At 40.6% G+C, this 239,995-nt stretch overlaps 11 protein-coding genes and 1 long non-coding RNA gene across 29 annotated transcripts; 7 read left to right on the top strand and 5 right to left on the bottom strand.

Moving 5' to 3' along the window:
* Window positions 1–19,692: 19,692 nt before the first annotated feature.
* tbxas1 (thromboxane A synthase 1 (platelet)) lies at window positions 19,693–30,253 on the top strand. 4 transcript variants are annotated; one of them, XM_068312723.1, is made up of 14 exons: window positions 19,693–19,711; window positions 20,068–20,228; window positions 20,610–20,703; window positions 21,712–21,764; window positions 21,909–22,005; window positions 22,097–22,213; window positions 25,189–25,277; window positions 25,373–25,521; window positions 25,726–25,856; window positions 25,943–26,293; window positions 27,100–27,188; window positions 27,336–27,473; window positions 28,452–28,614; window positions 29,769–30,253. In XM_068312723.1, exons 2-14 carry the CDS (start codon window positions 20,128–20,130, stop codon window positions 29,880–29,882), a joined length of 1,686 nt encoding a protein of 561 aa, XP_068168824.1. In that variant the 5' UTR covers window positions 19,693–19,711; window positions 20,068–20,127; the 3' UTR covers window positions 29,883–30,253. The 4 variants fall into 4 exon arrangements, with proteins under 4 accessions (XP_068168824.1, XP_068168822.1, XP_068168823.1 ...); XM_068312721.1 differs by lacking the exon at window positions 19,693–19,711 and adding an exon at window positions 19,746–19,857; XM_068312722.1 differs by lacking the exon at window positions 19,693–19,711 and adding an exon at window positions 19,754–19,951.
* A 5,313-nt stretch (window positions 30,254–35,566) lies between these two features.
* LOC137594584 (thromboxane-A synthase-like) lies at window positions 35,567–46,191 on the top strand. Its single transcript, XM_068314177.1, has 15 exons — window positions 35,567–35,676; window positions 37,027–37,171; window positions 37,560–37,653; window positions 38,664–38,716; window positions 38,845–38,941; window positions 39,028–39,144; window positions 39,933–40,021; window positions 40,108–40,256; window positions 40,961–41,091; window positions 41,191–41,472; window positions 41,744–41,832; window positions 42,037–42,174; window positions 44,134–44,296; window positions 44,412–44,531; window positions 46,111–46,191. The coding sequence occupies exons 2-14, from the start codon at window positions 37,077–37,079 to the stop codon at window positions 44,523–44,525; spliced, it is 1,611 nt and encodes a 536-aa protein (XP_068170278.1). The 5' UTR covers window positions 35,567–35,676; window positions 37,027–37,076; the 3' UTR covers window positions 44,526–44,531; window positions 46,111–46,191.
* parp12a (poly (ADP-ribose) polymerase family, member 12a) lies at window positions 46,133–50,532 on the bottom strand. The gene is made up of 11 exons (XM_068314176.1): window positions 50,106–50,532; window positions 49,652–49,787; window positions 49,252–49,516; window positions 49,055–49,159; window positions 48,815–48,950; window positions 48,505–48,679; window positions 48,105–48,337; window positions 47,929–48,016; window positions 47,704–47,834; window positions 47,178–47,329; window positions 46,133–46,873 (listed from the first exon to the last, which is right to left on the bottom strand). The coding sequence occupies exons 1-11, from the start codon at window positions 50,417–50,419 to the stop codon at window positions 46,617–46,619; spliced, it is 1,992 nt and encodes a 663-aa protein (XP_068170277.1). The 5' UTR covers window positions 50,420–50,532; the 3' UTR covers window positions 46,133–46,616.
* Window positions 50,275–54,300, top strand: LOC137594585 (cilia- and flagella-associated protein 263-like). Of its 5 annotated transcripts, none has more exons than XM_068314182.1 (9): window positions 50,275–50,409; window positions 51,296–51,416; window positions 51,661–51,822; window positions 51,910–52,059; window positions 52,415–52,525; window positions 52,688–52,786; window positions 52,906–53,031; window positions 53,223–53,378; window positions 53,540–54,300. In XM_068314182.1, exons 2-9 carry the CDS (start codon window positions 51,330–51,332, stop codon window positions 53,675–53,677), a joined length of 1,029 nt encoding a protein of 342 aa, XP_068170283.1. In that variant the 5' UTR covers window positions 50,275–50,409; window positions 51,296–51,329; the 3' UTR covers window positions 53,678–54,300. The 5 variants fall into 5 exon arrangements, with proteins under 5 accessions (XP_068170283.1, XP_068170281.1, XP_068170280.1 ...); XM_068314180.1 differs by lacking the exon at window positions 50,275–50,409 and adding an exon at window positions 50,702–50,858 and having other exon boundaries at window positions 51,715–51,822; XM_068314179.1 differs by lacking the exon at window positions 50,275–50,409 and adding an exon at window positions 50,702–50,858 and having other exon boundaries at window positions 52,924–53,031.
* A 110-nt stretch (window positions 54,301–54,410) lies between these two features.
* Window positions 54,411–126,550, bottom strand: srgap1a (SLIT-ROBO Rho GTPase activating protein 1a). 5 transcript variants are annotated; one of them, XM_068314170.1, is made up of 22 exons: window positions 125,951–126,550; window positions 102,222–102,417; window positions 94,315–94,477; window positions 87,968–88,030; window positions 84,492–84,671; window positions 83,773–83,901; window positions 81,905–82,126; window positions 81,354–81,455; window positions 75,813–76,010; window positions 75,233–75,317; window positions 73,992–74,019; window positions 72,735–72,828; window positions 71,037–71,097; window positions 70,266–70,343; window positions 69,920–70,054; window positions 67,951–68,056; window positions 67,578–67,802; window positions 66,924–67,003; window positions 62,923–63,103; window positions 61,441–61,578; window positions 57,707–58,076; window positions 54,411–57,028 (listed from the first exon to the last, which is right to left on the bottom strand). In XM_068314170.1, exons 1-22 carry the CDS (start codon window positions 126,012–126,014, stop codon window positions 56,624–56,626), a joined length of 3,303 nt encoding a protein of 1,100 aa, XP_068170271.1. In that variant the 5' UTR covers window positions 126,015–126,550; the 3' UTR covers window positions 54,411–56,623. The 5 variants fall into 5 exon arrangements, with proteins under 5 accessions (XP_068170271.1, XP_068170273.1, XP_068170274.1 ...); XM_068314172.1 differs by having other exon boundaries at window positions 57,707–58,073; XM_068314173.1 differs by lacking the exon at window positions 72,735–72,828 and adding an exon at window positions 72,058–72,091.
* LOC137594587 (uncharacterized) lies at window positions 71,119–84,655 on the top strand. Its single transcript, XR_011035271.1, has 4 exons — window positions 71,119–72,504; window positions 81,375–81,477; window positions 81,922–82,075; window positions 84,524–84,655. It is a non-coding gene; the product is annotated as an uncharacterized lncRNA (long non-coding RNA).
* Window positions 126,551–127,033: 483 nt separating the features above from the next.
* On the bottom strand, window positions 127,034–132,774 carry rxylt1 (ribitol xylosyltransferase 1). 2 transcript variants are annotated; one of them, XM_068313584.1, is made up of 6 exons: window positions 132,442–132,774; window positions 132,101–132,286; window positions 131,137–131,239; window positions 130,238–130,552; window positions 128,684–128,854; window positions 127,034–128,472 (listed from the first exon to the last, which is right to left on the bottom strand). In XM_068313584.1, exons 1-6 carry the CDS (start codon window positions 132,587–132,589, stop codon window positions 128,070–128,072), a joined length of 1,326 nt encoding a protein of 441 aa, XP_068169685.1. In that variant the 5' UTR covers window positions 132,590–132,774; the 3' UTR covers window positions 127,034–128,069. The 2 variants fall into 2 exon arrangements, with proteins under 2 accessions (XP_068169685.1, XP_068169686.1); XM_068313585.1 differs by lacking the exons at window positions 132,101–132,286; window positions 132,442–132,774 and adding an exon at window positions 131,396–131,424.
* A 596-nt stretch (window positions 132,775–133,370) lies between these two features.
* Window positions 133,371–134,448, top strand: LOC137593693 (cytochrome b-c1 complex subunit Rieske, mitochondrial-like). Its single transcript, XM_068312630.1, has 2 exons — window positions 133,371–133,377; window positions 133,746–134,448. Exons 1-2 carry the CDS (start codon window positions 133,371–133,373, stop codon window positions 134,351–134,353), a joined length of 615 nt encoding a protein of 204 aa, XP_068168731.1. The 3' UTR covers window positions 134,354–134,448.
* Window positions 134,449–134,946: 498 nt separating this feature from the next.
* On the bottom strand, window positions 134,947–139,616 carry zgc:112052 (protein C19orf12 homolog). Of its 5 annotated transcripts, XM_068313590.1 has the most exons (4): window positions 138,443–138,528; window positions 138,318–138,344; window positions 137,190–137,350; window positions 134,947–136,458 (listed from the first exon to the last, which is right to left on the bottom strand). In XM_068313590.1, exons 3-4 carry the CDS (start codon window positions 137,347–137,349, stop codon window positions 136,193–136,195), a joined length of 426 nt encoding a protein of 141 aa, XP_068169691.1. In that variant the 5' UTR covers window position 137,350; window positions 138,318–138,344; window positions 138,443–138,528; the 3' UTR covers window positions 134,947–136,192. The 5 variants fall into 5 exon arrangements, with proteins under 5 accessions (XP_068169691.1, XP_068169688.1, XP_068169687.1 ...); XM_068313587.1 differs by lacking the exons at window positions 138,318–138,344; window positions 138,443–138,528 and adding an exon at window positions 137,477–138,284; XM_068313589.1 differs by lacking the exon at window positions 138,318–138,344 and having other exon boundaries at window positions 134,949–136,458; window positions 138,443–138,596.
* Window positions 139,617–144,089: 4,473 nt separating this feature from the next.
* uri1 (URI1 prefoldin like chaperone) lies at window positions 144,090–151,520 on the top strand. The gene is made up of 11 exons (XM_068313779.1): window positions 144,090–144,449; window positions 145,121–145,155; window positions 146,933–147,011; window positions 147,251–147,386; window positions 148,413–148,504; window positions 148,592–148,652; window positions 148,814–149,006; window positions 149,091–149,328; window positions 149,428–149,579; window positions 150,467–150,707; window positions 150,811–151,520. Exons 1-11 carry the CDS (start codon window positions 144,378–144,380, stop codon window positions 150,997–150,999), a joined length of 1,488 nt encoding a protein of 495 aa, XP_068169880.1. The 5' UTR covers window positions 144,090–144,377; the 3' UTR covers window positions 151,000–151,520.
* A 4,052-nt stretch (window positions 151,521–155,572) lies between these two features.
* Window positions 155,573–179,598, top strand: LOC137594092 (zinc finger protein 536-like). Of its 2 annotated transcripts, none has more exons than XM_068313339.1 (4): window positions 155,573–155,751; window positions 166,384–168,188; window positions 173,183–174,022; window positions 179,216–179,598. In XM_068313339.1, exons 2-4 carry the CDS (start codon window positions 166,583–166,585, stop codon window positions 179,446–179,448), a joined length of 2,679 nt encoding a protein of 892 aa, XP_068169440.1. In that variant the 5' UTR covers window positions 155,573–155,751; window positions 166,384–166,582; the 3' UTR covers window positions 179,449–179,598. The 2 variants fall into 2 exon arrangements, with proteins under 2 accessions (XP_068169440.1, XP_068169441.1); XM_068313340.1 differs by having other exon boundaries at window positions 155,573–155,802.
* Window positions 179,599–204,955: 25,357 nt separating this feature from the next.
* Window positions 204,956–222,447, bottom strand: LOC137594526 (teashirt homolog 3-like). Its single transcript, XM_068314066.1, has 2 exons — window positions 222,055–222,447; window positions 204,956–209,610 (listed from the first exon to the last, which is right to left on the bottom strand). The coding sequence occupies exons 1-2, from the start codon at window positions 222,092–222,094 to the stop codon at window positions 206,300–206,302; spliced, it is 3,351 nt and encodes a 1,116-aa protein (XP_068170167.1). The 5' UTR covers window positions 222,095–222,447; the 3' UTR covers window positions 204,956–206,299.
* Window positions 222,448–239,995: the final 17,548 nt, after the last annotated feature.

Below are 239,995 nucleotides of genomic sequence, written 5' to 3'. Positions count from 1 at the left end.
TACATGGGCATCAAGCCAATCGGGAACACCAAATGCATAATGTGTGTATTTATTCTTGGAGGGTGTTATGTTAACTTTGTGATTAATATAAATAAACAGCTCGTCTGACTTGCAAATTGAATACTGGATGAGCTTTACTTGGGAAAAAGATACTGGCAAGGTGTAGCTATGGTGACTAAAATGAGCATGTGAGCAGAGACACGCTGCATTTAACTTTGGGCCCTTAGAGACTGGCTCCCTGACAGAAAAAAAAATGCACCTGCTACCTTGGCTAAACTTAAACATAAGCTTTGTTAGCGGCTGCTGTAGTCTGGGTAAAATCTTCATTTGAAGATCTTGTGCCTCGTGTCAGTCGAGATTCTGTTCAGCAGTTGCACATCTGAAGCAAGATCAAAATTGATCAAAATGCAGGCTCACTTTTTTCCCCATCTTCTAACACACTATCATCTCATAACATGAACAGGGATGCCATAATTGTCCGTTAGTTAGTTATTCCACCAAATATCTTCACAACCGTTGCCGATAGTAAGATGAAACCAGAAGCACATTACTCAGGCAGCCAAGGGGATGAAAATGAGATGATGACCTTGACCTTGAGAAAAGTAGGTCAAGCTCAAATTTCAACTTTTGTACACTCAGGAACTGGATAAGATAAAATTTTGAATTCAGGGGTGTCGTGGGATGTTGCAGTCTCTGACTGCCTTGGTTGTTGTTCATCTCTGTTTCTGTGCAACTGCAAGCACATGCATGAATGTATGCATATTTCTTATTGTATATACAAGGAAACCTTGGTTTTCGAACGCTTTAGACATAGAACAAATCGTAATTTGACCAAAAATTCGGAATTTTTGGGTCTTACAAGTCGAACAAAATTTGGAAGTCAAACGCGAAACAAGCGCAGTAACATCCTGTGTTTCCTGTGTTTGCTTCTTTTTTTTACATTTCTTTGATATGTTTCAGGCGGCACGGTGACACAGTGGTTAGCACTGCCGCCTCACAACACGGCGGACGGGTTTGAGTCCCGCTCTGTGCAGAGTTCGCATGCTCTCCCCGTGTCTGCGTGGGTTCTCTCTGGGTTCTCCGGCTTCCTCCCACCTCTAAAAGCATGCACTTCAGGTTGATTGGCCGGTCCAAATTGCCCGTAGGAATGAGTGTGTGTGTGTGTGCATGGTTGTATGTCTTTGTGTGGCTCCGCGGTGCAATGGTATCATGCCCGCCTCACGCCCTGTACTGCCGAGATAGGCTCCGGCTCCCCGTGACCCACTGCGGCGGATGCAGCGGTGGCAATCTGAAAATGACTGACTGACTGACTGATATGTTTCATTACTATACAGTTTGATATATAAATGACATTATGAAATAACATTTAGTATGTGGAGACAGAAGCAGAAAATGGATGGATATTATGTCGAAAAAAGGTAGTTTCCTAGCCTCTTGGAATGGATTAAGACCATTTACATTATTTGTAATGGGAAAATGTATTTGGAATTTGAACAAATCGGTATCCGAACAGCCTTCAGGAACGAATTGTGGTCGGAAACCGGGGTTTGCCTGTACATGTTTGACCAACATTTGTCTCTCCAGAGGCTTCCTGACTTATGGATTTTCATTGGGGACACTCCGCACTGCAGAGGACAACTCTGTCCCATTCAATCATCTCCGCTGTTCTTCTACGTTTAACCCCTCTCACCTTCCACCCCCCACCCCTGGCGGTAGCCAATGACCTGGTTTTAACTTTCCACACTCCTGCACCAAACCTTGACATCCCGGCCTGAGTTTGACTCAAATTCTACTTGATGTCAAGACACATTATACTCTGATATGTCAGTGATTAAATTGACTCTGGCAAGGACATGACTGTGACCCGTATGGACTTGTGCAGGTTAACATCTTGTCTTTCTTTTGATCCAAACATTTTCATTACTAAGAAGTGTAGTGAGCAAAGTGGAGAAAAAACCCTTCTTAAATCAAGCAAATCATGCTGAGGGTAGACGAGGATGTGATGCCTAAATATCTCAATCTTCATTTCAAGAAACACATGCAAACAGGAAAAATCAAGTACATGACAGCATATGCAAACTCTCTTATTCTCTGTTCTGCTTCTTCCTTTATATTTTTCTCTCCGTTTTGCCCACCAAGTATCAACACCCCCCCCCCTCCACTGGCTTCGCATCTCCAGGCTCAGGAAGCGACATACAGTAGCATGTATCTGCCATTTCCTTGGTCTCTGGCCCCCGAGCCATTTCAGAAGGGATCAATGCCTGCTCTCTAATCACAGCTCTACTGGCGGAAGAGAAGCAGAGAAACAATCTGTAATGCTCCTCCTTTCTGTACCTCTCTTGGACTTTATTGTTAGCTCTTAGTTTTCTGTGCAACCAGCCTGACATCTAGTGTGTGTGAGTCGTGTTTGGGAATACAGCTGAAGGCAGATATTTTACCAACGTAAAATATCCATGCATTTTATCCGTCTCTGAAAAATGTCAATTTGGCAATACGTTCCGTTTAATACTGTGCCAACATTTCTCCTTGATATCTTCTGTGTCATGTTTTGATGTTTCTGCTGGGTTGCTTGCGCATTCACTGTCTGACTTCCCTTCTGTTTTCATTATTTTTCACTAACCACGCTTGCATGAGAGCTGCTCATTAATGAATAAATGAATTGATTATATCTTGTTTGATTCACCATCATCATTAGGTGTCTCTCTCCCTTGGTAACGACCTCAATAATGGTGCTGACTTTAATGGAATTTTAATTGATTTAGTTCTTTTTCTGTAGTGCATGTAGCTCACACCCCTCAGAAGGAGGTGAGTGGAGGAGCTGATACTTAACCGCGCAAAACATTTCCTGGCTGGGGATGTTTTCTTTTTGGAAAGTGGTTGTACATTGTGAAACATCAAACTGAATCAAATCAAACAAACCACTTCATATTGGACTGTTTGGGTAAAATGATGAGAGTAATTCTGATATGATTGAATGATCAAGCAGTTGACTGAAAAATATATATGTCTTGGCTTATTTGAAACTGTTCATACATGCAGCAGCGATGCCCTTGGGTCCTCTCACTGGCTCCTCCAGATGGGAAGACAAAATACACTAAACCAGGATCATACTAGGCCTTTATAAAGGTCAGCGTTACAGAAGTGGAGGGGTCATCAGATATTTATTCAGGCGTTGACTGACTGATTGGAAACCAACAGCAAGATATGCATGACTGATTTTAACATTTAAATTTTTATTTATCCATCCATCCATCCATCCATCCATCCATCCATCCATCCACTTCCGCCTATCCAGGGTCGGGTCGCGAGGGCAGCAGCTTAAGCAAGGAAGCCCAGACTTCTCTCTCCCTAGCCACTTCGTCAAGATCCTCTGGGAGAATCCCAAGGCAGTCCCAGGCCCGCCGGGAGACATAGTCTGTCCAGTGTGTCCTGGGCCTCCTCCCGTTAGGACGTGCCCGGAACACCTCACCAGGGAGGCGTCCAGGAGGCATCCTAACTAGATGCCCGAGCCACCTCATCTGGCTCCTCTCGATGCGGAGGAGCAACGGCTCGACTCTGAGTTCCTCCCGGATGACCGAACTTCTCACCCTATCTCTAAGGGGGAGCCCGGACACCCTGCGGAGGAAACTCATTTCGGCCGCTTGTATCCGGGATCTCGTTCTCTCGTTTTTAGATCGACTGGTAAATTGAGAGCTTTGCCTTTCGGCTCAGCTCCTTGTTCACCACGACGGAGTGATACAGAGTCCACATCACTGCAGACGCTCCACCGATCCGCCTGCCAATCTCCCGTTCCATCGTACCCTCACTCGTGAAGGAGACCCCGAGATACTTGAACTCCTCCACTTGGGGCAGGATCTCATCCCCACCCAGAGAAGTCCAATAACTGAACACCATTCGGGTTCTGATCAAGGGGTCCGTTCCTCCCAATCACGCCCTTCCAAGTCTCACTGTCATTGCCCACGTGAGCATTGAAGTCCCCCAGCAGAATGATGGAGTCCCCAGTGGGAGCGCTCTCCAGCACCCCCTCCAAGGACTCCAAAAATGGTGGGTACCCTGAACTGCTGTTTGGTGCATAAGCACAAACAACAGTCAGGACCCGTCTCCCCACCCGAAGGCGGAAGGAGGCTACCCTCTCGTCCACCGGGGTGAACCCCAATGTACAGGCACCAAGCCGGGGGGCTATAAGTATACCCACACCTGCTCGGCGTCTCTCACCATGGGCAACTCCAGAGTGGAAGAGAGTCCAACCCCTCTCGAGAGGACTCGTACCAGAGCCCAAGCTGTGTGTGGAGGTGAGCCCGACTATATCTAGTCAGAACTTCTCGACCTCACACACCAGCTCAGGCTCCTTCCCTGCCAGAGAGGTGGCATTCCACGTCCCAAGAGCCAGCTTCTGTAGCCGGGGATCGGATCGCCAAGGTGCCCGCCTTTGGCCACTGCCCAGCTCACAATGCACCCGACCCCTATGGCCCCTCCCACAGGTGGTGAGCCCACGGGAAGGGGAACCCACGTTGTCCTTTCGGGCTGCGCCCGACCAGGCCCCATGGGTGCAGGCCCGGCCACCAGGCGTTCGCCTTTGACCCCCACCTCTAGACCTGGCTCCAGAGGGGGGCCCCGGTGGCCCGAGTCCGGGCAAGGGAAAACGTGGTCCATTGTTTTTATTCATCATGAGGGGTCTGTGAGTCGTCCTTTGTCTGTTTGTTTGTTTTTATTTATATATACAGTGTATATACGTACATGTACTGTATATATACAGTATATATACACACACACACTATATATATATATATATATATATATATATATATATATAGTATATATATATGTATATATGGATGATTAGGTGTCTCTAATGATATATATAGATCATTATTCTTTGTTTGTCTGAGATGAGAACATCTATGAGCCTCTCAAAGTTTTAAAGAAGGAATTCATTTGTGAATAAGTCCTACATGAGTAACAAACTGATCATGGCTGAGTTGTATGAGTTGCTTTATACCATTTTAAAATTTGAGGTGGCAGAGATTTTAGACAATTGATCAGGAAACATCTCTACAATTTCCCTAACCTAACCTTATCTGTTTGAAAACGGTTACTGCAAACAGAACATTTAAATTAATTCAATATTACTCATATGTTGAACCAATAACGCTCTTTGCAGTGCATTATGGAATTAAAATGTGTGATTTTAGTGAGAATGGAGTGGAAAAGCACTATTGACACATTTTTCCACTATGAGCAACAGTCATTGCAGGGAAACTATTTGGCAAGAAAGGTCATTATCCAGTGCTTATTTAAAGATTTTTTAATATGTTGTCACATACTGAATTGTGTCTTAGTACATGTACTTTACTGAATTGTATCAACAATTTCTGTTGATGTGCTTAATACAAAATAGTGCTGCTGGCATGGATAAGCACTCATATTTACCTGGAACAGAAGCTTCCATTCGTCATTACACTCCCTCTTTTTCCCTTATAATTGCCTGTGACAGTTGTGCGGTTGTTGTCTGTGTGTCATTAGTCCAAGCGCCTCTGCTGATAAGCTTCTGAGTGCAGGTAGCTGGTGATGTTCCAGTGCCTGTCATAAATAAAATGCATAATCACTTCAGCTGCACTGTAATAACCTCTTCACTGCTGTACTCCCCTGCTCTCATCACCACACTTGCCATGGGGTGAAGTGGGTTACACAGTTTTGTGTGTGTTTGTCTTCTTATTAGAATTCATTTTGTATGAATAGGAAGTTAAAGAAGAAGAAGGAAGTTTAAAAAATTGGACATTGTTCTATTTCTAGGTGGTTCTGTCAGCTAGGGCTGACATTCTCAGTATATATCTTGTTGTCCTTTAAATTGGTGTTCAGATGATTTGTTAAATGCTGGTTAAAAGTGGCAGTTGATTATATTTTTCTAGAAATGGTTCAAAACTTATAGTATGCTGTGTACTTCACTGAAACCCTCACATGCTTTTATTTAAGTTAATGATGCACAGCATTTGTTCCTTAAGGGCCTGGGATGTAGATGTAATGTAAGATCCGGGGGCATAAATGGAATATATCTATAATTAATGTTATCCTGACATAAGTGTACCCACACGTCTCTTTGTTATCTTAGAATTATGAAATTCAATCAATGCATCATTCATTAGTCATGTGATGCAGCTGGGTTCTTTTGGGAAGAAGTCGTATTAAAACCACAAGTGATGCAAACTACCTAGACAGTTATATGATCTGCATTACCGTTTGAATTGATGACAAAAATTCACAAAATACATCAGTACCCTGAGTTGTTGTGTTTATAAATAATTTCAGGTCAGTATCAAGGCTTGAATTTCATCAGATACTCAGAAATCATGAAGAGCTACAGAAAAGTCTTAAAGCTATCAACAGAAAAGACAATCCTGGATGACAACGGAGGTCATGTGCAGTGGAGCTAATTTTCTATTAGGCTTCACATGTGTCATGTAGTTTCTCACCAAAAACGAGTTGAAGACATATTTTTTCAGAATCCTAAACCTATTAAGTCAATCCAGTGCAGATTATTCAATCTTTCATTCATTTTCCCTAACCGCTTCATCCACTTGCGCGGGTCGCGGGGAGCTGGAGCCTATACCAGCTGACTAAGGGCGTGAAGCGGGGAAAACTCCAGGCGCGGCGGCAGTGCACTGCGGAGCTCAGTGCACATCATTGTAGATCAATACAGATTTAATGCGCTTGTTTTATCATAAATCTACAGAGGAATCTATATTCATGCAGTTTATTCAATGTTAAAAATCATATCTTGTCATCCCCTTACGGTGGAACAAGGAACAGCACTCTGTCATTCAGACTTTTTGTGTGTGTGTGTGTATGTGTGTGTCTGTGTGTGTGTGTGTGTGTGTGTGTGTGTCTAGGTGTGTGTGTTTCTAGGTGTGCGTGTACACAAATGATTATTATTCTGAAATTTATTTGCAAAGTTTACATTAAGCTTGATGTGGATTATTTGATATTTGGAACAACGACCATCACACTGTCCTGAATCTTCTAAAAACAGCTAAAGCAATTTATTTCTTGTTTTGTTGTGGACTATTTGAGGCCATTGTGTTCATACAAAAATGGTCATTTTGGATGTATACCTAAGATGAAAGTTGTATTCATATTCTAATTATACTGTTAAATTTAATAATTACATTATTATATTGTTTGGTCTTTAGGACACACTGAGCGTATCATCTAGTGCCCACTGGCCTAAGCCTTTGTGTATCTGAGTGATGGTGTGTTTGTGCATGCTTGTGCACCTTTGGGGAGATGTTAGTGGCTTATGAAAGCCATTCTGTCCTTCCCGCCATCCTAATGCCCCACCATGGCCCTGGCTCTCTGCGCTGTTCTCGGGCAGCCAGCCGACCAGAATACAGGATCAAACGCAGTAGGAGGAGATCTCAGTGGCTTCAGTCGGATGCTCTTTCATCTCTCCTCTGCCATGGCAGCACATACTCTAATGCTTTATTTTCAGCTCACACAGGGAAGGGCCTCACAACAAAGAGAGCTTTCTGAGTGAACTCTTCTATGTCTGTCTAGCTTTTTCAATTCGACTTTAACTGACTCTTCCTTGATAGAAATGCAGATCAAGATAGATATAGATATGCATGGCAATTTTACATGCATTTCTTCTCCCTGATGGCAGACAGGGTAAATGTGTGTTTATTTCTCACAATTCCCCTCAAAAGGTTCCAGAGCAATGAATAGATTTGTTTAAAATGATATTTCCTTTGCGAGGAAATGATGCTGGTAGGCATTTCCTCTTCTTCTTAAGAGCAATATTTTCAATGAGTGGTTTCAGTTTCTGAGTTTCTATGAGTTTGTCATTTTTTGCTTCCATGACAGAGACTCTTTTTATGGGAATGGATTGTTGACCCCAAGCCAAACCCCCAACCTGGAGACCTAGTTATTGCCTTTTGTTTGACCTCTAAACCAGAACCTGTCCGGCATGGTTGAAGCTGCTGGGGGAGTTAAAGCCCCAACCAGATATAAATGACAGAGTCCATTTGGAATTCAAATCCCCCCACCATGATAAGGTAGCAGCACATGCGCTAAATGTAGGGACTGACACTGAGGGCAAATAACAAAATTGTCATTTGAACAGGATGGGATCAATTACAAATTAATCGGAATTGATTAAGTGCGTTAGTATTGAATCGATTTCCTAATTAGCTAATAACTAACTAAAGATAGGTGAGTTTCACTGTTGTGAAGGTTGTCTTCCAAGTAACCTCCTCCAGTGAGCTAGACAGACAGACAGAGAGATAAACAGAGAGACAGACAGATAGATTTGATCAATAATAATTCATAGTTTCAATTACGCTGAATTAGCTTAGATGTCCAAAACATCAAACAGGGATAGCCTCTTTCAGGAAGAGAACATTTCCAAGGGAATAAAAGAACAAGTGTAAAGAGGTTATCTAGGGACTGGCATTATTCTAAGACAACAAAATTGTCACACATCTGATGTTCTCTGTCTAAATTGTAAATTCAACTTGTGTTCTGAACTTGACTGGTTTGAGCAGAGGGCAGGCTCACAACTATAAATGATAACTCTCTAACCCAAACAGGACACAGCTGTTTTTTCCTGATGAAATTTAATAAGCTTCCAGTGTGTCTGGCAGGGTATAAAGCACCTCTCTGCTCTCTCATCAACCTGTGACTTGTAACTTTACTCTGAGTTTAAATAGATGCTTCTTTTAGAATTTATTCATGGCATTGACAAAGACATCATGAAAAATAATAATGTGTTATTGTGTGTTTTATTGTGTTGATGGAATAGAATACTGGGAAAAATATAGAAACAGACAAATAGACACATATAAACAATAGACAGAAGAAATAACACTGGCCGGTCCCAAATTAACCATAGGTGTGAGTGTGTGCTTGTATGTTTGTCTCTGTATATGTGTGGCTCAGCGGTGCACTGGCGTTACGCCTGGAGTGTCCCCTGCTTCACACCCCCAGTCGGCTGGGATAGGCTCCAGCATCCTGCAACCTACAACAGCGGAAGAAGCATATTTATAAATACTGTACATGCATGCCTTACCTCTGCAGTCACATTTCAGTGAGTGGCCTGTCCTTTCTGCTCCCTAGTGTTCACAGATGCCTGTCACGTCACCATGAAAAGAGAAGAGGGAGGAGAGCCTGACAGAGTCTCAACGGCCCCCGATGGAGAGACAGTCGGATTGAGAGGTGTTGCTGATGCCTGAGAAGCAGGGCTTAATATCCCCTCTATATCCTCTCTTCGTGCCGTCTGGCACCACAAGGCCCAGTGCTGACGTCAGTGTTATTTCTGTCCATCTCTTGGTCAGGGAGGGGTCATTATTTCTAATGCATTATTCACACAAGCAGCATCCACCTCAACAGACTTATCTCTACAGGGCAAATCGACAGTCACCCCCGCCTCAGCAGCTTAATAAAAACACAAAACACAGAATGGCTGTGGCGTCACCCTTTGTGCTTAATGCTGGGTGTTTAAATGTTTGTACTTGCAAGTTATTATTTCAGTAGTTGTATATCGTAATTTCTCTCTGTCACAAAATAGACTAGTTTGTTTTTTTATAGGCTTTTGTATTTATTTTGTCCTTCTCTCTGATCAGACAGTAGACAAAAGAGTGAAAGACAATGATTCGTTCTTGCTGAAATGGTTCTAAACATGAATTTTTTCGGCCACTGGATTTATGAAGTTGAATAATCCACACATACACCTATTGCATAAATAAACTCTCCCTGACATTAATACTCATCTGGGGCTTTATAAAGGCAGGAGACTCTTCACGTTTCATTTAGTATTTTTGAATTATTCCACCTGTAAAGCAAACAGAGGCGAGGCTTTTACATTCCACTCTGCCTGCCCAGCGATAGCATCCTGCTGTCTTCCACTGCATGTCTGTGTTGTCAGTTCACCACATTGAACAGCCTGCTTGGAGGCTACTCCCATTATACCCATAATTCAGTTGTGTTGCTGATACTATATAAGTGCCCTCAGGAAGGAAATACATCCATCCATTTTCTTGTAAAGGAGAGGATCACAGGCATCTCATTTACGGGTCATGGGTGTTTCTGGAGCCAATCCCCGCTGGCTACGGATGAGAGGCGGGGCACACCCCAGGTGACACGCCAGCTCATTGCGGGGCCATACGAAAGAAAAAAAACCACTCCCCCTCATAGACAATTTGGGGTCATCAGTCCATCTAAATTACATGTGGGAGGAGCCAGAGAACCCTGAGAGAACCCACACAGACATGGGGAGAACATACAAACACCACACAGAAAGGTATCAAACCCGGAACCTTCTCTCTGTGAGGCAACAGTGCTGCCTGTAGTAAATTTTATTTATGTAGTTTATTTTTTTTCAGACATGTTAATATAACCGACTTCACACCTTCATCACATTTACAACATCAACAACAACATCCTTAAAAAAAGGGCTGACAGGTAGAAGCCAATGAGCTTGTGAAATTCCTTCCCCCAGAATCAACAACATCTCTCTCATTTCAATAAATTTGATAGAGTTGAGTAATCTTCTTTCATGACCATTTTATTATTCTTAATTACCTATGAATAGTTCACTCAGTTCAGTTTCCCTAATTATTATCCATCTGCACTGACAACATGCAAAAAAGACTGATTTATTAAGGGGAAAAGATTCACAATGGAAAGTTCACCTAATTCATACTCACTGGGGAGATATGGAAGGAATAACAACTTGTTCAGTGAACACAGTGTGACTATTACAAATACAGAAAAAATATAGAGTGGTATGTTATGACATAGCTGAGAATGCTGACAGGTTGCACCCTCTCCAAAATAAAAACTGTGTTTATATACAGCTATAGTTTTGGGAGACGTGACTAAACAGATCTAGTAATCAAATGATCCACCTCATCTCGCAAGACTAGAAAAACAGACTAAAAAAAAAAAGCTAGAGATTTTTTCTTGTGGCTTGAGCAGTTGGAAGACAAACATTTAAAACATGTTTATAGACGACATCTTACAGTCTGAGCAACATAAGGCAAACGTCAGTGTTTTGGCAGCATCTACCAGTCTTTGTCTGTACACTTCTTTAGTAAGACAATTCAAATGCATCTTATTAACACAGACACTACTGTAGCATCCTGAGTTTACTTCGTGCAACAAAATTGTATTACAACTGTTTCAATCAAACTGACAGCAACAGGGTTCTAGGTTTGAATCCCAACCTAAGGTTCTTATATGCGGCACTTTTATGTTCTCATTGTGTCTGTGTGTATCCAAATGGTGAACTGTAACTTCCTCCTGCAGTCTCCACTGCTGAATTTGTAGCCATGGGTGTGAGTGGTTGTCTAAATCTTGGCCTTGTGATGAACGGGCGATCTGTCCAGAGTGTATTCCACCTCTGCCCCATTGTCAGCAGGGATAGGCTCCAGCGGCCCACTCAAGGATAAGACATTATGTATGATGGATGCATTAGGATTACCTCAGTCAACATGTTGAACCTGGATCCGCTGAAGGTGATACAAGAAGCACTGGAAAGACGTATGGCCAGCAGGTTGTAAACAGTTACTTCGCAATTTACATGTCAAGTTGGACCAAAGTACCACTGGCGTTCATTTGGAGCGAAATTTGGATCAATGTCAGTCCAATATGCACCCTCCTCTTATGGCTTTGTTGTCCCACTTACTCCTTGGGGAAATATATAACTCTTGATCAGTTTAATGCTTTAGTATTTACATCAGCTCCTGTCTTACTTATCTGTTAAGTTGTTTTGGCAGTGTACCATGTCTTCTCTGCAATACCAAGAGTTTTTGTCAAAATTTTAAAACCAGTTCATTGGTGTTGTATGATTTTCCAGCCACCTGCATGTGTACTGCTCACTGCAAGACCCCCCATTAGTATCCGTTCATAGATGTTTCCCTTCATAAAATCAACTATTTGACGTACGTTTCTGATGATTATATGGAAATGCACCCTATATGATCTGTTATAACACAGCAGCAGTGCCACAGTTATCAAATTGCCATGCCTTATGCAGGCATTAAGCAAGACTGAATTTTTTTGTCTGTACCTCAATAAGTCGGACAGACACACAATATTTATTCATTAGAGATATAATGTCTCCCTTCCTATTCTCAGGATACTGAATATTTAAGACTGAGAGGAAAGGAAGCTGATGGACATACATCACAGTCACCAGCTGCCTTCCCTAATATGGTAATTGATATGGTAATTTTCAGATACAGGATGATGACCTGTGCTCAAGCAGAAATCCCAGGCTTTATTGGATAATGAACAGACAGAAACCAGTCCCACCAAAACTCATAAGGGGATTCACAATTCACTCTGATAATGTGATGTATTTGATGATATTGTGTGAACTGCATATGCTCTATGTCAGCATGACTTTATTTCTGTGTCTTCCCCTCTCCTCTTCTCTCCATTATCCCTCTTTTCATTCTACATCATACTGGCTGTGATATGCTAATACATCTGCCTTCAGCAGCTCTTACCAATTTTACCTTTGTGAGGACAATGTGTGGGTGCTCTGTCGCTGTGACTGTTTGTTTTCTTTAATCAATTTATTTTCCCACAGGCGCTTCACTTCCCTCTGCTTCGGTTTGGCACAAGGCCTGACAGGCAAATGTAGTGTAATTTGTACTGTATTCCAGGCAGGTAGCTTTGTGTGTTTTTGACATTCAAATCATTATCTTAATTGCTTTGCCTTTCTTTGATGGCTTAAGGGTGACTAGCCAGTGAACTTGAACACGCAGCTCGTAGTGACTGACCCTTTTGTCAGCTCTCACAACACACACGCACTTGAAGCAATTACTCAGACTAATTAACAATGAGGCCACTGAAATAATTACCTTTAGTAAAGTAGAGTAGAGTGACACACTGAAGTGCTATGTTCTGTTCTTATTTGTGCTTGTGTGCTTGTAAATGACTTCCATTTGATCAGTAAATCGAGGCAGATGTAACCTCCACATGGAAGGTCCTCTTTCTCTTCATTAAACCTTCTGACAATCCAGGAAGTGGCATCCAAAGATAACAGTTGTAGACTCTTGCACCTTCTCTCCTATCATCCTGACATTAATGCCTCTCACACAAGCTCAGTCTTAATTGTTGATGACAGTCAATTGTGACGTCAGCTGTTCACATCAGCTATTCACAGTAATCTATGAGCACTGGGACACCTTTAGTTTTGACATGTCTAGGTGATGTCGATTTTTTGAAAATAACTCTCTGTATTTCCTGTTCCTTCATGGTACTGTTATGCCCGCCCTTTGGGGCAGCAGTAGCTCAGTCGGTAGAGCGGGTCGTCCAATGATCCAAGATTGGCGGCTGGATTCCCGCTCCTGACCATTCACTCTTTGAGTGTGAGCTCGCAGTGGGGGGTGCCAACTCACCTCTTGAGCACTGTCGAGGTGTCCTTGAGCAAGGAGCCGTCCCCTCACAAGCTGCTCATTCAGGGTGTTCTAAAGATGGGGCTGCCCATTACTCGGCCTCCCTGTATTCACTGCATGCCTACAGGCCCCTTGTGTGTGTGCTTGGTTGTTTCAGGGGCCTGTACAAAAAAAATGTATGCATGATTACTAACAGACTAACCACGACTGACAACTTCTTCCTCTTCTTCTTCTTCCCAGAGGTCCACATCAGTCCCCTGTTTGGAGAGCTGGAGATTCCTCTCCTCGGAGATGATCGAGAAATCAGCCTGCACAAAGCCAACAAAAAATACTGTACAAATACTGTGTAAAAGTAAACCTTAAAGGACTGTGTGACATAGCGCCCACTGCCTGGGCCAGCAGGATGACGGGAAATGGACCTGACCCACAATGGAGACTTGTGGGTCAGGTCCAAACCTCCCCTCAAGAGAAAAAACAGCAGACCTCCAGTGGAGAATTTTACATGGTGCCATCGGTTCCAATGCTTTATCTGATTTTAACTCTGCTGTGTCCAGCCAGTGTCCCTTCTGTCCCCTTCGTGAGACAGTCTTTTTTATTATTGGTTTTTAGTGTTTTTGAAGCACTTTAATACTTTCATCTAATGAAAAATTGTAAAATGTTTGAATGTGATTAAAGTGTTTTTCAAAAATAAAACTAAAAACTCGCTACTTGCCAATCATCATCCAGTCTTTTCACCCTTTACATCAGCCTCAGCATCCACCACCACCACCACCACCAGTGTTTTGACTACATGAGGGATTTATTTTACTGCTGTTGCTCAGATCCAATGTTCAACATCAATTTCCCTGAAGAGTCCAAGAATCAAAGACTTTCTGACAAATTGATCACATTAATTCAGTTTCTTAATTAATTTATTGTGTTTGGGATTACTGGGGGGGCTGGACTTTGGGTGTGAGATGGGGTATACCCTAGACAAGTTACCAGTTTTTTGAAAACCCACATGAAAACAAATGATCGATCACACTCCCGTTCATGCCTATGGGCAACTTAGAGTCACCATTTCACCTCTATATCACATGTCTATAGTGATGTGAAGCAGCAGCACCCTGATTATCACATAATTTGCCATAGCGCATCATATGTGTTAATTACTGCATGTCACATTAACAACTATCTTCACTTCACTCATCTGTCAGGAATAAATGGAGCCTGTATATTTCTTATTTGATTCCCACGGATCTGAAATCTGACCCATGTATTTGCTTTGGATTTTTTTTTTTTTTACAATTGATGCTTCTTGGAATTTGCACCACATAAACATAAGGCAGATCATCAATTAAATTAATTGCATTTAACTTATTTCTCAAAGCTCTCCACTTTTTCAAAATATGCACATTTTATTCATTTCTTTAACTCATTCATTCATTTATCTTCTATACCCTCTATTGTCCACTGTCGCACGTCGCGGGGTCCTGGAGCCTATCCAAGCCGACAGGGGGCATGAGGCATGGGACACTCCGGGCATGACGCCAGTGCACCGCGAAGCCACATACAGAAACAGACAAACACACACGTACACACTCACACCTGCAGACAATTTCATACCAGCAAGTTCACCTAAATTGTATGTTTTTCAGAGGTGGAATTAAGCTGGAGAACCAGGAGAGAACCCACGCAGACACAGGGAGAACATGCAAACTCTGCTCAGAACTCCGCACAGAGCGGGACTCGAACTGGGAACTGCCTTGTTGTACTGCGACAGCGCTACCCACTGCGTCACAGTGCTGCCTGTACATTTTAATCAATAATCACAATATATGGTTTCTATGGTGACCATGCCCCTGTCTCTGCTCATATCATCTTTTAAATATCTGCATAATAACTCTTTTTATTTTTATCACCTTCCAGAGGCCAACACCAGCATAGGAAGACTGCTTAAAGCTTTCTCACGACAATCACGTTCTATCCCTGTAAGTTTGTGTTTTTCATTACAGAAATATTTAAGGGATTTCTGTAAATTTTAATACAACAATTCATTTGTGAAATGACTTTATTAGATAGAATTTGACACGTCATTCATTGGTTCATGTTTATGTTTTGGTAATTACTTCTGGGGGCTAGGGTGATGGAGATTTCATTAGTTTCCTTGCTCCTGTCTCAGCAAACAATTTACCTGGACTCATTAAGTATCAGACATGACACATCAGACAAACCTTTCTGCCAGTATCCAAGATGCCAAAGTCTGGCTTCACTGAAAAGCTGCTACATCCCCTAAAAATTCCTCACATCCCCTAAAGATTTATTCAGGTTTTTGGTAGTGAACACATGTTTTAAACTGAACGTTAAATAAAAAAAAAAAAGCTGCTCTTCCTGCTTTTTGCAAGCCTATGCAGTGAACTCATAGAGCGGAAATGTATGTATCTCTCAAGAGTGTATTTCAAATCTATTAAGAATCCCTTCATGGCTTTTTATTTTGGATTTTCCATCTTAAAATATAATTTAAATGTATTATTTTTGATTAACTCCAAATACAATATTTTTTGTGAGATTTGTGTGTGCTCGGACTCACAAATATTTTCTTTGATGTTTTGTTCAACTGTGGAATGTCTTTTTTTTACTTCTGCCTCATTTCCCTTAATGAACTATTAGCTGTGTTCAGAGGGAACTTTGACATGTGTTGTCTGAGTTTCTAATAGCTGACATTTTCTTTTCTTTTTACCAATAAAAGCCTGGAGTGATTTAACAGCATGTTATAAATCTTTGTAAGATGGAAGCCTTCCTGCAGGTGCTTTGCCCTTTTAGACTGTCCCATATTGATGTCCGCAAAGGTTTTAAATGATTTAAACGATTCTGAGGTCTCTGGAAAGGTCCACATTTTCAGTGAGTTTTGATAAAAGAAATGTCGTTGAAAAAAAAGTCAGAACCAACACATGCTGAAAAAGAAATATAACAGGATATTGCCTTCTTGCCTATGAGTCCATTTGCACTGATAACTGGGCATCATCTCAGTAATATTTCAGAGTACATTCAGCCATATGTCAAATTTTGACATCTAGTGGCTTCAGGCAGTCTCGGTGGTTAAGGGCACAGGAGGGGATTTCGTTTTTGGCTTCCAGTGTCCTCTGGTGGACATCAGTGGAGTAGCCTGTGCCCAAGTTCCTTCTCCCTCAGCTTGTGTCACTATTAATAGCTTAGTGATTCTCCAGCTCACGTTATTATCCCTGCCTGGCTGCATGCTGTGCAAGGAACATCACATCTTTAACAGAGCAGAAAAATTGTGTGTCTTTACTTAGAGACAATGAACTTCGAAAGAAAGCGTCATCTGCACCTTGATCTTCTCCATTTTCCCTAACTTTCCTAATCTTGATCTCTTTGACCTTTTCAAAGACTCTTGGATTGTCATGCTTAAATAGGTATACCTTTGTTTTGCACATGTCAACAGATGGCAGTGATTTGGTAACACAAGTAGTGTGCGTTAGTGCTGGAGCCTTTGGAAGCATCAATAGTCTGTATTAGCTTTTACTTTTCATTTTATATACCTGTACAGTATGGTCCAATCAAACTGTCTACTACAAATAATATTAAAAATGAATGATTAATCTCTAATAAATGTTGAGAGAGAAAAGCATAATGAACCTTTTCAGCTTTTTTGATACTAGCTCACAGATATCCGCAATCTCCCTACGTCATCTCCAAAGAAAACATAGATTAATTACATTTTAATCAAACTGGAAATGTTGAGCTTAATCAGGACAAAAGTTATTATTTCATCATTTAAATCCATTTGCAGCAATTATATCATATTCATACTCGTAGCTCCAGTTTGGTTCTAAATATGAAAATTATCATAAACGCTTCTAAGGAATATTAAGTCATGCTGGCCAGAAGTGGCGTCGCACCCACTCTCCATTTAGACCAGCTCTCCATTCTAACCTTGCAATTTCAATGTACTATGTATGACGACAATCAAGCTTCTTAATCTTAAATCATTATTAACTAGAATTGAAAGAACAAAATTAAATAATGCATGGTGATTGGAGTTTTGTGCTTGTATTCAGAGTGGTAGTAGGACACTTTGCGTATTTTGGACAAAAAAGTTCCTTCTCTTCTTATTCCAGTTTCTCTCCATGTTGTGCTTCTGCTCTAACACTTGGTCAATATCACTCCAAATGTCCACAGTAACACCTTATCTCTGTGGGTTAGCTTGGGACTTCGTGGTTTCATTTTGTGGGACCCCTTGAACTGTTTAGGGAAATGAGCACATCCCAGCTGACTTTGACCAAGAAGCGGAATACACTCTGGACAGGTAAAGTTCATTGCAAGGTCATACGCAGAAAAGACCCTCATTCAGGTGGAGCTGGAGGACCTTCCTTCTGTGAATCAACAAGTGTTACCCACTCACCACCATGATTTTGCTATCATGTTTATGCTGTTTTGTGGGAATTTTGGCAAATGTATTGGGAACACAGGAGGTTCTTGTGACACTGCAAAGTTTACCTTTGAACTCTTGTCACTGCTGTCCTTGTAAAGGAAACAGCTATGGCAAGCACAGTTCCAAAGAAACTATAACCTTCCATTGCCTTTTGGCTCAATGGACAGGACATTGTAGTTCTTGTGTTCTCGTTTCCGTTGTTTGTTTTTTTAAAGAAAAGTTGGCAACTTTCAGCCTCAAAGAATGACATTAAAGGTACTTTATGTGAGCTGAATATCAAACACATCAAATCTGACCTTGGCTCAGACTCAGCGACTGCAACTATGCACATCCTGTAGTTGGTGACGTGTCCCTTTATCAAGAATGTTTTGATTGATTGATTGATTGATTGATTGATTGATTGATTGATTGATTGATTGATTGATTGATTGATTGATTGATTGATTGATCAAGTTACATGCCGGCACATGTCAAAAACAATCTGCTGAAATTAATGACCTACATTTACTACATTTAAATAAATATAATACTAAACTATCGTATTGATAAAAGGTGTATTTATCCTATACTGAATTGTATGGGTCTTCATGCAGCTATTACATAAAATGGTTAAAGAAGTCATAGGCTATGTTTACAATTGGTTAATCATATTAATGAATAACAGGCAGTGTCATTGGGCTAAAGTAATTTTTAAAAAATGGTGATGCAAGCATATGTGTTAACTTAAATAGTTTACTATGACAATAGTCGTGTTGGTCGGTTTTGCCTGCATAAATAAAGCCTGGAATTTAAGTATGAATAAAACTGAGCTAGATAATGAATCAGGAGGAAATGTTCACAATACCGTCAAAATAATAAATGATATACCTCATGACCAGTATTTATTCAGATTTAGGTTTCATGTTTACTGGAATAAAGAGTCCAGTGCAAACAGCATGTCTGATGCTGATATGGTTATCCATGACTGTCAACGAGCGAGACTACAATATGGTGTGTGAGTGCCCTCCATAGGCAACTGTGGGAACTGCATCCAGCAACCAAATGGTTCTAGTACAGTAAACAAAAATCATCTCCAAATGTCACTGGATTAAAAAAAAGACAAAAGACATAAATCATGGATCTGAACGTGGGTGGATTTCTACCTCAAATCTAATCAAGTCTACCAAATTCACAGCGAGAAGGCCCTGGGTTTAAATCCAGTTTGCCTTTTCTCCCAGTCTGCCACCTGTCTCCACCAAATATGTAATATTAAATTAACCATAAGCACAAATGTCAGTGTGATTATAGTTTGTCTTTCTGTGGTGTCCTTGTTAATGTATACCACCTCATGTCGACAAGCAGCCTAGACAGGCTCCAGCCACATGTTTAACGGGGCTATGACCTGTAACTGAACAGGCTTTTTAAGTGATAACATCATGTCTCATAACGTAATGCAGACACGTGTTATCATACATTTTTCCAAATAATTTTTTCAATTTTTGGTGAGGTGATATCCTATATTCAGCTGACACTTTTTTACCAGTACAGTACAAGCAGCACCAGTGTCACAGTTATTTATCTGTGGTAGTAATAATGTGTTAGCAAGGCAACTTCACATGGTTGAATTCATGCACATTGCATATCTGCAATGATTTCATCATAAAATGTGACTTGTGTAACGGGGACTTGTTCCTCAGCAGAGCTTTGCCTTAGGGCAGTTCTCCTAGTATCATGTCACAGCCTAGCAAAGGGGGCCTTACCGGCCACCAGCCTTCAGCCGATGCAGCGTGCTATACTCTCCTGTCCACTAGGGGCGGTAAACACAACAGCGTTCTGTTGGCTTGTATAAATTTATCAACACGAAGAGCGCAGTTGGATCATAGAGGAGCGTGGAGAGTGTCAGGTGACTGTCATGTCTCTTCTTCCCACTGTTTCAATTAAACGAGGCGAGTGTTTGTCAGAGATGACGGGCGGAAAAGAGAAGAATTAGTAACGCGGTCGCCTCACAAGTTAGCGATGACGTCCTGAAGGATCCGATAGCGTCATGAGGTTGACATTCCGCCTGAATGTATGAAATGTATGATAGAAACAAGTAGAGAAACGTTCAAGTAAAGTGACATAATCAAATTGTGCTGCGCCCTAGGTATGAATAGTGATGATTACTCAGAAGCAGGGGGATCTGTCTTGAAATTGTAGTTGAATAATTATACAGATGACCAAAGTAGTTTTTATACTGATCTAATTCTCTATTTTTTTCAGGTTGCTGAAAAAAAATATACAAGTGGCTGTGAAGAACCGAGCATAGTTTTGTTTATTATTATGGAGGCTTTGATTGACATTAGAAATCTGCTCCACATCAAAGAAAGTAGATTATCTGTGACACTTGGTCTCTTTCTCATCTTTCTTGGTCTCCTCTACTGGTGCGTAAACACTTTGAAATATTCTGTCTGTAATTCTACAGCTGCTGTCAGATATGTAATGTAAAAATGACACACAGTACAAACTTTCTGGAAAATCAAGAGACCCCTTCGTATTAGTTGATAACGGGATCAGACGATGCACATAGGGAGTTTTGATGGCATTTTGATAACATGCCATGGGAAACTGTTGAAGTGTGTTTTAAACCATTAAATGAACAAACTCATGGATAGTTATGGTTTTATGTGTGCTTCAGTGAAACATTCACCAGCAGGCAAGATTTGTGAAGCTGGTCTTGCAAGAGACATTAATAATTAATCAGTAAGGTGAATATTTTGAGAAATGTTGAAGGTCCATTTCCCCCCGGTTTTTTTTTTTTTTAGGTACTCAATCTACCCTTTTGCTGTGCTTTCTCGATGCGGCATAAAACACCCAAAGCCAACACCTTTCTTTGGTAACATATTCATGTTTCGTCAGGTAAGACATTGCTCCATTCGACTGGGGCACCCCAAAACATTCTTTAACACATCTCCTTCCATCAATGCTCGAAACAGTTTGTACTGCAACTAATTTTTATTCAGTTTAAGTACGATAAAGCAGAAAAATAAAATTACCTAAGGTTTTATCATGGTGGGTTTTATTGTATATAGTCATGATATTATGAAAAGAATGAGAGAATCTACAGAAACATCTGTTATCCAGGGACAAGGCCAAAGTCATTTCACAGATGGAGCTAATCTGCAGGCCCACAGATTGCCCTGCATTAAAAACAGATTCAAGATGTAGTGGAGCTCACCACATGGAATCAGGAACACTTCCAAAAGCCATTGTCTATCAACACAGTTTGTCACTGCATCTAGTTGGGACACGGCTATGCAAAGTGGAAACTGTATATAAACACATGAACCTTATAGTTCAATTGATCACCCCAAATTGTCTGTCGGTGTGAACGTAAGTGATTGTTTCTCGTTTACAAGAGGATGGAGGGATTGATGGATGGATGGATGGAGGGAGAGAGGGAGGTAGACAGAGGGACCCTGAGGTTATCAACACAGTTCCGAAGCCATTATCCATGATAGTATTAGGGTGAATTAGGGCATGTATAATGAGTAACCTTCATATTTGTGAAGGCACCATTAATGCCGAGTTACTTGCTGTTTGCTATAAAGGCCTTGTTTTTTTCAACAAGACAATACCGAATTACATTCTGTACATATCACAACAGCATGGCTCCATTGCAAAAGAGTCTGGGGGGCCAAAATGACCGGCCTGCTTTCCCAACAACGCATTGAAATTCTTTGTGCATAAGGAAATGTTAAGACATAGCTCTAAAAAGCAGTTACAAGGCTTGTGTTTTATAATGACTATACAACTTTCAAAGTATTAATCAGTCTCTAGTATTGCATGTCGTCCCAAAGATGAGCGTCTCCAGTTCCTTTGCACTATTGTGTGTTGCTGTTTTAGTCTGTTTTGATGTTCTTTCAGGGTTTCTTCTACCCTTTGACTGACCTCATAAAGAAATATGGCAGAGTTTGTGGGTAAGGAGCTGAAAAACTTTCTATAGCAGCATTTAATAAGAAAACCTGAATATGCTTCTTTGACACTGAAAATTTATGTTAGTAGTTCTGTGCTAATAATTGTAGTTTGATGTGACTGAGACTACTGTAGTTTGTTCATTTCAGGTATTATATAGGTCGCAGACCGGTGGTGCTGGTAGCAGATCCTGACATGCTGAGACAAATGATGGTCAAGGACTTCAATATGTTCCCAAACAGAGTGGTGCGGACATTAACCAAAGCAACTATAGGTCAAACATGTGCCTGTAACATAAACTTGGATGATACAATTTTATTCTTCTGTCTCCCTGAAGGTTCTTCGCACTTTCACCAAGCCCATGTGTGACTGTTTGATCATGTTGAGGAATGAACGGTGGAGGAGAGTGCGGAGCATCTTGACGCCATCGTTCAGCGCTGCAAAGATGAAGGAGGTGAGATACGAATGTGAGCTTGATTCAGCATCAGTTAAAACAGACAGTTTGTAGTCTGCTGGTGCAATTCTGAATTGTCTTTTGTTAAAAGTCAGCGTGGACTATTGAAGGATCTGTAATGATCTTTTCCTTATTTTACACGAGGGACACTGGTTTACCTCAGAATTAGGGTTTTTTTGACTGTTCCCATTTAATCTTCTTTATGTCAACAACTTCATGTACACATTATAAATTGTTTATTTTTAAATCCCTTGTTAGTTAGGCATAACTCGTGCCCGGATGTCCCCCCGCCTCACGCCCTATGCCAGCTGGAATAGGCTCCAGCTTCCCGTGACCCGCTGCGGCAGATAAAGCGGAAGAAAATGAATAAATGAATATTATCTCCATATGTTTTACAGTGTGTTTTTCTAGTGCTCACAGGAACCACTAGATACAAACTTCATGGCCTGTTTTGTAAATATTACCTGTACTTCTGCCGGGGTTTTAAACCTTTATTTAACAAGGCTAGCAATTAAGAACAGGTTCTTATTCACAAATGCTGCCTGAGCTAAGAGCAGTGGCTCTTAGAGGTGTGGGGATGGGGAGGAAGTCTAAAATAAACACAAAGACATACACTATACAGAAAAATATAAGAAAAATAAATACAAGACAAGAGAACGAGACCGAGAAAGAGAGAGAGAAAGAGAGAGAGACACTCAACAAGTGCAGCTGTCAGCTACAATTTCATGTAGGTTTTGTTTAAAAGCAGTGAGTGATATGGGGACAGTGAGTTTGAGGCAGTTTTGAAAATTGTTCCAATCATTAGCTGCAGCGAATCGAAAGGCACTGCGACCAAAGACAGTACGGGCTTTAGGGATGGACAGTTTGATGAGCTTGCTGGACCTAAGATTGCGGGCAGGACGGAAGTGGTGTAGAAGGGAGGAGAGGTAGGGAGGTGTTTTTCCTAGTATGGATTTGTAAATGAGGTGAAGCCAGTGGTGGAGCCGTCTGGTGTGGAGGGATGTCCAGTCTACCAGGTTGTACAGGTCACAGTGGTGAGTTCTGAATGGAGCTCCTGTGGCAAAACGGATGGCAGAGTGGTGGAGAGTGTCCAGTTTACTAAGAGTAGATTGGGAAGCCATCCTATAGATGGTGTCACCATAATCGAATATGGGCAGGATGGTCATTTTCACAAGCGTGCGTTTGGCTGGTGTCTGTTTCTTTGTTTGTTGATTAGTTTGTCTGCAAGATTAACAGAACAGTTAAAGACTGATAGATTATAGATAAACCAATAACAAATCATTAGAGAAAAGTATAAAATAAAGGATTCAGAGTGCATCATAAATTGTCCTAACCAGTCATCAGGATTAACACAGAGTAACCACAATACCAGATACCAAGACCACAATATTTTATTGAAATAAAAGGAACTGCATGAAACTGCTTTAAGTCCTATTTTTCTGATTAATCTGTGTGTGTACATGGTAACAATGAATCCTCCTCCTGAGTCCTTGCCTCACTTCTTTGTAGGGGGGAACACCCTTGTACAAAGAAGTGAGGCAAAGGCATGAAAACAAGCTCACCGTCTGTCAACTCCCCCACAGGTCTTTGAGGATACAAAAGAGCTTTGTGTCTGACTCGTGCTTTTCACTTTATTACGTCCTGCTTCAAAGCGGTGATGTATTGTAATCGTCAGTGTTCGTCCGTTTGTTTGTTCGTTCGTCAGTCCGTTAGTATGTCCACCGAAAATCTTCGCAACCGTTGCAGATAGAAAGATGAAACAAAAAGCACATTACTCGGGCGGCGAAGGAGATGGAAATTACATCTTGACCTTGAGAGAACTAGGTCAAGGTCAAAATTCAACTTTTGTACACTCAGGGATAGGATAGAAAGACGAGGGAGGAGGCCAGTGTGAATAAGACCATAGATCAAACCTAGTGCTTTGATCAATGTTAGGTTAGAGCACTAGCTTTGATCTTTGACCTGTGCAAGTAGGTCAGGGTAAAACTTTGAAAATCATGTTGCAGTCTCTGACTGCATTGGTTCTAGTTGTCTTTTGATTTTGCACATACGTAGTAGTAGTGGTAGTAGTAGTACTTTATTGATCCCTTAAGGTGGTTCCGTCAGGGAAATTGACATCTCCGTCGCAGTACACAAAGCCCAGTGACCACACAAAAGCGCACAGAAAGAAGTATCGACATCTAGAAAGAGTAAAAATTTCACACCATGAAATATACAAATAAAAAGGCACACGAGTTTGTGTTTATAGTGCTTGCAGTGTTTATGGTGTATTATGCGTGTCATCCCTCAGCTCTTGTGTGGACCCTCTTCCTTTCTCCCCCAGTGAGGAATTGAGCAGTTTGATGGCTCGGGGGATGAAGGAGTTTTTCAGTCTAGTCCTGCATGTTGGGAGGCGCAGCTTCTGGCTGGTCATTCTGGTCAGGTTTCTCAGAATTCTCTGGTTGTTTGCTACGGTGTGCAGAGGATGGCTGACATCGTCCATGATGTCCAGCAAAGTTCTCTGCCACCGTTGCCAGGGGTGTCATGGGATGTTGCAGTCCCTGACTGCTTTGTTTATTATATTTCATTTGCCTTTAAGTTAGTGAAAATCTTTTTAACTTCTCATCCATGGTAAATCTAGTTCACTATTTTTGAAATTCATTCTGGCTGATAAAGTATTTTTAAGCTTTGCTTTTTTTCTTTTTTTTTTTGCTAGTTGAAATTATGGCTCTTGTAATTTGTTGCTGTGAAAATTAAACTGACTTCATACGGCAGAATAGTTAGGATTGTTTGTGCTTGATGGACATATCTCATCTATTGCCATCTTATTTCTTTTCTTCATCTCCAGAGGCTTATTCAATTTAACAGTGTAAGTTTTTTGTTTGTTTGTCAGCTTTAGTGTCTTCATTGCAGTGGTTTACAGGACAGGTTAATGTCTTCCCTTTCTGAGAAGGTGTAACTTGCAAGTGTCAATGTCTCTTCATATTTTCCTGCAGATGGTTCCACTCATCAACACAGCTGTCAATGTCCTAATGAACAACTTGGGTGTTTACGCTGATTCACAAGAGGCCTTTAACATCCACAAGTAATCATACATGATTCAAAACACATGATCATGGTGTGTGTGTTTTTTTTTATCTCAGCCCTCACCATTTTGTTTGTGTGTGCATGTTTCTGTAGGTGTTTCGGCTGCTTCACCATGGATGTTATTGCTAGTGTGGCATTTGGAACGCAGCTGGACTCGCAGAACAACCCAGATGATCCATTTGTCTGCTATTCACAGATGTTCTTCTCTTTTTCTTTCTTCAGGCCCATCATCCTGTTTCTCCGTCAGTCCATATGTTGTGTATTGGTGTTTATGTATATGAATGATTAAAGTAGACATTTCAAGGAATGCAGTTAAAGCAAAGCCTAAAGTATTGATAAGGCATAGATCAAAAACTACTACAATGTGTGATTGCACAGAGAAGTGTTTCCATGTTAAGTTTGCACATAGAGCCACGCCAACACATTTGGTTTGTTTGTGTGTCCAGTTGCGTTTCCATTCATTGCGACCATCCTGGAGAGACTCATCCCCAACAAAAAACGAGAAGAAATGAATCAATTCTTCATTAACAGCATTCAAGAGATCATCAGGCAGAGAGAGGAGCAGCCTCCTGAGGAGGTTAATCTCTTGGACATTAACTTACATACAGAGCTGCTTAGAGTTTCAGAAAAATAATTCTTTAAATGAGTTTAATATTTTTTTAGCGGCGTCGAGACTTCCTTCAGCTGATGTTGGATGCTCGAACCAGTGGGGAGTGTGAACCAATGGAATACTTTGATGCAGTGAACCTTGCTGATGAGTTTGATCACAAGAACCAGCAGACACAACCGTTAGCCTCAGAGGAGGAGAACCGACTTCACCCACAGCAGCAGCATACCAGACGTCCACAGAAAAAAATCACTGATGATGAAATAGTGGGTCAGGCTTTTGTCTTCCTGCTAGCAGGCTACGAGACCAGCAGCAGTACGCTAGCCTTCACCTGCTACCTCTTGGCCATCCACCCAGAATGTCAAAGTAAAGTACAAGAAGAAGTGGATGACTTCTTCACCAGACATGTGAGTGTGTTATACGTCATTCGTTAGGCGGTGGCGGTTCAGCCTTTTTACCTAGTGGCACGGTGGTGAAGTAGGTAGTGCTGTTGCTGCACAGCAAGGCAGTTCCCGGTTCGAGTCCTGCTCTGTGTGGAGTTTGCATGTTCTCCCCGTGTCTGCGTGGGTTCTCTCCAGGCTCTCCGGTTTCCTCCCACCTCCAAAAACAGACGCTTCAGGTTAATTGGCCGTTCCAAATTGTCCATAGTGTGTGAATGTGAGCGCGCATGGTTGTCTGTCTCTGTGTGGCTCCACAGCGCACTCGTGTCATACCTGGAGTTTCCCCCGCCTCACGAGGCCCTAAGACAGCTGGGGTAGGCTCCAGCTTCCCGTGACCCGTTACGGTAGATAAAGCAATTCGGAAGATGAATGAAATGAAAGGACTCAGACTTTTAATTCTCATGCTGTCAACAAACACTCTTCAGTCAGGTACATGAAAATTAAAGTCTGGATGAATGATGGTAGATTCTCCCCCATCCATCTGTAAGAGGTGCGATTCCTTTTTCCCCTCAAAAACCACTGAACAGAATTCAATGGAATTTCACAAGTGCCTGCTGGAGTCTTCATAATTGGTATCTCTAATTAATTTACGTAATATTATGGTGCTATCCTCAGTTGAACTTTAGTGATGCTTCTATTAATTTACTTTGATACAGGTAATACTTGAGCACAAATTATGTTTTTGTTGTTTCTTGGGCACACATTTTCTCGTAATCCTGACACATTTTTTTCTAAAATTTTCTGAATTAATCTTGCATTTTCTTTTTTTGTAGGAGTCACCAGATTATTCAAATGTACACGATCTTAAGTATTTAGACATGGTCATAAGTGAGAGTTTGCGCCTCTACCCCCCAGGATTCAGGTAAATTGCACACACATACACACAATTTCACAATTAAACAGTTCATTTATTTATGTATGTGCATTAAGCAGAGTTGAATCAAAATCATAAATCAAGGAAAATTAAAATCATTGGAGGTGTCTGTTGATGTCACTCTGGTCCACAAAGGTTTGGTCGACACATTGACCATGACTGTGTTGTGAACGGCCAGTTCCTCCCTAAAGGAGTGTCGCTGGAGATCCCAGTAAGCTTCCTTCACTATGACCCAGAGCACTGGCCTGAGCCAGAGAGATTCATCCCTGAGCGGTAGGAGGCTGTTCTTAAACTAAATAAGATTAACAATGCTGCCTGCATCTTGTATTTTGATATCATTTCAATGGAGAAATTGCTGACTGTTTTGTGAAGGTGACCGTAAACTAAACTGTGTGGCACAACACTCACTGACATGGTGATAAAATGCAGTTTTACGAACTGAACAAGGACTTTCTTAATGCTGACTTAATGGTGACTCTTTACCTTCTGGAACTGTACTGCTGATAAAAAAACAAAGCATGTGTTTGTGAATCAACACAGTGCTAAGGATGTGAGTAAGGATGACACATAAAAATTGCTGGTATCTTGACCTGGTTTTGATTTGAGAAAGGTTGCAGCACTGTAGAGGGGAATATTGAACAAGCGAATGAACTAAACAGCTTTTTCAATCGGTTCAGCTCCCCCACCACTCGCGGCTCCTCGTCCCGGCCCTCTCCCGGCCCTGCAGACCGCTCCACTGATGTTCCCTCCTGCTGTGCTTCCTCTCCTTCCACCCCTGCCACTTCTCCCCAGCCCACTCCAAGAACTGCGAAGCTCTACGGCCCCACCTCAACCACTGTACTTCCAATCTCGCCACGTCCTCCTGTTCCCACCACGACTCATTTTTTAGTTCTGTGGCATCTCTGTTCATCACAAAAACAAGTAGATAGCGGTCCAGGAGATAGCTGAGTTGATGCCATTCTACAGGCCAGTCCAGCCCTTGTGAACTGGCACCTCTTCATATAGTACACACTCCACATTTTTTATCCGCGCTGGTCTTGAACTGGCCACCCTCTGGTTCCCAAGCCAAAATCTAGTGGACGGAGCTACAGTACTAACATGTTAGGTAGAAAGCATATTTTCTTCTGTCAGATCTAACAATACTATAAAAAGGTTGCAAAATCCTGGAATTGAGTTGTATTGAAACTAAATACTGACTGACTTCACTACTGCTTTCAATGCAGACAAAAATTAAACTGTTTGAATCACCAGATTTACACCAGAAGCCAAAGCCAGTCGACATCCGTTTGTATACCTGCCATTTGGAGCCGGTCCCCGTATGTGCATTGGGATAAGACTGGCCCAGCTGGAGATCAAGATGACTCTGGTGCGTCTGTTCCAGCGATTCACCCTTGTGGCCTGCTCTGAGACCGAGGTGGGAGGAACACTCTGAACACAAAGACAAAAATCAATCAAAACTATTTGAATACTTTTATAAATCCAAAAAGTAGATGTCAATTCTCAAGGATAGAAAGATTGTACAATAAATGTTGTCAGATTGATGCAGTCATTGGCCATTGTGTTATGACAGATATAAAAAGCCCACCATCTAAAAATCCAGGTTTTAGTGTGTTCAAAATCACACTTACATGGCAGCAATAAATCCAAATCTGTTGGACAACTTTTTTTATTTTCTGGCTTTCTCAGGAGATTTTAGCCTCCCTCATAAAACACATCCCATATCAGCCCAACGATGATGCTGCCATAGCTGCTAAATTTGACGATGTTTTTCCTCCCTATAGATCTCACTGGTTAGTTTGAAGTGTTTTTTGGACCCACAGCAATGTTGTGCTTTGGGGCTTTTCAGGATTTCCCAGCATCCTTTTCGAAATGTGGAATTTCAGGTGCTGTCCTAGCCTCCCTTCACTTTGCTGAAGGGGTCTGATTTGATATTTGTAACTTGGTAGAGCTGTGTCTGCTTGTAGACTCAGGTCATACACACTGATGTCACAGTGTTTTTCATTACAAGGAAACACCCCCCGGATAGAAATGTTTCTGTTACAGCGTCCACACGACCACACAGACCCGGCGTTTTCAAAAAACTTCACTTTGGCCAGGGTTTCCTTCCTGGATATCTGCGTTATCGTGTGGATGAAAGGCGTAACTGCAACAAAAAGCCTCGCTGCCCGATCCCTTACGCCATATTGCTCCCATGATTCCTTCTGGCAGATGCGCCATGGTTGGTTGGGTGCTTGATTAACAGGTAGTGGGTGGAGTTAAAGTGTGACAGCGTGAGGTTTTCAAGTGAGCTTATTCAAATGGGCAGATTCTAAATATTCTATTATATAATAATATATATATATACACTGTATATGTGTGATATATATATATATATATATATATATATATATATATGTGTGTGTGTGTGTGTGTGTATATGTATATACATATATATATATATGTGTGTATATATATATATATAAAATATACTGTATATTTACAGTATATGTGTAATTTATTTTTTACTTCACAAACAGACTTTGTGTTTATGCGTGATTGTTAAATTAATATAAACTTTTTCTATGTCAGGTTCCTCTGGAGTTGAAAGCAACAACCACTCTAGGCCCAAAGAATGGCATTTATGTGAAAATTCACAGAAGAAACTTGGAACAAGATCCTGCCAAGTCTTCAACAGATTATTAGACACAAATCACCTTTTTGGAGAGTAGAAACATTCTCTTACCATTTGAAAATCTTACTGCAGCTCCATGTTGTCACAGTGACACTTGGCATATCTGGATTGGTTTCCTTACATGAAAAATGTATCTTTAGCTATTCTAAATATGAGTGTTACAACACAATGTATAATGTTTTCTGAACTCAAGCTGTGTATTGAAGTGATTTTTACCTCACTGAGCTGAAAAAGTCACACCAATATTTCCCATGTTGAGATACTTGAATTGCATCAATGCATAAATTTAAGTTCTGCATATATTCTGTGAGAGGGATTTACTGATGATTATTTCAAATGTCAAACATGAATGTTCCAGCATATATGACCAGATGTGATTAAAGGTCTGTACCTATTTGAAATGTGTCTCTGATATGTAAATACACACATAATTATTTTTTTTCATATTGTCAAGCTATTTGGTTATTACATAACCATATCAAATATAGTGATACCTCAACTTACGAATGTCTCTACTTACGAAATTTTCTACTTACGAAATTTCTCAGCAGGAAAATATTACCTCTACTTACGAAAGAAATTTCGATTTACGTAATGTAAAAACACAGTATTGGCTGATACTGGAATAAAAACAAAGTATCGGCAGATAGTCAAATCTCCCACAGGAAATCCCACTTTTGTACCCTGTTTAATTCAAATAGAGTTAAGGTTACTTCACTCCCAACGTTCTTTAGGTTATCCCTAAAGCTGCCTTCACTTCATTTTTGTCATTAGTGATGAGTTGAAGTAAAGAGGAAAAATCGCTCCACTGAAAAATCCCTGAAGCACTGAGTGGTATCAACAGAGTAACCTGAAATGAGCCAAATTCTGCTGGCTCATTTCTGCTGGAATCCTAACTTGAACCATGTTCTGCTGGCTCTGGTCACTTGCTGCTCAAGGCTGATTGGCTACCGTAATTCTATGTGATTACAGGTGCTGCTCAGGTGGGATGGAGCGCCTGTAGTCAGCTGTTGAAAGTATTAGCATCCAAACGCAGCTCCTGGAAAAGTCTTGTAGCTTCTACTACTGTTACCTGAGCTTAAGACACATGCATGAAACAGCATAGCAAGAGGGGATCTCTGCAGCATCACGATTGGAAGGGAGTTCATACTTGAAACAGAAATGGACGTCAAACGATGGCTCAGACTTCTGTCGACATTTATAACAACTTCTAATTATTTCCCGCCAAGTGCAAATAATGAAGAGCAAATAGCAGAAAGGCAATTTGCAATATTATTCCTATAATAGTAAACACAACATTCAAAGATGACATTACCTCCAAAACAAAGCTTTCATTTCTGTTCTAAACTCTTAACTATGTATATCTCATTTCATTATACAGTACAGCATTGTTTTGTTCACACCAGTTTATGATTCACTAAATATGAAAATTAATGTTTATGTCGTCAGTCAAAGCTATAAAGCCAATAAAGATCTGAAATGCAAATGAACTATGGAAATGTGCATGGCTTTTGAACTTATACTATGGTTTGCTTTTGTGGTTATATTTGACATCCTGAACCTCGCCTGCCTACCGACCAGGCAGTCTTTTTGTAACCCATTTCTTTATTTAACTAAAGTGCAGTGAAGATTATACTAAATGATATATCTATACAATTTCCTCCGGGAATAATAAACTATCTATCTATCTATCTATCTATCTATCTATCTATCTATCTATCTATCTATCTATCTATCTATCTATCTATCTATCTATCTATCTATCTATCTATCTATCTATCTATCTATCTATCTAATACTGGTGGTTACTTGAACAATTACTGTATTAAGTATTCATATGCAGGAGAAAATGTACTCAGTTATGTATCATTCATTACATGCCTGTAAGTCAGCTTGGACAGACTTCAGCAACTCCCATGAGCCACAATATTGAAAGAAGCGGATTAGAACCTGAATTTCCCTTGGGATCATTAAAGTATCTATCTATCTATCTATCTATCTATCTATCTATCTATCTATCTATCTATCTATCTATCTATCTATCTATCTATCTATCCATCCATCCATCCATCCATCCATCCATCCATCCATCCATCCATCCATCCATCCATCCATCCATCCATCCATCCATCCATCCATCCATCCATCCATCCATCTATCTAGAAGATGAATGAATGAAAATGGGGAGAGATAGTGGGGCAGGGTCATGGTGTGGCAAAGAGCTACGAGAATCACGTTTGTGGCCACCATGCAAGGATTGAGGCCTCTACATTTGACCCCTTACACATTGTGTTTGATCAGAATTTAGCTTTTTAGTTTAGCTTGCAATGTTAAAATGAGTGTGCGGTTTTTATGTAAAACCAGTCACGTTAACAGCCTTTAATTTACCTCCAAACCATTTCTTGGAGGTTCCAGGCATCTTAAACTGCTTTTGGTATTTATAAAAGAATACAAGCTTACTGCACTTCATTTGAATACTTAAACAATTCACTCATCAGTAATGACGCTAAGTCATTCCTCATCAGTAATGATGAGTGGGGCTTGTAGGCATGTTAGTAATGGGAAGGTAGAGCAGGAGGCAGCTACTTCTTGGTTCACCTGCTTCCCAGCCTAAGACCTAGGGGACTGAGCTACTGCCACCCCAAATGAAGGTTTACAAAAAAAAGGTCTACAAGTATTTGTTCATGTTCAGTGTTTCAAATTGTTTTTGATTTTCATGAAAATGATTTTTCTGTCATTTCTGTAGCTCATTGATAGGGCACCAAAAGATATATTCTGGAAAATGGGGAACAAGGTGTAGCGCGCTGGAGCAGTGCGTAGCGCTGTTGCCTCAGAGGTAGAAGGTTCCAGTTCTGAGTCCTTTCTGTGTGGAGTATAAATGTTCTCCCCATGTCTGCGTAGGTTCTTTTCGGGTTCTCCGGCTTAGTCCCAACCCCAAAATCATACACTTCAGGTGACATGATTGTTCCAAATTTCCCGTAAGTGTGAGTGTGTGCGTGAGCGGTTGTTTGTCTTCCGGCTCTGCAGGAAGACAAACCGAAAACAGGTGCACTCACATATAATGCTAAGGGAGTAGTGAATATTTACCACAACAGCTAAACAGGCAGCTGAAGCTCATTTAAAGTTCTGTAAAACCAAGGACAGCTGATGTAACAGACTTTTCTAGAGGATCATCACACACATTATTATCACACACATTTAACTGTAAGAGGTCTATGATTTACCACTGAAAGACTAGATTTGCTGTCTTGGTAGATTACAGATAATCTAGTAGCAAATCATTAGTGAGAAGTATGAAGTACAGAATTTAAAGTTATCATTATCATATTAGATCCTATTACTGCATTTAACACCAGACTAACACTGTTTTTACTCCTATATACAGTATATGTGTGTATATATATATATACACGTATATATATATATAGATAGATAGATAGATAGATAGATAGATTTTTAATTTTTGCTTAATCCGCTAACGCAGGTCGCGGGGGAGCCGGTGCTTATCCCGGCAGTCTCAGGGCGTGAGGCGGGGGACACTCCGGGCACGACGCCAGAGTACCACGGAGCCACATAGAGACAAACAATCAGTCACACACACACTCACTCCTACGGTCAATTTGGGACCAGCCAATCAGCCTAAAGCACATGCTTTAGGAGGTGGGAGGAAGCCGGAGAACCCGGAGAGAACCCACGCAGACACGGGGAGAGCATGCGAACTCCGCACAGAGAGGGACTCGAACCCAGGTCCGCCGTGTTGTGAGATGGCAGCGCTAACCACTGCGCCACCGTGCCGACATACATACATATATATATATATATATATATATATATATATATATATATATATATATATATATATATATATATACTGTATATAGATAGATAGATAGATAGATAGATAGATAGATAGATAGATAGATAGATAGATAGATAGATAGATAGATAGATAGATAGATAGATAGATAGATATATTTATATATCTATACACACACACACACACACACACACTCACACACACACACACACACACACACACACACACACACACACACATATATATACACTAGCTGGAACCCGTGGAAATTCCACGCTAAGGCAATAATATCAGATTCATGGTATTATAAACCAAGCGCACCCAACATGGTCCAAATTCAAGTGGATATAAAAATAAGTGACACAAACTGTATATAGTCATGTTAGAAGCCTAAGGCAAACTTTTTGAGTTCAAAACAAGATCCATGAGCATGTTTCTATGTGCCATAAAATAAAATATTTCCAATTTCAAATTTGACTGTGTCTATTTTGGCCCAATATTCAATGTAGTAAGTTATACGGAAATAATAACTATCTACAGTGGTACCTCTACTTACGAAATTAATTGGTTCCGGAAGAAATTACGAAAGTAGAAAATTACGTAAGTAGAGACGCGTTTTCCATGCAAATGCCCTAATCCGTTCCAAACCCACAAAAATTCTGACATAAATGTTTTATAAAGCATAAAAATGCATCAAAACATGTAACAAATACATGTTACGATTAGATTATTGCACAATAAATGAGAGTTGTGCATAACTTAAAATAAGAATAGAGTAAAGAATAATAATGACGGTCATTTACCTTTTAACTGCTGTCCCCATTGTTTTTTGCCCTCTTTGGTTCATGCGCTCTTATCTCACGACGCCGAACAACAGAGTGAATTCCAGTCCTCCTTTTGAACTTCTCCAACCACCCACGCAATGCCTGAAACTCCTTAAACTTCCTTTTGTTTTAGTAACGTGGCGATTGTAGATGCATTACGGCCATATTCTTTGGCGAGATCAACCAAACGCATCCCTTTTTCATGCTTTTCTATGATCTCCTGCTTTGTATGGACAAAAAAACTATTTTCTTCGTCTTTTCTTTTCCTCTTTTCTCCATCAGTTTCTTGGGGTCCATAGCGAATATCTACTCAAAAAGTTATTGTATTTGCGCAACTATCAGAACACATCACGAGTCGAGGGCCGAAAGCCGAAGACACTCCATAAGCACCGATCTAGCTCCACACAGAGATGGAGTGGCATCCCTCTTAGCCAATGGGATTCCAGGAAGATACGTAATAGGTAATAGCCAATGGCAGAGCAGCTATGAGAATGTTGCATTCAGTAACCTGTGGGAGATTCGAGTATCAGCCGATACTGTGTTTTTACATTACGTAAGTCGAAATATCTTTCCTAAGTAGAGGCAATATTTTCCTGCTGAGAAATTTCGTAAGTAGAAAATTTCGTAAGTAGAGACATTCGTAAGTAGAGGTACCAAGGTATTCATGTAGCTGAAGTTGTGCTGAAGATAACAAGCATGTGTATGTTAAATCATCATTTGTAGTATATAGAAACAAATATGAAAGGTACCAAAAAACGGCCACAATAGGTCAGGGATTTAACAGTTAATACTCTTCTATTTATTCTGTATTTTATTCTATTTTTTCGACATTTGTGTTTTTTCTTTTATTCTGATATTTTCTCTCTTTTCCTAATATACTGTATTTGTACAACTGTTCAAATCGAAATTCTCCCACTGGGGATTATTAAAGCATTCTGATTCTAATTCTGAGTTTAACTGTCATCCTGTTTTGCGAAGCTTCATTTATCTAGGCTACTCCTCCCCTTCTCTTATGTCGACTCAACCCAACTTACTGGTCTTGCAGATATTTGAACAGACTTTATCCCCTCAGCCTCTGACAGATCAACCTGGTTGCCTAGTTGAGTTTTTCTTTTGTGGTTATATTTGACATCTTGGACCTTGCCTGCCTACCGACCAGTCTTTGTAAGCCATTTCTTTATTTGACTAACATACAGTGAAGATTATACTAAATAGATAAATGTAATGCTGGTAATTACTTAAAGAATTCATGTATCAAGTATTATTATGCATGATAAAATGTGCTTAGGTATGTATCATTCCTTAAAACTATGCTACATATTTATGGACACGTTCACAAACATGTCAGAATATACATTATGTTAAATAAGCTGAAATCTTGAGGATCCCCATGTTGGTCTTGATCTGCCTCACAATCTAATCAACTCTTCATTAGTCCTAATTATCCCTACTTAAAATATCCTTTACATTAGCGGATTTTTTTTCTCTGTCTTATGGCACTGACTACCTCTCTCTCTCTCTCTCTCTCTCTCTCTCTCTCTCTCCCTCTCTCTCTCTCTCTCTCTCTCTCTCTCTCTGAATTGAATTGAAGTCAGTTATTCTTTTGTGCTCACAGACAGTGAGAAAGACAAATATGGGCGATCATTTGACTTGGCAGAGGCAATAACAAGTCATCCTGCTGCCTCCCATTTCAGCAGCATGATGACTCCTATTACCTTAAACTATTGTTATTATCATTATCCTGTTTTCAGTCATGAGACACAGCATTTCAAGTTAAACCAAGAACTTCTAAAACTGTATTTGAAATATTCCATTCAGGTGATGCTGACATTTCTTTTGCACCAACCACATGGGTTTTGCTGCTACCAACCTCCACCAACGTTACCTGAATTATATGATTTTAAAAAATATGGCAGAAAGAAAAGGGAAGGGAAACGAAAAAGAAAGGGGTCAGCACAAGTGAAGAAGGGTTGTGAAGGGAAAAACAGATGTTATTCAGCCCCTGCAAAGGATGAAATTTCTCCATTTATTTTTTCCAAGAATCAGTGGAAGACGACGAAAATGACTCCGGTCTCACAATGATCTGAATATGAAGGATTCAACAAACAATGAAACTCAAATTTAAGAATTGATGAAATAAACACAAATATGCCTCCCAATAAATATGGTAGGTGAAAACAGATCTCAGGACCAAGCTGTGAGGAGAGCATTGAAGCACTTGATTATGGTCTCTACAAAACGTCCACCTGTAGCAAAGTTTTCCTACCAATTTCTCAAAACAAAGAAAGTTAAAGTGCGCCTCTGAACCACGTACACTGTGTGAAGGAACTGATAATGTAATGCAAATACAGGCACATATGTCGAAATTATGTGCCTATATTAAGTCTTACATTCCATCACTTTGTTCTAAGTCGTGCCTCTAGTAGTGAGCAAAAATGTAAACTTTTAATTGAAAAAAATTTAATACTTTGCAACTATTACAATGACCCAATTATATGTTGTCTTTTTTTCCAGGTTGCTGATCTAAAGTTGGCAGTGAAGAACTGAGCATAGTTTTCCACATTATGGAGGCTGTTTATAACATTATAAATCTGTTCCACTTCAAGGAAATTGAAATGTCTGTGACACTTTTCCTCATCTTTCTTGGTCTCCTTTACTGGTGTGTAAAAGGTTTGAAATATTCTGTCTGTGATGCTACAGCTGCTACCAGATAAATAATGTAAAAACTGACATACAATACACACTTTCTGGAAATTCAAGAGACTCATTCAGATCACGATTTCGTTATCAGATCAGATGTTTGCAGCTCTACACATTGAGAGTTCTACATTCTGATAATATATCATTGGGAAAATGTTGGATAATTCAATATATTAAATATGAATACAACATTCAATGAACAAAATCACAGAAAGATAGTCTTTTTTGTGCTCTTCAGTGAAAATTAATTAAGACATGCAACAGTAAAGATTAGCTTGCTGAAAACTATTTAACTTAGTATAGACACTCAGTATAGACACTTCACTGTGTTTTTTTCCTTTTTTCAGGTATTCAGTTCACCCTTTCTCTTATCTTTCTCGATGTGGCATAAAACATCCAAAAACACTACCTTTCTTGGGCAACATATTCATGTTTCGTCAGGTAAGCTATTGCTCTCTGACAGTGATCTTGTTAACGTGCGTCCTTATGTCTTTGATGCACATTTTTTGACAGGGATGCACGATCATCAGACAACATGTGTCCCTGGGACACAAACGTTAAATACATACTATAAAAAAATTGATGCTACCTTTTTCTACAATGTAATACAGTGCACCCTCGTTCTTTTGGTGCACTGGAACTACATGCGATAAACAAATTCCGCAATCGAGCAACAAACTATTTATCTTATTATTTACGGTAATTTAAACCTTTATGACCTTTCCCACACTTTTATCACACTTTTGTGTCTCACCAAAAATCTGAGCGTCACGGAACTGAACGCGCTTCCGGATGCTGTCAGCCAATGGAATGCACATACAGTATCAAGTGACTGCCTACCAAAAATATGCGATGAGGCGGAGTTGCAAGGGCGCACTGTATTGGGAAAAAATGCACTTTCATTCGACAACAATATTCACAACTCTTCTTTTCTCCACTTAAATTTCGCACACGGAAATTGCTATTGTGTTTTGATCTTGCACGTTTCCCATTTGAGTTTCTCGTCACGAGACTCACCTGCATGATTCTGCCTTATTAAAATCGACCAAACAGCGACATATCTGCTCATTTCCCATGATATGCTCTGCTCTGTTATCATGATATGTACACACATACGAAGGAATAAACAAACAACCCATGGGCAATTTTATAGAAACATGCTTTGTGAAGGATTTTTAAGTTAATTTTTTAATTCCCCTCATCGTGGTTTTTTGCTATGATCAGGGATGCCAGGTGGCTTTCAGGGCCGAACCATGACTGTTACTGTCATTTACAGCATGTAGCTTCCACAGAGTAACACAGATCAGAAGACATCATATTGTTCTCAGCTCCACCTAACATAACAATAAATATAACTCAGTCAATATGTAGTTGTGGCATTTCTAAGAAAAGCATCTCCAGTTTCTTTATAATTTGTCATCCGGTTTTAGTCTGTCTTGATGTTCTTTCAGAGTTTCTTCTACCCTTTGACTGATCTCATAAAGAAATATGGAAGAGTTTGTGGGTAAGGAGATAAAACCTTTGTGAACATGTTTTTTTTAAATTTTTATACATTATGTTTTTCCATCAGAAAAAAAGCTGTTAGCAGATTTAAGATTGTCAATTTATTAGACTGAGACAAATTCATTTCAGGTATTATATAGGTCGCACACCAGTGGTGGTAATAGCGGACCCTGATATGCTGAGACAAGTGATGGTCAAGGACTTCAATATGTTCCCAAACAGAAAGGTGACTACGTTAACCGGAGCATGCAATATGTTTCTAACTGCGATGTAAAGATAACATATATCTTTTATTATCTAAACTCCCTCAAGGTTATTCGTAAGTACAACAAGCCTTTGTGTAACAGTTTAATGATTTTGAAAAATCAAGAGTGGAAGAGGGTGCGGAGTGTGCTAACCCCAACATTCAGTTCTACGAAGATGAAGGAGGTGAGATTTTGTGTTCATTTATTCAGCAAAAGTTACAATTAACATATAAGACTTCTTATACTTCTATAAGACTTCTATAAGACTTTTTTGAATATCAACACATTTGAAAAGGTCTGTCCAACATGGAAGTGAGAAGCTTAGAAAACAAAAATTCCAACAAAATCTTCTAAAATACTCAGAATAATTAAATGAAAATCCATTTCTATTTTTGGCAGTATTATTTCAGAAAATATCTGGGGGGAATATGCACACAACATACAATTGTACTCATCAATGAGGCAATATAAATTAACTAATGTAGAGGTACTGTATATAAGTACATAAATGGATGACCTAAAACTCAGGCATCCTATCCCAGGTCTCTTTAGCTCTGTATTCCCTACTTATAGATGAGCAGGAAAACATTGACAAGACAACTTGCACCAACTTGAAGGTGAGCAGGTCTCTCCATTGTACATCAGCTGGAGGTGTATCTAGCCACACTGCTCAGTGTGCTTCCCCGTAGTACAGAGACATTGAAGAGACACCACCTTGTGGTCCTACTTAGTAACTACAGCTATTAAAAGTTGCAGCCTTCTTCCTAACAATTATATTGTTAATGTTATTTTTAAATCAATGGAAGCCTTTAAAATTTTGTAGTGTTGACTGTGTTTTTATGTTTTTGCAACAAATTGCAGCTTAAAAATATTTTGATGACAGTGTTTACAGGATAGGTTGATGTGTATCTTCCCTTGTTCAGAAGGTCTGTGCAGATATAAGTTTCAATGTCTCTTCATATTTTCCTGCAGATGAGTCCACTCATTAACACAGCCGTCGATGTCTTATTGAACAACTTGAGTGTTTACGCTGACTCACAAGAGGCCTTCAACATCCACAAGTAATCAGTCATGATTCAAAATACACGATCATGGTGTCTCTTTTCTCAGCCCTCACCATTTTGTTTGTGTGTGCATGTTTCTACAGGTGTTTCAGCTGCTTCACCATGGATGTTATTGCTAGTGTGGCATTTGGAACGCAGCTGGACTCGCAGAACAACCCAGATGATCCATTTGTTCGCAATTCGAAGATGTTCTTCTCCTTTTCTTTCTTCAGGCCCTTCGTCCTATTAAGCCGTCAGTCCAGATGTTGTGTATTGATGTTTATATACAGTACATGTATATGAATGATTAAAGTAGATATTTCAAGGAATGCAGTTAAAGCAACGAATAAAGTATTGATAAGGCATTGATCAAAAACTGGAGATTTTACAATTTTGTTACTTACAAATCCAGAATAACTCGAAATTATATGGGCTTCCCAAATAATTTTTTATTGAAGAGTAAAATTGAATGAATATATGCTGAAAGGATGTTTATATATTTTAAACATAAAACATTTTTACAGGGTGGCGCAGTGGGTAGCACTGTCACCACACAAAAAGGTGGTTCCGGGTTCGAGTCCCGCTCTGTGGGGAGTTTGCATGTTCTCCCCGTGTCTGCGTGGATTCTCTCCGGGTCCTCCGGCTTCCTCCCACCTCCAAAAACATGCGCTTCAGGTTAATTGGCCGGTCCCAAATTGACCGTAGGTATGAGTGTGTGCATGCTTGTTTGTCTGTATCTTTGTGTGGCTCTGCCTTGCACTGGCGTCGCACGCGCACGCCTCATGCCCTCAGTCAGCTGGGATAGGCTCCAGCTCCCCGCGACCCGCAAAGCAAGCAGTTAGAAGATGAAGATGAATGAACATTTTTACATTGTATGATTGTACAGAGATGTGTTCCCCTTTTGTAGTTTGTAATATCGGGTTACTCCAAGGCATTTGTGTTTGTTTGTGTGTCCAGTTGCGTTTCCATTCATCGCGACCATCCTGGAGCGATTCATCCCCAATAAAAAAGAAGACCAAACAAACCAGTTCTTCATCAACTGCATTCAGGAGATCATCAGGCAGAGAGAGGAGCAGGCTCCAGAGAAGGTTCATCTCTTGGACATTAACTTAAATACAGAGCTGCTTAGAGTTTCTGTGCGGTGTTTATATACTCATTTTTAAAAAATTTTATTATTATTTTTGTAGAGGCGTCGGGATTTCCTTCAGCTGATGTTGGATGCTCGAACCAGTGGGGAGTATGTGTCTGTGGAAGATCAGGAGAACCAACTTCACCCACAGGAGCAACCTACCAGACGTCCACAGAAAAATATGACTGATGATGAAATAGTGGGTCAGTCTCATTTCTTCCTGCTAGCAGGCTACGAGACCAGCAGCAGTACGCTAGCCTTCACCTGCTACCTCTTGGCCATCCACCCAGAATGTCAAAGTAAAGTACAAGAAGAGGTGGATGACTTCTTCACCAGACATGTGAGTGTGTTATTCACCTATTTTATATTAAGCTGTTGCACATTCAGATTTAACTTAATGGCCGTTGAGGATTTATAACTAGACACAGCCATAGGACAGTGTTTCATTTTCATGAACCCTGAAAAAAAGAATGACTGACTTCTTCCTCTGTAACTGAATAACATACTTGGAGGCATGGTCTACTCACAGCCTCTGCAAAATCCACTGGACAATTTTTTTTGACAATTTGCATTTTATCTTGTAATTTATATTGCACTTATTTTTTTTGTAGGAGTCGCCGGATTACACAAATATCCAAGAGCTTAAGTATTTAGATATGGTTGTAAGTGAGAGTTTGCGCCTCTACCCCCCAGCATTCAGGTAAATGAAGAGCATTAAATGAGGAAGTTTTTACTACACTTATTACTTTATTGCTCTTTTTATTATTACAGTTACCCTTTCTTGTACAAACACACAACAGATTTTGAGAAATGTTACTATTAATCAAAATGATAATCGCGAAGCAAGTAAGGAAAATGAAAATTGGATCAGGTGTCTAAAGACATGTCATTTTGTGCCACAAAGGTTTGGACGAGACATTGACCATGACTGTATTGTGAATGGCCAGTTCCTCCCTAAAGGAGTGCTGCTGCACATCCCAGCAAGCTTCCTTCACTATGACCCAGAGCACTGGCCTGAGCCAGAGAGATTCATCCCTGAGCGGTAGGAGGCTGTTCTTGAACTAAATAAGCAAAAACATGTCTGTGGCATTTAAATGGAGTACATGCAGTAGTACCTTGAGATATGAGTTTAATTACTGTACATCCTGCGAAGCGGTGATATGTTGTGATTGTCAAGGATTGTGTGTTTGTATGTCCGTCCACCAAATATCTTCACAACCGTTGTAGATAGAAATATGAAACAACAAGAACATTACGCGGGCGGCAAAGGGATGAAAATGAGGTAAAACAGATTGAAGGTGGTTTAGGGTTTAGGGTTGGGGTTAAGTTAGGGTTAGGTTTAGGGTTGGGTTTAGGGTTAGGGTTAAGTTAGGGTTAGGTTCAGGGTTTAGGGTTGGGGTTATGGTTTAGGGTTAGGGTTAAGATTAGGGTTAAGGGTTAGGATTTAGGGTTAGGGTTAAGGGTTAGGGTTTAGGGTTAGAGTTTAGGGTTCGGGTTTAGGGTTAGGTTTTTAGGGTTAGGTTTAAGGTTTAGGTTAAGTTTAGGGTTGGGTTTAGGGTTAGGGTTTGGGGTTGGGGTCAAGTTAGGGTTAGGTTCAGGGTTTAGGGTTGGGATTTGGGTTATGGTTTAGGGTTAGGGTAAGGGTTAGGGGTTCGGATTTAGGATTAGGGTTTAGGGATAGGGTTAAATTAGGGCTAGGGCTAGGGGTTAGGGTAGGGTTAGGGTTAGGGTAGGGTTAGGGTTAGGGTTAGGGTTTAGGGTTAGGATTAAGGTTAGGGTTAGGGTTAGGGTAGGGTTTGGGTTAGGTTGGGGTTTGGGTTATGGTTTGGATTATGGTTAGGGGATAGGGTTAGGGTAGGGTTAGGGTTAGGGTAAGGGTTAGGGTTTAGGGTTAGGGTTGGTTTAGGGTATGGTTAGGGTTAGGGTTAGGATTAAGGTTAGGGTTAGGGTATGGGTAGGGTTAGGGTTAGGGTTAGGGTTTGGTTAGGATCAGGGTTTGGATTAGGGTTAGGGTTAGGGTTAGGGTTAAGGTAGGGTTAGGGTTTGGGGTTAGGGTAGGGCTGGGTTAGGGTTAGGATTTAGGGTTAGGGAAAGGGTTAGGGGTTAGGGTTGGGTTAGGGTAAGGGTTAGGATTAGGGTTACGGTTACGGTTAGGGTTAGGATTAGGGGTTCAGGGTTAGGCCTTAGGGTTAGGGTTTAGGGTTAGAGATAAGGTTTAAGGTTTAGGGTTAGGTTTAGGGTTATGGTTTAGGGTTAGGGTTTAGGGTTAGGGTTAAGTTAGGGTTAGGTTCAGGGTTTAGGGTTGGGGTTTAGGGTTAGGATTTAGGGTTAGGATTAGTGTTAGGATTAGGGTTAGGGCTTCAAAAAACTGTCGAGTCACTCGTATGTTAACATACTACTGTAACTGTATTTTCTGACTAATTTTAATATAATAATTTTAATAATATGACCTAAAACTGAATGCCAACTAAGGTGTGGACATGCTTTGACAAAATCCTAAGGAGTATATTATTCAAAGGAACTCAAAATGTTTTAGAAAACCAACACTATGATTGAAACAAAAGGACATTCTTCCACAGAAGGTTGCTTAATATGTGCCAGGAGAAAAAGCACAGGTATGAATATTTAACAGGACAAGGCCATTATTAATATAACCAGTGAAAGATGTGAAGAAGTGAAAAAGGTCTGGGGGTTTTTGTTGGTCAACAACATTTATTAATGATAACTACATACTGGTAAATTTTTTAGCTATTATTGACATGAACTCTAGAAAAATCAGTGTTTTTGCCATACATCGTTACTTTTGTCTATTAAGTCATCTGGCATTTATTTGCAGTTGTATTTATCATTAACATGAATGTAACACGGTGAATCTTCTGTCATATACAGTATACATATATCTAATACAACTACTCAAAGTTGTAAAATATTTGCGTTAAAACTAAATGAAATACACCTATGGTTAATGCAGCCAAATATTGAATTCTAAATGAATCACCAGATTCACACCAGAAGCCAAAGCCAGTCGACATCCGTTTGTATACCTGCCCTTTGGAGCCGGTCCCCGTATGTGTATCGGAATAAAACTGGCCCAGCTGTTGATCGGGATGGCTCTGGCACGTCTGTTCCAGAGGTTCACCCTTGTGGCCTGCTCTGAGACCGAGGTGGGTCGAACACTTAACTCAAGGACAAACATCTTTTCAAAACTATTTCATTCTACTGAAAGCAACAAACATGGATAATGTTTTTTTTTACTTGTGCAATTCTTTTTATGAGCAGATTCCTCTGGAGTTGAGTGGAACAATCACTATAGAACCAAAAAATGGCATTTTCCTGAAAATTCAAAGAAGAGACTTGGAACAAGGTCCCGGAAGATCCTCACCAGACTGTTAGACGCTGGTAATCATTTTTGGTGGTAGAAAAAAATCTCAATCTGTAGGTCGATGTTGTCACATTATACACTGTACATGAGCAACATTTTAGGCTGGTTGCTTTGTGTGAAAACTTTTTTTATGGGTTAACATTCTATGATAAGATCGCACCTCACTGCATACTTTCATTATGAAATGGGTCAAGTGTGTTTGCAGTTGAACTGAGAAGTGAAGGCGTCAAACGGCACTGCAAAGATCTGTTAATAGTCTAAATTATCCGCAATTAATTTAATGAGCAGATGGAAAAGCATAAATTCAAACTTGTAGACTGAATAATTAAATCAAATTATATGTAACCCAACTCAGTGACAGCAAGATAACGAAAAACCCAAGCCTCTCACTACTTCTATGTCTTATTTTTAGTGCTGTCAGGCAATTAAAAAAATGAATCTAATTAATTACAGGATTTGTAATTAATCACATTTTAATCCCATACCTGCTAAAGGTCCCCACATAAAGAATTTGAATTCTAGGACATTACAAAATTATAGTGCATGACAAATCAATACCAAGAAGATCAGATTTGAAATCCACATTTTTATTTGGTTAAGTGTGGTTTAGAAATGAAATTCAAAGGAGAATTCAAAAATTCAAAAAAGGCCAAGCTCATCAGCAAACCAATTAGACCAGGTGCATTTCTCAAAAATGCAATACAAATACAGTTAAATAAAATAAATTCATTCAGAAATAAAATAAGGCTGAGTCTCAAATAGGCACATAAGCAGACTCTCAATCAAAATGAATACTAAGGCTGACTCAATACAGCAATTCCAAATGAATAGTATAACATGCCTCTAAATAAGGCAACTAAATAGCAAGATGCCAACAGGCTTTTCCCTAAAAGGGTAAGCTAACGTTCAACTCGGTGTCCTTGATGTTTTGCATTTAAATGATGTTAGGCTGGAACTGCGTCGGTGATATGAAGATTCTCTTCTTCAAAAGGTACAAATAATAATAATGGATTATATTTATATAGCGCTTTTCTGGACACTCAAAGACGCTTTACATCGGACCCATTATTCATTCACTCCTCATTCATACTTAAACTCCTTGTGTATCCACAGCTGCCCTGGGGCAGACTGACGGAGGCGTCTACAGCGCAGAATCACTGCGTTTTTGTTGATTGTCCCGTCTTTGTTCTTTTTATGGATAAACTTTCCGCCCAAATGTCCGAAATTGCCTGCCTCGCTCTCCTGTGTCGCCTCCATCTCTGTTGTCAGTCACTCTACTTTTGACTAGTGGCGCAGGTAGGAAGTGACGTCACTGCAGCCTACGGGTCCGTCAATGGGCCAAATTTAAAATGCTTGCGCATTGACTTGCCACTCGCGATTAATTGCGTTAATTTTTATAGCGCGTTAATTTGCAGGGTAATTAATTAATCTAACGCGTTAAAGTTACAGCCCTACTTATTTTATGTAGAATACATGCTGAGGGGGAAAGACCACTATGGGACCTGTAGTCTTGGTTTGGAGGTCATTGATTTCCTTGACCATATAATGAAGAATTTGTTTCTTGATTCTTAATATAGCTTGTATTTGTCTTTTCAGATAGTCCAATGAAAGCTACTACTTCAAGTACAACAGTGTTTTTATTAACAAGGCAACGGAATAAAAGCACTTTCATCCCTTCTCTCTGGATTAAGTCATTTTTAAAGAGCACATTTATCTCATTGAACTGAAAATCCAATTCTTATGTAAAAAAAAAAAGTGAATCACAACAAGTTTTTCAAAGTTTGGGTAAGGGTTAGCAATGGTGATCAGAGTAAATGCATGCACATGTGCACACATACACACACTGCAAGCAATGAAAGTATGCTGTACCATTTATTATTTGCTAATGAACTGGCAGACCAAAGACATTTTCTGTTTTTCGTCCGCTTTCTTGTTTTAAATGTCAGACACAGATCCCTCCATTCAAGAGTCAGATAGATTAATGTAAAGACACAAAACAAAAAGCATTTCAACCAAGTAATTTTCAACTGCAGTGTGGATGTACACATGTAATTCCATAATATTCAACCCTGAAAAAGATCCTTTAGAAAAGTTAATATGACTTATGAATAGTTGATAAGATACTCTGGGTAAATCTGCTGTTTATCATAGACAACATGGATGCTGGGGTCAGTCTCAGAGTCAACACAGCTGTCGTAGTAGGTGCTGCCATCCACTTTAGGGGGCGGCCGGACAAAGCTGCTGTTTCCCACAGTGTAGTCTCCCACCAGGACCAGAGCCACAAACATGAACTTGTTTTGACTGTTGTTACTGCTGGAATATCTGTCAGCACAGGATGCATCTCTGGCAAAGTAGCTCCCTTAAAAAAATTAAAAAAGACAGTATTGCTACAAATTCATGTTTAGAATATGAAATTCCACAAGTATGACTTATTATCTGCTCTCTGATGAATCATTGTAACTTTACTGTTCCCTGACCATAACTCAGCATAGTTGTATTCATTTGTGGCTCCATGCTGTCATTCTTTTATACAACCCCAGATCATTTGTAAATTGATGCATACTGTTTTTATTTACATTTTATATAGCATCTGAACGGTTTTGAGAAAGGGTTTGTGCATTCATCATATAACTGGATTGGCAGCTGAAGATGGTTCTTACTACCTTTGCCATATTGCATGCCGTAACCACCACAGATCCTCCAGTCAAAGTTGTGCTCACAGATTGCCTCAATGAGAGGCTCATTGGACCCGTGGAACAGATGCAACTGATTCACTTCCTTCCCCCCTTTCCTCTTCATCATATGCTCTTTCTGCCTGGAAACACAATATTGAAAACACAGATGTACTAAAGTGCAACAAAAGCCTTGCTTTCACTTATGATTTATGTTATTATTTTTCTTACGTAACTTCATCTGAAATGTCCGTTTTTGGTTCATAACAATTCCTGAGAAAATGACAGCTTAAAGCTCCTTGGCATTGACAAAAAGTGGTTTTAGCCCTTTTCTACTGAAAACAGCTGGTGTCACATTTAATGCTAAGGGTGTAGTGAATATTAACCACAACAGGGAGCTGAAGCTCATTTAAAGTTCTGTAAAACCAAGGAGAGCTGATGTAACTAAGACTTTTCTGGAGGATCACCACACACCTTATTACAACACAAATTTAACTGTAAGAGGTTTATAATTTACCACTGAAAGACTTCCCACAGAGAGGGGTTCTGGATCCTCTGGATGTTGTTAATTCTACTTCGGGACATGGTGTGTTTGAACAACACCTCAATCATATTGTATTCGTTTCCAGATTTTGAGAGAGGAACAAGCTGAAAGACAACCGTACAGTACAGAAACACATGAAGGACCAAAACACAGTAAGAAGCTGAATATTAAGCACTTTGACCGACACTGCAAAAATACCTTATATCCGATATTTGGCAGAGAATTTTTGTCCCAGTGGGATGGGAAAATCTCAGATGTGGAGGAGCTGGAACTGTGTGATGATGCACTGCAGATGCAATCAATAAAACTAGTGTCACTTGATCACACTATGTTGGATGGGTAATTCAAAATCTCTCAAAAGGAAATGAAAATACCTCTTAAGCACCAACTCTACATATTGAGCAGACACGAAGCAAGGCCTCCTCCTGATATCTCTCCTTGTATTGTTGTTCACATTAAGTTGATACATCTGGGCTGTCAGCGAATCTGTGAATCGGAAAATACACTGCTGACTGCCGACACCAACTTCAACCTCGTCTTCTCTGTCTAACGAGTACATCTTCTCCAGGGTTTCAGATGTGACAGAGGCCGGCGTGTCATCAGCATTCTAAAGAGGCAAAATCAGAGTTAACAAACTATGATATTTTGTCAGTGATGAAACAGGAAAAATTATGAATAATAAAGGAGGGAAATCGGGAGATTGAAATGCACATGTTTTTTTCAACTGAGGACCAGAAAGAAGAGAAATAGCAACTTGTTACAAGTTTGACTGACCTTTCCAAACTCCAGCCATGTACCACTGTTGTCTTTCCAGTACCAACACCACTTTGTTGTAAGAATAAAGTGGGCAGGCTTTGTGACAGAAGAGGGAGTTGACAGACGACGAACTGGAGACTCTCCATATGTCATTGTCATGAAGTTAACTGATTGCATAACAGAGGATGGGGAGCTGAAAATAAGTAGGGTGAGTCAATCAGCGATTTCTTTAAATAGAAAAAATGCTGAATGTGAATCTCAAGTGTATATGACTTGATCTATTTGATGTTACACATAGAATATCGTGTAGTTTTCAGTGATTTCTCACCTGTGAACATCCTTTTGTGGATCACAGAAGGCCTTCTCTATGTCCTCCATATTTGGTAGGTCAACCCAGGTCACAAAATCACAATTTAAAATCTGCCATCTGTAAGGCAGGGGCCAGTGTACGTAATTACACCTCTCTGTTAAAAAGCAATTAAAATACACAAAACAGTGTTAGACATCTGGATATCATCTGATCGCACAAATCTATGCATGAGAAGTCACAAAGTAATTTCTGTGTTACCTTTATTGCAATTTTTGCGAATGAAGTACAGGCAGATTTCTCCCTTGTTAGCATCATCTGTGAGGAGTCCTGGGATGCAGCTGGAGAACTGTTGAGTGGCGGGGTCTCATTGCAGAAAACACAGAATGTTTAAATATACTGTACAGACCTAAACTATCTATAGATAATAATCATAAAACTGTGTCTTTCTTCCTTACCAAAATCCCCAGCGACCCGGGCCCCCTGTTGTGCCATGATGATGAGTTTATTTCTGTAACTCTTGAAAAGGTTTTCAATATTTTCTTGACTGAACCCTTGGAAGATCTTCATGTCTTGGCCATCGAAATGATGAGTTCTCTTACAGGAAGAGCCAAAACTGCAGTCGCCCTGGAGGTAGTGCTGGCAAACATGAAGTTTGGTGCAGTAGGTTTTGAACCTGCATGAACCATGCAAACCATCGCCTTTGTTGTAATGTGGGCAAACCTGGAGGGGTTAACAAAAAAAAAAGACATTTTACAAAAAATAACATCAGTTCATTCAGAAAAAGGAAGCATTCTCCACACAGCAAAGACTCTCCAATTCCCATCTCTGTGTTAAAGTATTTCCAGGTGAACTTACCTCAGGAAGAATATAAGGATCATTCTGCAGTAAGAGCTGGAACAGCTGATTCTCGGTCAGATACTGAAGGTCATATCTGCTCAACAGCTCTTCATTGTGTGGAGAAGTCAGGCTATGGGGATTTTTACATCTGGTTCTGAAAATAATTAAACCGAATTAAAAATTTCAGTCTAGACTTACAGTATGTGCTTACTCATGGGTTACAGTGTGTACAGGTACAAAACTGGGCACAGAGGTTATCTGCTCTAGGGTCAAATGGGGTCATTTAATACAGTTCCTGTCTTTACATCAGATCAGGTTGAGTGAGGGTCCTGACACAACACTAGAACCCATCTGTGGAGCGAATGGTTTTAGATTATACTAACAGTAATAATCGTCTGTATAAATGAAAGTGCTGCTGGTTTAAATACGCTTCACACAGCCTGTACACGTAGCACAGTAGGAGGCTACTTACCCAAACGTGCAGCCTCCACAGACCAAATACCTGCACAGGTGCAGCTTGTCGCAGCGCAGACAGCCTTTCTGCTGGCAGAGCCGCAGGCTCGTCTTCGCCACAACCACACTGTCCGGTCTGATGGTTCTACCGGGGAGAGCCTCCTGTGTGCCCTCCTGGATAGCTACCCACCCGCTCTCTGAGTAGAAGCGCTGCAGTAGCTGTTCCGCAACAGTGAAACTCTTCGATAACTCTTCATCCAGACGCCTGTAGTCCAGACTCCCCTGGTTGTCAGACAAAAGCTTGATGATGAATCTAGAAATATGTGAGACCATCTTGAAGCGGCTTCAGCTGCGCTGCGGAGACCGTTCCTTCTGCGCTAGCTCCCGACGGAATCAGGCGGTGACGTCGCTTAAAATGAAAGTGAAACCGACGACGCGAAGTTACAACAGCGTTTCCGTTGAGCGCCAATAAAGCCAATTGAGTTTCGATTAAAATCAAATCAAAAAACACGACGTTAATGTAAAAAGTAATGATTAAGGATCGAAAGTATGTGGAAAATATGAATCGCGGGCTCTTTTGTTCTTCCGGAAAAGTTTATAGTTGACACATTTCCGTACGCTCTTGAACGCAACACGGGCCGTAGCAACCACGACACGGGGTTCGGCGTACCTTAGCAACCATGGAGGATGGGCTAACAGTGACGGAAGAAACATTCAAGGAGGCCGCACAAGAGCAAAAAGAACTATTCTATAACCAAGTCGAAGAGCTTAAGTAATAAAAATTGATATTCGGTAATACGAGTTTATGCGAGAATAGCTCCACTGTGATTTTATTTTACGATAAAATAAGTCTATTGCCATCTTGTGCCACTTGCTAGCGTTGACCGGTGGACGCCATGCTAGTTCTGTTGTTTCGCTTTATGGCGAAAATAATGAGCTAATTAACAAACCCTAGAGTGTCCGGAAACAAGTGTCTCTAAGCAATTAGTCAAGATTTGTAGAGGTGTAGGAGAAGTGTCACGTAATTATATGTCATTTTACGACTAATATCATTCAAGTTAAAATCTTCTATTTATGAGGATAATTTTGGAGACTATATTTTGGATCCATAATGTTGCAAACGCTTTAAAGTCTTTTTATACAATTAGGATTTCTTTTCCTTGTCTTTAGTAAATTTAATCTATTTTTGATGTTGATTTCCCCCCCAAGACGCTCCAATGCAGCTCTACGGGCAGAGAATGACATGTTTGAGCGCTTCATTGGTCGCATCGTGGCCCCTGCAGGAGGAGGTGGTCTGGGGGCAGCAGGAGCCTTCGAGCAGGAGGCTGTGGTGAGTAATTATGGACTGACTGTAACAAGCTGACAGTTCAGTCTGACCAGAGACACCTCTTCACTATAAATACTAAACCAGAAACACTAGGGAGAACCATGCTGACTGTGTACACAGGGAAACGTATTGTGTAGGCTTACATTACTGAGATTGGCTGAAGGAGGGACAAAATGAATTGCCATAAGCTTTTAAACACTCCCACACATTCCTACATCCTGCTGTATATGCTTGTGTGATTTGTCAGGGTCATGAAACAATGTGGATATCTCGGTCCAACATATCAAACCTCCTTCACCAGCTGACCTTGGAACAAAAACTCTTCGTGGCACAGAAAGAAGTAACAGAGACAAAACAAGACCAAGAAAAACTCAAGCAAACATATGAGCAAATTCAGGACAACTACAAGGTTACAATACACTCCTACACAGAGAAATAAGAAATAGAAAAAGACAACAATTCCAAGAAAATATACACGTATACTTTGTTTTTCCAGATTTCAATGAAAGTGGCAGAAATACGTCTTGCTGAAATAAAGAAGGCAAAAAGTGAGTTTGAACGCAGGCTCCTCAAACCAATAAGTTATGGCGGGTTGAAAATGAAGGAGTCTGAGAAGGTGCTCCAGTTCATTGGAGACAAGTCAAAGGTAAACCTGGGTTCAGTATAGTGACGTCAATCTGTGCAAAGTGGTAGAAAATTAGATTAAGGTTCAGCATTTTTGTCATTCAATACAGGTTTGCAAAATGAATTGCATTTTTCTTATGTAACCATAACATACAATTTTATTGATTCCAAGTAATTTCTATTAACTGAATAATTTGCACACTCTGCACACATTTAGAGATTTGGTAGGACTTTCAAAGGAAATTTGGCAGGACACTTATCACATATCATTTTTTTGTCCTTCAATTTGATCTGATATATCTGGTTAAATTATACAAAAAGCTGTCAGATTATATAATTTATTATTGTTCTCCCCCTTTCCATGTAAATTAAATCAGTTCACCCATTTGGAGAAACTTAATATGAAGAACCAGGAACTGAAGGCCCATGAGAAGAAGCTCCAGCAGCAGCTTCTACAGAAGAAAGAAACAGGAAAGGCTGAGTACGAGGTAGTGTAGGGGTACATCCATGGAGGTTAAGACAGCTGAAATGAAAGATCATTTTCTCTGCTGATTGTGTCATGATTGAGTTTGACTATTGCAGGGGATGCAACTTCTTATTTTCTCTGGTTAGTAAATGGATCAATTTACAGGACTGTGTGTTGCCCTTAGGAATTTTTCCAGGAGCACAGTGAGCAGAGGGTTGAAAAAAACTTGGACGAACTTCAAGTGAACAATCTGAAAATACAACGTGTCCTCAGTTCACACAAGGTGACTCATCAAAAATGTGTGGGAAGAGAGAGAATTTTGTTCAGTAATTGCCTGTACATGTATGAAACCACATTTACAGGCTTGTGTATATTGTGTATATTGTGATTGTGTATATCCAGGTCTGTTTGCGTCACCAGGAGAAGCTGGAGACTGTAACATTGGAGTCCGCGCAGTTGAGCCATGACATCAACAACAGGAAGCTGATGCTGGAAAAAATGGAGAAGGAAATACAGTATGCTGAGATGGTTTGTCACTGGAATTTTTTACTACAAATGAGGTCCTTTAAATATGATTATGTTTACTGATCTAGTGTAAGAACTCATGAAATTAGAATCAAATCAAATCATATGAATCAGTTCCTTTTTTATTACCCCTTTTTTCTTTGTTAAACTTCCATTTTTAACTATTTCACATCTATTTGATTTTCTCTCTTAAGGAGCGATTGAAGGCAGAAGCTCTAAACCAACACCTGCGCCGCCAGATGAGGGATTATCAGGCTCCAAACATTACTGATTACATGCATATCAAGGACAAGCACAAGAAGCTGCAGCAGAGGATTCACACTTGGGAGAGGAAAATTGCAGTTGCTCAGGTAAACAAGTCTTAAATTCTTTTCTGGATTCCTTGTCTTTCTTGTAAAAATATTTTGCTCAAGTTGTATCATATTCCCACTGAGATCTAATCTCTCTGAAGACTGTTTCATGACTACAGTATATCCAAAACAGCTGACTCTCATTTTTCTGTTTATGCCAGATGGTTTGGAAGATGCATGATAAAGCCGGGAAACAGCAAATCACTGTTACTCCTGCATACAGTGCTGAGGCCGGAGTTAGACCTGCAAGACACCCAGTCCCAGTAAAGCTCCCCTACATAAGAGAACACAGCACATAAAGAATCAACCCCCCCCCCCCCCCCGGATCCAATTCAAAAGTTGGAAAATGTAGAAAGAAAGTAATACACCATTATGTAGACAATACGAGATGTTCTGTAAACATATAACCTTTTATCTCTATTTATTATCCTTAATCAATTTTGTAACCTTAGCATCCCTCTGTACTAGTCTGGACGCTCTTAGTGACCAGGCAACCATTCAAATATACCACATTCTGGTAGTCATTTCATTCAGTTCTTTAAAATGTTATTACAGCTATCAATGGATTTCTTCAGGTGTGTGTTTACTCCCTCTGTAGTATGAGGTGTCTCCCTAAGATGATGTCATGCTGTCGTCAAGTACAAGTACTTCAGACCTGTACTGTCATGAAATTTAAAATAATTCTGCTGTATTAATGTGGACTGTAGACTTTTTGTTTGAATTTAGACAACTATTTTACTCCATTTATCTGACAGCTACAGTTCCTAGTTAGTGTACATACAGTTAGTGGTCATCTAATGACATACAGTATTAAGAATTGTTTAAATACCCAAAAGTAGCTTCATGTTAAATACTGTATATAGCACTTTGTGGGTGAAAACAGTAGCTCTGTGACCTCATAGTTTTAAATACACAGCTTTTACTGAATGCAGTCATCTACTTCTATTTAAATGATCTTGACAATATTTCCACCAATAATTACAGATTGATTGATTCAGTTTAAAAAGAAGCACAGGAAGAAAATACACCTCGGACTTGACAAACTATGTCCTTTATTAGAAAGAAATCCTTGGAGGTATTAGCCCTCAAAGAATTCTAAATGTTATGATGTTACATGCCATATATACAGTTATATACATAAAAGTGCAATGTCACAATGGTTAAGCTGTAACTGTAAAATGGCAGCATTTCTAACTCTTTCGCTGCATTTTCAAACACGGCATCGGACATGAAAATGCAACGGTACAGAATGTCAGAAGTTCCTCGAAACATTTCAAAGGCACTTTCACAAGTACATACTAGAGATGTACGTAACACCACAGGGTAGCTTAAAGCCTACGGATGCCATGATGGAGTCCTACGGTTGATGATGTTAACATGACAATAGCACACTTTTCACAACTAGCTTCATAACGTAGCTGGGACACCGGAATCACTGGATTTAATCTACACATATTGTTGTAAATCATTTCTACCCAGAAACATAAAACAATATAAAAATAACAAAAGTAAGTAATCCAGAAAATCTTCTTTCTTTTGATTATTATTATTATTATACATATAATATCTGTCAAGTCAAAGTCGTGTAAACCTGCTGAGAGCATTACTTATTAATTACAACCCTAGTATTTTCTCTGTGTTATCATGCTAACTAATTTCTTGAGGACATGCGCCCACTTGTTATTTTTACAGTACAGAGGTTATTTTGAAGAACACATACAAGCGTGTAGTCACACAGGTGGAGCTCTGGCACGTACAGCATTACGGGGCTATTGCATTGAAATCATTACTTGACCTGGATGCGAATGATCTGACAAACATCATCTTTAACTGCAGGCAGTCCACACTGCCAATCACAAAACACATCACTGACATTCTCTCAACACAAAACTGACTAGAGGGACAGAAAAAGCAAGCTTCAGTTTTAAGTGACGTAGTCCAAGAGAAGCATAGGAATCAGGATGAGGCTTTTAACAGTCATTAGGTCCATGGCTACTGGCAGCACTTCCACAGGGTGCTGCCGTCTATATACACACACACACACACACACACACACACACACACACACACACACACACACACACACACACACACACACACACACACACAATATAAAGAATACTTACATCATATATGGAGGGTCACCATGCTTTAACTTGTACAATCGTGTCTTTGGAAAAATAGAGCCAAGTAAGGCATTAAAAGAAGCTATGGCATGTGTTCCACAATATGATACCACACGTGTTGAAAATAATTTAAATGGGGGATGATATATCATCAGACTTTTTCCACAATGTTCCACTTAGCATTTGACGATGCAAAGGCATAAATTATTAAACATATTTAATCCCTGTATCATAACTTATTTACCAGGAATTCAAAAATATATTTGAAATGTTAAAACAAAATTCATTATGAAGTAGTGGTTTTATCCATTATTCATGTTATTCCAGGCATTGTGGAAATATGTTCAAATAAATTTGAGTCAATCCAGCACAGAGGTGATCTTTGTATATTTCTGAGACACAACAGATGGTATTATCCTTTCCAAGAAAAGCTGCAGAGTTACCACACAAGCAAACAACAGCCTAATGCTATCAGTTAACAAAGTACCGTAAGTTTAAAGGGCTCCTCGGGCCCGTAATCAGTTTAATCTTCAAAGCATTCATCGCCAGCAGCACCTTTATAATATTTGACATTTGAAATCAAACAGTCAGCAAGGCTGAACCAGTTTGTGACCCCTTCAAATAGGCTTCTCAGGTAAGAGCACAATCTAGATGTGAGGATGCCACCCAGTTCCCACCCAACTCCAGGTTTACCAGTGAACAGCAGCTACTGAACACGCAGCATGTTTTCTTCAAATATACACAGTTCATGAAGATTAACTAAACTAAAAGTCAACTAAACTAACTAGTGAACATTTTCTAGGAGGAAGCCTTTGTGATTTGTTGTTACACTTTTTTTTAAAGGCATTTGTTAGATAATATTCTCCTAAACATATTAACACATAACTGTGTACATGAAATTGAGACAGCATTTCTCCCTACAGATGATAGTGTAAATCCTGCATTCATTTTTCTGTCCTCTATATTCACCACAAGGAGGGATCCTAATCCTCTCCACACCCATGTATTTCACACTCTTACACATTACTTTCCATCTATAAAGTGTACACACTGGTAACACTTTGCAGCCAAGCTGACTGGAGAGTTTTCATTTGACATCTCTGGCCCTTGACCCAGAGGTTACATGGTGCATGACTTGTCCAAAGGGTCCTGAGGAGCTGGGGGTTGGGGTGCCTGGCTCGACTTGGGCAGGACCATGGGCTTGGGCCTCAAAGCTGGGGGTTTGAGCTGCATGCCCATGCGAGGTGCCACCAAAGGCTTGAAGGTGCTCATGGTATCACTAGACGAGCTGGTGCTGCGACGGATGGGAGGCTCAGTGTTGGCGGTGGATCTCAGCATAACGCCATGGATTGGGCTGAGGGACTCGCTGGGGCAAGCCAGCGCGGGACCCCCACCGCTGCTGTTACCGGAGGTCTGCCGCTGCTCCAGGGTGTCCAGCACCACATCAGGGGCGTGCTTGGCTGAGCTCTGCCGTTCCAGCTCACGCAGCTCGTTCAGAGCAGTGTTCATGGTTTCTTCTATGTCCTGTAGAAGACAAAAAGAGACAAACTGAGTGGTACAGAGAGTAGTGGCAATGTGAAATGATGATAATAATGCAGATGAGGACAAAGACAATCAGGACAGTTGGGGTTGAAAATGAGAGAGGAAATAAAAAAAATAAAAATGACGTCATATGAATAGCACAGTAACGTAATAAAAGGGAGAAGACATAGAGTGTTACTCTCCACCACCACTTCTCCTCTGCATACTAACTTTGATAGCAGGGAGATGCAGAGACGGAGGGATGAGTTCACCTGAGCATGCTCCCCTTAGGCAGACAGACAGCCCCGCCCAGTTTTTAACAGTTCTGCGTTACCTCTGCTTACGATCTGCAAGTATGTGACGCCTTCCCATCGGCAGAGCTAAGAACATGGACGCTTTAACGCACATAAATTCAGCGTATTTTACACTAACTGTTCAAGTTTCCATTTTATGCATGGTTACTGTAATACTACACAAATATCTAGAAATGAGTCCCAGTGTGGAGCTGTGCTCCCTGCTGTCTGCTGCCTGTGAAGATAGTCTTTTGCGTGTATTTAGCACACAGACACATTTGCAGCCAGAGGAACCAGAAGACAGGGACTGACTATGTTTTTACAGCGCAGGGCAGGGCTTTGATGGTGGAGGGAGCTGCGGTTGGTTCGCCGCTCGTCCCGCGCTGACCTGTGCGATGGTCTCCGGGTCCAGAGCCTTGCCCCCGTGGTGGCGGTGAGCATCAGCAAAGCTCGTGTACTGGCCCGAAGAGGTAGAGCGGCGGATCGGGGGACTCTCCATTTTCTTGAGCGATTCGTGACGGCTGATATTGGTCAGGCTGCCGTGGCCAGTGCGACGCCGACGTTCAGGGCTGTCCATAGGCATGTGGTTGTGACTCCGCAGTATATCCCGTGGGCTGAAATGGCCAAGAACAGGGGAGCCCATCTCTGGAGTGCAATGTCCCCCGTGACTATGCTGTGAGGGATGCACCATGCAGTGAATATCGCTGGGACGGGCTGGAGGACGACGAGACGGGGGCTCGGATCTTTTCTTGTGCCTGCTAAGAGAGAAGAGAGGAAACAACGTAGGAAAGTAATTATTTATGGCACTACAGTGTTCACTTTCAACATTAAATACAGACATCTCTTCTGAACATTGCATCTCTATTCAGAGTTGTCTCTCATTTATTTATGGGCCTGCCTTGGAGCTCACTCTGAAAATAAAGTAATCCTTCTGACACTTAATCCAAATCGGTTTCACAAGGTTTTTCATATCCCCATATCTGGAAGGCCATGCTGCATCATCAAACATCAGTACTGTCAGAGGAACCCTGAAGTTAGTGTCAAACAGCTCATTTGGAGAGTGGGCAGGAGGGACCTGGAGATCTGCCAGTGGAGGGAGGCCTGTGGTTTGTCAGAGCAACAAAACATCCTCACTGGGAATAGCATCAGTACAGCTATCCTCTATCTGAACCTGGACCAGCACGGGACCATACACACAATCTGACACAAACATTAAAAACATGAAGACAAAGCTGAGTATAAATGCATGCTCTGGTCGGACTCATACATGTTGAGTTATGCATGATGTTTGTTGCACAGGAACATCATCTCCTTTGAAGCCATTCTATTGCTCCATTAAAGGCCAACAGAGCAGCACATCCTCCTCACGGCGGCTCTAATAGGCTGTGCTCTGCATATTTATGAGAACCAGCACTACAGGAGCAGCAGATAACCCGCGTCAAGAGCTGTTATGTTTTATCAAATCAACTTTCATCACTTTCTGTCTGGAAGCTAGACGAATGAAATAATGATTAAGTTACTTGATATTTACTACATGACACATGAAGAATTCAGATGAAAAGAACTGAACATGAAAACGAAATTTAAGAAACCACTGGCGTATTACAGTTTTTCAGTTGGTATGAAGAAGCGATAATTACCCAACAGATTAACTATTTTAACTGCTTTTCTGTCTGTATTATTGGTTCCCTGTGATGATAAACAAGCAGCAAATTTCATCCCCTCATCACTTCACCGAGGCAAATGGATACATTTGAGTTTAAGCCCAGCTAATGAATATGGTCTCGGTCATTATCACTAAGATTTAGAGGCAGCTTCAAATGGAGGACTATGACACTTCTGTTTGGCATCTATTGCATCATTTATCAGAGATTACCTCTCTTCTATGGGAACTACAGTCTCAGGTTGATCCCAGAAATATTTGCTTATGTAAGACTCTGAAACTCATACCTAATGCCAAACACTGAACAAAATGTGGTGTGATTTAATGTGGAAAAAATACTCTAATGACTACTGATGGTATTTAAGACAAAAACAGAAAATAAAGATGGATGTCGAGGTGCTGGATGTCTGGTGAGAGAAAACATTTTCTGACTACAATGACAAATCCACCAGAGTAAACAACTGCAGGAACCACGGAGAACCAGCAGAGAGAGCAGTCTGCATTCTCACCACTCGTCACCCTCAGTCACGAAAGGTACTGCAAGTTGTCATTGGCCACCCCACCATTTGTTCGCTGTGTCTTGTCAAGTAATAAGGAGAACTAGAAACCAGTCAGCCAATAACTCCACCGATGAAAATGTTCTCCTGGCTATGTTAAATAAAATAGCACAAGGAAGTAAGAATGTACATTTCCTTGGTTATTATTATATTAAAGAGATTTTTTCATGCATGTGTACTTTTAGTATGTATCTTTCTGGCAATATTTTTACCTTTCAATTTTGAAAGAAATATCCACAGTTACCCCTCTTCACATTAAAAAAAACAACCTGATAATAAATAAATAAGGCACATTAATTATTTTGCATCACTCTGCATTTCCCAAAGACTGATTTGAACCTAAATGGAAATGAAAATTAACATAGAAATAAAGATGATGGATGAAACAAGATGACAGAAGTTAAAAATGTAAGTGGAAGAAACAGGCAAGAAACTCAAACATGGAACAGCACAGTGCTATTCCATAAGGCGTGATGTCAAAACCTTCCTGTCCACTTTGATATTCTCTGCAGGTGTTCTGTTGGATGCAGTGACACCTCTCCATCTCTCCCCACTATTGTAATCATAATGTTCACCTCCAAACGTAAACTTTAATACCCTAGAATTGATGACTCTTCCTGTTCTCAAGATCTACCCCAGAAACAAATAAAAAATGAACGTCCTTCTCTCCAAAACAAACCAAATGTCACAGCCATCCTGTTTAACTGGATTGCCATAATGAAGCCAAACTACCAGAAGTCTGTTGAGTGTGTTGTTGATCAGAATACCAAGGCAAGAAAAATATCTAAATAAAGCTCAGTATATAAATAATTCAACACTCATGAATGGAGGGCAGAAACGTGAGGGGGGGAAATGATAGGCAGAAGAAACGCAAGTGGTGGAGGTCAGCTGGGAGCTGGTGAAAGCTGGACTGTGTTGAGACTGACTTTGGGAGTTACAAGAACTTCATTACGGGTGATGTGAAAAAGATGACTCATTCAGATAAATTCTCCATGTGCATAAACCTGCAGCTGCTGCTAATGTTGCCTCTAGGATGAATCATCATTCAGCAGTGAAGCAGGGGCTGCGAGTGTGTCTCTGAGTAGGATAGCATTTGTTCATGTGTCTGACACGAGTCAGTTTCAAGGTCACTTACGACACCACGTGAAATGCAGCAACAAAGAGAGGAGAAACACATTCTGCCAACAGGCCGTACCAAAACTGCAGAGGTGTGACTGAATATGTGTGTGTCTGCTCTCTGCGTGCCATTACTCCCTCTGCATGTGCTTGTCCAGTCCTCTCCAGTGGATGTAGCCGATGACTCGCCACCACTGTGAAATATGTCATAATACTCATCCTTCTCGAACAGAACTGCCTGGTTACTGGGAATATTATTCCTCATACAACAATTTAAGTGCAAAGGATGATGCAACAGGGAGGTTTATTGCAGACACACTGCTGCCAGACTGACATTGGACTGCTCATCTGATTCAGTGTATTGGTTCATCTCTCCATCTATACATTTTCTTGAAGATGAGATGACTAGAATCGTCTCGTCGTCAGCCACTTTACCATCGTGCGGGTCACAGCTTGCTACGGACATACAAACTCCATTCAGACAGGGATCAAACCCAGATCCTTCTTGCTGTGAGGCGAGAGCACTACCCACTGTATAATTATTCTATCATGCTACAGGAGCTTAACAAAAATCTTTGCTCCTTGTCATGTACTGCAATATCTTAATTTATTTATTTTGAAATTTTGGGTCATTTAGTGTGAGTTCCTGCTGATGGAATCTCTAACATTGCCTTTCTAAAACAAATCACTGCTGCTCCTGTACAAACAAATACAGCTCATCGTTTTGACACATCAGTTGTCTCATTCAGTCAAATTTGCCAAAAAACCAAACCAATGTAAACCAACCTGGAAATGTAGGCCTCAGAGATCCTTGTGTCAGAAGTTGAGCCGACGTCTTTTCCTGAGCATTTATCCTCTCCAGCGTGGCCGCTGCTGGCCTCGCTGTCGGCCTTCTGACTCAGAGTGTCTGAGAAGTTGTCATCTCTGAAACAAAGAGACAAAGTGACATTGAAGTGAAAAAAAGAGGAAGAGACAAATCAGCAATTGTACAATCTATCGTATTTGCACCATTCTTTAAAGACAGTATTTGATATCCTTTTCCTGCTAGTCAGCACGTCTCCCTCTCTCCCCAAAGGAATGGAAAGTCAGATGAGTCATATCCCCAGACTTCAGTATTCTGCTGGTGCAATGGTGACTGGCACACTCAAGCTAACTGTATGGGATTCCGTGAAGTATGCGACTGGATGCTGGGCATCTGTCAGAGAGCAGTTTTCACAGTGACAGAGCTGCACTGCTGTGTATTAGCTGATGTAAAATAAAACCAATTTTTCTGTATATAAACATAACTGTACACCAACATAGACAGACCAAGGGCAAACCAAATTTACAGACAAGAGAAAAATTTTAAGCACCCAGTCGAGTCTTGAGAGGGACGTCCTGTGCTGAAGCAATTCTCTCAGAAGTCTCTCTGGATGTTTTATTTTGGGCTCTTTTATTGGGCAGATGAAGAACACAACCTTGTGTGCTCTTAAGCCAGCTCTGCTTAAGTAGAGAGCAGGATGTTACTAAGCTTGGGAATGACCCATAGAGCTGTAAATTTCCCTGCTCTTTCATTAAATAAGAGGGCACCGCACGAACAGTAACCCTCCTGGTGAATTATTGATTGAGGTACTACTGACAGGACAGCAGCAGAAGAAAGAGGATTGTCAGGGAGAAAAAGCCTTCTAAATGGCCATTTTATCGGTCAGCTACTAAAAGACTAGAATGATTCTCTTCAGTGGATCCAGTCCATTAGTCACCAACAGTACTCATGTCAGAGTGTATGCATGTTAGCACTGAGAGCTGGACAGAATGACAGAGGGGCTGGTAGAGGATGTGCAGGTGTTTGGGATGAGATGGATGTGCTCTAAGTCAGCGGAGCAGGAATGACTGCGCAGGAGAAGAAAGACAGGATTCTGAATATGTGGCCCTACGGTTAAGTGATGGCTCATAGCCTCTTTTGGAGAAATGTCAACACGGATAAGTGTGTTGCTTTACCCATCGGGACATCATTAGAGAGCGCTGGAAGATTCTCGAGTGGCTCTGATGGTAGTTTATAAGTAGAAAGTGTCATTTCCTGACTGTAACTCCTGCAGTATTTTTTAATTATGTATAACAGGAGTCTTTCGTCATGCTAACGGCTGTGCTTTGAGCTAAATACTACAGTTTGCATGCTACCATGGTCATCGTTCCAACAACGTTAAGCAGGTCTAATGTTTATCATGTGTTAATTAAAACCAAACCAAACAGATGTGAGAATTGATGCATTACTCAGTTGAAATGACTCACATGTCTTGGACCACTATGTACTGGTGCGGCACCAGGCCATCGATGCCGTTGTGGCGTCCCTCCCACCAGTCCTCCGACGCCCGTTGATACAGCAGCAGGGAGGCACCTTTCTTGAAGGATAACTCTCGGGAAGAGCGGCCAACATAGTCAAACTTGGCAATGGCTTCAATGGGTTCACCCTCTGTCAATGGGGGAAGGATTAAACAGGTCAGGTGTGTCAGGACACACACATGAGGTACAGACAGCTATTGTCAAATATGGAAACATCTGCAATGATCGATGAAGGTGTCTTAATAAATAAAAGTCCTGATGCACATGGAAACATAGGCAGCACCGCAGCTCTGGTAGTCGTATCAGGTGGAGCATTGGAGAATCTAGTAGGTCTGATGCTGACATGTTTGTGTTCTGTTGTGTTCATGTGTGCTGAGCCGATTAGTTATTTTAGGTGTAGTCAATAGTAACCAGGCTCTACAACATCAGACCAGGGCCACAACAGGCCCAGAGGTGCTTTAGAAGGATAATTATAGAAACTGGTGAGAGAAGATCTATATGACTCTAGGGCATGTCAGTCACTTAATGGGTCATTAGATTGGGCTGACACAGTATGTGCTCTATGAGTATGCATGTAGTGCCCTGGATCAGCATCTTTATCTAATCTTTCTCATGTTTATTCAATTTTTTTGTTTTACTATATGCTGACCAGTCATGAATTACATCATAACAATATTACATGCCCATTTTATTTGCACTGACTGCTCTCTTCAAGGCCATTGTTATTAAATAACAAATTTCTCAGGTGAAGCATGTAGATCATTCGATTCTCCCATTTTGAATGCATGTCTCTCCAAGCATAAGCATTCACTACAGCAACACAGGTCTAAAAATAGCTTTATTTCTTCCTCACTCCTACCTCTGCCTACCTACCATCTCACTATCTCACTTCATGACATGCAGGGTTCCCTGGACGAGCATAGCCTCACCTTAACACAGTCTCTCTAAAGTGGGAACAGAGTAAATGGCAGAAACTTGTATTGGCTATAAAAACCCATCATGAAATGTCTTTCACAGGTGTTTGAAAGCAATTCCCAGATGAACAGAGAGGTCACATGAAAGGAAATATGGGTATTATTCAGAGCACAGAGGAGAAGTCTTACTCATTTGCGTTTATTTCTACCTCTTCGTTATTTGACATGGCTCCAAATAAATGTGAGAAGTAGGAATTTATTGCCTGGATTAATTGGGCAACACTGCTGCAGACAGGACCATTAATAACAGTCTGACAGAGACCTTATTGGTGCAGGGGGTTTTCTCTTCCAATCTCTTCAACCTATCCATCCATCTTTCTGTTAATGTTTATCCAATGCACACACACACTCACACCCACAGTGCAGTGAGGTGGCTGCGGCTAAAACCAGCAACCCATAAACTCAAATCTCAGTGCTGTAAAGAATTTTCTGTCAAGTTATGCAATTATAATGGAGAATGGCTCCAGATCCAACCAACGGAGGTCGTGCACGCACATACACAGACGATGCAACTGGAGTTTTTTTGGGTTTTTTAAAATTGCACCCTGAGAGCTGGAGGCCTGTGGCGTGAGAGATACAAACTGTCAGATTTCCTACACAAGCCAGTGAAGCGGACTCAGTGGGGTGTTGCTCTACATTCATGCCCATACACAGAAGGAGAGGGGCAGGAGCCTGGTGTGAGATACTGTTGAGATCAATATAATAAGAGAGAGAGAAAAAAACGTGTTTTCTCTTCTATTCACCTTCTTCTCATTTGACTTGAAGACACTTGCTGCTACAAACACAGCAGGATGGTTCAGGCTGAACAGATGCAATGGCTTGTGCAGGAAAAAGATAACCCTTCGTGTAAAATAAAATTGACTTAAAACGCCCTTTACCATGCATAATCCAATAAACAGTATGCCTACTGAGGCAGTTGACAACAAGGACATTGTACTACACTTCCGCAGAGTGATATATACCCAACGTGTCGGTTAGATCACATTTGACCCTGTAGTGAATTTACCAGCAGATAAGATCAATGTATTGATGGTGTGCAAGCGCCACACTAAAAACAGACAGTTAATCTCCTGGCATGACAGCAGCATGTGTGTCACATCGAGTGAGTCAGCTCTGAGTTTTCTATGCTGAGGGACATTCCAGAAAGTGAAAATATCGAAATAACAAGAATTCTCAGTCATATTCAGGTGAAACGGAATCAGAACACGTTACGTATGATACGTATGCTCTACAAGTAGTTAGCTGCCTTGAGGTAAATGTCCTACCCAACACCACACCTTTAATGCAGCAATCAACAATCATCTCTAGACATGTCCTGCTGATTTCCTTTCCCACACTACAACCTGATCACAGCGAAGAGCACTTAGTCTGCCCAATCTGGATCTATCTGAGCTAATAAACTCTAACAAACTCCCAGGGAACAAGTGGATTTCTGGATATTTCTTAGACCCACATGTGGAATGACTTTGATTTCTCTCTCTTTTCCTCTTGTATTTTTGTTCACTTGCTTTGAGTACCAACACATTTTGAGACCAGAATAAACATTTAATTTTTTTCAGCCTGCAACGTAAAGTAATTACTGGAGTCCGAACGGAAACAAGGGTTTTCTTTTGTGTCTGAAATTCAGATGTGGTCACGGAAGTTTAAAAATAACTGATGACAATGACTTGACCGCATCTCAAGACTTTGCAGGGAGGGAATCAACTCAGTGAGAACATCCTCCCTGCCAAAAGAAGCTTTTGGAAGAAAACCATGGTAGCAAGGGATTTTTGGTAAACAACCTTCTATTAACTGCTCAAAAAGTTGATAGCTGTCCTCTGTGTGTAACATTTGGAATCCCTACACATGGAAGTTTCCCTCTCTAATCACATATTCTTTTCAGTGATGAAAGACATCCAGATGTTGACTTTTATTTAGAAACAGAGTGATTAACAGCTGATCTTAACAGAAGAAATCCACCCTAATTCTTAACTCCTGTCTATGGAGCATGATGGTAGATGACAACAGTGAGACCCTAAAAATCATCAACAGGTGTGAATAACAGACATTGTTGGAGCTGCTGTCATCACCATAAAATCACTGTAAGTCCATTCTGTTTTTCATTCACCTCATCTACATGTGGGTAGCACAGATTTTTCTCACTTTTTAATGAGCTTCAAGTTTTATTGTCAGATGTGAACAGTCACATCTGACCCCATCTGATGTTGTGGTTTGAACTACTCACTATTTGGTTTGGATGAGACTAACGGGTATCAATTTTACTTTGATAAAAAATGTAAAGTGTATGTTCACATAGATTTAGCATATCCCACCACGTCTCCGAGAAATCGGCCATATATCCAGTGTCTATATGAGCTGTGTTATTTTAAAGTTGCTCATCTTTCTTTTGGATATAACACATGGAAATAATTAAACGCAGCATGGTAAAACGGTTCATATAATTTTTGAAAAGCTCTTCAAGCCTGACATATATTTCCTTTATTTTATGCTCTGACAAATCAATATTTTCGAAACGCATTTAAAAAAAACGGTTTAAAATTTTAAGCCATAGAAAAACGATTTCTCTTTTCCCAGGCCGCCAGTAGGTGCCTATGAAAAAGTGGGATATGGAAGTGTCCCGGGGGACCCAAGGGAGAAGCCCAATTGGAATAAGAATAACCGTTCATCATTGTGAGCCCAGGCCCTTCAAGGTTACTGCATTAAAAGGCTGTAAGAATTAGATGCAGAGAACTCAGTTAAAACTGTTTGCAGCAGAACAGACATGAGGGTAAGCTTTTATTTGGACAACCAGTATGGATGGGTTAGCATATACAGTGAGTTATTACATGTCAGTGTATGTGAAATTCAATGAAGCGTGTGGCTTAAAAGCCAGTTCTGTGCACTATCATGAGGAACCAAATGTACAACAAAGAGGACAATCTTATAAGTGCAGTTGTTATTTAATACACATATGCCACCACTTATCCCATCACTCACCGTCCTCGCTGGTGTGTGTTTCTGTGCCTCCTTCATTCTCTACCTCTTCCAGGGTCCCATGCTCGCTGTAAGGGCTCTCACTGTGGAGGAAAATAAACAGTTTCGGACATGGCCGAGGAAGGATCGGGGCCCAGCTTTATTGCTGTCTGAAGTCTTTTAGGTAGTTGAAGCAGTTTTAGGGCATTTAATTGAATTCAATGAGGTTCCAACAGAAGTCTTTTCCTTGTAATAGGTTTGTCAATAAATAAGAAGTACAGAAATTGAGAAGTTTGACTCAAGCTCTTTATCTAAATGGCCCTCTTCTGGTATCATGCCGAGAGAACTCACAGGAACTGAAACAACTCCTCATGTAAACATGTCACAAGCTGCCTCTGACAATAAAATTCCCCAGGACTTCATGAGCCAGGGGGACGCAGACATCTTGACGAGCTGGAAAAGGTTTGGTCAGATTTGATCTGTTGAAATACGTGCCGTATCTAATCCCTGCCAGGTGAACTCTCTTTCCTTGAGCAGTCATTCTGGTAATTAAGGTGATTGTTTCAGCCTGTCTCACCTAGAAAGAGTCCACCATGTAGAGTCAAAGCTACAACCCGCTTCCAGATGCCTAACTATATTGGGCATCTAGACATTCCAGCTAAATGCATCATTGCTCACCAATAGTCTCCTCCAGCCATACACTTTTCATAGATGGGCCCGTCCAGCTCTTTGGCATCAGGAAATATGGTCTCGTGGTGGATGATGATAGTCTTTATGATTTCGTTGACATGGGCCTGACAGGAGACCTGATCCTGACAATCCGGAGTGGGCATTAGCGTGGGACCAAAGCATATGGCCAGATTGTACGGGTCCATCATGTTCTCGTCGCTATACTGGGAAAGGCTAGAAATAAGAGGGAGGAAGAAAAGAGGTAAAAAAGAGAGATGGGACAGTGACCGAGAAAGGATTAAATTAGAAAAGGACACATTACTAGAGACAACAGCCTTCAGCCTGTTCAGGCTTGTGAACTGGCTTATGTCTGTGAACTTACTGGTTGAGGAAGGCAAAAAGGTATCGCATGACAATGAGGACTGATCTTGGAATGGTCAGGAGGATCTTACGGATGTACAGCGCTCTCTCATACAGGTTGTCTATCCCTAAAGCAGCAAAAAAAGGAAATAATATGATGTTGAAGAGGTAAAATGATGTGCGCAAGGAAAGAAGCACTGTCACACTTGGATTGCTCTTCTTTTCAGCACTGCTGTACATTATATTGAGCATCTTGAAAAGATATATTTATGCTCATTTATGTAATGATGTCAAAATATTGATTATCACCACACCAAGAGCCAGTATACAAATACAGGAACATACCAAAGCTGAACCAATTACTTATCAGCATTGCCTTTAGTCTCTGGAGGACGAGCAAATGAAGCGAAACATAAAGTGTGTGTGTGTGTGTGTGTGTTTGCGTGTGTGTGTTAATTTATTACATGTGGCGGTGACCTTCTCCTCAGCCTGTGTCCCTCCTCTGACACCATAGAGGAGGGGGAGGAGGAAGAGGTCAGCACTCTTTGATTACACATAAATAAAAATGATGCCAAGTAAATTTCCCCGCTCTAAATCAATAATTACATGTTTCCAAAACCCTTTTATCAAGTTCTTCATTTTACACTGTTTTTTTCCGCCTTGCAGAATACCTTAACATTTTCCAATAATATATATATATAAATTTTACATCACATCTGGTAAAAAACAAAACATTTAAATATCTAATATTGTGCCCCTGTACCATCTCGACAGCTTTACGTTTTCCATTGCTATCTTCTATCGCACTTAATGCAGCTGACTTGGCTGAAACGGGATGCTTCTGCCTGCTAAAAATAACTCTGTCACCCGCAAGCCACTGTGTGCCATCTGGGATTTAGGCTTCTGGGATTTTTGTGATGTATTTAATTTTTCATGAATACCTAACAAGGATTCTGCAAGGGTTCTCCTGAGCACTGCAGGAGTCGCTATTTTAAGACTTACTCCCGTGTACATACACTTATACATTATCTACAAATGCACGTGGCAGCATGGCCAAGGCAAGACAGCACTGCTATTGAAATTAAAGCCACCAGTAGCTGAAGTCTTCTATTGTAGCTGGTCTCTGTTTGGAATAAGCATGAGGAATTCAAAATGGAGTCTGCTGTGCTTTCAGCCCACAGTGGAATCACTAGCGTGTTGCACTGGGGAACGTAAACAGGGAATCCCCATTAGTCCACGCAAATGAGTGTCAGTACACCAAGACAACACACACAGATACACTTTCAAGTATGTTGATGCCCGGGAGAAAATAAAAACACTGTAGACATAGAAAACACCAAGCTCCACAAAGAATCATAACACATGTTGCATCCAAGTGACTCCAGTGAACATTCAACTTCTCTTTAACAGAGACACCAAGTTCCCCATGCATGTCTGAGAAGATCAGAACAAGTCACATAAAGAGCTAACTGATAAGAGAAATGACTCACAGGAAAAAGACAAATGACTGAGTCTATTCTTATGTACAGTACAGACTCAAATCTCCACTCAGAGCTGTAGATATGTAACATTCCACCAGAGAGCTGGGGCTAGCTTTATGCTACATATGGTAGATGATCCTTATCAGTACTTAAAATACCACAGAGGAGCATTAACACACGGTCAAAAAACGCAAGTTCGGAGACATTGTGCTGATGAAACACTACAGATCGATAAAAAAAACAAACCCTCACCTGAGGATTGGATTAAATGGAAATCGAAAGTTTGTCACACTACAATATATACAATCCAGTTAAGAGGCATCAACCATGTAAAAAATGCATTATGCATAAGCATATAGAATCATATTAAGCCTTTCATCTGAGTTAAATAATATGTCTTTTGACATAAAAAAAAATATAAGTGTTAAAACAACTAGCAATTATTCCATGATGAAAAATAAGATACTCTCAGAATTAAAGTCATGAAGAGGGAAATGTGTGTGCTCTTACTGATGCAGGCCAGAAGTTCATTGAACCTCTCTTTGGGGAAAAGAGGGTTCTCCAGACCTCTGAAGTAAAGTTTGAGAACGCCAGCCACAGAATTAATGTCATGATTATTCTCATCATCCGTCAGAGGATCATTTCCTAAAATACAGAGAAGTGAGCAAGTCAGTTTATTTCAACATGCACATGAAAATAAAAAAAAACAAAACACCCACCATTTTACTATGTTCAATATAATGTATAACTTATTTTTTCATAACTACACCAAATTTTTGGATGTTAAAACAATGCAAAAAAGGCACCATTTATTGATTCACATGAAAATGTGTAGAAAAAGAGTTTTAACAGCCACCTCTTTCAAAAGAGTTCTTGATATCATTGACTTCCAGCTGTGATCCAGATATACGAAATATTCCTTGATGTTGGAGGCCTGTGCCAAAATAGAAGTAACAGGGTAAGGAAGAAGGAGGAGCGCAAGGTAAAATAAGCATGACAAACATAACTTGCACATGAATCCACTGATGGTCCAAAAAAAATCCTTGACACATAAACCCTATGTCATTAGGACTTAAAAGACACATCCTGTTTGTTAAACCCCTTCACTTTTCTAATTAAGAATAATTAATGAGTCTGGGACACTGTAATCAAGCTTAGCTAAAGTGTCTTCCAGCTGGGATTAGGACGTAATAAGACAAGAGTTCAAGGATCAGAAAGAAGCTTAATCTTCAGTCGAGTCTGCGGCTTGTACAAAACAGATGCAGTGGACAAGCATGCAAATCTGAGATATGTCACTACAGTTGCAACTTAAATGATTAAGAGTTTAAATTCTTTCAGCTCTTTTTTTAAAAAAATTATCTGACTCAAAACCAAATGCAGCTAATAATTTATGTATGACTAAGCTTTGTCCTACAGTTTGATTGTTAAGTTATGTGAAAAAGTTGGCACTGTCCCATGCCTGAGGAACACGCTGAAACCTCTAGACGAAGGAAGCTGTACACACCAAACAGTTTGTATCTTTTAAGTGTCACAGTTTACAAAAGTCAGACTTGGAAATCAAGCAGCAGTTTGATGTCTAACCAAAGTAAAAAAAATATCTATACAAAGTAAACAGCAACCAACTTACCATACAAATTGATGAATCGAATACAGCTTTCCACCACACGTGGTATAGCTTGACCGGAGTCCTAAAAAACATCCAAATTTCAGAACATATATAATTTCCTTGTTTTCCTTACATCAACTTGAGTTAGAGGCCAGCAGATTCTGCAATTTGGAAATCTGAATCAATATCAGCATTTACACACACACAAACTGGTTTATTGTATTATTAACACAGAACACTGTGTTCTGTGTTAATATCTGATCTGTCATATGTGCCGGCCTCTATCACAAATTTGCTGCTATATTAGAATATATCGTGCATGCACATTCAGTGTAAGTGAAGATAGAAAATTTAGTTCAAGGGCTTACTGTGAGAGACTGACAAAAATCACAGAGAACTATAATAACTTGCAAGTACAAATCATCTATCCTTCAGCACATTTTAAAGGACCTTCAGTGGTGATAAATATACTCATAATACACTAAATATACAACTTGTTTTGCCGGCAATCAAGTGCACCATGTGTGTAAATCAACTAATCAACCTTATCCAAAGAGCCAAACACTTAGCGTGGAGCTGAGGGCAAAAGTGGTGAGGCGAGAGAAGCAGCATCATGTGAGAAAACACATTTCACTTTCTCTCAGACTGCACCCTCTATGTCAGCTGCTCCTGTGGCTCAATGGAGGACAGGGACTCAATACATGCTTTTAATGATACAGTGGATCTGTTTACAGTTCTCTGGGGTAGACACAAGGTCTGAACACCATGATCATGCCAAAATCAACTGTCCCCGGAATGAAGATGTGAGAGCTGCAGCACAAGGCTGATGCAGCAGGATTATGTAATACTATCCTCTTGAATATATGAAACTTGAGCTTTTCTTTTTTTTAAGGAATGGACCTTCACTCAGTCTGTCTCAGTTGCCTTGTAGATGTCAGGTAGGAACACAAGATAAAGAAAAACACGTTTCCAAGGACAGTTAAAGTGATGAAAATTAGCAAAAGTAAGCAGAACGGGCCCAAAAGATGCTTCATGGTGCTACCTGATGTCGAGCGTGTGAATTCCTTCGTCCACGGCTACAAAGAAGTGTCGCAAGAGCCACAGATGGACACAGAAACAGAAAGAGAGAGAAAAGGCAAGACCCAGATTAGGACCACAGCAGCTGCCCATCAAAGCTTTTACCAGGAGCGAATACTTTCACCAGTAAACTAGGGAACTGAACACAGTGAGGCAGGAATGGACACAGCCACCAGTGAGAGGCAGTGAGGAGGCCCGCAGGAGGGAGGCAGCAACACTTAATCAGTTTGGCATCTGCTACCTGATTGCCATTCACACTGCTGTTTCTCACTGCTCTCTACTCTGGCTCTGGTAGAGGAGGAGAAATATTTATGCCAGAGCAGCTCAATGATGCCAGGTCAGCAGTGATCAAGGGAGCTGACGGATATTTCTACCTCTGCCGGCCACTCTCCTCCTACAGCCCTCCAAATCTGTAAGTACCATCCCTTGCATCTCACATACAGGCCGTCAGAGCTTGCTGACTCATGAGGAAGGTTACCAGAAACCATCTTAGCACAAATTTATTAATTTTTGGGAGGGGTAATAGACAAATTAAAGCTAAGATGCTTTTGAGAGAACCCACCAAAATGTCCAGAAAGCCAAAGCAAGATAGAAATTGGATAGAAGAAAGTGCAATGTTAGTGGGGACCTGGTAATGAGTACCTTGATAAATGACTCCAAATTGCCATTAAATAATCTAACATTAAAAACAGAGCGGGGTCTAGCCCGCCGGGTGCCAGTATGGGTTTTGTGATGCCTAGAATACAAAGAATGTGTCATAGTAAGTACATAGTGCAATTTTCAGAGAGGTTTATCTACTCTCCAATAACTTTAATGACCTTCAAAAACTGTAAAATTGAAATGGAGTGAATAATATTTAATTTGCACCGAAGCTTTGGACAAACCTTTTCTTTCAAATCAGGCGCATTAAATATCCAATTGAGCTGGGAAATTTAAGTTTTACAAACTCTAAAATACAACAGAGAGAATGATTTTGTTGTGACAATGAAGAGATTGGAAGAAGACAACTTTGGGGATCTTTGAACTATTGATTCTATATCAAAATGCTATTTGTCTGTATTTAACCACATCATTTAATCCATCAACTAATTCAGCTCTGGTCAAAATTGACTATTTTAAAGTGAACAAAAATATTTTAGTTGGTTTTCAGAAACCATTATATTTCCAGTGTAGTTGTATCTTTAATCACAAAGCACAAAAACATCAAGTTACTAAATTTTACCATGAAAGTTAAATTGTATCAAATGTGATTTTGTAATTTTTGCAAAATGTAAATGAGACACATGGCAGTGATAAAATGTGTGAACATAAATAAGCCAAATTAAATCATAGTATATTTTTTCAATCAAATTCAATTCCATAACACAGATTTTTGTCATAAAAAAGGAAAAGTAGTAAATATCAATTATTGTAATATAGTATTCTATATATTAACAATAGCATCAATAATAATAATAATAATAATAATAATAATAATAATAATAATAATAATAATAATAATAATAATAATAATAATAATAATAATAATAATAATAAAGCAGTTAAAATGACATTTCAAACTAATGCCTTCTATTTTTTTTTATGGCACAAACGTTCATCAGTTTGTCACCCCCATTGTCTTCAAAGGTCTGACAAACAACAGTTGGAAAGGAGAAGTTCAGTAAACATTTAGAAAATATGGAGACCATCAGATCCAATCAATACTCTCCAGGGACAGTTATTGGACTGTCTAGATAAAGCCTCTTCTGTTTGCTGGATCACAGGGGACTTCACAAGAGGACTTCCTCATGTGAAATTCCATGCCTTCATGAGCAGCATCACACCACTCACTGTCCTGTCACTGTCAAAAGACTGAATGTGCATCTTGAATAGCTCCTAAAGTATGGGAGTGTACTTTACCTTGTGGTCATGTAGTCAGCTTTGTGGCCTACGGGCAAAGACAGCAAAGAAGAGACATGTGAGGGGAAGATGTGTGGACATGATAGGACTTGACTTTGAGGTCTCTGTGGTCCTTTTAACAAAGGCCTGGTGAAGCACTGGAACCTTGACATCTATCTGAAACTGCTGTTTTTTCTTCTTCTTTTTTTTAAATTTCAGTCTAGCTGTACTTAACTAGAACATCTATTTTACAAGAGAGACCTGGCCAAGGTAGCAGCAAATGGTATTTGTTCTGAATAAAAAATGAACAATTCATGTAAAGATGCCCTTCAAGTGAAAACATTTCTCCATCACCACATTCTACATAAGGCCTTTGAAATTGTCAGTTAATACAAGTGAATCTTATTCCAAGTTGTTCTAAGCTAGTGATGCTCAGTAGGAGAATCCAATTTTTCCCAAAATTTGTCAAAACTGGGAGAACAGACATACAGGCAAAACAAAAACTAAATTTTTACTACAAAGACAATTTTGGATGAAATTGGCAGGAATATTAAGATTAAGCACAAAATACATTCCAAGAGGGCTTTGAGTACAACAGCAGACTCAGATGTGTGCACCTATTCTCACAAACATGAGCTGACCTGTCTGTGTGTCTGAGTGAACCATACTATGTAACAGCTTGTTGACAACAATGTGATCAAGGAGCACATGGAAGACGTTAATAGGTTTTTCTCTTTCTTGTTAGCACAAGGCTTCATTACCCGTACTCAGATTGAGTGAGACCACCAGGACTGTTGGTAAGAACTGGCCAACACTCCAGAATGGCGGTATATTAGCTGTGGCCTTGAGGGGATCCCACCAATGCTTAACGATGGTAATGACTGCCTACACTGTAGTCCATCAGGTTTGCAACAAATCAGTCCTCAAGATGGACAATGACACAATCTCCCTTAGGTCTTGCGTGCCTCACTAAAACTCAAAATTACCATTTATGAGCTTTGACATGGAAAAAGCAGGCAACTCTGAAAAGTTTACCAAATAATTGGGCAAATTATTTTAAAAGGACCACAGAAAATGAAAAGCCAAAATTGGAAAAATAATTAAATATTTGTAATTATGTTTGGCTTGCTAAAATATGTCATATTGCCTGGAGAAAGGAGAGGATTTGACATTAAGAGTATGGAATCCAGTATGGAATTACATCACAGTGTAACAGAGACAGTGCACATCAGTGCATGAAATCAAAGGGATGGTGACTGTACCTTCACCCAGTGTCCTCTTCAGTAAATCATGTTTGGCCTGAAGTTTGGAGATGAGATTACTTCCCTCCAGAAACTCCCTGAATTTCTGTGGAGAATTGAGACTAATTACACGTTGGCCATGAGTGCCAGTCACTGTTTAGATGACAAACTGTGATAAGAAAGCCAAGGGCAAAGGAGACACTGAATCTTTCTAAAGAAGATATCAGAGTACATCTATCTTCAGACTGAAACAAGATAGCAATTAGTCTTACAAAATGGTAATTGTTCCAGCAGAGCTGGCCATCTGACAATTTCAAACATTTTGTATTTCAAACATTGCTGTATGATGAAAGTTTTGAAATTTGCATGAATAGATTAAAGCATGGTGAAGTCCAGATTACAGCTTTGAGGTTCATATTCTTAGTGATTTTTGAAGTCAGCTGTTGAATGGAATCAGACAAGAAATTTCCACTTCTTTTAAAACATCTAACACTAGAAGGATGAAGGCAAAAACAAGAAATCTGTCTACTTTAATACAGTGACATCTATCATGTATTTTCCCTTCTGTTTGTTCATTCATTCTCTTTTTCTAAACCCTCACCATGAAGTAGAACTGCTCGGTCTCCTGTTGGTTGGCTCTCCTCTTAGCGATGCTGGGTTTGCTGAGGTATGTTTCCGAAACAGTGGACTTGACCGACTCGGTGGATCGACTGTGGTGGAAACACTCAGATACATCATAATCCTCAATAGTCACCATGTCCTGGATGGTGGTCAAGGTAGCCTCTGAAGTCTTTTTGATCTGGAGCCACAAGGGATGAGAGGAAAAAAAGATAGAATCTCTTCACTAGTGCAATGTTATTATAATTATTATAACATATACTCAGGCTTGTGTCATCACACTCTCACACACCCCGTCACTATTCCATGACTATGAAAAATGACCTTTTTTTTCTGATAAGACGCACATTTCTAAAAATCCATTGGCCCTCGAACGCCTCCCAGCAAAAGTAATCAATTTGCATGCATTCTCGGAGAGATGAATGCTGTCTGCTCAGATGTTTCACTCAATTGCAAGCTTTTAAGCTTCATTGCCATAACTGTGTGCTTCCTGTCAACATATACTGTATGGGACCGTCTGCTTATAAAATGATGGACGTTGGTTGAACATGCCCAACCGTTATGACTCTATAGAGTATGATAATAGAGAATGTGACAAACAAAAACGGTCGAATTAATTTGTAAGTAATGGAAAATTTGAGAGATATGCTTCAGGGAAGGTGACCACCAACAGGTCCACCTTAAAAATCATGATTCCATGGAAGCCACAAAGCTGAATACTGCCAAAAATTAAAAACATCAAAAGGCAAAACTATATACCATGTTGACAGTATGGGTTAAGTTTGGTGTATGTGATATGTGGTCCACAGAAAGAAAGAAAAAAACCCACAAAGCAAACTGCTACCAAGATGGAAGAATTGAGAAACTGTTGTGTGTGAGGATGAACCACTGCTGTGAAAAAGTCACAGAAATAAATATCTTTATTTCTAAAGAGATTTAAAAACATTGTCTACCTCTCAGGAAAATTTTAGCCAAATGCCTCTTTCAGACACATAAGAAGTGAAGTTTTTTGATCATCTTGTCCTGATTGCGTGCTATTTTATCCTAAATCAACGGGTGAGTGAGCCACAGCTGGGATTCTTAATGGTCTGATACTCAAAGGCAGTGATCCCTTAGTTATTAAGTGAGCCTGACCTTTGCACAAATGAAAAAATAATATGGATTTGTGGTGTAGTTGTTCCACACAGAGACAACGGATTAGAGAAGGTTGTTAAAACAGCTTGACCTGTGATTCATTTTACCTTCAAACATGAAATGCCAACTCACAAAGCAAGGTGGACATCTCTTTCATGTGCTACACTGATAGATCACACTGCTGAAATACATGCTTGGGGCATGCAATGTAAACACAGTCACAGCGTCATCCATATCATTATGAAGCAAAAACATCCTGCAGGTTGTAACAAGGTTAATTACAGGGTAGAAAAGGAAGCAAAGATTCTGCCATCATAAAACTTTACAAAAACATCATTCTGTCCTGTAGTTGTCATTATTTGGTGATCAAAGGAGTGAGTTGATTTATGAGTCAGAAAAGGGACCAGCTTTCTTCAATAGACACATAGAGTATAGAGTACCTACAAAGAGTACCTGAAGAAATCTCAAAGTAGATCTCCCACTCTATGTCCCTGTGTGTCAGAGGGCCTTAGCCATGCTAACCCCAGTAGGGTTGAGGGGCACCAACTGTCATCATGAGGCCCAGATGCAAGCACGACAGAGAAAAACTCTGTTGAGTTTATCCATTATTTAGCAGATTCACTGCTAGGTTTGATTACAATGGGCTGTTAGTCAGGTTTGGAGGGAGGATATTAGTCCCTGCAGCTGCACAACAGACCAGAAGCGAAGTCTCTGCAATGGACGTGAGCCATTTTAAACTTCATACAGAACATACCTGGTATATCCTAACCTTGTCATACAGGTCTAGTGATTCCTGGAGCTCAGCCTCAGTCCAACTAATTTAAAGACTTTCACCTGATGGAAAAAGTTTGAAGTCCAAAAATTATTCCATCAGTTATTTCAACATGTGTCCTCAAGTCTAAAAGACTGACTGCTGCCCTCAGCTATCAAGAGACCACGTAGTAAGTGAGTAATCTGCTGATTATTCTGCTGGGACACACACACTGAGATGTCCCCTTCCAATTTATTTGAGACAAAAACAAATGATAACTGTAAAAGTAGAATTAAGGACATAGTGTGAAATAGCTTGTGAGTGCCAAGGATAGCAGATGTGTTAAATCAGTCTGTGTGAGCTACATACAAGAGTGAATAGGATCTAATAGTGTTAAATTTGTAAATATGAACCTCACTGATTAAGGAACTGTTCTTGAACAGCAGAAATTCAGATGTAAAAAACAAACCACAAAATCTATCTTTGCAGTATGGCACCCATCAGGATATGTTCAACCAATCCCTACACTGAACTGAGCTTTTTCCCCACACCTCATCCCATCCCAGATGCAGGGTAAATTATTCAGCAATGTTTTCTTTTAACGTTTCATGGGAGTCAAAGAGGTTTGAGGAAACATCTGTGCTTCTTTTAAGCGCTGCCCTGCAGCCTTTCCGGGCCACATAAAGACAGACTCGCTTTTCTCTCTCCTACATTTGACAGTTGTGCTGTAGGTCATTCACTGTGCTTTGTAAGTTTGTTTTCAAGGATGCGTCAGACACGCTGGGCCCTAAAAGAGGCCATCTGCTGATCCTAACATAAGGCAGCAGTACCCTCCTCTTCTGACCCACCAGGACATCCGCTTCACCAAGCAGGCGGAAAAGGACATGGGGGGACCAGGGCTTGTCTCACACCGGGAGGGATGGAGGATGGGGGGTTGCATGTAGATTTGTCAGGTTGTTGAAATATTGTATCAGCCGCAAGTAATGTGAACTGTGATGACATCAGCAGGACCCTGACCAGGATACTCAGGTTAAAACAAGTCTTATAGAAAATCTGTATTTTAGATTATATCAATATTTAATATTCTGATTGTACAGTATATCCATCTGAGAAGAACCAACACATTTTTGGCCCCTTTGGCTATACCGATCATCAAAATACAGTCTACTTGTTTTACATTTCAGTTATGATCAAAACACAGGGGAACATCACCAAATACATCGGACCTACTCTTTATTGTTAATTTTATTGGATGGCTTTCCAGGTGATTTCAAGTACTATCAAAAGTATTCAAAAGTGTTAAATGATGTATAGCAGAATTAGAGACAAAAAGAGAACCTCAGCATCTTCATCTCTGCTACCTCCAGCTCTGTCTCCTGTCTTTTCCTCAGTGACACTGTCTCTAGACCAAACAACATCGCTGGTCTCACCACAGTTTTGTACACCGTTCCTTTCATTTTAGCTGAAACTCTTCTATCACACATCACACCTGACACTTTCCTCCACCCGTTCCATCCTGCCTGTACACACTTCTTCACCTCTTTTCCAGACTCTCCACTGCTCTGGACTGTTGACCCTAAGTACTTAAAATCCTCCACATTCTTGATCTCTTCTCCCTGTAACCTCACTATTCCACTTGGGTCCCTCTCATTCACACACATGTACTCTGTCTTACTGCGGCTAACCTTCATTCCTCTCCTTTCCAGGACAAACCTCCACCTCTCTAGCTTCTCCTCCACCTTTTCCCTGCTCTCACTGCAGATCACAATGTCATCTGCAAACATCAAAATCCATGGAGATTCCTGTCTAACCTCGTCTGTCAGCCTGTCCATCACCATAGCGAACAAGAAGGGGCTCAGAGCTGATCCCTGATGCAGTCCCACCTCCACCTTGAACTCCTCTGTCACACCTACAGCACACCTCACCACTGTCTTACAGTCCTCATACATGTCCTGCACCGCTCTAACATACTTCTCTGCCACTCCAGACTTCCTCATACAATACCACAGTTCCTCTCTGGGCACCCTGTCGTAAGCTTTCTTCAGATCTACAAAAACACAATGCAGCTCTGTTTGGCCTTCTCTGTACTTCTCTATCAACATCCTCGAAGCAAATACTACATCTGTAGTACTCTTTTTTGGCCAGAAACCATACTGCTGCTCACAAATGCTTACTTCTGCCCTCAGTCTAGCTTCATACCCTTCCCAATAACTTCATTGTATGGCTCATCAGCTTTATTCCTCTGTAGTTGCCACAACTCTGCACATCTCGCTTGTTCTGAAAAATAGGCACCAGCACACTCCTCCTCCATTCCTCAAGCATCTTCTCACTATCTAAGACACTGTTGAACAACCCAGTCAGAAAATTTACTGCCACCTCTCCCAGACACTTCCATACCTCCACAGGTACAGTATATCATCAGGACCGACTGCCTTTCCACTCTTCATCCTCTTCAGTGCCCTCCTCACTTTCTCCTGACTAATCTTTGCTACTTCCTGGTCCACAACAGCCACCTCTTCTAGTCTTTGTTCTCTCTCATTTTCCACGTTCATCAACTCTTCAAAGTACTCTTTCCATCTTCACATCACCCTTTAGGTGAACAGCACTGATGGTACCATTGTTAACTCGGGCCTCGACCAATCCGGTGCGGAAGTCAAATTTGATTTGCGTGTTTGATTTGGCAAAAGTTTCATGTCAGATGCCCTTCCTGACACAACCCTCTGTATTTTTCCAGGCTTGGGACCGGCACAATAGACACTGGCTTATGCCCTCTTGCGGCTACATTAAAAAATAAAAAAAACTATATTGTTATGAAATAGCTGGTAAATTTATTAATTTACTTAAGGTTGTCTTTCAATAAATTGCCTTTCAATAGCACCCTAATTAATATAATTTGTAAAATTCGTGTTTAATTAACAGCAAAATGGCAGTCGTGAAAAGGTCTACCAGAGTTCAAAGAAAAGAGTCTGGCAGAAAGTTCTAGCAGTTCTTCTTGTGTTGGTTTTGGGTTTTTAGAAAATGTTGACTCAAGCATGAGGCAGACAGATTAAAACGATATAGCCTGAGAAGCAGGGATGCACCTTCAGTCTCAAGCAGTGCAGGATGGGTTTGTGAAAATAAAAGCAAGACAGAGAATTCTACGAGTGGGAGCAGAAATAGATGCTTCACAGACAGGGTTTGATGGCTACCTACAGGGCATGAGAGAGAGGAAAATACAGAGAGAGGGAGTGTGTGTGTGTGTGTGTGTGTGTGTGTGTGTGTGTGTGTGTGTGTGTGTGTGTGTGTGTGTGTGTGTGTGTGTGTGTGTGTGTGTGTGTGTGTGTGTGTGTGTGTGTGTGTGTGTGTGTGTGTGATGTGATGTGTATATGCAATAAAAACTGATGCTTCACAGATCATCAGCAACTATTCTGTCTCACCTCGGATGACTTATGGCTAAAGTTAACTTTCTTTGGTAGCTTTAAAGATTTGCACCTGTCAGCATCCTGCAACCAAGAAACAGCAGCACAACTTAACTCCTCCATCTCCGCCAGATGACACAACTGGAGCAGCAGAGCATTTTTTTTAACATGTCTGACATGTCTAAACCCCACACACCACAACTACCTGTCTAATGAGTTGAGTTTCATTTCACCATTTTACCTCTTCGTTCTCGATCTTCAGTGTGGTCAGGCGAGACTGAAGTTGCTGGAACCTTAGGATAAGCTCTCCATTAACGGGTGGCTGCACTGAAATCTGGCACACCTGAGGAAAATAATTATGAAATGTGAGTGATAAACATCCTGAAATTACAACCTACTGAAATGTTTCTTCGATTGCACAACAAACCACAATGACTTTGGCAGAAAAAATGCAGGACTAAAAAACTCCAGTTGGTAAACATCATACGGTATCAGCACTGACAGCGTCAGCCAAACATTCTGAACACATGTGGATACATGACTGCAGACAATAACACACAAGCTGTCAAAATCATACGCTCGATAAAACTGATTTGGCAGCCCAAAATTCTGCAGATACACCATTGGATTTTTTTTTAGAAATTTCAAATACTTTTTGATGTTGTTCAGTGTTTGGAAGACTCTTACAATTTGTTATATATTTATGTTGTACTGTTGCAGTTATTTTTCCATTTATAGATACTGCAAATGTACATCATGTTCCAAAATGATCACACATGTTGGTCTGCATACCTCGTCTCCCATATGAGGTTGGAACTCAAATTTTGTTGGTGGACAGAAGGCTGAAGGATACATCTCCATGAATCTCTGCCGGTCGCTCCGAGGATCCAGGCTGTCCACTGCATTCTCTATGATGTCCAGACCCTCATGGCGTGACGTCTCGAGGTTGTACTCGGCTGACAGGTAAGTCCGCAGGGCTCTGTTCAGACTGGCATGGTATCCCAAATCACAGCACTGGGGGAGAGAGTAGCATATTGGACTTATGGAAACTAAGGGAGATGAGTTGTCATAATTTATACTGTACATCTATTTAAAGCAAGCAGAATCCATCATTTTCCATTTGGGGAAAAAGTGTCATTTGTCAATAAAAAAAAAGTATGAGAGTCTACTATGACAAAACCACAAACGCTGATATGGGTCCAATAAAAAAACAAGCACCTGACTAGTTTATGTATGTTTCATTTTCCCAATAGCAATTAAATCAAAAATGAGTGTCTGTTATAATTTCCAAAACACAGTCTTGATAAACTTGAATAGCTTATCAAAACTGTTTTGTTTGACCATCTGTCCAAAACCCCAAACCATTTGCCCTAAAAACAGGAAAAAATCACTTGAGAAACTGGAAATGGATATTTTGGGGGATTTTTATATATATAAAAAAACCTGACAGAAATCTTTATCAAAACAGTAACCCATTTATCAAATACCAATCATCATCTCATTTATCAGGTTTATTGGAGTCATTGTTGTATCCTGTTGCCATTTATAACTCTGATATTTGTAATCATTACAAATACGCCAATTTACAAAAATGATAAAGTCCTGTAAGCCATATTTTTCAAAATTAGGTCAAAGTGTTTAAATATATGTGCAATATAGCCCTGTGAGTCTACACAGAAGATGTATGAGTAAACAATCCTGCAATGTCTGAGCCAGCAGGGTTGCCTCAATGTTACATAATGGTACCTTCAGGATCTAATGCTGATTTTAATAACTGCAACCTTGGCCAAGGTCTTTCCTAGGAAGACACACAAGGACCGGGCACACACGTACGCATGCATGTGTGCGCACACACTCACACATACACACACGCACACACACGCACAAACCCCCAGTGATGAGAAAACACGACCAATACCAAACAGCTTGAACACATTGTTTTCCATTACAAAAAAAGTCCTTCTTCAATAAACAAATGCATGCAACTCAGTCACAGTGCATCTCAAACACAGTCACAAATGTACGCACACATACACACACACACACCCTGGTGAGAAGTGAATACTTGTGAGCAAAGCATGGAGAGGGGTAATTTTAAGGCACAGCTTGCCTTTGAACAGAGGGTTTGTTTCTGCTCTCTTTCATTCTTGTGTAGAATATTAAACTGAAGAAATTTTCTCTATAACTTTCACAAAAAACACATTGACTAGCGCAGTGGATTTATTTCTCCAGCTAAATAGAACCCAGGTGAGCTGATCACACTGTAAATAAATTATGTTTGCAAGGAGGGCAGAGACACGTGAGTGCTGTAAAGGATAAAGCGATAACTCAGAGACAATCTGCATGACATTTCATAAGGAAATTTATTATTAGTAACATTTTTGAGGAAATAGTTTCCAGCACAGAAGTTAAACTGCCTTAATACTGGCCTGCTCTGTAATTTTCCTCCCAGTCTTGTGCCTTCAATCAGATTTGGCTGCTAAAGTCATCAATCTTTCCTCTGATGGTGATTATAAAGTTCTGTGAAGTTAAATCTCGATAACAATGGGTCTTCTACACGAGGAGTGCAAAGAGGGTTAAAGACTAGCTTGGAGATGCAGAAAAATAACTGCAAGGTTTGTGCTCAGTGCTGACAACGGTACATGCTTTTATACACTTACATCAATTAGGTCCGACAAATCATGGATGTAGTACTTGAAAACAGAGGAGTTTGAGGCTTCCAGTGTCAGGAGGTACTCGTTCCGTGCTTTGATTGACTTCAGCTTGTTCTCTGAGTACTTTGCTTGGCGCTGATGAGAGAATTAGAGGTGAGAATAAAAAACTGAAACCCAAATGAATGAAGGATGATGACTTTGAGTCGAGGATTGCATTTTTGAAGACTGGAGAGACATTGGAGGTAGACAAGACCTCAGCTTCAATAACAGTGTGAGGGGAAATAAGTCAAATTCAGTTGAAGATGGAAAAAAAGGGAAGAAGAGTGACCTAAACTAAAAGCTACCCGTTATGTACTTAAAAAAGGCTACCTCAGTCTCAGACATCTGTCTTTTTCTGACAGTTCCTCTCTAACAAGCCAACGCATGGCTGACAGTCACCATCCTCAAGCCTATGACCTGTGGCTCTGACTCACACACACAAATCATTTGCATTGTAACACTTCCCATAAGCATTAAAGGAAGAGTTGTGCAAAAAAGGACAGTTCTGTGAATAGCCTCATGGTGCAGTGTCTTTTGTTCAGGCTTAGAAAGATCTCTAGGAAAAAGCTGGGCAGCAGCCCTTAAAGTAATAAAAGAAAAGGACTTATGGAAAACTGAATGGTTTAAGTACAGATGTTGCAATTATAGAGTGAATTTGCCGAAGCATGCGAACCCTGAAACTGTACCTTCTCTTTCATCTTCTCAATCTTCTTCACAGAGCTGCGCCTCTGGTGTTTATCCTCCATTCGGATACTGAAAACTGGATCTCCCCTGCCGATCTGCTTCTCCTCTTGCTTCTCAGCCTCCTTCAGCTTGCTCTCTGCACTGATGCTCTCAGAGTGGTACATGTGGTAGGTCTTCATCACCTGGAGTTAAGCAGATGTTTCAATAGGCTGAAAAGAAATAAACTTTAATACACATTTTTGATGGCATATCCATTGATGAAATCTAAACTGTTCTGTGTTATACAACTGAGGTCAGTTTCATTAGGTCAAAGACTCAACTTTTGTTAATCATAAGTAAGAATTCCATCCTTTGATCCACTCATTCACTATAAATCGATTTTACCATAACAAAATGTTGCGGCAGACGGTTTTTATAAACCACAAACCAAAGACAGATTCTCTCAAGCCTTTTTCATGACAACCTCACATTACCACAACAACTTCAATCACTGCAGCTAAATCTAACACAATGTCACACTTTCAGTGCTACATTTGCAAAATAAGAGAAAATAGATTTGGATTGGTCATCCAATTGTGATATCAGGTTAAAAAGAGTGAGGTTTACTGTTTTAAGTTTTACTCATGTGATATTAAAGGTTTGTCTTCAGTCTTATGGGGTCCATGACACAAGAAAGATTTTCTAAGATTCAAGGGTTTGTTTTTGTTTGTGCTAGTTTAGCGTTTAACAAATACTTCTTAAGTTTTTTTGAATGCAATGATGAAGGCAATTACAATAGCCTTCCTTCCTTCATTCCTTGCTCATTCATTCACTACAAATCCATTAAGAGTTTACTAAATCTTCAGGTATCAGGTAAAACCACATAAAAACAAACAAACAAACAAACAAAAAAAACCCCACAAGCACTAGCTCTTACAAGAGAAATCATGTATTATAAAAGTCTTCTCAATACTCAGTGAAATTGCTGGGATTAGAGAGAACAGACATACATCTGCACTGAGGATATGAACAGATGAAGAGCAGACGACTCTCTGGCTGTAGCAAAAACACACACTGAAATCTATGGTGCTAACATGGAGTCACAGGCAAAAGAACTCAATGGCTGTCACAGATGCATGATCATCACCAATAAGAATTTACAGTATTGTCACGGTTATTTATTGGAAATATTTACATGAATGTGACAGCCTCTAATCCCAGTGTAAATTCCACTTCAGTTTCTCAAACTAAAGGAGGTACACTACCAACATTGCACCCAACGTGTTTAACGTTTCCGCCATGAAATATAATCTCATAAAGATATTAAAGAGGTAACAGACTATGTGAGGTCAGACATGGGAGAGGAAAGTAGATTAAAGGTAAGACGAAAGGTAAGCAAAAGAAATGAAAGAGGAGGAGAGGAAATGAGGCGGAAGGAGAAGAGAGCAAAGGCGACCAGGGTAAATGAAAGGAGAGTTACTGCAGACAGGAGCTGCAACAGAAAAATAAAGGATGGTGTGTTTACAGCCATTTTTTTGGTTTATTTGCAACGTAACCACTGGGATATTAAGTCTTATTTTATCTTTATTTTATTTTTACAACATGCACCTTCCCACCAGTGGCACGCTTTTTGCGTGTATCAATACATCCATCACCCATTCCAACTAAAGTACAGTACTCAAAAAAGACAAAAAGGATAGGGATTAAAAAGGAAAGGAGTTTAAAAATGAATCTTTCTTCAAACCTTTCTATACAATCAACACAACATTCAACAGGCATGTTGCAAATGTCAAAAACACAATCGTACAAAAGATAAATTGTGATTCCCTTATTATTATGTCTTAAATTTAATCAAACTTTGAATCTGTATGGGTTTATGACAGCTAGCTAAATGTACTGAAACAGAGAACAAAGACCATACATTCAAACCCCAGTGGTTTAACCTGGACCGAAGCACCTCCTGCAAATTACAGCTCCACAACCTGTGCAAGAAATACACTGAAATACACTTAGATGTAAAAAACCACAAGTGAAGTACAGAGAGATTCACCCATCTCTAAATCCAAACATCCTTCCCCCAAAAGGAGCTATTTCTGTACAAGTGGAAAACACAGCAAAGTCTGATGTGTCTGGAACTCTCTGCTTTCAGTGGGGTTTGACCTAACTGGAACCAGTTTAGAGATGGGTGACTGACCTTGGGCCCTGTACTCCTTACTTACTGGTCTGGAGTCTGCCACTACTGTGTTTACTTTGGTGTTTCTTTTAGAAAGACATATTTTGGGATGGAGCAGACCTGTTATTTAATTGGCAGAGGCAGACATCTGCCCTGTGGCCGACTGATGCAATAACTGCTGCGTGCTTGCATGCGCGTGTGTGTGGGTATGAGACCAAAGGCGAACTGAAGGCATGGACTGTGGTGAGAGTGACACACATTTAGTTGGGAGTAACACTTTGTAGTGTTTGGCGCAGCACTGCCATGGACTGGAAGTGTAACCACTGAAATCCCAATAGTGAGTAACTGGAAACTGTTTAAGCAAACTGAACTGTTCTTCATGTCATCTCATGGAAAGCAAGGACTAATAACTTACATCCCCATCCAGCGTTACTGCGCTGGTCCAGTTTAACATCAAATTGATGTAGTCATTTTGCTTTAGTGGCCTGTCATCATGACATCCTACTGATCAGTTTTGGTTGTTGCCTGGAAATGATGTGGTGTAGCTCATATGACAAAGCAAACAGCATGACAGAACGTGGCTGATGGTGTCAGCTATATACAATAAAAATCACATATTTCATCCTGTCTGAGACTATACCAGCATCTATTTAACCACTATGGAATTAGAAATCTTAAATTAAACTAGTAAATCATGGAAGGTTGATGATAACATATGGAAATGGAATTAGCTACTATTAGTACTCTCCATCCAGATCAGAACTTAAAACATAAAATATCAGCAATAAAAACCACTAGACAGCAGAAAAATAGAAAACAGACTGCAGAAACAGCTTTGATGCTAAAGTTTATCAGTCTGTTAGATCTAGATTAAAAATGATGGATTTCTGCTGTTAAAATATAGAAGGCAGGTATCTTAATTCAGAGGCCCATGGTACATAAAATGAAATTTTCAATTCACTTCTGACTGGACCACCTTTGTTGGATGCAATCTTTCTCAATCCTTTCCCAGGCTTCACATCTGTCTCTGCAATCATGTACTGAATAAAGGTTAACTACATCAAAAAAAAATTATTGTCATTCCAATCGTTTGTTTTGAAGATATAGCTGTAAAGAGTCATTAAAAGCAAATTAACTTTGTTGATTCAATCAAACAAAGTTAATACTTCTCAAAATCAGTTCAGAAGATAAAGAGAAATCATCTGTCAAGATTTTGCACTGCAAAATTAATTTGACCATTTCTCTACTTGAACAATTGGCTAGGTGACAGCTAAAAACCGATGCCAGCTTTGAGAATAACAAGAGAGGATGGTCATTGCTACTTACTGTGTACAGCTCATTTAGGACCTTCATTAAGTCCTCCTGGAGCTGAAAGGCTATTTCCTTGCTCTGAAATGAAAGAAAGAAATTTACATCATTAGTGCAACTACATTTTTTGCAAAAACAAACAATTTTTTTGAACCAGGTTCAAATTCTTGTTCTTCTTCACTTGCCTTGCTTGGAATAAAGGTGCATTTTGTAATAAACGTCGAAAATGTCATAAGTTATAACATGATACGGCAAAATTTATTACAAAATGCATTGGGCCAGTTTATTACAAAATGCGGTAATTTATCACAAAATGCGGCTTTATTAGAAAATGAAATGAAAAAGTTATTTCATTTTGGACTATTTATTACAAAAATGCACCGTTATTACAAAATGCGCCTCAACATGCCTGGAGGATCACAAATGGATTTGACTTAAGTAAATTCTAACTTGACCCTATAATTGCTTATTTTGCAACATCATTATTCCTGTTTAATCTTGTCTGCCATGCTCTCAAAATCATGTGACAAGACAGACAATAGATTAAAAAAACCGCCGTAATTTAATCCCTTTCCTTGCTCGAGTAAATTTCCACTAATGTTGTGGATCTTCAATTTTTTATCCCATCATCTTTGCATTTATCCAACTCTCAACAGAGATGAAGAGATAAAGTCTCATTAGAAAGGTACTTCCCTCAGTCATATCAGATTTCTCTTTTGCCTGATTCCTAGATTTATTAGCTTGAGATAGTATTAAAGGGGATTTTCACACTAGAAAGTCAAAACCAAGATCTGAACCAGGGTTTAGATTTTTATACATCATATACATTTGAAGCTATTGACACCTGCAAGTTTGTTCAGGATTAAACTGGAAAGTGTGAAAGCAGTCTTATTTACCAAGGGCAGCTGTGAGTGTGAGCAGTGATGCTGAAACACGTTTGTGTCATTTTGTCAATTCTGTCTGACAAAAATTAAGCTTAATCATAAACACTGCACAAAGTACATTTAATGAAGTAAAATACGACAATTCACATTGTTTATTGTATTTTTATGTGAAAAGAGACAATGACAAGACACGAGTCATTGTTTGAACAGCAAAAACAGTGTATTTTATACTAGTATTAGAGAAACTTAAAAACACAGAGTTCCTGTGAGAAACTGGTGTCAAAATGGCTTTTCCACACAAACGGTCGAAGCTTGAGTTTCATAATACATATGCTAAACACATTATCTGACTTCTATGCTTTAATGTGAAAATAAAACTCAAAACCAAATATGTTAACTCGATCTACCATGACACCAGGCTTATTCTCCTATCATACACTCGAACGCATTAATGCATATCACAGTTGTGTAAAGCAGTTTAACAATGATGTCTCGATAGGGTAAAAGGGGATTATCCACATTCCCTTCACACTGACTCGTATTTTATATCATTTATGTGATTAGAAGTCATGACAATCACTTTATGGTCTCCCCACTACAATTGACCACATGTTGCTACCCGGATGATGTTACAACTTTGGCTGACAAGCCAGCTCGTTCTTCAGTCCAATATCTCTCAGAGAAATCTCACTCTGGAACCTGTTTGCACTAAGAAGCTGTAAAAAGGTTCTGACTCTGATAGGCTATTGATCCACCGAGTACCGTATATTGGGATCGGGTGGTGACGTACCTCTGATCATGAATACACAGAAGATTTTATGACAAAGTTAAACGGGGTTGAAAATAAATTAAAAACTAAACCTTCAACTGTAATCAGTTATTATTAAAGTGTATGAAATTGTATTTTAATGCATGGCAGTTTTCTTACCATTGTACAGGCCTAATGATCCTTAAGGCCAAATATTAAATTATTTACAATTAATTATTAACAGTTGGATTTGTAAAAAGCATTCCGCTATGTATGCACCCACCTCCACCAAACCACTAAAAACTGTCATATTGGCTTTTTTTAGGGGCAATCTGTATGAATGCTGCAGTGTGATGTGACGATTTCTTGGACCAAAGAAATTAATCTTTATATTTAAGAAATTACTGAACCAAGACATTTTAAAAACCAGAGCTTGGGAACAGGGTGCAAGGAGATTGCCAAAAAGCCTGCATGAAAAATCCAACGCATGGGCCTCCAGTTGGAAAATATCCAGCCAATCAATAGCAGCAATAAGTCAGGTACAATGTGTTCACAATGTACCAAGAATACTTTTATAGCAAATTAATATATTATTTACTGTCTATGCCGAAAATTACATTTTAATTTTCAATAATATTACTGAGGGATACATACATACTGTACATACATACCTAAATGTATATACAGTATATACATATAGGTGTGTACACACACACACACACACACACACACACACACACACAATTTATATATATATATATATATATATATATATATATATATATATATACTATTTATACTATACTGTATAGATAGGCAGACAGACAGATAGACAGATAGACACATAGATAGACAGACAGACAGACAGACAGACAGACAGACAGACAGACAGACAGACAGACAGACAGACAGACAGACAGACAGACAGACAGACAGACAGACAGATAGATAGATAGATAGATCGATAGACAGATCTATCACTGTATATACAGTAAATACAGTAGATTTAGCAGAAATTCAATTCATGGCAAGTAAAGATTCTCACTACTGCATCTAAACTCGCTTTAGACCATACATGTACAATGTGGTGAGCTGATATCAGTCGGTTAACACCAGGATAAAATAAAAACAAACTGAAAGTACACATTTGAGCTCTTTTAGAAACCATTACCAGCTAATCGATTTTCAGACTTGCATTTAGATGAGTCATATATACCCCATTATCTTGCACACAACTGGCCTCATGTATAAAACTATTTTTCTTCTCACACACACAATTAAACCAATTATTTTCTGTAAAAGGACAGATCTGTTCCCATGCAGCAGACCACGACACATGGAATTTACGTGAAAGCTTGCATGCAAAAACACAAATCCTCGCACTTCTTCACAAGTCACACACAGGTGAAGCTGCATGAAGTCAAAACATGTGAATAGACAGCAAAGAGGATTACACACTTGGATAACAGCCTGTCGAGGTGATGACAGGAGTGCCATGCTGGGTGGCCTGGTTGATTGGTAGCACCTTAACTAACACTACCTTGTCTTTCAGGTCTGTGATTTGTAGCTCTTATATAATCACATGACAAGCAGTGTCTAATCCTGGATAACCAGAGCTCTAGAAGCACCAAGCGTGGAAAAAGTCCAACCTAAATGTGTTTGGGAATTAAGAGTGGATAAGGGAGCAATAAAAAGATATTGAGGTTCAACAGTATCTCACTGAATGCTGTGGAGTTCAGACTAGATCTAACTGTCATACAAAAGGCAACCATACCAAAGTCCAAACAAACTACCTTTACATTGTGGATTCTTATTCTCAAATTAGAAAGATCATGAAAAAGCAGGATTTTTCTAATCTTATAGATTAAAAGGCTAAACCATTGACTACTCAACACTCATCAGCTTTTCTCCATTGAGAAGACTACGAAGTGATCCAGAGCTCAATGTAAAGCCTTCTCTGGGATCAGAGAGGTGTGATGAGAGTGTGTGCAGAGGTAAAGACTGAGATGAAAGGAAATAGGACTTGAATTCAAGACAGAGTTTTTCCACTAGAAAACTCACACGTAGTCAGCTGGGACAGGCTGCAGCACTGCCCGTCGCCGGCAAGATGGGAAAGTGGCCGAAAACGAGACAATTATGGCCATCATGTCTTCAAGAAAACGGATGAATAGATGGGGTTTCTGTCTCTACCACAAAATGGAAAAATATTTCTGCAACAATGTATGTAAAATAAGCACTAACCCACAATTGTCTTGCCTTTGGAAAAATTCAAAATTGCCCGAAGCTTGGGAAATTCACCTCATGGCTGTAGCCACAGAACGTAACTTCCATAAATAAAACAGGGCAGAATAAAACAAAAAGCCAGTTGTATGAATAATGAAAAGTGGATAAGATCTGTTCAAGCATAAAGAAACAAAGAGAAAGGTCCAATACTTGACTCATCTATTCAAACAAAAAAGCCAAAGTGGAGTGTTTTCTAAAAGTTCTGGCTGTTGCTGTTTGAAAAAGTGGTCACAATCTGGCAGTGAAAAAATAAATGTGCATGTCATACAACAAACAGGTCAGCCGGAGGATGGGACTACTTCTGGGTCCTCCTCTGCTGTCCCACCTCACAGCAGGAGACCTGAACAAACCAGGAAATGAAAACATGGCTTTGATCTGCTGGAAGGATGACAACAGCACAGCTGTCTCATTGAAGCAGAGAGGGAACCTACAAAACGTCTCTGTGGGGGACGTCTCTGTTGTTGGTGTCTCGTTGCTGAACCTCTGCTGAGATGAAAGGCGCAGGGGAGCCTTAATTAAAGGGAAAACAGTGTCTCAGGTCACCTGTGAACCAGGACCTCCCACCACATTGTGGTTTGTCAGCACGTCACCTTATTTATTATAAAACTCCACTCTATCAGAAGGCTGGTTGTTCAAGACCCAATTCCACCAGTTGATATGCAGATGTATCCTTGACCAAGATACTTAACCCCAACTTGCTGTTCGTATGCTTTAAGGGATGCTCCTTAGGAATGGTTCAAATGCAGAGAGAACTTCTCAAATGGAGGGGAGATGGTCTCCACGGTGGAAATTTTAGAAAATGTCTCCCTGCTATTGTGCCATAGATGACCTGATTGCAACTTCTTCGAATGACCAGAACAACAGATACTGATTCTCAAACTGTGTGGATTTGCTCCACCATGACTGTGATCTTCTTCTGTAGTGTGGGTTTTGAAAAATTACACCACCACGCCCTTGCAAACATTCGGCATTTTTTGTTTATTTTTTTGGTGTATATAAACTGTTTAAAAAAATGATAATCAGAATGCAAAACATCTTCAAAAAACAAAAGAAAGTATTTTAGCTTTCAGAATTCAACAGTCAAACTGTGTTGGATAGCGTGGAAGCAACAAGAAAAGCATCTGAAGAACAACTGCTTCACATCTAGCTAAATTAGTGGAACCATGAGCTTTTAAACACTACAAAAAGGAAATAAATGATGTTTCCTGCTTGTGTGTTGGGGGTCTGGTTGAGTATTTAAGGAACAAACCCCCACACAGTCTGATGAAACCACAGTGATCAAGAGTAGATGATTACTCTAAGTAAGAATAAAGACTTGCACTCTGTTTAAATAATCAGGGTTTGTAGTAAAGTAGAGCAAAAACACAGCGCAGAATCAAGATAGGCAAACTGACACAAAGGCACTCCCCTGAAGAAAAGCCACTTTGTAATTTAGACCTGCGGTGACTTCACATGTCTCCTACAGCTCATAATCTTCTAGGGAGTTGTCGTCTTTGTGGTGAAAAAGGCAGCACAGGCCTGGCTACAGCCATGAAGCCACAGTCTTTCAAATGGAAGAGTGAAACTGTGGTGACCAAGGTTACTCTATTATAATTCATAAAATTAAGCACAGGAGCCCGAGAGTACATATCTTGACTATCATGCAACTAAATACACTTCACTGTCAAATGAAAGGGTTAACTGAAAATGAAATTGTTTGTGCAATATGAGTGGCTGGAGACACTGCTTCCCAATATAACCACAATGAAAAATCTGGATTACATTAGTGGTGAGCTAAGATTTTTGTTTTAGAAGTAAGGTCACATCTGACCTCTTTAAGTAGAGGTCAAACATTAGCACAGGAGAAAAACAAAAAGCCTGAAATGGTAGAGAAAAAAAAAGATTTTAGAGGTTTAGTGTGAGGCTGAAAAAATAAGTGACTTTCCAAGTCTTTGTCAAACTATACTCCCAAACAAAATTAATACCAGTGTGTGTTTGATGTTTCACGTTCATGTATACCTTCTTGTTACCCAGGCCTGAGCAATTAACTGAAAAGTTATAAAAACCCACATAACACTCCCGAAAACATGATCTTTATCTTGTTACTAAATTTGATTAACACCATCCCCGGTGAGTGCTCATGAACGCTGCTTTAACCAAAGTGATCAGTTCTGATCAATAAGTCTTATTTAATCACCACCATGTCCAACTGATCTTAGACAACACTGACTTAAAATGAAGGGCTTGCAAAGTGACATGCATATGACACAAGCACAAACACTGAACCAACAAAAAGGCCCCAACCAGAGGAACTTATGCCCAAAAGGATTGCTGTTTCATGGCTACTGTATATTTAGGCTTCTGTGAAGATGATTTAAAAAAACCAAACATCTAGCCAGTCCTATAAGGGTTACACAGCAGTTCTCTTTAGCTTTCTGTTATCAAATCTTCAATGTCTTTTCCATCCTCACCTTCTTGAGTAGTCGCGTGGAGTCCTCACTGATTTGCATGAACCTCATGATGACGTTGTTCAGATAGATGTCACTTAGTGTGGCGTGGTCCTTGCTTTCTCTCCTCACCTGGTTCAACAGCAGGTACCAACAGTTGACTGGGGACAGCAGATTCTGGTCTTTCCTAAATAGGTCAGGGGAACAAGCGGGGGTCAGTGCATTTTGACTTTGTTATTGGTGATTTTGGTCTAATTTCTTGAGGCAGTCTCATTTTTTTAGAATGTGGCAGTTTACAAGTAGAAAAATGTCTACAAACACCTCAAGTGCAGCACAGCTTTTTAAGGAAGACAACCGGAGATGCGTCATCGGCCTCCCTTGGTGTTAAATGTCCTATATACTGCCTGCTCCAGATGCAAAACCCTCTCAATATATTACATGTACTCTTTTTAGTGGAAATACTTTGTACCATTGACGTATCTGGGGCAAAGCCTTCGCAATGCTCTGATCCAAGCTTATTCGCTACAACCTGGGAAGAGTATGCTACAAGCTTTAAATAGATTTACTGGAATAAAGTCACAGAAAGCATGGTTGCATTTTAAGTTAAAACGTAGAATTACATAGGAACTGCGACAGCAGGGCAGAGACATGAGACGAAAACGAGATCGAAACAAGGAGGAAAGATAGATACTTGAGTGCAAAAAAATAAGAAAATTATTGGAACCTGGACTTGCTTTCTGCAATGTTTGATGACTGTTTCAAAGCAAACTGTATGGAAATCATGCAGGCTATAGTGAACTGTGGCCCACAGCATGGGCTTGCAGGCTGACTTTCTCTGAGATCATTTTTAACATTCCTATTGTCTGCTAAGAGCAGCACAGAATGTGGTTGTATGTTGAGGAGAGGTTTCATGGTTGGGTCTGGGGTCAAATCTTGCAGGAACCATATGGAGACTCGCCTCTGCTCTCTCTTCACAAAGCTAGTTTACACTGACAAGCAGAACTTGTCATCACAACAAGTTAAATGCTGCGAGTGACACAGCCCTGAACTAGCCCTGAGCCAGCACTGCCTCTGCTGCAAGAGCCAAAGCTGAACATGAAAAGGAAAGGAAGGACAGATACAAGCAGTTCAACCAGCCTGCATAACAGGAAGCAAACAACATTTGACAAAACATTGGCAAAAACACCAAAAAAAAGAAAACATCTGAGAGCACTGGAGATCACATTCATGTTTCATAGACAAAATAAAAAAAGGAGAATGATGGACTGGTTTAGGAGCATTACTGTCTGTAATAAACTAAAATTCAGGTGCGAGAAAGTTAGGCAAAAAAGACTAAAAATAATCCTGTTTATGTACATATTATGTAAATTCAAAACTCTCTCTACACACACAGGCACGCACGCACGCATGCACACACACACACACACACACACACACACACACACACACACACACACACACACAGACACACACACACCATATCCATATACAGTATGTATATACAGATAGATAGACAGACAGACAGACAGACAGACAGACAGACAGACAGACAGACAGACAGACAGACAGACAGACAGACAGATACATACACACATAAAAATGTATATGTATTCAGGATGCATGGGTGTACCTATGCATCCATTATTGACCCTAATGGCTAATGCCAAAGGGACTGGTCAAAGTGCTTATTGGTGTATGTACTGAGAAGAGATGAGATTGTGGCTGAATGTACTCCTCATCCTCACCAGCTCAGGGGTTCTTAAGGATAGTCCAGCTTTCATCTCATCCTCTTCTCAACAACCACTGTCAGATTGTCCAGTTCAGTAGTAAAAATAGCTATCACTCACTACAACCTTGTTAAGCCTGATAGCACCCCTGACGTTGTTGTTCCCTCCCGACACAAAATAGAGGACAATGGAAAAACCAGCAAAATATATGCAACAAATTTTTGTTGCATATATTTTGGATCTCTCCAGGGAAACCAGTCTGCTATCTCCCCTCCTGCAGAAGACCTCAGTGTTGCCCAATGTATTGCTTATGTATTTCAGTCAGGACTAGAATAGCTCTGGTTTTGCTTCATACCACTCAAAAACTCGACAGGACTCACAGTGACAAGTATGAGCAGGACTTCTAAAAAGTGCAACATGACACACAATAGATGGTTAACAAATGGCAAAAATCCTTCACAGAAATCTCTTAAAATGACAGGCTGCTTTAAACATGGGAGTCACCCATAATTTGTTAAAAATGTGACAAAGATTTAATAATAATGATCAGTCCTTTTAATGATCCCCATTATATATACACGCACGCCTTCACACACACACACACACACACACACACACACACACACACACACACACACACACACACAAGCAAGCACACACACACACGCACGCACACACGCACGCACGCACACACACACACACACACACACACATAAACACACACGCACACAGGGATCTGCACGCATGCAGATAATAGGAGGTAGAGTGGCGGCCAGCTGTCATGTGGGTTGCACCATGGGCAACTTGTTAGGGAATGGTGCCTTGCTCAAGGGCACCTTAGTAGTGCTCAGGAGATAGACTAGCACCTCCAACTGCCAGTTCACACACCAAACTTTTGGGTCCACATGGGTCTTGAACCGGCCACCCTCCAATCCCCAGCTACTTTAAATTAAGTAAAATTTTGTCGTATGGTGGAGCTGGAAAGAACACCAGAGGAAATCACTGATATACCCAAGAGTTTTCACAAACACCTCAAATCTCCTTGAACTACCTTGTGTGTTTGATAATTAACTGATTCACTAGATCATTTCTGAGACTGTGATTAGAAAAAAAGGAGAGAAAAAAAGAAAAGGGGCAATGGTAATGACATAAACTCAGTGATTTGCTTACCCTACATAATGGCAGGAAAATATTTCAATGTCATCATTTCCCCCACAGTCAAGGCAGGACATGGGTCAGACAGAACAACAGAAGGAAAAATGGGACCCCAGGGCCTAAAACACATGTATGTAGGGGAAACTACTCAAAGACACAGGAAGGGGCTGAGCAAAAAATGAACACAATAGCAACTTACTGACTCCTGCCAATGTGCCAGTGAGTGTATATGTGTTCTATCCACTAATGTTTCATAAATACTGGAGCCAGAGAGTTAGCATCAACATGATTGGAAGGTGACTGATAACCATAAGAGTCAGCACCACTTCAATATGAGAATGTGCATGAGGAGCTCCCAGGGTGTAAGATAGGGTGCAAGAACCTTCAGTGTTTAGACTCCTCTCCTGTGGAACCATCATGGAGTGTGGTTCTGGGTTGGTTATACCTGCTCTACATGTAGGAAAACTTCAAACTCTTTTATGCCTCAAACCACAGTGACTACAGCAAATTGGACCAAGTACGCTTACAGTCATTCATTCATTAATTCATTTATTTTCTGTACCACTTCCTCTGCTGTTGCGGGTCACAGGAGCCTATCCCAGTGGACCTACCGGCCTGAAGCAGGGAGACACTCAGGACACGTTGGTTGCAAATCCTAATAAATAGATGAGTATAATACAAATGCTGTCTTCTTTAACACTTATGCCGAATGAATAAAAATGCCTAACAGCCTTTTTCAGATGTTACCCAGGTGAGCCTTTGCTATTAAAAATAATTACTGTGGTCCTGTGTTAACTCTACGTCCCTCCCTGAACAAACCTTGCATAACAATATCTGTTTTGTGCCTGTGTGTATGAGTATGAATGTGTGTTTTGTCCATATTTGTTCAATGGTGTGTGTCTGCATGTGTGCGTCTCTTCTACTAACAGCTGCTTGGTTACAAATGGACGGTTCAGAGAAGACTTTGCTTTCCCACAAACTGCGGTTGTCAGTCGGATATGGAAATTCTAGATAATTTTTTGCATGAAAGAATAATAATTACTCTTGTCTATGGATTGCTACAATGGGGTGCGCATTCCTAGAGGGTTAGAATGAGGGGTGCTGATATGCAATCATAACCTTGAATGGTTGTGTGTAATTTTTTTTTTTTCTACTTGACACAGAGAATAATGCAGTACACTGTAGGGGAAGAATCCTCTTGCTTTGGTTCACATACTCTCACTGTCTTTTCATTCTGTCTTTCTATCAGCAGTTTCTTTCCTGCACACTTGGTGCTAGATGTTACTCCAAGTCTGTGACATATGTACTATATAAACATTGGGAAGTGGCCCCAGAAAGCAGGCATCTTTATTTAGTTAATTGAAATGGGAAATTATACACACAAGACTAAGGCAAGGTTTATTTGGTGTTTGATTTTTGTTGATGCTGCTGATTTGCAAGCACTGTGAGGTGTTATTGGGGCTTAGGGAACTCAGGAAGATGCACAGTCAATGGGGCCAACGTGCAAGTAGAATTGAACTTCTATAAACAGGGTCCAAAACTAACACCCTCCAAGTGCCAATGGCGTGTAAAAGTTCTTCTGGTTGAGTAAATCACTGTGGTTATCTGTCATAGTGGCGAATACAAGATACATAAAATTGCATTTTAGACGCTTGTGCCTTTGACACACACACCCACATATACAATACATATACAGTAGATATAGTTGCCCTCACTTTTCTTCTCTGTACAGTATCTGATTGGCTCTGACCCTGACACATTAGTCTCACAACAACCATTAGCCAATCAGAGGAATAGTAGTAGTATGTAGTGGTGACTGAATGGAGTGAAAATGAAGCAAAGAGAAAGATGAAGGAGGAGACAAAACTTGAAGGAGGAAGTTTTGCAAGTCATGGAGGTTCAGTGATAAGGGAGTGCAAAGAGACCGGTTCCAGTATGACACAGAGTCACGCTTGGTGTGTGCATGACAAGGACAACCATCAACCCAACATGTTGATCATTAGATATAATACCACGAAACTGGAACACATAATAAATAATACAGCTTTCAGTCAGGTTTTTTTTTTTATACTGCATTCACTCCTGATTGTCTCGAGGAAGAAAAACAAAACAAATAGCTCTATTCATATGCAGTAATGGAACAAAAGTGTGTGTTTGATCTAAGAGCAAGATTAGTTAATGTAGTGTTACACTGAATCAAGCCAGCAAAAAAAAAAAAATTAGATTCATACATGGATGTTAAGAAGGATGGCCTGTATTTGTAAAGGAAACAGAAAGCTTTTCCAGTCGCACAGAAATTATGCTAACTAGTGAAGACAAGATGCAGGACTGACTCTGGTCTGTTTAGAGTGGTCATATAATCACAGACAATAATGCTGCCTCTCATGTAATAATGAGATACTGTGCTTATGGAAATAACTGCTGATCATGAATTCATTAAACTGTGGTGGAGCCACACTTCAGAAAGAAAGCACTACTTTCATGATTGAAAATAAGATGTTCTGAGCATAATATGACTTTAAACAATACTTAAATCTTAAAATCAATTTTTTTTATTAGACCTGTTATGTTGATGCTTATGCTCATTTTACCACCTTTGTTTAAACTGAGCTCAGCCAAATGCTAGACAGTGCAGAAGCACATGATGAACACTTATCAGGATTTTATAAAAAATACTTTTTAGTGCAGGCATTGGGAAAATAATCAGTTCAATTAATCTACATGAGCAAATTAGGTCTATGAAAGAAAATTCTCAGTTAATTTAAATATGCTTGTTAATCTCCTTTTTATTTCTCCCTTTAAAAGGGTAAACAAAAAATAAAAATTAGAATATGAGTTTACAAATAAAGCCTTAGTAGTTGTTCTCATGTTAAAAGTGTTGTAGTCCTAATCTTAAAGCATTATGTCTGTGTGTCTTTCATCTGACTCTGGCTAAATTGAACTCATTTTCATTACTGGCCCTGAAAATACAATAAAAGCACTTGGACTTCTTAGCTCACCCAACCAGAACTTCAGCCTTTATCTAGGACAGTGGCTAAATGGAATTTTTTTCTTGTCACTGACAAAAAAAGTAATGAATCATTGTGGGACGGTGGTTAACGTTTCTCAAAGGGAACAGAGATTACAACGTTTCTCCAGAGGCACTTGAACATCCAATAGAAGATTGTCAATGCCACTGACTCAACCTCAACAAGTATTGTGTTTGCATTCCACATAACACACCAGGTGCGCTCGAACCGTGAAACCAGGTACCACTACAACACTGGCTGTAAGACTGTACCTACAGCTCGGTGATGAATACCAATTAACACAAATGGTTGAGTTTGCAGCTTGGTGGGAAGTGTGTTTTCGTTCCTGTGGAGACTCAATGACAACATGGCCAGTAGCTGTAAGATCACTGACAGCATCAGTCACAATCTGTTTCAACTTCTTCATAAAGATTGTCAGTGGCAACATAAATAAATCATCTAAATGTATGAGATAGAGGTGTGTGATTGCTGAGAAAATGAGCTGATCCCTGCACATTAGGAAGAAAAGGGGCAAAAATATCTTGCCAACAGAATGTGTTTTTAACACATCCTTAACTGCTAGAAAAAAATCTTGACAGCTTGTGTCAACATCAGTTATGTGGAACCATAAATGCAGCTCCAGACAGGTAAAGTAGTAACACACGCACGCACGCACGCACACACACACACACACACACACCAACCAGCAGTAGGCCACTTATTTAGCTATTCATTCCAATGCAACATAAGAATTTTGTGACTGCCAAGCTAACCTGTCATATGAATAGAAGCTTGGGGCATGAGAGAGAACAAAAACAAACTTCTTCACACCAATGTCGAGGTTGTCCAATGAAAACAACCCAGAGGATATGGTGCCTCACTGAACGTGTGTTGTTTATGTGAATATAAAAATAAAAGCCACATCATTAAAAACCCACAGGAATTTTTTTAATGATATTCAGGCATCTCAAGAAATATGCTCCAAGACACTTGCCAAATGGTCGACCTGTGAATAAAGCGACTGGGCGGCTTCATGCAAGGTAACCCACAGAGCGCCACAGCAGAGTCCCTTTGCTAGCTTTACACACGGACTCACACAGCTGCAGCAGCCATCTGAGATCCAGACTCAGTGCTAGGGCTATTTGCGTACACATGAGTTCAAACAGTGTACTAATGTCTATTTTATTCCATGAGCAGACTTCCACAGTATAATGAGGGCAAACAAATCTGGCCCGCTTTGTCATGCTGTGATGCCACAATCCATGAAACAAATGCATCAAATACTGCATATTTGTTGAATATCTGTCTTTTACAAATTTGTCAAATGCTCATTCAAATTTGAAAACTTGTTTTCAAATTTGAAAACTAAAAATCCAGCTCTTATTTTAGATTGCTGTAGCTCGAGTTGTAAAGAGAGTTCAAAGAATGAGATTTACTGTCTTGGCAGTCTGAAAAGTTGTTTTGGCATCTGTGTTGAAATGTATCTTGGGGTTTCAATATTGATCCTCATATCTGTCTTTCACCTGTTTAGCTGTGCATTATCAAACGCATGTGAGTAAGGCCAGCAGATTTCAGACCACACACTGTGTGCCAAAAAGGCAAAGAAAGACTGACTCAGGAAAATCCATTCACCATCCACTGTCAACAAATAGCAATTCAAGACGGCTTATTCATGGAGCTCCTCTGCAGCATTTGCATGGTGGGCTAAGACAGGCATGAATGTAAACATCCTGGCATATACAAAGACATTTTGTACAGGCAAATATATAGTAGGACTAAGAAGATGATTGAGACTAAAAAAACAAAATAAAAGAAATGAAAATAATTACACACCCATGCAAATAAAATGTACATGAAACAAAAACTGATGCAGCAAACCAGTACGGCAACGGCCTTTTCATGCTATTGTGAAATCCATTAAGCCTTTCAGTAACAAAAATAACTTTTACTATAAACAATAAGTCTTACTCTGATTCTCAGAGTTGTCTCTATCCCATAAATGACCCCCAAATGAAACCATAAAATGGGGACGAGTTCCTACTTGTACTGCTGATGGTCTTTGGTGCTGCGAGTCTTTGCCATGAAACGCTCTGCCAGTTTCTCCAGGTTCCTCGAGTATTCCATCTCAATCTCAGCCTTCTTCCGAAAGAAGTCCTGGAGGTCCTGCAATAGCTGGACCCTCATCTCTGTCTGCTGGTCAAGACATTTCTGCTGTTCCACCAGCTGGGCCCGAATCTCTGAGGAGACAAAAAGACAAGAGACAGATAAGTATGGAAGATAATCTGGAGGTGCAGGGTATACATTCTAAACATGTAGAACATCAGCATTACACAGTTACAGTTCTGTGTTTATATGATAGAGCGTTTTGTCTATTTTGAATAGACTCTTTGTCACAGGTAAAGATACCAGCATGCAAACAAGTAGACAAAGATCAAGACTTCCATGTTTTAGCATGGCCAACTCATGGAGATCAAGGAACTACAGCTGATTACATTTAAATTTTATCATCTGGTATATTTACAAAAGTAACTGATGTTTAAAAAATGGGCACATACTGGTAAATATATCCAGTGTTTGTTTTTAAAGTGATCAAACGGTAGGCATTGATGCACTTGTGCACATCACTTTTAAAAAAGCAGCCAGTAATGCTCATTATCCTCTAGTTACAGGTCTTCTGAACGGTCATGGAAAAATTGGTCTCAGGTGTTTCATTAAGGCTGAAAATAACCCCAAGACAAATAGAACAAGATTCCCCTCACACCCATAGTTACTGCGCAGAGTAGGCCACACACAAACAACAACGCATACTCAAGCGCACACACACCCACGCACACGCATACATACACACAAACACAAGACAGACAAACAACAGTGCCAGTGAAAGAAAGCAGAGAAGCAGGGGGTGATGGTCTGGCTTAAACAATCTGTACATGCCGGTGAATTACCCTCTGAGGATCTAAAGATTTATATCTGTCAGAGCACCTCTCATTTAAATTTTTGAAGAATATGAATTGTAATCTCACACAGCCACACAGAAATACAGTACATGTAGACACACATAATTTGTTGTATCTCATGACATCTATGGCCAGGGCCTTGTATAATGGATTTCTCCTAATGGACAGTAGCCTGGCCAGACATCTTCAGCAAAGGAACCAGATTAATGAGGTGATTTAGTATTGTGCTGACATCAGTAGAGGGAGCATGGAGTGACCTCTTATATTAAAAGGAAACACCAAGACTGCAAACTGTCACAAACTGTTTGTGTAATGCACAGGACTGTATGTCAATAAGGAGTGCAGGAAAATCTATTATTATTTTTTTCTTAGCTCAGCATCCAATTAAGTAAAATGAGTAATCCATTCAAAGAGACAAAGATAATTGTTTCACAGTGAACTTCAAGGTGCTTTGCCCTCATTTGCAACACACAAATACATTAACATCAAGTAAACAACGGCAATTAAATAACATCAAACAGTAGATGTGTGCACATTGTGCCACAGAGATACAGAACACTGCAGACTCAATTAATTATAAATGTCAGGCAGATCACAACTGTCTGGAGTATTAGTTCATCAGCCAACATGATCTCCACAGCCAGGTGTGTAGTATTGTCTTTACTTTCCATGAAACGCCTGCCTTTTTCAATTTGTCTTGCTGTTTTATTTATAAATGTGGGAATGGAAATGTGAGGGGAGGGTTTGTGGTGCCACTGCCTGAGAGGGGTGGATTTTGACATATGTGAACATAGTGTGGTGCAAAGTGAAACTCAGTTTTTAGGCATTTGCCTCAAAAAATATATATATATTCCTGAATTCAACGACAACCGAGCAGAACTGTGAGGCAGTTGAAAGTGTATGCTTTGAATATGGCCAAATTGTGATTTAATGAATAAAGCCACAAGCTGACCATCCATCCATCCATCCATTCTCTTCCGCTTATCCGGGGTCGGGTCGCGGGGGCAGCAGCTTAAGCAGGGAAGCCCAGACTTCCCTCTCCCTAGCCACTTCGTCCAGCTCCTCCAGGAGAATCCCAAGGCGTTCCCAGGCCAGCCGGGAGACATAGTCTCTCCAGCGTGTCCTGGGTCGTCCCCGGGGCCTCCTCCCGGTAGGACGTGCCCGGAACACCTCACCAGGGAGGCGTCCAGGAGGCATCCTAACCAGATGCCCGAGCCACCTCATATGGCTCCTCTCGATGCGGAGGAGCAGCGGCTCGACTCTGAGTCCCTCCCGGATGACCGAACTTCTCACCCTATCTCTAAGGGAGAGCCCGGACACCCTGCGGAGGACCAATAAAGCTGACCAATAAAGTGAAACTAATGCTGACTAAAACTAAGGTCAGTAGCTGATGAGACAGCAACAAAATCAAAAATCAAAAAAATAATGACCTTAAGAGGCTTCATGGCATACCATTAATAGTTCAGCATATCAGATTAATGGTCAATCAACCCCTGACTCAATTAGAAAGGTTTCAGTCAAAGAGTCATAAGAGCAACATTGTGTGTGTGCATGTGTGTGTGTGTGTGTGTGTGTGTGTGTGTGTGTGTGTGTGTGTGTGTGTGTGTGTGTGTGTGTATACCTGTCCTTAATGCAGTAATTAAATTATCAAAAGCTAATTGTGAGAACTGAATCTTGATGAATTAACAATTCATATCAGATCTACCAGGAACAGCAGACTAATTTTTCCATTTCCGAGCAGCAACGTCTTCCTTCTGGCACACACTTGGAAATTAAACCATTTAAATAGACAGACAAGACAGAAAAGAGGCAATTCAGTAATACTTTAACATCAGTTACTACACACCATTGAATATTGAACATCTTTAACAGGGCCAATGGGATCTCCACAACAAAGCCATGGACTTAAGATTTTGAGTTTTACAGCAGATACTTTAAACCTTCATTGAACACTGGGATAATGGTTGGTTTTAAATGTCCACTGTATCAATTTACACCATGCCCTTTTGAATAACAGGTAAGGCCTGCATTACTCCCATCTCCTGAGGATGTAGGGATTACAACAAAGATATCAGCGACCCAAAGGAGTGTACTGAATGGTTTTATACAACTTAAATCATGACTGCACCCAAAACTCAAAACTCAAACGTTAAATGGTGATGCCACTGTAACAAGCTGTCATTGTTTTATATATACAGTACATAAATTAAATAAATCGGTAAAGATAGATGATATGAAAATCAATAACCTTCAGAGTCAACTTAATCAGCTTTCGGATTGTGGTGTCATATCCGTGACGCGAGAGCAAGGCGCCAGAAGGAAGAGTGTCTTACATTACAGAGTGGTAAAAAGTGGAAGAAGAAGTTGACAGTGTCTGGTGTCTGCGAAATTTTCTCCAGCTCTATCAGACAGTGATACCGCCAATACACTAAGGTAACAAAACTTCATGTTCGTCATCATTGTTGTTGTTGCCGCCGTCGCAATTACATGACCTAAGACACGTGCTGAACGACACCTCTGCCCCGACGCCATTGTCACGGCAACCTGTCAGATCAGTCAGTAATGTGACCCAATCTGAACAGAACCCGAACGCATTTGGACACTTGCTAAAAAAAGTGTGAACAGTCAGCCCAGGAAATCAGACATGGATCCCATGTGCCTAAGAACACAGCTTAAGTTTGTCACAGCTAGAATAATTTATCAAATACAATCCAGACAAAATGCCATTCAGTGAGACCTAAAACCAACTGTTTCCATGGAAACCACACAGAATAAAAATAGTAGTGAAATTGACATCAGCAAAACATCATAACTACATATTGTTGTAATATATCTGAAAAGTTTGTCAAACCTAGTATGTATAGTTTGTGAGATGTGCTCCAAAGGACAAATACTAATGACTGCATCCCTGCCATTTTTATGTTTTATTTTATGAGTAGATAAGAATCCTAAAAAAAAGCCTCTGTGGACACATTAATATTATAAGTCACTGACTTTAGCATCAAGACAGCCAAAAGGCTTCTTTAAATCAAAGGATTTTGCTTCATCTGAATCCCCTTCAGGCAACGTTGGCTGTCTGAATGTTTTTTAGTGATCCTAGAAATTTTGTGGGACTCCTACAAATCCAATCACAACCACTCAAAGTTTTCTGAATGCATTTTTTTACTAAAGATTTTTGGACCCATCTAAAAGTCCACATTCTTCTGTTAATATACGGTACATTCCTGCCATTCTGAGGGCATCTGCATAGTAACCATGTGTGGAAGCCTCTGCTGGGGGATTTAGGTGTGGGAAGAAAAGTGTATCTGTTTTTGACCTCATGATCCTTTTCAAACTATGGAGTTGAACTGAGGGTAGCTGAGACACAGAAATAACTGTGTAATGTTCCACAGTGACATCAACTGAATGTCACTACTTCTCCCTCTAAACCTAACAAGTTTCCAAGCAAACCATCCACTGAAGCACCACAGGATTTTAACCACATTATATGTAATCATATTCAGGTGCAGTTTGACACGAATATACAGTTTCTTGCTGATTAAAATCAGGCCAATAAAATTGTTACCAACAATTCCTGCTGAGTGAGACATATCATCAGTGAGGCCCTGAATGGACATGATGGCGATACAAACAATGAGGGAGCACTGTTCTATCTTTGTGGGGATCAGCCTAAACTAAAGCCCTTTTGTTTCTGGACTGGATTTTATCCAAGTGCTCCTTTGGAGGCCACATCACATACTTCCCATTAAGACCATTCATGCCAAATATGTCCAAAGTTGCAATTCAGACTCGCTTCTGATTTGCCAGATAGGCTGGTTCTATTGTCAAAGAAACTGCCTTGTAAGCAGGATGGGTACTGACCCACATTGTTGACCTACAGAGAGAGAAACCAGGCTTCAAAAACAAATCAGCTGCTGTCAGAGAGCCACAGAGGTTTTCTTCCTCTCCTGAACCCAACAGCATTCTCTCTACAATACGCTCTGCCCGCCCCAATGTGCTCATAAGTAACTTTGTTATGAATCAATATGTCTAAAAAGCATCTGTTATTTTTGCTGAGTGCAGCAACATATTCCTCTCTCGTTATTATAAAGGACCAAGTTCCTGCAGTTTGTCCTAGTTGATTACAGTCTCCACCAACAGCTAAATTATCTGGGACATGTCAGACCACATCATTCCCAGGACTGTGTTCGCACTCGGAGAGTAATTCCTCAGTGCCACCTGAAACAGCAGCTGGGGCCTGAGAGGAGAGGTACAGAAGGCTGCCCTGCCCCACCACCTAAATCAGACATAGGGTGTGGGACTGATTAATTTGTCTAAAACCTTTGTGAATGATATGGGTTGTGATGAATACCGTCGAATGCAACAATAACAAGACAGTCAGAAACTGCAACATCCTGCGAAGGGTAGGTCTGGGTACCCTGAAAGTAGTACCTGACAAGTGCATAGTTTTGACCTTTCAGGATAGGTCAAAGCTATGCACTAGCTTAGCTCATCGATCTAAGCTAGTGCATAGGTAAATCAAAGCACTAGCTTTTCAAAGCGCTTTAATGGAGAAACCCAACAGAACCCTCCATGAAGGAGGAATTGTCCTGTCAACAATGTCAGTGCCATCAAGCCGGCCCCATGTCCATCTCAAACAGCAGGACTAACAACATTTTGGCCCTAAACATTTCCTACAATATACCAGTAGGTTCAAGAACAATGTCTGCAGAGAACTGCTTCCATCTGTTAAATTCCCATTCCTTTCTATAGTCAAATGGTCATTTCTACAATTTTAAACAAACTATTAAAAACATGATATGAAAAAAATTCACTCAAACACACCACTGAGTGGAAACCCCACAGATAATGGGGGGTTCAGTAAGCTGTAATCATTTTAACACCAACCTGGCAGGGCTAGGCTTACTGGGTATATATGAAGTTGACTCAAAAACGCTCCCTTCCTCTATAGATGGGAGATGTTTCCACATTTGACATCTCAAATCACTGAAGCCACCGGTTCATGAGCGGTGACAAAAACTCACTTGTGACACACATGACTCAGGCTACTGACATCACACACTGTCCTTGTGAAACAGGACTTCCAGTATGTAGTGACTTCATCGTGTTATTGGGACCAGTAAGAAGTCTATAATAGGCTTGTACATCAGCCATTGTTGGAACCAAGCACTCCAGTACTTTCCATCTGAGCAGGGCTGTTGGGAGATGTAAGATTTTTGTAAAATGTTATGTAAAGACGCATCACTGCTGCAATTAATGTAGTGAGATTCAAGTCTTTTATCAACTTGCCTCACATCTATTGTTCAAAATCCCAATTTTGGGTTTTCAGGGACACAGTGAGGACTTAAAGAATCATCAAATACGTCTAAAGTAATATAAACAAGGCTGAACAGATTCTCTCCAATCATTTTAAGTGCAGCCAAGCTACACACAATATGCTGCCAAGCTATACTAAAGCATTTTATCTCAAAATATTACAGAAGTGGAAATGCGGGCTTTGTTACAACATTTGACTGACATGTTAGCGGCTTCCAAAACCACACAGATTTCCAGTGAAAGTACTGTAGACTACTGTGGGCCAGAGAATGACTGTTAAAACAGTGAAAAAGAATCTGGCATGTTATTTTTTCCCTTTTTCAAACATCATGAGATGCATCAATGTCTTTTGGGATATGTCTTTTGGGATACTTTATGGCCGGAGCTACTTCCATGAAGTGACTTACAAGAGATATGCATTACACCAAATCTGTGCCGGCAGTTTTGTTGGTCACTGCTGCCAAATCCATTCAGCTTCGGAGAAACAAGTAAATCGTGGTGTTAACTCGTCCAAACTGTGACTTCCTGTAGTGCGCCTGAATGCTCATTCATATGGACACATCCACACACAAATCAAAATTTTGGACATTTGGTTGAAAACTCAATCCAGGTATCATGGGATTGCAACAGGCAAACTAACAACAACAATGTTGTTCATGTTTTCAAAACAGAATACTCGATTTTAAAAATAAAATCACACAACTGATCTATAAAATTCAGTGATCTGTTAATTTGATATATTGGATATACTGTATTTTAAAGACTCCCCAGAAATGCACCATACAGTATACAGTACACAATCTCACTGCATATTTGGCTAACTTTTAGGTAACAAAAAATGTAATCATAACATAATTGACCACTTCTAGCATGAGAAAAGATTTTTCCAATGGCTCGATTTGTTTAATATTTAGGTTTAAGATTCCTCCAGTATCCATCATTCACAAGGCTTTAATTTATTATCCAACAAGCTATGGGGCTCAGTTCCTCCACAAATTAGTGTAAATAGTAATTCAAATAAAGTATTCTTCATTCATTCAAATTACGTTCAGCTCTGTTAAATGACATATGCACCATAAAACCAATGTTGCTTTGGAAACCTCCCCATACACAAGGTTAGCAGCAAGCCGAAAGGTGATCAATCACCTCTGACATTACAGTGGCCTCTGAGAGCCATGGGTTTGATCCAAACAGAATAAGAAAGAGAGAGAGGAGCTGAATTTGGGAAAAGAAAGCACACTTTAGACACAGGGCTGATTATTCAGCTGCTGGTTAATATCTATACATTCTATTTGATCTGGCCACCAGTATTATGTGTGTTTGTTTCATCAGACAGACCAGCTGTGATTTTTGTAGCTGGATGAGTATGTTTGGATCAACATGTTGATGAATTGACGCATGTTTTAGGATTTATACTATAATGAGTGCATCACCTGCATACTTCCAGGATGGCTCTATAAAGCTTGCAATCTCCTTGTCCAACGGGGAAAAAAGTGGTTGATTTTGATTCACAGGTGTACCAACAAATTGCATAATTAAACTGGAGTCCTGATAGAACAGAATGTCCACCGAATCTTCTATTACAGTACTCCTTAAGTATAATCTACGTCACAGCTTTTAATGCAGGTGTTAACTACATTCCCAACACTGAATTTCTCCACAACACAAATATACTGTATATGGCCCCCTTGGCCCCCAGAATTAAGTGAAAGGTAATGTACTGTGTGATTTATTAACTATTAAGGTGTCTGTGGATCAATGACAGGACACTAGATCGGGGTTGTTGACAGCACAAAGTGTCAACAACAAAGCAGCCCCTTCGTGGTTTCCCCCAATGAGAAACTTGTACGAGGACAGTGCCTTGCTCATGGGCAACTTGGCAGTGCTCAGGAGGTGAACTGGCACCTATCCACTGCCAGTTCACACACCAAAGTTTTTGGTCCACATGTGCCTTGAACCAAACACCCTCCAGTTCCCAGCCTAAGACCTCGTGGACTGAGCTACTGCTCAGTCCACTGCTCAGTCCCCCAATCCACCTCTGGGGGATCAACAGAACACTTAACAATAAACAATTAAATATTAACTTTAAAAAATAATGTCAAAAAATTGTGACTCCAACCTTCTTCCATTTTAGACTAAAAGTTTGTATGAAAAATCACTAAAGCTCAACTTAACAAAAAATATTCTGTGCACAAGCACATGGTTTCCAAAGTTTTTTTACAGACAATCTGTTGATATTTTGCTGTAACTTTCAGTTTTCAATGGAATCCTACTTGCCAAGTATTAAACAGATTAAAGCTATGGACCTTGGCTAAAAAGTAAGCTGCAACATTGCAATGAATTTTCGGATCTGCTGGGAGCAAAAATTTGATACTTCAAAATAAACTTTGAGGGGAGTGTTCCAATCAGAAGAAAGCTCAAAAATATTGACATTGCTTCACTTTCACGCTTCATGCTGCGAGAGAATGTCTGAAAAACTATGCTTACAACAGGAAGTGGTTACATCTTCGCGGCTCAATATCAGAGAAAAGAAGATCTGTGAAAAATATGTTCAATCTCTTGGCCAGACCACTTATCCACTTTTCTCACGCATCTCTAAAACAGACCCAGCTGCTCTGCCCTTAAGGGTCCAGGTGGGGATGCATGTGTGTGAAATAAAGGGAAAAAAACTTAGTTAATCTTTATCCTGAGAACCAGTCCAGACAAAGGTCCTCAGCTTGTTCTGATAAAGACCTGTCTCTACTATGTATTTCAGAGAATCACACTATGTATAGTGTCTGAACATCAGATGCGCTGATTTTTTTTTCTGTTTTATCCCAATGAAAAACAACACCTTCCCCTTGCATCTGGCCTGTCTTTGTCCCTTTGTTTGGGAATATTAGTGATGGGGGAGATAAAGGAGCTAAAGCTCATATGTCGAGGCAGTGAGAGGCAGCCAGTCATCTTTTCATTCCCAACAAAGCTAACCTCGGGCAAAAGACTTGGCTGGGCAGGCCTATAGTTCTTACAGTTGGGATGTTTGTGGAGTAATAATACTATAATGAAGATTCTGCGGTCAGACAGATGCAGACATAAATGCCTTTAGAATTGGTGTCAACCAAAAAACATCTGGAATGGAGGCACACAGGCTTTCATCAACAGGAGTATTTACTCTTCCCCACAGTAAATAAAAGGCAAATGAAGCACAATGGGAGAGAATTGAATAATACAAACTATGAACGATAAACCTAAAGAATGGTAAAGCAGTTATGTGGTCTGCAGTGCTTGTAGGGTGGGGGTGGATTTTGAGAGAATGTTGAGAAAGGAAAGAGTTTATAAATTACAGCCTCACAATGTGGCTTCTCACCTGCAAATATGCATGCACTTTGAACACAAACACATACATACACACAAAACCATAACAGGTATGAGGGTTGACTACATTAAAGTGTAGGCTTGAAGACAGCACAAGAAATTGTAATTTCAGTTCTTGTTATGGCTTTCTGAATGAGTGTTAAGTTTTCGTGGTGTCAGCTGGCAGCTTCATAGCTTCCACCTCATAGAAAACATCAAGGGCCACAGCAAAGTGTGGCTTTACTTTGCCCTGAAAAAGCTGAGTGAGCAAAGACTTATTTTGTGCAAGGGAAGATTAGCGACAAATATAACTCAACAAATAACTAGTAACCTAATAAGCCTAATGTGTTTGAATATCTGATGATTGGAATTCAAGTGATCCCTTGATGTGACACTCTCAATAAAGGGAAAGAATGTCAGTTGAACAAGTTGAAGAGTCACATGGAAGAGAGACAGGCTGTATCCTTTCTCAGTATCTTTCCTGCAATGACAAATCAATCCATATTTCATTTTTTAATCAACACTATGTAGGATTATTGTCATTAGTGGTATGTCCCGGACTGTGTGATATTTCTTGTTATATTCCAATCTGTTTATTTAACTGCTTATATGCACTCATCAGTTCTTCAGTCTGCCCAAAGCAGCGTGAAGACACCTGAGCTGAGCATGGACACAAGGTTCCACAGCCTGGGGGGAGCAGCTTAACTGTCAGGTTAGGCTGAAGACGCATTCCCGAGGTTGGGACCACTGTGGCACCGCTGGGCTTATAGCTGAGGTGTCATGACCAAAGGTGTGATGAGTCTATACTAATATACTACTATACCTACCACACTGTACTGAAAAAAATTAGTTGCTTGACGAATAACTTGTCTGAGTAACTTCTAAACTAAGATATATTCGAAGTGACTTGAAGTACATTTATTTTAAATGTGAAAAAACACTTTCTTCTCAAATCCTGGAATTGAAAAAAAGGTTTCTTCAAAACCTGACAGCATGATTGGATGAAAAAAAGACTTGATGATGCCATGACCTGAATTATTTTCCTTTCTTCTAAATGTTTTGTGATGTTTTATAGACCAAATATTTGATTGTTGAATTAAGGAAAACAAATTTAATAGACTCAAGTCTGATGGGGATGTCACCAGAGGTTTTTAATTAAAGTAATTAACCATTTAAAATCAGCAGGCAAAGCGTGACTTTGGTTTGTGCCAAAAGCAGTGATAATCCAACCCAAAGCAAAAACGTCAATCTGGCTGTGTCTAGAGGTCACAAATTAATAGGGATTCAACATAGGGGCACAATGGATGTAAGTGACAAATGTCAAAGCAATTCGCATCATCAAGTATTTTTTGTGGCGGTAGAACAAGCTGAGAAATCAAACTTCCGTGCAAATGGAGTAAGAGCTCTCCACTGACATCCTATTTTAATTGGTTTAATGTTTGAGTTCAAGTTCAAGACAGTGAATACCCAGCCACTGCGTTCTAGAGATGAAAAAGCAACAAAAGTAACACTAATGTGTACACCTTAAAAAGAGTGCATTTCAGCTAAAATCAGAGAGGTTCAAAAATACCCTTAATTTAGAGCAGAAACCTACACAGGAAACATCAACGAGTCCTTCACAATTTGTACTGTATCCATTGAACAGCAAAGGAAAACATCAACCTTTGCTGGTGTTTTTTCCCTCCTTTTACTGACCACTCCTCACTCTACCCCCCCTCCCCCTCACATTGCCACAAAAAACAGCACCTCACAGGATGTGTGGTTTTGTGGGCTTTTGATAGGGCTAAGCCAGAAAAACTGGTGGTGGGACTGAAGAGAAACAACCCAACTATTCAAGACTGAGCCTCTAATTCCTGAGGCAAAGACATGCTACAGGGCCAGTGGGGAGGAACCAGAGACTAGAGGCAAAAAAGGTACAAGAACAGTTATTATTTGAAAAGTGTTGGGGGAAACATTTTTTAATGGACAGTCAAGTAAAGTCTCAGGTGTGTAGAAGCTGCAGACTTTATTCATTGTTCTGGAAAAGAAAACATTAGAAAGTGACTCTAGGGGACTTTCTTCAAAAGTTATTTTACAAAACTTACCAACAAAACCTAGATCTATTCATTTAAATTGCTGTTGGTGCACAAACAAATATAAAGATAATACAAACACAATAAAGCATACACATTGGTGTGCAAAACACACAAAGATACGAGCAAATTCAATTTAGTCTATGCATTTTTCAAAACAAAACACAAATATAGATTGCATGAAAATTTTCAAGATTTATTATCGGCTCCAGTATCTTATTCAAATTGTCAAGGGGACAGGTTTAAATAGACAAAGCTACTTTCAAGGTCAAAGGAAGAAGAATAAGGCCTTATTTGCAAAGCAGCAGTTGGCAGACACATCACACCTGTAAATTTGCACACATCACACACAGCCATCAAACAAAGAAAAATAACGTCAAACCTAATTGTGTGCACACACAAGAAGGATTGATTGATACTAAGGGAATGCCTTTAAATGAAACTTCAAGAAGCACACAGTACCATTGTGTGGCTGCCCTGTGAGTGTTAATAGAATGGATGAATATTTGTTTGGTGATGCACACTGTCAGCATGCCGTTTGACAGTCTTCCTCTCTGTCTGTATTCCATTCAATTCAACCTCTTGACTGAAGAATTTACAGGTAATGTGGGAAATACTATAGCAGTGGAGATTCAATAGTGCAGTTTATTCCATCAATCTGTTTTAAATAAAATGAAATGCATAATGAATGAGAAGAAATAAATCTGGAAATATCGTTTAATGGCATCAACCAACTCTAGGAAAACAGTTCATGAAATTAAGGCATGGACAGCAGCCAAATTTAAGGAAACTGTTTGCCTTGCAAAGGTTGGAGCATAAAGGCTATTATAAAAAGATGGCATAAAGACAAAACAGTTATCAACTGGCTCTGGTAGCTATAACTAGCAACAACGACAAGGGGGATAAACCCTCAAGCACTTGCAACTAAGGCATTTATCTTAAAGTTTTCTGTATTGTGGATTTGCTGAAAACTTTGCACACAAAACTTCCCCCAACTCCTTGGTTCAACTTTGCACATGGTGCTCAGAGTTGTGACAGCTGAAATAACCCACTCATGGAGTCAACTTGAGCCTCGTATAAACATATTCATTTGGGGAATGCAGAGTCTGATCTCTGGCAGGAAGGGTCGGGTTGAGTGATACAAGAGCTGTCCTTCAACTGTAAAGAAAATACATGGTCTTCATTAAACTGACGTGGGTAAAGATAGCTGAGTTACAGTTCATCTCATTCCTGTGATTAGAATGAAGCAAACTATTCCAGAACAATATCAATGCACATTTAACATCAACAGATGTATCAAACTAAACTGAATTACAAGTTAATAAAGTCTCAGGGTCAGCACCTTTCTGTCTACAGTGCTGGATAAGACACTGGACACCAAGCCCCATTTGCTAGGTGTTGTAAAATACCTGGGCAAAGACACAAACACTTGCCTAATATACAGGGGCATTAAAAACATTGGATCCTTGTAAAGTTACTGAAGTCAAGGTAATGTTATCATCTCTATGAACATCAGTGGGACTTGAGGATGAGAGGAGAGGAAGGCTGAATATTATCTGGATGCTTGCCGGCTCACGAGGAAATTGAGAATGCTGGAGTTTATTAGCCCCACAGGGTTATGTACAGATCAACACCTTGGTAATGCTAATCCAAGCACTACCTTGTGCACAGATATATTAGCAGTGCTTATGAGTAGGTTATACTGTATTGGCAATACTTTATGCAGCAATCCATGTCCATACATCAGCATAGATGTAGCACAGATCAACACAGATTGATTTCAGGACATCTCAAGAAATATAAAGGGCAGCTGCTTCGTCCCATACATTGCCGATCACAAACTGACAGACAGATCTACATTCTGATCCTATACTCATAAAGAAAATCAAAATGAGTTATATCTGGTTGGTCAAACTAGCTATAAAAGAGACAGGTTGGGAATTTAATTAAGGTATTGCATGGATGAGTGAACAGATTTTATGCAATAATTATCAGAGTTGGACCTGACATCAAATTAAAGCAAAGGAAATTCATAAAAATATATATTTAGGCGGATGGAATGAGCATGGAGGGTTTAACCTTCAGCCACAGAAAAACAACACTGAGATCTTCTCATCTCGCCAAAGATCAAAGCAAAGGCATAACCTAAAATCATAGAGGCATAATTATACAAACAGGATAGACTTCTTCCTGTGGCTGCAACCAAAAAGGCCCATATGCATTTTAATGGCTGTTTAAGGACTGAACAAGTCACCAGAGACCAAGAAAGAGGGAGCATTTTAAGTTAATTCATCAGCATTTCATTGCCATGCGAGTTTAACCCAAGACTGGAACCACATCGTTTTTCAGCTGCATATAACCAAGGTGACAGCTCAAAGCAAAATCAGAGAGCGAGGGAACTCAACAATCTAAAGGAGGATTCCGTTTCTTAAATATTTGCTCAACATTCCTCATCTGAAATCTTAAAATAAACCTGAGAGATCACCTGACAAAGGACTCTTAGGGAGAGTGGTAAGTAGAAACAAACAATTATAGGATGATGTCGAACTGAGGACAAATACGTGTGCCAACATCTCAGTGTCACAATTTCCCTGTGTTGTAAGAAGGGCAGGTCTTTTTTAGCCATAATGGTGGCATGTGTCTGTAAATGGCAACATTGCTGTTCTTTGACTCTTAACTCTTGTGCTACAATGAGAAGATTTTAATGGGATAGCACTTTTTAATCATTTGTGCTATCACTGGGTCTAAGCTTTGTTGTTCAAAACCAAATACATTTCATAAGCCCAATTTCTATATTATTCTTACTGTCAATCAGCTAATATTAGCATGTAAACTTTAAATGTGATTTTTATACCTGCTAAATAAATGCAGGCTCTGCTGCTCATGCAGCTTTTTTTCTGGGATGCAAGAAAAAGGCTTTGTCATGGTTTCAAAAACCACCCTGCTCTGCATTTTCTATCCCTGACAAATGATAAAAGTCTGACATCTTAAAAATTTAATTCTAATATTAAGAGATTTTTTACATGCACACCAAATCTAAAAACCTACAGGGATTTTTGTTTTAGTTTAGCAGTTCTCTTCAATATCTTTGTAAGCATAATCCATGCAGTTTGATCACAATCAGGTCCTTGCTCTGTGCCGGAAAAAGACATAGCTGACTGTGGTTTAATCACATCACAATTTCTCCCCTCTCTCAGGTTTCAGACTGAGTACCCTCACGCTGTCCTGCACTCCAGCCTGAACCCCAATCAGCCGCCTGGTAACAGCAGAATCACTGCAAGCAGAGGTTGATTTCTTGTAAAACATGAGGAATGAACACACACACACACACACACGCATGAATGCGCACACTCCAAATGAGAACATGAGCGAATGAAAAGGCTTTAGAAGGACCTCATTTCTCAATAATTATAGTGGAAGCCAATATTGAGGAAGTGACAGGGAGTTACATTCTGTTATCTGCTTTTTGGATTACACAGGAGACCTGAGAATGTGACCAACCTCAGGGCAGCTGCTCTGAACGCAAGAGTGAGGAACAAAGAGCAAGAAAGAACAGACAGATCAGCTTTCACTGCTCTTTGTTTCTACTCACAGTAGAGAGCAAGTCTCAAGCTTTCTATTTTCTGTCTCCCACAGAGTGGGATGATAGAGGCCATCCTTTCGTGTGTGTGACCACAGTCCGGTCACACAAGTACCGCACACCAGCCAGGTTGCCATGCATCACACTTCCATGACACGGCATTAACCAGGACAAATTACAGCACTGTGGGAGAGCGCTTCTTCCACAATGCCTGATTAAGAAGTAAGATACTGTATATGTATGTGGCCACAGTGTCTATGCAGGATAACATGATTGGGCAAGTGTATCTCAAATGTTCATAATTTTATTCAATCAGCATTGATGATCACAGATATCTTTATTAAAGATACAAGAGAAGATAAAAATGAAATGAGAAAGTGGGCAAGCCTGTTCTATTTCCACACCAGTGTGATCTAAAAAACAACTTTCCTTTGCCATTAACATCAGTATTATTAAATCAGAATAAAATGGGCTGTTTGTAGTTTGAGTGGACATCAGACAACAGCATGTTCTACTTCATCCTAACATTGAAAAAAAAAGTCACAGAAAAAGGTAGCAGCTATCTACATTAGTACAGGGCAGCACAGGATTTCCTCTTGTAGACATAAGTATAAAACAATTAGTAGATGGAAATGTACAAAAATCAGTGAAGGAAATCCCAACACATCAATCTTTCACCATCAATACCAGGACATGGGGCAAACTTGACTCTCGATGATGTAAACAAAAGTTACTTGTCTTAAGAGAAAGTGAGTGTATGTTAGAGCAGCATAAAAGACAAGGAAAAGATGAAAGTTGCAGAGTAGGAAATAAGAAACAACTGAGTGTGCTCATTATTTCAATTTATTTTTAGCCCAAATATCAGAATTGTTCCACAATACATATAAAGAAACCCTAAGTGAGCAGAAAAAAAGAACATGCGTTGCTCTAATTTAAATAATAATTAATGAGAACTTCCAGAAATACTTTTGCCAGTTATAATTGTAGTTACTTTGAGTTGAGTTGCACAGATGGACATCAATTTGCAATTGGAAATCTGAAATTGACTTCTTTGTCTAATCATCCTCAATCCCCAACATCTGCAAGACAGTCACAGCTATCTACCCAAATCATGCTAGCAAAGCTGTGATGCAGGAATTCGAGTCATGGAGCAGAAATCAGTAGTTTGGCAACTAGAGGATCAAGTTCTCCTGGACAGAGAGCCGCCAGCAGAGGGTCAGAGAGAGGACGCGGAATATCACATAAGCGAGATGACGACAGTCAAGTTTCATTCATAATTAGGTCATTTGTGGTGCATGTTATAGAGATCGCGAGGCAGTGGAAATCAGTGTGGAAATGAGGCTATAGTCTAATGTGAGTACAAAATATTAGAATTGCTAGAAGAAGTGCTAGAATATTAGGAGTGCTAGAAATAGTCAGTGACTCAGTAAGATTCATTTCCCTAAAGCAACTGAAAACCATAAGCAAGAAGACTATAGAAAAATCTATCAGCTATTTCATCTATTGTATAATAGCCACATGACATGAGGCCTCATGACAACAAATGGTGCCATTTATGTGTAATCTGATGAACAATTTCAGAGTTGCTAGGAGTTTATGGAATGTAAAGCCTTTAAAAATGCTTCAAAAGATAAGCAAACTACTGTATATTTGGAGAAAGCCATTGTATATTTATCTACTTGTTAAACATTGGCTGTTAGCCGTGAAGAGTCTTGACAACTGAAAAAAAGATCCGAAGATGCAGCCAAAAGGAGTGTGACTACAACACGTGGAAAGACGCCAGGATAAGTAGGAGAACATTTCCAACATATATTAATCCATAAATGACTCATCTTATTTCAAAAACCTCACATTTCCATTACTGCAATTGCAACTACAGTATGGCTCCAGTTTTCATCTGGGGAGATTGTAGAGGAGAGTTGGTTCATAACACGTAAGACCTGCCCTGCAGCTGCTCAGACACCAGCCTAGGCTAGACAGTCGGCTCAAGCCTCCTCCTGTTGCAACCCACAATGAACCTTAATCGAGAAGCCAATAAGGTAAGAGCAGAGACCACAGGAAACTAAGTCCTCTGCACTACTAAAAACAGACTGTCTATTACAAGAGACAGGGTGACCACAGAAAACACAAGAGACACTTTAGAGCCATGCCTTGTATTTTAAAATTAAAGATTGGTGGGTTTCTTGTTTTAAGCTATAATTAGAAAATCTTACAAATGCTAAGGGGATTGACATTCATAACCAATAGCACAGATGGTCGTTCATTTACTAATAGTAACTAATATAATTGAGCTTTGTTGGGATCACCTGATCAGTGTTTTCATACCTGTTATAATAATAAGAGATCTATCTTACATGGTTTTGACACTCCTCTATGACTCCATGAGTAGTTCATATGACCTAATGGCCTCTTAGTTGACATGAAATTAAAGGCCGTTGCAACGAATGACAGCTTCATTATGTAACCAAGAGCTGTTGCATATAGACTGGGGGGAACATATTTAACATAATCAGGCTTCAATGACTTAGGCTTGGATTTAAAACTGTATGCAGGTCAGTTTGAGATCCCAGAGGCTTCGTGAGGCTAGGGAACCTGAGCCAAGCAGCAGAACAGTTTGAGAACAGATTGTCATGGTCAGTTGAGTTTTGACAGAGAAAAGAGAAAGCCAAAGTGGCAGATGTCACATTGTTTAAGGGAATGCAGGAAGTAAGAACCAACAGAGACTTCAGTAAGAGTAGGCTGGCACTCATCTTGAAAAGCCTTCATCAACGCTTAACACCTAAACGGCTTAATTTGGAAGATGAATCAGCTGAACGTACGTGCACAGACACACACACACAGACAGACACACACACACACATACACACACAGAGATTAGAACAAGTCAACCAAAGCAGACCTCGCGGCCTCTGCCTTCACTTATTCCTGTACTGACCTCAAACTCTTCCTTCCCATCCCCCAATCTCCTTTCCTCTAATCCAGTCCTGCTGGGTGGCAGACAGCAGTATGGCCTTATGATCAAACAGTGTCTGTCTACCTTCCTGTCTTTCCATCTGCTGTGCTCCAACAGTGGTTCAAAGGAATTAAAATTGTCTAGAAAGTTGCCAAAATTTCTCCAAATCCTCCTGTTCTTTCACTTTTACACCTAAGATTTAATTCTTCTTTCTCTCATGACCTTGCGCCTTGTCCTCTTTGTTTTCTAATGCAGCACAGCTATAGAATAAATCACAATCCCTTTCACGGGTAAAGTCATCCCACACCAAAATGTCTTCACAACACCCAAGCAGCAGAATATGCTTCGTGTTGTGTATTTAACATGATTTGAATTGCTCGCTTTTAATATTTTATCTGCTTTAGGGATGCTGGAGCATGAATAGGGGTTGCTTAGAATTTCAAGGGGGGTGTCAGGGGTGAGGGGTGGCTACCCTAATGTCCTGGTGGTCTTTGTGACAGTATTGAAAAGCACAGCAGGGAAAGTCATGCATTACTTGCTCAGCAGAGTTTATTAAAACTGCAAAAAGGATGAGCAGCCACAGATGGTGCAGTCAATAACTGTTGACTTCATCAGCCTATGCAATTGCAAGCTCATGCACAAAACACACGCCAATACCCCACCCCATGCCACACCACTGAGTGGACACACATATATAAAAAACAAAAAACAAAAAAGGGGGTGGGGGTAAAAACAGATAGTAAGTGGGTGGCTAGATGTGTGATGCTGCGGAAAAGTGCTCCAGGGGGCGATTCCATTAGTCTTTCAACCTCTGATCTCCATCAACACCTTTGAGAAGCTGTTAAGATGGAGCATCACAGATCCAAAAATATTCACTGGGGATTACTAGCATTAATTTATCCACTGTAACAAGTGTGCAATCGTTTGTTTATGTGCTGAAAATGGTGACGTTAGATCATACAAAGAACATAACACTGCTTGGACGTCAAGTCAACTTATTTTTATAGCACATTTAAATTACAACACAGTGTTGCTCAGTACAATACATAAAAGATGACAACAAAAACTGAAAAGCAAATTAAAACAAATAAAAACTGATATGCTGTAAAAAAAAAAAAACCTAAGAAGACATGCCCTTTCCACAAGGCTCCAGCACAGTGTTAATAGAATATAATCAAACCGTCACAAAAACTCTGGCTACAGCGACAGCTGGTCTCAGAGCTGCTCATACTGCCATACATGTATTGTAGTATTATATATTAACTAATCGATAATAGATTGAGGGCAAAGGTTACAAAAGGGCAATATTGGGCTGACATAAGGACAAAAGGGCTTTAATTGTTGTTATAGTTTCCTTATTCACTGAAAAAAAGGTCACATTTTCTGATTCAATTTCTTGAAAAGTGCTTTCAAGGGCTTTTTTAGTTAAAATTTTGAAAAGACTATTAGATTAAATACAAAATATATAGTGCATCTACATTAAAATGTCTGAATATGTCAAGGACGTCATCTACACATTTTATTGAGAAGCATATTTGCATTATCCAGAATGGTTAAAATGCATAGTTAATAGCACTCCAAAGCTTTCTAGTGTTTTAGAATAAAGCATTATTTTTCAGCATAATGAGCCTGGTGGGCTTTTCTAAAGTTGTACTCATCTCCACTTCACATTGAGCACTTTTCTGTAGGTCATTTTCCATTACAGGGCAGTGAGCTATTGAGATAGGCCGACCCTATGAAAAACTACCATTGCACTCATCAATGTGACACACACCTCTCACAATTTTCCCATCAGCTGTTTAAAACAGGAACATTTGCAAACCTTAATATACTGGCTACAACAATAATATAAAAAACCAAACAAACACCAAGAGGTCTGCACAGTAGCGCAGTGGGCAGCGCTGTTGCCACACAGCAAGGCGGTTCTGGGCTCGTGTATGCATGCTCTCCCCGCGTTTGCGTGGGTTCTCTCCGGGTTCCTCCCATCTCCAAAAACATGCGCTTCAGGTTAATTGGCCGGTCCCAAATTGACCGTAGGTATAAGTGTGTGCGTGCGTGTCTGTGGGGCTCCTCGGCGCACTGGCGTCGCGCCCAGAGTTTCCTCTGCCTCACACCCTAAGCCAGATGGGATAGGCTACAGCTCCATCTCTCTGCATGCGAACATAGGGAACATGCAGAAGGGTAAGGGTCAAAGGGAGCGGTCCTTATGATGCTCTGGGAGAGGACCTCTGACAAAAGCTCAATGGTTCCTGCCACTGGCCACAAGCAGTAAGCCTAGTCTAACATCAGACCAACACCATGGCTTACTGAAAACATTGTGTTGATACTGAGTGTCTATTCCAGTGTGCACAACAATAATGGGGATAGCAAAGTTATATTATAACAGTATAATATTCCATTTCTAACAATATTTCAAACACGGTTCAGGGTAAAAACTATTAAACAGATATTTTTTGTACGTACTCATGGAAAACAGAACTTTCCTTTTTGTATCAAGCAGCAAATACAGTTTAGCGTGACATGTTTAAGTGCATTTGCTTTGCCTGACATTGTCTGTTCTACAACATGACTAGTGCATATGGTCACATTGTAAAGCTGATTTTGAAATTACACACTGTGGTCCTACACACAACCATTCCTTAGCCTGCTTGAAATCACTAAAACAGCCGATGTACATTATAAAGCACAAACGTACTCCATTGTCTAAATCTAATCTTGTTAATGGTTCTATTTTCCAGAACAAGCAGAGTCTTGATGTAGATGACGATTTTAGCAGTTAACAAAAATTAAATCCCCATGCTACACAGCTTTTTCAATAAAAGGCTAATTTCCTTAGATGGGAAAAATGGTTCCATTTACATTTCATGTGTGGGTTAGGACAAACAAGGCCTGTTGGAGGATACTTCAGAAGTGAATGACAGGGGAATGACAAATCATGTTTGAGAACGGTAGTATCAGCCTTCATAGAAATGCTTTCAGACAGAAAGTCACCATGGAAGATTAGATTAAATATCCCACATTATTAAATAATAATGACACTTTGCACACATGAAAAACAGTGAAAATAGTTAATCTAAAAATAACATTAGAAGGGAATTGCGGTAAATATACATGACTAATAGAGAACTAGATAACACATTCACATCTCATTTCTCATAATCTATTTCAGGGTCAATGTAGTTACAAAAGATGTGGCAAAACTGTCCATGTTAAACTACAGACTAAACAAAGACTGAAACCTTTTTCAAAGTGTGACACAGAGATGATATAGACCAAAGCTCAAACACCAGAACCAAATGTTTTTGAAATTCCTTGTTGTTTTGTTCATCAAAACATAAAAATCTGCCCCTGGCCACCACAGCTACACTACAGATGTGATCCCACTCATTATCACTGCAAACTCTAAACTTGTAAAACCTTTCACAGCTGCAAACAGAGAGCCAACGCTGACTCAGAATAGTTAAGGTTTACTGAATGCGTTTTCATCTCTACCAACCACTCATATCAATGCGTGGCAACTATTATTCCAAAGCAAACAGAAGGATATGCTTTCTAAGAGTCAGCTGACCTACTGAAGACTCTTATTGTTACAATATCAACAAGACAGTCATCCCGCGACACCCCTGAATTCAACATTTTACCCTGACCTACACATTGTTGTGCCTCTGGCTTTCTGAAAATGTTGCTTTTTGTTTTGTGATTGTATCTCATCAGGTTTCAGAGATGTGTACCTAAAACGGTATACAGTGTGCTGTCTTTCCTCACAGTTAATGCGTTCCAGGAACCACCCGCGATTAACTAATTCCGTGACAGATTGACAAACTATTCATCTTATTATTTATGGTAATTTAAACGTTTGTGAATCCTCCTCATACTGATATTAAACCACCTATTATCTGTATTACCTTTTCCCACACTCTGATAGACTGTTTGAAAGCATTTTTGTGTCTCACGGAAGTCCGAGACTCACAGAACGTAGTGCACTTCCAGATGCCGTCAGCCACTAGAATACGCGTACGGTGTCACAAGATTGCCTTCCAAAATACCGCAATGAGTACAAAAGTTAAAATTTGAGCTTGACCTAGTTTTCTCAAGGTTATCATCTAATTTTCGCCCCTTTGCCGCCAGAGTAATGTGCTTTTTCTTTCATCTTTCTATCTGCAACGGTTGTGAATATATTTGGTGGACGGACAAGACTAACGGACGAACACACATACACTGACAATCACAATACATCATCGCTTCACAGGATGTAACAAGAGCAAACACCTGGGATTTGTCGATTTGACACAGTAAGACATAAAAAAAGACCTTTAAGAATCTACTCCCTCCTCTCTGAACAAAGACAGAATTGAATAATAACACCAAAGTCACAATTGAAAATACTTCCAAGGTATTTGCAGTGCAAAGAGGAAAAAGTACAATGATTCATGCAGGCTTATACTCATATGATTCCAATGACACCATATGTCAGTGCAATACAGTAATTGAATCTTCATCCAAACACTTTAATGTTAATAACATCTCTGCATGCATTCTTTTTTACCCAGCTGGATTCTGCATGACAAATTGAAGAAGCTTTGTCATCTCTTGCTCAGCATCCCCTTTGACCACTTTTCATCATTTATAAGAGACCGAAAGCCCTTAGTCATACTCACAGAGAGAGAATAAAGGGTGCTGAGCATTCCTTGAAAATGAGGACTTACGCCCAACCTCATAAAACCTTGTCAATTCCTCAAACAGCATTGGGTCTTTCAGTTCTTTGCCCCCTTTAAAGCCCACTGACCCCCAGTTACTCTGGATTTAAAGTTGGATACTGGGACATGAATCCTGTAGGTGGTATTTCAGCATGCTAGCAACACTTAGCTGGCTGGGATCCCAATCTCCTTGGTTACCTTGGACCAACAACTTCGTCTTTCCTGTTCTGTCTACGTTTGTTAAATAAATCAGGTTAAATCCTTGAAGTGTTTACCACACACTACTGAATCAATTCACTTATCCAGGGGGAAAAAAATGCAGGAAACCTGGGGAGACATAGTAAAGCAAATAAAGGACCTAAATGCAGCTGTTCTAATGTGTCCATGAGCAACAGTGAATGGAAAATACCGGTGTGATGCCTGGACTTTAGCTTTTCTTGTTTTGTGAGTCTGAATGATTAAAAAAATTAAAAAATCATGTCATGTATGTGAATAGAATGTTATTGATATATAATAACTCACTGAACGTGTCTCAGCATCGTTTTACCGGTGAGACGTTCACAGCCGGTGGGGAATCTGATGAGCACTAACTAACAAAAGATTAACACCTCCAGAACTCAATTACAATCGTTTTCATTTTGCACCATAGACTGGACATTTTCATTTCACGTTCATGCAAATGTATCCTGGCATAAAGAGAAGAAGAAAAAAACACATCAACTTTTTTCATTCGCCATACCACATCACTGGTTGTGACTCATGTACAGGTTGGGATAAACTAACATTAGCCTGGTCCGAACCAGTCCTCTAGCGGCTCCTACAAGAACATTATCCCAGCTAAACACCCCCCCCACCCCCATACCTTTAACTTGACTCTCGTACTCCGCGATGATTTCTTTATCCTTTTTGAACCTCGGCGCGGACATTTTCCACCTTCTTGAGCCACAAGCTTGTTGTAAACTTCTTGTACCAAAAAAACTGTTTGTCAACAAACGGGTTTCTAACGCAGCCAACGCATCCCTCACAGGAGCGGAAAAAATAACGAGAGGCAGAAAAAAGACCCCCAAAAAACAATTTGATTAACTCAAGGACAAGGAACGAATAGAGCTTCAAGGATCCCCTTCCACCGGATAAGCTGTGAAGACACGGCAGAGCAAATGCGCAATCCTGCTCCAACCAATGATTCCCCTCAAATATCAGAGGGGTCCGCGCGGTGCAACGGAGCCGCCGCCACCACAGAAGAAGAAGAGGGGGGGGAAAAAAACACGCAAGTTTCAGCGTCCCTGTGGCTGTTTCAGAGATCACTGTAAACTAGTGTCGGTAATGCGCCGGGATGGCGTCAAAGTCCGCCTGAATCGCTGGTGTCTGTGTTATAGTAGTGGTTTCCAGTTTGGGACCCACACGTACTTCCCCCCCCTGGCCGCTCTACCCTCGACGACTTCCCACTCCAACTCCCAGCAGGCGCAGAGGCAGACGAGGCAGGCCGACTGCAGCACGCAGCAGCTGAAGCAGGACAGGGGAGGGAGGGGTCTGCACACATGCAGCTAGGGGACACCGGTGGAGTGACACTCCCAAGGCAGGGTTTTTTTTTTTTGGTCTGTAGTAGTGAACTACTGTTATACACAAGACATGGATTTACCTCAAGAATGTCATGTCCTGTTATTTTCTGTCAGTTATAAAAGTCAATCCAGAAGGGAGTTACACAAATTAGCATTCATGAAATAACATGATTATTGTTTCCATGACTGGGATGAATCGAAATGTACATAAACCAGGTCGATCTCTCCTCAAATCGTTCCGGACCTCAATATGACGTGATCTATGCTGTTTTAGTGAAGTTTTTTTCTTCTCCCAGCACATTTTCCTCACGTTTCGCCGTATTCACGGACGAGGAACCAGTTCACAGCGCCACCTGTAGGTTAAATAAAAGCACAAGACATGCATGTCCACAGACTTCTCGTGGCATTTTATTACACTTCTTAAAAAAAAAAAAATACATGCAGCACGATACTTAAAATAATAGACCAAAAAAAAATAAAATAAATTGGTTGATCAGAAAAGCAATTCATGCCACAGCAACAACATCCATTTTCAGGTTGCCCACAATAAAGAGTTCAATATACTGTAGTGCCATTATCACACAGGGCCTGTTTGTCTCGAGTCACACCTTTAGGGTTTCCTACAAATCTTCATATTAAATACATGTGCAGATACAAAAATACAAAAATAAATTATAACTGAATTTCAAAAATGTGGAGACACTGTAAATAAAACAGAAATATTTTGCTAATAAACCGTTTCAAGCCAGATTTTACCAGAACCCACAGAGTGAGATATGTCAAGCACGCAGAGAATGCCTTTTGGTACTCAGTCATGAAACTGTCACCTATGTTGACAACAAATGTCTACCTGTGTGATGAATTAATCTGATGTTTTTGAGTATTCCACAACCTTTATAGCTGCTCTTGTCCCAGTTTTGTTTTTAAAAAAAAAATTCTAACTGAATAAGAATATATGTATAAGTACAATAACAACATATTTGATAAGGTAATAAATTAAATATCTTCTCTTACAGGTTTCAACTGTGTAAATGCCCACAAGAATTACGAAAATATCACAATCATTTTATGTTTTATACAGCATCCCAACATTTTTGGTGTTGTAAGTTTATGACTTTAAAATACAGTGGCAGTTTATCTTTTAGTCATTCTAAAACTCCTGGACATTCCACCATTGTAAACATTAGGATGATAAATGTTTTAATACCACAGGGCCCTTTACTGACTGGTAATGGCATATTCAACACATTACAACACAAGCACAGTAAATGGTTCCATAATTAACTACAAAGAAAATATTCCACTGAACATATCAAGTTCTAAAAACAGTAGTATGACACGTTTCTCCACAAACACAACTACAACATAAATGTTGAACACCTATCCTTGATCATCTGGTCATCAATAAATTGACCACCATATTCAGCCACTTTTAAAAATAGTTTCTTCTATGACCTCAGTGAACCTCTCCTTCATCTGCTGACGAAAGCTGGCATACCACTCCAATAGCCTCCTCCTCCTATCCACTCTCTGCTCCTGGTTCATCCCTCTCTCCCTCTCCAAGATGGCTGGTAACTCTTTCCAGTTATTGATGAAGATGAAGGGTGCTCCTGCAGCTTTGAGCAGTCGTAACGGGGAGCTGGGTCCAGCTGCACAGGTGCCAGGTGTTAGTACATCTTCCACTACGGGCACTGAGCCGTAAGAGCAGGCCTCGTAGATGCGGTAGCACTCTGTGTTGATCCCCACTGGGCATAGTGTGAGCTCACTCTGGGCCAAAGCTGTTTGATATTGTTTCAGACTGTCTGCTGTCTCCTGAGGGAGCCACCTGAAACAAGGAGGAAGGAAATACTCTAGATATTCAAGATAATTTGAATGAGACAATTTATGTCAATGATGTCTCACTCTAACCCAAAATTATCCTTAATTTTGTTAAAATCCTAAAAAATACACATTTGAAATGGGCAAACACAAAAGGTACTGATAATGCTGGTAATATTATTATTCTGAAAAAGAATCAACTGAAATTGACAACTTACTTCTCCCTGGCACCAGTGATGCATTCCTTTTCTAGTCCAGATTGTTTCAGCACCTGGATGAGATGTTCTCTGGAGGAATTTTTGTAAATGGTTCCTAAGAAATTGCAGAGGTATGGTCTGCTTGATGTGATCAGTTGAGCATTGGGCCTGATCATAGGAAACTGCCTGTAACTACAGAGACAGTCATGTCAGAACATGTTGGAGAGTACTGTATTTTTCTTTTACACACATGGACAAGATTGTTGGTACCCCATTCTTAATGATAGAAAAACCCACAATAGTCACGGAAACAACTTGAAACTAACAAAAATAATAATTATTACAAATTTTCTGAAATTTTGACTACTAAAAATCAGACATTGCTTTTAATTGTGGTTCAAAAGAATAATTAAAAAAATAATGAAAAAGGCCCGAACAAAAATGATTGTTCAACTACAAAAGATTGAAAATAATTTGAACATCAGGACATGATAAACTAAGATGTGTCCTCTAATTAGTCTTCAAACTTGTATTCAGTCAGTCTGCCGATTTAAAGGGTGACAAATAGTCACTGTGCTGTTTAATGACATGGCGAGATTGAACATGGACCACAGGAAGGGAAGGAGAGTTGTCTCAGGAGAATAGATTGGACAATTAAAGACAAGTATGTTAAAGGTAGAGGCTATAAGACCGTTTCCTAGCAGCTTGATGTTCCTTTGACTACAATTGCACACATTATTCAGAATTTTAAGGTCCACAGGACTCTAACCTGACCATAAAAGAAAAAATGATGACAGATTGAAGAGACGGATAATACAAATGGTAACCAGAGCACAGAGCAACCTCCACAGAAATTAGTGTGTTCGATCACATAATATGTCATTGTTTAAGCCAAAGTGGGCTCATGGGAGACAAGCAAGGAGGACACCACTGTTGAAAGTACATCACAAGAAGGCAAGAGTGGAATTTGCCACAATGCCTACTGCCAACCCACAAAGCTTCTGGGGGAATGTCCTTTGGACAAATGAGACAAAAGTGGAACTTTTTGGCAAAACAAATCAGCTCTATGTTTCAATACACAAAAGTGTACTAAGAAAAGAACACTTTCCTTACTGTGAAACATGGAGGCTCAGTTATGTTCTTGGGCTGCTTTGCTGAATGTGGCGCAGAGTGTCTTGAATCTTTCTAGGATCAAGGAAATCTTAAGACTATCCAGGCATTCTGGAGAGAAATGTGTTGCATATCAGAAAACTCATGCAACAAAATACCTGTACTAAGTTGAAGGTACCATCATTTTTGTTCGGGCCTGTTTCATTAGTTTGCTTTTCTGAAATTATCCTATTGAACCATAATTCAAAAGCAATGTCTAATTTTCATTGGTTAATCTTCAGTAAATTTTTATTTTTTATTACTTTTCTCAGTTTCAAGTTGAGTCAGTGACCATTGTGGGTTTTTCTTTCATTAAGAGAAGGGTACTACCAATTTTGTCCATGTGTGCAATGAACAACCTGCTAAGAATTTGATATATTAATCAATATTGATGCACACATGAAGGTCTACTACAAAGAGACATACGTGGCAACACCAAGAGGCCACTGGAAGACATCCTTGTCATTGACCCAGGGGCTGTCATACACCAGAAACAGCAGCTCCACAAAGCCACCATTTCTCTTTAAGTAGGGGCCAATCCACTCGTTGTCACAATGCTCATTGCCAAGAAGGACTACAGCCACATGGGATATTGTGTGGGACTGCACCATAGACTGGACATGTTCCAGCCACCGTGTGGAATAAGAAACTTTCTGCTGCTCACGACCATTCAGTATCAGAACCAGGGTGTTCATATCCATAGGAACATGACCCTGGACTACAGCTGGTCCTGTGTAAAAACTTAAGAGGGAAAGGAAACAAGGGATTGAAGAGAGACAGTAAATTAGTGCTCTTACTGGGTAGGTATCGCTGGTAGTTATTACAGTAAATTCTCACATACGAGCCGCTACTTTTTTCACACACTTTGAACCCTGCAGCTTAAACAATGATGTGGCTAAGCTATAGATTTTTCTGGGCTCCAGGGAACACCCTAGCAAGAAGCGCAAGAGCGAGACAGACACGCAGAAGAGATAATGCTCAGAAGAAGACACTACCATGATATTGAACAGACATTTTGCACATTATGCACACCCCATGACATCAATGAATTCATGACAAGATGTTTTTTACTGCTGTATTAGGGGCACTATTCAGAAAAAAACAGCCATTAATTTTAAAAACATTTCTGTGTTAATATCTCATCATACAACGATTGGACATCTACACCTACAGTTTATAGACAGTCCAGCCTATATATGTACTGTACAATGTTTTTTTCTTTTAAAATGTAATTGGTGTGGCTTATATTCAGGTGCGCTCAATTGTCAGGAATTTACAGCATATAACGGGAGTTATATTTAACCCATCAAAAGCAAACTTGTTACCTGAAATCAATCTTTCCTGATTGCAGCTCCCCTTCTCTCCATTGTGCTACCTTGTCAGTAGGGTTGAGAGGTCCCTCTAAAATATGCTCCCAAAGGTAAAGGCCTGAAGAGAAAATGAGTGTGTAATACTGATGATGAAGGAAATAGAAGTATGTAAAATATTAACCAAGCAGAAACGAAGAGTTAAAAATAAATAAAAATAAATAATGATAATAATAATAACAATAATAATAATTGCAGCTGACTAACAGGCACTTACATATGAAGCTGTCTTTATTCTCACAGGAACCATCAAAATATACTGCAATCTTAATTCAATAAAAAATAAATTATGAGTCAAAGAGATTCTCTAAAGCCGATCAAAATTATGATTGAGGTTCAGTTTAATTTAGTATTTGGCATTTTAAAAGTTGATCTTTTTATCTTGCTCACTTAATTTATTTACATGTTGAGTTTAAGACAAATATTGACGCGGTGCATAAAGATGCTCTTGTTCATTAATGATTACATACATATTATATATACGTGTATATATATAATATGCATTTATAGTATATATACTGTATACACATGTATACAGTGTCTATATATATATATATACCTGTATATACATGTGTGTGTGTGTGTGTGTGTGTGTGTGTGTGTGTGTGTGTGTGTGTGTGTGTGTGTGTGTGTGTGTGAGGGTGTAAAAATTGGGAAATTAGGAAATTAATACATTTAAAAATAAATTTTTGGTTTTAGTGTATATTTCTAATATTAAGTCCACTCGTAGTGGATAACAAAGCATTTTGAAAGTACTCTTACTTTATGTATTGGATTATAAAGCCATTAAAAGAAAGCACGTGAGTATGAATGCACACAAGCCTATAGAGACCGTCACAATGACGGACTGTATTGTCAAGGCCCAATCACAGCACAGCCTGCAGGCTGCAACAGGTACACATCCCGTAATGCAGTAACTTACCAATAGCAGCTTTCCCCCAGATTTGGACTTTGTGTCTTTTAGGTTTATTAATGTCAATTAAAGCCAAATGCTGTTTAAAGGCGTCTCTCCTTTTGTTGAGGGCAGAATTGTACTCAACCTGCTCATCCTCCCATGGGTTCCATTCGTCATTAACAAATGGAGCAGCACCGCCATCCCTGACACCACCTACAAACAAAACACACGGTTCCCATTTACAAAATAAGCACAGATTTGTTTCATTCATGTAGGATATAACAATAAACGAATGTTTATTCTATTCGTCAACATCTTAACCGTGTATCCGCGGTACATGAGATAACGGTTGTGTTACGGGAATTTACCTGAGGGCGCGCCGTTTTCTTTCTTCACTACCCTGTGAACGCGAGAGATTACTTTGGCACTGAAGAAAACATTATATGCAGCATAGAGAGAAAATGCCACATAAGCAAAAATAATTAAAAGGAATAGCTTTCTTTTCGGTATTTTCATTTTATCGCTTTCGTTTTCTCTCAGGTTACCATTGTGTAGTTCGTCTCCATATTTTGTGCCAGGACCCTTGTTTACATCACGAGGACCCCTCGATAGAACTCAATGTCACATGCCTGTACTAAATTATCCGCGATTATTTAAAAGTGCAGTTGTGTATGTTTTTTTTTTCTGAGTTGGGTGCGTCAACTAATACCACGTCAACACCAAAACAACACCTGTAATTTTTGTAAGAGCCGTAGACTGCATAACCACGCCTTAACGTAGGGCGGAACTGAGTATAAGTAGAGAAGGTTCCCAGTAAGGCACAACAGAAAGGTGCACAACACATTTCTAAACTCAGCAAGATCGTTCCCGCACCTGCGGGGGGGATACTTTTAATGCGGTAAAGAAAGTGCTTTTTGGAGGTAAGGACTTAGCGTGTATTGCTGGCAAGGTCGACGGATGACATGGGGTTATAATCAACCCGAGGTATTCGTGGTGTTCAGTCCCAGTGACATTTTACGAATTCTTACAAATGTCGATGTGTTGGTACTATGTAAATTTTCGAATATGTTCAGTTGTCCCACTCGTCTGAAAATCACAGCGTTTAGCATCTTCCAGGAACTGGTGTATGTAAAAACATCTATGTAAACTGAAGTATTAGTATTATAATTTTAGTCGCGCTTTCCCCTCACATCAAGAAAATGCCAGGTTCGAGTTTTTTCTGTGGAGTTTGTATGTTCTCCCTTTGTCTACCAAAGGGGTTCTCCAGGTTCTCTTGCTTCCTCCCACCACAAAAATCATGCAACGTAGGTGAATTGATCAGTCCAAATTGTCCATAGGTGTGATTGTATGACATGTACGACTGTTTGTCTACGTGTGGTTTTGCGATGCACTGGCGACGTGTCCAGGGTGTACCCCGCCTCTCACCCATAGCCAGCTGGGACAGCCTCCAACAAAACCTGAGACTCGAAAGGTGGAAAAGACGAGACAGATGCAACAAACATCATCTTCAAGAAAATGGATGGAGGGATTCCAACATTGTTAAATATATTACTGAATATGAAGCTATAACATAATAGAATTACATTCATCGATTTTTCTAAGGGTCTGCATTGTTCACCTGTTTTCTCATCAACTGCCTTTTATAAAAGTGCATTATGTCTCTCATCTGTAGCTCCTGGAGGAGTTCGACTTGCCCACTCAGATGTCAAGATCCCTGACTTTGCAGACTACCGAAGGCATGAAGTTAATGATCCAAACAAGTCCTCCCAGGAAAGCAGTGAGGGGAGAAGGGTGTTCTCCTACCTTGTCACAGGAGCCACTGCTGCGGTTGGTGTCTATGCCAAGACGTTGGTCTCCCAGTTTGTCTCCTCAATGAGTGCATCAGCAGATGTCCTGGCCTTATTCAAGATTGAGATAAAGCTTTGTGACATCCCTGAAGGCAAAAACATGACCTTCAAGTGGAGAGGGAAGCCCCTGTTTGTCCGCCATCGCACAGATAAAGATATTGCCACAGAGGAGGCTGTGAATATTGTGGAGCTTCGTGACCCCCAGCACGACAAGGATAGAGTGATTAACCCTCGCTGGGTCATCGTCCTTGGTGTGTGCACCCATCTCGGGTGTGTGCACATTGCCAATGCTGGAGAATTTGGAGGATACCATTGTCCTTGCCATGGTTTGCACTACGATGCTTCAGGAAGAATACGAAAGGGCCCTGCTCCTCTTAACCTGGAGGTTCCCTACTATGAATTTCCTGATGATGATACTGTCATGGTGGGATAAATAATGGAGCTGTCTTATTTTCTCTGTATATAATTTTAAATGGCTTTATCTAGGGGTGATATTAAATCTATTTATTTAAAAACCAAATTTTATGTTATTGCATCTTTAAACTAGAAAATCAGTTTTAATGGTTTGATTTGTGTAGTTTTCCCACTGTCAGCTATTTCAGTAGATCATTTCACACAACTTGCAGAATTTAGACTTGTGAAGGTCGACCTCTGACAACCTTATACATTATGTGTAATCCAATATAGTATATTGGTAATACATCTGTTTCTTCTGCGGTGAACTGGCATCACGCTCGGAGTTTCCCCTGCCTCATGCCCTAAGCCAGCTGGGATGGGCTCCAGATCCCCGCGACAACTACTGAATCAGTTCAGAAGATGGATGCACATCTGTTACTTTCAATGAAAGAAATGTATTTCTCAGGACTCAAGTCAAGCAGACAATCATTAGCAATGACAGCAGTAAGATAGCTATTGCTACAGATATAGCAATATCTCTAATAGGTTCAGAGAAATAAACGGAAACTAACATTTTTCTGATGAAATCATTAAATAAAGTGATTCAATAAACAATATACATACAGTAGCAGTGTACAGTAGCAGTGCATACTAGTTCGCCATGAAAGAAAGTCAAGTGTGCCGTGAGAAATGATCCACTTTCTCCTAACTGGTCAAAAAATGCAATTGTCGCCTGGATTTTAGTGGCAGAGTAAAGTAATACTTTAACATAACACTAGGTGGCAGCATGTAGGTGGTAGCAGGTAGCCAATTTCCCTGTCATTTTTACAAAATGTTTTTGAAGAAGTCCCTCACTGGCAGCGCGGTGAATTCCCACTGCCTGCAAATCTTTGGAATTGAGATGCTTGGCCCTTAAGCAGTCAAACAAATGACCAAAGTACTTCAGATAGCACAATTACCAGATGTATTCATGAGTTTTTGGACAAGATATGGATCAGTGAGGAATTTACATTGCAACTTAACAAATCCACAGATATTGGACACGCTCAACTCTTGTCCAATGTGAGTTTCTTACGGATTAAGACGTCATCTGAGAAAACTTCCTATTTTGCAAGGTATTACCGGAAAAATTAACAGGAGAGAAGTTTTTTTGGTCACATTAGAACAGGAAGAATTCTGTGGGAAAAACTACACGAGTGTCTTTGCTGATGGAGCCACAGCAGTGGTCGTTCTGTTATATTACAGATTATAAACAGGCCCAGGTTTCACACTGAATTAGTGTAAATATAGTTGAGAGACTACATATATATTCTTTTTGGCTCCGAAGTGTGATTTTGTAAGATTTTTGTTTGGTGGTGTGCCTCGTGACTTTTACTTCAGTGAAAAAAGTGCTGTGGCTCAAAAAAGGTTTAAATACACTTACAGTAAATGATGTTCAAATCCTGCTCTAACTGAAGACATTTTTACAAAAATGTTTTTTATGCAAACAATTGGATCTCATCCTTTGTATTTAAATGTCAAAAATTGCTTTATTTTACCTTAGCACTCAATCGCTAATTCACAGCAACTTTTAAAGTCATACATGATTATCGGCCGTTTAGGAGTTCCGTATCAGTGTGGCAGTTACTCCTTCAAGTGCACCTTCAACAATAAACTATTCCACTTATGCACCGGTTTTAATACACAATAATGTTCTAAGCTCTGTACCAGTGTAACCTGTCACCATGGAGATGGCGTTTGACTCAATTCCAGTCTGCAATTTCACATTTAAAGAAACTCCAAATTCATAATCAGTTCGCAATCTTCTTCAAGAAAAAAAACAAATTTTCTGAGCATAAAAAACCCCAAAATCGGGTCACGCCAGGATTCCCAGACACTAATCCACATAGTGCACCTCCGCCTGGAGTTCCTTGGTGATATAACCAAGGAGGGCGCCAGTTAGCTGCTGTTTTAACGCTGCATTTCCCATCACTAGTCCAGTAAGCTGAACCAAATCTGTCCACTGAATGTCTCCAAGGATAGCCATAAGATCACCATAAAGCTTCTGCTGCTGCTGAGGACTGAGTTCCATTATAATCTGAGGTAGTGGTTTGAATTGTCCACTTGTCAGCCAGCAGCCCAGGAGGCCTCCAACAGCACCACCTGCAGAAAAGCAGGGTTTCAGACATACTGTAGACAAGTACAGTACACGGTTGTCAAGATATGAGCATTCATAGATACCACGTCCCACCATGTACGACTACTGTAGTTCCCCTTCCTGCTACAATCCACACCGAGCAGCATAACATAGATTAACACCCCACAGATTAAGATTTCACACGTCATGTTAAAATAACTCAGCACATATAAGACAAGGTGAACAGTTTGCTCTGATGTCAGACTTCATGTGGTTTTCCCGTCGACGCGTCATGTACAGAGTTTCGTCCTTCTTTTACCCACATCCCTGCGAACGTCTGAGCAGGAAACGAATGCAAAGTGTTTTATGTGCACAGGGACGTTCGCAACCATCAGCAACGGCACCAATTCGGGGCATGTTGAAAGTTAGAACCAGCAATGTAGACTACAGTACATGCTTCATGTAAAAAATATGTAACCTGCTTGTTATTTCCTTTTTTTTAAAATTATTGTCCCCATGTAGGAGCTAAATGATGTAGGAGCCAATGTTGGCTGGGTTAGGTTTCTACCTGGAAGCATTAAGGCTGAACTCTGAATTTTTTGCTGTTTGCTGTTAACTATTGATCAAGTAAACTTTTAATCACCAGGAACATTTAATAAATAATGACATACGAAAAATTAATCTTAGAACTACCTCACGGAACCAATTGTGCTGATGTACACCAGTAGTGAGTTTGCCATTGCATTGTATCACTTACCTACTGCAATACCTAGAGGACCCCCAACCAGCCCTCCAGCAAATGCCAGCCCCCCAGCTGCTGCTGCTCCTTTGCCCGAGCCTTTCACTGTGGTCTGGATTTGGTGATTGGTAGATAACTCGCAACACAGCTTCATGACATCATCAATCCGATGACTCATGCTGTGAATCACATTCGTAGATTTAGCATAATCAGTATAATCAAGATTATAAACAGCAATTGAACCATAACATAAATTCAATAAAATGTTTTTCTTCCAAACAGTGGTCATATTTTCCCAGAATCACCTCCCTTTTCCTGCCATATCTCCATCGGTACAAAGCTTACTATACTTTTGCGGGGCCTGCTGTGATACTACAGGTCCTTGCTGCTAGGGCACGGGACTCTTCCGGAGATTATGATGGTATGTACACTTTCTTCATCAGAAGTATCTGTCACCAGGCTCTTTTTTGGTTTCTTATTTATGTCCACACGGAGTTCTTCTTCAGAATGTGTTTTTTTTTGCAGATTTCTATATCCAGGAACTTGCGACCTCTCTCAGGCTGTACTTTACAGACTTGTCTATTTCCCACTCTTTCCACCTGACGATGTGCTATTTTCTCCCAGTAGGAACACCCTTTCCCTTGACACCATCTCTCTGAGAGATTTTTCACTAGTGCCGCATCACCTGGCTGAAGAGAAACACCTGTCATCCACTAGTGTACAGTTTCTTTCCTTTAAAGGAGGACTTATGACTATCAGCAGCAATTCCATAAGCGACGTGTATACAATCCACCAACTGCTGTGCAAAGGTTTGAAGGTTGCAAGTCTCAAAGAGGAAATAAATCGGTAAAGGGCAAATCAATCAGTCAATATGTTGCTTCGCGCAGTTTTACAGTAGGTGTGCATAATAAGAAGCAAATGTGAACAGTCAGAAATCCTCAGCTAAAGGCAAGAAATAATACACTAGGCGAGTGAGAGGTGTAACTCATCAACCAGGTGACAGGGTACTAGTGAAAACTAGAACAGGGTAAGTGCAGGAAACTGTGAGAAAGTATTACATTGTGAGGTGGAAAGAGTGAGAGATAGACCAGTCTGTGAAGCTTGAGAGAGGTGCAAAGTTCTTGAGTGTACTTCATAGAAACTTACAAAAATGGCCTATCTCCTGAAGAACTCCTTGTAAAAGAAAAGAACAGACAGAAAAACAGACACAACCTAAAAAAGGCATTGATAGCCTGAGGACAGATGGTTCTGATGAAGGAGAGTATACTTACCATCATAATCTCTGAAACAGAATCCCATGCTATAGACTCGCAAGGCCCCAGCAGCGAGGATCTACCACATAGTACCACAGCAGGCCCCGCAAAAATAGTCTAAGTGTTGAGCAACAGCCAGACGTCTGTCCCTGTCAGACAGGAAGCTGAGAGAGATCAGGACAGGGAGGAGGCGCAGGAGGAGCCTGAGTTTTGTTGTGCAAGGGCCTGAATCAGTGTAAGAGATAGATGATGGAGGTACAGGAGAAAGAGAAGAACTGAAAAGATCACAGCAGTCTTGGAAAGCAGGTGTGATCCCACTCTCATCTACGATTTCCTTATATTTTCAACTGTTTCTAACCCTCTACATTCACACTGAATTCTAATATATCCTCTCTTCAGTGGTGATGCTAACTAACAGTGTTTTTGTTGTAAGTTTTATATATATATATATATATATATATATATATATATATATATATATATATATATATATATTTGTATTCAATCTAGTTTAAACGTTTTATGATAGTGTTTTTTGGCAGCTACTGCCGTTCAGACATCTACAAAATAGTACTAAGTGATTAATAACATTATTATGCTACATAAAAATAATAGTAAAAATTGTAATTGCTTACTTACATTCATCTAGATTGCAAAAAATAATATACTGTGATGTCATTTTTCCCCAATACTGTGCATTGATAAATTTAGGTAGATATGAACCTTTTATAGACAATAATATAAATCACATTTTTTTTGTTCCTAATTATTCTGAAATCAACAATTTGGCCGCTGCCACACATTACAGTATAAAATAAGGGAATGCTGAGAAGGCCCAGAAAAGATTTAATACTGATGTAATCTGTGGCTATCAGCAGTCTGATGAAACTGACGGCATCAGGAAACATCATGAGGCGACAGCAGACGGTTCACGTCCCGACAGAAGCCGGTAAAAAGGAATTAACCATTCAACGAAAAACTCCTCTGTTTAATCATATAAGTAAAATACAATTAAAAATAAAATTACAGTCAGTACCTGACGATGTTCAGAAATCCTCATCAGTAGTTGCTGACAGCGCACCCACTCAGCTGCTACCCTGCAGATCAGTCCCGATTCCTGCACTGTCGTGATTCTAGCCGAAAAGCCTGATGGTAGCTAAAGTAAATGCTGCGTTCAAGAGCAGTCGTCTAATCGGAACCTACCCTTCCTGTCCAGAAAATAAACACACGGAAGTTTATATTTATCTTCTGTTCGTCATGAGGTAAGACGTCACCAAAAATATCACGTGATCGTATGATTTTTTTCGCATGATTTTTATTTTTTTTTAATTTTCTTGATCGCATGCATTTTTTTAATGCATTAAAAAGTTTTTTTTTTTCGTTACATAACTAGTAGAAACGAATTAAATCTGTAGCTAAAAAGGTTATTTTTTAAATGTGGTTTGTTATTTGGTTTGTTTTCTTTTTTTTGGGAGGGGGGCATCATAACTAATACAATTTCCTCTTGAAACAATATTACCTCGCACTATGACAGATGCTGGTTATTTGTCAAACTATTTTAAACTCATGCTTTGTAATTATTTATGTTTGTAACATGAAAAACTCAGTGCAGTCAAAAGTACCAAGACACAGTTGTACTAAATATCCCAGGAAACAGACAATGTACTGGCTATTCCCTCAAAATCCATGTACAGTATTACTCTGTCTTATTCTGTCTGCATATATACTGTACATACATGCATACAAACATGTATTTACAGCCATACCCACATGTATGGCTCCAAATACACCAACACAATTATAGATTCACGAGTAAAACATTGGTTTTTTGGTTATGTTTTAATTAACTAATTCTAATTATGAAAGCAGGTATTATTTAGAAGAAGAACTACAGTACTTTAGTAATCTCTCAGTGCATTGAGAAATTCTTTTTTTTTTTTTTTTTTTTTGCTCAACTATTTTTGCACGCATACAGGTTGAAACAAACACACACATAAGCCAGCTGGGATGGGCTCTAGATCCCAGGGACCCGTGACAGCGGATGATGCAGTTCAGAAGATGGATGGATGCACATCTGTTACTTTCAGTGAAAGAAATGTTTTTCTCAGGAAGTCAAGCAGACGATCATCAGTAATGACAGCAGCAAGATAAATATTGCTACAGATATACTCTCCTCATCTCCTCCTTCGACCAACAGTAGTCCAATTTTCACCGGCGCCCTGTAGGTCAACAGCACCGATGGTGGTTGTTGTTAACTCGGGCCTCAACCGATCCAGTATGGAAGTCATTGGTTTGATTCGCATGTTTGATTTGGCAAAATTTTTACACCGGTAGCCAATTTCCCTGTCCTTTTTACATTTAAAAAAAAAAAAAGTCCCTCACTGTGGCAGCGCCGTGTATGCCGCCTACCTGCAAATCTATTGTAAATGAGATGCTTGGCCCTTAAGCAGTCAGAGAAATGACCAAAGTACTTCAGATAGTACAATTACCAGATGTATTCATATGTTTTTGGACAAGATACGGATTAGTGAGGAATTTACATTGCAACTTAACAAATCCACAGATATTAAACGTGCTCAACTCTTGTCCAATGTGAGTTTTGTGGATGAATACACCATCTGAGAAAATTTCCTTTTTTGCAAGGTATTACCAGAAAAATTAACAGGAGAGAAGTTTTTTTGGTCACATTAGAACAGGAAGAATTCTGTGGGAAAAACTACACGAGTGTCTTTGCTGATGGAGCCACAGCAGTGGTCGTTCTATTATATTGCAGATTATAAACAGGCCCAGGTTTCACACTGAATTAGTGTAAATATAGTTGAGAGACTACATATATATTGTATTTGGCTCCCAAGTGTGATTTTGTAAGATTTTAGTTTGGTGGTGTGCCTCGTGATTTTTACTTCAGTGAAAAAAGTGCTGTGGCTCAAAAAAGGTTTAAATACACTTACAGTAAATGATGTTCAAATCCTGCTCTAACTGAAGACATTTTTACAAAAATGTTTTTCATGCAAACAATTGGATCTCATATCATCCTTTGTATTTAAATGTCAAAAATGGCTTTATTTTACCTTAGCACTCAATCGCTAATTCACAGCAACTTTTAAAGTCATACATGATTACCACCCCCCCCCCACACACACACACACACACACACTCATAAAAGGCAAAGTCTGACTGAACTACTGCAGCCCTATTGTAGATTTGTGGACACTAAACAAATTTGCGAGTGAATTTTCAATACTTACTCAATGCTGAATTGAAAAAAAATTATCTCAGTGGTTGTGTGAAGGTTCGTTGCTAAATTTAAAACATGACCTCTGTCATACACAGTGAAAATACAGTACAGTACTGTACTGTGTAACCATACTGTACATTAAAACTCATAGTACCAATAGTGGCCTCTAGTGGTGACATTTACAAATTCATTGGATTACGTCTCATGTGCCACTGATTAACATGACCTACCAGGAAATTATTATGATCGACTCAAATTCTAAGCAGATATTTGAATTAAATAAATAACAAAAAAGACATTTAATTTGATGAATGATTGTTCCCTTTCATTTTGCAAGAAAAATGACTTATTTATTGGAATGATGTACTAGCATTATCAAATTATGAATTGAGGAAAAAAATAGATAGACGGCTGTTCACGAGCAAAAGAAAGAAAGAAAGAAAGAAGAACCCTCGTCATCCCTTGATCTTTGCCATGAATTTTCGATATTTCCAACAGTCTTTAAACGCATCAGACTCCAACACCTCTGGAGAGGGGAGGGTGAAGCGGTCGATTGAATACAGCATACAGTAATTGTGTTTAAAATCATCGTCGACGCATTGTTTGAGTGATAAATTACCTACAGATGACTGGTCTACCTTTATTAAATGGGCTACTTTACGGACATAATGAATGCATCAATAAATTGTCTCATGAGAATGAGACGCACATCCACAGGAGGTTGTGCGTGTCATCCGGGGATGACATGTCATGTTGTGGTTTTAACGAAACAAACGGAAATTGTCACGATTTTCATTGTGTTACTGTGCAGGATTTTGGCTTCTTCCAGTTTGGCAAGTGTAAACAGAAGTGTAAGTGTTCGCATTTACCCAGAGTGCACCACGGTACACTCGGGAACGCCGTCAAGTGTCTTCAATGTGGTGGATAAACGGAGGAAACTGTACGATACCATCAAAATAAGAGCATGAACCCAGGCTGAAGAAGGACAGTACAAATAACATTCACAGACCTCGTTTATGTTTTTATCTCATGTTGAATACAAAATACTTCAACAACATTAGAGCAAACGGGAAAATGTGATCATATTTTAACGCATGCTAAATTGTTATTTGCCACCAAAGGATTTAGATAGGAATTAACTACAAATAACTACCTTGGTTTAATAACTACTTTGGTTTAAAATTATTTTTATTAGAATGTCCGGTTGCTATTACACACATATGTCACATAAATAGAATATAAAACCATATCAACAGTAAGATGATATACTTACGCTATAAGTTTTCTTCCTACTCCTTTTCAGGCAGAATTGTATGTGCTTTGCTTATTTAGTTGCTTTTTTTTTCCTTCCTCGCCTTGCCTGAAATAAATGAAGAAAATGAAAAAAAAGAGGCCTTAGAAGTTTCTTTATCATGATTCTTCTGTGATAAAGAGAAGAAGGTGTTAGTTCAACTCTCATCATTTTGAATACCCTCAAAGATATGACCGAACTGTATTTCACCACACTTCTGAATTGACACTTGACTTGAGCCATCATTTCCATCATCTGAGACGGTACTGAGCTGCGCCATCATCTCATGTGTGTCCAGTTCCTGAGGACCGCGCCATCACAATTAAAAACCCGATGGGTTGGTTGAGTGAATGGGGAACATTACATCCTGAGCATTCTCCACAAATGTCCTTGAAGAGTCTGCTCTGGATATATTTATAATTTTATATTTTCTACAGTATTTTAATATATTTATTACCTCACTGTACATACCTGTATATATCTGTTTATTGTGTATTGGTTTTGTGTATCGGTTTTGTGTATTAGTATTGGGTTTGTGTGTTTGAGTCTTTGGTTTTGTTCTTTTGCATCATGCATTTCTATGTTTTGCACCAACCTTGACCAAAGCTAGTGCTTTGATCTATGGTCTGAGATATTTTCTATCCTGAGATATTTTTGCACATATCTCAGGAACCAAATAAGATAGAAAGACGAAACAAAATGCATTATATTCAGGGAGGCGAGGGGATGAAAAGTAGGTCATAATCTTGACCTTGAAAAACTAGGTCAAGGTCACATTTCACTTTTATACTTTTTTAGGTACACATCTCTGAAACTTCATGACAAATAGAATGCACCAGTTACATGTTGGATCATGGGTCTTTATGATAAAATTTTGAATTAAGGGGTGTCATTCTCGCAGTCTCTGACTGCCTAGTTTTATTACTGCTTTAATTAAGATTAATTCTTAAAGCTAATAAGAAGCACATAATAATTGTTATTTTCAAAGCACATAGAGTACCAAAGCAAATTTGCTGGCAAAAGTATGCATTTCAAGATTGAAAAAAACACAAAAAACAAAACACGGACTAAAAAGTGTTTTATTCTGACACGTCAGAACGGAAGTTCCGGTGTAAATCCTGTTGTTTTGACGTCACACTGACGTGCAGGTCGATGCGAGACAACTGGGGGACTATTTGCCAACCTTGGGAATATCGAAACCGTGAATATTTTTGGAAATCATGCAGAAATCCTGAAATGAGCGTGTGAGATGGTATCACTGGGGACAGGGAGGATCACTAGCACTGTCTCCTTGATGAAGACGACCGGAACGGGCCTCAGGAACAGCTACTGCTGCGTTCATAAACACTTCTTTAGGACTCACAACAAACCCTGAGCTCAGCTTCTGGGCCACACAACATACTCCTGTTGTCACTGAGTTAACAATGGAGGAGGACGGAATCACGAACAGAGACCGTCTCCACGGGGTTGCCAGGCTCCGAGAGGAACACGAGAAGGTAATGAATCGATCTGATAGCGAACACTTTGTCCGGCGATCGACCGTTAGCCAAAAGGCATCCAGCGGCTGACCGAAGTAACGGATCCGGAACCCGAGTGGATCCACCGAACCCCCCCCCGGTGTACAGTCACCCCCACCTCCGATCGCTGTAACGAACACCTCGCATCGGCGCGTCTCTCCGAGAAGCGTCTGTCCTCCGTGGCTGAACAACTTGTAGCTGTTGTTCAGGACATTTTTTCTTTTCTTTCTGGAGGTGTGTTTAGTTTCCTTGTGCTCATGTCTGCTGCTGGTTTCAGGCAGATCTACACCCACCCCCCCACGCCCCCCCACGTTAATTTAAGAATCAGTGGCGTTTAAAAAAATTGAAATCAAACTAGTTTTTCTTGATGGTGCACAACTCATAATGTCGTCCTGCTAGTATTTGTGACAGATGTCCATAACCGTGGCCGTAGCCCCACCACGTGGTGGCCGTCCTCTCCTACTTCCGCTGCTAGGAGGTCATGTCCGTTCCTGCTTGTCCCGATTGTCGATTGATTTGAACAGAAAGACTAATGTGCACTGGGGGAGATCAAAAAGTCACCGAAGTTAGTTACACCCTCATCACAAGATTGTGTAACTTGTACAAATGTCTGCACGATTCATAATGAAACAATTTGTCCTTTGAAACAGGTGGTGAAAGACTGTGATAGTCGGATTCAGCACTGGTAAGCATGAGGAGTCCCCTGAGCTGTGTCAGTAGTGATGGAGAACATTTTCTGTACTTGTTGTTTGTTTTTGAGTACTTTAGCAAATATGATGTCACTCAAAGCAACACCAGCTTCATTTAATGTGTGTGTGTGTGTGTGTGTGTGTGTGTGTGTGTGTGTGTGTGTTTATTTACACATGTCAAGTCCAAGTTTGCTCTGATAGTTTACTTTGTTTTCTGCACAACCTTTGCAAGCTGTGTTTTTTTTTTAAATCTTATCTTTTAAAGCTCTGCTTGACTCTGAGTGATACTTTTATAAATACAATTAATTGTGGAAATAACATTAAATGAATTGTCATTATTATCCACTCCTATTTATTCTATTAAATTTTTATGTGCAGGTTCTTGTCAAAAACGACAAGTTAGACACTTGCTGACCATTCAGTGGTGTTTGTTTCGAGCGTGCCATAATTAGCCTGTTTTCCAAGTACAAAATTTCAGCAGAACAAAGGAGAATTTTCAGGAGACAGAACACCTGAAGAATCTCTCTTTTTCACTTTGTCTCATTTGTTCTGCTCAGTCCGTAAGGTCTTTGCTCAAGTTTTAGTTGGAAGAGAGCGATGATGGGAATTGGGTGACGTCAGCTTTTGTGTACCAACAAGCTTTTTTTTTTTTTCCCACAGCAGGCATTTTGACATGTCACTCCAGAAAAACAAAGTACCGTACGTGTGCTATTAGTAACTTGAATGGTGGTTGTGTTCTCCACAAGCATCCTACTGAGGGCGCAGGGTATGTGCTAAATTAGAAGGTCATACCAGACAATTCTTCCCATAGAATGCAACTTTGCTGCGCTTCAATGTGTGATTTTGGCAGTAGGAGTTGCCATGGTCACACGATTTATCAGTCATGCGTTGCAGCGGAGTTCCTTTGGAGGCCGAAAGCAATGTTAAAAGGCCGAGGCTGAGTTCGCTGTGTTCTACCCTCCCATTTAAATTGATGACAGAAACTCACCAGATCTGGCGCCACCCTGTGTTATTGATGGGTGTCAGTCATTTCAAAGCAGGTCGTAAAATCCATCAGATACTAGAAAACCATGAATGAAAAAACAGACGAGGTTTCAAGCCTCCAACAGAAAAGGCTTGGATCCCAGATGATAACGGAGATCATATGTTCAAGGTTTGAAATGCAATCCGCAGAATTTTTCTTTCTAAATAAATTTGGAGCCAGAAACATCTGCTGAATCAAATGTAGATCTGTTCTGCTTTGAATTATTGTAGTGATTCTTGTAAATCCACATTGAAATATGTATTTTTTTCTGTGATCCTGTCCACAGAGGCTTAGTCATGTATTTGAACTCTTGTTTGCTGTTTACTCGACAGCTTATCTTTATTTATTATGCAATGGTATTGGTCGTGTGTTGCTTTTGTAAAGACACAGCAGTTCTTTTAGTCAGAGCACCAGACTTGTTATAGACTCTAAAGTGACATGAAGCCATCATCTTCAGTACCGAGATCCTGAAACTGTGTGAACTGATTGGAATCTAGCCATCGGTTTTATCTTGTATATTTTTTTTGTTGTGACATATCAAAATGTCTGCCTTGAACTAGTTCACTTTGAAGGTTGAGTGTGAATTCAGCCAAACTGATGCAACAAATCTAATAAACAGTGTACACACTGGAGAAAGTAGTAATCTGACATTAATTAAAACACGCAAAAAAAAAAAAAATCTGAAACTGAAACTTCAAATGAGAAGAAGTTGTTAGCTGGAGATAACAGTGTAATAAACGCTGTCATAGGATGAAGGTGTCAGGTGACTACGAAGCCCTGAACGAACGCCTTCAAACTCTCCCAGACCAACTCTCCTATGATATCATGGTGAGTGCGACTATAATACCCCATATAGTACTCTGTAATTAACATATAATAGCTCAAAAGTTTATAATTTAATGTATCTTAAAAAATATTCTTTATATAACAGATTCCGACCCTAAATATGTATGTCTTTATAACTCACTGACTTTTATTTTTTATTTTTTGCCTTCATATCCACTTCCTGTAAACTTTAACCTGCCTCTTCTTGTTTCTGCCCTTTCCCCCCGCTGTACTCTGAACAGGTGCCGGTCGGCTCTTTGGCCTTCATGCCTGGGAAATTGGTTCACACCAACGAGGTCACAGCGCTGCTTGGTGACAATTGGTTTACTAAGTGCTCTGCCAAGCAGGCTCAGAAAATTGTCGAACGCAGGATGAAATGTAAGCCCATGTTCTGACCCCTCGGAATGGAAGGATTTTGTCATTTTTTAATGCAGTCTTGCAGCGCTATGCCCCCAGTGTCCAGCAGAGGGGGCGGCTGCATCAGGTCTCAATAGCTGCATGAACACCGAGGAATAACTGAAGTGTGGAAAACATTCAGTCCATTTCAGGGATATGCTTAATGAACTGAGGGGTAGTTTATGTCACTTAAAGCAGCAAAGCACCTTTGCACCACTCATTTGCTGTTGCATTTAGATGTTACATGGAACTGGAACATATTGCCACCGCTTTTGAAAATACACTATTATAATAACATTTTATACTTTTTCATCTGTGGTCAGATGAGGTCCTTTAAATGCAATCAAACTGTCCGAGTTTAAAATCAAATGAAGTCTGTATTCTAACATGGGTTATGCATAAATCTGCATGTGTAGACATTCTTACAGCACTGTATTTGCCTTGTTCCTCATTTAACATCTGAAAATCTCAAATGTGCCCAAGTAATGATCTCTGATGTGAACATTATTAGAGTGTTTAGTGAAGCAGAAATGTGCCCCCCCACCCCACCCCCAGACCCTGCCCACCCTGCTATTACAGAGTTAAGTGCTGTAATACAAACATAGCTAGCTGAAATGTGTCAGACAGCGGCTGAGTTGTCAGGCCTTCTGTGTTTGACCTTTCTTCACTTCCAGTTGATGCACTGACTGGAGGGGCTCCCAATTGCCATGGAAACAAGGGCCCTCTGCTGCTATTAGTAAAAGGGCTTAATTGTTGTCAAGATGTAATGATCCGGAGTGGTATTCAGGGCAGAAGATATTATGAACTGTTTGTGTCATCATTTTTCAATTTTTTCCTCCCAACTTGTTCACGATTTTAACTCCTCAGCAGCTGGTTGTCATTGTCATGTTAAATGTTTTGTTTAAATCTCTGTCAGCCTGCAGACATCTTATTTCTTGCCCGCTGAGTTCTGAAGTCAGCTTCCAACTCTCTAAATGTAACTTTTGGATGATAATTTCTTGTCTGCAGATGTAAAGGGGGAACTGGACGATCTGTCAAAGACGATGAAAAACTTTGAAACCAGAGTTGGTTTTGTGAAGAATTTGGAAACCATGTCAGCCGTATGTTACTTCTCTAGCAGTTATCTAATAGATTTTGTGTAAGACACATAAATGGGGACACATGAATTGACTCTGTTTCTTCTTTAGAGTGAAGGAGACTATGTTGACATTAGAGAAAATGTCGAAAACGGCGGCACTCTCACCAAAGGTAACTCTATCTGCCTTGTTTTTCTGTCTTTTTTAAAAAAAATATTATTTTGACCTATCAAAAGGAAAAAAAAAATCTTTTAAGCAATACTTTTAATGTGTGCTACGCTCACAGTGACTTTCTGAAGGTTGGGGAATTTTCATTCTTTTTTTCTTTTCCAGGAAAGCAAAGAATTGCCCACAAGCCGAATACGAAGCCCAAGTCTGATGCTACGTTGGATCTAAAAGAGGATGAGGAGGAGAAGGAAGAGGGCGGAGATGGGCCGAACAGAAAAGGCATCATGTCTGAGGAGGAGCTGTGGGCTCGGTTGGATGAACTTGAGAAGCTGGAGAAGCTACAGGATGAGCAGGACAGGTAGATGCACATAAACACTGGGGCGGTTTTCTTATTCACATCACTAATTGCACATTTTATGATTTTTACATGTTTGGCCTCCAGGTTGGGTGAAGATGCAGACATGAACGGTGCAGACACATCTTCACTTTCCTCCGAAGAGGAGAAGGAGGGAGATGCTGAACCTCCTGTCAGCGAAGTGAGCCTGAAGCCCAGCTGGGCCTCCGCTCCTCATAGTAAATCATCACCTGATGCAGACAGGAAAGAGGAGGAAGAAGATGACGAAGAAGAAGCCAGCTGTTTGCCTACCATCTTTTTCTCTCACACAGTCGAACCCAAAAAGGTCAGCGTGACTTTAATGAACATTTGTTGCATGTGTCACATCTTTGTATAATGCTTTAGTGAGTTTTCCCTCATCCTTCATTTCTCTTTTCATCTCCAGGTGAGGATAAACACAGGAAAAAACACAACGTTGAAGTTTAGCGAAAGGAAAGAGCAGAAGGAGCACTCGAAGAGGAAAAAGAAAAATGGCCACAGCAATGGACACTCCCATCACGAGCTTCACAAAATCACCACGCCAGCAGATATTTACAGGTACAAACTACGCAGGAAGATGTATTGAATTAGAGAAATCATGAGCTGTAATGTTCACGGCCGTGAACGGCACTGTTGTGTAAGTGACAGGTAAATGGAAAAAAAAAAAAAACACTCCAGAGGAAGTAGAAATAAACTGTTTGTTAGTCAGTAGAGAAGGAGCTCAGAATTTTCTCATAACTATTTTACTTTATGAACCCTGTGTGTGTGTGTGTGTGTGTGTGTGTGTGTGTGTGTGTACACATGTGTATGCGTGTGACCTTTTGGAAGTACAGAAGAATACAAAACATTAATTACATCAGATTAATTGCATGAAATTAAGCGGCTGGGCCTTGCACAGAAACACAACGTCCCTCTCACTGGGTATACTCTTAATGTTTTTTTCTGCTAGGGGATTGCTACATTTAATGTAATTAATATTTTGCTCATTAAAGATATATTATTTCACCCACCCGCATCCCATCCACTATTAATCATCATAATAAATCTTTATGATCTGGCCCACCCGATCCACAGCCTGCAAGCCATTTATCACTATTTCACACAGGGATGTGCACCAGCCTCTACCTCCTCAGTTCAATATCAGTGGATTTGCTCGTGTGGACTCAAAAGCGATGTCGTGGATGGCACAGATGCCATGGAGGCACAGGGTCTGTTGTAAGAGGAGTGCTGCTCTTTAAATAGCCTTGCACCATGTGCAGGTACACCTGCTTTTTAAAGGAATGGGTGATGATTTTATTCACCTTCCACCCAAAACACACGCCACGATTAATCAACATACTAAATATAACCTCCTTGCATCTTGTGCCTTACTTTGTGCCCAGACTAGCAAAGGGAACTTTGTACAAAAAGAGATTGCAGTTGTGAAGCTTGTTGCTTTTTTTCAGGTTGTTTGTGGACGTGAGGAACGGGGAACCCATCCCTAGGAAGTCCATCCTGAAGTCGCGCAGTCGAGAAAACAGCGTGTGCAGCGACACGAGCGAGAGTAGCGCCGCCGATTTCGAAGAGCGCCGGATGATCGGCCGCAGCTTCAGCCACGATGAGGCCATGCACAGCGACACCAGTGATGGCATCGTGGAGGAGGACAGTCCCACCGCGCTCCCGCAGCACCCCGCCAGTAGATTTGAGGTAAACTATAAGTTTTTAACCCTTTTCTGGGAATATGTGTCAGTTCTGAGACGCGGATTGTTTTAAGCCCAGTTACTTACCTGTTCCCCCTCCCTGTCCCCAGGCTTTTTCAGGTACGGTGATAGAAAAAGACCCGATGCCTTTTACTGTCCCCCATCTGACCATCTCTCCCCCAGCTCTTCCCACCATACTGGAGAGGAAACAGGACGAGGTGGCACCTGAAGTGCCCCTGTCCCAGCAACCCCCCAAAAGGGTGTCAAAGTTTAAAGCTGCCAGATTACAGCAGACATGATTGTAATGAACAAATACACATGGCTTTTATTTTCGTTTTGTTTTGTTTTCTTTTTTCTGGATGAAAAACAGGATAAAACACAGACCATTCTGTTCTCTGCTTCTTTCATCCAACTTGCACTTCTAACCATGTCGGGTTTTTGTTGTTAAGTAGGACTGATCTGTGAGGAAACTAGCAACATAAATAAACTGGCTTTGTGTGTAACTGCTTTTTCATGAGATCACTACACTTGTGCTTATCTTCTCCGCCCCCACACTGACAGTTGTCTATCTTTCTGAGAGGTCTGTTCCAGCTCATTTCTGGTTAGGTGACCCTCTAACCTCTAACCTTGACCACTTGTGATGAGTTACCTTCTTCTGATTCTTGTTCTTTCCTTTTCCCAGCATTTATCATTAGACCTGACCAGGTGCCTGCTAGCTCTCATACTACCTTTGCTTGACCTGCCTAATGAATGTAAATTTTCCTTTGTAATGGGATTTATGTAAAGTTGAGAACAAAAAAATAAACAGTTTTGACTACAACTCTTGTTTCTTTTTGTCTCTCGAAGTACAGTATTCCCTCGCTTATTCGCACTTCAAGATGCTTGATTTTTAGAATTATAATATGTATTTAATCAACATGAATATATTTTACATAAATATATTAAAGACTGATTTCTATTTCTCATTTTGGCAGGTCTACATGTGATCGCTATGTGTTATAACATTTCAGTCCTCTAAACTTTTAAATTTTAAATCACTAGAAACAGATCTTTCTTGTTTTTTACAAATTATTGCTCCGTGACGGTTTCCTGTCGTGCTTTAAGGATCTAATGAAGCTCAATCTCATCTTCTAGCAGCCAAGCTGTCACAGATCCACAACGTCTCATGAAATCTAAAAAAAAACTGAAAACAAAAAGCCTTTTCCTGTTAGCATATAATCAAACTGCAGCCTTAATGAGAGAGCAAATTTCCAAAGCAAGAACCCACAAATCAGGCCAGAAATCCAAATTTAGCTTCTGAGGACCAGAATAATGATTAGAGATCTGCACTAAATGGTTGCCAGTGGCATAGGATATAAAACCACAATGATTCAACATGACGGGGAAGCGAAAATAGGTGGGAAACCACCTGATGATTTAATCTTTAAATAACATAGCACCAAATAGATAAGTGTGAAGCAAAACTTTGGGAGAAGGGTGAAGAAATGCTTAGATTCTTGGTTTGGGTACAAGAAATTCCATATTTATTATTCCATGATGTAAAAACTCTGCATCCATATTCCTTTTTGGGTGTCTATTTATACATCTATATATCTATACATTTCAAATTAAAATATAAAATGAGTTTGTGTGATTTTAATTCAGTGCTTCCCAACCATAGATTAATGTACCCATTACAGGGTCACAAGAGGATTAATGGGAAAGAAAGAATATGCACACATTTACATTTCACACTCTGGACAAGTTCTTAAATTTTGAAGAATCGCACATCTTTGTACATCAATCAATCAATCGACCTTTATTTATATAGCGCTTAATCACATCTGAAGACATTTCAAAGCGCTTCACAGAATACATCAGTGAAAAGGGACTTAAATTTGAAACATGTTTAAAAAAAATCTGTTCAGGATTTTTGTCATCTCAGTCCTAACAAGTGTGGAAAGTTTTGTTGCCACCAGGTTCAAAATACATTAACAAAAACTAATAAAGACTATGAGTTAAACTTTTATGCATTTTCTGTTTGTTTCATGGATTAAAAAACCAAAGGGAATCATCAAACTACCATATTCTGTTTTAACTGAAGTTATTTACCTTCTGGAATCTCATGGAGTAAAAGTCCATGACCATAGATGTAAAGTTTAGCTTGATCTTACCACAGATATCTAAAATATTTTCTGGCCATTAACAGTTTAATCTGTAATTCATGGAGGTCCCCAATAAACATTTTATTCTGCCAGATTAAAATGTTAAAAGTGAGGAGGAAATGTTTGCGTCTTCTTTAACAGGGTCCCTGGAGGAGGACAGTCCCTCTGGACAGAGCAGCATTGTTGAATGTAGTTTACATTTTTAGAGGGGGACTCATACTCACAACCCAGTACTTCATCTCCGCCACAAGCAGCTTTAACAAGGCAGTCAGAGATTATAACATCCCACGATTTACCCTGACGTACAGATCAATGCTAGTGCATAGGTAGATCAAAGCACTAGCCTTGATCTATGGTCTTCCTCACACTGGCCTTCTCTCTCGTCTTTCCATTTGACCTCAACCTAATTTTCTCAGGGACAAGGGCATCATCTCACTTTCATCCCCTCTGCCGCCCGAGTAATGTGCTTTTTGTTTCATCTTTCTGTCTGTAACGGTTGCGAAGATATTTGGTGGACTAACGAACGAACGGACGGACACGCGAACACAATTACAATACATCACCGCTTTGAAGCAGGATGTAATTAAAGTTGCAGCTTGTGAGTTGAAAGGCTATCACTCCCCTTTTAGTTAAATGGTGGGAGTGCAGGTCTCTGGTAAGAAGCTTTTAAACAGGTCCTGAGGTGACTCTCTCCCCCACACCCCCTCCTCTTCATCAGGATTATTCCTCCAATATGAAAATCCAGGTACCACGAGACAGATTAAGCATCGCTTAACATGCTAGCGTTGTGTCGGTGAGACATGGATCAATGGATTTATGTAGGTTAAGCTGTGAAGGTATATTCTGGAACACAGCATACCTTTACAAAGAGTTGAAACCTACAAACTGCGTAACGGGACGGAACGGACACAAGATCTACATTTCAGGGATTAAGAGGGATTGGGAGAGTTGTGTGATGAAGGATTCAAGCAGGTATTGTTTTCCAGACAGGTGTCCGGGCCTGAGAGGGGAGAGGAAGAGTTGCACTTAGCTCCAACTCTTAGAGGAACGGATTAAACAGCAAGCATCTCAGCATTTCTTCCACACTTCTATTTGAACACTCAAAAGTTGAAGAGTCAGTCACGAAAGTGTCTTCTACCTGCATCATTTACACACATGGTCTATTAGCGAACTGTTTTGTCATTCTGTTCATCCTACTAATGAATATCAGGTGGAATTCACAGGAGGGAAACAAATACTCAGGTGATTGAGAGTGATGTAGCAACTCTGCAGCTTCATGACACTCTGATCCTCACACTGCTGGTTCCCTTCTAAATTTACTCACATCAAACTAAATCTAAATAACACTTAAATTTCTTTTTCTCTTTTATATTCAGCTTTTCCTAACCAACAGTGATTTTAAAAAAAATCTTTTAGATGTGATAAAAATAATATAGCCATTAGAAGACCTTAAATTATTAGATTATTAGATTAGATGAGGTTGTCAGGGGTGAGTTTGCTGTCTTTAGTTGTCTTAGAGTCATGTCTCTATTTTTCACAGCTGATAATTTGCAGACTCTTATACAGTACTGAATACACACCTACGATTTAACAGAGTCTCCCGTTAACTTGTTTGAGGAAACCGACGCAGACAGGTGAGAGGGTGTGGATGTGGAGGGTGTGGATGTGGAGGGTGTGGATGTGGAGGGTGTGGATGCACACACACTCCTTTCTGATTGGAACGTGAGAACCGCTGTCCGGTGGTAATTTGAATTTTTTTTTTTTTCAGATATTGGTCAGACAAAATCCGTGACTCTGAAATATATGAATTGGCTTCATTACCCTGTATTTTGAACATTTAATGAAAATTTCATGCAGCTTCAGCATAAACCATATGTGGATTATCCATGAAAATAGGTATACTACTCTAAAACCCTACTGGTACGTGAACCTGTCATGAGTAAATATAACATGACATGACGCATATAAAAGCACTTTTCCCAATATGTTAATATAAGTAAATTTTCACCGCACATTCAGATTGAAGGACCTGCGGCTGCTTTGGTATCTTTTGTGATGTTTTATCCTTCAAAATATGATTATGTCTTAGTGTTTATCCGAGTAAAAAATTTGCGATGCATTCACTTATTATAAGCAATCAAGGTCTTCCACACTTTCTCGGAGGAAAATCTACAGAGTGAAGGTCAGAATGGTTGTAAAAATGTTATAGACGGTCAAATCCAGCTCCATGGAGACATTTACTGTCTGAAATTCGGAATCATTGGCATCTTCTCAGCCCTCACATAATATACCAGCGCATAAAACAAGAAGCGTAGGGGAGAACACAATATGTTGAAAAAGTATTCACTCCCCCCCCCCCCGCGTTTGAAAAATCAAGATAAGAATCAATCTTGCGCCAACATAAGTTGTCAAAGGATATTAAAGCACGACTCTTTTAGATAATCACCCAACCAAATCTGACATGTATAACAGCCCATTATACTTCCAAATGCAAGGATTTCGATGGAGGTGGTGGTGTTGGTGGTGGTGGGGTAGATGGGGTTGGAGTCTCGGCAGTGCACATTTTACGCACGGCGTACACACCAGTGGCCAGATGAGGGAGACATGCTTCGGGACATGTCGAAGTATCCCGAGTAATAATTAAAAAAAAAAAAGAAAAAAAAAGAGATTTTATTATCTCTTTCCTCAACTGGAAATACAGAGAAAAGCTCACTGCCGCTGATCCGCAGATGCAGGTGGTGAAACGGCAGCACAAGAGGAAAATGTGGGTCCGACTGTGCGCAATGGGCGTCTGTTGAAAACGTGCGGAGCGAACGATCCGTCAGTCAGCGGTCCGTCATCCAGCAGAGCATCACTCTGTGCTGTCACCTCCTGTCCGACGCAGCGCCACGGATCGGCTTCGTCCAGGTAAGAGACATCCCTGCCTCACCTGAAGATCACTCCAGTCAGTTGTAAGAAGTGAGTTTAAGTTTCTAACGAGTCGGGTTCTGTTTCACAGCCGCAACTGTTGGATTTTCTTTTCTCCGGGAGTTAAAAAAAAAAGAAAAGAAAGAAGAAGTAATGGCTGAAAGGGCTGACAGATGAGGACTTCATTTTGGCAAAAAAGTCCCTCAGATGAATAGACGACAGGGATTGTGTGTGTTTTTGCTGGGTCTTTATTTCTGCTTGTGACATGTATGCGTGTGATAATTTTTTCAAAGCGATCTTCTACAGTAGCTCATCGCAATATATTAATCTCTTAAATTTGCCTTTTTATTCTTCATTAATGTATCGTTACATTCATAAACAAAACGGAAAGTACCACAAACATCAGGCACAATTAGAGCTAATGAAGTTGTGTGCTTGTGTGTGACAGTGATTGAAGGTGTTCCCGCATGTTTTAAATACACTGACTGACCTAACATCAGTTGCATCGTGCGTAAAGGCTGGAAGTCGCACCTTTAATGTCTCTATGAGTTTCTTCAGAAACTACAGAATTACTGTGTTTTTACTGTTACCTGTACAGAGTGGCACAGCCACTTTCAAAACCACCCTACCCTCTGCCCCCCCCCTCCCCCCTCCTGTTTCCAAATGCTCTCCTTTGAAGCGATGATGCCCCATCTGTCATGTGTGAGCAAAGAGAGACCATGATCTGCTCTTCTCAATTACTGAATTCTCCTCATGCCAGCTCCGGTGGGACAGGAGGAGGAGCAGGTGGGTGGCAGTCAGTGCGATCAATCAACATGAAATATTCAGCTTTGAATATACACATCATTTACTGATGCTGCTGTTGTCCTTGTATGAAACACCCCAAAAAGAGTTAGTGTGCTTGTTTGAGGGTTTTTTGTGTGTTTTTTTTTTTTTGTGTGTGTAATGCACACTGTGACACAGTTCCTGATGAAAAATTAGGGCAGGTGCATTCTGGTGACACTATCTTTCTTAAATGTAAGAGTCAATGTTTTTTTGGACCCTGGAGGGATATTTGAAATATCATGATTAATTAGAATAGCACTCAGTAGAACGCATTCCTCCACCAAGGCCCGACAGTCGCCTTTGAATCCGTCAAACCATCCAAAATCAAACTCACCGTCCTGCAACCACAGTTAAAGGCTACTGAATTTATAACAGTCAAACATTAAAATACAATAGATCCAGATATTTATTTAGATCTGCACTATGTCACTCACAATCTTAGATACCAATCCCCAACGAGCCCACGCTTCATTTCTAGAGAAATTAAAGGGAATGTCGAGGGACCTATCCTAAAATCAAGTTTCATGGTAAAATCATCCTTTAGGTTTTGTGTAATCCTGTTGACAAGCCAGAAACAAAAGGACACAGGTGAAAACATAATCTTTTCAGTGGAGTTAACAACTGCGTGGAAATTAACGTGGAGGGACAGTGGGTGGATGAAACTGTATTTAGTGTGGCACCGCAGACATTTTTTCATTATGTTGCTGTAAAGTCATGCAGCTTACACAATAAAGCTCTGCTTGGCAACTTTCTCCCCTGATAGAGGCACTTGTTTGAACACCAGGCACATGATTTGAATATCAGTAATCCACACTGAAATCAACAGGCCAGATGAATTTTTTGGCACCCTCTCATCCATCGTATTGTGTAGGAGCTCTTTCCCATTCCCAACCTCACAACAAAGCCCATAAGCTAACCTAGATTTACGCCTAAAGGGGGCTTACTAGAAAAAGAATCAAATTCAAGCAAAAGTTATTTATCTTTCACATGCTGACCACAGGAAATCCTAGAACTTTCAAATGTCAACGGAGAAAATCTGAACCTGTGCAACTCTTCAGGAAACTTTTAAAAACTCCTAAAGTGTCTGCTTTGTGATAATAATATCTCACTGATGTTGCCTCGTGAAATTTGCCCAAGTACCATGGCCCTAAGTATTTGAGCTATGAGGCAATACAGTGAAAAGCATAACCCCCTCATATGAGAACACAACAGTGAATAATTAATAACCTTGCTCCCAATTCCAGGAAAACAATAGCATATTGTCGGAACACTGCACTAATTTAACTAGAGGAAGAAAAAAAACAGTCGACAACTTCGACAAAATGTGGAATGTGTTTCCATTGTTATAAAGCATGTCTGCAAAAGTTCTAGTGCCATTTCTGTACCCACTGTGGGTTTGCACTCTTTGTGTACTGTTCTGCTCTTTGGGTATATTCTACGCCATTGCATGCTGCATGATATTGAGTGTAATGTTGTTTGCTTTTGCGATTAATCAGAACCCGTTAAATACCCCGCTCTCACCTGCTGGCAGTATGTGGGGTGGAAGTGCACATGCAGGAAGCTATTTTCCACAGGCCTCCTCTCCTGGCTGTCAGCTCCCATTAAGGAGGAAGGTGTCATATCTGTAGCACAGCTGAGTGCAGATGGCAGAGTGGAGGGGATGGCTCACCGATTTAAACAATGATTAATGAACAGAGATGGAAAACAAATTACATTGGACTATTGGAGGCAGGGAATTGTTTTTATGAAAATGTTAATTGTGTCTGCCAGGCTGATACCAGGAATGGGGGAAGGGTGGAGTGAGGGCAAAGCAGCGAGGCAACCATGGCGCTACTGATAGGATGTCTACTACTCCCCTGGCTCAGCTTATTGGTGTGTCTTAGCATCCAATGTTTAGTATTGCACCTTGGCTTTAAGACCTCCAACGTGCCATAACTTTCAAGGTTTGGCTTTTTATGATGAACTCCATGAAGTATTGTCGCCTACCGCTGCACCAATTAGCGTTACCGTTAATAATAAGTGGTTGTAAGTGACGAGAGAAGGCGCCCTGTTCTAGTTGTAATTATTGCAGGCGGGTGCAGCTGCACTACTTAGGGAGATGATGATAATTATTTTTCTTTTTTTTTCATTGTGGGTTGATTATTTAAGAGCATCATACACTCATCAGAGTAATCAGGAGAGAGTGATTAGTGAAAATCCACGAGGCTAACAGCTGCCACATTAAACACTTGCCTCTGTTGCCAACACACAGAGTCAGAGCCCTTCCACAGGACAGAGATGAACGAAAGCACTTCACCTTCAAACTCCGGGACCACATGTGTTTGTTAGAAAATCAAGGCTCAGTGCGCAAAAAGAATCAAAGTAAACAGAGTGTCCCATGAAAAGACATGTTGTTGTGCATCAAGGTCAATCTTCAATGCTTCAATTCACAAGTACAGAAGCTGCTCTGAAGGGGAGTCAAAGTTTGATATGGCATTTTTGGAGGCGTGGGAAATGGAGATGCTTTACTGCGCAGTGACCTTGCACTCCTCCTGAATTGTGTCCTTTTGTGTTGAAGCAAGTGAGCATTGAATATTTTGTTGCACAAGGGCTGCTTGATAGGGGACTCAATCTGATATGCACAACCCAATCCGGCCTCAGCGAGAGCCGTGCACAACCTTGTCCGGCGTTCATGCTGCGCTACTTGCCACTGTGGAAGGCCTGTTAAACTAAGGGCTAATTCTCTTAGCCCAGATGTTGCCTGAGCAAAGTCCTGGGATCCAACTGGGTTGATGAGCTCAATCAGTGAAATGATGAAAAGATGATTTTGTCCCTGTAATTACAGTGTGTAAACTACTTAACTAGGATTGCAAAGGAAGTCATTTTCTAATTACGTTGGTACCCTGTTGTCTAATGGTGGATGTTTTGTTGTTTTAGAGAGCGCAGGAGATGGATAGATGGAGATAGTGAGGGATAGAGAGGAAGAATATGTGTGAGTGTGTCTGTGTGTGAGAGAGAGAGAAAGAGAGAGATAGAAAGAGAGGAACTTCATGAGGAGTCTGTGTTCTGCTGCTGTTGAAGAAAAAAAAAGACCAACACAAGGGCAAGATGGCTGCCAAATGAGAGTTCATTGAATTATCAGCCCAGTTAATGTGCTTTGGATTATGCTCTTTGTTTGTCAATTTTTTCCTGAAGATGCCATTGCTTAATGAGATACTGTAAGTGGCATTACCAGCCTCCTGCTGTGATTTTGTGATGACTTGTTTAATGACTTTTGTTTTAGTGCCTGTAAGTGCTTTATTTTTCTCTCTCTATCTCTGCAGTTTTGCAGATATTAAGCAACAAGGAAGAAAAATATGATGTTAAATCAAAAGATTTCCCTTCTTTCTTTCTTTCTTTTAATCATATAGTGAGTTTAAGCCAGCAGTCCTGCTGTCCTTCCACCAACGGAAGTTGTATTTTTGAAGTAAGCGAAACACACCAATATGCTTCTCGCTGAAGAATCTCCATTCTTTGAGATCTGTGTGAGTTATGTTGGAGCTGGCTGCCATCCTGCAGGGCCCAACCATCTGATTCAGCCTACACCATGTGGATAGGCTTCTCTCGTGCAAGGCATCCCCTATGCACACCACACTGTTCCCACAACCCGTCATACGCCAAAGCTTTGTTTGTGTCCAAAAAGAACAGGTGGTCTGTGCAAACAAGAGCAACTGTTTACACATTAGTGATTTAAAATACCTCCTAATGCACGTGTGTGTGTGTGTGTGTGTGTGTGTGAGTGCGTGAGTGTGTGTGTGTGTGTGTGTGTGTGTGTGTGTGTGTGTGTGTGTGTGTGTGTGTGTGTGTGTGTGTGTGTGGGTGTGTGTGTGTGGGAGTGGGTGTCTCTGCATGTGCATGATGAAGATGAGTTGAGACGACAGTGTTCTGTGCACTCTTCTATGTGTGTGTGTGTGTGTGTGTGTGTGTGTGTGTGTGTGTGTGTGTCACTGAAACCATCAGAAGCTCATGAATACAAAGTTTAAATATGTCACACACAGTGGGTCGAGGTGATAACTTACTGCATGTTTCCTACAGATCATTTGTGACTAGAGTATGATTTGAATGAGTTGTTTTCCACTGACTCACATAGAACCAAACACAGTGGGTCACTACCAACAAAACCAAGGATTAACAGTGTGACTAGAACCTGTAGCAATAAGTAGGTTGCCGGAAGAATGGCTGCTTTCAATGCCACTAATATGCAACACTGAGAGAGCAAAATAAAATGAACATTGAGTGAAAACGTGGAATAACATCACTACTGTGCTGCATGCACTGCATATTTATTTTACAGGGCACAAGCCAGATTTTTGATAGCTGTGAAAGGAGTGGGATAGATTTACTGCATTCATAACAAATGTGTATGTATTCCTTTATGACTTCTTTAGCTATTACTCACAAGGAGCTAGTTTGTCAGTGCTGTGTGTGCTCTTTCTGTGCTCTGTGCTCCTGCAGTAATGAATGGAGCTGGTTAGACTATTCTGTCTCCGTCAGGCTTTTGGGGGGCCTACAAAGAAGCTCCTATAGGGTTCAATTAATCTGACTGTCAGAGAGTACATAGCTGCTATCTTCTGTACAGGTCATGGTGGGCAGCTGTGTTACCACTGGACTCGTTCTTGTACTGCCCCCCCATCCTCTGACAGGGCAGTCCACTGGCTGGTTGGTAGGCTGATTTAGTGTGTGGGCACATGGGTAAAGTGAGATCCAGGGGGAGGGGGGTATAATGCATTCCATTGGGCTTTACTGTTGGCACATAAGCCTACCCTGCATTGAAGAATAAAACTGTTGTCATCTGCAAACCCTGGAATTCCAGGAATTTTCAAAGTCATGATCTCATATGATGTGAATTTGAAGAGGGTAGAAATACATCGCTATCCACATCTGGGACATTATCATACGTGTAAAGTATCCCATTGCATCATTTGTTTGTATGAGCTATCAGGTTTCATGTAGTCTATTAGCTAGCAGAGAATATCCGTTAGCTCTGAGAGGATCGCAACTAATTCTTGCAGAGAGGCGACACTTGGAATGGGGAAGAAGGCATTCGATTTTGAGGTGGATCTGAGTTAAGGTGCGGATCCAGATTGTTTTCTGCAGCATGAGCCCTTTAAGTTGAGTTTGTGTTTCATGACAATATAATCAAGGCTGTGACGGAATGAATGAATGGATGAATGAATGAATGAACAAATGACACTTTGTTAGTGTCTGTACCCACCTAATATCTACTCCCACTCTCCACAAAGACAGTGGTGAGACCTCTCAGTCAGTGTCAGCTGTGATAGGCTGCAGCTGCGACCCTGCATGGATAAGCTGTTACAGAGGATGGATTGATTGATGTGTGGATGGATGGCTTATATTAAATGTGTTACTGTAACTGCTTTGGTTGGAGGCTTGTATAGATGTTTGTGGTGCATTCATTGTAGCCTTCAGCTCAAATATCCACATAAATTATTAATGCTTTTTATCTGCTGTTAAAAAGAAATATGAAAATGCTCTTCTGATCTATAAATTGCAGTCGTGCGTTTCATTCCAGTGTCACCTCACTATGGATTTACAATATTGTCCATCCGTCCTAGCTGACAGAATGCCACAACCACAAAATAAAAAGATTGCACTTCCACCTTCTTCTAGATTAGATACTGCAGAGTTCTTACACGGAATGTAGTAAAAATAAATGTGGCAATGCTTAATGGTGTCAGATCAAAAATCATCCAGAATGCGCAGCCTTGATGGCTAGTTTAATTTTTTTTGCTCTTTTAGTGCCTGTGATAAATCACACCTGCTCCTTGTTCATCTCCATGCAGCCACACCTAAGAGGCACGGACTAAGACAAGATTCTTAATAACAATCAAGCTCTCTCTCAATCTGCACCCAAACACTCTAATCCGCAGTGACAGAAAGAAGACGGGGTGGCTTTGAGTCCTGCTTCAATCTCTGTCTTTTCCTAAATTCCAGCTCATCACAACACACACAACACGCACAGTTAAAGGTTGTTGATATGCTTATTTAATCAGAGAAATACCACTTCCAATATGAAGTGGAGTCTTGTGTATGCTAATATCATTCCCTCACTCTGTCAGATGTGATTAGCTGAGCTCTGTATCCTGACATCGATCTCAGCTCACACCAGCATGGCTACTGACTTACCAGGCATGCGTGTGTGTTTTTGTGTGCAAAATGAGCAGGTATGGACTTTAGGAAGCAGCAAGAGCAGCAGGTGGGTCTGACTCCATGTCAGACATTTTATTGTCCCCGCCACAAACGTGTGAAGGAGTTCTGTCCATAATTGTGTCTGTAACATTATGTTCTTTGGAGCATCATTCGAAAACTGCTTCATATTTTTTCATAAATCTTTCAACACACAACAATCAGGTTCTAAAATGGTGCCCTTTGCTATTTGGGGATATTTGGTCTTTCATTCTGCTGGTAGGTTTTGTTTTCAGGAAAAGATCCCAGCTACTATTCACATTTTTAACACTTTTAAAAATGTAACAGCCAATTACTGGCCCCTTTTTTGTGTTTGTTTTGGGTCATAACTAAAAAAGTAGTTTTTTTCTCTCAAAGATTTATGTACAGTACACATCTTCCATGCATTGGGGAGATGCCTTTTGATATAAAGGGAATTTGGGCACTATATTTTGAAAATAAGCCTTTTTTTGCCAAGAATTTTAATGATTATCATTATTAAATTATTATTAAAAGAAACAAGTTCAATCACTTTTGTGTTTTTTTTCACCCATGGCAGGAGATCCTGAATATTTCATGATTGTTCATGATGCATTTAGTCACATTATTTCAGATAATGCTAAATTTAATTTTCTCTCTTATTACATGTCTCTCTCATGCATCATGAGAACGTGTGCATTCCTGTATAAGACAGGAATACACACGTTCATTTTTCAGTAAAAAAAATCCAAAGCAGTTGACTAAAATGCAGTAGACACACACACATGTAAAGTTTAGGATGATCAATCATTCGTAATTGTGGGCAGACACACATATTCACTATATCACACACCTAAGGCTACACTGACAACACAGGCAAATGCAATAATAGTTTAAGTGACCGTAATACTTGAAAGTTTTGACTCTGCTGGTGAGGAATACTAATTTCAGCATGCTACTTTTTCTTGTCAGATATGATCAGCAACACATAGTCACACATTGATTGATGTGCTACTGAGAGCAGGCTCACCAGCCACTGTTGCCTCTCTTCAACTATGTGTTTTTGTGTACATCATTTTCCTGACTGACTGTGTTGCAGCCCAGGATGATGTAAGCCTGTGTTAATTCAGTGTGGACAGTGCAGGCTTTGTTCTGTGCCCTTTGGTGCTGCGTGGCTCGCCTATGTGACCTCTACCAGTGCAGCATGATGTGAATTTGAAGCTTTGTTTTGCTGCTACATTTGATTCAAAAAAGGGGGAGCTGGACAGGGGAGAAGTAATGTAGCTGCAAGAGGGCACAAGCCAGTGTCTTATGGTGCCGGTCTCAAGCCCGGATAAATACAGAGGGTTGTGTCAGGAAGGGCATCTGATGTAAAACTTTTGCCAAATCAAACATGCGAATCAAATCTAAGACTTCCATATCGGATCGGTCGAAGTCCGGGTTAACAATGACCACCAATGGTACTGTTCACCTACAGGGTGCCAGTGGAAATTGGATTACTGTTGGTCGAAGAAGGAAAGGAGGAAAATGTGTTTGTAGGAAGAGAGAAGAGGTACCCCAAGAGTATTGGACTGAGAGTAGGGACGTTGAATGTTGGAACTATGACAGGAAGAGGTAGAGAGGTAGTTGACATGATGCAGGAAGGTAGACATACTGTGTGTCCAGGAGATCAGGTGGAAAGGTAGCAAGGCTAGAAGTTAAGGACCAGGGTTCAAGTTGTTCTATCATGGTGTTGATAGGAAGAGAAATGGAGTAAGAGTTATCTGGAAGGAGGAGTTTGTTAGGAATGTCCTGGAGGTAAAAAGAGTGTCAGATAGAGTGATGAGTCTGAAGCTAGAAATCGAAGGTGATGTTCAATGTTGTTAGTGGGTATGCTCCACAGGTAGGATGTGAGCTGGAGGAGAAGGAGAAATTCTGGTTGGACTTTGATGAAGTGAAGCAGAGCATACCTAAAATTGAGAGGGTTGTCATTGGTGCAGACTTCAATGAACATGTTGGTGCAGGAAACAGAAGTGATGCCTCTTTCTTCCACAAGAGGCAGGAACATATGGTGACCTATAAGAGTGGCGGTAGGAGCACACAGGTAGACTACATCTTGTGTAGATGGTGTAATCTGAAGGAGATCAGTGACTGCAAAGTAGTGGCAGGTGAGAGTGTAGCCAAACAGCACAGGATGGTGGTGTGTAGGATGACTCTGGTGGTGAGGAAGATGAAGAGGACAAAGGCAGAGCAGAGGACAAAATGGTGGAAGCTGAAAAAGGAAGAGTGTTGCATGACTTTCAGGAAGGAGTTAAGACAGGCTCTGGGTGGTCAGGAGGTGCTTCCAGAGGACTGGACAACTACAGCTAATGTGATCAAGGAGACAGGTAAGAGAGTACTTGGTGTGTCATCTGGAAGGAAAGTAGATAAGGAGACTTGGTGGTGGAATGAGGAGGTACAGGAGTGTATACAGAGAAAGAGGTTAGCTAAGAAGAAGTGGGACACTGAGAGGACTGAGGAGAGTAGACAGGAGTACAGGGAGATGCAGCATAAGGTGAAGGTAGAGGTAGCAAAGGCCAAACAAGGGGCTTATGATGACTTGTATGCTAGGTTGGACAGTAAGGAGGGAGAGACTGATCTATACAGGTTGGCAAGACAGAGAGACAGAGATGGGAAGGACATGCAACAGGTTAGGGTGATTAAGGATAGGGATGGAAGTCTATTGACAGGTGCCAGTAGTGTGATGGGAAGATGGAATGAGTACTTTGAAGATTTGATGAACGTGGAAAATGAGAGAGAACAAAGACTAGAAGAGGTGACTGTTGTGGACCAGGAAGTATCAAAAATTAGTCCGGATGAAGTGAGGAAGGCATTGAAGACGATGAAGGAGGCCTAAAGGAAGACCAAAGAGGTTTATGGATGTAGTAAAAGAGGACATGAAGGTAGTTAGTGTGAGAGAAGAGGATGCAGAAGACAGGGTTAGATCGAGGCACCCCTGAAGGGAAATGCTGAAAGGAGAAGAAGAGGACAGAGGAGAAGTGAAGGATATTCTTTCTTTAACTTCACTTTGCATTTTTTGCATAATCAAGTTGTTTATTTTTCTGAGTACTCCTGTGACATAATTATCCTGCTAAAGGTTTTATTCAAATATGCAACAGACCTGCTGAAAAAGCTTAACTCTTTTACTTTAATCTTTTTTTTTAAGTGGTTTAAGATTTGTGAAATGCAAAGGAAGGTGAAGTAGAAGCAGTCAGTCTTTGATGTTTGTGCTGCCATAGTGTTGTGTGTCAGTGCAAAATGAGACCAAGACAAAGATTTTCACCTCACTCTTTTAGTAAAGTTATTTTTTGAGGAAGCCTTTGTGGTTACACTTAATCAGCATTTTTATAGTTTCCAACAATAATGTAAAACCACAGGCACATTGAACACAGGATGAGGAGAGTCAGAACCTACTTTGCTCTATTTCCTGACCTATTTGTGGTACATCTCAGGTATTGTACAGCTGTTGCAAAACTACAGGTTTACTTCATTGACAGCTCATGACCACACTGACATTTTACTAACCTTTTCTTAGCTTTCCGGGAATAATTTACTTGTTTTTGACAAAATTTGAATTCTTTTAATGTTCCCCTTTTTTCTCTTTAGGCCTGAGCTACAACAAAAAGACGTTTCATCTGAAGAGCATGAATCCACATCCTGTTTTGAGTGAAAAAGTACAAACAGGCAGCGCACAGTAAACTGATAACCTTCGAACTGTCCCGCAAAGACACCCCCTGGCCATTGTACTGTGACATCATCCAGTTCCTGAAAGGACAGCTTCATTACCCCTTTCATTAGGATCCAGATGGCGCTTCTGGCCAATCAAATAATGGATGCAAGGATACTCAGTAGTATGAATGGTCGAGCAGAGCTCTCTCAGTTCTTGAGAGTCACCAATCAAAGCATCGTCTCCCAAGTTAATTCCAACCAGGATGATAACCGCAAGAACAGGAAGTACCCCTGCCCATTGTGCGGAAAGCGTTTCCGTTTCAACAGCATCCTTTCTCTTCACATGCGCACACACACTGGCGAGAAGCCCTTTAAGTGCCCATACTGTGACCACAGGGCCGCCCAGAAGGGCAACCTGAAGATTCATCTCCGCACTCACAAACAAGGCATCCTGGGTAAAGGTCGTGGGCGGATTAGAGAAGAGAATAAGTTGCTTCATGAACTTGAGGAGAGGGCTATACTAAGGGACAGGCAGACACGAGCTGGTCATCTTAGCCAACCACAATCATCCAATACAAACCATCTTCGAAAGCCACAGCTCTCACAGATTGTCCCGACACAAACAAACGTATCCAACTGTGGTTCTGCAGAGATCCAGCCTCATACATCCACATCACCTAAGATGACTCTGATCACCGACGAGCCCCTTCAGCCTCAGCCCACCGGCTTCCGCTGCTCATTCTGCAAGGGAAAGTTCAGAAAGCAGCAGGAGCTTGAGCGTCACATCAGGATCCTGCACAAACCCTATAAATGCACACTGTGTGAATTTGCTGCTTCACAAGAGGAGGATCTTATTGGCCATGTTGAGACAATACATATAACTGCTGATTTGGGAGCAGGGCAGAAAACTGCAGTGGGGTCCGGTGACAAGAGGAAGCCCACTGGCGAATTCCCCTGCGAGGTGTGTGGTCAGACCTTTAGTCAGGCCTGGTTCCTGAAGGGTCACATGAGGAAACACAAAGATTCTTTTGAACACTGCTGTCAAATCTGTGGTCGTCGATTCAAAGAGCCCTGGTTCCTCAAGAACCACATGAAGGTCCACCTCAATAAGCTGGCAGGTAAACGTAACCTTCCTCGGGAGCATGATTCCTCTGAAAATATGAATAATCCAACACAAAACCATCAGAGCAACCTCTGCTCGCAGTACATCTCCCGTGTTCCCAACAGGTTTCTCACAGCGGAGAAAACCGATTATCAAGATTACAACCAGATACTTGCCACGGCAGGCCTGGACATGAAGGTTCGGGAGATGCTGGGGAGAATGGTTTCGTCAAACGCTTTGACAGAAGCAGAAAGCTCACCTTTGTTGGGCTTAAATCATCTCCACCCTTCGCTAAGCTCCACCAGCATGGAATACCTGCAGAAAGTGTCCTCAAACAGAGATGCAGTTAACAGCAGCAGCTACCCAGGATGGCAGATCATGACACCGGGGATCCCTGTTGAACAACAAATGTTCAGTTCTAAAGACCAGCAGCAGAGCTCCTCCTACCTGTCTGACAGATGCCTCCCAGTGGATGATGGGAAAGCTTGTCTTGGTGATTCGGACAGCAAGGCCATCAGCAGACCTGTTAGCCCGAGCAGAATGAGTCATCATGGGCCAACGGAGATCACCACAGAGATGGGGAGCTCTCACTCTGGTGGTTCCCTCGAGTCTCGACCACAGTCGTCTTCTCCGGCCACAGGTAACTGGGTCATCAGTCAAGTTCATTTTGGATGGCACAAGCTGGAAAATGAAAGTAAAAGCAATTTGCAAAAAAAGAAAGATTTTTTTTTAACATTTAGCATTTGCTTTTAATTTTACAGAAGACTAGTTCACTGGAGAGATGTGATAGAGATTGAAATGACATGTAATTAATGGCATTACATGAATTCAAATACATAATCTCTATCTGGCTGAAAACAGCTTAGAATATCACAACAAAAGGATTCAGTTCGTGCATCTCATAATATTTTCTCTAAGTTTCCTTCTTTCGTGCGACAGCTGTGTCCTCTATCTTCCTACTTATTCCTACTAGTGTAGGTGGACATGAAGTGCAGGGTCAGCAACAACACCACAGATATTACCGTCATGCGTGAGGACTTTGTCTTCTTTTTAAAGATAATGGCATCATGTTGAATTGTAGGGATAATTAGTACCCTCTATTTTTTTATCCGTCACATCCCCACCCCTTGCCTACGGGGGCACAAGATGTTAATGCATGCCATCTGGTGTTTTTAATGATTTGATATATACCACCCAGTGATTTTTATGATTTGATCTACCACCTGGTATTTTTATTGATAGTCTTCTGTTCCACCTGGTGATTTGGATGATTCGGCTCTCTGGGTAAATGCCTTTCTTGTCATGGCATCCTGCTAACATGTTATCATGAGCCTAAATTACTGCTATAACAATATTGGTAAGAGAAGAGAAATAAATCCAGACTTATGTTCTGCTTCTTTGTAGCTCATGACTATGGTAATCATCAGTTCTGCTGTTCTGTACATGTCAGTCTAATGCTCTCTTGTGGGATTTGAGCTGGCATCCTCTTAAATGTTGGCCGTATAGCAGAGATAAATGGATCGGGTCTAATCTCATTAGATTGTTTGTTTCCATATTGTACCACATACTGGTATCTGCATATTTACATGTAAATGTTGGCAGTTTATGGCCAATCCCCATTCCGGTTGCTCTTTAAGAATCATATTCGAGCTCTATTGTTTTTACTTTCCCTCTCCTCCCCTATCACTCAGACCATACGGTGTCACTCCCAGAAACATTTATGATAGCCGGCTAGCTGAGGATTTGAGTGCCCGCAGTTCTGGGATGGCACATTCAGTATCAGACTCTAATTTCAGTCAATATTAAGCACGGAAACTAATTCATTGTAAAGGTCAGGCGTCATTGCTTTAGTCAATGATGGATCCGGCAGGCTCTCTCTCCCTCTCTCCTCTCCTCCTCTCCTCTCTGTTCTTGGTCTTGTGTAATGGTAGACTCACTCTGGGGGCTTAGCACCGCATTGTTTAGCTCTGACAATATATCCCAGAGACCTCTGCAGCTGCTCCCTGTGCTCACAATGACAGATTAATTAACACAATCACACGCTGCTGGCCATGGCTCAACACACAGGTCTGCTGCGGGACAGATAGGTAAATCCTACACATATGGAGAACACGCACCACTTGATGAGGGTTTAATAACGGGGATAAGTTTTTTCGGAGGTGGGGGGGATATAACTGATCAAGTCTGTCGGTCTCGATGGCTGGACGTGGAATGAGAGAGGGAGAGACTGAGTGTTTTCTAATTCAGGAGAGTGGAGATGCTGAGGAAGAATTACCACTGCCAGATGTTCAGCTTGAGGAACATTGATTAGTCCAGAATTACTGGCTGCATTATTCATACTCAGCCTATGGTGGTCATGAAGTTATTGATGCTCTCAATATGGATAGCAAATATAGTACAGTCATGGCTGTCAGAGTGAGAGACGGCGTCTTTGGTTGATGTGTCCACATACATTCCCGGTTTTAGATTTTTAACTGCAAATATCCAACAGCTATGATTTCAATAGAAAGCATGTGCTACAAATTACTTCTCCCGCTATCTCATCAGGACACATTTGAAAATGCACTTTAACCATGAACACAGATTAAAAATAACAGCTCTTCTTGAAATGATGAACTAATGAAGGGATGTAAGCTTTGGGCCCCTGACCTACATGGGGCCGGATAGATCCCAGCTCAGAATGAAAACATGCCGAACACACATAAAATGCTCTGACAGTTATTAATTAGTCCCATTCAATACTCTTAACCTCAAGGTCAATGAGCAGACACCATGTAATGATGTCTTCACATGTGCTTTTCTCCCTTATTCCCTCTTTTTACTCTTCTTTTACCAAACTGAAAAACTGAAATCCCGAGCTGGTAAAACTGTGAATGTTCACACAAACAGATCCAGACACGGAGGGCTTTTGTACTTAGCTGATGTGGTCACATTAGCCTCTTCTGGTCGGCTGTAGTGAAAATACTGTATCTTTTAAATAAAACCTTATCTGTCTTGGTCCTGTGTAGTGCTTAAACAAATTCAGCTCTTTCTGAGAGATCAGTCTGACTGGTTTGTTAGCAGTGATTACCTGTTGGCTTTTCCATCTCCTTTTCACTTCTGCCTTTTAATCCTCTTTTTAATTATTATTGCAGATATGAGGCTCAAATTAAGCTCAAAATGCTTGTTTTCCTAGCATGCAGATAAAATGATTTACCCAGGGAGTTCTGAACACCTGCCTTGAAATATTGTTCCACCGTCTCCTGAATGCCATTTGGCTTAATTGACTTGGAAACATCCCAAATGCGTCATTGACTATGTGGTCTAATTAATATTAATAATATATGCTATTATAAACATCAAAGAACATCTGGTGCCCCTGTTTTCCTCACTAGTCCTGTGTGTAACTCTCTCTCTTCCTTTCTCTCTCTCTCTCTCTCTGTTTCATCTTAAACTGAACCATCCACCACAAATCTCTGTTTTGCATTTCAGGTGCTTGATTGCATGTATAGAAAGAGCCAAATGCCCACGGTATACAGAGTTTGAAATCTACAATATAAATGCCAAAGGCCTATGTAAGCATAATGTGCGATTGCGTTGACAGTGATGTATGGTTGTAAATTTTACAGCCTATTTCCATATGAAATGAATCACTTGTCCAAACCCAGCTGCATGCCTTTTCCATAGACACAGCTCACTCGGGGTATTTTTTTAAATATTTATTTACCTTTTCTATCCGCTGTGCACATCCAGTAAGGGGTGGATAACTCATATGCATCACTTCATTAGATGTTTTGTGTTAGGTGAGAGAGGCTGGGGTTTGTAATGATGCAGTAATTGGAGTTTTGGTTGATAAATCTAAGCTCTAAAATTACTCCCCTCACATAATGTGAGCCTCAGCAGTGTAAGTAAATCTTAAACTGATTAAGTTAGCATGAACCAGGCAATCACAAAGATGGCACTCGTCCAAAGGAGGAGAAAAAAAAAGCAGCCTTCAGTCTTTGTGTTGCTTTACCGCTCTCATATAGGCTGTCAAATAGGTTGAAGAAGGTCCACACTGAAGGATGAGGTCGGATGTGTGTGTTGTCTTTATTAGAAGCTGGCCGGTAATATCGTCATAATTTAAATCATGGAATAATTGAGATATATGGCCTGTTTGAAAGACTTCCATTAAGCTCTTTGGATTTTTTTTTTTTTTTACTGTTACTGGAGAGTGGGGTGTGGCACTGTTGAAGTGTCTTTCCCGCTCTTTCACGCCCATACACGTTGACATACACATTCACTGCAGAGATGGAATCAAACGTACTGAATACGGTGTACACGCAAAAAACACATGCAGCACAAGTCAGGATGACATCCATTCAGATCAAGGACATGGATGTGCTATTCCATCAATAATTTTTCAACTTTGTTAGGTTCTCCTCTATTTGTTTGATGTATAGATGCAATTTTACAGTTCTGTACTTTTGAAATGGTAAAAAAGAGCCATCTTTTTGCAACCATTCAGAACGCAGAAATGATTTTTCTATTAAAGTTGGAAACAAAGTAAAGTAACAACTACAGATCATTAGATGTAGATTTACCTCTGAGAATTTCCTCAGGGTCAGATATTGAGGTGTATGAAATTGATATTTCTCTGGCAGGGATGAATCTCTGTTGTAACTCAGATATTAGTCCATTAAAGAAGAACAATAAGGCATCAATATGCATAGAATTAAATTAATGGTGGTGGGTTTATCTCTCTATCCCAGACGCATCCCTAAAAGACACAGTATAATGTATGAACTGACCTTCAAATGCCAGGAGAGTGTTGGGCAATAAACTGCCAATATTTGTGGCTTAATGGCGCCGGATGACTTTTACTGTAATTGGAATGGCAGAGAAACAGCTGGGCTGTTTAAAGACAGCGCAAGGCTGAGGTCTCAGACAATCACTAACTCAAAATGGTCACAGTGAGTGTGTTTAACCCTGGAGGGATCTTCTGTGATGGCTATTAGGATTAAACTGTAGGTAAACAGAAGGAAGAAGGCATTTAAATTACCTTTAATTAAAAGTTATGGTGAGTGGGATCTAAACTCGTTTCTAGAGGGACATTTTTCACTGGCTAAAAGGAGAAAGATTACCCTCTGTCATTTTCCACAATAATACACTTTCTACTTTTTGAATAATGGTTCCAGCACGCCATTTTTTAAATAGTAAAAAAAAATAAAAAAAATTACTATGCATGGGAGTGTTAATCAGAACAGCTTACATGTTGGACTTATTTTTGACTGGGAAACCCACTTACTGGTTTTGATGGAATGAGGTTCTTGTCTGCGACATCTGCCTGATTCTAGTTGTTTTAAATTTCCCTGTTTATTATTTCTGGTAGAATCTTGTTTGGTTTCAACATCTTTGGGTGTATTTATTGCTCGTGGTGGTGGCGTCCATACTGTAAAATGATGGATCACTGGAGCTGAAAGCTGATTACAAGCTTGATTTACTGCAGGGCAGTGCTTAAATCATTCAACTCAGCCTGATGTGGGATTGCAACATTTTTCATGTTTAGACAACAGCGGTTTTGCTCATACTTGTCTTAGAAAACAAATGCACAATATGTCTCATATACGCAGTTTCCTAATTTGATTTGGGTTTATTATGTTTTTGCTGTGTTAGGTGAGAATTTCTACAGGTGTCCACTCTCCAGTGAGTACTCCGCTGCGCAGACGGCCTCCCTCGGCTTCCATCTGGATCGCTACCACTTCCCCCACTGGCAAAGCAACAGGGAGCTTTCTTCTCCACTGCAGCCCACCAGCAGCAGCCTCAGCCCAAACCCAAACCCCAAACTCAGACCCAAATCAAGGGAAGACTGGACCGGTCACCTCTTTGGTCTGGAAACCTGCTCTGAAAATGCACTGCTCTTAAACAAGCAGTCAGAGCTTACTGATGAGGATGCAGGTGTAGATGGCTCTTCATCTTCTCAAACCAGGAAGTCTCAGTATGAGCCTTTAGATTTGTCTGTCAGACCAGAGTCCGTCATGTCTCAGTCGGACAATTCTGCTGCTGTACTGGTACAGATGTCTGGTATTTTTAACGGATTGTCATCCTCCATTACCCTACAAAGTTACTCTAATGCAGCATCTGAACTTAGTATAACGCATGCATATCAGTGTGACCTTTTGGAGCAGGGAACAAAAGATGACATGTCCACACAGAATGCAGGCTCCTCGGGGCACGATGGTGTCCTCAAGCCAGATGAGCTGGTTCAGTCTGACACTGACTTCCAGGATCCTGGTGAGAAGAAGCAGGGCAAAGCCAAACCTTGGGGCAGAGCTGTGGCCGAATCTCCCATTTCTTCCTTGGAGAACTTGACTCCAGGACAGTCTGATCAGTTCCAGCATCAAAGCAGCCTGCTCTCCTTTCTCAGATCTAAGGGGAACCTGAGTGGCGCACCTGGCGGGGTACACAAAGCCAGTGTGGATGGCGGCGGGGACATGGAGAAAGATGCTGCATCAGGTGAGCCTCCACTTATTTATCATAAATGCTATACAGTATGTGGCTGCCACACATATGCAAGTATCTACTGCCACCTAGTGGTCAAGTGCTGTATTTTTTATTTATTAAAACCACTGCTGTTACCAAGAAGCTGGAGGATACATACTGTTCATGACAATGTCACTCTCAAGGATGCAGCCATACAAAAAAAAAATCTTAACCTCCTCAGCTCCTACCTTTGTACAGAATACGTCAAGAACATACGAATACATCACAGCTCTCACAATCAACACATTCCACTTATACTTATTGCACTTTAGTTTTTTTCATCTTGCCAGATCCCATCTCTGATCTCAAATAAAGGCCTAAAGAAGACACAGGTGTTTGGCACTGATTACCTACACTTTAAGAGATGATATAATCTCCTTGTGTGATAGGTTACAAATCACCCGAGCCAGTGGAGCCCACTGATGGAGAGGCTTAAGCTCTTGTGCTGGTGTGATGTGCTTGCTAAGTGCAGATTTAATAATGCTGTCTCTCATGAGAGGGAATCCAACAGCTGGGGTTTTTGATATGCATGTATTATGAGTGCAACATGATACACCTTCTCTCTGATCCCCCTCTTATTCAGAAACTCAATATGTTCATGTGAAAGACAGGAAAGTGCCTGTCAACTTCATTAGAGATTAACATCTGTTCTCTTTCTTTATGATTTGAACGGCAAGACGCTGTTTTCTATTTGACTGTACAGATGGTTATTATAATATGGCAAAAAAAAGCAACCTCTACCTCGACTTCTGTCTGTTATCAAACCGTTCTTGCTTGCTTTCATTGGGCATAATTTAGTTTGAATTTTATTAAAAAGAGCGTTTTGGAGAGAAGCTGTTGTCTGTGATGGAACATGATGTTTGCTGAAAGGACAGTTTCACCTTAGATATTGTCTGCGTGATGTTATTCTAAGCTGTTTTACCGTAGTTTTTTTTTTCCAGAGCTTTGATGAATTTTTTGTTTGATTCAAAACTGATTCCATTTTAATTTGGTAGACGTCAAAGACACAACAAATTCCCCGCCAATCAAACTGGACATTGAGATGGGCAGCCGACATTGAGATTCCACTGGGCGTCCTCTAACGCTGAACCAAGCAGGTGGCCCGGCAGGCTGTCCTGTCTGCAAGTACTGACCAGGTGGCTTTGTCATGGGGCTGTCTCCTGTTGCCCCCATCCTCTCCATACTGTATGGCACGTCGTGTGGCATGGTGACATATTGCTGGGCAGTTTGGACATGAAGTGATGTGTTTGTGATGACAGTTCAGGTCGGCTCCAATGTGCCAGCAGTGGTAATTGGCCAGATGGTGACCTATGGTTGAACCTGTCTGCATCCTCATTAGTCTCACTGAGTCCTCCCTGGCGTTGAAGGCATCAACTCTTGTCCCTGTGATGTTCTCATTATTCCACTAGATGGCGACATCTACCATTCGAACAGTTGGACTTTTCAGTAAAGCTTCTAAACGTTTTTCTGCAAGGGCAAACTCATATTTCACATCTTTAAGACTGCTTTTATTTCACTCATGTACTGCTATGGAAGCCTGGAGGCCTATTCCATTATCCAGCTTTCAACCAGATAACTAAACCGGCACATTCATCTGTGACTTCAGATCAGGCCTCTCAGATACATGAGAACTGGTGAATATAAGATCAATAAAGAAAAGATTAGGAATGAAAGAGCAGCAGAGGACCTTAACGAAAAGAAAAAAAAAAAGAAATAGCAACATGATTTGAAAGGGTGAAAGGGTTGAGTCATTATCTCATTCTCTGACCTCTGTATACCCTCTGCAGAGAGGGTGACAGAAAGTGAGAGAAAAAGGAGAGAGAAAAGGAGCGAGAAAGATCACCATAGATGGAGATAGATGGAGCGACAGGGAGGTGAAAGAGGAGCGGTAGTGTGGCTGTCTCCGTGAGCAGATGTCGTTTGAGGGCAGCGAGAGGGCAGCGCGGCCTGCCTTTGTGCCTCGCTTCTCCCCATAGAGATAATGAAGGGTGGAGCACCAGGAAGGATGTGCAGTCATCACTCACTGTCTGTGAGCCATCAGAGCTCAGCCCTGTGTCATCAGTCACCATTCAGCTTCTCTGGCCCCCATCGGCCCCGCCACTGTCATCATGGTCATTATCTCAGCCTGTGACACACAACACACTCACCACACTCAAAAACACACACACACAAACATGCATGTAGGTGTAAACATACATGAACACAGTTTAAACCTTTATTTCCCATTTAAAAAAAGGAAAATTTCGAAATATTGAACACCAAAAAACATATCACACAAACTTTTTCGGCATAAACAAAACTCTGACTATTTATTTATTATTATTTCTTTTTATTTCTGTATATATTTGTTCAAAGAATACAGAAAGAATAGGACAAACCTGGTACTTCATTTTCAGCAGCGGGTGGTTTGGTCAATATTACAATAAATATACTGAGGTCAGCCATAGCACTAGATGGCAAGAGTACACAGTTATAATTAAAAAGGGGTCAGCATTTTGGGAAATTACTCTATTTATGCCTTTCTGCAAGAAATCTACAGCAGGAAAAGGTTAACTTAAGAACTGTAAGCAAGCCTTCTGTCTGGAAGATGAAAACCCTCAACCTTCCCACCCACTATTCATACTCCCAAGTAAATGGTTTATTAAATATATACATAAATACACAAGTTCCAAACAATTTTTTCCAGACATAATCAGATTCATTCACTCATTTATGTTATCAGATTGACAATGTAATCACTGTCCTTGTAAAAACAAGTCACACAGTTTATGGATTGATTTCCTGGTCCAGCTTTGACCTATCCCAGCAGATATGGTTGTGAGCATATTTTAGACATTCCGGCTAAACTGTTAGCTCGTCCTCGACTTTCCGGCCGTCTGTGAGTCGTTGTAGTCACATTTTTGGTTCCGACATCTTAGTTGTCCCTTTAATGAACGCACCTTTATCATGACAGATGGAAATAAAGGTCATAATTGCATAAGATAAGAGTTTTAATAAACCGGAGTTGTCCTTTAATACATTCCAGTGTCAGTATTATACAGTCACTAATCACTCATCCTGATTTTTTTTTTCCTCAAGTCTTTCTCTCTCCACCCCACCATCCCACCCCTCTCATTTCCTGTCCGGTCTGTTGCTGCGACCGTGTGTGTGCATGCATAGAAAGTGTATGAATGTGGATGGGTGTGTGCATGTATACATTTCTGTGAGAGTGTATAGCTAATCTGAAGCTGTGGCTGGAGCTACCTATGAATGGAGGATCATGTGGTGAAGAGATGGATGGCTCAGAGCCCACTGCTGTCTCCTCTAATTGTAAAATATTAGTTACATTAGACTCTGGCTTGTGATTAATGGAACTTATTTGGAGGTTGCTCTCTCTTGGACCTCCCCTCTCCTCTGGCGGGAGGGAAGAACGAACAGCAGACTGAGGGAGTCGAGGAGCGACTGGAAGAAAAGCGACTAATGGGGACGCGAGGTCTGTTGACTTATTGTTAACCGCCTTTATGAAAGTGTAATAGGATCCTGGGTTCGCTCACATGGTGTCTGAGTGAATTTAAAAGATTTTCACAAGATTGAGTAAAATATGCTCAGTTTCTCGAGTCACATTGGATATGTAGAATCTGGTAACATCCTAAAACCTGGATGTATCATAGTACCCCACCACCACCACACAGCCTCTGTGCCATCCTGATGAGATTCAGACGTGACAGGCCTTACCCCCTCTCTCACCACTGTGTGAATATTGATGTGTGTCCTTTACGGCCATCAGGTTATTATACACCAACAGATGGAGCATTACCTTTTATTGCTCATACCTTCTGTGAGTTTTCTCGCTTTCCCTCCCCAAAAAAACCCCACCTTTTTATGTAGATGTGAAAGTGAGTGTTCAGCTGCCTACAGCTGTCTCGGCTCTGATGAGGAGCAAACAGAGAGGAAGAGGCGAGGGTGGGGTGAAAAGGCTTAAGCAGCCTTCGGTTTTTGGGAAGTGATGTCAAATGACATCAGCACTCAATGGTTTACTGTAACCATGAATCACAGAGAAACACATTGAAGTGTTAGACAGAGAGGAAAAGAGAAAGTCATTATATGAGGTAATACCTCAAAAATAGCTCACGTCTGTAGGTGTGCAGGTAAATGAGTCAAGCGGTACAGCTTTTGTTTTGATCGCTGTGACGCCCTCAGGCTTTGGTCACACGGATTATAACTGAGATCAGACAAACATCTGGAAGACGTTAAGCACATGCTTTGTTGTTTGTATCTTAACGTTACACTATGTGCTCTGTCAGGTTCACATTATTTGATTGGAGTTATGAGGCATCCGCGAAAAAGAGGACAGAGAGGAAGTTTTGGCATGCCTCGTCACCCAGCTGGAGAAGTGTGTGTGTGTGTGTGTGTGTGTGTGTGTGTGTGTGTGTGTGTGTGTGTGTGTGTGCGTGCGTGCGTGCGTGCGTGCGTGCGTGCATGTGTGTTTCTTTCTCATAAAAACCCACAATGTGTCACAGTGTTTTTGGTAAAGTTGATGCATCAGAAAGTGTCATTTGTTCTGATGAGGTCACACCGGTGTCACATTTTATCCTATTTTTCTGCAAAGGAAATTAAACTTTCAAGGCTACAGGAATCTTGTTAAAACCCAACTAAAAAGTCAATCTATGTCAAAATAAAACTTTTCATAAGATGCTATCTGGTCTAGAATACTGATATACATTCTATGTAATGTCAGAGATTACAAACATACATTTCGGTGTGGATTTTGCGTGTTCTCTGAGTTGGCTCCCTCCAGGTGCTGCAGCTTTTTGCCACAGTCAAATAAAAATGCTGAGGGTGAATTGATGAGTCTAAATTGCCCGTGGGTGTGAATGTGAGCACCATCGGTGGTTTATCTTTTTGTGTGTTGGCCCTGTGATGAAATGGTGTGCTGTTCTGGTTCGTAACCCACCTCTGATGGGACAGGCTCCATCGCCCCCCCCATGATGTTTAAAGATGTTTACAGATGATGAATTGATGAGTTATTTAGTGTAGTAACTATTTCAAAAATCAGAGTTGAGTTTCATTGATTTATGATTTGAAAACTAAGTTAATTCAAAGCAAAGCTTGAAGAACTTCAAATTCCAAATCTGTACTGAGTCTGTTTTTTTCTGCTTTCTTCTTCTTCTTTTTCTTCTTTCCAAGCTCGTAAGCCATTCCAGTGTCGCTATTGCCCCTATAGCGCCTCCCAGAAGGGGAACCTGAAGACCCACGTCCTCTGCGTCCACCGAAAGCCCTTTGACAACAGCCTCTACCCCGACCGCCGCCTCCGACGTTCACACACGCCGCAGAGGCCCTCCAGACGGCCTCAGAGCATCACAGGAGATAATATGTCAGGGACAGACCAGATCGGCATGACATCACTCTGCGGGACTTGATGTTGTCATGGCAACAGTAGACACAGACTTATTATTGTTTTAGCTTCATGTCAAAGCGATTAGAATGACTGAAATTGTTTAAAAAAAAAAAAAAGCCAACCTTGATGTACATTCCAGTGTTTACTTGAAGAGCCACAGTACGTATTTATCTGGAGCAAAGAAGCTGCATTAAATTATAATAATAAAGTCCAGTGTGATGTGAAAGTGAAAGCTTTTTTTTTCTTTGGTTGTTTTCATTTTGTCGAATATGTACAAATGATTTTCTTGTGTTTACATGCATCTATCAGCTCAACACTCATCTGATGAGGAGAATGCATCGTGCCGGCCCAAAGCGTGTGTTCTTTCATCCAGTAAATACTCTGTGTTACATTTTTGTAAATATCGCTCAATTTCCCTTCCAGTCCAGAAGTCTTGTCTATCTGTCAGGATGTGGTGCCAGATGTTCGTGCTTTAATCGCAGCAGATGTAATGAAGTAGAATGTTGCACACCAGAGCTTCCATTTGTTCTGGATCCCACTCCAGGGAGAAAGCCTCTCTCACATATAATTATTGCCCATTAACTCCTATGCTTCATGCCCCTCGTGCTGGAACAATGCTCAATTAAGGGGAACCAAGGAAATGGAAAAAACTGCAGAGAGTCATTGATAGTAGACTCAAATCCCCTTCTCTAAAATTTTTCTGAAAATTGAGTGAATCCTCCAATGTGTGTAGGTATCAGATCTGCCCAGTATAGTATAAAATAGGCCCAATCAACTTGGCTGTTGTGTAATTCTACTGTCATATACGGTAATCTCAGCATGATCTCAACCTCGACCTCCCGTGCCAAAAGTCTGCCTGTACAACCCAGAGATCACCTTGGGCAGCTGTGTGCCTGTTCATCCAGGGCCTCGTGGCCACAGTGATGTGACTTTGACTGACAGTCGACTTGACAACTCCATTCATGCGCCACCTGCTAGCTGTCAATCAGAACGGCCATCCTGGGGCTATTGATGGAGCTGTCGGCCTGTGTGAGATGTGTCTGTCAAAGCCCACCCACTGCCACTCTGCCTTCCTGCCCGGGCAGACTATGATTCCTTTCTTGTCCCCTTTCCACCCTTCCTTCCTTTCTGCTTTCTGTCTGTCCGTCTTCTGCCTGGTTTCCTTTAGAGAGGCACGGCAGCCCCTTAATCCCTGATCCAATCACAGATTCTTTGGGTACACATTTGTCATCCTCAGACCCTCAGGTTTTTTTAATGGAGTGCTTCACAACGCTTCTCCGGGTGACTACAGGCTGATATACATGTGACTTTTATCGCTGCTTCTTTTATTTGTGTGTACCCCATCAGCGCTGAATGTCATCTTCACCAATTCTTACCATCTGTTCTCCTTTCCCCTTAAGTTTTCTTCTCCGTCTCCATCTTGTTCTTCCTCCTCTGCTCAGTCGCCCCTGATCTCTCTACATGACAGGTTAAAAAAATCTGGGCAACCAGCTGACTGGATAATCGGAGGCCTGTCATACCTGTCAATAGTTATCCAGGGCCACGCTGAGCCGGATCAGGCTGGACCAGACCATCTTGTGAGTTGACCAAGGGCACAGAGTTTTGTACAGAGAAGTGGAAATGCTTGAAAAACTCACAGCTTTGCAGAAAGAAATGATGTCACTTGTGCCCCTCCAACAGCCCTCTGGATATGGATCATCCCTCAGGCCTCGTCCTGTCAAATCTCCTAATTAAGCACAGTTTCCCTTAAAGCGAAGCCCATTAATTAATACCGGAGAAGTTTGTTGATAGTGATGAATATTTTAGTTAGTGTCTCGCTATCGTTGTCATGGCCAGGATTTTCCATCTCATTTCGATCTTCCCTTCATGTATGCTTTTTTATGTCGTCTTAAGGACTCATTCTGTCATTGGCTTATTTAAAATGCTTGCATATAATCAAGCTTTGTCATTCGTTCAAGCCTTACCACCTTCACAGACATGTGAAAAACACATATGTTGAATTCCTATATTTTGCCCACTTGAGCTCTGGCTCACCTTGACCTTTCTGTGTGAATGACATCCTGTTCACCTGCAGCAAATCAATCCTCATTCTCTGACACCAATAAATAACCCTTCTCTGGAGAAAAGACAGACATGCCATCACGCCAGCTGTCAGAGTGGAGATTATCTATTGACCTATCATTAGAATGATGTCATTTTTAATTGATGCTAAGTGAAAGCTAACTTCTGAAATGTGCTAATTGGCTATAAAGATGCACAAAATGTTCATCAGCCGAAAAATTGTCACCATAATCTTACGTTTTGGTTTTCTCCATGCTTGTCCCCCGATCGCTGTCCTCTTCATTATTACCATAACCAGTTGCTTATCTGCAGACCATGTTTGAGGTCTCTTTCTAGCCTCATTGAGAAAGGCGAGCCATGTAGAGCTAATCAGTTTGAATAAGTAAAGGAAACAGTTTGACAGGCCAGGTAATGAGAAGTAATGAATCACTAATCACAGGCTCTCACAACCCTCGGAGCACAGATGAAAAATTAAAGGTAATTAGTTTGCGCAGTTGTGAAAACAATACTTAAAACTGTTGGCATCACATGGCACAGATTTAACAGAATTTATCCTCCAACAAAACACATCAACGCTGCGCCGAAGTCATAATACCAAGATGTTATTGGAAAATCTTTCTCTTTGTAATTTTACTGACTGATCTGATCAGGATATAAAAGTCTCCTTTTTTTTTTTACATGGCAGGCAATTTTGTCTAAATTGTAGCATGAAAATGTTTCATTTATATTTTTCCCCTCAGGATTTTCTCTTCTGAGGAAAAGGAGGAACATGTCAGCAGAATCCTTCTGAGATCCAGCTTTGCCAAAAGCAACACGGAAGCTACCGTAGGAGTGTGAGATAATATTCGTTCTCTACTCCACACTCACATAACGTACAGAGTGTAAAGTAATTCAGAGACATGTGGTCGGAGCAGTGTACCCTCCTCAGCTCTCTCTGGTTCCTGTGCTCGACAGGAGATTGAGGGATGCTTTGACAAGTATGCGTGAAACTCAGAGAACAGGATCCAGACATGGGCTGTCAGTCAAAGCCGGCACATCTCCCAGCTGAGATGTGCCAGTTTAGTCACAGTTACAAAGGAACTAATATGCGTTAACTGGAATAAGGCACACATACGGGTCTGTGTACCAAGGCTGGGATTGAACAGATGCCAAAGAACATAAGCCCAAGATATAAAAAGAATTTCTAGGGGACAAATAAAACATGGGGATTATGTCAGTTTGAGAAATGGAGGCATTGTGGTTCTGCATGTGTGCTGGCTTGTCTCTCCTGTTTCAAGAATGGGGGCCCTGTGGGGTGTAGCCCTGCAGTCCTGCACCTGTGCTCTAAGCATCCTGGAGCTTTATAGACAGGATGGAGTGGAGACTGTTGTACAGTATGCGCCTGGGAGGGGGGGAAAAGAGGGAGGGCTGGTGGAGGAAAGTGGGACAGGACAGACTCATTTTAGGTGTTGGAGACAGCAATCAGCCAACAGAATGCTGCATTTGCCAAATCAAATGCCAGCGCCCATGTTTGGAGCTTTAGGCCTTCATGTAAGAGAGTAAACACCCCTTTCTCATATTGTACAATACACTTGTTCAGTTAAATACCAGTGACAGGAGGTGGCTAGATTTAAGCCCACAGACACTCCCCTGCTCAACTACTCGTGTTATTACCCAAAGTCTCTCTCCCTCTCTCTCCCTCTTTCTCTCTCTCCTCTTCTTCTCCTCTTTCTCTGAAAAAGACCTGTCTCGCATAACAAACAATTGCACCAAACTCCATTAAAATCACTTCATGGGGATGTGATAGTGCCTCAAGTTAAAGGCTGTAATTGAAAAGCATTTGACAATCCGTGCTCTGCAAAGTGATAATAGACAAGCTGTGATTCTCACTTCGGTTATTCAGTGGAAATGATTATCATCATTAAATTCTATGCCATACAGCACTCGTTTCAAAAAGCACGTCTCTGAAACACCGGTACTTTGATTTCTTCATGTTAATGATCTTCAAAAATGGCTTGAATCCTTATATATTTGTTTTTCAGTAAATAATGGCTTCTGGAACCTATAGTTCCTGATGAAGTTAAAGCAGAAAATTAGCTTCTTTTGATTTTGTTTTTTCATCTGGTGACATCTCATCATGGACGACACCCGCTGCTCTCCATCCTGCACAGAATCACGCCGCAACCAGTCAAATCCTAAGAAGAAGAAAGTCTCTGTAGGAAGATGCTCCCGTCCACTGATTTGAAGTGACAGCCACATCCTTGACAAACGCACCTGTCATTGTTCAAGTCACATCACATTTTCGGTTTCATAGACAGAAGACGGTAGACTTGTGCAGGTGTGTGTGTGTGTGTGTGTGTGTGTGTGTGTGTGTGTGTGTGTGTGTGTGTGTGTGTGTGTGTGTGTGTGTTTATGCCCATGTGAGCATGATCACCCATAAGAGTTTCTTCTTCCACCCTTTTTTAAATGGATAAATGCCTCCTCTTTGCTCCAGCTGCTGCACAGGAACACAGCCAGATTCTTTCATTGGCTTCTTCAGACGATATTTATGAAACAAGACATCTGGTGTATTTATTTTCAAACATGTCAGAAATGGATTTAATGTGCCAGAGTGACCATCACTCTGTGTGTATATATGTTAGTGTCGCTAGGCTGGTCAGAGAATCTCCTCTCTGTGTGCCTCTGCAGTGGTTTGGCAATTTTTTTTTTTTTTTTGGGAGGGGGGGCTGCTTATGGGGACTGAGGGAAGGGGAGGGTGATGAGCTGCTGCAATAATAAGCAGATTTTAATGATTTACTATAAATCAGCAGCCGAGGCCTCTGCTTGGGGAGACTGAGGGGGATGACAGCTCCTGACTCACAGACTTCGCAAATGCCTTGCTGATGATGTGTGCGTGCTTCAGATCATCAATCACTGAGTGCACATACACACATACACACACACACACACACACACACACACACGCATACACATCACACTCTTGCAAAAACATGCTTTCAACACACGTACACAGGTGCACGGGCCCACACACATACACACATGTGCGGCCACACGGTTCTTGTCTCTAATGTCTCCTCTGCTGTGGCAGGGGACAAATCAATCACGGGTACAGAAGTTCAAGGGGTAAAAGATTGTCTGGTCCGTTTTTCCCTATGCTATTGATCCCATTTTACTGGCATCATCGCCAATCTGTCTCACAAACCCTGGGATGGCGATGGATTGAAAGTGGATGATTGAGAGAGGAGGTAGGGTGACATTTGCTGTAATCTCGGCCCCCACCCACAGCCCTACCCCGCCCACTTCCGAACACCCAGAAAATCCAATGACATTGAAAGTTAGTATTGTACCAGGTCTTTATTTTTTCTTCTTCTTTTTTTTTTTTTGGAGCAGATAGAATCAGGCCCATCAGCTTAAATCTGGCAGCGAATGAGGCACACTTGGAAGAGATTAACAGTGCTTTTTTTTGTTGTTTTGTTTTTATGTCTCTTCACATTCCTTCTTCAGCTGTCATGCCGCATGTCTGCACGTCTGAAGGTGTTGTGCTGCCTCCTGTTTTTTGATGAAAAAGACATTGGCGAGAACACCTCCTGACAGCACATCTTAAAGTGTGTGGGAGAAGCAAATACAGCTACAGTTAGCAGTTCTCAAAATTTCAAAATAAGGCTCATGTGAAAAATACAGAGGCATGCTCTATTTCCTCATAAGCACTCACAGTGTTTTCCTTATAAACAAACGAGGGGGAATTTACTCAATAAATGACAGAGAACCATCTGGTTTGTGAGCAAAGGAAGCAATACCACTGAAGATGTCTGAGGAATCACAAGATTAACATATTGCTAACAGATTTTCCGAGAGATAATCCTTTCTGCCAAATGCTGGGACAGTTTTATGACACTGACTTCAAGTGAATTGTTGATTCCCATCAGTCAGAGACGATACAGTAGAATGATCATCTATGTTTCGAAAGAAATTAAAGATACAAAACAAATATTTGGATATTTTAAATTTCCAATCTTTGTTAGCTTTCTTTCAAAGATTTAAAATGTATACATAATAAGGAAGGTCTTTCATGGAGCTATATGCTTGATCTTAAACAGGAAGTTCATGTTATGTTGATTTAAATTATCCACCAGATCAGATCTCAGATGTACAGAGGTTTATATCATTCAGCACAAGGTTTCATATAAATATAAACCCATGTGGAAAAAGATCTCAAATTATTTACCGTCAGTATCACAAGTATCACAATGCAAACTTCAAGAGATAATGAGGCTCAAATCACTCACTGCACTAATAGTATCAGTATATCACCGTCACGCTGTTTATGACATTATATTTACGTTATGATGCACAAGTTTAATTACAGATAGACGGATGCTTCATTCATCTTTCCTCCAGCTGACGTCTTGATTAAAAATGTTTAAAGGATTATCTACGGGACTCCTATTTGTGTCCTTGTGTTTGTCTTTTCAACTTTCATCCACCCGTCTGATTTATTCTCCTTGTCTATAAATAAGTAGACAGGATCCATGTGATGGATTAGTCTGTTGACATTGTACCAACTGCAGGTAAACAATTACTATTCATGCTTCATCGTCACAGAATCTATACCAGGATACTGCCACTTAGCAAGGGGCAAAAGGTTAGATTGTGAGCTATTGTTCTGCATTTGGTCAAATGTCAGTCATTTCATAACCCTCAGTGAAAACAGAAAATTACAGGTTTCAGGGTGTGAGAAGGACTGAACTGAACGGATGCAAACCTTCCTTTATGTAACATTTAGAGACTTTCATGTGGAATGGAATGAATCAAATGAGTCCTGTAATCAATAGCAGGCCTGTTTCAAATCAACGCACTGTGTTCTGTGTCCATTGCGAATCCTTTCACAGGAGTTTACAGCTACATCCAACCCCTCCTCAAACATCATTCATTGTTTATCCTGAATCCAGTGATGCTTCTCAGCCCCTGTGGGCTGGATCAGTCTGTGGTCATTATACTGATATGAGCAGTGAGTCACTGGGAAAAAAAAAAGGGGGTTAAACCTTCCTCCGTGTGTGTGTGTGTGTGTGTGTGTGTGTGTGTGTGTGTGTGTGCGTGTGTGTGTGTGTGTGTGTGTGTGTGTGTGTGTGTGTGTGTGATTATATGTAGTAGGTCTACATCTGTCAGGGTGTGATTACAGTACAAGGAGTTTATGAAACAGCCTCTATATCAACAATTATTCATGTCCCTTAGGCCACAGAATGAAAGACCTTTTTTTCAGACATCACTGTGAAAAATAGGATTAGACAGGATATTATGAAGATGCGTGGCAGTGACAAACATGTTGTACAGTACCAGCATTCATATGCTATTCTATCATCCTTTCCCTAAAAAGACGATTTGTTTGCTCATTCACTCAACAAGATTGTTATTGTTTTCTTTGTCTTTTGTGTTTTTTTGTTTCATATGCAAAAATAAAAGAAAATCGCACTTTTCACAGTCAGACAAAAAGCCAATTGAGAATGACAAAGACTGTCCCGGACACATTTGATAGTATTTTGATACCGACCCTTGCAGATATACTAAGCAATACTAAAATTTAATAATTTACAGGAACAAAGCCTGCATATTACTGGTTTATTGCAGGTTGAGTGTAATTTTGGTCATTGTTTCTATGGGGACACATTGACAGTTCTATTACAGTCAGAGCAGGGAACACAAGTGGTCAGATGAGTGGACAGATTGGAGGCTGAACAGGCCTTACTGTTTATTTTAGGAGAAAAAATTTAAGTAAGAACAATGATAATTTCATCAAAATGCCTCATTTTATCGAAATTATGTTCGGCTAGGAATAACAGCTCAAAGGTTATCTTGAACATAAATAAATATAACAGATAAAACGAAGTTATTGTGGTGTGTCACTTTTTCATGTCTTACTTGGTGAATGCTTGTTATTCCTGCACCGGTAGACTTCCTTACAGTGTAACATTATAGTGTAACATCAATATATTCATCCTAACATTAATGAAGGTGAAAAAATAATCCTAAAATCAAAATCGTACTGGAGTAAAAGTAAATATAAACATTAACAGTATTTGCAAACCAAGGCAAACACAGTTGGAGATGACAACTAATGAGTATGAAAAAAATGTATGGGGATAAAATCAAAATCCACAAGCTGGGTCCAATTCAAAGTCCAAAGTGAGCAGAAACAAAGCGACAAGTCACATGACTGTGAAGCGCTGATTGTGGTTCAGGAAGGTGTTTATGTGTGGATGCATTAACAGACAGTGACAGCAGCAACATGCAGTTTGCTCAGATGACGGCACAAAGCTGTGGCCCGTGGTTCATCGGTGGAGACATTACTGGGCCATCTCTGTCTGAGGCGACGTGATGCCTGACACCTGACAGTGGACTGCTTTGACAAGCTGTTGCACCTTAGCTGGAACGCTCTGAAGACCTTGAGTGCAAATGCCATCTACTTCTCTTGCGTATGTTTCCTAGACTTGTCTCAGGTAGCGTGTAGCACTGTGGTTGTGTGACCGTGGTTATGCGTGCCAAAGAAAATGACACTCAAAGTTATTCAGTCCTGACCGATACTAATTCTTACTGTCATTTTTGACGTTCTTATGTGTCATTTCTTGAAAAATATTTTAATATTTATTTAGTGGCTTGCCTACCTCTTCTGTGTTGAGAACTAGAGAGCTCTCAGTAAGCATAAACCTAACTAACCTTCACATTAATATGACTCCCTGTTCATGAAAATTTGCCCTTAGAATTTGGAATTAAATTGATTTCTTCATTAGTTAATTAAAATAAATAATATATCACTTTAGCACTTATCATGGTTTTCTTCAGGATCTACCTCTCAAATGCGATAGCCCCTCCCCCCCCGCCCCCTTATGCCCCACTTGTTCACCTTTTTTCATGGTAATAAACTAAGATTCAAAAAATACTATTTACAGTAAATCTTTATTTTATGATGTAAGTTTGTTTTCAGCCCTGAACTTTGACCTACAAACTGCATCTTTGTAAAAAGCTCCAAAAGTCACTTTAGGCCTATGTATTGATATATTAAACTATTTCACAATGACCATGATTATTTACAAAAAAAGAGCAGCCTGTTGCAACATCGACAATAAATGTGCAGTTAAGTACACAACAAAAAGTTTTTCTTCTAATTTCCTGAAAAGTGTTAAAAATACATAATCAAGTCTGGTCATGTATCTGCCACTCATATATGGACAGACGAAGCCAGGAGAGTGTAAAGAAAAAGAAAAAAAGAGATAAAGCTATAAAATTGCAAGCCAGATGTCATTTGTTGTTGCCAATCAAGACAAAAAAGTCAAGTATACCCCCAAAAAACCACATCTTAGAGACATTCTATTATTAAGTGAGCTTTAGAAGCTTTGGACAGACTTTCCCAATAATTCTTTAAATTGATTAAGTTCTTAGTGCATAAAACTTTGTCTCTATGTCCCAATTAACCATTTATTGTGTCACAGTGCTTTCTTCTTTATTGTACAGTAAGTGCACAACTTGTTTGCTGCTGCATCGACTGTCATAGCATGAAAGGTCAGGAAAAGGATTTGGAGACAGCTGTTGGTATTGTAAATATTGATTGAACCATGGTAGACCATGGATAAAAGATGCATATTGTTAAAGACAGCTGTAAACCCCCTTAAGTGGTAAGTGTGCTTTAAATATTAACCTCTTACTGGCTGCAGAGTGTGTAGAGTTTGGTGCTTCTGGGCCTCGCACATCTGTTTCTTTTCTTCATGAAAGATTAATCACAAGATTTATTGTATATCTGTTGCTACATTTTACGACCTTAGAAATTCTCTGTATTTCTGAGTGTTATAGACCAGCACAGTATTGACATGTCTGCAAAGACGATACATCAAGTAGGCCTAGGAGGGGTCATTTTCATGTCCCCTTTTCCTCCTTTTCTAACCTAAAGGAATTGAAGACATGTCTTGAGAGGACCAACCTCTAATTGTCTGTCTTGTTGACATGTGAGGGAAGTGATGCATTATATTACATCATCACTCACCCTGGCGTCCCCTGGATTACCCCAGAATCAACAGTTCAGATAAATGGACCTATTGTTGCTCACATTCTAATCTTAACCTTTCAGTCATCAGAGGAAATATTTATGTGAGTAAGAAAAAAGAAAAGGCCTGTTTAAATCACTTCCTGCAGCCGTTGGTCGATGGAGAACATCCACCATCCTGGTCGAGCTTAAAACTGTTACTCCTCTGTCTCTTTAGCCATTCGCTCTTTGTGGCAGCACCAGAGGGGAGAGCCGAAGAGGGTCTGAACTGAACACCGACTGAATTACCCTTCATTTCACGAGGGTGCAAGTTTGGATCAGTTACTATCGACAAGCATCCGCTGAGTAGCTGGGGGGAAGAAGGGACGTATTGTTGCCTTTTTGTGCTGCTATTATTAGCAGGGGTAAATAAGTGAAGTAAAGTCAGTCAAATCTTACAAAACACAATGTATGTATTATCTTTGTCTCTGTACTGGTGGTACAAGAGGGTGACATACTTTCCAGCGACTAATAATGGAAAGCAGAGGAATTAAAATACTATTTCTACTTTGTACATGTGGCCGTACACCAAACTTGGCCCATATTGGTTAACTAATTAGGAAAAGAAAAGAAAACCCAAAATCCTGTACAGCTGAAAGGTTTGAGAGGGGAAAACAGCAGTGTATTCTCAGACAAGAGACTCTTTGGTGGACCTTATTGATTCTGAGGCAGAGGTAGAAATCAATGAAAAGAAACAGACTGAGACAAAGAGTGGCATTTAAGGGTTGAAAAAGCTGACATTTCCTCCATCACTGTCGCAGCCGCGGCCATAAAGCAGCAGCAAGTATTAAAACATTTCTCATCTGCGCAGGAGTATTGGCAGCAGAAATTGTTTTCTCTGCGGTGTGATACTCAGGCTGAACTCCCAGTAGAATCCCTGGGGACTGCAGATTGGTGCCTGTGACATATCTGCACCAGCATTTACACACACCTGCCACTCATTCCTAAACAGCCAGGAGCACGGCTGTAAAGGGCAGATAGCAGCCGAGGAGGCTGTCGCTTGGACCGCTCGCAAAGGTGGGTAGGTGTTATGGAATTCATCACTGATAACACGCTTATGTTTGCAGACCACATAGAGTACTTCTATTAGTCAGCAATGCCTGTGATGCTCTATGCTGGTTATGCATTTGTAATGAGCATGCATGTGTGCGAGTGTGTGTTTGCGTGTGTGTGTGTGTGTGAGACAGAAAGACAGAGAGAGAAAGACATTTCTTTCTGTATCTGTCTGCTCGCACACTCGTGAGGCACCATTAATGGAGAGAACAGGCATGCGTGGAAAATGTAATGAATGTTTATGCATATGCTATAACCACATTGTGTGTAACTATGAGTCTCTGTCCTGTCCTTCAAGTGCACTCTCTGAGTCCTGAACTCTGAGTGACACGGGTACTGCAGGGTCATACGTCTATTTGGTGGATAAATGATATTATGCTACACTAAGAGAATTACAAAGAGGATGTCCCTCGGAGTCACTGGGCTCAGCGATCAGTCATAGTTACTTTGTGCACCTCGTAAGCCGCTCGATCTGTACTCATCCACTGATCTGGAACGGGTGTTAAATGGATCCTAGTCCACATCCTATCATTATGAGCTCATGATTTCAGCTTTATGAGTTAGAGTAGAGAGGAAGAACAAAGCAGAGGATAATTAAGAGAAGTGTTAAAAGAAGCTTTCCTTTTTCTGTCTCACCAGCACCACCTTCTTATGAACACCCCTCTGTTTGCAGAATCACACATACCCCCCTCTTCCCAGCTCATCATCTCTTCATTTCACTTTCATCTTTTCTTTATCCATCTTCCCAATTTGTCACCCATCTTGCACCTTCTCATACCTGCTCCCTCTCCCCAGCTTGCAACTTTTCCCTCACCTCCATTGCTCCTTCCTCCCCTCCTTCACACTCCCTTGGTGGTATTTGATAGCAGTAAAGCAGGAAGCAGGAGAGCAAACAGCAGGTGAACTCACTCTAATACTCAGCTGTGCCATCTGCTGCGGTCACATGACAGAGCTGCAAACCCGCTCTAACGCCATGATGCCCCATCATACCTGACACATCGATCAATCATGAACAAACAGCACAAGAGAGAGAGAGGATGGGAGTTGGGATGAAAAACCCAGTGGTGTTAACACACTCTAAGTCCTAATAGTAAAACCCAACCAATCACAGGACAATATGTTCATTTGTACTTCCTGAGACTTATGTGTTATGATTGGTAAAATTAATTCATGATTATATCTGAGGCATATTTTTTAGTATGATCAGTGGTGACATTCACTCGCAGCAAGAAGGTTCTAGTTTCCAACCACAATTCTCCTGTGTGACATCCATACCTTCTCCTCTGGGTGTTCGACTTCCTCCCACAATCGAAAACTTGTAATACATGAAATATAGATATAGGTGTGGATGTGAGCTCAAATGGAGCTTAATATATGTTTCAGCCTGGTAAGGAGAAGGTGACTTGTCCAGAATGTTACCTTCTTATTGCTCCATTTTAGCTGGGATAGACTCCAGCCACCCTGTGATCCTGCAAGTGATTATATAGAAAATAATTATGGTTACATAGAACCGACAGTGTCAGTTGTTTCAGACATGTCCTATTTATTAATGTTACATATTGTGGGAAAGAAAAGCAAATAAACCTGTGTCTCAACACAAAGGTCTATGTTGGGTGTGAAGAACAATTTCAGCAAACAGTGGCCACAACAAATGATGTGAGTCAAAACTGTCCCCACTACAATTAAGCTGCGTTAATTATGTATTTAATTATGTAAGCGGATTAGAAGCAGTGCTGATGAAATCATAAAGGAGTTTGCCAGAGGCCTGACTGCAGAGAACAGACAGGAAACAACTGAAATCTCCTCCTCTATCTTTTATTTCTGTTATAGCCTGAAATAACCCTATAAATACTTAAAGCCTTTACCTGTCTTTTTAGGCTGCCCTCATTCTCATACAATCACCTGTCCTCTGTATCTGCATACCTTCTTCTGTGTAGGATCATATAGTGTAATAGTGCCATACATACCGCTGACACCCTCATCCTGTCCGCAAGTCCCCAGCAAGTGATGACGTCTCTCCATTTCATCTAAGCCAGTTCATTACCATTCAGGTGCAAAAAGGAGATAAAACTAAATGCAGATCACTCCCTCTGTCTCCCTCTCTCTCACACTCATACTCTCTCATTCACTCAAATGCACTCTTTCATTTTATCTCTCTCTCTCCTGTTCTCTCTGTTCTCTGATGTTTTATTTGATATCCCACAATAAAGCCTCTCTTTGAACTGCCATCAATTGTGTATGGATTTTTCCTCTGAGGAGAAACAGAGAGCTGTCTGAAAGGGCTCCAGTCCCGCAGGCTGCCTTCATATTGATGCAGAGGAGTATTGCCATCTTCATTGCTGGATCAATCACTCACGTCACTGTTGTTTTATGGCTGGGGCCACTTCACAGAAAGAAGCCTGACAACATCACCGCAGAGGTTTGCAAAACGATACAGCTCTGATAGTTGAGGAGGGTGGAGGGGATGGTGGAGTGCTGTGGGAGGCTGCTGGAGATGGGGGGGGGGGGGTGAATTTAGATTCTGTAACTGTCACACAAAAGCACTCGCATATCGCTCTCTTCTCTGCTGCTGTGGAAGCCACTGGTTTTATCACACGGTGCAGTTGAGTCAAACAGAAAGCAATGAGAAGACCACAGGATGTCGTCAAAGCGTGCTGCGATCAGCGTCGCCCCATGGATGCAAAAATCTGTCTGAAGTCCCCCCACCTCTTCTGTCTTCACTTACAGTACATTTTCATTTTTGTCATCCTAAAACATTAAAAATATTACTAGTTATGTGCTAAAAAGTGCTAATGTAAAAGTCATGTGAAATTATCTCTTAATGTTTCCTTCAAACGATTTTACTCATTTCTGACAAAATTGTACCACCTCATCAGCACCTACAAATATGATCATATCAGAAATCTATTGGAAATGAGTGAGTGGGGGCAAACAGTTCAGTCTCCTAACTACTGCTGAAAACTGCCTGGAGCAGCTCCTGCACTGATTTCTGACATTACAAACAGCTGCAGATTTCTGGTTAAAGTGGTTTTGAGGAGGTCATGTGAAAATCCATGTTTGCATACAAGATCTAAAATATATGGAATAACTGGCCTATAAGGAAAATTGTGTGCATAAGATGTTCAGTTTGGTTTGAAGACAGTTCTGAGATTGTTTTTCCATTTTTATTTCAACGTCACTTTGACATTTCTCTACATGTCTAAATTAACAGGAAGCTATAGGTGTCTGAAAACAAGTATATATGGTCAGATAGCATCAATAACTCCTATTATATTTTGATTTTTTTTTACTACTACTTAAAGAAAATATTAAAATCAGTCATGTTTCAGTGTTTATGTCATATCTATACAATGAAAATATGGAATGGCTGTTCTTTCAGTTGTTTAACTATGTTTTTCTACTGACTTGTTTCCTACATATATAATCATATTTTAATGAATGTTTAGCAGTTGTCTTTTAAGTCATTGATATGTCTCTCAAGAATTTTTATCATGAGCATTTGTTGTGGCTTGGTCTGGAAACTATTTCCTGTGTGCTCATGTTTTAATGGCAATAGTGTCGAGGGGAGGTTTACGCTTCCTTAGTGTTTGCTAGTTTTAAATCTGACTTTGTGTTGGAAGCTGAAAGTTAAGTTTAAAACAGTTGACTACAAAAAAAAACTAAATAAAAATCTTTTCTCCCATTCCTTTTTGAACCCATTTGTTTAGCCATTTGCCACTCTGTCGTGTTTAATCAAAACATTGTGGTGGTTTTGTCTACATTTTTTTACTACTTGAAAATCTGCACTCAAAAACCATCTTCTTGTGTTCACTGCTATTTTAACATTAAAAATAAGCCTCAAACTAATGTAAACCATCCTTGGCTTGCACAGCAGGAAATACAGCCTGTGGTTAGTTCACACAAATCACAGAACTGTTACTCATCACAGAAGTATTAGTGTCTGTTTGACTACCAGCTGACTAATATAAAATCACATTCATTAAAGTGTATGAGTCATGCTTTAATGGTCTTTTTCAACCCGCAATCTAATGCTCATGTACCTGTAAAATCATTTGACTATTAGGTGTTGTGGTTCACTTTAGGGTTGGAGAATTTTTTTTATTATTAGTCCAACTGCGAATGTCGATACTCAGCATAATCAGGTTGGTTTCATTCTCTTACCATTGCTGAATAAAGTCTTGATAAATCTACTACTTCTGTGTTTTCTTTTCAGTAAGTCCTTCCATACTTTTAACTTGGAGTGGTGTGAGGTGGTGAGTTTGCTGTGTTGCACGAGGTATCTGGGCTTCTTTTATGCTAATCTTATTCTAATAGATGAGTAAAAATCAAGAACAGTAAGGGAAAGAAATATTCTTAAGTCTGTTAAAAAAAAATACTGTTCACATATTGCACAAGATTCTCAGTCTGAAGAAAGACGAGGCCTGATTGCCTTGTTATCTCATTGTAAAACAGCTTGTTCAAACTTGACAGAAATGAAACAAAACTGTCTTAGTGTTCCCTCTGCTCCAACATTGACCAACTCTGGTTCTTGTCAAAATAAACTCCTAGTTTACAAAGTTAGATGTGAAAATATCCAGACTCTCCAAGCTGTTTTTTTCCACTGCTGTCACTCTCTGCTGTTGACAGCCTTTAGTACGAAATCATTTTAACAGGAAATTCAAGGAAATTCAAGTACATTGCAACTGACCAGTTGTTGATGCTCAGCATCTTCCAGAACTTCAACTTCAGTCAATTTTTTACAACTGTGAATCCAATTGATGGCTGGAACTTTACTAAGGAGAATTTTAAGCAATGACAGGACAGACTGTCCATGAGTTGTTGATACAGTTAACAGCAGTCTGAATGTAAAGGCACCTTAGTGCAACCCTACCTGTTCTGGGTCCAGTCCCAGCTCAGAGTGGCCTGTTCATGGTGACTGAAGCCTGGTCTTTGAGCTGCAGCGGCGGACGGCAGAATCCCTTTACCGCCATCAGTCATCGCTCTTGCTCTGAACTCTGCATGACCTTCCCCTCTGCTCTGGAGGACTAGATGGCCGTGTGCACTCTGGCATCTCCATATTCACCTTAAAGAGACAGGAACCGCTTCTTTTCTGAAAGAACCTCAGTGGAATGGTTCCACTTTCAGTGCCTGTTAGATATCAGGGCTAATCTAAAAGGAGCGAGAGCAGGGTGAAATGGAATGAAGTGGATGTCGGATAGAAGTGGAAGTCTGTCTGGTGAATGGCCCTTTAATTCTCTCTCCTGACAGAAGGCAATGGCAGCCTGGAGCGGGGTCAGGGCACCAGTTGGCATGGATAGACACATTTTTGTCTCATCTCCAACTTTCTCTGCTCCTTGCCTCCACTGACTGTAACATCTGATTTCTTCCCTCCTGAGCTGGAGGTCTCAACAGCCATTCTCTTTCATTGGAAGGCAAGCAGGCAGGCAGCTCTCTGTCTCTTCACTCAAAGATGAATAGAAAACATTGTGCCAAAGGCTCCAGAATCACCAAGCTGTTTTTGATTGCATATAAAACACAGAATTTGAGAACATGTTTGAAAATGACAGGCTGATTGGCTGTGGTCATTTCAGGCTGTGTGGGCCTCATTTTTTCTCGTGTTTCATCAGTGAGTGCATTCATCCATTCAGGATATATTGAAGGAGTAGCCTTTAATAAAGTCACTAGGCTTGAAAATATATGAATAAAATGACATCCACTGCCTTGGATGGATCAAATTGACGTATCCTGGTAATAGCCCAAGGATAATGTGTGTGTGTGTGTGTGTGTGTGTGTGTGTGTGTGTGTGTGTGTGTGTGTGTGTGTGTGTGTGTGTGTGTGTGTGTGTGTGTGTGTCTACACACACACACACACACACATTACCAGAAAAAAAAGAGGAAGAGCAGAAACAGAGATGGATATAGTGGTGAGACAAAGGCAGGAAAGACAAGAATATCAAGGAAATAAAACAAACTTGACCTAAGGGGACAGAATTCAATGAAAACCTGACGCTGGACACATGACTTTGAATCTTATTTGTATTGGTGACCCATCACTGGCGCAAGCATTATTAGGGATGCTGGGAAGGAGAAAAACAATGCCATTAAAGGAGAGAGCGGAGAAAGAAGAGTGACAAACTTGATCCTAACAAAGTTAAAGGGTTATTCAACACAAAACATCAAAATTATGAGTCCAATTTCTCCAGTTCTACAGCAATTTGATCAAACTGAGCCACTGAAGACTCCCAAATCCAATGATACACTGGAGGAGGTATAAAACTTTGAACACCGGGAGCAATAATGTCAAAGAAAGTTTTATATTTCAGTCAATTACATTGGAAAAAAGGCTGTAACCATCACACAGCTTTCATTCCATTTTCAACATTTTTTCCGCTGTTCTTGGCAGATGAGTGTTGAACTGCGATGTTGATGGAGTGGTCATGAACCACAATAATGACAGTCTGAAGCAATGACTGTACAAGCAGACACATGTCTGTACCGTGCTCCTCAGACGTCCAGCTTAAACTCCCGCTATGTGTGAATAAAGAGGACAGGAAGTGGCAGTTTGGCAGCTCCAACCAGGAGTGTCACTCTCAATTGCGTCCCCTGCCAGCTCTAGACACGTTGCACGGCTTGAGAGGTCACGGGTTTGACTCCTCGTTCTCCAGCTCCCTTTCTTTTCTTCTCTCCCCACTTTCGCCTGTTTTACAGGACATTCCATGTCAGTGCCACCTACGCGATGCATAACAGTCAAGGAGAAGACAGAATGATGTACGGAAGACACAAGCCAGAGCGACGGCGGCACATTTTTTGAACGTTCTGATATAACATGAGGCTTGTCTTGTCAGATTACCCTGACACCCTGTGTCAAAATCCCTGTCATGTCTCTGTGAAGCAGAGAAGCAGATGTCCTGAGTTTCCCTTCCTCCTCTGGACAGAGTTGTCAAGATTTGCTCATGAAGGACGCTGAAGAAAGCACAAATGAAAAAAAAAAGAGTTGTCAGACATTTACTATATTTCTCTGTCAGGAAGGAATTTTATGAAGAAAACTGAGCTCTGTGGTAAAAAGTATTTTCTTGTAAGAGATTAATTTATTTCAAGAAATCAAACAGCTGCAATGAGTTGGCAACTCATCTGGGGTGTACCCCCGCCTTTTGCTCTTCATCAGCTGAGATAAACTCCAGCATAGACCGTATTTCAGGAATGCGGCTGATTACAATCATCTCCTCTTCAAGAAGATGAATGCATGAATCAATGAAACTGCTAATAAAGTAACTTACTCTTGTGATTTGATGATAATCAATTTTTCATAGGTAAGAAATTTACTCACGTCAGTCTCTTAATCTAGAATCCACATGGTTGTTGCCTAAATAAATTATAATTTACAAAAAATTAAGTAAATAAAGAATTAATTTTGACCAATGACTATATGACAGTGAGATATACCAAACACAGGTTTAGTGTGCATGTACTCAAGAACAGTACTGTAATAAGTATGACTTAAAGGTACAACTTGTAATTTACTACTTCACTACCAGAAAATGGATGGATGGGTGAAAGTAGTGACATGTAATGTTTATATACTGTATATAATATGTATATGATGTATTATATACTTATTATATAGTATATCATGTCTTACTCTTTTCATTTGTACTTGAAAAATTGTACTATTTTTGTTCTTCTTTTCGATGATAATATTTATTCTGTAGGCCCATTTATTCTGCACTTACAGTATCTATATAAATGGATACCTTTCCTATTAATGCGCCATCCATCACATATTTTTGTACTTCAGCTACAATGACATTAATACAACAACAATGCGGCTGTAAGGTTTGGAAAGTTTTGACAGCAGCGAATATGGTGACAATTATAATAGCAATAATTTTACCACATAAATACTTTAGCAGAAGAACCAATCGACAGTGGCCTGTGAGGCCAATAAATACATACTGACAATTTTTTCTTTCTCGTTGTTTCCATATAATGGTTACACTGCCCTACACTTTTGAGATGGTATTGCTCCAGTTTCTCAGTATCTGTAAGATGAAAGTACATACGTACTGTACATGGTTTAAGTAAGCAGAAGGTCCAAGATCTAAGACTCCAGCAGTCTCTGCAAACCTCCTTGTCTATCTTATCTTTAATGTAGATCATAAATAGGCCTTAACCTTTACTTACTTACCAGTGAATTACTGACAGTAACGCCAATCAGGTGAAAACAAAATTGGAAACACTCCTTGAGCAGCATCTTTGACAAAAAATACACTGAAATATGGCCATAGAGAGTTTCCCGGTATTCTCGCATACATGTGAAGGATGTTAGAATCCAATGTGGTGATGGTAGAGTCTGCCACCAACAATTTAGTTTAGGATAATGACAGAAAAACTTGGCGTGTCTATGACTTAAAAATGTATCCTGCATTACAAACAGGATTGTAACTGTATGTGAATGCCACATTGTTATAGTGTGGTGCTGCTTTTTTCACTTACTTCACAACGTAAATAATACCTTCTCTAAAGTTTAAGGATAATAAATTGCAGGTCTGTTTCACCTCATGCTGAGAAAGTATACTGCTGGATCGATGCACTGTCTGTCAGTTTAACCAGCTGACAAAAATAAGCTCCAATACATTATATCCACTGCATATCATTATGTGTATTTAATTCAAGAACCTAAATTAAAATCCACTGATGTCATTTGTGCCTGTTAAGAAATTATTCCTGATAATAATAAGCTCTTGCCAAACAGAAGGGAAGTCAAATGGATTTTGATTCCATTCAAAATCATTCAGCAGCTTCTCACTAATGTGACTTGATCAGAGCACTCTCAAACCGGAGCTCTATGAAATGAAAGTTTTGATTAATTTTGTCAGCCTTGTAATCGCACCTTATTGATGTGTTTCCTGTGAAATGACACATTGGAAAGAGCAGCTTCAGCCACAGGGTAACTGTGTTTCATACGGTAGTCATCAATGGACATTTGATGTTGACCTCCTGGTTGCACAGCTTCATACTTTTTTAGGCAGGCAGCCACACACAAACACACAGGTAATGCTCTATTATGCTGATTTATTGAAGGTTAATTTAATCACTCTTGTAATACCTGACCAGAGGGTGTTCTTACCCGTGAAAAACCCGAGTAACAGGAGAAAAAAGGAGAAAAACATGACAACAAATCAAAAAGTGATTTTATGAAGGTGGCACCAGAGACAGGCCAATCCATCAGAATGGCGGCCGAGTGTGGACGTGTTGCCACGCATGGTGCCAGGCAAGGTGCCAGGCGGTCCAAGGCACATCCTCCACGCCAGCGCCCTGAGGCTGTGTGTCCTCATCACAAGGACAGAGAGGTCGTTAGGACCAAGTCTACTAAATCACACACACTTCCTCCAACCTCTTGTCACGGCCGACAAAGCATGGTGATGCACAAATACTGGTGGAAGCACGGCGGCTCCTGGTCGAATGTGCCGGTCTGTTCCAAGTAATCGTCAGATCCTCTTATTCCAATTGATACGGTGATGTATGATGTTGTTATGACACTTTGCCTGCTTTTGAGAGCACCCCCAATGTCAACAAGGCTTTGCATAGAGTGAATGATTCCTCCTAAATGCATTTTAAAGTTTTGCACAAATACATTTTCGGAGCTAAGTAAACAATGCAGGTCATTATCTAGACGTATCGTTTTTTTGCTCTGTGGCAGGGATGGGAAAGTGAGTGAATGCAGTGAGAGAGACTGGAGGAGAAAGGACAGAGAGAGAGAGAGAGACGGAGAGACACAGAGAGAGAGAGAGAGAGAGAGAGAGAGAGAGAGAGAGAGAGAGAGAGACGGAGAGACACAGAGAGAGAGAGAGAGAGAGAGAGAGAGAGAGACGGAGAGACACAGAGAGAGAGAGAGAGAGAGAGAGAGAGACGGAGAGACACAGAGAGAGAGAGGAGTAGAAGAAGAAAAACGGCAGAGCCAGATTTTCCATTCTGTCAGCATTTTCCTTTTTTGCGTACCGAACAGATAGCTAAAGGTACCACTTAATGTGATGGGAGACAGGATCTAATGGATTGATACACAGGTTTTGACATGCTATTAGAGCATGTAGCTTGCTATAATTGGTCATGTCATTGTGCATTAAACTAACGATATATAGAGTAGTGCCCTGAGACAAGTGTCTTCAGCAAATCTGTCAGATATCACACCAAAATACCTCCGACAGCTCTCTCAGGCAGTGAGGGTCCACTGAAACACAGCGGCATGAAAGCACAGACTCACTACCGAAGGCATTTTTGGAAATCAGACCCAAAGATTTACAAAGAGATTCCACAATACTGCCACAATGAAGGTCTGTCATTACGCCTGCGTTCGAGCACGGAACCAAAATGTCGCTATAATGATGTTTTGGTGGATGAAGGAGCAAACTAAGGGTTGGATGCAATGCAAAAATATGTGTAACAGCGATTGTCCTGTCCTTGTGTCTTTTTTATAACACAAACAGTGTTCAGTGTTCTTCAGCTCGCTTTGCTGGCTCCATTTCATGTCCGTACCTTTAATGCCAGATGGCCAGGAATAACAATGCAGTAGTCCTGCTTTAAACAGGTTGTGTGAAACTTAATTTATGTCGTATCTTTTGTGCCATCCAAATAAATTATATTTTAGCCAATTTCTTCAACTACTGGAGTTGCCAATCATAATATATTTGTTCAGAAAGGACCAACTGAATACTGACCTTCAATATATCTGCTTGAAGTTTTTCATTATCATTGACCTCAAGAGGCAGAAAGGAATTGCAGTTCCAGATGCATTTATGACTGCCTTTCCAATTTCTGTTTATGTAATTAGATCACAGAAATAATAAAGTATGAATCAATAGTAATTAATAAGAAAATCAAAATATTATCTAAAAACAGACTTCATTGTACATTGTATGATGTTACCCAGGTTAGCTTGAGATCACAAACTGATTTTTTTTAAAGTCTTTCTTTTTTTCTTTTTTTTTTCTTTTTTTACAATTTTTCAAGTTTTTTTACTTCTTTTTTATTTTAAATTCTGCAAGATCAATCAGAGTTACACATGCAACACCCAAAATCTTGTACTTGTTCCTCTAGTTTTGTTAGAGCTCTTGCTCTTCCATACATTCAACCTCCACATAGCATGCAAACACTGAGGTACAGCAAGATCTTGACATCGAACAGTGACGCATTTACACACGTGAGGTTGTGCATGTCAGAGCAGGTGTGTAGTTAATTACGTTTGCATATTAAGTCTTTTTAAATCATAATCCGGACCCACCTGTTTTTTTTTTTTTTTTTTAATTAACATTTACATTTTAAAGCAAGTCATTCTCTTTTTTCCTGTTGCTACTCTGTGAAGCTCTACAAATATTTTGACCCGAAAGAAGAGAAAGAAACTTCACCTGAATTTCCACTGAACACTAAAAACAGTGTTTACATTTTTGGGTGAGCTATCCTTTAACTACTGGGTATACCTGTGAAAACATTAACATTAGAACTCAAATTAGCTTGTGCTTAGTGTGGATTAACCAAGAGCCTTTTATAGATTAGATTCACCCTTACAGTTTCTCTGCATGGCTCTGTGTGGTCTCTCAAAGCTAGTCAGACAAGTACACTCAGAGGAAAATAAAATTTGACAAGAGATCTCAAAAATGTTTCATTTACTTCTCCTAGACTATGAGATCTGTAGGATGCCAAACTGAGACTAAGGCTTATTTCTCCTGTGTCCAATATTTTCTCAGGAGCAAAAAGATGCACTAAATCTCAAATTAGTCTCCTTTTAAGTTTCAGAAGAGATCTCAACAAGGTCTAATTTAATTCTCAGAATTTCTAATAGTTTCACTGATTTTATACTCGTGAATTTTAGGAGAAACATACGAGAAACATTTTAGACATGGACACTAAAATGACACTGAGGTGAGAATCTCAAATTTGTCTCATGATCTATAGAACAGCAAGCTTTGAGCAGTAAAATTTTTCCTCTGGGCATGTGTGACATTTGTTCCTGAAAAGCTTATACAAATATATGAATGTACTTCTGCATTTTGGAACAGTGTTGCTCTTGCTTTGCTCTTGCTATATGTTTGTTTGCTACATATTTGAAAAAAAAAAAAAGATTCAAAATTCAATTACTGACCATCACAAATGGTGTCACTTCCACAGATTAAAGACATGAGTCAAAGGTCTGGGGTACTTGGCTCAACCCATGACCTCTTTGCTACTATCAGAAGATATTAGGTCACATTTTTGGCGGAGTCTCGTGTTAACGGACAGCACTTCCTGGTTTTCCGAGCTTGTCATGTGAGGATTTAGGAAGACTGACACGTTTGTCACCAACAGTGTGGTCATTTATCAAATTGTGATGTCAAGCCATTGACACACTGAGAAACGTTTGATTTGTCGATCATTTATAACAGTAGTTAACACATTTTATCCTCTTCACCTGTTGATACTTTTAAGACTTTCTTTGATTAACACGAAGCATCAAAACACAGGAGAGCCAGCGTCTATAAATCACAATGAATAGTTTGAGATTTTTTCAGAAACACATAGTTTGGAGTAACGCAGCTTCCTGTGTGCGACTGTGCAAAAGCACACTTAAGGCAACAACGTTATATATCAATGTGCTCTGACGACATCCACCACTATTTTGGCAGACATTTTGTTTTCCTAAATGCATGGCCTCTCCTCCGTGAGCTGTCTGTTTGTCGGCGCTGTCAACCACTCTTGTATGATTGGTCTGATGGGCTTGATGCTCATCACTCTGTCAGGCTAGGCTCGCCTTTCATTAGTCTGGGCCCCTCCATCAACCACACTCACACAAATCACATTGACATCCAAACTCCTCAGATCCACAGAGCAATTTAACTGATATTCATTAGAGGGATGACAAGAGCTGATGGGAGATCTGTGGAGTGGAGGAGTGTGTGTGTGTGTATGTGTGTGTGGGGGGACTCATTCTCCTCCTATCCTATCCCTGTCCTGTCCGCCTCCTTTCTTCCCCCTTCACTACTGACTTTGTTTTAGGAGCATTGAGGCGCATCAGCATCTATAACTACCCAGCCCTCAAGGATATTTGAGACAAAGAAACAATAGATAACACATCTAATCTCCTTTTTATTACAGCAGAAAAATACAATTGAGAGGAGTTTTGTGTCTTTCATGCTAAATAATTGGCTACAGCACGTCCTCAGCTTCTACACTACACACCTCCAGCAGCAACTATAATGCTCATCCAAGCAGAAGGCCGATCACTTAGCCCTCTCCCTCCAGTCCCTCATTAACCCCCAAAGTGTCAACTATCTAATTAACACCCCCAACCATCCTCACCCCGTCCATTCCTAAGCCTAAAGCATTAATCAACACATACAGAGTAGAAGTAGAGAAGATTGTGTCTGAAAGATTATTTTGTAACAGCAAGAACTCAGCGTAGCTTTGAAAACTCACAAGATATTCAATAAAGCAGCTCAGGCTTTTTCATTCGCATTATCAATGGCTACCGGTCTGAATCCCATCTTTCAATTATCATCCTTTGTTCAGGGCTTTATTCTGCTTGTCAGATGTGACTCATCATTGGGTTTTCCCCACAATGTTAGGTTGATGTATCCTAAGCGTTGGAGAGCCAGGAGCAAGTCTGAGGCGGTAATGAGTTTGTGTGAGAAGACGGGGTCAGGACACAGTGTGTGTGTGTTAATTAATCTGTTCCCGGGTGGGAGGAACTGAAGCGAGATGATGAGATTTAAGAGAGTAAATGGGTGTGCTGCACTCGGGCTGTCCTCTGTTGAGTGAGCGAGCAGGGTTAGATGCTGGGCAAATGGCCGTCACCATAGTAACCAGATAACTTCCGTAGCCCCAAGTCACTCAGTCATGACAAGCAAAGCCTGGGAACATCAAACAGAGAACATGATGTCCCAAGGTATCTTCAAATAAGACAAAGGTAGATGGTAGATAATCGGAGAAGTATATGTATGGGTGCGTGAGTGTGTGTGTGTGTGTGTGTGTGAGCGCCTTTAACATGCATACTGACAAATATGTAAAAAAAACTTTCTCATTACATGGCACCGAGCCTGTATTGTGACTACTCTGATAGCATCAACACCTGCCAGTAATATTGTTAGATCCAAAAGTCTGCTTTGAGGGAATAGCACCTGTCTGTGCATTCTGCACCACTGTCAACTTGTCTCAGTGTGCGTATATAGGATCTGCTTTATTTTTTCCAAGGGACACTCTTGGAGTCCAGGTGTGTGCCAGATCTGCTGTCTGTGCCCAGGGCTCCTGATGGCATCCAAGCCCCCGTGGTAATCAGCCCACTCTGCCTGCTGTTGCAGCCTGCCTGCCTGCCTCCTCCTCCTCCTCCTCCTCCTCCTCCTCCTCCTCCAGTGGCTCGTTTCAGAAACATCTGGTGGTTTACATGCAGCACACACCACCTGCCAGACGCCTTGCAGGCAGTGGCACTGCTCGCACCTCTCGAGTCCGCCCCAAAACAACACGACGACACAGAAATTACCAGGAATATCTAGACAAATTGTAGTTGTGAAGACAACTGCAGATAAAAATACTGAGAGTTTTCAGGCTGATGATGTTGCACCAGATGTAGCTTCGTGAGCAAGCTGATTTCCACATGCCTAGTCATGGCAATGTAGGACAACAACTTGGAGGGTTAGCTCTTTTTCTGAGGCAAATTATTTCCCAATAAGCTTTGTAAAAAGTAGGGTCATGGCTAAGAAATTCAATTCTGGACTAGTGTAGTATGCCTACTTCAGTTACTGAAAAAATATTGCTGTCGAACAGAGATTGATAATAAACCTTGATGTACAAATTTCTCTGGTAAACAATAAATAAAGCAAATTTTATGCAGCAGTTAATTTGATTTAATCATAGAAGCACAAGGCGTTAACATATTTGTATTGCATTTTTTTTATCAAATAACATTTATAAAACTATTGTGCAAAACAATGTTCTTTTAATCTTCTTCAAAGGCTCTGCACCAGTGGATAGTCATAGTCCTCTTAAATTAGGAAATATAACAAGTATGCATAATTTAAACAGCAAGTTGTAAGCTTATACACTAAATATACATTTTTACACAGACCTGGATTTTAAGTGCCCCTTAATGATAAAGAACAAGGCAGCTTTTACAATCAACAAGAAATATCAATGGATTTAGGCGAAAAAAATATAGAAAAAGGAGCAATGAACATTTGCTGTTTGGCAGGTTCTTTTAAAGAGCTTTCCCAGGCATTTGGCTGTTTTATGGTGTTACAAAATTACCAGTTTGAAGGGTATATTGAAATCTGGACAAGACAGGACAGGACTGTACAAATGTAACAGTAAAACTTGTTGAACATGCAGTCTACCAGCAAATAAAAACCAAACTCACAAAAAAATAAAAAAATAAATACAATAAAGTTAATACATTTCAAGTCATGTTATTAGCTGTCCTTCTAGTCAAGAGATTCACAATGATCATGAAATAATCAGACCTCTGTTATCTCACAACTGTCAACTAATTGCGTTGAATATCTCTGACCTACATTATATTCTTAAGTGAAATGAATGCTGTTTTTGAAATACATAGAAATTACTTTTTTATGGGCTGAATAGATGTAAACACCTTGTGCTGACAATTTTAACAGTAGTTCATGCCATCATTTTGTTTAAGCACATTTTCAGTATTTTCTGAAATTATTTTAACAGCCAGTCCACATATCTTTTCCAGTATGTCTACTGCTTTAGTGTTTCTCTAGTTCACACACATAGAGCAGATGATCCTCTGGAGACTTCCCATGGCTCTTGCTGAGGTGAAGCTTGATGGCGTGCTTAGTGGCAAATTTACGAACACAGAGCTGGCAGCGGTACACTGCCCCATTATTACTGCAGTCAACTTGTGATTGTGGAGGAAGGAAGGACTCCAGGGGCACTAGTTTCTCAGACAGAGTGTGAGAGTCCCTGACAGTCTGTTTGGGGGACAGCTTGGCCAGATCCTTGATTCTGAACCCTAGATGTGCTTCCAGGTGGCTTACATACGCTGCAGGGGTTCGGATCTGTGAGGCACAGTCACTACAGAAGAACATAGGCTGACCAGACTCCAGGTTCTTGAGAAACTTGGTTCTTCCAGTTCTTCTTAGCTGGTACTTGACATTAGCCAACCAGTGGCTGATGGTAGTCATGGACAAACCTGTAAAACGAGACACATGCATTCTTTCCTGTGGACTGAGATCATTGATAATATACTTCCCCTCTGATGTTTGCTTCAGGCTTGAGGCAAACTGGGCCTGCAGAAGGAGGAGGTGCTGTGGATTCCAGTTTGAGTGGCGACCTTTGCGTTTGTGACCATGCAGGGACATATCATCATCATCATTAGTAGAGCCCAGAATCTCAGATTTATCTATAACCCGGGACCGTGATGGAGGCTTTGGGACATGCTGGGACTGAGTCAGATTCCTCAACATGTCTGAAATATCTGACAATGCATTTTCATGGAGGGGGCTGCTGGATGTGTAAGGGGAGACAACTGTTAGCTTTGCCGGAGTAACAAAGGAGGGAGAGATGGAGGAGGCCGTGGATGAAGGAGTAAGGGGAGCTGAGCCAGCAGAGCTTCCTCTATTGCTTTTCCCTTTAGTGAGGTCCATAGGCTCATCATCAGTTGCCTGGCAAAAACTATTATCAACTACACTTTCTAGCTTTTTGGTCTGTGAGGGAGGAGCGGCCACAGCCGCCCTTTCAGCCATGGTCTGGTTAAGCCTGGATAGCAGGCTCAGGGGATCTTGGTTTGGCAGAGAGGGCTTGGCTGCTTTCCCCAAATGAATGTTCATTACTGACTGAAGAGCACTTAGAGGGTTGACAAAGGGTTGCTCAGGAGGCGTATGGCTAGTGATAATGGTGGTGCTGCATCTCAGTGCAGAGGTAAGTGGAGATTTGACAGCTGTCTCTTTTTTGGGGTCCATGCATGGGGATGCTCTGTCTCTATGGCTTCCCCGATCGCTAGTGGCTGGGGTGACTGACCTCCATTCTTGAGGTGAGTCAGCCTCTCCCTTAGGTGATTCTTCAGCCTCACTTCTGCAGGGAGAGAGATGATTCTCTGTCTTGGGAGACAACTGCTTTACTCTTTGCTCTACTTTTGCTACTTTCTCTGTCACTTTCTTCACTAACTCCTCGATTGCCTGGAAGTTGTTGCTGGTAAAAGGGGAGGATTGACTAAGAGGTGGAGAAATGAGGGGCTGGTTCTTGGCAGGGGAGGACAATGAGCCATCTCCTCCATTGAAAAGGAATTTCATTGTGGAATTCTTTTCCGTACTGCCCGATTGGAGCTTGAGGGCACTAGGAAACTGGTACGCTGCATGGATACTTGGGTAACCACCCCAGCTTGGATTCCCACTCTGTGCCTTGTTGATGGCTGATGTCACAGTGTTTTCCAGACATTTAAGTATATCAAAGCCCCCCTTAGGGCTCTCCTTCAGGTCTTCTTCAGTAAGATAGTTATACATTGATATGTCACATTTCTCCTCCTTTTCTGCATCTTCCTTCTTACTAACTGAATCAGTCACTTGCTTCTCATTTCCAACAGACTCTTGCTGAGTGCACTCCTCCTCAACCTCCTCCTTTTTGATCTCTCTAAGAGGAGGGGAGGTAGCAGGGGGGGTCGCGGTAGCTTGAAGAGGTGGCGGAGAGAAGGTGGTTGGTGCAAGTGGGACAGACTGGACTCTCTGTTCGGTAGGTGTGGAAACTCTCCCCTGATTAGGAGAGATGGCCTCAGGAAGAGTTTTAATTCTCTTTCCCACAGAGCTTGTTACCTTCAGGAAGTGTCCTGTCACCATCATGTGGGTTCTCAGCTCTTGTAGTGTGTTATGGGAACTTCCACATTCCATACACTTGAGAATTTGGAATTTGTTGGATTCAAACTGCCAAGCGTAACTGGCCCCATTCTGGTGACCATGGCGGTTATTGTGGGAGGTGTAGGGGCTGGAGGAAGGTTTCTGTGTGAGTTCACTCAGGTCAGTTTGTAGATGCTTAGTTTTGGGGGTTCCTTCTCTTGAACGTGGTGAGGCAGTGAGGTCCAACCCCATGAATCCCCTTTTCTTAGAAGACATGATTTTAGCTGCCACGGGAGCCATGGGCTCCTTTAGAGGCACTTTCTGGTAATGTTTGGTCTTGATCATGTGGACACTGAGGTCCTGGAGTGATTCAAAGGAGTGGCCACAATACATGCATTTCAAAACTTTCTGAGCATCCTCTTTACCCTCCATCTCCATTAGTGATCGCTTACGAGGTTTAGACCAGCGTTTTCCGCCACTGCCTGCCCTGTCTTGGTTGTCATCCCGATAGTGGCCTGTGTCATTCATGTGAACAGTCAGCTCTACCAGGGTGTCATAAGCAGCACTACAGCCCTTACAACGGAATTTACTGGCACCACTGAAGATGGAACCAAACAGTTTTGGGTTTTGTCTGTGGAGTTGAACTGTACTGAAGAGACTGTGCTCAGACTGAGTAGAGTGACGGCTCTGGGCAGGATGCTGCTGAAGAGTCTTTGCCACTGCGGACTGGTGCCAGTCATAGCTACCGCTGCTGCTGCTACTACTGCTACTAGTACTGTTGCTACGAGTTGGCTTCTCTGTTGAAGCTGACGATTGAGCCTGTGGCACAGTTGAATTAAAGTTTAGTGGTGACCATAAAGGACTACTCATGAAGCTGGAGTAGATAGCTTTCATTTGTTCTAAGGTGTCCATGCCTAAAGGAGGTGTTTTAGTAACACCGTTCAGAGATGCTGTGACTAGGTTTCCATCAGCTTTTCTATGGGGGCTCTCAAAATCTGAAAGACAGTCACTAGTCTCACTCACATGTGACTCACTGTCCACATCTTGTCCAGAGAGCTCTGTGGCCCCAGCTGATTCCTGGTCACATGTCTGTTCCTTGGCAGTCCCCATGCTTTGCTCCACAAAGTCATCTTTCATGTTAAGGTCATCCTGAGGGGCTGAGGACAGGTCATTTGCTTCTGCCTCCTCTTCCTCCACATTGTGCTCTGTCAGCTCCTCGGGAGAATAGGCTAGAAGGAGAATGGAGACAGAGAGAAAGAAAGACATGAGTTAAATTGCAGGGAGTGAACAAGCTATGTTAGAATAACTGGAGAAAAAGTTTCCTTGCTATGTGTGCCCGAGGACTCCCAGGGATAAATGAGCCATCTGTGTGGGAGCCTTTAAAGCTGAGCTGAGAAATTACAGTCATCCCATTTCACCTCATCAACCGTTGAGGTGTTATTTTCCTCTAGGCGAGCCTGTATTTATATACTACCCCAGCCACACGGAACTCTTGCCTCCCCTCTTTTCACTCCTTCTATTGGAGGAAAACAAAAAAGAAATATCTTGGCAAAAACATAATGCGCCATTTTATTTATCTCAGGGCGCAACAGCTTGAAATGAAAACTAAATCTGAAATTAATGAAGCCCAATCTCACTGTGGCATTCTCCTCTGGGGTAATAAATGAGTTGGATCAACCTCCATCTGTCAGTTAATATGTCTGACGCCTCTTCATCTGCCTCTTCTCTGATTATACACACACACACACACACACACACACACACACACACACACACACACACACACACACACACACACACACACACACACACACACACACACACGCACACATCATCGTGAATTCCATGAAAAGGATGTCAGAATTTTGTTGAAGAAATTTTGACATATTTAATAGACATCCCACAGAGTGATCTCCACTGAATTGAGTTCATTAGATTTTAAAGAGTGGAGGAAGGCAATACTCTTGGTTCAAACTTCAATCTGAAGTTGAAACAAAGCTCAACACTCTAAACATGTGTTGAATGTCATGCTAACATCACACAAACACATTTCACTTCTAACAAACAACATTAAATGATCAAAATGAACCGGGAAAAATTTTAGATCATGGGAAGCTTGAATGATAAGCACCAACGTAATGTCAATGCATCAGTGATCTGCCACTGGCACACATACAGTATATAGTTACAGATAAGTCTGTTTATTTGTATTTGTGTTTATATAAACTGCCCCATACTCAAAATACACAAGAAGTCCCTTCTCTCCTATAGTAGTGACCCAACATCCTCCGTATAACCTACAAATCTCGCCCCATTCTCAGATCACTCGTTTCCAATCAAGCTCATTCACAAAACTAATTTTAAAAAAATACTGACAATTGAAAATTGCATGCATACATGTCTAAGGTCATTTAGACAATAGTCTAAACTAAGACAAATGTCAGGAAGAAGCTGCATGTATAGTTATAGTGTGGCTCTCACGCGGTCAGGCTTGATCATGTAGGTATACACACACTCAGACACACACAGTCTAGTACCCATGCACACATCCAGTCTAAACAAAAATGTCATAGCTGAAATAACTCTCATTTCCAGTGCTAACAGCCAATCTCTAAGCAGCCATGTGGCTGGCGCTGGTCTGATTTGGGCCCTGGGGGCACAGTCAGCAGGCAGCCCCAGTGAGAGGCCAGTCTAATGGAGACCTGGCAGGTGCGGGCCACTCTTCGTCCTCCCTGAGATTTGATTTGTCACTGGGTATCCATTACCTGCCATTCTCCGCTGATAGGCCCCGACAGCCTTGATCAAAAGATGTCGTCGGGCCCCAGTCCGCTTGGCAGTCAGTGGCATGTCGTTTGTAAAAAGGGCCAAGCAGGGTGTAAATAAAATGACATGATCACTTCCCCGGCCTCTCATGTTCTGGACACAATTATGATAATGTGGATGTGGAGGAAAGGGAGGGGTCTGGGAGGATGGAGATTGGGGCGAGGAGGTAAATCGCTCACACTTGGGCAAACACGCAAGCGAGATATCTGACTGCCACCAGTGCTCAAACAACAGCCAACTCCCTCTTCCTTTTTGCTTTGCCTTCTCTTTTGCTCATCCTCTGGAAGGTATTCATATATGACTATCATTTGAAAGGGATGGAGCAGTTAATGCGTTTGTTTTCTGACAACCGGGCACAAAATAGCATCTTGCATCAGGTGAAACTGTCACAAACTGCTTGACGAAACTGTCTGGTCTCCCTTCTCTTCATCTACAAGAAAATAAACCATCCACGGTAACCCCCACTATTTTATCATGGTATTGATACAATCCATTTTAAATTCCTGTCATCAAATTCATAAGCCTTTGTCTTAAGTTTGCTAAGAATGAAATTTTACATTTCATTCTTAGCAAAGTGCTCCCTGTAGGCTGTTGTTCATTTGTCATTAAGGGTAGATAGCTAAGAGAGGCAGAAAGAAGTCCAAAAGGACCATTTAGAAAACCTACGGAGTCTAGCCGTGCTCCCAGGCAATTTAAAATGCAAAATAAAACCATTATGTCCAAGCACTATCTGTTAATTTAATCCCCAATGACTGATAATCCATCACACAGGGCGACAACCACATCCAATTATTCTCCATGGCTTGACTGACAACAGAGGTGATTTATCAAGCTAATAAAAGGTGATGTGAGTATAGAGGCTCCCTTAGAATAAAAAAAGAAGAGGATTATGAATACAACAATACTCTTTAATGCAGTCTTAACTAATAACTGAGCATATGGTGTAGGGCCAATGTGTGTGTGTGTGTGTGTGTGTGTGTGTGTGTGTGTGTGTGTGTGTGTGTGTGTGTATGTGTGTGTGTGTGTGTGTGTTTGTGTGTTTTCTGTTGCCATGTTGGGTAAAGACAAGAATCATTAGGTTCCACAAGTGATTTCTTTTGGGATAAAAATGGTAGGAGGGGCGCTTTCAGAGTAGACATAACAAACACACACAAGTTGCAAAAAAACAACAAAAAACTCTGACAAGCAGAAAAACACATTTCACCTTTAGCTACTCAACCTCAAACACACCCACACATAATTATAAATAAAGCTAGTCAGTCAGTTATGACACCAGCTCAGATACCCCCACCCTATGCACACACACACACACACACACACACACATACACACACACACACACACACACACGCTGTAGATGCAAGCGATGAGGGAAAACAGTGACATCTTGGCATGCAAGAGGCATTCCTGCAGAGTATCATTTTCATAAACATAAGGGCCATAGACGAGGAGGGAGAGATCATCTGATAGAAATACTGCAGTGCTGCTTTGACGATCACAAACAACAGACAGGGCAGGGACACGGGGTGATTAAGCAGGAAGGTGCTGTGGCTGCCGCTAAAGCAGAGCCTCTCAGTGTCCCAGGGGTTATTTCTCCTCCAGTGCTTCTGAAAGCTCTGTCTGTTTTTCAATACAGCATTTTAAATAGAACTCGTCCGCACGAGTAACATGAGGAACACATTTTTAAACATATAAATAAATAAAAATCACAAAATTTTTAGTCTTTTTGATATCAGCACAGCTCAAAACGGCAGATTTAATTATTCTTAAGTGAATGTGAACGTGTGAACGGACAATCCGATCCACCCCGTCAATCAAGCGCAAGTTGCGTCCCTTTTTCTTAAATCTGTCCCTTGATGACCGATGTGCATACTTCAGGTCTGACCTCCACAGCTGGGAAAACAGTCTGTGAATTTGATCACACCCAACAGCAGCGTGGTAAACAGGATGCGTCATTAAAAACTCTTACCTATGTCTGACCCTCATACTCTAATGATTGCCTGCTCTCTGGAAAATAAAAGAGACAACCTTGCCACAGGAGCTGTAATAGAAAAAAAAGGTGAGTTCTTTTGCTCGTACAAAAGTACACCTATTTTGTTTTCCTAAAAAAGATGCTGTATTGATGCAAATGTCTGCATTTTTATTGTTCTGAAGATATTGTGTGGAGATATAGTGAAACAAGGACCTTTTTATATTCATATGGCGATATGTATAATAGCCTTTATAAACCATAATGCGTCATAATGTCAATGTAAAGACTTTTGCATAAACAGATTAAACCGGAGACATAAAAAACCTTAATCAAGATCCTACAAGGAAATTTATAAAGACCAAAAATAAATAATAACTCTGACAAAGATAAAGTTTACATGGGGTTCATATCTTGACAGCATCTATTTTACAATTTCATCACAGAGACTGTAAGCTGCACGACAGCTCAAATACGATCCAATGAGAGGAAACCACATGTATGGGTGGTTCTGTATAGCTAACTGTAAAGATTATAAAACATTCTTATGGTCTTCAGAAGACCAAAAAAAGAAAAAAAGAAAAAAGGCAGACAGAAAGAAACCTGAGGTCGAAGTGTATCAGTACTAGTTTAATAATTTCAATTTCCAATTTATGAAAACTGAGCTGGATTTCTTTTATGAGTGATACAATAGAAATTATTGTTAGAATTATTATTATAATTATTAATAATAAAAAAGTTAATTATCAGAGGAAAGGCCACTGAAAGGATTTGGAGACTTTTGAAGTCAGTGGGTCACTTCACCGGAGGACTCGGCAAGGACCAAGTTAAACTGTGTCACAACGTGACGAGTGCTTCTTGACGTTTGCTGTATTTCAACAGGACCTTGACGCCCTTAAACCAACACCGACTCTCAGCAAGGGGCTCTTGCTGACAGGAAACAGCCCCAGAATTCTACAGGACAGGAAATCAGCTCATTCTCAATCATGTAAATCTCAAACCACTGACTTCCACTTGCTCGATCAAAGTTCCTCGGGAGACAGAAACTCTTTAAATAGATTAGAATAATTCAGTCCCTAAACAGCCCCATTCTGTCAAAGCAGCAGCAGATCTGTAACATACCTAAAATGCCTCTCTGTTGTACACATTTGTCAAAGTATCACATTCAATTAAACTTTATTCTTGCCCTCATTTCCCTTTGATCCCCAACAGGCTGCCTGGAAGTCCCTTAAAAAATATGTAACAGGTGATCTGCGGTGTTTCGAAAAATGCTCCTGACATAACGCTCCTCTGGATGTGACCAGAGAAGGGCCATCTTGTGCGCCTCATTTTCTAGGTTATTAATGCACAGCAGCGCTCCTAAATACAGGCTATCGAGTTACATCCGATCATGGGTGTCTTTGTCGGTTTTTATTAGTGTGTGTTCTTTACCCCCTGATGGCACTGTGAATACATTGTGTCCACCAATTGTAGTGCAGGATGTGTGATATGGGAGATGGGAAAAACAGAGAGATCATTCTGGCCCCAGGCAAAGCTTAAGGCTAAACCTTGTCAATTCACACCGTGAGAGGAGAGCGAGACACACACACACACACACACACACACACACACACACACACACACACACACACACACACACACACACACACACACACACACACACACACACACACACACACACACACACACACACACACACACACACACACACACACACATCACATACACAGAAAGTAAGGCTGAGAAAGGGGTTTAGGTTAGTGAAAGAGACACACACTGAATAGATTCGGCCCTCATCTGACTGTTGTTGTGAGCAGACCTCGAAGCCACCAGGTGCGCAAAGAGACCTTCAAGTCCTGGAAATTCATCTTATTTATCTGACATGAGATGAGCCACAAACACATAAATGTCTACTGTTACTCTGTAACATAGTCCCAGCCTGAAACCCTGTGAAGTCACAATAAGTAATAAACAAAATGGAAACAATCAAAAATAAACCGCTTCCACGGGTATAGAACCGAGCAATATGGACTGAGACGCAGGCAGGTGGCATTCCATTCCCATGTGCACGCCGAGACTGTTGTGTCCAATAAAGTGCTGTCAGACTCCCTTAAACCTGCTCGTATCTCCACTTTTTCTGCTTTTACAACAAAACTCCACAATGCAGAACTGCTGTTCATTTTCTCATTCCATCCGCTATTTTTTTTCCTCATACAAGAATGTTGCTAAAAGGTCACCAGTTTGCATCAATAAGGATAGACAGGAGGTTGATTTCTCATGCCTCCTATGTTACTTCTAGAAGAGAGATAGGTATACAATTATTCAGGGTGTTGCATCAAAACTGGTTTCAAAGGGTCAGAAAAGACATAAGTGTGTCTATTAGCAAAAATCTAATCCAACTTATTTGAAGGAGTGATTACTTTGTCATAGCTGTCAATACGCTCAAATGATGGAAAATACAGTGGGTGATGAAATGAAATAGGAAATGAAATATCTTGACAAGAACACAATTGGTGAATAAAATCTGTATTTGTTCTTCAAAAACTTGACAGATCTGAATATCGCTTTGTCCTATGTGCTGTCTTAGGTTACAGATGTGTACAAAATTTAATGACATACAGGAATGATGGCTGTGAACCAGACAGAAACTACAAATTATGGCATTGCATTAATTGAATCTTGCAGTCCTGTGTGTCTGAAATTAAGGCTGAGTTTTAGGAACTACAGCAATTCTCTTCTATTTTATTCTATTCTATTCTATTCTAAAGATACGGCGTGGTTTCAGCAGTGAACTTTACTTGAACGTATTTTCTTTCAAAGAACTCTTGGTCACCCGATTGAACACTTCATTCTAAGGAAGCCTTAACACTAATATGTATTAATAAATAATTACTAAATGATTGATTTATTTTTTTTCTATTTTTCTATTTATTTGTGTAATATTAACACATTTAATGCTGATTGACAAAGCCGCTACTCCAATTCTGCTCCTACAGTAAAATGCAGATTATTAAAAACATGGGAATTACCTTCAATGTGTGTTAAGAACTATTTCGAAGTTGTTGCAGCATAATACTGGGATTACATTTTCCAAGGAGTCAATGACAGAATGCTTCTAAATGGTCAGCGTTTGCCATTTTCTTCTCAGGTTACCTGGTGCTGACTCATTCATTTGACAAAACTGTCTGTATGCATTGTAACATTTTGCTTATTGAATACAAGACCATTCTTTTCTAGAGAGACGTAGTCTTAGAACAAGGCACGGGTGCTGGTCTGAAACTGGGATTAGATTTGCGTTTTATTCAGGACTAGAAACGAATTTAAAGTTAAATCTTTGGGTTGTGGTTGGTGTGTGTGTGTGGGTGGGGTGGGGTGGGGTGGGGGGGCAGAAGGAAGTAAGGCTGAGGCTCAGGAGTGGGACGACCACACCCCGCCCACAATGCGCAGCTGCTGCCATGATCGCCTAGCAACGAGGAGGTGATGGACGTAGCCTGAAGATGGATGGCCATCATAAATCACAGTTGCGAGTAGGAGGAGATAGAAGACGGAGAGACGGAACAGAAAGAGGACAAAAGACTAGACACTTTTCCGTAGCCCAGCAAAACTGGCATTGCCTTGACCCCTCACTGTACTCTTTTATTCATGATTGTTAGGGAATGATGCTGAATTGAAGCCTCTTCTGGGCAAAGCTAAATGGAAACTTTTAGGCAGTCATTACAAGCAGTTAGATTGGGTCCAATGGGTTCATAATGTATAATTGCAATAAACTCAATGAGTGCGTCTACGTGCCTTTCGGTGTCTAGAGCTTTTTCATGAGTCCACTAACTTTTTGAAGATGATAATAATGATAGAATATACCTTTCATAAGGCAACCCTCCAGGCAAGGCAATCTGGGAAGTGTAGTTGTGGGATAAACATCCCTGGGCTATCTGATTATGGCCTACTGCTGCGGCACTGGTGTCTAGTAACACTCAAAGAGAGCGCTCAACCATCCATCACACAGTGAGTGTCTGTCTAAGGCTTTCCACCCTGCTTCTCCTCGTCCCGGCTCTCCAGTTACAGCCATACACGGCCGGCCTAAATAATATTCTTCGTGATAAATGGCACTATAAGCCTGGTATCCATCATTAATCTGATTTTTAAAGAAGCATCCATCTCAGAGAGAGCCTGTTAGGGCCACGGGAGAGCAGAGCAGCTCGGGTTCATTTAAAGGCCAGGCTGCTGCATGAGTGATACCTGTCAGCCTCGTTCATCAGGGAGCAGTGCACGCACACACACATGCACACACACACACACACACACACACACACACACACACACACACACACACAAAAATGTATACACATGCGCACTTGTACACCATTAAACACTGATGCCATATGGCCACACATGTGCATTGACACAGCTTCACTGCGCCCCTACGCATGTTTGCTATGCATAAATTATGAACACACCAACATACTTGTCTGACTTGTATACTCACAAAGTACACCCCCCACCCCACCCCTTCATTTAGACATCTCGAGACATGTCACGGAAGATCATACTGTCACTCATCAGAACACAAGTCCGTGTAACTCAATCCTCCCTGTCATCTCGAAAAAATCTTCGCTCCCAAACACTTCTCCTCAAGGGTTTCAGGAAAACTTACTCTTCCCTGGAAAAATTCTCTGTCTCTTTCTCATACACACATTCAATGACGGTTTCTCCGTTCCCTTGTCCCTCTCCACCGACACAGCACCTCATTCTCCATTCCTCTCCTTCTCTTTGTTTGACTCACTCCGCTCTCTGTCTTGTTTTCCCCTCTTTCAATCTTTCTTTCTCTTCCTCTCTGCCCCTATCCACCTCCCTTCTCTGTGTGTCTGGTAAAGCCTGTTTGATAAATGACACACGTCACCATGTCAGAAGCGAAGGGTGGGTTAGTGATAAATGACTTTGTTGAAAAGGAAATCGGCTCTCTGGCATGGCCAGGCTATTCTCCTCCTGGATTGGGTTTCAGGACCCCTGAAGACCGGAGCGGCTCAGTTTCCCCGAAAAGAGAACACATCCAACCGAGCTCTGACGCTCCCTACCTCTGGGAGGGGTGGAAGACAGAGGGTGGGTGGGAAGTGGTGTTTTGGGGAGGGTGGGGGTTCAGCCTGTCCCAATTGTCGCCACAGTGCAGCTGCATCTATCACAACAGCGGTGGGACTATTTTTATAAAGCCTCCGACTCGGTGCCCAGACAGCAATCCCGGCTGAAAACTTCGGCTGAAAGCACACTGGAAGTTGAAAGGAAAACGTTTTTTTATTTGTGACATTACAACAGCACTTATACTCCTCTCTCTCTCCTGGAGCCCAACCCTGTGGCTTGACATCTGCCAAGTGTGTGCTAAAAAGGAGAGAAGGCCCGTTTCAGTGCCCCCACTCTTCTTCTCCTCATCGTCCCCACCACCAGCACCTCCTACTCTTCCTCCTCCTCTGCACTCTTTTTCTTTTCTCTTACAGTCTTCCTTTCATTCACTTTCTGGCACTGTGGCACTGTTATCATTACACGGGCAGGATTTATGGAGTCAGGCCTATGGCAAAAACAAAAAGGCATCTGTCAATACCTGTGGGAAACACTCTGTCAGCCTTCCTCCTCCTTTCACTGGTGCTCACAGCCTCATTAGGTATGCACTTATCAGACACATAGATCACAGACGTGACTCAACCTCACCGGAATCCAGCCACAGGACTTTCATTAGCAACGGGGCCTACAAGGCCAAACATTCGCCGTGCTCTCACCTGTGAATAACGCCAAAGGAGGCCGATTGTTGATAAAGCTTGCTGACGCTGTCAGTCCACATGCTTCTCCAACAATTACGACCCAACTCACACTCCCGCTGCTTCCCTAAGTACACGCTTTTCACACATTAATAACAGGAAGGCAGAAAAAAACAGCTTACTTCATCTCACTTGCCGCTTTTTTGCAGCCCTGTCACAACATATGTGCATGTGTCTGCATCGTGTTCTGCAAATGCTTCCGTCACACAGCGTGATGGTGTCTTATTGTGTTGGGTTTATAAGTCAAAAGTTCTGTGGGCGACACACAAATGGGACGAAAGGACCAGACTGAACAACATGGGATGCTTACACGGTCCAGAGTCATGGTCCGACCAGAGTAGGTGGTCTAGTTACAATTCCTTTCATCGCTATCACAATCCAAACCACGCACACATATCCAAAAAGTGCATGCTCGCTGATCTTTCAGCGCCCACTCGCGCACACTAGTGTACAAACAAGCACACACAAAGACACACACACACATACATACACACACCAAACACACACGAGTGACGGCTGCCTGTCTAGGAGCTCTAATCCAGGCCTTGCGGTAAGAAGAGACTGTAGCTTTGGAGCCCGGTCCAAATCAGAATCAATCCCCACCTAAAGACACCAGACACACTTACACACACACTCACACACACTGACACCATTCTGCAGACATACTGTAAAAGTTAGGCATTCCAGTGAAATTGCTGCAGCTTTACCCACAAGTGTAAAGCCAAAGCTGACTTCCTGTTAAGTTGGTGGAGCATTTCAACTTCGCGCAGCCACCTCAACAGCGCTGCGGCCCGGGCTTAGGTCGAAGCTAAGAACCGGTCGCAAAGGAAGGAGGGAAGGCCTGTATTTCCACAGCTGGGAGAACTTTTTTCTCGTGTTTGCTCGGCTGTTTGCGTGGCCAGCTGCCCTCGGTTGTTAAGAGCACTCAGACCTGACCCAGGTAGGCAGGCCCATTTGTCACCTGCAGCGGAAAATTGAGTTACAGCACAACCAAAGGCGAGTGGCTCTGTGTAATATCAAGTTGATTACATCAAAGTGGTGGCAAACCTCATTGGGCTGGGCACCCCGAGCTTGTCATCTCCAATCACAGGGCCTGTCAGGACTCCATCAGCCTCACGGCTAATTGGACCAGCGCTAATGAAGCAGGCAAAACAAGTTTTCTACTGCGGAGAGAGAAACCCTCTCAGACAGAGGAAGGAAAGAAAGGGAGTGTGTGGCGGAGAGACAATGAGAGACCAAAGCAGTGTATGTGTGTGTGTGTGTGTGTGTGTGTGTGTGTGTGTGTGTGTGTGTGTGTGTGTGTGTGTGTGTGTGTGTATGTAGCGGGTAGTTGGGGGGAGAGAGGATTTTTCATGCAAGTCTCAAGGTTGCAGTGGGCTGACTCTCCCCCTAAGTCCCTAATCAAGGCCCATCATCTGTCATCCTTTCTTTGCTCTCTCTATCACCATGCTCTGTGCTGCAATCAATTCATCATCACCCTTTGTGTGCCACTGAACAGTTGACAACTTTATAACTTGCAGCTGCACAGGCTGACTGACAGGGGTGGAAGGGGAGACTGAAAATAAAAAAAAAAAATGAATAGATGAATGAATGAACAAAGAAGTGTGGTTTCGCCGAGAAAAAAGTTGTTTTCTAAAAATACAAAACAATCTATATTACAGCCTTTATCTCCTTTTCGTCAACAGAGAAACAACAGTGTAGCAGGGAGGAGAGAGTCGAGAGGAGACGAGACCAGAGAAGAAAAAAAAAGCCATCCTTCTCACTGATCTGAAATCAGAAAGCTTTCAGTCATTCTTTATGTGCTCCCCGCGGCCACTCTGAGCCAGTGAGCATGTACATTAGGCTGGGGTATTTTGATGAAATAAAAGCCTAGGCCAGCTTATGGCTAAACAGAATGGGAGCACTCACTCAGCCTGTCTCTGATTGACCATTAAAGCCATTGATGAATGGGGCTGTCAGGGGAGAGACAATTAAATCAAACATGAAACAAAGCCGTTGTGACGGCCCAGTCTGACAGAGCAAACCCATTCCTCCCCTCCATTACATAGCACACGGCTCCTTTTACAACCTCTAACCCACTCCTCCCACCTCCTGTACCCACTATTTGTGTGTGTGTGTGTGTGTGTGTGTGTGTGTGTGTGTGTGTGTGTGTGTGTTCAAAGTGAAAAAGTGAGCGTGTGGACATAGGAGTGTGATGTTCTCTGCTGGAAATGTGTATGTCTGTGTGATGTCACAGTTCAACCACTTTGTCATCCCCTTCTTTCACTCTTTCCTGAGTGACCATCAGAAAAGAGGAAAAAGAAAGTGAGGGAGTGCCTAAAAAAAGTACACAGGGCCTTTCAAAGTGGTTTAAACGTGACGTCAGAGGCCTGTAGCACATGGTGGGAAGTGATTTTCTGATGCAAATCGGGAAGGATCAGATCAAAGGCGCATGACAGCCGATCAATCAACCATCAAATCAGACATGGCAACTGTCGATTATGGCTACTTCCAGCCCATGAAACCCCTTTGTGTGGACTCAAATTGTTTATTTTATCCAAAGGGAGAGAAAAAAAATGCTCAGAGGTAGGGCTTTTCCTCCGCTTGTGCAAAGAAGTTATGCGCTCGGATCACATGCGCACAAAGCCCCCCGTGGCCCCCTATGGCACGCCTCAGGCACTCACCGCGAAGAAAAAGATGGTTGTTTCAAGCTTTACTCAGATCAAATTATGGCAGTATAAAGATCAGTAAACTGTCAAGGATTCACATCGGGAGCAATAGGAAGCGAGAGTTTGCAGCCGTCAATCCATCCGACGCGACTCAAAGCGAAACCACAGAACCTCAGATTGTTGTGTTACACAAACTGTCCGTGTGTTATTTAAAAAAAAGAAAGAAAAGGTCACAGTTTGTATGAGGACGAACAGAGAAACCAAGAGTGACAAAGCCACACACACACACACACACACACACACACACACAAAAAAACCCCACAAAGTGGAAACGGAAATGCAGTGACTGTAAAGTGAGCTTTACAAAACAAAGGCAGTTTGAGGACAGCGATCCTTATTTTTACGCACATTCTAGTTGGATACACATACCTGCTGCGCGCTTGGGCGCTTCTTGCTTCCTCCGCGGCATTCTTTTATTTGAGGGGATTTCCTTGAAACTGTTCTTTACGAAAAAAAAAAAAAAAAAAAAATCAGTATACCCCCTCGCCGTATCCGGGAAGATCCACCTCTTAACTCAGCAGCGATTCACGCCTTCGTGTAGTAGACGGCACAACGTCGCGCAGTCCGATGGAAAGAAAAACTAAAAATCATCGTTACGGATCAGCAGCCTGCGGGAAAAGTCGGCGGAAAAATAAATCAGCAAGGTGGGAAGGGTAGAATGCAATTTATTTGGTGTGATCGTGTTCAGAATGACAGCCTTGATAGCCAGCGTCCATCTCGGCTGCCTGGTCTGGCAACAAGCAAAGTTGAGGGATAAGAGATGATCGCGTCACTCACAGCAGGAGAATGGGCAAACCCACCGCTCCGTTAACTCTTTACTTATCAGAGAGGGGCGGACACCACGCGTGTGTCCTCCTACCTCTGCTGTTCACACCAGAACTCATGAGCTGTAGATTACAACACCCAAAGTAATGATGACTGCCAGTTCTATAAACAAGCGGACTCAAATGAAGTCACACATTAATTGCTCTAAATTTCAAAAGCGTTACATATTAAATAATCACTTTCAGATATATATATATTTTTGTCTGCCGTTGTCATTTTTTTTGGTAGAAATTATAGGTATCATATTTCAGTGTTTTATTATTTACCTATTACATATGTTTTAAGTCTTCCATGTTTGTCACGATAGTGGATAAACATGGGTAAAGGTATTATCCTAAAATGTAAAGCAATTCATAATATTTCACTGATTCTAAAAAAAATTCAGAAACTCTTGTTGTGGTTCACAATAATATGGTAGATTTGACTTTTGTGTGTGAGAAAGCTAAAGTAGCAATAGCAATTAAAGTACTAATAACTGATTATTACATAAATGTACAATCAGCAATCATTTATAGCAGTACTGTACCTGCATTGAAACACCTGAACAGACAAACAGTATCTAATGTACACATAGATGTGTCTGAAAACCTTATGTGGAACCATAAGCCAATGGGGAAGTTTGAGTAAAGACTGAGACCAAAGCCTGTTTTTGAAATATACAAAATCAATAAACCAACATACACGCTATGATATACCAGTAATGTAGCTATTACAGTGTGGATAGGAATCAATAAGTAGCAGCCTTTTGTCAGTAGAAAGAGTCTGGGCATCATTAAGAATATTAATAGTGAACAGGTTCGTAAAATGTGAAGCATAAAAACACAAACACTGTTCTGGTAGAAATGATCAGAAATCGATAGAGTTAGCATTTATGAAGGGAAATAATAATACGGCCATAATGAGCCATAGTGAAAATACCTGTATAAATAATAACAATGATAACATAAAATGAAACAATAATAACAATGAAAACAAAAGAAGAGGAACTATAATAGCATGCTGCAAGTAGCCATGAGAAGATGGACACACTGTTATTTTAAAGAGTTGGACATGGTCAACAGCTTTAGGTCTTAGTTATTAAGTAATTAATATATGATACTACGATGCATGTAGCATGTCAATAAAAATATCTCCCACAAGATCATAACATTACTGAACAGTTGACACGAGACATGATGAATCAATGTTTCCAGTTTACACCAAATTCAAACACTAAATGTTGCATCAGGGGTGACAGTGACTCAGTGGTGGAGCGGGCGGTCATCCAATGTTCCAAAATTGGCAGTTCGATTCCTGCTCCCGACCCCCCCAAAAAATACCCGGAGTGTGAGCTGACAGTGGGAGGTGTCAGCATGTAATGCATGTAAATTTCTAACTCTAGAGTGTGCCACTAATTCTGACTAAAAGTTTTACCTTCATAGATCTATATTACAAAGAGTTCAGGTTAGTCATTTTGTCATGAGTTTTTTTTGCTGCTTTTAAGATATCAGTACCTCTATCACACACACACACACACACACACACACACACACACACACACACACACACACACACACACACACACACACACACACACACACACACACACACACACACACACACACACACACACACACACACACACACACACTCATGAACAAGAATTAAAGTCCTCTGATCAGGACTCGCCCCTGCCTCCCATCTTGTAAGAGGCTGGGTCCCTGTCACTTTAACAACATGAAATTACAACCCAAATGGGATGTCAAGGGTTAGCAGTGTCTCTAAGAGAACTATGCGAATATATTTCCTCCCGCGGACTTGCCCCCATCATGACCTCCCCAGAAACAAGAAGTATTCCCGATGATTGGCGTTTTTACAACCAAATTAAACTGCCTCGCAGGCTGCTGAAGACAGGAGTAGAAAGCAGCTGTTCCAAAATTAGTGAGCCATCATCATGACAGAAAGTAAGGGGGACATGGTGTCATCCAGCTACTGTATCGATTAACCCATAAATAGTATATGGCCTCCACACTGTGGCTCTCCCAGGCTTAAACTGTAAATGGAAGTTATCTTAGCTGTGCATCTGTCTCTTCTCTCTCTGTGCATTATGGCCTTGCTATCTACAGACTGCAACCTGGCTGGATGGGTAGCAGATCAATGAGAGATCAGAATGGGTGCTTTTAGTGCACTATTTATTATCATTATTATTATTATTACTACTATTATTTTTATCATTATAATTGTTATTATTATTATTATTATTATTATTATAGTGATGAACAAATGAAACAGTGTTTTTTTTAAGTCCATATAAATGAAAACAGATCAACAGAGCGTGCATCACTTCACAGTTTAAGTAAATGCAGTTTGATACATGAAGTGAGTATTAAATATAAGAGCAAAGCATGACTCTCCCATGTGTCAGGTATCCCCACTGCAGTCTTCTCTTCTTGCTCTGGAACTCAACATTATCATAAAAGAGGAGCATTTGTTAAGCTGGCCTTGGTTTGCAGACATCTTTCCTCAATCAATCTCAAAGTTGCGATTAAAAAGCATGAGCTGCCTCAATTTCCGATTGAAATGTTTGAGAAAAAAGAAAAGAAAAAAAGAGAGTCAACTTTATTTATCCCTCAACGGGGAAATTATCTTTACACTCTTTTACACGCATATATGTATCAAACCATCCATACAATACAATGTTGTGTATAGGCCCCTGAACAACACAACACACTAGGGGCCTGTAGGCATGCAGTTAGTACACAAACAGTACATGGGGAGACAGAGTGACGGGTCGCGACTTCGTGGTGCGCCCCAAATGAGCAGCTTGTAGGGGGGATGGTGCCTTGCTCAAGGGTGCCTCAGCAGTGGCTGGGAGGTGAGCTGACACCTCCCACTGTCAGGTCACACTTCAAGGATGGCTTGGCGGGAGTGGGAATTGAACCGCCAGTCTATGATCATGAGGAGGCTACTCTACCACTGAGCCTCTGCCGCCCCTGGGAGAGGACCTTACAATTTCATAGCCTCCAGAATATTCAAGAGTTCATTGCGTTCTACTTTTTACTTTCAACCTCTCTGCAGGAGGCAGGAATTATGTCATATATGTATGCAGCTCTCATTGACAACACTGTTCAGCCTTTAGATGTGTGTTGTATGTGGGCCTTCACTACCATCGGATAGTATGCACCGGGGCTCTCAGCTGTGGTTATGTCCAGAAAGTCACTCTCAGTCCCATTAAACATAGATTTGTCTGAACAAAGGATCGGTCTTTCATGTGGAAAAGTGATGCTGTTATTGTTGAATTTTTCATTAAAAAGGCTTTCCATTTATTTCCTGCAGACAGATAAAGGTGTTTGTGCATGTGCGTGCTTTGTTGGTTTATCTGTGTATTCATGTGGGTACGCTCATGTGTGGGTGTGGGTGTGTAATGCATTGCCCTGTTGAGAAGAATGATTGCTTTATTCCTGCCTTGTAGGTGCTATGGGGGCCAGAGCTGTGTCTTTGGGCAGCTGTATGGATGACTTGAGGAGGTCTCCATCATTCATAAAGCACACTCTTACATGTAGAATTGATCTAGCAAAGAAACAGGGTGGCAATAGCAGTTCATCAGTCTTCCCCGACCACAAATCACTCGGAGGTGTCCCCCCGGGGGAGATGTGACACCATTGTCAGTGCAGCGGTCCCCTCGGACAACAGAAGGGGCAGGGCAGGAACCTTTGCTCATATGGTGGCTCCAAACAACCCAATGAAATGCGAGCAGTGTGAACATGCTGCATCCGTAGAAAAGGTCAGGGTATCTACTCTAGAAAATACATACATAAAGACAGCTACAATGCAGCTACATAAGTTATAAAAGTAAAAACAAAAAAAATATTTAATGTTTTTGCTTGTTTTGCATTCTCAATTACTTGTCATGCTTTGGTTTATCTGTTGTACAGACATTAGAAAAAACAAATGGTGCTTCTAATAAATGGGGAAGGAGGAACAATTGCTATGTTAACTGTCATTTTTCACGACACGGATTTAGTTTGAAAATGTACCTACGCTTTAGGTACAGAAGTCAAACAGGTTTTATTAAGGATGCATAATTAAAGCTACATTTACTCATAGTGTTTAATAAATGCAATGCTGTCTATTAATAACGAACGTCATTAATTTGTATAAATCAGCTATGTATGGCACTATGTAATTTCCACCCCTGCAAAGAGAAATGGTGAGATGAAGCTCTTGCCTTTAGCCTTGGATTAAACATTACACTCATCTTACATGAGAGAACATGCTTCTCCTCCTTCTTCTCCTCCTCCTCCTGATCCTTGTCCTCATATCATTTTGACTTTGTCATTGATCTTCATTCTAAAATAATCTCTTATCATTTCTCATTGTAAGCCTGCAGAGAAACCTTTCCCAGATTCCAATTCATTAGCTTCACGCTGAAAATAGAAAAGCTCAGGGAAAGGTGGACATGTGATGAAGGCTCACAGTAAGCGCCTTTAAAATATGTCCAGCGATTCACCTTAAACACTCCTAATCTTTCTTTGAACCTTCAATATGCTACAAATCTCTCTTTTGGGGACATTTGTGTCCTTAAGCATGAAACACTCACTATAAAGACATTACTTTTCAGCCTTGTGTTGTCCCTGCTCTCCGCCTTTTCAACCCTGTCCCCTATTATTAAGCTGAACAGTTCATGTCTTCATTGAAAATACTAAATTTACAAACCGAATGGGTCAGACTTTGAAAAGGTCTCCTCAACATTTTTCAGTGTTACTCCCCAGACAGCCAGCAAGCAAGTCTTTCTCAATATTTTTTCCAGGAAGGAGAGGAGAGTTGTGTGCCAGATGACAGCGGGTTGTACAAGTTTATGGTAAATTATTATGAAAAATCTGATCTGGCTCATCCTGTACCGGTGGTGGATGACTCCACACTGTTTCAATTAGCACTCTTCAGATTGTAGCGGCAGAATTCAGACAATTGATCAATTCTCTTTCTTCCCTTTTAAAATATTCAGGTAGATTATGAATGGTTACACCCTTATCTATTTATATCTCCTTTATTGACAGTATTACATTTATATGGAGTCAAGGTGAAAGATTTAATTTAAGAATCTTGTAGAACTGTTCAGAAAAAGAATGATGACAAAATAATGATTTATATGGTTAACACCTCCAAGAGGAAAAAGAGTTGAACACAGCATCAGCTGAAGCTCTATTATGTATTTGCTGGGGTTTGTTGGGAGCCAGAACTCTGCAAAATGCAGGAATATTTCAATAACTTTTCACAACCATGGTCTCACTCAGTGACTAATAATTGTGGTGTTACCTTGTTATGGAAATTCAAAGCTACGTCTGGCACATCGCGCCTCTGATGTCACGTCAGTCTGCTTAAAGTTGTCAGTTTGTGTTTGAGAGGGCTGATTCCCCTCTTTCCCCTACCTTCTCAGGCAGGGAACATAAAAGGGAGGATGTTTATGATGGACGGGCAGCTTTTTAAGGAGAAGCATCACAGGGTGTTGGATGGGAGGGATCCAAATCAGGATGGCTGTGATGTGACGAGACAGACAGGAACATCCTTCTCCTCGTGTTGAGATGTCAAGCGGAGGAAGTCTTAGCAGAGCAGACAGTATCATCACTCTCCCGAGTGAAGCCAGAATTGCAGAAGAGAGAAGCAGAGGGACAGTGGTGCAGAGCGGCTTTTTTCTGCCATGTTGGCACTTTGGTGTCAGGTTGGGCTTTATTCTTTCTTATTTCCCACTTTTTGCTTCTTCTTTGTTACCTTGTTTATTTACATTTCATAAAATATAAATATATGATTTCTTGGAAATTCTACATGAATTCACAGAAAACATCCCTCGTGTAAAATTAACATTGGTGTACTACGATAATACATTTGCAATATCAGGGAATTAGTGACTACTTCTTTTTACTTCTATTTCTTTCGGCTTTTCCCTTCAGGGGTCTCCCATCACACTACTAGCACCTGTCAATAGATTTCCATCCTTAACCTTAATCACCCTAACCTGCTGCACGTCCTTCCCATCTCTGTCTTGCCAACCTGTATAGATCAGTCTCTCCATCCTTACTGTTCAACCTAGCATACAAGTCTTCATAAGCCCCTTGTTTGGCCTTTGCTACCTCCACCTTCACCTTACGCTGTCCTCTTCGTCTTCCTCACCACCAGAGTCATCCTACACACCACCATCCTATGCTGTTTGGCTACACTCTCGCCTACCAATCCAATCCAATCCAATCCAAACTTTATTTGTTGAGCACTTTACCACAACCGCAGTCGACCAAAGTGCTGTACAGGCGAATGAATAAAAAAGAACAAACATTATAGATAAAAGACAAAATGGCTCAAATATTATAAGTAAAGTTAATCAATTAAAAACATAAAACATAAAATATGGATAAAAACAAAAGCATATAATCAGAGCAATAAAAAGTAAGATAAAAAAGATAAGACAAAATAAAATCTGGTGTCTATCTAGATGTTAAAAGCCACTGCTTTGCAGTCACTGATCTCCTTCAGATTACACCGTCTACACAAGATGTAGTCTACCTGTGTGCTCCTACCGCCACTCTTATGGGTCACCCTATGTTCCTGCCTCTTCTGGAAGAAAGTATTCACTGTAGCCATTTTCATCTTTTTTGTAAAGTCAACTACAATCTGTTCCTTTGCATTCCTCTCTTGGATACCAAACCTGCCCATCACCTCCTCATCACCTCTGTTTCCTGCACCAACATGTCCATTGAAGTCTGCACCAATGACAACTCTCACTTCTAGGTATGCTCTGCATCACTTCATCAAAGTCCAATCAGAATTTCGCCTTCTCCTCCAGCTCACATCCTACCTGTGAAGCATACCCACGAACAAAGTTGACACCTTCGATTTCTAGCTTCAGACTCATCACTTTGTCGGACACTCTTTTTACCTCCAGGACATTTCTAACAAACTCCTCCTTCAAGATAACTCATACTCAATTTGTTCTCCTGTCTACACCATGATAGAACAACTTGAACCCTGCTCCTAAACTTGTAGCCTTGCTACCTTTCCACCTGGTCTCCTGGACACACAGTATGTCTACCTTCCTCCTCTGCATCATGTCAACCAACCAAGTGAATCAACCAAATGAATTAGTGACTACTAAATTATATTAAAGCATAACTGAGCATGAATTAGTGGTAGTAGTTTGTCTCTCTGTGTGGTAACATAGATAAACTAAATACATAAATAAACTACATACATGATAAACTAGGTCTGGTTGTAACCCATCATTAGCTCAGTAGATCTGGGAAGGCTTTGACTCCTTGTGCCTGTGCAACGGACAAGTGATTGTATAAAGTAGGTGGATTGATGACAACAACCTGATGACTGTGAAGCCTTGTAGTTTTTCAATATAAAATGGAGGAAATACTTTAACTAGCTATCCAAAGGTAATAAAATCTACTATTTGCTGAGGGTGGAGATGGATTGTAAGTACTGAAGCTGTACTGAAGTGACATCTGAGGGGGAACAGAGAGAGAGACAGCATATTTAAACTTTGACAGCTTACAAATGATTGGCTCAAACAAGTTGTGACAGGTTGTCATTGAATGAGGCGGAGAATGAGCTGGTGAAGCCTAATGTTGAGAAACCATTTGTGATATTGAGGCCATGCGACTAGTCTTTCAGACTAAACTTTTGCTAAACTTCATAAATTATTGCAGTCTCATTCTGAACTAAGTCAGCCCTCTGGAAGAAAAGCAAGGAGTGTATTTCTCAAATGCAAAAAGTATTACTTTAAGAGTATATAACAACTGAGATGCATGGTAATTAAGATATATGAAAAATAAAGATATATTTTGCCTGTGTTTTGTTCATCACTTACCTGAGATAAATTTTTAAATGAATAAATCTGTACACACGATCACATGGTGTAAGGATGGGTTTCATGATGTGAGGCATCCACTTGCCAAAAGAGAGATAGTCTGGTTTTAGAACTAATCTGCATAAATTTACACCTTTCAAATTGTGAATTTCTGTCTTTATTCTCTTCTGTGTCTTATTCTACTTGTTAATTACCCTTTGACCCTCCTGGCTCATGTTGGAACTGATGATTGAAGATGGATTTGAGAGATGGATTTGTCAGAAATGTCTTATCAGTCTGTGATGCTAAGGGCAGATCTCCCATTTTATTACAACATGGGACACATCAAGAAGCACTATCACTTATAAAGCAAGTGTCAAGTGAAGTCTGACTTTGACTGTCTTTCCAACTCCATTTACCTGGTGTTTACAGCATGCCCCTTGACACTACCATGTATGGAGTAGCACTAGATAGTGGGGATGGCTGGTAATTCCCTTGCTTATATGAATGAGTGATCAGAATTCATATTAGCATCTTTACACGCTGATGGCATCCTGTAACTGTAGGTGCCAAGCGGTATCCGTCGAGTCCCATTTTCATCCTGTTGGGAATAAAATATGACTAGTTCAAGTGCTTTTATGTAGTATGGAAATATATGTGTTTGCATATAAATTTTAGCTTTTATATGCAATAGCTCACGTCAGCTTAACATATGTGTGGCACAAAAACAGATTTATAGCACGGATCCTTATGTATAAAGAACATTTTGTTGTTACTCTTACTAATTACTTTACAAATAACTATTTTATGTTAATATGTCTACATTCATGCACATGTTGTTGGTATATTTATGTGCATTTTTAAAGATTTTCACTGAAGCAGAAAAGTGGGTCTTTCTATGCACAATTTCTGTAAGTAGCTTCTGATTCTGTTGTATTGGTTTCTCTGTCTGTAATTTCATGAGATTAATGACACTGTCACACACTTGTGAAGCATCCTTAACCAAGATTCAGCAGCATAATGTCCACTCCATCTTTGTTTCATTTTTCCCGTTCAAAAAGGCATTCCAATCAACATTAGGCCATCTTGAATCCCTCCTCGTTCTGGCTGTTACACAGCTATGGTGCCAGTGTTAGATGGGGAATGGTTTTTGCCAAACAGATGGAAAAGCATCACGGTTTTGCACTCACACAGGCACACATACTTCCTAGTTGGTGATTTCATGGCTTGCATTGATATTCAGTCATTCATTACAAAGTGAATTAACGTGCCAGAGTTTCAGTTTCTCCTCAAAAAACAGATGTTGGCAAAACATCTAATTAAGCAACACACCATATCATTGCTTCCCCGTCATCTCTAGCCATTTTGCTCTGTTAGAAAAAAGTTCCTCTTAGAAGCATCTAAAATTACAGGGATGCTGTATCTCATTCGGATGAGGCGAGGTAGGTGTTGCAGCTGTGACCTCGGTGCCCAATAACCTAAATCACCATTTAAATTATTCACACAATAACGACACCGGAGCACTCCATTATGAAGATTATTGCTGAGAAATGGGACCGGCTGAGGTGAAGGATGAGTCTTATCTTTTGCTGTCAGTCGGGGCATTAGTCATGGTAACGGGTCCTGCAGACTTGTGTTCTGGGTTTTCATTGAGCTATATGTAGAAGATTTATCACAGATCACTGGCTGATGTCAACGTCCTAACAATAAGATGAGATGACCGTCTAAAGCTGTTACACTTCAGCATTGGAGTTCAAGGTCTGAGTGATGCAGTATGTGGACATATGTAAAATGAGATGATATAGAAAAGACGTCAAAATGGCAAGTGAAGGATTTTACTGATAGGAGGGATAGAGAACTCCCCACTGCACTACACTGACGTTTACATCCACATTTACCAATTCTCTGGAGTAAATGAAACTTCACAGACAGAAAAACTTTTCATTTGAACTAAATAAGACAGAAGAACTGAAAGTGTTTTCTGTGTCATTGCTCTTTTTTCCCCCGTCAAGTAGCCAAACTCAATTTATGTCAAACAAGGTTTAAAGGACCTTGGGATTAAAGCCATAAACTGGTTGCTGTCAGACCTGAAGCCCTGCTAACAATTTAGTGCCAAACCAGCGTTGTTCAATATCATTTCATATTATATCATGTCATGACACAGTGACAGCTACACATCAGCCCAGTCACAGCTGGTTTGCCCTCAGGAGCTCCTCCGATGTCGGCTTCAATCGAAGCTGACTCCACTTTGCTCTCATCTAAAATGGGAAATCTATCTGAAGTACTCTGTGGGGAGTGGCTACCACTTTTGGTAACGAATGTTAACAGGTCGATCAGGTAATGAGAAGAGATATTTGGGTGGGTGGGCATGGAGTGGGGTTGAGTACTGCTGTAATGGACCTGCCAAAAGCCTTCACTGGCTCCATTACAACAGTTAGAGACAGCACTAATGGGGTAATCACCTATACAGACATCCAAAACACCTATATTGAAATCAACAGCATATGCCTCAAATGTTTACTGAAAACAATTTTGTGGTGCCAGTTAAGTGTAATCCTATTTAAATGTGGACATGGTTAATGGGTCCAAAGTTTTTTTGCACTCAACTTCAAATTCTCCTCTGATGACACAAACCAGCGAGAGTGATTTCTGACAAACAGCTCATTACTCTTTTCAAAGGGAGAACGTCGGACAGTTTTCAGCAACTTTTCATCTAATCCAAGTTCTTCATGTGAGACAACGTTCACACAAGGAACGATCACATTCTGAGCAAAGTTTATATATAATCATCTCACTTCTATGTACAGCATATCCTGATACAAGTGTAAATAAGTGAGTCACATCCATTTAACCTGCATGACTATACAGAATTTATCTCCAAAAAACAACCTTTATTTAAATACTTTTATTTTCAGATATTTATTAGATACCTTTTATCAACCTAAAAGTAGGAAGCAAAAAAATACTCCACATTTTGGAATATGTTGCTAAAATAGTAGAATATATATTTAGTTTTTAGAACACATAGAGGACACAAGTGATTTATTACATGTTGTGTATGTTTATTATCAAATAAATATATTTGAGATATCTGACAAACAAGAAGCAGAAACAACAACAGTCCTTTCTTAAACATACAAAATTATTTAAAAAAAGCAAGCCAGGATTCAACCTATAGTGTCACTGCAACAAGTTTGGTTTGTTTTAAATGCTTTTAGATTATAAAGGAGAATTCCTTAATTTCAAAGGTGTCAATAAATAACACAAATGACTATTATGTCATATGCAGTAGAAATGCTTTACATATTGTATAGAAAGAGACCATGTATTAGAATTAATATTTTCCTGTTCCTACAGCTCTGTGGTTGATTATTACCTTTACATACATACGTATAGTGGGCAAAAATGTATGCCATTATTATATATACTACACACATATTCATACATGAAATCATTCTGCATGGGTTACTATAACTCAACACATGTGATCTTGGATCTTGCACTATACATATGATCAATGTTCCTTCTAATTTTTCATGTGTCTGGGAAAACACACAAGCTTCCTGAGGACCACTGTGAGCAACATCGGATGTGCACGCTGTGGCCTCACACCAGTATCACATTTGTTCAAAACCTTGGATCATAGCAAGTTACAGAACTTATTAAAAGAATCAAATCACAGCAGCAATTTTCATTAGTTTTCATTTAATGTAAGTGATTTGGCCCACTTGACATGAAAAAGACAAAAATCTTGTTCTTCATGAGATGTGAGGTATGTTATATGCGAGGGTCCTGCTTTGGCCTGGGTGAAGTCCAGTTGTGGTCTGGCTTAGGGTCCTGTTCTGGAAAAAATGACATACTGTATATACACCTTTCAGACATAACATTTTGTGTACATTAAAACATTCACATTTTGCAAAATGACATGTACTGTTGCTTGTGATACAGTGTAAATGCCTGTAACTCTTTGTCTGTAAAATATTTAATTACTCTTTTTTTATTAGTATTTCTACACCCAAAATTATCCAGTAGTAACAGCATTTAATGATTAATAACCATAAATAAAAAATCTTAAGTGTCATTAAAATATACACAAATCTGACTTAAATTTTTATCTTATTTTCACGTGGTTGTACACTTTGTCCAGGTTAATGGCTTCGTCTGCTTCTTGCTTTGAACTTTCTCAAAAAGAAAAAAAATCTCACCCAGTTTCACAGCTTGTCCTTTTATTTGCAGCTACACATGTTCTCCGACAGCCATTCCATCTTAAAAGAACCGCATTTCTTTTTTTACTTTGGCTTGGCGAGTGGATGTGTTGCTGCCTGTTCGTTTCCAGTCATTAACTTGCTAACCTGCACGGCGCGTATAGCAGGTTGCACATGCAGCACCGTCAATGCTCTGATTGGCTGCGTAGTGTCAGTGAACCTTATCATATTTTAAAGAAAACAATGATATTGGTCTATTTAATTAGGTTATATTAGATCTAATATAGATATTACTGTATTTAATACTGTGACACCCCCGGTGTAGTGTAATGTGGACAAGGATGACAACAACGGACTTCTTTTGGCGAACTTAATTTCAGCGTCCAACCTTAACAAGCAACAATCCAGAACCTCTCTACTCCCGCTCAGCACTCACCTTTTATACTCACACAACCCTAACCCTAACCCCACCACCCCATCCCGCACTTCCCTCCAAGTCTCGCGAACTCATGCACAACTCACACACGCGCAGAACAAGTCAGGGCAGCAACACACAACAGTAACAACACATGGGATATCGTTGCATAGACTTTCTTGTGCGATGAGACTGTGTGAGCAGTACGCAGTTGCGCAGGCGCGCAGGTTACAGGGAACACTGCATATGATTATTTCTTAATAAGAGGTGATTTAGTGTTCTACAGTAATGTCAACTTAGTTGAACAGAGATCAGCTGTTTCTCATAACAAATATGTCCTGCTCTGAAATGCGTCCACCTGTTTTTTTTTCTTCTCACAGTCCAAAGGCAGGGGAATTTATTTTCACTACTGAATGTTTTCTCACATAGTCTTCATGCTCATGCAGATAATCATGGCTGAAATGTTTATAAATATTCCTTTCATTTTATATCTTCAAGTCTGCCTCTTCTATAGGCCACTCGGCACACGTTGGTCTATATAAGGCCTGGACACAGTTGTCATTTTAAACTCATTCTTTACTCCATATGTCACTGTTTCTGTTGCTATCCGTGAGTTCATTTAATTCAAACCTTTTGAGCGATAGAAGAGATGTGAGAGTGCAGGAGCAGAAGGACGATGAGACAATTTGTACGATCAGAGGAGAAGGCAGAGAAGGAGAGTGACGGAGGGAGGGTGAAACCTCCTAGAGCTTGATGGTGATTGGAGACATCACTTACACAAACAATGAGGCAGAGGATGACAACATCTTCTGCATGACGAGTGTGTTTGTGAAGGGTGTCCTCACACAATGAAATGGCACTTTGAATCATCCTCACACCCTGGACGTGTACGAACAACGACACGCACAAACACATCAAAACACATGCACGCACGAAGAGATTTCATTTCATATTTTCCCTGCCTGATGTTATGTAGAGTACACAATTACAACAGGAGGGGAGGGGAGGGGACGCAGGGTCACTTTGCACGAAGGGTATATGCCTTGTTTGTCAATCAATGCAGAAGCACTTAAAGGAGGGACATAAATACAGGTGTTAGAATTAAGATGAGCGCAGATGTTCTGTAAAAACACTAGAACTCTCCTCTTTCCTCTCTCCAGCTTTCATCAAACTTTCTGTCTTTCTCACTGAAATGTAAATTCATTTCACAGCAATATCCTTTGTTAAAAGAGGTTTAATAACAGGAAACAAGACCCAAATGCACAACATTGGAAACAATTTTGTTCACAAAAGTGGTGTCATACACAGGTAATATGTTTACAAAATAAAATAATGACCAACCTGGTATAGTGTCAGCCTCTCCCCTTTAGGGTAATGTAAATTTACACATTACAAGTAGAGACTGTTAGACATCCAATCAGCAGGTTTAACCAGCTCTTAAGATCAAGGACAAGTGGCTCCTTTTTCACAGTGGGTCCTGAGAAAAGGAGTCAGAATAGTTTTACTTAATTCTGACAGATAAAATTTTAGATTTCACCTCTCCATGTTAACTTTCTCTGTTTTTTAATAGAATTTCCTGGAAATGATGATATCAACAATTATTTTTCACTAATAATCATGCTTTTTTAAAAATATCTTTTTGTGTATCACATTCATCCACAATGACAACGTAATGGTTTGTGTTGACAGTGTTAGTTAAGTTACACAAATGCCTTAGATACTGAGAGATATACTGTATATTGTTTGATCAAATTTTACAGACAATGACAATGGATCACCCACATTTTATTTCATGTTTTATTTAACATTTAAATCTATCACAAGTCTACAGATGAATTAAACTCATGAAATAACCCATTACAAAAAAAAGAAGAAGAGAGGGCAGACATTGAAAATATACAAGCCAAATAATTCCCCCTTGTGAAAATTCATTATTATAGTCTGCATGTACACAATGATTGGATTGGACAGTGGAGCATTTAATGCATTGATTGCTGTCAGTATGTTAAGAGATACTCATCAACTATATGAGGAAATGACTCCAAAATACATTTCAAAACTTAAAATAATATTTTTATTCACATACAAACCCATCATTCTTAGAAAGAGAATGTTTGACAGTTTTGGTTTCCAGGACCTTGATGTCTTTTCTGTTACTTAATGTCTCCTAAAAATAACTTACACCCATGATGATCCTGGGAGTATTGTATGCATCATTTAAAGAAGTTAAAAGTATCTTTAAAAATTTTTACTTACTCTAACTCAAAACAATGTTTTGTTTATATTTTACAATTCTAAAAAACATGGGAAGAATAATTTAAAGACTGATTAAAAAAGAGAGAGGTGGGGAGTAAATAACTCTTAATATGTGATATGGACGAATTCATTCCTGAAATCTTAACAGGCAGTAAAAAAAGGAAAGGGAGGGATACTGTACTCAGGTGAGACCTTTTCATGCTTCAATGTTTCTTCATTCTTTTCGTATACTTTCATTCATAACAAGCCCATTGTGAATCTTATCGCTTGTTGTTTGCTTACATTTGAGTTACCTTGCCGTGTTTACTGGATTTGTGGTTTACTCCTATTTCTTCATCTCGCATGACTAATTAAAAACATTTAAAAAATGTCAAAAATAAAATTATGACAAATGAAATTACCGGAGACATCTTGTTTTTTTGCATGTGTGTTATACTTTCAACAAGGGTGAACAATAGAACCATGGTTGGGATTCATACCTGGGGTTTGAATACAGTCTTGTCATAGTGTGGCAGTGCTTGCCCATACAGCTTATTTTGCACATCTAAAATTGCATGTTATGTTACTGTAAGTGTCATATGTCGTGGCATTACTATAGAAGATTACACACCTCTAGTCATTTCCACACAGTCCACTGCTAGCACACAAGCTGTTTCCCACTACACATCTCCTCCTCAGGCGTGGTCTACCAGATACAGACCATCAGCTGTGCAATCCACCATATTCTACTGCCAGGCTAATAAATGGCTTGTGTCAGAGGCAGTGTCAGTCTATTGGTTGCTCATTTTGAGTTTGTCTAGGGGTTGGAGAGGAGCTTTGCATTCTCTGCTGCTCTGCTCAGTGACTGGCAAAGTCCTGACTTTATTGATTTCTTTCTTCACTGCTCTTTGTCAAAATATCCAACTGCAGACCTTAAAGACCTCCGCCATCGCTCGACATCTGTAGCCACACACGGCTCCTCTTACAGTGGTCGACTCCTGCACTTTGTTTTTTGTTGTGTTTTTTTCTTCCAAAGGGGGAGGAAGGGATGATAGGCTGTGTGAGTGGAAGATGATTGGAGAACACAATCTAAAACCTCAGCAGCCGCCCCCACCTTCTCTCTCTCTTTGTTTTTCACTGTATGTCACTCTCTCTCTTTCCATTCTGACAAAGAGAAAATATTGTACACTGACTGGCTCCCATTGAATCCACCTTTTGATTCATCGCCCAATTTCAGGCTGCCAAGCAGCTAAATTGCACCAGGTCTGCCAAAATTCATCCCAGGAACACGCAGGAGATGTGAAAAATTAAATGTCATCGTGGCACAGTGGAAAACTTTCACCTCTCATCGAGCAGAATATGTTCGCTTCATTCTGTACTGATGGATGATGGCCTGAAGCTATACTTAACCTACTTAGTAATGTCATGTACGGCAGAATGTGTTTACTTTTGAAAAATAGTGAGAAAACATAAACTCTATCAGAGCTTGACATCTAACACATTCTTCCTCCAAATAAAGTGCCTTTTTATGTTGATGCAGGAATGAATTTTCCCCCTCATCAGACTTGTTTGCTGTATATCATGCACTAATGCTGGGGGGTGTAAAATAATGTTGGCAGAATGAAAAGACAGATACTGTTTCTAAATACTAAGGGATACGTTGGACTTCACTGCTTAAATTACTGGATAAATTTGTAGTGATTTTTTTTTTTTCACACGGCTACTCTTTAGGGGGCAACTTGCAGTGTTATCGAGGAAAGTTATGCCATCTAGACATTCTTAAAGGATAAGGGTACATTATTGGGTGTAAATGAGAGGGTGAGAGACAATGGGCTGAAAAGCAGGGAAGGGATGAGGTAGGGAGGCAGGCAGAGGGTAGGAGGGCTGAGCGATGACTGGCTACTTTAGCAATTAAAATGTGGGGCAAAGACACAGAGGCTTGGTTTGACCGAGAGACTGCACCATTCATCATCCCAGCTGCCATAAAGCAGCAGTAGATGGAATCTTTGATTTGAGCTTCACAGGAACATAAATCAAAATCCAAACCATGGCCTGTCAGGGCCATCGCCAGAATTACCCATTTGAGAGAAGGAGAAAGAGGAAGAGAGGGGAGGTAAGGTTAGAGAGAGTATAGGTAGCTACTTTTCTGGCTTTGCACTCCATCTTGTACACACACACACACACACACACACACACACACACACACACACACACACACACACACACACACACACACACACACACACACACACACACACACACACACACACACACACACACACACACAGTCAGACACAGTTTACAGATACACACCTTTGTCCCTTCATATGTATTTGAAGTTCAGACGCAGCTGCCTCCTGCCCCACACACCTAACAATATAGAATCCAGGGATCATTGATCAAGTGGCTGGGTCCTGTCAGTGGCCAGTGGTGTTCCTGACCCGCCCCGCCCTGCCAACATCCTCCCGTCCACCCCCCTCTTCTCTTCATACCCTCGAATACAAGGCAGAGAACAAGGAAGTGAGGTCATGCCGCATGTACACCCATCCATCTAAATAGCATGACAACGACAGCTAATAAATCATTCATTCATTGTTTAATCTATTGTCTGCCTGGGCAAAAGTCATGCGGCTGATATGAAGACAGATTTACCACATGCAGGTGGGGCCCACTGGAGTGGGACATTTACTGTTACTGGTTTCCTTATCAATTAGTAATGTGTTCATTATGCCTTGCAGCAATTAAAACCACTAATGATTGAAATAACATGGAAGGTCTTTTATCAAGCCAGTGCCAAAGTAATTTAAG

Source organism: Antennarius striatus, chromosome 4 (assembly GCF_040054535.1).
Source record: "Antennarius striatus isolate MH-2024 chromosome 4, ASM4005453v1, whole genome shotgun sequence".
NCBI classification, from domain to species: domain Eukaryota; kingdom Metazoa; phylum Chordata; class Actinopteri; order Lophiiformes; family Antennariidae; genus Antennarius; species Antennarius striatus.
Note: the sequence above shows the minus strand (reverse complement) of the source record. Positions and strands in the feature narration are given on the sequence as shown.

Bases quoted from the DNA above. Each gene is read 5' to 3' on its own strand.
- tbxas1 (XM_068312723.1), top strand. From the start codon at position 20,128: ATGGAGGCTTTGATTGACATTAGAAATCTGCTCCACATCAAAGAAAGT. The intron at 22,006-22,096 runs GTGCGGACATTA...GTCTCCCTGAAG, and splicing joins ATATGTTCCCAAACAGAGTG to GTTCTTCGCACTTTCACCAA. The intron at 27,189-27,335 runs GTAAATTGCACA...TGGTCCACAAAG, and splicing joins CTCTACCCCCCAGGATTCAG to GTTTGGTCGACACATTGACC.
- LOC137594584 (XM_068314177.1), top strand. From the start codon at position 37,077: ATGGAGGCTGTTTATAACATTATAAATCTGTTCCACTTCAAGGAAATT. The intron at 38,942-39,027 runs GTGACTACGTTA...AACTCCCTCAAG, and splicing joins ATATGTTCCCAAACAGAAAG to GTTATTCGTAAGTACAACAA. The intron at 41,092-41,190 runs GTTCATCTCTTG...TTATTTTTGTAG, and splicing joins AGGAGCAGGCTCCAGAGAAG to AGGCGTCGGGATTTCCTTCA.
- parp12a (XM_068314176.1), bottom strand. From the start codon at position 50,419: ATGGTCTCACATATTTCTAGATTCATCATCAAGCTTTTGTCTGACAAC. The intron at 47,835-47,928 runs GTATTTTTGCAG...GTTGTCTTTCAG, and splicing joins TGCCAAATATCGGATATAAG to CTTGTTCCTCTCTCAAAATC. The intron at 46,874-47,177 runs GTAGTAAGAACC...AATTTTTTTAAG, and splicing joins CGGCATGCAATATGGCAAAG to GGAGCTACTTTGCCAGAGAT.
- LOC137594585 (XM_068314178.1), top strand. From the start codon at position 50,767: ATGGAGGATGGGCTAACAGTGACGGAAGAAACATTCAAGGAGGCCGCA. The intron at 52,526-52,687 runs GTAGTGTAGGGG...TGTTGCCCTTAG, and splicing joins CAGGAAAGGCTGAGTACGAG to GAATTTTTCCAGGAGCACAG. The intron at 53,032-53,222 runs GTTTGTCACTGG...TTCTCTCTTAAG, and splicing joins AAATACAGTATGCTGAGATG to GAGCGATTGAAGGCAGAAGC.
- srgap1a (XM_068314170.1), bottom strand. From the start codon at position 126,014: ATGTCCGCGCCGAGGTTCAAAAAGGATAAAGAAATCATCGCGGAGTAC. The intron at 84,672-87,967 runs GTAAGTAGCAAT...GCTTAACTCCAG, and splicing joins TCCTAAATGAGCTGTACACA to GTGATGAAGACCTACCACAT. The intron at 72,829-73,991 runs GTAAAGTACACT...TTTGTATTCTAG, and splicing joins GCTGACTACATGACCACAAG to GCATCACAAAACCCATACTG.
- rxylt1 (XM_068313584.1), bottom strand. From the start codon at position 132,589: ATGAAAATACCGAAAAGAAAGCTATTCCTTTTAATTATTTTTGCTTAT. The intron at 130,553-131,136 runs GTAACAAGTTTG...TTCCCTCTTAAG, and splicing joins TCAGGAAAGATTGATTTCAG to TTTTTACACAGGACCAGCTG. The intron at 128,473-128,683 runs GTAAGTTGTCAA...TCCTTGTTTCAG, and splicing joins ATCACTGGTGCCAGGGAGAA to GTGGCTCCCTCAGGAGACAG.
- zgc:112052 (XM_068313586.1), bottom strand. From the start codon at position 137,460: ATGACCACTGTTTGGAAGAAAAACATTTTATTGAATTTATGTTATGGT. The intron at 136,459-137,189 runs GTAAGTGATACA...GCTTTTCTGCAG, and splicing joins TCCTCTAGGTATTGCAGTAG to GTGGTGCTGTTGGAGGCCTC.
- uri1 (XM_068313779.1), top strand. From the start codon at position 144,378: ATGGAGGAGGACGGAATCACGAACAGAGACCGTCTCCACGGGGTTGCC. The intron at 148,653-148,813 runs GTAACTCTATCT...TTTCTTTTCCAG, and splicing joins CGGCGGCACTCTCACCAAAG to GAAAGCAAAGAATTGCCCAC. The intron at 150,708-150,810 runs GTAAACTATAAG...CCCTGTCCCCAG, and splicing joins ACCCCGCCAGTAGATTTGAG to GCTTTTTCAGGTACGGTGAT.
- LOC137594092 (XM_068313339.1), top strand. From the start codon at position 166,583: ATGGCGCTTCTGGCCAATCAAATAATGGATGCAAGGATACTCAGTAGT. The intron at 168,189-173,182 runs GTAACTGGGTCA...TTGCTGTGTTAG, and splicing joins GTCGTCTTCTCCGGCCACAG to GTGAGAATTTCTACAGGTGT. The intron at 174,023-179,215 runs GTGAGCCTCCAC...CTTCTTTCCAAG, and splicing joins GGAGAAAGATGCTGCATCAG to CTCGTAAGCCATTCCAGTGT.
- LOC137594526 (XM_068314066.1), bottom strand. From the start codon at position 222,094: ATGCCGCGGAGGAAGCAAGAAGCGCCCAAGCGCGCAGCAG. The intron at 209,611-222,054 runs GTATGTGTATCC...TTCTCCTTCTAG, and splicing joins AGCGCCCAAGCGCGCAGCAG to CCTATTCTCCCGAGGAGCTG.